The sequence below is a fragment of the Apodemus sylvaticus genome, chromosome 2, assembly GCF_947179515.1.
Source record: "Apodemus sylvaticus chromosome 2, mApoSyl1.1, whole genome shotgun sequence".
Lineage (NCBI taxonomy): Eukaryota > Metazoa > Chordata > Mammalia > Rodentia > Muridae > Apodemus > Apodemus sylvaticus.
Window position 1 is genome coordinate 174,680,286 of NC_067473.1, and position 288,358 is coordinate 174,968,643.

A 288,358-nucleotide genomic window follows, 5' to 3' on the forward strand; every position below is an offset into this window, starting at 1 on the left:
TAGTATAACATTTAGGGCTCTGTTCAACGATAAAGACCCTTATCATGAAGATTCTGTGATTATAGAAACCAAGTCAGAGGAAGGCTAGTTCTGGACTAGGATAGACTAATTTTGAGGTTTAAGTTTAACTCTTGGCCCAGGATTTAACTATTAACAATGCAGTTTTGAAAGTTTCTTTATCATCAAAGGCATCAGTTTCCAGTGCCTCAAAGATGCTTCTGCTCCTGACATGTTCAAGGAGGAAATTCCCCCAGGTCCGACTGAACAACTAGTTACATATTTGATGTACGTATGCTCTGGGAATTTCTGCAAAACATTTTATAAATTGGTTTCTTAGTTCGTGTGAACATCGGAGGCAATAAAGCTGTAGAAATTTAGGTCTCACTCATGCTGAGCAAGTCAGAATTTCCACAGGCAATGTCTAAGACTCAGCACTTTGAAAAGCAGTTCAAGGTGATGTTGACGATGATGGACTTGACATGGGGAGGCCAGTGAGGAAGTATCTAATGAGGTCCCTTGTTAAACTGGTTTATAACTGAGTTGGGATGTAAGGAATTCCCAGGGGATAGGATGAGGATGTTGTTGTTTTAAGCAATACTGTGTGTATTAAAGGACACCCAAACCTGATAACACACACACTCTCTCTCCATCCCTGCCTCTGTGTGTGTGTGTGTGTGTGTGTGTGTGTGTGTGTAAAGGAGCACATTGCTGAGCTGAGTGAGGAAGGCCCTCCTCCTTGCCAGCCTGACTGTCAGGCCTCACACTGAACATAAAAAGGCAGAGGAAGGATGACTTTACTCTCTCTTCTAGAGCAAGGATGTCAGGACCAGGGGTGTCAGATCCCCCGGAACTGGAGCTAGGAAGACTTGTCAGCCCACTTGTGTGCTGAGAACTGATCTGCCTTACTTTATTCTCAGATATCAGAGCTCCAGGCTGCAGACCCACCATGTCAACTCTCGGTGATTTCCACAGCACGCATGCTCAGTCTCTCTTTCTTTATCTTTGTTTTTATCTAGAGAATACTGACTAATACAAAGTTACTGAAGTAACTGGTTGACTATTGGAGGTGGGGGAGAGGATACAATTAGGTACAGATCACTATAAACTCAGACAGCTTTCTAAGGGACTAACAACATGAGAGTACACACAGAACATTCTACTGAAACTTTTATTTGACTGAGCGATTTCATTGTGGGGGAATCAAAAACATAAAGCGGTCAAGAGCAATGACTGTTCTTCTGAAGATTCTGAGTTCAAATCCTGGCATCCACATGGTGGCTCACAACCATCCATAATGAGATCTGACTCCCTCTTCTGGTGTGTCTGAAGACAGCTAGAGTGTACTTACATATAATAATAAATCTTAAAAAAAAAAAGAAACAAAAGGATAAGCACACACTGTATTATCCATGCGGGAAACATTTGTAATAGCAGAAGACTCAGAAGCTCTTACAGATCGGCCAGCGGTCTGCTGGTTGGGTAACAACACCATGGATTTATATAGAGCTGTGCAAAGGAATAACTCTCAGAAGGATGCACCGTCTATTTCAGGTCCAGAGACCATAGCTAGCCAGAGCCAAGGTAGCAGAGAGCGGCTGTGCTGTGCTGGCATTTGCAGAGAAAATGAGATGCAGAAAGCTCCTTCCTTCCTCACATTAGAAAAGGTTAAAAACTGAGGAAGGGTCTGGAGGGACGCTCAGTGGTTAGAGCTTTCTGCTCTAAGAGAGGACAGCAATTCAGTTCTCAGCACACAAATGGCGCCTCGAGAGCCTCCCTAACTCCACATCCAGGGGATCTGGCCCCCTGGCTCTGGCACCCTTGGTCACCGTCTGCACTCGGTGCACAAATACACACATGAAAAAAAAAAAACAGCAATGTGCATGAAACACAAATAAACCTCAAAATCAAAACCTCAGAAAAACACAAAGTCAAAGAAAAGAATCTTCTGAATGGAGCTGGTTGTCTATTTTCAGTTTGGAATCATGTAAATATTTTACAAGGAAAATATCAAGTAGGAAGTTAACGAAGAGAAAAATTTTTCTAACACTCAGATTTCAAAACAATTTGGGAAGAACAAAGACTGCTATGTATTAAGTTAGTAGGAAGGCCTTAGAAAGGACGTGATTTACTCTACCTGGCTTAAGAGTACAGCCTGTGGCTGTAAGTCTAGGCAGCATGTGATTCAAGGATCAAAAACCTGGGAGGAATATTTTTGTAAGGTAAATTTCCTTGCTTTACAAAGTTAACAGGTGCCTTTCAAAGTATATGAAATTATTGGGCCTTCGCGATAACTCAACAGTTACCATCAAGCCTTAGGGTTTCAGATCAGTGTCCATGACTGCCAAGGTAAAAGGAGAGAACTGTTTCCTACAAATTATCCTCTGACCTCCACACTTGTACCAAGGCAAATGTACCAACCCAGCACGCACGAAATAAATAAATACATAAATAAATACGTTTAGAAAAACTTTCAAGTCCTTTTAAAAATGAGTTAGGATTATTACAAATGGAGAAACTTAAGGATGTAGGTCTATCCCAGTCCACTGGCCCGGGGTGGCCAGAAGAAAGACACGGAAGTGCCCCCAGCAGGTGCCATCATGGTGTGTGAATGAGAATGGAGAGATGGGCAGGATGGCGCACACTGCGGAGGGGTGGGAGAGAAATGAAGTCGAGGGGCTTGCACACTGTGGCGCAAAGTGGAACTGGAGACTCCACAGTGGTGGAGATGTGGGGAGCCTTGCAGCCGCCGCGGCCACGGTGATGCGCTGGCCTCGGCTGCGTCAAGCGCTGTTCCTGGGTTTGTGGTTCTACTGCAGCTGGGGTCTGTGTCAGTGCCCACGGCCAGTGTTACACCATGTGGATGTTCATGGTCTGCGCTGCCACCTGAGACCATGCGGATGTCTGAGGGCTGTCCTGTTGCCGGGGGAGATCTAATCTTGAGTGGCCTGTGCTGCCTCCTGGGGCCATGATATCACCCAGGCTCATGGAGTCACTGGGGGCTACATCTGGGTCTACAGTCCTATCGAGTCTGGGGTCTGTGTTGATATCTGAGGCCTATGTTACCATCCAAGGCCATGTAGATATTTCCGATCTGGGCTGTTGCCTGAGGGAGGCCATGTGGATGGATGAGCACTGTGCCCCTCCCCTGGGCAGCATTGGGAGAGCTGGCTCTGAGGCACGGCTTCAGGAGGTCTGGTCCTGCCGCTCGACTGCTGTGAGGCAGCATGGGTGAGGGAGAGGTGCCCCTCAGCACCACCTGGAACAGGTGGGACAGCTGGCCTTGTCCCTCGCCGGCTTGGGAGGTGGGGCCCGGGATCTCACCTGGCCAACGCAATGGAGCTGGCCCTGGTCATGGGGGGTGGGGTTGAGCCGATGCTGAGCTCGTGAGAGCAGGAGAGCTGGCCCTGCCTGGTGCCGGCTGTGGTACTAGGTGAACTAGCTAGGGTAGTGTTGGAGAGCTGACCCTGACCATAGACCTAGCTGGTGTGGGGTATGGGAGAACTGGCAGAGTGATCCACCCAGGCCCAGATCCAGGACTTTGGGCTGGCCCATCCCGACATCTACCCCATCTATGAACTGCTGAAGTAAGTGAAGGGGCTGGTCCTGTGGGTCCAAAACTTCAGGATCTCCATGACACATGGCCTCCTGGGATGTGGGAGAGGAGTCCCAGTGAGGATCCAGCACCGATAGAGTAACAGAAGCCAGAGACCAGACCAATGACTCCTAGCAATGAACATCTGCAGGTGAAGATGGGTGGATCTGAGGGTGTACTGTGGGGCCCACTGCAACACACTCAGCTTCCACAACTGATTCACTTCTCACCAGCTTCTACTCTTCCTGTGCTCCCGCGCCCTGAACCCCCCTGCTACCTTACTCCTTTCTGAAGTTCCAAAACCTGAAGTAATTATAGAGTGCACCAGAATACCATATAAATATCAGTAAGCCTTAAAGGAAAGATGGTAAGTATGCATGAGAAGCAAGGATTCAGTCCCACAACCAGCAGTCACAGGGATTGACGGACCGTGAAATTAGCCTGTGGCTAGACAGTAACTCAAATGACCCCATATTTGTAGCAGAGGAAGCTTTCTGGAAATGAGTATAAAACAGGATCCTGGAGGGAAGGGCAAGGGAACCCGTCCTCTCTCTTCCTGACCCACACTCTCTCCTCTCTCTCTCTCTCTCTCTCTCTCTCTCTCTCTCTCTCTCCCTCTCTCTCTCATCTCCCCTTTCCCCTTTCCTGTTTTCCATCCCTCTTCCTAATTCCCTTCCTTTTCTTTGTATGTATGTATGTATGTATGCATGTATGTATGTATGTGTGTATATGTATATATGTATGTGTGTATGCGTGTATGCATGTAGTATATGTATGTATGTATGTATGTGTATGTATGTAGCAAGCTCTCTCCAAACTCAGCATGGCCTGTTATCTGCATTCACATACAAGAGCTATTTGAAAATGCTCCACACCCCCACTCCAGTCTGCACAGTCCAGACATCTGTAGCTGTGTGTGTGTGTGTGTGTTTAAAGGAGCCCCACCCCCTTGTCCAGGATCCAGAATCTTCTTTCTCCCAGGAGTGCTCACATGTCCATCACAGGCTCTGTTTCTCCCTCGTTTTTAACTCTAGCTCTGTAATTCCCAGTAGAGAGGTTGGAGACAAGATGTTCAAACGGTTACTAGTCCCTCGCTTCATGATCTTAGGAACATGGCTGCTCCTAGTTTTCTTACTGCCTAGCAGTAAGAAACAGAAAGAAACAGAGCGTTCAATATTTTGAACTCAGTGTCTGTCCACAGCCTATAATGGAGCAAGACATTTTTCTCTTTATGTTTCACACCCATTTCTGCTCCAAGATGTCCTGGTACAGTGGGATAGATGTAGATTTTCCTAAGTCTGAGGATGTAACTTTCCTCTTAGGTATTTGAGCATAGGAACCAATGGCTTGTTGAAGGGGTTTTATAGGTATCTGGCCAATGACATAATGTCAAATTTCTTATTTTATGTCAGAAAAAAGAGACATAAACATTTTTAAAGAAGAAATGACAACTTTGGAGACACCAGCACAGGGCAAACCATAATCCAGTAGCTGCTGGAGCCAGCCCCATCTTCTGACTGAGGTGAGAGGAGAAATGGAATCTTACTCATTTTTAGTGCACCAAGAATTTAACTAATAATTAATTTTTTGTGGCCAGTATCACATTTGGAGGATATTTATATTCTCAATCTTCAGGACACTGTGTTGTCTAGAGATGACATTGTTTTGTTATTTGAGTATGTGATAGAATCTCAGGCAAGGTAAAAACAGATATGTTGCTGGACATATTTTCTTCTTAATGTTGTGGATTGAATTAAAGGCCTTCTACATGACAAGTTGGCACTGTATTTCTGTGCTATATTTCAATACCTATTAGCTATATTTTAAATACAAAAATTCAGTAGAGTTGAGTTATTTTAAAGTATAGACACTATAACTTTGAGTTAAATAGTGTTTCTGATCCTCATGAAAGTAATTTTGGAGTCAACCATTAAAGGGTCCATTTCATGAGCTTCAGGAGAATGTACAAGGGCACAAGAGGAAGTGTGTCATGACACCATGAGGAACTTTTATGCCTCTGGTAGATTCTGGTAGACCAGATGTTTGGATGTAAAACCTACTGACCCAAGAGAAAAAAAATGTTGATGGAATCTTTGCACCACCGTGTGCTGTGTGCTCTTGGGTTATTCCTTAGACCCCTGAGCAGGGGTGTTTCTATTTCCTGTTCCGCTGGGAACCGGAAGAGAATGGTAACTAATGTATTCACACCCTCACTTGCTCTTCTTTAGTGTCAGGTAGACACGGAAGTCTGTGCTTACAGTGGGCCAAATGGGGACTTTTACAGTGAGCTGAGTTATCTTGATTTAGAAAAGAAGGGTGGTCAGCTTGTGTTGTTCTTTTCCTGTTTCTTCAGGGGTTGGGGGTGCTCCTTGAAAGTCCCGCTATACCCTGAATCTCGGTTTTCTTAGTCTGCAATTAAGGGGGTTCAGTATGTCAGTTTTGCCTAATTTTGAACGCGTCTTCAGTTCAGAAAGTAGAGGAAATGGATTACTGTGTTGCAACAGAGGTTGTATACCATTATTTGTGTATTTCTTAAGTGTGTGTGTACTTCAGGGCACATCTGAATGCTAAGGGGTGGAGTCTGTTCTCTCCTTCTACCTTAGATCACCAGGTTTCCCAGCCAGAACCTTACCTGCTGAGCGGGCCCTCCCGCCTGGATGCCATTCTTCAGAACTGTAGCACCTGAGAGAGGGTAAATAGGGGCACATAGAGTCTCACTGGCTTCCATTTTCTCGGTCTGTTTCTCATTGTTTATGGGAAGGTCAGCCTTACCTCCACTGTCTTTAGAAAAGGCAGGGGGTAACTTTTAGAGGACTGGGAGGTCATTTGAACTATTGGACATGTATGCCAGACACCTCACTGGGAAAGTCAGACGATGGACATCTGGTGTAATGGGTCTCACTCCCCCCTGGAATCATCTGGGGGCATTTACAAGCTTCTGTCACACAGCCCTGCTTACCAGAGATTTGATTGAAATGATCAGAGGGTCTTGCTTTCGTAAGGCTTCTATAAGATTATAAGATGTGGAAAGAGTGGAAGAAAACCTGTTCAGGTGCCAAACATCACACCCTGACTTCACCTGAGATGGCTAGGCAGGACCAGACAGTTACCAACCCTTAACCGAAGCTCGGTGTTCTGCCCCATTCCTTCACTCCAGTGAGTTCAGCCCTGTCACTAATGACTTTAAGATCTTGGAGCAGGCTGTGTGTCACATGCTTACAATTCTAGCACATGGGGTACTGGGTTTGGGGGGTTAGGGGTTTGTGTGGGTGCTGCAGAGAGACCCACGGTGACACTCAACGAGACCCCAAACAGTGGTCAATTATGGAGTTCACATGTTCTGCAGATGTAAAGTCTCCATTGTCAGGCATCTAAAAGCCATTGTATTCTCCGCCTGTGGAACACTTGAGAGGTGACTATAAACCGCCGCGCGTCACACCAGGGAAGGGAAAGCATCGCTGACACCGCTATCGTCACTCCGCTGCTTCAGTGCACGGCATTAGGTAAGCAGTTCTTAACTCACACATTAGGGTTGTTAATGGTCATTAATATTCATATCATTTGCAACCATCTTAGGAGAGGGGGGTAGGGCCAAAGTGACGTGACTGTACTCTGGTTATAAGTCAGAGAAGTATTTCACCCATTACTGTGGCTTCCTGAAGGCCAGCAGAACCGTGGCTTACTCGCAGAAAGGACAGTGGTTTTTGAGACAGGCTGCCTCAACTCCACTCTCAGCTCTGCTCACACCCAATCCCTCAACTCCTTAGATATTGTATTTAAATGTCAGTGACTGGGTTTTCTCAGAGGGCCTCCTCTTCTCCCACCTTTTGCCCTTTCCCAGTTTTGTGTCTTCAGTGTCTCAGGCAGGGGCTGCCATGGTTCTAAGAGCCCAAGTGGGGCTCCCAGTGCTTAGTGCATTACACGTTCCCAAATATTTCTACTTCATGGTAGAATATAAACTAAACAGCATCTGACTGCAGGTGTCCAAACTCAGGAGACTTGGCAGAAGGAGGAAATGCTGGCTGCAACGACAGATGAAGGTTTGTGCATCTGCCCTTTGGGAAGGACGGCGGTTCAGAAAACTCAAAACCTGTCAAGATGGCCACGGTCCAATCCTTTGAGGTCTCGACTTGGAAAGTCTTTGCAGAACCTCTGCTGGCCAGTTTTCAGTGACTCTCTCAGAGCTACTGAAACATAAGCAAACATGGACCCCGCATGCAGTGCTAAGGACTAGCCTGGTAGCTTGCTTGTTTTTCTGGTTTCAAAAGCAAATACACGCAACCGAGCTTTGTCTCGGGAAAGGTCGGGAGATCCAGCAACTGCGAGAAAGGAGGTATTTCAGATTTGGCATCGCTATCGTTGTGTACCAGGGACTGTAAACTCATCTCCTGCTTAGATACCTCAAAGGTCATTACATGAGCTCTCCATCCTTAATTTAGATTTTATCTTTGTACCTTCTGTCAGCCTTTTAAAGGTTACATGGAAACCATGGAAATATAAAACTCTTCATGAATTTTCAGTATCACCATTCAAGAAAGTAAAAAATATCTAGTAAATAGGGCTGGAGAGACAGCTCAGCGGTTAAGATTCAATGGACTGGGGTTTGGTTCCCAGCATCCACCAAAGAGCTCACAACTGTCTGTAACTTTAGGCTCAGGGTATCAGGTACCTTCTATGGCCTCTGTAGGCACTAGATATATATGCTACATAGACATACATGCAAGATATATATATATATATATATATATATATATATATATATATATATATATATATATATATAAAATTTAAACAACCAAGGGTACATATAAAATTTAAACAACCAAGGGTACTGTCTTTGCTTTCTTCCTTTTTTTTCCATCTTTTTCTCTTTCTCTGTCTTTCCTTCCTTCTTCCCTTCCTTTTAAACCTACAATCCATATAACAAGATAAAACATGCAATAGATATGATGAGATTCAAGGCAATATGACTGACAAACATTACACTCTGCAAAGACAAAGCATGGGGCTGGAGAGCTGGCTTAGAGGTTAAGAGAGCACTGACTGCTCTTTCAGAGGTCCTGAGTTCAATTCCTGGCAACCACATGGTGGCTCATGACAATCTATTATGAGATCTGGTGCCTTCTCTTGGTATGTAGGCATGCATGTAGACAGAACATTTTATTCACAGTAAATAAATATATCTTTAAAAAATGAAAGAAAGAAAAGGCAAAGCTGCAAGGAAGAGGGCGCCTGAATGACAAGCCTTGGGGAACCACACTTAGTAAGATCATCAGAAAAGAGGGAATCATCCACATGTCAGCCTCCAGCCTCTGCCCAGGGACACATATCCACTCACTCATGTGCATTCACTAGATACACATGCACTTGCACGTTCATGTATATGTACTATACAACACACACATGCACACACACATTCATGTGCATGTACTATAGAATACACAGACACACATTTATGTGCATATACTATAGAATACAGACATATACATTCATATGCACATAATATATAATACACACACATGTACACATTCATGTGCACATACTGTACAATATATACACACATTCATGTTCATGTTCTATACAATACACACATATACTCACATTCAAGTGGATGTAAAACCCCCACACATGTACCCACATTCATGTGCATGTACTAGACAATAAACATATACACATTCATGTGCATGTACTGTACAACATGTAGATACTCAAATATACACACATTCATATGCATGTTCTATATAATATACAGACAACCAAACACCCATACACATTCATGTGTATGTACTATGTACATGTACAACACACACATACAACATACACATTCATGTACCTATCCTATACAATACAACACACCACACACATGTATTTCCAGCACCACACATACACATATTTATGTTCATGTACTATACAATATACACACAAGTACACATTCATGTGCATGGTCTATGTGATATATACATACATACACAGAAAGAGAGAGGGGGAGGGAGAGGGAGAGAGGGAGAGAGAGGAGGGAGAAGGAGAGGAAGAGAGAGAGGGAAAAGTAGAAACCCCCATATATACAGAATGGGTTATGTTATATTTGTGGCCAAAATCATTTATTTTGGTTCACTGGCATTTTTCCTTCCAAAGACAATACACGATAACCTAATTATAAACTACACTAGAATAATCATAACTTCCAAAATTTGTAATGAGCTTTGCCGGCTTTTTACACATTGTTCTCATTTAAAATGAATATGCCTTCTGCTATTCACCCCGACAGTCACCATGTCATTTATGCCTGTTCCTTGAGCCACACTTTAAAACGAGAGCTGCTCTGACTGGGAAGACTTGCTTTGGGGGCTGGAGAGATGACTTTCTGATCAAGAACATGTACTGTTCTTGGAGAGGACTGGGGGTTCTCAGCACCCACACTCTAGATCACAACCATGTCTAATACCAGTTCCAGGGGATTTGATGCCCTCTTCTGGCCTCTATGAGCACTGCATACACCAGTGCACTGAAATACATACATGCAAGCAAATATTCATTGCACATAAATAAAAATAAATCTTTTTAAAACAGAGACTTGCTTTGTGTCTGGCCTTTCAATGTTTTACTTTGCTTCCTTGCTTGCTACGAAGGGAAAAGAGTAAGAAAAAAAAGACAAGATCTTTTCCCCTTCTTTCCCCCAATACTTCTTTGTCCACATCCCACCCACCCATCCTACCCCATCACAAATAAATATTGACATTGATTTATCTTCAGGAGACTACCATGAATAAGACTTTTTAGCCTTCCACATGTAAACCCTTTGGACACAACTTTAAACAAATTTGGCATATGCAAACCATATGTTTAAACATCAGCCAAGTAGTTTGATGTCTGCCATTTAAACATTCGTTGCAAAGTTTAGAGTCTCGGTAGAAGACTGCTTCTTGTTCAGAGCTGCACTGGCACATAAGGGTTTTATGTTCTCAGATTTGAAGGGTACCAGACGCAGCTTCCAAAGCACAAGCCTGCCTTTGCCTGCCTCTTCTAAATGTCTCTTTTATTAAGCTATTTTTTTTTTTGGTAGGATGTGACAAAGACTTGCATGCAGAGAAAAATTAGATTACTTCCAGCCCGAGGAATATTAGGAAATATGAAAGTTTCCAGTGTGACGGAGCTCTTAGAGGTGATGCAGGAGGGGGGAGATCTGGAGGCTCAAGAACTTCCTGCTTTTGCTTGTGTCTATGGTGAAGGCAGATTGCCCTGCCATAGGTTTCGATGCTTTATTAGATGGCCATAGTTGTGGCTTGGGAAAGAGAGCCACCAAGAACGTCCTAGGACATTATGGAGCAGCAAAGACTATTTTAATTTAAGCAAGGGTAGATAGATGCTTGCTTTTGGGAGATCTAACACATGGAGTGAAGTAAGAACACGGGCCTTGTGGAAAGCAAGCCTAGGGCAGCTTCCCTTGCTTAGAGCTAAGTTGTCCCCCATGGTTTTCAAAAGTGGAAGCAGGTACTGGAGAGATGGCTCAACGGTTAGGTCCTGAGTTCAATTCCCAGCGTCCACATGGAGGTTTACGGCCATCTAATAAAGGGATCTGATGTATGCATGCAGGAGTGCATGCACCTGACCACTCATAAAATAGGTAATTAAAAAAAATCAAAAGTGGAAGCATTAGTTCCCTTCTCCAGTTGCTTTTGAGCTTAGGTGGGAGGGAGTTAGGCTGTTCTCTGCAAAAGGTCCTGTCTCACATGCAGGTATCCATATAGGCAGGTATGCAGGTATGCCCGTATGCAGGTGTGCAGGTATGCAGGTGTGCAGGTATGCAGGTATGCAGGTATGGAGAAAGCTTCAGTTCTATCCACTTTCACTTGTGTTTATAATGAAAATAGCTACCCGGGCTAAACCATCTGTATTTTTGATATAATTGTTAAGATTACCTATAAGTTAGTTACTTTGGGGATTTTAATTCCTGCACATTTACTTATTTTTTTTATTTTTCACATAAGGACTTTTTAAAAAAAATAACATGTTGATCTGAAGCCTTCTTGATTAGGAAGACACAACATTGAAAGTTTTGAGCCATTCTGTCTACATGCAACACAGACTTTTTAGCCACACTGAGGAATACTCCCAAAACCTACAGTTCAGCTACAGTCTCACAGGTTGGTTTTGCTTTGGAGCTAGGAATTACCAACAGAATGGAGCAAGTTTGGCCTGGGAACACTACAGCTCACTTAGCTCAGTGACAGAGGTGGTAAAGACAGAAACCCAGCATACTACAGCTGTTACGGTGTGACATCTGTGAAAATCTTCCATCTGCCATTACCAGTTGTATTTGCTGATACAGTAACCAGTACTAAGTCTTTGGGTGAAGTCGTGGAACTATCCTGAGGATTAGCATAAGGTGACACATCTCCTTGTTAAACAGTGGGGCTTGGTATTCATAGCATTCTCAAAGTTCTTTAATCCAGTTCTCCCCATCACCCACCCGACCAGCTCTCATCCACATACTTGAAGAGATCTTGAACCTTTGTAATAAACCTAGTGATCGCTGATGTGCAACAGATAGCAAGCACCCAGCTCAGCCCATGAAGCAGCGCTCCCCATGAATGAGTGTCATAACTCAACCCAGTGCCGTTATCAACAACAGTGGTGGTGTACACTTCCATATCAGCAGTTGGGAGGCAGAGGCAGGCAGATCTCTGTGAGAGCAAGGCCAGCCTGGGCTACAGAGTGATAGTGATTTCCAAGCTAACCAAGTAGACATAGTAAGCTCTGGTCTCAGTTCAGCTCTAGGGACCATGTGTGTTGTAACTGTAATTATGTTAAACATCTGTGCCCTGGGTTGCTCATCCCAGCCTATTTTTATGTTGGAGAAAGAATGTATACTCATGCAGTTATTATCTGGTCATGTACTTCTGAAAACACCAAAAAGTAAACAATCTATTTTTGCCATTTATTCATGAATTCCTCATGAAATAAAGGATAATATCTGATATTCAAATGGAGTCCTCCCAGAATACCTTGCTGTCTTAGACATTCATCAGGGGCGTTTCTCACAGACTTAAGATATTTTGTGACCATTTATCTTATTTTAATGTTACTCCTTGGCTTACATTTCTGTTGGAATCTTTATTAAGTGTCCTGGCCTCCCAAATTCACAGGATGCCCCATGACTGTCATCACTGTCACCGTGGGGAGCAAGATTTAAGTGTGTCTTAGATGTAGTGGTAGAGTTTAGCACTTGAGTTTATTTCTGGAATGTTTCCTGGGAAGTCAGTGAGGACAGGGCAGGGGATAGTGTTGTTCCTGGAGAATCCACCTTCTCAAGACTGATGCCAATTCTGATTGTGTCTACACTGCTGCCTCCCATCCTAGACAAATAATGCAATATGTTCATCAGGATCTGAGTTAAAAGGGGGTAAAAGGTGTGTATTAAATAAAACTGAGCACAATTAGCTGAGGTGCTAAAATCAGTGGAAAAACTTAATTCATATCCAAGGAACCAAGTTTGAGTGATTTATTGAAACAATTTTTATAGTGAGAATTAAGGAAATTTTCATCATACATGGAACCGTGTTCCACAAGGATATTTTCCCACAAATGTATATTGTAGGCTGAACATGTCGCCTATAGCTAGCTACCCTCCCCTCTGCCTCCCCTCTCCTTCCCATCAGTCCTTAATTCTTACAGAGCCACTTCTCCTGACTGAAATCTACTAACTGCATCTGAGAGAAAACAGGCCGCAGTTGCGCTTTGAGAGAGACCTAATTCACTCTATATGGCTATCTCCAGTTGCGTCCTTTTCGTGGGAATGGCACAACTTTGTTCTCAGGACGCAGACAATTCCTTTGTGTGTAGGTAGCACCCGCCCTTTGTCCACTCCTCTGTCGATGGATACCTCAGTGGGCTCTGCTCTTTAGTTCTTGTGAGCAGTACTGGATATTCAAGTATCAGAGATTCCTTTTAGGCCTTTGTGTAAAGGCCAGGGAGTGGAGCGGCTGGGCCACACATAGGTTTGAGCTTTCTGAGGAGCCCCCGTGTGGATTCTCATGGTGGATGGACTAGTCTACATTCCACCAGCGGTGTGTAAAGGTTTATAAAAATACTTTTAGAATGATATAAGACTCACCTCCAGAATAGGCACTCCGTCAACATCTCTGTTACGATTCAAACTCAGGGGAGGCGACTGTCATAGCTGCCTTCTAGGAGCTGTGGATTTTAACCACAGGCTTTCTGATTTCATACAAAAACAATTCCAAGTACAAAGCAATTACTCATTCTGAGGAAATGCAGTGCTCCAAGGTGCTGCGCATACGGTATGTATCTAAAGCAAGTGAGGCAGGACGGACGTGTTCCAACGCTGGATTCCCCTTCAGGTTTGGCTTAGATTGCCTGTCTCTGATTCCTCCTGGGTCAGCTGTTTGGGGACTTAGAGTGGCCTTTAGGCTTCTGACAGTAAAGGATTTAGACTTGCTCTTTCCCTTCGTAGGAGCTTTAATTGCACAAATATGCTTTTTCTCCCCCTGTGATCATAAATTAAAAAAGGTTGTTTTTACTTTCCCTTATTAAATATTCCTTCTCATCTACGAGTGCTCATTTTCTTTTCTTTCATGTCCAAAAAGAGGCGGGAAAAGAAAAAAAGAAAGAAACATAGCTGCTGTTTAAGCTGCCCCACACTTCGGAACCCTAAGCATATCATATTTTCTCCCTGGGAGAGGATTTCAGTTACTCGAGTAAGTAACATGTTGCGGTAACTGTACACTGTCATACAATTTATAAGTCACTCTCATGGTCTTAGTGTGACTGTGTAAGAGGTCCCTGAAGCATAGTTATTTGTTGACCTCCTAGCACATAGTGGGTTATTGAAGGTGGACTGGATACACCATAGATCAGTTCTTCAAAGTAAGGAACTGAAGTTCTGGGATGTTCAAAAGGTCATTTAGGATTGGATCATCATCAGGTTTTTTGGGGGGGCTCTTGGAATAGGATTCCCCCCAAAACCCCTAAACCCCTGGTCCTTACCACAGTGATTATATTTGCAGTTTGAGCTCTTCCCCCTCAGCCCTTCCCATAGCCTCTCACCCCAGACAGTCTCTGCTATGATTGTTATCTTTTCGTTTTGCCTGATTAGAACTTCCTATAAACGAGATTGCATGGGATGTAATGTTCTGTCCTGTTCATTACGTTTATTATATCCTGCTATTTCATCTGATATAACACCTCCGATTTTGCCACGTGGCAGTGGACATGTAGTTGTCCCTTCTGTTCATTGCCCACTTTGCTCGCCAGCTCCACCGGTGGACAACTGAGCTCGGTCTAACTTTCAGCTGTTCAAATTGCTATGAACGTTTGCATACATGTTACCCTGTGAACATCTTCTTTTCTCAGCTTACAAAGTCAATGGGAGGCATGAGAGGCTGCCAAGACTCTATACTTCTGTTAATGATGCCTGAGTGTTTCTGTTTGTCCCACATTCTTGTAGATGTCTAATGTAATAATCCTGGGTGGTTGATAAGGACATCTTATCAAGCGCTGATTTTGATTCAACTCTCCCTGATTGGTGTGCTGTGTGCTTTCTAGTTTTGTTGAACCTCTCTCTGTCTTCTTGTGTGAGTCAACTGTTCTGTGCTTCCCAATTTTCCTTAGGTTTGTCATTGAGTCAGAGAATCTGTAGACAGACATCTTTTATCAGGTAGACATTGGTGGCTAGCTTTCTAATTTGTGCCTACTTGGGTTTTTTGTTTGTTTTTTTAAGATTTATTTATTTATTATATGTATGTACACTGTAGCTGTCTTCAGACACCCTAGAAGTGGGTGTCAGATCTCATTACAGATGGTTGTGAGCCATCATGTGGTTGCTGGGATTTGAACTCAGGACCTCTGGAAGAGCAGTCAGTGCTCTTAACTGCTGAGCCATTTCTTCAGCCCCCATTTGTTTTCTTAATAGTGTCTTGGTGACCAAAATTATACCTGGAGGAGTCTTGGAAAAGAGTACTTAAGTTTTTTTAATCTTCTCAAAGGGGAGAAAAAAAAGACTGGCTTAAATTTTGAATTACATTCCTGTCTTTTATTTTATTGATTTGAATGCTTTTTTTTCCTATTTCCTACATAAGATTTTAGAAGGCCTTTATTTTAATCTGGTTCTTTGTTGCTTGGAGAATACATTCCATGAGAAGACACATGCCTATCATGGCTTGCTCATGTGTGTTCTGTGCATGGCTCTTCTTGGAAGTTACCTCTTTTCTACTGGAAGAAGACATATAATTCAGTTGTTTCACATAGTGATTGATAAACACTTAGGAGGGAAATTTGACTGTGGTCCCTAAATCTCTTTTCTCCTACTTGAGTTGTATACTTTTCACATCTGTTGTTGAAAAGAGACGTGACTGTTAAACCACTTTTGTATTATTCTTTAATTCTACTGATTTATTGATTCATGAATTGTACCTTTTTATTATCTATGGGGGCATTTATTACCTGTTTTGAATTTTTAATTTTTGAATTAAAAATTTGAATTTTTGAATGTTTTGAAATTTTAATTTTTGAATTACATTGAATGTCTTGAAATAACTTTGTTTCGAGTGATGCTACTCATCTAAAATCAGCTTTCCTCAGTTGCTTCTACTGAAAGTGTAAACTTTTGTCCAGGCACTATAGACTTGAGCATTTATTCTAATTCAGTCTGATCACTCCACCCAGTTTTAGTTTATGAGTTTAGACCATCACACATAATTATGCCTGATACAGTTGCATTTACTTTCACCGTATTTATTTTCACTCTTTCCTTGTTGTTAATCCTCAATGTTTTCTTTCTTCTCTTATGTTAGGTCAGTGGTTCTCTGCATTCCTAATGTTGAGAGTTCCTCATGTTGTGGTGACCCACAACCATAAATTTATTTTCATTGTTACTTCATAGCTGTAATTTCACTACTATTGTAAATCATAATGTAAGTATCTGTGTTTACCTGTGGTTTTAGACAATCCCTCAGAACTGGTCATTCAAGTCTCAAGTGGGTCATCACACATGGGTTGAGAACAGCTGTTTCAGAACAATCTGTGTGCTCCACCTTAATGTTATTAACTATTAGCTACGTCTCTGTGTTATTTCTTTGAGTGATAGATTCTGGAGACTTAGGACGTGATGCCTGAACTTACAAGAGCTCACTTCATGAGATTTAAACCATTCTGGAGGCAGAGACAAGCAGATCTCTGAGATGGAGGCCAGCCTGGTCTACAGAGCAAGTTCCAGGACAGTCAGAGCTACACAGAGAAACTGTCACAAAAACAAAAACAAAAGAACATCGTAATATTCTCTTACCACCTCAATCTCACCACTAATGCCCAGGGGTGAAAAACATATAAATCCTTCAGTAGAAACCTATTTTTGCTTTAAAGATCTGTCTTTAAGTGAAGTCTGGTGGCAACATTCATAATCTCAGCACTTGGGAGGCAGAAGCAAGAGGATTGCCTTGAATTGAAGGCCAACCTAGACGCCAGAGTGAATTCCTCCCTCTGTCCCCCACCCCTACTGCCTTACACACTGTGCTTTGAGAAAATTTATAAAAAGGAAGTAGTGTGGAAATATTTGGAAAATTTACAGATCAGCTATGTAAATAGTGATAAGGGGTATCTAGAGCAAAGGAAACTGGCTCTGGGAACTGCTGGCTTCATGGATTTTTATAGCTAAAGGGAAGCATTCTTGAGACTGAAAGAAAGGCCCAGGCATCTCAGAAGTACGTGAGGCAGTGGCTACAGGTCCAAATCCAGACCTCAAGGGCAAGATTTCTAGAAGGGTATCAGAAGAACATAAACATCTGTGGACCTCGGCTGGCCATGGATGGCATTCATCAGCAAACCAAGCAGGTACTTCAAGAAACCCAGCAATCCTGATTGGTCCCAGCCGCCAATTTGACATAATCTATAGTGGTCTGAGTAAATCTCAGTTGTGGAATCTCCCAGATAACATTAACCTGGGCCCATGTCAATGAGGGAGTGTCAGGATTTCCTGATGACTGATTTAGGAGGTGTACTGGCTGGTTTTGTGTGTCAACTTGACACAGGCTGGAGTTATCACAGAGAAAGGAGCTTCAGTTGGGGAAGTGCCTCTATGAGATCCAACTGTATGGCTTTTTCTCAATTAGTGGTCAAGTGGGGAGGGCCCCTTATGGGTGGTACCACCTTTGGACTGGTGCTCTTGGGTTCTATAAGAGAGCAGACTGAGCAAGCCAGGGGAAGCAAGCCAGTAAGAAACATTCCTCCATGGCCTCTGCATCAGCTCCTGCTTCCTGACCTTCTTGAGTTCCAGTCCTGATTCCCTTTAGTGATGAACAGCAATGTGGAAGTGTAAGCTCAATAAACCCTTTCCTCCCCAACTTGCTTCTTGGTCATGATGTTTGTGCAGGAATAGAAACCATGACTAAGACAGGAGGGTCCAAGCCACTGTGGGAGGCACCATTCTTAGGCAGGTGGGCCTGAGCTACATAAGAAAGATGGTGGGTCATGAGCCTGGTAACTAGTCAGAGAATTTCCCAGCAATCAGTGTTTCTCCAGGGTTCTGTCTTGGGTTCCTGCCCTGACTTCTTTCAGTGGCAGATTTGGACGAGACGTGTAAACCACGTTAACCCTTTTCTCCCCAAGTTGCTTTTTGTCAGAGTGTTGTACAACAGCAACACAAAAGTAGCTGGATGATAGGTATGGGTCACTGTACTCCAGAGGCGCAGGTCACAGGCGTGATAGCCTTCATGAGGGGCTGATTCTGTAGATGCAACGTATCTAAGAACTGTGGGCCAGTGTGGCCTCCGCCATGATTTCAGAAGATGTTGGGGGACCCAGGCAAAGACTCACCATAGGCATGGGTACACTGTATAGTCTCTACTAGGGTAAACCATTACTGTTCAACTCTAGGCTGAAAAACAGAAAGAGAGATAGGGGGGAGAGAGAGGGGGGGGAAGAGAGAGAGAGAGAAGAGAGAGGAAGAAAGAGAGAGGAAGGAAGGAAGGAAGAAAGAAAAAAGACAGAAAGACAGACAGACAGAAAGACAGAAAGAAACCAACTTACAAGAGTTGCTGGGAGGACAGAGTGAATGAAACCATAGGGAAGGTGCTGGAGGCCCAGTCCCAGCCCAAGGTTCCCAAGATATAACATGGAGTCAAAGGAGATTACTAACCCCAAGACCTAACAATGTTTTCCCTTTGGTTGTAGACTTGAAAGAGTTGTTCTTTCATGCCTCCTCCTGCTTAAGGAATGAAAATGTCTATGTGTGTCCCACTATTGTGTTCTGGGAGCACAGAACTTGTTAATTTCTCAGGCTCCCAGCTGGGGAGGAATTCACTCAGGATGAATCATGCCTTTAGTCTCATCCTTATCTGACTGGGCTAAGAGTCCGGATGTTGGAGCTTTTGAGTTAAGGCTGGAGCATGTGAAGCCTCTAGAGTTTGTGGGATGGAATGCGTGCATCGTGCCTGTGAGAAGGACGCGGGATTGAGTGGTCAGGAGAAGAATGACAGAGTTAGACTGTGTCCCTGAAAAGGAAGGTTTTAAAAAATCTGTAACAGCATTGACATGCAGGACATTTGAGACATGATTAAGTTCTTTGGGCTGTGTCCCTGTCACTGATTTCAGGCTATCCACTTGAGGGTAGCTTAGTTTTATGGATGTGTTTGTAAAAAAAAAAAAAACAGGTGAACCTTCAGCTCTCTCATATTCTCTCTGAATTCTCTTATATTCTCTCTCTCTCTCTCTCTCTCTCTCTCTCTCTCTCTCTGCCTGTCTGTCACATGCACACATGTGCACATGCTCTCATATTCTCTCTGAATTCTCTTATTCTCTCTCTCTCTCTCTCTCTCTCTCTCTCTCTCTCTGCCTGTCTGTCACATGCACACATGTGCACGTGCATGCCTGCACACACATGTGATTCCTTGCTTATGTTTTCTCTATCATGCTCTGGTTCCCTCTGTCTGTGTGTCTGTCTCTTTGTCTCTATGCTCCTGTTTGTATTTCTTTCTTTCTTTCTTTCTTTCTTTCTTTCTTTCTTTCTTTCTTTCTTTCTTTCTTTCTTTCTTTCTTTCTTTCTTTCTTTCTTTCTTTCGGATTTGTTTTTTTGTTTGTTTGTTTGTTTTTGTTTTTGTTTTTTTGAGACAGGGTTTCTCTGTGTAGCCCTGGCTGTCCTGGAACTCACTCTGTAGACCAGGCTGTCCTGGAACTCAGAAATCCGCCTGCCTCTGCCTCCCAAGTGCTGGGATTACAGGTGTGCGCCACCACCACCCGGCCTGTCTGTATTTCTATCTTTAACTCTCTGTGTGTTGCTGTCTCTGTGTATCACACTGTCAGTTTTTCTTTCATTCTTCCTCTTCTTCTCTCACTACTGTATCCTCTTTCTCCCTCAGCCTCTCTCCATCTGCCTTTCCTGCTATTGAAGGGAGGCATGAGTGGCACATCAAGAAAGCCCTTGGGAAACAAATCTAAGAGAACTTGGACATCCCAGGCCTTCCTAATTTCATTCTATTTACAAGGTCTATTAGTATAGATAATCCACAATATTGTCTGAGATTTAATATTAATGCCTTTAGAAATAAATCTGTGTCTTGTGAAATATCTAGACTAAGATATTTTTTAGAGTAGTGCAAAACAGACTAAGACAGGCTGCCTTAGATTTTCTATTGCTGTGAAGCAACACCGTATGTGACTGCTGCAACTCTTATAAAGGAAAACATTTCATTGAGGCCGACATACAGTTCAAAGGTTTAGTCCCTGGTGAGAATCACGGTGGCATGCAGGCAGGCATGATAATGAAGAGGTAGCTCAGAGTTCTACACCTTGATCTACAGGCAGCAGTAGGAGATTGTACCGCTCTGGACATGACTTGAGCATATATGATCTCAGAGCCCAACCCCAGAGTGACATGTTTCCTCCAACAAGGCCACACTTCCTAATAATGCCACTCCCTGTGGCCAAGCATTCAAACACGTGAGCCTACGGGGGCCATTCCTATTCAAACCACCACGCAAGGGAAAGTAAGTTTGTACAGGGTGATAGAAAGGATGTTAAAAAAGGTGTGTGGTGAGGGTCTTAGGTCTGTTTCTGATATTAAATTACATTGCTGTGAGGAGAGATATGTAGCCTTTTAACATTTGTTTCATTAGCTTAAGGCCAACCTGGTACTCTGGATCCTTTGTGGAGAACCATTTCCTCTCAGTTGCCTAGAGCTTTGCTCTGTATTCCGCGTTAAACATTTCTCATTTCCTTCTTTCTCTCCCCCTCTTCCTTCTTTATTTCTCTTTTCTTTCTTCTTCTCTTTCTCTTTCACTTGAATATTTTGTAAGATGATAGATTTTTTCAGTATATTGATCACTTTCTTCCCTCTTTAATTAAGACATTCCCTTCTCTTTCAAGAATATATCTAACTTGTCATTTCAACATCTTCTAGTCTACCAAGCACATTGGCACTTAAGTGGAGGGGTGGAGCCTTTGACTGTACTGTGTTCATGAGATAGTTGTAAATTATTCATAAGTAGTAGGATAGTTCCCCTCTACTAAACCTTGTGTCTGTAGAACTGCTATAGAATCTATCAGTTTTCATTTTTCTTGTCAGGAAAAAAATCATCATGTATTCATATACATTTTTTTCTTTAAAGTTCCACATATCTACTCTTATGTTATAAGTGTGTCTAGGCTTCTAAAGTGTTACAATAAATGTAAAAAGCCAATTTTCCTATATTCTTTCTATTGGTATATACTCATTGTGCAATAGAATAACATTTGTCACAACACTTTCACACATGTATAATCTGACCTTATTCATCTCAATTCAACCTCTCTTGTGTTCTGTTGACTTTCCTGCTGATGCTATTCTTCTTTCCAAATGCTGACTGCTTTTTTTCACATGGCCTGTCTTAGTGTGCAAGTTTATCTTTCATCTTTAAAGCCCAATCAGAGGCCTGCTCCTATACATTGTTGTGCTGATTTGCTCCAACTGTACTCTCTCTCTCTCTCTCTCTCTCTCTCTCTCTCTCTCTCTCTCTCTCTGCCTGTGTGTCTGTATGTATGCTGTGTGAGTACAGGGCCTCATGGGGGCTAGCAGAGGGCATCAAATCCCCAGGAAGTGGAATTACAGGTGGTTGTGAGCTACCTGGGAATTGATCATGTGTCCTGTGTAAGAGCAGGGTGTGCTCTTAACTGCTTAGTCATCTCTTCAGGCCCAGTTTATGTTCATAAATTAATGCACGACTAATTATTGCTTTATAAAACTACAGAGGGAATGCAGTACCATTTTTGTCAGTTCTGATTACTATGAGAGCACAGTTTAGACTAACTGGCTGGTTTAAACAATAAATGGTCACAGTTCTGGAAACCGGCACATATTAAATATTGACTGAGGTGCCTCAAGTCTAGTATCTGGCAAAGCCCCATTTTCTTGGGTAGAGATGGACAACTCCTTTAAAAAATTATTTTTAAATTACATTTACAATTTTATTTAAATCCAACACTGCTTCTTGATGAAATTCCTGGAGGGATTAGAGATACCTAAATATAATAAAGGCAATTTACAGAAAGCCTATGGCCAATATCAAATTAAATGGAGAGAAACTCAAAGCAATTCCACTAGAATCAGTAACAAGACAAGGTTATTGGTTCTCTTCATGTCTGTTCAATATAGTACCTGAACTTAGAGCCTTAAGAAAATTAAAGGAGATACAAATTGGAAAGGAAGAAGTCAAAATATTATTATTTGCAAGTGACATAGCAGCATATATAAATGACCCTAAGAATTCTACCAGAGAACTTCTATAGCTAATAAACAATTTCAGGGAAGTGGGTGGATACAACCAAAAAAAAAATCAGTAACCCTTCTATATTCAAATGACAAATTGACTGAGAAAGATATCAGGGGCAATACTTTCACAATAGCCTCAAATAATAAAATATCTTGGTGTTACTCTAACCACCAAGTGATTGGAAGACTTGTATAATAAAAACTCCAATTCTTTGAAGAAAGAAATTGAAGAAGACATCAGAAGTTGGAAAGATCTCCTATGCTCATGAACTGGTAGGATTAACATAGTAAAAATGGCCATCCTACCAAGAGCAGTCTACAGTTTTAATGAAGTCCCCATTAAAATCAAATCCCAACCATTTTTTACAGATATTGAAAGGACAATTCTCAACTTCATATAGCAAAACAAAAAAACCCAGGGTAGGTAAAAAACAATCCTGAATAATAAAAGAACTGCTAGATGTATTACCACCCCTGATTTCAAGTTGTACTATAGAGCTACATTAATTAAAACCACATAGTATTGGCATAAAAACAGAAACATTGATCAATGGAATCAAACTGAAGACACATACATAAATCCAAACACATATGGATACCTGATTTTTGATATAGAAGCCAGAAATACACAATGGGAAAAAGAAAGCATCTTCAACAGATGGTGCTGGTCAACCTGAATGTCTGCATGTAGAAGAACACAAATAGATGCATATTAATCATCCTATGCAAAAATCAAGTCCAAATGATCAAAAGCCTCAACATGAAACCAGATGCACTGAACCCGATAAAAGAGAGAGTGGGGAATAGTCTTGAACATGTTGGCACAGGAGACAGTATTCTTCAGTTCAGATGATGATACAGAATACCAATAGTACAGGTACTAGGATCAACAATTTATAAGTGGGACCTCACAAAATGTAAAAGCTTCAGTAAGCCAGAGGACAGCATCAACCAGACAAAGTAGCAAGCCTATAGAATGTGAAAAGATTTTTTTTAACCAACTCCACATCCAATAGAGGATTAATATTTAAAATATATAACCTAAATATAAAAAACTAATAATCTAATGAAATGGAGCACAGATCTAAACAGAGAATTATCAATTGAAATAAAAATGACTTAGAAATGCTTAAAAATAATACTCAGCATTCTTAGCCGTCTGGGAAGTCCAAATCTCAAAACTACTTTGAGCTTTCATCTTACACCTGTGAAATGGCTAAGATCGATAACACATGTGATAGCTGATGCAGGTGTGGATATGGAACAAGGGGAACAGTCCTCATTTGCTGGTGGGAGTGGAAACTCATACAGCCACTGTGGAAATCCATGTGGTGAGTTCTCTGAAAACTCGTAAACGACCTACCCAAAGACCCACCTATTCCACTTTTGGTCATACCTACCACAAGGACACTTGCTCAACCATGTTCATCATGGCTTTAGTCATAATACCTAGAAATCTGAAACAACTTAGATGTCCTTCAACAGAAGATGGATAAAGAAAATGTGGTGCATTTACACAACAAAGTATTACTCAGCTGTTGGGAAAAAAAATGGCTTCATGAAATTTACAGGCAAATGGGCAAAACTAGAAACGATCATCCTGAGTAAGATAGCTGAGACCCAGAAGACAAACATGGTAGGCATTCCCTTATACATGGATATTAGCTGTTAAGTCAATGATAATCAGACTATAGTCTGCAGACCCAGAGAGGTTAGGTGGAAAATGGAGTCTAGTTGGAATGTCTGGGAACTTCTTGGGAAGAGGAAACAGAATAGATTTTGCATGCGGATTGGAAACAGAAGGGAGAAGGTGTGTAGGGCAGGTGGGAGAGAGAGAGAAAGAGAGAGAGAGGGGGGGAGAGGGAGAGGGAGAGAGGGAGAGAGGGAGAGAAGGAGAGGGAGAGGGAAAGGGAGAGGAGAGAGAGAGAGAGAGAGAGAGAGAGAGAGAGAGAGAGAGAGAGAGAGAGGGAGAGAGAGAGAGAGAGAGCTGCAATTGGGTGGCATTTGGTGGTTGATATGGAAATGCAATACAGTGGAAACTTCCTGGAATCTATGAAGGTGAGCCTAGTGAGGACTCCTAGTAAATGATGAATATGGAGTCTCAACTGGTCATCTCTTGACACCAGGTAAGGCTTCCAGTGGAGGCCCTGGGTTGCATTGAATTGTGTTGATAGCCTGTGAGGGTCCCATGGAGATCTCCAAAGAACCCAGGCTGATGCTAGGAGTAAGAATAGTTCTCTAGAAGTTGACAGTGGGGCCTTGTTGCTGAGGACAACACCCACACAACTCATTAAACATGAAGAAGTTGAGCTGGTACCTAATGGAACCCTCACCCCTACTTCTTAGGCAGGGTTTCTATTCCTGCCCAAACATCATGACTAAGAAGTAAGTTGGGGAGGAAAGGGTTTATTCAACCCACACTTCCACATTGCTGTTCATCACTAATGGAAGTCAGGACTGGAACTCAAGCAGGTCAGGAAGCAGGAGCTGATGCAGAGGCCATGGAGGGCTGTTTCTTACTGGCTTGCTTCCCCTGGTTTGCTCAGCTTGCTTTCTTATAGAACCCTAGACTACCAGCCCAAGGACGGCACCACCCACAAGGGACCCTCCCGTCTTGATTACTAATTGGGAAAATGTCTTACAGCTGGATCTCATGGAGGTATTTTCTCAATGGAAGCTCTTTTCTCTGTGATAACTTCAGCTTTCATCAAGTTGACACACAAAACCAGCCAGTATACCTACATTCTAGTCTGTTTGGTTCAGGAAGGTACTCTGCAGACTACTGAAAGAGAAATGTTGACTCAACACAGCCCCAAAACCTTTGACTTGTCCTGTCTGCAAACTATACTAGGGCCATGGTGGCACATGTCTGATTTGACTTAAGGACCACTCTGCAAGAAGGAACCCATATTGGACACTGCTAGGGTAACCAAGTACCAAAGACTAGATAGCCCTGGAACCAGGGGTGAAACCAAACATCACTAGCCTAAAGAACTAGTCAATAAGATGATCCACAATGTGGATGTCAGGGTCTGAATTCAGGTTGTCAGACTTGGCCACAGCGCCTTTATGCACTGAGACATCTCACTGGCCCAGGGACCAACTTCTTGATTTAAATCCACATCGCAAGAAAACAAAGATTATGTTTCTTCCTTCATCTCCTCCTCCCTCCATTCCTTCCTTCTTTCCTTCTTTCTTCTTCTTTATCTTTCCCTTCTATTCTTCTCCCTCTCCCTCTCCCTGCCCTTTCCCTGTCCCTCTCCCGCTCTGTTTCTCCTCACCTACCCCAGGGTCTTTAATCCAACCACAGACAGTACAACCTATGACTTTATCTAAACTTACTCACTTCTCAGAGACCCCACCTCTTAATACCACCCTTTGGGGAGTTATATAAGAGTTGGGGGCAGGGGACAGAAATTTGCTCTTTTCACCAGTGTTTCATAAAATGTCCCCCGCTTCCATCACCATCCTAAGTATTTTGTTTGTAACCAACATTTGATCAAATGTCCCATTTCCATAAACATCCTGTTTTATTAGCTGTAAATATCACAAACATTAGCATTAAATTCTTGTTTATGTCTTAATCCTCTTATATGAAATCCAGGCTGTCTGAATAACAGAGCTTTTGCTTTCTCAGGCAAATCTGTTTTCAGTAAAGTCTCAGAGAAAATCTGTTACCATGACTACAAGTTTTGTTGCTCATTCATTCACTTATTAAATTACTGTATAACAACAGTCATTGCTACATCCTGGCTCCAGGACATGATCTGACCTTTCATTTTGAATTACTAAGTCAAATTATAAATTCATGTATTCATTCTCCTATTTGAGAGCACTGCCTTTCATGTTTCCTTGGTTATCAAGACTGATATTCTGGGTTGACACTACTCAATTTTATTAAATAAATAACTGGGTGGAGTCATGGGTTTTTATTGGTATCACAAGGAGACATAAAATCTAATTCACCAGCTACAATAAAGATTGGAATTGTCTATGGGAGTAATGGCCCCCCGATGAGTGACTAATGCAGATATTACCATGACTTATGTATGGGAGTGTGAGATGTGTTCAAACAGACACGCTAGCAATAACCAGGGGCATTCCACACACTCTACAAAATAATTTTCTCAAATTGAGTTTAAGGTCAGATTGCATTTACTGTTTATGTTTGCTCCGATGGTTTTAAAAGCGTCATACTGCAAGCCATGCTTTTGACATAAGAAACTGATATTTCCAATTATTTTGGTTACCTCATGCCTCTGCTCTCCTAGAGGGAGTTCTTTAAGGTGTGTAAGAAAGGTATTGGAAACTTGTGAGCCTCTTGGGGAAGAAAGAAAGTGATTTCACTAAATGGGGTTTATTATGAGGTGACATAATTCATATAAACACCACTGCAGTGGTTAGCATGATGCACCAGTCTCTGGCATGTGTGCCTCCTAGAAGAAGGCAAGTTTACCTTCATATAAACTAGGCTCTTCTCTTCCAGAATGTGCTAATCTCTTTTGAGAAATGCCTTTCTGAATAGACATTTCTGAAGAACTCAGGAGGAAAGGGAAGGAGTCAGTGAGGCTAAGCATTGCTGTCAATCACAAGCATGAGACCACAAGTTCAAGTCAGCCATGCGCGCCTCCATCTGGCGTGCGCGCCTCCTAGTACACTGGCTCAAAGGCTGGGAGGTTGCAGACCCATCTTTCCTTCTACTTCAGACACTGAGACCATTAGGAAAGCCAGGCTATTAGTCATAGAGTAACTAATGATTACTTTATATTATTATAAATGTTATTAGCGATAGAGAAATTGAGTTGTATTATCTATGCTTCTTTCTGGCTCTTGATTCTCTATTCTGAGTTTGACTGACTAGCTGTGTTAAACCTTCCAATCATTTTATACTTTAACTTTTCCCAGACATCATCTTCAGATTTTCCAAGGACATTAGAGTACATATGTTAAAGTATGTTCGTTTGATCCAATCATTATTTTCCTATTTTTATTGTTTAAACTAAACCATAAAAACTTTTCAAACTAGGAAGTAACCATTTATCACTCACCCAAGTGAATTTTATGCTTACATTTTATCTATATATCTATTTAATATACAGATATAGTTAATTAGGGGTTTAAAAAGAACTCAGAGCCTGATTCTGCCTGGACTTGTTAGTATGATAGTGAGACTTAGCAGAGAAAAGAAATAGTCTGGAGGATATTTTAGCTAGTAACTCAGTCACTAAAGTGCTCACCACATAAACATTAGGACCCAATTTTGATGCCCGAAACCCATGTAAAAAATCCAGATGTGTTGACATGAGTTTGTAATCTCCTGCATTGGTGATGTATAGATTAGGTACTCACTAATCTATGAGCCTCAGACCAGGGAGAAATCCTGTCTTCAAAAATAAGGACAGTTCTACATAAAGGACATCTAAGGCCATCTGCTCGCCTACACACATGTACATGCTACATGTCTATGCGCACATGCTACATGCCCGCACACCCATGCACACACAGAGATGAGCACAAGCATACAGGCATTTACATAAAGAAGAAAAATAAATAAATAAGTAAGCCAGCTATTTTGATAGCCAATACTGATGCTTCCTACATGCCAAAGACAAACTAGGAATGGAGAGTGTTCCACTATCTGAAAGTACGAAAGTCTCATTTCTCTTGCACACACTTGGTGCACATGCACACCAACATACACATAAAATAAAATAAATTCCTTTTTCTCAGATCCCCTCTATTGCCTTCAGCTCTGGTGTTTTGAGTAAGTTGAGATGAAATAGAAAGATAAGGGGATGCTGTTGAAGCCAGTATGAATAACAATGACTTGTGGAGGTTGGAGCTATGGCTCAGCAGTTATGAGCTCTTCTGATCTTGCAGAGGACCTGGGTTCAGTTCCCAGCACCCACAGCAGCTCACAACTGTCTCTAACTCCAGTTCCAGGGAATCTGATGCAGTCTTTTGACTTCGAAGTGTACTGGACATGCGTGCACATATATCCATATAAAACAAACGTTTAAATGCACAAAGTTAACTAAGTAAAGCTAAATGACTTGTGGGCTGTAGTGTCTTCTAGTCTTCTAACCACTTCAAAAATTCAATGTTTGTCTTTACCGCTGTGTTTAGGAATAAAATTGGTTGTGGTCAAATGCAAATATAGGTGCATGTGTTGTCTTCTTGTCTTCTTGCTATGGAAGGAAGATTTGACAGTGGGAAGCAGAGAGGGATGAAAGGTGGTGATTGACTTCCTGTCTTCCTTTACACTCTGGGGCCAGGCTTTTTGAATGGCACCACCACATTCTGTGTGGGTCTTATCACCTTAAGTATTAGCGCCATCTTTGGAAACAACCTTTCGGACACATGCTGAGGTTGGCAATTCAGATTATCCACTGCATAAAGTGGCCTGAATGTAAGCCCTATGGAAGGCTGCCTGGCCCTCAGGCAGAGTGTGTGTTAGTTGCTTATTGTCCAAGCTGAATCTCAATGAACCCACTGGTCACTAAGGGAGACTACAGCAGAAACAGCTGTCTACAGGCTTCCAATGGCTGTCATCCTATTGGTTGTCAAGAGAGACAATAGGGATGGAAACTTCTATACATTATAATCTTCCACATTACCATGGTAAGCTGGGTATTTGCAGTGCCATTCCTTTATGTAGAGGTATAATTACAATGTATAAATAGATGAGAGGAATATTTAGCATGACTTTAGGAAGAAAACTTGATCAGAGATTTTAAACAAAGGGTAGATAGAAGCAGATTTTGAAAGTACTGGAGTGTTTTAAATTCTTGTGCTGTAACCACGTTATGCTGGGCTTAATAGTTTTGTTAGCTGGTCTAGAGATGAATATTTAAATAATCTAATGCATATTCATTTACAGATCACAATGACAAGATTTTGACAGTGAACCAGTTTGCCTAGTATAGTAAATAGACTGCGATTAAAAAGATATTTTTCTTTACTTACTCTTTTCTCATGCAGAACATCCCAACCACAGCCCCCCTCCTTCTCACCCCTCTACCTCTGCTTCCCCACTGTGTGAAATGTTCTTAGCTGCCGAGCTACCCTCCAGTTGTGAACCACCATGTGGTTTCTGGGATTTGAACTCAGGACCTTGGCAGGCATCCTGTGGCTCTGGCATCTTTAACATCTTAGGATCCCCAAGTCAGTTTCAGCTTCACAGCTTCTTGTTCCAGTGTCTGAGATCCACACATGATCTCCTTTCCACCTCCAAAGAGCTGGTGTCACTTCTCCTGCTCTGCCCTCTGTAGCACTCTAAGTTCAGGTTGATCCACTCCGCTGCCACTGCTGTTCTTGGTGGTCATCCCATGGTACGGGCATCTCCAATATGCTAGGGTCTTCCACTGCAACTAGGCTTCACCAAAGCCTTTCATAGGCTCTCTTCATGGTACCAAGCCTCAACTCCTTTGTGTGACCCCTTCAGTCCTGGGCTGTCAATTACAACTGAGGCTGTACTTTCACCAATGGCCTTCCATGGCCTCTCACAATGCAAACCTCAGCTGTTCTTCATGATGCCTTCATGCCTTCAAAACCAGTGGATGATTCTTACACATTACCAAGTACAGCTGCGGCATGAGGTACAACCTTGCCTATCTCTGGAATACAGCTTCTTTGTGCTCTCAGAAAACACTTCCCAGAAGATTTCACCTACATGCCACAGTGGGAAGATTCCTCAGTCTTCCCACTGTATCTTGACACATGGCTTCATTTACAGTGAAATGGAAACTTACTGCATTTCACATGTGGCAAAAACCACCCAGAGAGCAGCATTTTCCTTGCTTAAAATGTGATTGTCTGAGAGGATAAATGATAGGAATGTGCTTTCTCAGAAAGAGATTTATTATAATCTTCGCAGGCACCCAAAGTAAAGCAAGACAAATGTTCGGGTCAGAAAATCTTATTAGGAATCTCAGTTTCTCACTCAAATCAGTCTTTCTGAATTGATTTACATTCCTTTTAGTAATATGCTCCCAACTTACAGTAAAGTTTCTTGGGTTCTTCTCTCTTTTTTTATTGTTGATGCATAGTATGAAATTTAGTTGAATTCTTCCTCTATGCTCCATATTGTCTTAGGGACCCAATAAGCTATGGTGGACAGAAAAAAGACAAGATATCTGCCTTTGCAGAGCTTCTATTAGACGAATGGTTCTGAACCATTACCATTACTGCTGCTGCTGCCACCACCGCCACCTGAGCCTATATCATAACATAAAGCCCAGAAATGCATATTTGCCTTACTGTCTTTCTATTATCACTGACTATACATGGGTCTTACCAGGTCAAATACCGTCAGATTGACTGTTGCTATGGAGATGAATGGGAATTTGTAACTGTTGTGATCATAAAAAGAAAAATAGATGTAAGAATATGTTCTATGGGGGTGGTGAGGTCTGGGGGAAGGGGGTATCTCAGCGGGCCCATGCCAAGACATCCCTTCCCCAGAGGGACAAAATGGTATAGCACAGAATAGAGTTTATTTAGGGCAAGGGGAGGGGAGTTAAGAGAGTAGTAGAGGCAGAGAAAGGCAGAGAGAGGGAGAGAGTAAAGAAGTAGAGGGTGGCCATGACCATGTGGAAAGAGGAGGGAAGGGAGTGGGGAGGGGAAGAGGGAAGGGAAGAGCCCAAGAGGGCAAGAGGGGCAAGAGTAAGAGGAGGAGGGTAAGCAGCCCCTTTTATAGGAGGCCATCCTACCTAGATTTTGCAACTGTGGGGTGGAGAATTCTAACATTCCTCCATTTTGGTTTAATTTAAAAAGGAAAAAATTAGAAAGAGGTAGATCCAGACAGAATACCACCAGTAACCACCCCAGCACATAAAAGGACTTGAAAGAAAAGCTGTGTCTTAAGAGCTCTTTGGAAGCATTGTGCCTCTTCTCTGACTGATGTCCAGGTCCCAACCTTGCCTTTGGCTTCCAATGATCAATTACAGAAACTTTACGTCTGTTTTCCATTGCATTTGTCCTACATGGGAGTTCAGTGTAAGTGGCTGTTGCTCGTTGGAGTTAAAAATGCATGTACTATTATTTCTCCCTGTCTCATTGTCCTTTCTCTTTGAACTCTGATTGCAGATACAGATGCTCACCGAGTGTTCTGTTTTACTTCACTCATCTCCTTCATTCTCTCTCTGTGTTTCTTGCTATCTTTCCAGTTGACCCAGGATTGAGTTTCCAACCCTGTTTGCTGCACTCTAACTGTCTTAGTTAGGGTTTTACTGCTGTGAAGAGACACCATGACCAAGGCAACTCTTATAAGGACAATACTTAATTTCAGCTGGCGTACAGGTTCAGAGGTTCAGTCCATTATCATCAAGGGGGGAGCATGGCAGCATCCAGGCAGGCATGGTGCAGGACGAGCTGAGATTTCTGCATCTTCATCTGAAGTCTGCTAGTAGAACACTGACTTCTAGACAGCTAGGGTGAGGGTATTAATACCATACACCAACTCCAACAGGACCACACCTCCAAATAGTGTCACTCCCTGGGCCAAGTGCATTCAAACTATGACACTAGCTTTTGGGTATCAAAAGGTGCTGTTCTTACTCTTTATTCTACATCTACACTCAAATACTCCATTCTTTCTTCCAGGTTCCCATATTTATTCTTCTACTTCCTTACCACATTAGTTAATGGTTTAAGTCTGGTTTTGTTAATCACTACACATTGAAGACTGTATAATTTGTGAAGAGAGGGGTTACATTCAACTCATTGTTTTGAAGGTTGGGCGATTCAGGATTGAAAGAGTTTTCCTAGAAACAATCACATCAGGACACCATGTCACATGTTAACCATTACCCATGGTAGGTCTTATTGTTTGGTCTCTGATCATCTTTTTCTTTTACTCAAAATTTGGATGATTTATTGTCAGTCTCCACATAATTTTATCTTCCTCTAACAAATATTGAATACTATTTTGATGGTAAAATTATCGACAACTCATTATCACTTGAAGACAACTTCTAGGCTTTGATATAGCAGGTCTGCGACTAGTGTTTAGGGTACATATTTTTGAGTTTGTAACCTACAGACTAAGGTCCTCACCAATGTTTCTGCCTTCTGACCCAGCTCAGACACTGACCTCTGCCTTCTCAGAACTATGTAGGGACCTTTAAGGGGCCTCTTGGAATTTTATCCTGAGGTTTAATGTCTTAGGGTTCCCCTGCAAACCTGAAGGGAGTTCTCAATTAGAGCTTGGACTTCTGTGGTTCTCAGCTCTAGGACCTGCTCCTGAAATCCATCTGCCTAGTCTTGACTTTATTTTCCTGTTAATAGGATCATGTATCTCTTCCTGGATTCCATACCATGTTTGAGGTTTGGTCGATGCCTTCGGTGAGAAGAAAGGAGACTCCAGGATTTCCTTGGTGTCCCTTCCTTCTCTCAAGAATTATCATTATGATTTAGTGTTCAGCAGCTACAAATAGTAATTTATGTGTCTTCTATATTCTAAAATGTTTAAACAAACAAATGTTTATAACAACTCTGGTAACTAGTGGTTGTTGAGAAAGAATTTGAAATACAGCAAAGGTCCCCTACATATGTTAGATAACTTGCTGTTGTTTTTCTTTTAACAAAACAATAGCCCAAAGCTAAGTTTTTCTTTTTATTTACTCCTCTCTCATACAATACATCAGGACAACAGCCTCCCTTCCCTCTACTCCTCCCAGTTCTTTCCCCTCCTCTCTTGCCCAGATCCACTACTCCTCTAGTTCCCTTCAGCCCAGAGATAACAACACTACATAGAAAAATGCATAAAATTAGACACAAGCCCTCATATCAAGGCTAGATGAAGCAACCCTTTGGAGTAAAAGAGTCCCAAGAGCAGGCAAAAGAGTCAGAGATACTTCCGTTCCCACCATTTGGAGTCTCACAAAATCCCCAAACTAAACAACCACAACATATATGCAAAGGGCCTATCATAGACTCATGCAGGCTCTGTGATTGCTGCTTCAGTATCTGTGAGGCCCTATGAGCCCTGATTAGTATATTCTGCGGCCAAATTTTATTTTATGATTATATATCTTCAAAAATATAGAAGAGATTTAAGTCATAGCTGAGAGAGAGAGAGAGAGAGAGAGAGAGAGAGAGAGAGAGAGAGAGAGAGAGAGAGAGACTTGAGGATTGTAACCACAGGGAATGTGATGTCCCTTTGGGACTGAGCACTTTACAATCTCTTACTCTGGGCACTCTGAGAAGGGGTGGTTCTCTGTGTGAACCTCAAATACAAAAACCCCTATCATATTTTCCTGATGAGCAGTGAGTCCTGTAGTAACCACCTGAGCCCTTGAGTGTCAAGCATGAAGGTTTCTGGGAACAGAGAAATCCATTCTATGATGGGAGTTTGTTTGCCTTGCTTCAGTATGGAAGCCTTTTCATTGCTGGCAAATCACAAGCGAGTCTGACCGAATTCATGATTAGTTTGTGCTCTGCTCTCTGCTCTGCTTGATTTTGTTCCTCTGAAGAAGCAATACTTGACACCTGGACCAAACGCTCAAGGACCTGGGGACCAGGCATCAGGAGACAAACATGGCCGTGTATAGAGCAACATATAGAAATCTCCAGTAGTGCTTTTATGACTATGGGCTATTTATCATTTGGCATTGCACACAATATTCAGAATGGTGTGTGCCTAATTCCTCAATAACAGTAGATTCCCCGGGTCCTGTGTAGAAATTTTCATCCAGTGAACCTTTGTATTCTTCTAGGTACATCATTCATTTTGTGATTGTTCCTTCCCTGGGTTCTTTGTTGCAGGTTGATCTTTGCTGTGCCCTGGAACTGGATGTCTAACAGGCTCCACATGTACCTCTTCTTCGTAGTCTCACTTTTCAAACCAAAGATCAAATCAATTTTATAATGATAGATCCTGAGTTCTCTCCACAAAAACTGCATCACAAGAGCGCTTAGTTCTCAAATACCTAAAATGCCCTTCACTCCGCAGCACAACACGGCAGGAGATACTGTCCACCCATGGCTCTGCCACTTACTAGGGGTGACTGTAGGCAAACCACATCATCTCTTTGCTTCCGTTTTTTGCAAAAGCATCCAACGTCGTCTTTAATCCCTGTAAGCTTTTTTTCAGCATGTCTAGAATGTTAATTCTCACTAAGGAACTGAAAACACACAGCCTTTATCATGACTCTCACCAGGCCTCAGTGAGTGCTGGCTTTCTGTTTCCAGAAGCATCTGTTATGATATTCCATCATTGCCCTATTAGAAAAGTAACAAAGGGACACTGTGCATAACTAAACATAAAAATTGAGCCCCATCCATCTTTTGTTCTTTCTCTTGTATAACAGATATTGAATGTGCCTGATTTAGCTTAGGGTCTGGTCTCTGCCCTTCCATGAGGAAAGTAGTCTCTGCAGGGGATTGCATTAGTTGCCGTCTTTTGTCTGTGTTCTAGAACTACGTGAGCTATTGTGTATGCACACAGTGGTTTGAATGACAGCCACCCAAAGCCAAGTGAATGAGATCATAATCTTTAAGACCCCGAGGTCTTGGATCAAAAGCACTTCAAATTTAGTGTCTCGCACTGTCACAAAACAAAATGTGTTTTAAATTTAGCTGCGTGGGATAAAGATATTTTTATCTTATTCTTTTCCTGAAAGGATTCAGATTTCTTCTACAATAAGAATACCCTTTGAAATTTCAGCATACGTAGGTGTTAGCTTTGCAGATTTCTACAAGGCACGTGATCAGAAGGCTTAGGCAGTGCAGACATTATCTGTGAGCTCTGTATGGGAATAGGTCTCCAGTTAAACTGTGACCGCATATGTTCTCTCATTTTTCATTGCTCTCCAGGCTTTGTTTTCTCTTTAATAGGCGACATTGATTGACAGAGTCTAGACAAACTAATCAATTCTACTTTCCTTCCTTCCATGTAATGTGAAATAGACAAAGCTTTGAAATGAGTTGGGTTCCATGAAGAGATTTGTGTAGGGGAGTCATCTTCGGGCCCTAAAGAGGTCTGAGGTTAGTTTTCTGCTCTGTTCCCTATGGTAATGTGTGGTTTGTGGTGGATCAACATTTGGACTCTTTCCAGAAGAGAAAATGACATAGACATTGTCATAGGGTTTTACTGCTGTGAATAGAGACCTTGACCAAGGCAACTCTTATAAGGATTACATTTAATTGGGGCTGGCTTGCCGGTTCAGAGGTTCAGTCCATTATCATCAAGGCGGGAGCATGGCAGAGTTCAGGCATTATGTGGAGCTGGAGGAGCCGAGAGTTCCACTTGTTCCAAAGGCAGCTAGCAGAAGACTGACTTCCAGGCAGCTAGGATAGGGGTATGAAAGCCCACTCCCACAGTGACACACCTACCCCAACAAGGCTACACAGTTGTGGGTTGCCCTGGTGCAGTTTGTCTTCTGATGCTAATTCTGCTTCCTCAAGAGAGGCTGCCCCGATGATGAGTTGATCACATGAGTGTACTCAGGTGATTCCATGTGAACCTTCTCCCCATTTCAGTTGGTCATTGAAGGCTAACTCCTGTGATTGGGTAGTGGAAGGGAAAGGCAGGGCTGGAGGTTTTAGAGAGTAGAGGAAGAAGGACAGAGAAGGGGAGGCAGAAGAATGATGCCACAGAAGAACCACATGGCCTGGAGAAGCCACAGTGGCAAGGGATCTCATAACGGGCAATAGATTAATGTAGTGGTAGATCTGCCCAATCTAGTCATACAGCTTATAAATGTTGCGACCGAGTTGTATACTTTTTGCATGGGCTTACTGGGATTGGAGATTTACTACAACATTACACCTCCTGATAGTGCCACTCTCTAGGCCAAGCATATACAAATCTAGGCATACAGCTTATAAATGTTGTGACTGAGTTGAATATTTTTTGCATGGGCTTACTGGGATTGGAGATTTACTACAACATTACACCTCCTGATAGTGCCACTCTCTGGGCCAAGCATATACAAATCATCACAGACAACCATAGATTTTTAATAAAAATCGTGGCATTCATGTGGGGGTGGGGGTGAGGGTGTTCTTGGGTATGTGTTCATGTGTGTGTACCGATGTGTGAAAGTCATAGGTTGGTGCATCTCCCTCCACCATTTCCCACCTTATTTTTTCAAGACAGTCTCTCCCAGAAACTGGAGCTCATCAGTTAGGCTAGGCTGGCCAATGAGATCCAAGGATCCATTCATCTCCCTTTCCCATTACTGCTGGGGTTATAGAAGCCCTCAGCCCTGGCTTTGTGTAGACAATGGGACCCAAACTAAAGTTCTTGTGTTTGCCATGCAGGGACCTTAAGGAACCTTCTTAGGGTTCAGTGTCAGTTGGAGAGCTAACACATGAAGGATAGTGTTAGGCTGGTGATCATTTTGTAAGATTGTTTTTTAATGTGTACTAATGTTTGCTCGCATGTATATGTGTGTGCCATGGGTGTGGTGGGTGTCCTTAGAATTAGACTTATGGACATTTGTAAACAGTCACATGGGTCCTGGGAACCTGATCCTGTCCTCTGTAGGAGCAGTAAGGCCTCTTAATTACTGAGCCATCTCTCCACCCGACAGTAGAAAAATTTAACCCTATATTTCTCCTCCTCCCCTCCTCTTCTTATCTTTCTCAGAAAATCTGCCTTCTTATTTTCACCCAGGGATTGGCTATTTGTCAACTTTCTTAGCCAATCAGATACTTAAGGAAAATTTCTCTGCAATAGATGACACAGAGGGAGGGGCTATTCTGTGCTTACATAGCCACACAGCACCACAGGTAGATAGATAATTGAAGTTACTTTCTATTCTCAAACTTTTGAGGAAAGGAAGTGGGTATAAAAACGGAAGGAAACAGAGAGAGCCGGCAAAGAGCATGGTTTATGTGTGTCACTTGCGTGCAGTACCTGTGCAGGCCTGAAGAGGGCATCAGATCCTGGAACTGGCATCACATGATTATGTGCTGTCAAGTGGGTGATGGGAATCAAGCTTGGGTCCTCTGTCTTCAGGAAAAACCGTGTTTATATTCAGTCTGCACTGTGACACTTAGCATGAATGGCGACATCTTAGTTTGGTCTGGTCAGCTGATCCCTAGCACAGATGCAAGCCCCAAATAATGCCCCGCCCCCAATTTTGTAACATTGAAAAAGAATTAAAAACAAACCTTTTTGTAGAGTATGTGTGGGGTGTTGAGGCAGCCTGCTTTCTGGTTGAGCTAGGTTTAAACTCCAGAGACCCTGCAGGTGTCCCTGCAAGGGACAGAAGACCTGTTTGCCATGCTCCCAGACACTAGGCTCCTGACACGAGACCTCAGCTCTCCGTAATTCTGTGGCCATCAGTCACACAGGGCAGTGCTCCAAGCCCCTGGTGTTCTGTCTGGACTCTACCCTCACAGTTACCTGGCGACAGCCAGGTATGCTCCTCCCCACAATTACCTGGCAACAGCCAGGTAGGGCTGGCCCACTCTGAAAGGAGTTTCTTGACCCCTCCTCCCTCCCTCCCTCTCTCTCTCTCTCTCTCTCTCTCTCTCTCTCTCTCTCTCCTGTTTCCTGCTTGCTTCGAACTGTAGCCCAGCCTACCACATGTGTGCTCTTGGTATAAATCTGTTGATGCCGTGACTCACATGATACAATTTCAGAGCTGTGAAGCATACTGTAACTCCATAATGAACACCTCTGTCAAAGATAAAGGCATCTTTATTGAATCTTATTACATCTTAAAGTGAATGCATAGTTGTGGGTTAAAATGGTGGCCCTCTTGGGCTCTTCTCTCTTCCCCTCCACCCCGCCCTCCACCCACGTGGACATGACCGGCCTCTACTTCTCTACTCTCCCCTTCTCTCTGCCTTTCTCTGCTTCTACTAACCTCAGGTCTGCTCTGAGAAAGTAGGGTATGGTTTCACTCATCACGACTCTCCGCCAAGTCTAGTCTCCTGCAGGAAGCCTCCCTGCACTCCAGCCACGTCTCCGCCAAGCCAAGCAGCCAACGGGGCAAGCCAAGGACTCTCGTCCACTGGGACCTGGTGAAGCTCTCCTTTCTCTCTTTTCCCTTTGGCCCCGGGCTAGATCCAGCCCCGTGAGCCCCCACCCTGTTCTCAGGTCTTCTGCAGCATCCAGTGGTGTCTGTGGTGCCCAAGACTGAGAACCTGTTGTCCCTGCCTCTGTGACGCCTGGGGAACTTCTCTGCATCTGCCTCGCCCAGTGGCCTGAGCCTTGGCTTGATGTGCACCACCATTTTAACCCACAACTATGCATTCGCTTTAAGATGTGATAAGATTCAACAAAGAGGCCATTATCTTTGACAGAGGTGTTCATTATGGAGTTACGGTTTGCTTCACAGCTCTGAAATTGTATCATGTGAGTCACACCATCAACAGAGTTATACCAAGATCACACATGTGGTAGGCTGGGCTACAGTTCGACACTTCTGTGATTTGGACATAACCTGAGTGTATTCTCTAAGGATCCACGTTCCTCAAGCTTGGTCCTCAGTATGAGAGGTGTCATAGGATCAGAAACAGTCTAAGGCATGTCGTACACACCACCCTTGGAATACATTAAAACTGGTCTCAAGTTGTGAATTTGTCTTCACCAAATCTAGTTGCTGTAAAAAGGTCAAGCCAAGCCCTTGCTTGAATCTGCCTGGCCCCTCATCTGTCCCCTCCTCCTGTGCTCCCACCATGATGTTGTCCGGCACGATGTAGTTAACATAGTAGGTGCCATGTTTCTAATCTCTGGAGCTGTGAACTAAGTGATCCTTTTGTCTTAATAGATTATTCTGCCTCAAGTATTTTACTATAATATTTTATATTAAGACAAGCAGATGGAAAACCAGCAAGTCCACCTGTTAATGTCAGATTTTAAAAGTCTCAGCAACGGTTTTCTCTTGAGTCCTGTGTGTGCAAGTCACTGACTTTACTAACTGAACACTTTTGAAGCTGTGGTTTTGGCTCTGTGCGGTCAAAGCCGCAGGGAACTAAGCCAAACCTTGCTTGTGACCGAATTGGCACAGAGATGCCTAGCAACAGGTGGCTTGTCATCCTGGTTTTCACACTCCAGCCTTTCAAAGTGGCACTGCCATGGGCTGTGACTCTATAGGACATTGTCCCATGTTTTCACTAGCCCTTGGAAACAACAACAGTTTTATCCATGGGCTGATCTTATGCCTAGGTAGCAGACACCTCACATGTATGGGTGATGTGCCTTGATTTCTTTATCGTGGTTATTTTGGTCCTAAGTGGCCAATCATTGTTGAAGCCTGCCTGTACTGAAGGAAGGAGACATGGTAACAAAGCCTATAGCTATAACTCTGGGTTTTCAAATATTTGTTTTATTTAAGACTAATATACTATGTATATGGTGGGGTGTTTTTATTTTTGTTTTTGCATGTATCTATGTACCATGTGTTGATTGGTGCTTGGGGAGAACAGAAGAGGGTCTTCTCTAGAGATCAGATTACCTGGTTATAGTTAGTAACCCCCATATAGGTGCTGGAAACTGAATTCAGGTCCTCTTCAGGAACCTCCCCCCCTTAACCACTGGGCCATCTCTCCAGCCCCTAGAACTCTTATACATTCCTATTAAAACAGTGTGGTTGAGTGAGAGGCACTTGGCCCCCTAGCTGCCAAAGTTAAACAGGGCTTGACTTGTTATGAAGGACATCTGCACAAACATACACAGACATATACTTACCAGCACAAAGCCATATTTTCTAGACATGGACCTGTAAAACTCGGGACTGTAAAGGGCAGATACAGAAATAGTGCTCCCAGTACAGGTGACTTAACCATGGGCAGCTGTTTCCCGCATCCAGGGGACAGCTAGGAAAATCCACATCATCCAGCGATGGGGCTTTCGGAGTAGAGGTCATCTCCCAATAGGGCTGCCACCACTGAAGTGGTGTGGCAGCTCATTACTGACAGGCTCCTGGGAGATGCTGGCCTTCGAAATGTTGTCTTGGGCATCAGAAGGAACCATACCATTCCTTGCTTAAAGGGAAATCTCTATTCTGCAACATAAAGCAGGAGTGTGTTTGGAACAACTGGCTTCAGGCAAATGATGGAGATATGAGTTCTCTACAGCACTTTACTGAACATGTCTTAGCAAGTTGGATGTGGAGAGGTAGAATCTATCCAAGGTGCCTTCACCAAAGCATGTCCAGCTTTAAGAACCTTGGGGAACCCTGCCTGCAACACAGCCTGCCGACATACCCCTCTAGTGTAGTGGTTCTCAACCTTCCTAATGCCACGACCCTTTAATACAGTCCCTTATGTTGCAGTGATGCCCAACCACAACATTATTTTCATTGCTACTTCACAGCGGTCATTTTGCTACTCTTATGAATTGTGGTATGCTTTCGATTGGTATTAGGTGCTCCCCATGAAAGGGTTGGTTAGCCTCCGAAGGGGTTGCAACCCATAGGTTGAGAACTGCTCCTCTATAGAGTAACAGGAGCAAAAAACGAACTAACAACAAAAAACCCCCACATAATTTAGAGATCACTCTCCTCCCTCATGACTCACAAATTCTCCAGAAAATGGACATTTGATACATGCGACGTGTGCTCTCTCTGGTGCTCCAGCCAAAGCGGCCATCATGTGGTGTTCACGGTCATCTCTGGGGGAGCCTGTTACAGCTCTGATTTCTGGGCAGCAGGCCCACATCTTCTGGTTCAGTAGTTCTGGAACAGATACAAGGTTTAAATCTTAAACAAGCTTCCCAGATAACTCTTTGACAGTGACCCAGGGGCCCGATGTGGAGAAACGTTGCCACAGGGGGAAGAGGAGGTCCTGATGTCAGGACAGTGAGAGTCTTAAAGTCCCCCACCCCTAAGCTCGGGGGAGGGGGTAAAAGTGGGATATAGCACACTTTATTAGTATGCTGCCAGAAAGATTTGACCAAGACAGTTCCAAGACAAATGACTACTTACTGATGGATTCATGGCTTTTCCTCCGTACTTTGCCCTTGAGCTTTCAGCAAGGACATGATTTGCTGTGAGGAGAAACAGCTTGGTAGCCCAGCAGGCTAGTGTGTAGCCTGGGTTTACTAAGCAGAACTCAGGCACAGCGGTGTGCATGTGGGCTGTTGCTCTGTAGTTACAGCCAGGGCCGAGTGCTGCCGTAATTGTTCACAGTATCTCTGGTCACAATCCAGTCGCTCATCAGCATGAGGCATCCCAGCATCGTGTCTGCTCCCCACTTGTGGCTGTGAGTTTGATGGATTGTTTATTGCCAGGGCAGTTGATAAAGACAGGATGTTGACTCACTGTTAATGTATTTCAACTGGGAAGGTCACTAAAGCATTGCGTCTTTAGTTTGATTTTTGGCTGTTGCCTGAGAAACCTGGATGGAGAGCATCTCCTTGCCATGTTTCCACCTGTCCTTTGTAGGGCTTTTTATATTGAAGCATGGTGTGTGTGTGTGTGTGTGGTGTGTGTGTGTGTGCATGTTTCTGTCTGTCTGTCCATGTCTCTGTGTTTCTGTGTATATGTGCATGTGAGTGTGTGAGGTACATGTGTGTGCATGCATGTGTGTGTGTTTGTCTGTCTGCCTGTGTCTGAGTATATGTGCATGTGAGTATGTGAGGTGTGTGTGTGTGTGTGTGTGTGTGTAGGTTCCCAGGAGATATCAGATCGAGGGCCTTAAGTTACTAGTGGATGAGAACAGTAAGGATATTGGGAACCAAACTCTGATCTTCTTCAAGAGCAGTCCTCACTCTTAACTACTGAGCCATCTCTCCAGTCCCTAAACAACATTTTCTTTTTTTTTTTATTCGATATAATTTATTTACATTTCAAATGATTTCCCCTTTTCTAGCCCCCCCCACTCCCCGAAAGTCCCGTGAGCCCCCTTCTCTTCCCCTGTCCTCCCTCCCACCCCTTCCCAGTTCCCCGTTCTGGTTTTGCCAAATACTGTTTCACTGAGTCTTTCCAGAACCAGGGACCACTCCTGCTTTCTTCTTGTATCTCATTTGATGTGTGGATTATGTTTTGGGTATTCCAGTTTTCTAGGTTAATAACCACTTATTAGTGAGTGCATACCATGATTCACCTTTTGAGTCTGGGTTACCTCACTTAGTATGATGTTCTCTAGCTCCATCCATTTGCCTAAGAATTTCATGAATTCATTGTTTCTAATGGCTGAATAGTACTCCATTGTGTAGATATACCACATTTTTTGTATCCACTCTTCTGTTGAGGGATACCTGGGTTCTTTCCAGCATCTGGCAATTATAAATAGGGCTGCTATGAACATAGTAGAGCATGTATCCTTATTACATGGTGGGGAATCCTCTGGGTATATGCCCAGGAGTGGTATAGCAGGATCTTCTGGAAGTGAGGTGCCCAGTTTTCGGAGGAACCGCCAGACTGCTTTCCAGAGTGGTTGTACCAATTTACAACCCCACCAGCAGTGGAGGAGTGTTCCTCTTTCTCCGCACCCTCTCCAACACCTGCTGTCTCCTGAATTTTTAATCTTAGCCATTCTGACTGGTGTAAGATGAAATCTTAGGGTTGTTTTGATTTGCATTTCCCTAATGACTAATGAAGTTGAGCATTTTTTAAGATGCTTCTCCGCCATCCGAAGTTCTTCAGGTGAGAATTCTTTGTTTAACTCTGTACCCCATTTTTAATAGGGTTGTTCGGTTTTCTGGAGTCTAACTTCTTGAGTTCTTTATATATATTGGATATTAGCCCTCTATCTGATGTAGGATTGGTGAAGATCTTTTCCCAATTTGTTGGTTGCCGATCTGTCCTCTTGATGGTGTCCTTTGCCTTACAGAAACTCTGTAACCTTATGAGGTCCCATTTGTCAATTCTTGCTCTTAGAGCATACGCTATTGGTGTTCTGTTCAGAAACTTTCTCCCTGTACCGATGTCCTCAAGGGTCTTCCCCAGTTTCTTTTCTATTAGCTTCAGAGTGTCTGGCTTTATGTGGAGGTCCTTGATCCATTTGGATTTGAGCTTAGTACAAGGAGACAAGGATGGATCAATTCGCATTCTTCTGCATGCTGACCTCCAGTTGAACCAGCACCATTTGTTGAAAAGGCTATCTTTTTTCCATTGGATGTTTTCAGCCTCTTTGTCGAGGATCAAGTGGCCATAGGTGTGTGGGTTCATTTCTGGATCTTCAATCCTGTTCCATTGATCCTCCTGCCTGTCACTGTACCAATACCATGCAGTTTTTAACACTATTGCTCTGTAGTATTGCTTGAGGTCAGGGATACTGATTCCCCCAGATTTTCTTTTGTTGCTGAGAATAGTTTTAGCTATCCTGGGTTTTTTGTTGTTCCAGATGAATTTGATAATTGCTCTTTCTAACTCTGTGAAGAATTGAGTTGGGATTTTGATGGGTATTGCATTGAATCTGTATAGTGCTTTAGGCAAAATGGCCATTTTAACTATATTGATTCTACCGATCCATGAGCATGGGAGGTTTTCCCATTTTTTGAGGTCTTCTTCCATTTCCTTCTTCAGAGTCTTGAAGTTCTTGTCATACAGATCTTTCGCATGTTTGGTAAGAGTCACCCCAAGATACTTTATACTGTTTGTGGCTATTGTGAAGGGGGTCATTTCCCTAATTTCTTTCTCAGCCTGCTTATCCTTTGAGTATAGGAAGGCCACTGATTTGCTTGAGTTGATTTTGTAACCTGCCACTTTGCTGAAGTTGTTTATCAGCTGTAGGAGCTCTCTAGTGGAGTTCTTTGGGTCACTTAGGTAGACGATCATGTCGTCTGCAAATAATGATAAAACCCTTAGCCAGACTGACCAAAGGGCACAGAGAAAGTATCCAAATTAACAAACTTAGAAATGAAAAGGGAGACATAACAACGGAAACTGAGGAAATCCAAAAAATCATCAGATCCTACTACAAGAGCCTGTACTCAACACAACTGGAGAATCTGGAGGAAATGGACAATTTCCTTGACAGATACCAAATACCAAAATTAAATCAGGACCAACTAGACCATCTGAACAGTCCCATAAAGCCTAAAGAAATAGAAGGAGTCATAGAAAGTCTTCCAACCAAAAAAAGCACAGGACCAGATGGTTTCAGTGCAGAATTCTACCAGACATTCAAAGAAGAGTTAACACCAATACTCTTCAAACTATTCCACAAAATAGAAACAGAAGGAACACTACCCAATTCCTTCTACGAAGCCACAATTACGCTGATACCAAAGCCACACAAAGATCCAACAAAGAAAGAGAACTTCAGACCAATTTCCCTTATGAACATCGATGCAAAAATACTCAATAAAATTCTTGCCAACCGAATCCAAGAACACATCAAAACGATCATCCACCATGATCAAGTAGGCTTTATCCCGGGAATGCAGGGTTGGTTCAATATATGGAAATCCATCAATACAATCCACTACATAAACAAACTCAAAGAACAAAACCACATGGTCATTTCATTGGATGCTGAAAAAGCATTTGACAAAATTCAGCATCCTTTCATGCTTAAAGTCTTGGAGAGAACAGGAATTCAAGGCCCATACCTAAACATAGTAAAAGCAATATACAGCAAACCGGTAGCCAGCATCAAACTAAACGGAGAGAAACTTGAAGCAATCCCACTGAAATCAGGGACCAGACAAGGCTGCCCCCTTTCTCCTTATCTTTTCAATATTGTACTTGAGGTACTAGCTCGGGCAATTCGACAACATAAGGAGGTCAAAGGGATACAAATTGGAAAGGAGGAAGTTAAACAACATTTTCAAAAACAACACAAAGCTTTGATTCTGTCTCAGGTGCATGTTTCTTACTGTTTGAACTTTGAGTAATACAGTACACTAATATGCTACAGACTCACTTTTTGAAAAAGATCAGCGAGACTGGGAGCGCACAGCTTGCTCCAGTGGCACGGAGCTTAGGTTCCATTCCTGAGGCCTCTGGTGGGAGCCCTCAGATCTCTCTGCTTCCAGATCCAGATCAGCCTGGGCGGCAACTCCACATTTCCAGGTCCTGCAAGAGGTAAGAGGGGCTTCCGGAAGGCCGGCTGGGAGGAGTCAGTGTGCTCTGGAGAATTCAGCAGGCCCCAGCGGGAGCCTTCAGGTGTCTGCTTCAGGATCTGAACAGCCTGGGCAACAGCACCCTGTCTCCAGGCAGTGCAGGAGGTAAGCTGTGCACCAGAGGTCACCTGGGAAGAGGCAGCTTGCACTGGTGAGTCCAGCATAGACAAGACCAACTAACACCAGTGAGAACTAGATGGCAAAAGGCAAATGCAGGAACGTCACTAACAGAAATCAAGGCAACATGGCAACATCTGAACCCAATTCTCCTTTAACAGCATGTCCTGGATACCCCATCACACCAGTAAAACAAGATTTGGACTTAAAATCACTGGTCATGATGCTGGTACAGGAACATGTGAAGGACATACTTAAAGAAATTCAGGAGAAAATGGATCAAAAGTTAGAAGCCCTTGCAAGAGAAACACAAAAATCATTGAAAGAAATTCAGGAGAATACAAAAGCCAATAAGGAGGAAACGCAAAAAACACTTAAAGAAATACAGAAGAACTTTGGTCAACAGGCTAAGGTCATGAAAGAGGAAACACAAAAATCTCTTAAAGAATTACAGGAAAGCACAAACAAGCAAGTGAAGGAGCTAAGCAAAACCATCCAGGATCTAAAATCAGAAGTAGAAACAACTAAGAAAACTCAAAGGGAGACAACTTTGGAGATAGAAAGCCTTGGGAAGAAATCAGGGGACAGAGATGCAAATATCAACAACAGAATACAAGAGATAGAAGAAAGAATCTCAGATGATGAAGATACCATAGAAACCATGGACTCAACAGTTAAAGAAAATGCAAAATGCAAAAAGCTTGTAACCCAAAATATCCAGGAAATCCAGGACACAATGAGAAGACCAAACCTAAGGATTATAGGCATAGATGAGAGTGAAGATTTACAACTTAAAGGGCCAGCAAATATCTTCAATAAAATTATGGAAGAAAACTTCCCTAACCTAAAGAGAGAGATGCCCATGAATATACAAGAAGCCTACAGAACTCCAAACAGACTGGACCAGAACAGAAATACTTCCCATCACATAATAATCAGAACACCAAATGTACTAAACAAAGAAAGAATATTAAAGGCAGTAAGAGAAAAAGGCCAAGTAACATATAAAGGAAGACCTATCAGAATCACAGCAGACTTTTCACCTGAGACTATGAAGGCTAGAAGATCCTGGGCAGATCTCATGCAGACTCTAAGAGAACACAAATGCTAGACAAAACTACTATATCCAGCAAAACTCTCAATCACTATAGATAGAGAAACTAAGTTATTCCATGACAAAACCAAGTTTACCCAATATCTATCCACAAACCCAGCCCTACAAAGGATAATAGGAGGAAAACACCAATACAAGGAGGGAAACTTCAACCTGGAAAAAGCAAGATAGTAACCTTTCATCAAGCCCAAAAGAAGTTAACCATTCAAATTTAAAAAATAACGTCAAAAATGACAGGAAGTAACAATCACTATTCCTTAATATCTCTTAACATCAATGGACTCAATGCTCCAATAAAAAGACATAGACTAACTGACTGGATACGTAAACAGGACCCTACATTTTGCTGCATACAGGAAACACACCTCAGGGTCAAAGACAAACACTACCTTAGAGTAAAAGGCTGGAAGACAATTTTACAAGCAAATGGTCTCAGGAAACAAGCTGGAGTAGCCATTCTAATATCAGATAAAATTGACTTTCAACCCAAAGTTATCAAAAGAGACTCTGAGGGATACTTCTTGCTGGTCAAAGGAAAAATCCACCAAGAATAACTCTCAAACCTGAACATCTATGCTCCAAATGCAAGGGCACCCTCATTCATAAAAGAAACTTTATTAAAGCTCAAAGAACACATTGCACCTAACACAATAATTGTGGGTGACTTCAACACTGCACTTTCCTCAATGGACCGATCAGGAAAACAGAAACTAAACAGGGACACAATGAAACTAATTGAAGCTTTGGACGAATTAGATTTAACAGATATATATATATAACATTCTATCCTAAAGCAAAAGAATATACCTTTTTCTCAGCACCTCATGGTACCTTCTCCAAAATCAACCATATAAGTGGTCACAAGACAGACCTCAACAAATATAAGAAGATAGAACTAATCCCATGCCTCCTATCAGATCACTATGGAGTAAAAGTGGTCTTCAATAGCAACAAAAACAACAGAAAACCCACATACACATGGAAACTGAACAATATTCTACTCAATGATACCTTGGTCAAGGAAGAAATAAAGAAATTAAAGACTTTTTAGAACACAATGAAAATGAAGACACAACATACCCAAATCTATGGGACACAATGAAAGCAGTGCTAAGAGGAAAACTCATAGCCCTGAGTGCCTCCAAAAAGAAAATGGAGAGAGCATACACTAACAGCTTAATGACACACCTGAAAGCCCTGGAACAAAAAGAAGCTATTTCACCCAGGAGGAGTAGAAGGCAGAAAATCATCAAACTCAGGGCCAAAATCAATCAAGTAGAAACAAAGAGAACCATACAAAGAATCAACAAAACCAGGAGCTGGTTCTTTGAGAAAATCAACAAGATAGATAAACCCTTAGCCAGACTAACCAAAGGACACAGAGACAGTATCCAGATTAACAAACTTAGAAATGAAAAGGGAGATATAACAACAGAAACTGAGGGAATTCAAAAAATCATTAGATCCTACTACAAGAGCCTATACTCAACACAACTGGAGAATCTGGAGGAAATGGACAATTTCCTAATCAGATATCCAGCACCAAAACTAAATCAGGATCAAATAGATCAACTAAACAGTCCCATAACACCTGAAGAAATAAAAAGGGTCATAGAAAGTCTCCCAACCAAAAAAAGCACGGGACCAGATGGCTTCAGTGCAGAGTTCTATCAGACCTTCATAGAAGACCTAACACCAATACTCTTCAAACTATTCCACAAAATAGAAACAGAAGGAACTCTATCCAACTCGTTCTATGAAGCCACAATTACGCTGATACCAAAACCACACAAAGATCCAACAAAGAAAGAGAAATTCAGGCCAATTTCTCTTATGAATATGGATGCAAAAATACTTAATAAAATTCTTTCCAACCGAATCTAAGAACACATCAAAACGATCATCCACCATGATCAAGTAGGCTTCATCCCAGGGATGCAGGGATGGTTCAATATAAGGAAATCTATCAATGCTATCCACTATATAAACAAACTCAAAGGAAAAAACCATATGATCATCTCATTAGATGCAGAAAAAGCATTTGACAAAGTCCAGCATCCTCTCATGCTAAAAGTATTGGAAAGAACAGGAATTCAAGGCCCATACCTAAACATCGTTAAAGCAATATACAGCAAACCGGTAGCCAACATCAAACTAAATGGAGAGAAACTTGAAGCAATCCCACTAAAATCAGGGACTAGACAAGGCTGTCCTCTATCTATATATCTTTTCAATATAGTACTTGAAGTTCTAGCTAGAGCAATTAGACAACATAAGGAGGTCAAGGGGATACAAATTGGAAAGGAAGAAGTCAAATTATCACTATTTGCAGATGACATGATAGTCTACTTAAGTGACCCGAAAACCTCCACCAGAGAACTCCTACAGCTGATAAACAGCTTCAGCAAAGTGGCTGGTTATAAAATCAACTCAAGCAAATCAATTGCCTTCCTATACTCAAAGGATAAGCAGGCTGAGAAAGAAGTTAGGGAAATGACATCCTTCAAAATAGCCACAAACAATATAAAGAATCTTGGTGTGACTCTAACCAAACAAGTGAAAGATCTATATGACAAGAACTTCAGGTCTCTGAAGAAGGAAATCGAAGAAGATCTCAGAAAATGGAAAAATCTGCCATGCTCGTGTATTGGCAGGATTAATATAGTTAAAATGGCCATCTTGCCAAAAGCAATCTACAGATTCAATGCAATCCCCATCAAAATCCCAACTCAGTTCTTCACAGAGTTAGAAAAAGCAATTCTCAAATTCATCTGGAATAACAAGAAACCCAGGAAATAGCTAAAACTATTCTCAACAACAAAAGAAATTCTGGGGGAATCAGTATCCCTGACTTCAAGCAATACTACAGAGCAATAGTGTTAAAAACTGCATGGTATTGGCACAGTGACAGACAAGTGGACCAATGGAACAGAATTGAAGATCCAGAAATGAAACCACACACCTGTGGTCACTTGATCTTCGACAAAGGAGTCAAAAACATCCAGTGGAAAAAAGATAACCTTTTCAACAAATGGTGCTGGATCAATTGGAGGTCAGCATGTAGAAGAATGAGAATTGATCCATTCTTATCTCCATGTACTAAACTTCACTCCAAGTGGATCAAGGACCTCCATGTAAAACCAGACACACTGAAACTAATAGAAAAGAAACTGGGGAAGACCCTTGAGGACATGGGCACAGGGCAAAAGTTCCTGAACAGATCACCAATAGCTTATGCTTTAAGATCAAGAATTGACAAATGGGACCTCATAAAATTACAAAGTTTCTGTAAGGCAAAGGACACTGTTAAAAGGACAAAATGGCAACCATCAAATTGGGAAAGGATATTCACCAACCCCACATCTGATAGAGGGCTAATATCCAATATATACAAAGAACTCAAGAAGTTAGACCCCAGGGAACCAAATAACCCTATTAAAAATGGGGTACAGATCTAAACAAAGAATTTTCACCTGAAGAAATTTGGATGGCCGAGAGGCACCTTAAGAAGTGCTCAACATCATTAGTCATTAGGCAAATGCAGATCAAAACAACCCTGAGATTTCACCTTACACCAGTCAGAATGGCTAAGGTCAAAAACTCAGGAGACAGCAGGTGTTGGCAAGGATGTGGAGAAAGAGGAACACTCCTCCACTGCTGGTGGGGCTGTAAGATGGTACAACCACGGTGGAAATCAGTCTGGAGGTTCCTCAGAAAACTGGACATGAGACTTTCAGAGGACCCTGCTATACCTCTCCTGGGCATATACCCAAAGGATTCCCCGGCATGCAATAAAGACACATGCTCCATTATGTTCATAGAAGCCTTATTTATAATAGCCAGAAGCTGGAAAGAACTCAGATACCCCTCAAAGGAGGAATGGATACAGAAAATGTGGTATATTTACACAATGGAATACTACTCAGCAATTAGAAACAATGAATTCACACAATTTTTAGGCAAATGGTTTGATCTGGAAAATATCATCCTAAGTGAGGCAACCCAATCACAAAAGAATACACATGGAATGCAATCTCTGATAAGTGGATATTAATTAGCCCAGAAGCCCTGAATACCCAGGGCACAAATTGCATAACAAATGATTCCCATGAAGAAGTATGGAGAAGGTCCTGATCCTGGAAAGGATTGATCTAGCATTGGAAGGGAATATAAGGACAGAGAAAAAGGAGGGAGGTGATTGGAGAAGGGATGGAGAGAAGAAGGTTTATGGCACATATGGGGAGGGGGGATCTGAGAAAAGGGGAAATCATTTGGAATGTAAACAAAGAATATAGAAAATAAAAATATTAAAAAAACCAAAAACAAAAAAGAAGAAAAAGAAAAAGATCAGCATAGGTATGAAATGAAATCATGAGCAGAAAAGTGACAGGCTAAAGCTAGTGTGGCTAATGACATCTTAATTGACCTCCCAGTTCCTTCATGGTTCAGATTTTTACCAAGGTCAAGTAAAATGGACAAAGGGAAAATAGCGAAGTCAACTTCAAAATCCAAGTGGTATCATTTGGCTTGGGAGTGGCTCAAGCGGACGAATGGAGCTGAGCTTCCTTCTCTGGGGACACACAGGCTCTTGCACTTGATCTTAGCCGAGGAGCAGACACAGGTACCTGCGCCACAAGTCTTCGTGTAGCATCTGAGTCTATCATGTTAACTACTTCACGTAATTCAAATAAAGACAGACAAAAGCTGGGCTTTAGGTGATAAAGTCTACTGTGTCTGAGGACTACTACCAATAACAAGTATGCAATTCACTCTGTGTGCTAGTGACAGTCTGGAAAATGTATTGGTAAACTGAATTTTTGTAAAACAAACAAACAAACAAACAAAAACATCTTGTATGCTAAGTCTTCAGGACATTTTTGAGTTTTAAGTAAAATTATACATTGACCTTCTTAGAAGTAAGCTAGAGAGATTCCGTTTGTAAACTCAAATCATTTGTATATGCAGAACAGTCTCATTACTTTATCTAAATTTGTTTTCTTTTCATTTTACTTTTTGAGAATTCATGTGTGATTAGTTTACTCAGGTAATTTCCACCCCTCCTTCTTCCTCTGATTCTTCCTATGACCCCTTCTTCCTCTGAAGTTCATGCCCTTTCCTTGTTTGCCCAGAGCCATATTGGGGTGTCATGCCACATGGTAGGAACTTGACATTGGCCAAGGACAATTCCTGGCTTCGGGCAGGAATCTGACATTAGGGCATAATAGGGAAGTAGGTTACAGCAGGATTTTTTATCCTTGGGTGGAGTGCTCAGAGTGACCTTGACATTGGTCAAGGTGAACTTCTCCTAGCCTTGCTTGAGCAGGGAATCCTGTGCTAGTCAGGATCCTGCTCCACCTAGGGTGGAGCGCTCAGAGTGAAGGTGAGGTTCATTGTTCCTCCAGGTCTGCAGATTCCTAAATTAAGCAGGTGACCCACCCAGCTGCCTGAGCAGTGGAGCCAAGGACCACCAGAAGGCTTCCCCAGAACTCAGCCCAGAGTCTGGGGGGAGGGGCTTGCCCAAACTGTTAAATGGTCTGACCGCCATTAAAGTTGGGGCCTCGATCAGTAAACTATCATCCTGGCCTCATTCTTTTCTCCCCTTCCCCATCTATCCCTCAGCTTCTGTTCCAGCAACCTAGTTCGTAGTGGCTGCAGGCAGCTACAGAATACAGCACTTGTTTAATTATTATTGTTACATAGATAGAGATATAGATGATATCAATATGTATGTATACACAGACTGGTTAATTCATTCAGTGTTGCTTCTGTGCATATGTGCTCAAGGCTGACCACTTGGGGTGTGATAACCGTCTAGGAAGCTCATCCCTGGAGAAACTGATTCTCCTCTGTCAACCTATCACCTGTATCTCCTCATCTAGAGTTATTATGTTCTAAGATTCCCGTCATCCACGTTGGCGCAGCAGTCTGTGCTGTCATTATGCACGTCTTAGTCAGAAATCAGTGCTGTTGAGATTTCATGGATATGGCTTCAGAGTCATGTCTGGAAGACAGTCTCTCATGGGTCCTGGTGCCCTGGCTCCTATGTTTCTTCCCCTTGTCCTATGATTTTTCTCTAAGCTTTGAGTCTTAAGTGAAACATGTCATAGTTTGGTATGTCAGTTCATAAAGAGTCTAAGCAAGTCACCAGAAAACCTGCATTCAGAAGGCAGGGGCGGTGGCTGGTATCTGCAACCCCAGTACCTGGGAGGCTGGTTAAGGCTCTAGGATTGCTTCAAGCTCAAGCCAATCCTGGGATGGAAAGGGATTTCTAGCTATCAGGATTCCTGATACTAGATGTAGTATAAGTAAAGGAGACTTCTTAGCAAACCATTTTGGAGACTCTAAGTCCCTATTTGAATGGCTCTATCTGTTCAATACTAAGGAAGTGGGTATAAGAGAGATCTCCCAGAAGACAGGAAAAAAGATGTAGAGGCAAGGGGCCTTTCCAACTGTTCATTCCAATAAAATTAAGGTTCTCCCAGAAACACATGCATTCACCAAGGTGCATTTCCCTGAAAAGTTAAAGACTTTCCACTGGATGTCTCCTCTCAATATTGCCACAGTAAGATCAATGCTCCACTCAAACCATATACAAACTATATCAAAGAATCTTTGAAAAGAAGATACTGAGCCTTTTGGCAGTAGAATTGCAGACAGTTTTGAGCTGCTCATAATGGATAATTGAACACCAATATTCACTAAGAGCAGCAAGTACTCCTAAGGCTGAGACATCTCTTTATCCTGCTCTTCTTACACATAGAAAATACCGAGGCCAGGCAGATGATTCAGGACAGGGAATTCTTGCCAGTGAGGAGCATAAGAACCTGAATTTGAATCCACAGAACCTATGTCAAGTTGGGTGAGGTGGCACACATTTCTAATCCCATCTCTCTTGCGGTGTGACGTGGAGACTGGAGATTTCTGGAGGTTACGAGGTCTCTCTGTATAGCCCTAGATGGTCTGGAACTCATCATGTTGTTCAAGCTGGCCTCAAACTCACAGAGATCTGACTGATTCAGCCTCCTGAGTGCTGGGATTATATGTTCTCCATGCTTCTTTAAATTTTACTTGGTAGCAGTACATATTTTCAAAAAGTGACCTTTGGGGAATACTGGTGAATTGGGCAATGCATGAGGCCCTTTGGTCTGTTTTACATCAAGATGCACTTGCTTTGCGTAGCTAGGCATCCTTTCTTCAAATAAATAAATAAATAAATAAGTAAATAAATAAATAAATAAATAAATAAATAAATCTTATATTTTTCTCTACTTTCTGACACTATTTGAAATAGTTCCAGTCAGCTCTGTTTAACTCATCAACAACGCTCATCAAAGATTTCCAATCTGAAGCATCTCCCAAGTGAAAGTATCAAGGGTTCAAGGAACGGTGACCTAATTGTGTCAGCGTGAAATTGAAAGATAGGTGAGGAGATGCTGGAAGCATTTTTAATCTTTTTGAGATGCTGATATACACCCCGAGGAAAAGCAGTGTGCTCTATATAGCTTAAGTATGCCGCTGCAGACTCACTGGGGGAACTTAGATGAGATTTACAGTATTGTTTTCCGGGGAAATTGCATTCGGCATTCCGAAAAGCTAATTTACCAGCAAACGTTAGGAGCATAAATTTTAAGTTGGATGTCCCTGGCACATAGTTTGGCTTTGGAGCTCAGGGAATAGAGTTAGGCAACAGTCTATATTTGTCTCTATGTAATACTTGCTTCTTGTAATAGTCCCTTGGCTTCCCAAACTCTGAGAAGATGGAGATAATGAAAGATGGAAGCTTTTATGACCCTGTTACAGGCTCTCATGGAGGAATACCACATGGGTCTCATCAAGAATTTCACTAACTTACAGTGACAACCTTTATCCTTCAAAATCTTTTGAAGAGATGGTTCAGTGTATAAAATAGTCTCTGTTTCAGCATAAGAACCATAATTAGGATCTCTAGTACTCAACATGAGAAAAAAAAAAGGTGGGCACAGGGGTCTGTCTTAGCGTCTTAGTTGTTGTTCTATTGCCTTGAAGAGACACCATGACCAAGGCAACTCAAAAAAGGAAGTGTTTAGTTGGGGGCTTGCTTACAGTTTCAGAGGCTTAGTCCACCATCATCACCATAGTGGGCAGCCTGCTGGAAGGCCGGCAGCCATGGTGATGGAAACGTAGCTGAGAGCTCATGTCTGATTGGTAAATTGCAGGCAGAATGAGAGGGAGACTGAGACCTACTGGGCTTTTGAAATCTCAAGTCTACCACAGTGTCACACCTCCCCATCAAAGCCACTCATACTCTTCCGACAGCACACCTCCTAAATCCTTCCCAAACAGTTCCAATAACTGAGGGCCAGGCATTCAAACATATGAGCCGGTGGGAGACACCCTCATTCGAGCCGTCATAGCATGAGGAATGACAGTATTGGGGAGCGGAGACCAGAGGATTCAGGGAGGGGGGGGGCACTGGCCAGCTGCTCCAACTAAAATGGAGAGCTCCATACTTAGTGAGTGTCTTAGTTAGGGTTTTACCGCTGTGATCAGACACCATGACCAAGACAACTCTCACAAGGACAACGTTTAATTGGACTGGCTTACAGATTCACAGGTTCAGTCCATCCTCATCAAGGTAGGAGCATGGCAGCATCCAGGCAGGCATGATGCAGGAGGAGCTGAGAGCTCTCCATGTTCACCTGAAGGCTGCTAGGCTAGCAGAATACATACTCCCAGGCAGCTAGAACAAGAATATTACAGCCCATACTCACAGTGACACACCTACTCCAACAAGGCCACACCTCCCAACAGTGCCACTCCCTGGGCCAACCATAAATAAATGATCACAGTGAGAAACCCTGTCTCAAAAAAGTAAGTGGATGTAACAGAAGATATCCACCACCAACACTGGCCTCCAAATTAGTATTCATGAGTAAGTGTTCTCATAACACACATGTATACAACACACACATATATACAACACACACACACACACACACAAACAGCTCCGTCATAGAATAACCAAAGTTATTTTCAGTAAAGGGGATTTAAATAAAGTTATTATTTTAGCATGAAATATGGATACTTTCTCAAGATCAGTAAAAGACATAAAATGAAAATCTGGAGAGCTGGACCCTTTGTTTCAAGCAGATGCGAAGGAGTCTGGCTGACCCAGCTGGCCTCACAGCAAGTGCCCTACCCAGAGTCCTCTCTGAATATGAGATGCCATTGGATTCCCCAGTGTGACCGTTAGTTTTAATTTTCAATTTGCTACAACCTGGGTGTATGCATGTATACACATAGGTGTAATGCCCTTGGAGGCCAGAAGAGGGAGCTGGATCCACTGGAACTGGCATTATGGGCCCTGAAACCTTCTCTAGGGTGCTGGGGGAATACTTGGATCTTCTACAGGGTTCTGCATTCACCACCTTTCAGGTCTTCATATTTTCATTTCGTGCTGTTTCTACTACTTAGAAGATTTTCTCCCTCTCTCCTAGACTGTCCTAATGTATTCCTTAACCATCAAATGGGCTACATAAAATTGCATATTCGGCATATGTAAACATTTTTACAGTGAATGGATCAATAAGGGAATAAAGAAGGCGAGTTTTGTCTTAATCACTTCATCTTGTGCCTTCACCCCTGCAACCCAGGCTAAGAGCGGTTTAGCAAGTTAATCTATGCTGCCTCTCTTAGTTAATGCTCTGGCTCTACCCCTACCCTACCATGTGGACTCAGTGACATCACTTCCTTTCCCATCTGGCTCAATGGTTTTACCTCTACAGCGTGACCACAGCACTACTGTCTTGGAATAATTGTAACAAGGAATAAAGTGCCCAAGTATTCTAAAAGCAGCAGCTACTCTTATTAGCAGGTGCTGATTTCTTTCCAAATCAAGTTCACTGGCTTTTCCTTCTGCAATCCAATTGCTTCCCAAGCCTCCCCTAAACAAACTATTCACAAAAGAATTCCGACAAAATTTGAAAATTATATTTTTTTATTATAATCACATAAAACGAAGTCAGTTACACCAGATTATTCAAATACATTGGTGAGTTAAAACCTTCGATGCTTACAAATTTTATACATACTTATATGTATACATATAAATACATACATTGCAAAAGATATATATTTTATTCTAAAATAAAGTGCCCAAATCTCAGTATATGGGGCAGGAAATGAAGAGAAGGATCATAAACTCTTGGCAGTTACATAATCCTTTTGCCAGCCAAGCATCCTCTTTATACATGCTCATTCAGGTAGAGTGAATTTTACTTACCCATTATTTTTCTGAATTCTCCCATGTGAATTAATCTTACCCAAAGGTTAAAAGGTTAACAAGGCATGCGGCCAACTTACTGAATCAGAGCCTGGCTCTTTCGACTGCATGGGGTTCTGCCTTGGCTTCTAAAGAGAAATAACTAAGCGTCATAATGTTCTTATTTAGAGGGTTACCTTCCCGCTATGGTGCTAATGAGTAAAATACAAACCAGGTGTCTCTAATTGTAATTTCCCTACTGACATGCAGTGAAGTCAAACCTTGGTACAAAGATTCCTGGAGGGTTTGTTTTTCTTTTCTTCTTCTTTTTTTTTATCACGCAGGTTTGGGGGAGCAAAGCCAGGGCAGGGTATGGATTGTGGGTCTTGTTTCTTTTGTTATTAAGAAAATAATAGAACAGAGTATGTAAGGACTGCTGTAGATTATTGAGAGAATCGACTTGAATTGAAATGGACAATTACATCACAAAGCCAACGTCAGTGATAACATTTCAACTAAAAATAAAATAAGGTGTTAAAGGAAAAAACGGCATAATTTAAGTAAGATAATAACAATTTAAAAATCCTCACTTCAAATGGGAACTAGAATTCTGCTCCCCGTTCTAATCGCTCAGGCTCAGTTCTCAGGTTCTCACCAGACAATCACAAAACCTTATGGCGACCTTTGTAGTCTTCCACAAGGTACAGAATCTTAAAATGCCTTTGAAAAGACTTCAATTTATTTAAGCAAGTCAGAGATGCCTAAAATTAGCCTCCCAGAACCCAGCCACATCAGCCAGCGTCTTTGGTGGTTACATCTTCAAACTACATTAGCACGGATCCTAAGCAAGCAGGGAAGGGAGAGACTGTCACAGCGTGGGGCTGCAGAAGACACTCGAGAACTTCCGAGCATATAGTGAGTGGATCGGGACCCATGAGAAACCTTGCCGTTCCCCAAACTCAGAAGGAGTAGAATATCTTGGCTGTGGTTAGAGGGGCAAAAGAAGAGCCAGGAAGGCCTTGCCGCTTCTCGGCACACCTTGGCAGGGCCTCTAACTGCTAATTTTTGTGAGCATCTTGTTAATCGCTTGCTTGACGTGTGTGGTGGAGCTGCGGCGCCTCGTCTTGCCCTGCACCATCCTCCTGCGACGCACCTCGCGGCAGAGCTCGTAGAATACCTCGGCGATGTTCCCTTCTCCCGTGCAGGCGGAACATTCGTAAAATGCACAAGCCAATTCCGTGGCCAGCTTCTCCCCTTCCTCTGTGCTCACTTGCCTGGAGTGGTCCAAGTCGGCTTTGTTTCCGACCAGGATGAGAGTTACGTTTTTGGGCTTTTTGATTTCATCTAAGGTGTTCTTCAGCGGCAGCACTTCTTCGAAGCTCCCTCGATCAGTGATGTCATAGACCAGCACGAAGCCTTCCCCCCAGCGCATGTGCCCTTCCCTCTGGATGGTGTCTTCCTGTGGGCAGAGAATAGACCTGCAATCAGGAGACCCGCGCCTCATCCCGAAGCACACAGTGTTATTGCCTACTAATCCCTTAATTGCATTGCCACGTATCCGTTTGTTATTAAATGTCTTGGCTGTTTTCCTGGATGAACTTATTTTCTTAATTAATTTAGAAAGTAGGTACAGCTCACCCCCATTTCCCTTAATAGCCTTCTTGTTCCTTTTATAGACCATTGATAGCCCTAGGAACAGAAAAAAAATTAAAAAAAAAAACCCAGCAATACGCTATATAAAATCCACTGCTTCAGCTTGAGGTCTAGGATCCCCATCCCAGTGTTCTAATCTGTGTTATATATCAGTAATGAAGATGGAAGTTCTCCTGCAGTGACTGTCGGAGGGGTGATTACTCCTGCAGGAGAGGAGAACGCACAGTTTGAAGGTGTCGCTGGCTGGGTCCGGAGTACATGCACCTGAGATCCTAGTACTTGGGAGGCAGAGGTAAGAAAACGTCATGCTCAAGGCTAGCCTGGGCTATGGGTGGTGAGAAGATGAGATGTGGTGTGTGAGAAGAGAGATGGGAGTGTGAGGGGTAGAGAAGAAAAAAAGAGGAAGAAAAGAGAGAGGAGGAAGAGGAGGAGGAAGAGGAAGAGGAGGAAGAGGAGAGGAGGAAGAGGAAGAAAATAAGGAAGAAGAGGAGAAAAGGATGAAGAGGAAAAGGAGGAAGAAGAAGAGGAAGAGGAGGAGGAAAAGGAGAGGAGGAAGAGGAAGAGGAAGAAAAGAAGAAGAGGAAGAGGAGGAAGAGAAGAGGAGGAAGAGGAGGAAGAGAAAAAAAGAAGGAAGAAGAGGAAGAGGAGGAGGAAAAGGAAGAGGAGGAAGAGAAGAGGAGGAAGAGGAGAGAAGGAAGAGGAGAAAGAGGAAGAAGAGAGGAGGAAGAGAAGATGAGAGAGGATAGAAAAAAATGTTGCTTCCTTAGGTTCAGTAGTCTTCTAGAGGCTTCTGCCTCTCGGCATGCTCAGTGCTATAAGAAGGCCCAAGCATAAGGATAGAGAGATGACGAGGAAAGGATTATAATTACTTTCAGAACATTTCCTTGATTAAACACTTTAATTCAAGTCCCTTTGAAGGCCACAGATCATTGTTATAACACCATGGAAATACTATCTAATCATCACTCCCGTGGTCATTTCTGTATTTGGGAACTAAGACATAACTGTTTTTGTAAATCATGACCTGACTAATGTCAAAGGAAATTCACAGGCAAGTATTGCAGGGAACACCTCCACATAATGCGACATGCGACATGCACACAGCCTGTGTGTGGTGGTCATAGAGAACTGGAATGCAGGTCAAGGCTCTCTCAAAGACTCTTTTCAATAGAGGTGTTAATTTAACTTCATCTGAGCATTTAAAAAACGTTTGGTTATAAAAACCTAAGAATACACTGGCACCCCAATCCCCCAAATATAGAGGGAGAATCTACCCTAGATGGTCTGTGATATTCCCTTCTTAAAGCACAGGGTCACTTACACTAGGATCAAACTACATATTCATTAATATATCAAGAGGCTAGGTAATGGGACATATGAGTTTTTAATCATATAAGAGTCATATATAGAAAAATACATTAGCTTTTAAAAAAAACATTATACATATTTTACATCTCTCTCTCTCTCTCTCTCTCTCTCTCTCTCTCTCTCTCTCTCTCTCTCTCTCTCTCTCTCATTTTATTTGATGAAGTAAACACTTGGCTGAATTCCTACTCACCTGGCCTGCGGTGTCCAGGATCTCCATAGAAACAACTTCATCATCGATGGTCGCTTGATGTCGGTAGGTGGATTCTAAGAGAATGAGAAAGGTACGAGTGAGATTTAATTTGATCCTTGGAGTGAGAAATTAGGCACAGGGAGAGGATTCTGTCCAGCGAAGACAGAACGGAAGGACAGACAAAGGAACAGCATCGCGGTCTGCAGAGCTTTCTGAGGGCCCGACCTCCAGCAGGCTGCCCGTTAGCTCCTCTATCCTTTCCTGGCAGCATCTTGTTCTGTGAGGCCAGCCCCCGGCACTCTTTTCCATTTAAATCAGACGAGGTCTCCTCCTCTGCATTATAGACGAAAGAGGCATTTTCCATACAAAATATATTTCTGCCTTGATATTCTTACAAGTAATTTTTTTGCCATAAAAAACTTTAGGGTCTCTTCCTAACTTTATCCGTGCAAAGATCCTTAACACCAGAGGGGAATGGGCAGGGACTTAGACAGATGTCACGATAGACAGATGGATAAAGTTGGTGAACTTCCAAGATGGCCCGCTTCTTCCTCTCCCTCCTGACCTGAGGCAGAATCCTAGGTGCTTAAAACAAGTCGGATCAGGACATGCTTACATAACAGCTGTGGGGCGATCAGCATCCTATCCTTGTTCAAACTAAGCAGCCTTAAATGACGGGCAGAAAGCCTGCCTTTGCTTTGTAGGTGATCACTCTCTCTGTCTGCTGCATTCTGCCTAGTTCCTCACCTCTAGTTAAAAGCCGTTCTTTACTGGCTGATTTCCTACTGCTACCTGGTACGCCCAAGCCTTTCCTGACTTTTATTTTGTTAAACTTACAAAACAACAACAATCCCCAAACCTGACTGATACTGTAACAGGCTGAACACATGATATGAAACTACTGGGGACCTTGAGACAGTAAGAGGCAGGCGGCTGAACTTGCGTTTGGTGGGTGGTAAAGAATGGGAGCCCAAAGTATAAAGGGTTTAAGTAGATGTGTGGGATCCCTCCTTCATGGTGTCTGGTCAAATGGGCAATAGCAGTTGCCCTGGAGCAGCTGCAGTTGCTGGGTCCACAGTGGAGTGGTCCCCACACCCTGAAGGGATAAGAAGATGGCGGGTACCAGATGCCTGGGCAGTCATGAATGCGGTTCTCACCATATAAGTGGAATGGGAATAAAGCAGTGTCAGCTGGTGTGGCCATACATGGAAGTTTAAACACAGACAAAGGAGCCGAAAGTGGCAGACTGGGCTGCTGACAGGCACTCAAGGGATTCCCTCAGAACCTGTCAGCAGCTCGTAAGAAGGATAGCACGGTTTGAGACTTTCATAAGAAACATAGATAACACATCTATAAATCTTATTCTTTATGAAATGAGCCTCAGCAGAGAGAATGAAATCTATAGGAATGTGGAAGACAGCCGAGGTTGAGATATCTAAGAATTTCCGGGGACGAGAGTCACGGAAAGTCTTAAGAGAAAAATATCCAAAAGAAGGTACTCATTACAGTGAATTTTAGGGATCCTAAAAAAAAAGGGATTAAGAGCAAAACAAAGCACACTCCCTGTGAAAGAACATGGCTCAGTTAACATTGGGCTTCTTTATTAGAGATTCTGAACTCAGGAAATCGGCAGGACAAGCAAATCAGTGCGCCTGTATCAGAAGCAGACCAGCACTGCAATTCTAGATGGTTCTTGTGCGTCCTTTCAGGGTGAAGTGGAGACAAACATTAAGGGAAAAATTAGCTAATAAACATTTTGGTAACAAACGGGTGTGGAAGAGAAACTGTGAGCTAAGCACTCAATTTTAGGAGAGGGAACTCAGAAGAAATCAGAACAACCAAAACATGATTCAAGGAGGGAACTCACAGATGAGGCGTCCCGACGCAGCTCACGAGCCAACTCTGCTAGCAGGAGGCTCAAAAGCAACAACGGGAAAACAGGAGAGGAAGAAAATTGCAGGCTCACGCTATATTTGAGCATAAAACCGAGAATTCTAACTCAAACATCTTCCATTGAGGAGGCTAGACAGACAGCAGGACATCTAACACGGTTACTAACTAGGTATTTCTGCATACCCATCACTGAAGCATCTAATGAAACAAACCTGAGTTGCCTCTCCTGGGGACCAGACTAGAAACCAGTGGTTATATTTGTTCATTCTTCAGTATACCTCTCTACCTTCTGGACTGACCGACCAACCATCCCAACAAATGACCAATTGACCTTCCTTCCTTCCTTCCTTCCTTCCTTCCTTCCTTCCTTCCTTCCTTCCTTCCTTCCTTCCTTCCTTCCTTCCTTCCTTCCTTCCTTCCTTCTAGGACTTTGCAGCCTTCATAGACCACTGTCCTATTTTCTTGCAGTGAACAACTGTCTATCCAAGGCACAAAGGCCAGAAAGGAAGCTTGCAATGGGCAGGACTTAGCCATCTAGGTGACATTAGTCCCGTGAACAGTCACCACAGGAACCTGTACGCTCACACCTCTTCAGAAAGGTTGTCATTTTAAGATGAGACTATGTTCAACATACGAGAATGCATGGTTTTTGCATCTTGTCCCTCTGCTGGAGCTCACGACCCATACATAAAGATTCTCATTTGAAGGACATCCAGCACCACACGCTCCTCTATGCTAAATCACAGGGTATGGCTTTCTGGGGCCGGATGCTCTGAAATGCCTTGTACAGCAGCTTCTGCTTCCAAGTGTTTCTTCAATAATTTCCTTTCTTCTTCTTGAGTTTTTTTGGCCTGAGGAGAAGCCCAGCTGGCTGCACACACACTAGGCAACCACACCCTTTCTGTCCTTCTCCCTAGGCTCTTCTGTGCCTTTTGTATCGACCTCCCCCTTTAAAATGACTGACATCTACCCTGCAGCCTGGAAACAGAAGCCCAGCCTTTCATCCATATCTTTACATCAAAATTTGTCCCAGGGGAAAGGGCATTGTTCTCTGTGGCTCCCATGACAAATGGGCTATGGGTCTCAGCTGCAAAAGGCCATCATGGTGTGTGTGTGTGTGTGTGTATGTGTGTGTGTGTGCATGTGTGTGCAAAATAGAATGAAACTTGCATGAAGTTCTGTGGTTCTTTGGTCGTTTGTTAATGGGATGAAAGGGATCAGATGCAGGAAATGAGGGAATGGCTGGTACAGACGCAGCAGCGGGGGCTGGACCGACTTCCTCCAAGATGAAGACTGTCTTCACACTGTTCTCAGCACATTTTGCTCATGCGTCTTTTAGAACTCATTTTCTCCACATGCAAGACAATGAAAATATTCCCTCAAGAAGTAAAATATTGGATATGAACCGGTGAGCTTGTATGAGATATTTCTAACAAAACACATACATCCTAGTCTTTATTTTAAAATTCAAAGAAAATCTGGGCATGGTGGGGCCAGCCTGGTCTACATAATGAGTATCAGGGCAGCTGGTGATATTCAGAAGAATTGTCTCAGAAGAATAAAAAAAAAATCAAAAGGTTGCACATGTGTTTGGACTGTTTACATATTCTCTATTTTCTAGTCCTTTCTTTGAAGCACTGTGTGTTTGATTAGATCTCTGGCCAGATGCACTCAAAAAGGTCTATTCTAAAACAAGCATGAGTTTCATAATTGAATTAGCTATATTAAAATTATCTTTTAGATTCCTGTGGATAAAGGGAAATGACTTAAAGCATGCATTCAGGGGCCTGGAGAGGAGGTGGCCCATGGCTGAGAATGTATATTGCTCTTCCAGAGGAGCCCAGCTTGGCACTGACCTGCTCTCCAGGTCAACCAGATGTCTCCAGCCTCAGTGGACAGCTGCACCCCCGGGCACATTCCCTAACCTATAACAACTCCTAATAAAAACAAACCTTCGAAAAGTGTGCGTTCCATGACATTTCCGTAAGTAAGCATGCGTTTTGTACACTCTGGCAAGGTTGGACACTCAGAGCTGTTTGCATGTGGTTGATCCTTGGACTGGGTTAGCTTCTCTGCATATTTCAACATAGTAGGTCATGTGACCAGTGCTATAGCAGCTGTTAGGGTTCTGTCTATACTCCACCCCAGTTACCTGGCAACAGAGGCAAAAGAAGATACTTGGCCCCTCCTCTCTCTCTTTTCTCTCTCTTACCTTCCTCACTCTCAGCTTCTCTCTTGCCCTTCTTGAGCTCTCCTCCCCTCCCCCCTCTCTCCAAGTCATGGCCGGCCTCTACTTCTCTACTCTCTTCCTCTCTCTGCCTTTCTCTGCCTCTGCTGCCCCCCTTAACTCCCATCCTACGCGCTGAATGAACTCTATTCTATACTATGCCGGTGTGTATCTGGTCCCTCAGGGGGAAGGGATGCCTCGGCATGGGCTCGCTGAGGGACCCCCTTCCTCCACACCGCTACATAACACATTATCACATCTCTTTCTCTTTTTATGATCACAGCAGCTGCAGCAGTCAGCAGCGTGGCTTTATGCTGGAGTGGAATTCTGTTGCTGGCCTGGCTGCAAACCAGTCTTGTCATCTTAGATGAAGATTCACTTCTCTGGCCCTGTCCATCACAAGACTCCCTCCCGTTTTGTCCTGCTGTGTTGGTACTAAGCAGCTCTAAGGTGTGGCTGTGCACTTCTGCTTCAGTCAGTTGGGAGATCTCGCCTCTCTGCTTGAGCCTTTCCAAGCAGAAGAAGCTCCAAGACAGGCACGGTGAGTCAAGCACAGAGTCAACGAGCCTGGGGGTTTGTTATTTCTCACGACTTGCTCCCTTAATCCTCGCTCTGCTTTGCTGTGAATAAGGACAGCAACTCATCACTCAAACACAATGTGCGATGGCATCTTTGTCCCGGGACCCACTGTGGTACTTGACACTAAGAAGCCCTCTTTCCCTCTCTTCCTCTCTCCAGGGCTCCAACATGCACACATCAGCAGGGACACACACAGGCACACACACAATTGTGTGTTGTAAGCCTTTCTCTGTTTTCTTGTGTCTGAAAACAGTCTTGGAGGGTAACGTGAATCCAGGAGTCAGGAATTCAGCTCTGGATTGGGACTAGACATCTATGGATTCTGTTTAGTCCACGGCCAGAATCTACCTCCCACCATCAAGGTTCCTGCTTCCTGATTAAATGGGCCACATCCCAAATCTGATGAGCTTCAGGGGTAATTTTCAGTGTTGCTAACAAACCAGGGATAAACTCTGGCAAAGAATCCACTGGTGAGAGGAGAAAAATTTCAGGGAAATGACAATCATTCCGTACAAAGGATTGTGGTATTTTCTGAGACTTCATCTTTCAAAACACTTAAATTCTTTTTTAAAAAAAAATCCTTTGTGAAACGGGTACAGTTCCCCTCACCTTCCCTCTACCCTCTGCTTGCACCTCTAATTAGAATCATCATGACAGATCTTTCATAAACAAATTCAACATAACACAACAGCAATAAAAACAAGTAAGAAAGATCCTGCTATACCACTCCTGGGCATATACCCAGAGGATTCCCCACCATGTAATAAGGATACATGCTCTACTATGTTCATAGCAGCCCTATTTATAATTGCCAGATGCTGGAAAGAACCCAGGTATCCCTCAACAGAAGAGTGGATACAAAAAATGTGGTATATCTACACAATGGAGTACTATTCAGCCATTAGAAACAATGAATTCATGAAATTCTTAGGCAAATGGATGGAGCTAGAGAACATCATACTAAGTGAGGTAACCCAGACTCAAAAGGTGAATCATGGTATGCACTCACTAATAAGTGGTTATTAACCTAGAAAACTGGAATACCCAAAACATAATCCACACATCAAATGAGATACAAGAAGAAAGCAGGAGTGGTCCCTGGTTCTGGAAAGACTCAGTGAAACAGTATTTGGCAAAACCAGAACGGGGAACTGGGAAGGGGTGGGAGGGAGGACAGGGGAAGAGAAGGGGGCTTACGGGACTTTCGGGGAGTGGGGGGGGCTAGAAAAGGGGAAATCATTTGAAATGTAAATAAATTATATCAAATAAAAAAAAAATTATGTAAAAAAAAAAAAAAAAAAAAAAAAAAAAAAAAAAAACAAGTAAGAAAAATACTGGGCCTAAAATGTAGAAGCCCGAACTCACTGGCCCCTGTAACTAACTGTGTGCAGGTCAGATATGGTAAACTAGATGCAAACCCAGCTGTCCCTGGAAAGAAATCATAGTTTAGGAATTGTTCCCATCGGATTGGCTTGTGGACATGTCTGTGAGGCCATCAGATTGGCTTGTGGGCATATCTGTGAGGCCATCAGATTGGCTTGTAGACATGTCTGTGAGGCCATCAGATTGGCTTGTAGACATGTCTGTGAGGCATTTTCTAGATTGCCAATTGATGTAGGAGGACTCAGCCCACTGGAGGTATTGTCCCTAGGCAAGAGGGTCTGAGCTGTATTAGAAAGACAGCTGAGCAAGCCATGAGGAAGGTTTCTGTTTCAAGTTTCATCTTGATGTCCTGCCATGGCTTCCCCCAGGATGGACTGTAACTGGGACCTGTGAGCCAGATAAACTCCTCACCAAGTTGCTTTTGGTTATAGTGTTTATCACAGCAATAGAAAACCAAACTAGGGCAAAGAAAAAAAAAACCTGTTTTCTTTACAGGATTGCTTCAGAGAAGTAACTCTTCCTTTTGTCAATATGTGGGGTGGTGTCCATCATTTCCAGCTTCTCGTAAAACGACAACAAAAGTCCAAAATCAAGAGAGCCACTTCCTCAAGTTCTGAGGAAGGTACCGAAATCAGAACTCTAGAAGACAAGCCCCTTCCTCCCCTCCCCCATCACAGACACACCACTCTGCTTTGTAATGTAGCCATCTTGGTTGCTAGTTGTTTTGAAACTCGGAAAGTGACCAGAAAGTTCCACCAAGATCCAGTCTCTTCCTGAGAGTAGAAAGTTTAAGCCCAAGAAGTGCTAATTCCTCTTGAATCCTATGAATTGAAGTTTCCTGTGTGCTGGAAAATTAGCAGGTTTTCAATGTTCACGCCCACACAGATCCAGGCTCCAGTGTGCGAGCTAATGACAGCATCACCTGCCAGTGAGTCACCCACCTGTCTCTCCCCAGTGTGGAGGAAGGCTCCACATTGGTTGCTTAGCAGCCAGGGCCTCTCTGAGAGGCACAGCACAAGGTCACTCTGTGAAGTGCCCTGCTTCCTAGGCAAGGGTGTCAGATTCACTCCTCTTTATAGCTGTTGCTGCTCTATGTGAATAAGACAAAAGGAAAAGGGCTCACCAAAGACTAATTAAAAATAGTAACATCAGTTACTAGAACACATCCAGAGAGAGTTAAAAATGCCATGATGTTTTTTGGGTAAGCTTCATCTTTTGTTGTGATATGTAGCTAGGATGGAGAATACGTAGTTTTCAACTAGACGCCTACGAATCACGGAGAGTATCAGATCATTACAATAACACATATGCAAATGAGAAAAATATACTAGGGAGCATTCCCATGTTGGGGAAGACAATAGATAATGGCTTCCTTTTAAAGCAAGGTTCGTCTTTACATCCAGATAAATGACCGCTAACCGAAGGAAATGCTGAAAGAAATATGATAAACAAAATATTTAAAAGTATCTTTCCTCAAGAAATAATTGTTTTTCTTCTCCTTAGTCCTTACGTAACATCAGAGAATCTTCTGGGAAGAAAGTTATCCATCTAAATGTACTTACTGTATTTTCCTACTGGCAGAATTGTTCTATAATGCATGCTTATAAAATAATTTTAGAAATTTGAACTTAAATTTAATTCTTCCTTTTATACTTAATCCAGGGATGTATTATACTCCAAATGTGGATCATTTTTAGCGTCTTTTCCTATTTGTGTTAGAAAGGTATATATTTAGACAAGCAAAATCAGAAAACATCACCTAGTATTCTCATCTCATTCAGTAGCTAGTGTTAATATCTTGGCATATAACTTTTCATTTTATTTTTTCCTGAATCTTCACAGAGGAATTTGGTGATGTTTCTATTCAGATACACATGTGGAAAATTACAATTATGTGTTTACTAAGAAAGTCTCTTGTAATTGTCTCTTAAAAAGCAAAGGCAGAAGAGGTTCTGCTAAAGTGGAGATATGCCAGACTCCTGTTTAGAAAGACTGAATATAATAAAGATTTGAGCCTTCAAAAGTAATTTATGATTTCAGCCAATTCCAATCAGTCATGCCATGCTGTCACAGACTCTAAAATCGACCTTGAGAAACGTGCCACAGAGAGCTGCCAACATAGCCTTGTCAGAGAGCAGAGGAGGAAGATGTGTATTCACAACACGGCATGGAGACCGGGTGTTCGCTGCTGTCCACAATGGCTGTGTCCACAATGGCTGTGTCATGGAAGCCCGCCGATACCCAGCAATGGAAGTGATGACAAAGTAACTGCACACACACAAGGGGATGCCTTTATCACGCATCCCCAAAGAGCAGAGGTACCACATTTGCAGGAAAATGGATGCAACTGGAAATGACCATAATCAACAAAAATTAAAGCCCCTGCGGAGACAGAGCTCATACGTCGTTTCCTCTTTTGTGGTTCATTGGCTTTATATGGATACATTAAATCATGTAAATGTATATGGCACGAGAACAGAGGCAGAGTCGTCCAGAGGAATGGAGGGAATTAACAGGAGTCGGGGGTGATTTAAAAAAAAGGTGGGGGGAGGGAGTCTGGGGGAGTCTGTGTGAAATGTCCCCAGGCAGCCAGCCCCACAGACATATCACACAGGACGAAAATAAAGAGAAATAAGTAATTACGTAAACAGAGGAGGATGTTATTGGATGTTCAAATTGCATCTAACTAAAAATTACTTGGTATCTGAAGATGGCCTCAGAAGTCCCACGAGGATGTCAGAACAGCGTTACTAATGACAGGAAGTCTGATGGATGATTCCCAAATAAGTACCGAGTCCTCCCCTCCTCCCCCTCACTGAAATAAGGAAATAAGTTCCAGATAGACTCTAACGTGGAGCACTGAAGAAATCAGTCGACAGAGCCCTCTCTCCCTTCCTCACTCGCTTCCCGTCAGCAGCTGTCAGCGGCTCACTCTGGTCATTTATTCTCCAACTCTTCTAGACTGCGAGGTCAAAAAAGTAGAGCCTTGATGTGGGGAGATGGCTCAGTGGGTGCAGTGTAGGCCTGGGATTGTATCCTTAGAACTCACACAAAAAACCCAGGCATAACAGCACAATGCTAGGGGATGGGAGGGCGTGGGGGGGACCAGATGGTAGGATCCTGGGGGCTGGCCAGCCATTCTAGCAGAAATGGTAAACTTTGGGTTCAGCAAGAAGTCCTGTCTTGAAAAATTGGGTGGAAATAGAAGAAGACACCCGACCTTTGACCCCTATGTGCATACTCGTCACCCCTGGATCAGAGTCAGCTAACGGCTTCTTCTTCAGCACTTTAAGCACAGGGCAAATGCAGGGAAGTAAGTTCAGAAACACGTGCAGAATAAGTGGCGAAAATGCACAAAGCGCCAGGGGCAAGCTTCCTTTTCATGAAACGTGCAATCCCACGCATGACCCATTTGCAAGAAACTGCCTGTGTGAAGAAACTCAATACTGTGCACAGTGAATGTGTACCAAAAACATACGGTCAAAACAGTGGGGCTGCCAATATGGCTCACTGGGCAAAGGGGCTTTCTGCCAAGCCTGGGAACTGGGCTTGATCCCTGAGACTGAATGGTGAAGGTGAGAATTGATTCTGGTCAGTTGTCCTGTGAGCTACACACACACACACACACACACACACACACACACACACACACACATAATCAAAAATTGAAAAATATTAGAACAAAGGGGCCTAGGAATAGTCTTTACCCACATTTATGCATAAACACTATTTTTGCCTTCTCTACCCACAAACACTCCGTGGTGGACACTAAAGGGACACAATAAGGTTTCTGCTACACTCGCCCTGCAGCCATACACAGATCTTTGATCTTAGAGTGATAGTCTCTTCAGTGTACCTTTTTGTCCCACCCCAAATGCTGCCTCTGTTAGTCTTTCTTCCAGGAGGACCAAGCTGCATATTGGATGGGAGACTGAGCATCCTATTGACCCATCTACATCTTCTCTGGGATGGATTTAACTTCTTCATTTCTGCACTAAGTCCTGCAGGTTCGAAGCATAGGACGGGGCACAAGGAGGCTTCAAGGAGGGCTTTATGCTTGACCACATAAACATTCTGCTTCCAAAACAGCAGAAAGGGCTTATCCAGGGTGCAATGGACATGCCATCCTCTCGAGGATCATGAGCCTGTTGGAAGAGGGGGAGGTGAGGGCATAACGCGTGACCTACCTAGCGTTGGGTCATATTCCCAGATGAACCGTTTGGTCAGAAATCTCACTACGATAGCTGTGGGAGAAAAAGAACAACATGTCAAACGTGAGCTCTTGCTGGAGTTCTTGCCCTCCGACAACACCATACACCCATTCAGGATTTCCTTGACAACAAGCCCAGTTCACCTATGATTATTTTGATCACACTTCTGATTCACACGGTAGCCTCAAACTTTGGTGGTGTTTAAATATGCTTAGATTTATTCTTTTTTTTTTTTTGTCACAAGGCTAAAGCCCAATCAGTACATTGTGAAATTACCCACGCAGAAATTCCAACAAAGCTTTTAATTCAGAGAGGAGTTACAGGTCTCTGGGGTTTGAGTGTTAATAGGAATTGACAAAGGTAGGTAAAAAGAAAAGAGAACACCTTTATGGGGATGAAAAGATACAAGGTAACAATGTTACAAAGCTGTAGCTATCCAAAGCCGATGAGGTAGGAATTCTAAAAGCTCATGGGAAGTGGCAGTGGGAGCTGGGGAGATGGTTGGGCTACATGTGCTTACTGTGCTAGAATGAGGTCCTCAGTTCTAATCCCAGCACCCACATAAAAAGAGCTGGCGTGGCCCTGCAGGTCTGTATTCCCGGGTATGCTGGGATGAGAGGGAGACCCGAGACAGGAAGATCGTTGGCATTGCCGGCTGCCTCGTTCCAGGTTTGTTGAGTAAGAGAGGCTGTCTCAAAGAAATACCTGTAATCTCTCCATCAATCTGCACTTATTTTAAGTCATAGGCTATCGGGATCATCTTTACCTGGAGATGCAGGGTTAAAAAAAGAGAAGCGGTTGTCATTCATGATGTCCCACACCTGTAATCCCAGCATGGGGAGGCTGAGGCAGGAGGATAGTGTGTTTGAGGATACCTTGGGATACACAGGAACTTCCCGGCTATCTTGAGCTAAATAAATAGTCCCTGTCTTAAAAACATGCTTAAACAAGTGGACACTATGGTCCTGAAAATTGATGGGACTCTTGTCAAAGAGTTGTCTTCTTTTGCAGTTCCTGAGAGTGGCTGTCAAACTTGAAGAAGTTTTTCATGGAGACTGTCACAGACACTAAAAATAGACAAGGAAGATTGGATCCTTTCCCTGGGGGGAGGGTGGGGAAAGAACATTCACACTATTTGGCAAATAATTGCTGGAAGCTCAGGGATTCTCTGAAGACCCTTGACGGGGTCTCTACTGAACTTCACTCAGAAACGGTATCTCATTAATTCAAAATGTCAATTCTATCTTTATTTTTACAGAAATGCCTTGAACGGGCCACTCACAGACCCTCCTTGATGGCACAAAGCTAAATAGTTGAAGGCTATGGCCTTTGAGTCTGTTGCTACTTTTAGGATCAGCAGAGACGCAGGCCTCTCTCTCAGTGCGTCCTGTGGGCTGTCATGCACACTGCAACGTGGACTTTGTCAGACAGACCACAGCCATAAGTGGCTTGCCTGCGGGTGGCTAGTTTCAGAGTGTGAGCCTTAACTTGAAGGAATATATGCCCAGAGCTTGTAGTAATGTGGCCGTCAACCTGCCTGTCTTCCCACAGGGAGGGAGTAGACTCGTGGCTTCAGCAGAGCCCTCTGTCTGCACTGTGAATTCTTAAGAATAAGGCTTTATTTATTTATTTATTTATTTATTTATTTATTTATTGAGACAGGGTCTCTCTATGTAGCCCTGGCTGTCCTGGAACTCACTCTGTAGACCAGGCTGGCCTCAAAATCTGCCTGCCTCTGCCTCCCAAGTGCTGGGATTAAAGGCATGCACCACCACTGCCCAGCTAAGGCTTTAATTTTTAAGTTGACTTTTTTTGTATGCATGAAATAATTAGTACAGATAAATACCTTTCTCTTTTAAAAAAATAATCCATGTTAGCCCTGCAAGGTAGTGCATGTCTTTAATCTCAGCACTTGGGAGACAGAGGCAGGTGGATCTCTGTGAGTTCTGGGCCAGCTAGGGCCACTTAGTGAGACCCAGAGCTGTGAGTCCCAGAGCTGGCCAGGGTATCTCAAAGGCTCCATCTTTAGTTGGAATGCGCACTTTAAGTCTAAAAGCCAATCTATAAAAAGTGTTATCTGTAAGGAATGACTTATTCATATGAGCCGCTTAAAAAAATGTAACTGGTGCTTCTCAATTCCAAAATCATTTAAAATTTAATCATTTTTCAAAAATATTTCTGAACTATATTAGACACTCCACTGCCTTTCAAAAATCAAATACTCTCAACATAATTGCACTATTTGAAGATGCCTGGGTCTGGCAATATGTTTTGATGCTACAAGGAAGATGTGTAAAAGACATTCAGAATCTGGTGCTCTTTAATATTTAAGGTTTTTGAATATGTATACACAAATTTTACATAACCTAACTTTGTCCTTCAGCTGTGGTCACTGGGACCCAATGGCACACCTGCTTCTTTATATGGTCACTTTTCTTATAACAAAGACCTGTCACCCTCTTAACAAACTTGTGACTATTTTCTAGGATACAGGAGGAAAGCATACCTGGGGCTGGCAGGATGGTTCAGTGGATAAAAGAACTTGTGGCCCAAGTCTCAGGACCTGAGTGAGCCTAACCCTTGAATCCCACAGTGGGAGGAAAGAAAGAGCTTTGGAAAGCTGTCCTCTGACATCCACAAGCACACCACGGCATCCACATGTCCACAGGCATACATACATGTCAGACCGTGACACCAATAATAAAGATCAGCTTTTGTCTACCTCTGAGATATCGTGTTTGTTGTTGCTAGTAAACCATTCCTGCTGACTCCTGGTATACTGGCGGATTCTCACTCGCAACTATACAGAATAACCTCCTTCCAGTAGGCAGCATGCCCGTGACGAACCCACGTCATCAATTTAAACAGTGTCAATATTCTTTCACACAGCTGCACATGAGTGACTATTTCCAACAACAGGAGCATGCATTTAAGAAACTAATCTATTCAAATAAAAAAGCACATGGAACCACTAGCTATGCATTCTGAAGAGGCCTTTTCCTTTCAAGGCTTTTTCCCCCCATGGGTTATTTTGGGGGAAGAAGAACTGATATATTTTTAGATGTTTATCCTCATAATATTTTAATTTGTTAACATAAAGAATGAAAAGAATAATACACCTGTGCCGTAATGCCTGGTAAATGTTTTATTATCCTCTAAAGTAAATCCAAGTTTTAGTGATGTTTCAGTAATACTACTGGTCAAGGGTGACCAGTATATATTTTTTGGCAAATTTCATTACAGAATATGATTTTTACATATGATATAGCCTACCCCATCTCAGCTCCCACCCTGCGGATTTCATTTGCTGCTTTATCAGTTAACGTTGTTCCTTCCTCCTTGTTGTTGGGAGCCCTCTGTTCAGTGCAGCCTATTTCATACATCATCTTTGTCCTGGAGTCTCCATTACTTGAGCTAATCCTTACTCAGTGTCCACTCTGTGCTGGCAGTAGAACTCTGTCTGGAAACGTCCAGGTCACAACTCAAAACGCCACCCCTGACATCCTGACTTGATCTTCTAGGAAGAAACTGAATAAATTCAAAGGACAGCCAAAGTGTGTAGTATGCCAGAGAGGATGAATGCCCTGGGACAGCACGCCCACGGTACCTTAGGGAGGATCTGCCCTTGGTGGGGGAGGGGGAGGGGGAGGGAAGTTATTCAAGGAGTGGCAAGGGGAATTCTCTTTCTTTTTAAAGATTTTTTTTTAAATTTTACATTTGTGTGTGTGTCTGTGTGTCTGTGCCCGCATATGTGTACCACATACATACAGCTACCCAAAAAGAGGCAGAAAACGGCACTGGATTCCTGGAACTGGAGTGACAGGCAGCTGTGAGCCACCTGATATGGGGGCTGGGAATCAAACACAGGTCCTGTGTAAGAGCAGCTGATGCTCTTAACCAGAGAGTCCATCTGTCCATCCCTGTGGATCCTGTCTGATAAGCAGTACCTGAAGTGTATAGGGGACTATGTTCTGGGCGTAAAGAAGAGGCAATGTGAAGGCTTCAAGACAGGAAAGTGTGGGTGGCGGGTGTGATCCATGGGCAAGAAGCAGGACAGCCAGTGTGGCTGGGCCGAGAGGAGCAAGGGAGAGCACAGTTGGAAAGTGAAGCGGTTTCCTCCCATTGTCCCATCATGCACTGCTGCTCATGAGAGAGCCGCAGCTACTACAAGCACCCACTATGTTAAGAGGAACCGGGGTCTTATACAGCTATTCTCACTACTGCTACGATTGTTGTTGTTACGTTGCTTGGCTATTCAGGAATGCATATCCCATGAGAGCATGGGATTTGTTTTCTGATATCTAGCACTGTTCCTGGTAGACGAAATGACAGTTACTGGATAGATGAAAGACAAAACTCAGTAATAGTGACAACAACTCACTCTTGACAGAGAAGGAGCAACCAAGTATTGAACGACATTGCAGAAAACCCATCCCGACAGAAGTCCGGATAGTACCGTGCTGTCTTGTATAAACCTTCCATTAAACAGTGATGTGGCTATAGGATGTCAGGGGCTCCAGGAGCCTCAGGGGAGCACAGAAGGTCTTTTCCATTGTCACACCAAAATGTATAGTTTATTAAAATGTTTACTGTTTAAGGCTAGAGAGGCGGCTCAGTGGGTGAAGACGTTTGCTGTTCTTGCCTGCTGGTCTGTGTTAGAGGCCCGGAACCCACACATAAAGTGGAAGAAGAGAGAGAGAGACAGACAACTCCACACAGCTGGTCTCTGACCTCCACAAGTATGCCATGATATGTGTGCACTGACACCTGTGTGCACACACACACTAATGGTGAACATTGAAAATACCTTTTAAAGGTCTGTTGTGAGAGTTGGGGGCGTGTCGCTCAGTGGTAGAGTACTTTCCTAGAACACACAAAGTCCCAGACAGAGTCCCCAGCACCACCTACCTACTCAAGGAAAGTCACTATAAAAACCAGCCTAATTTTCTTGCTTTCTCCACCCCAACAAACTTGGGCAGAGTTGTGAGTCTGTTTGTTTTTTGAAGCACAATGTGACACCAGCAGTGGGAATCTTTGCTCCTCACAGAGGTCTCTTACAAAGACTTTTTTCAAGTGTTCTCTATGAGAAATATGTTTTAGAAAGAGATAAGCTGATACAGCCAAATGAAGACTAGCATTGATATTTATAAGGAAAGAGTTCCTCCCAACACCAACACAGACAGAACCTCCTGATGCCGCCTTTTAGGTCCTGTTAAGTTCCTGGAGTGACCTGATAGGCACTGCCTGTGCTGTAGTGACATAGAGCGGATGCTGGCAAGCTCCTATGGAGTGGCGATTAATCATCCCTGCAGGGCCCCGAAGGCCGTGCAACAAACCGACTGGGATCTCAGCAACATGGGACAATACACATTTATTATAGAGCAGCAGAGAAAACTAACCACACTGATGGGATGGAAGAATCCACATCTAAGTGTCGGAGATAAAATATGCATGCAAGTGTCGAAAATGCCCAGGTCCAAGTTTTAAATATTTTCACATTTATCTATCTATCTATCTATCTATCTATCTATCTATCTATCTATCTATCTATCTATCTATTTATTTGTGTGTGCGTGTGTTCACACATATGTATGTGCCACACAGCACATGTGACACTCAGAGCACAGCTTGCAGTAGTCAGTTTTCACCTCACGCCGTGTAAGCTTGGAGAATGACCTCGGGTCCTCCAGTCTGACAGGAAATGCTCTATCCCCCACCCCCACCCCGAGGTCAAGGCTTTTATAACCACTGCTGCTTCCTGGTTCCCTCCTGGTCACCCTGTGCCCCTTCTGAGTTGTGGCCGCCATCCTGCTCACGTCACCGGGAAAACCCTCCATCTAACAGAGGTTCTAAGACGGTGCTTACGCTTCCTACCTCATGTAATTGGGAAAGGTTTGGTTATGAACAAATGAACCCTTTGCTTTCAACCTATAACCAGCAAGACCCTTGAGAAAACACTTCAAGTTCTAAGACTACATAATATCACATTGCTTCATAATGGCTTTTACACATTTTCCTAACTATTGTCATAAAAAAAAAACCTGTCATGTAGTTTAAAACTACATGAGAACATTATAATAAATTTATGAGGCCATTATAATAACTACCTGACAACATTATAAATAATGTATTTATTCATAATAGGCCCCAAGCTTCTGAAAATGAGACTGTACCCACAAAGTATCTCTCTTCCCAACCCTCTTCCTCCTCAGCACCAATTGTGTGGTTATTTGATTTCAGTACCTGCAACTACCCGAGGCCACAGTACCTATTGCTAAGCCAATGTGGGTAGTGAGATCAATACGAAATGCTTCTGCTTTGAATTTGTGATCTGTAGTTACAACATCATAATAAAACCAGGCAATAAAGGCAATGCATGAGAGAAAGTTTTCCTATCGCCTGGAATTGTTTGTTCCTCTAGCCAAGCACAGCCTTGACTGAAATAGTGTCAACAACAGTATGATGATACAACCGTGAGAGTGCAGTGATCTGATTACCCGCTCCTATTTACTGAATGTGCACCGTGAGCTCAGACCCTGGGCTGGACTCTGCAAGCACATCTTCCATCCCCACTCACTGGGAGAAGAATTTGCATTATACGTCTCTGTAGCATGAAGAAATTAAAGCTCGATCATTTATGCCTTTCTTCCTTCCTTCCTTCCTTCCTTCCTTCCTTCCTTCCTTCCTTCCTTCCTTCCTTCCTTCCTTCCCTTCCCTCCCTCCCTCCCTCCCTCCCTCCCTCCCTCCCTCCCTCCTTCCTTCCTTCCTTACTTCCTTACTTCCTTACTTCCTTCCTTACTTCCTTTCTTTCTTTCTTGTTTTGTTTTTTTGGTTTTTTGAATTTGGTTTTTTCGAGACACAGTTTCACGTTGTAGAACAGGCTGTCCTGGAACTCACTCTGTAGACCAGGCTGGCCTCTAACTCAGAAATCTGCCTGTCTCTGCCTCCCAGAGTGCTGGGATTACAGGCGTGTGCCACCACCGCCCGGCTACGCCTTTCTTTTAAAGATTTTTATTCTCTCTCTCTCTCTCTCTCTCTCTCTCTCTCTCTCTCTCTCTCTCTCTCTCTCTGTGTGTGTGTGTGTGTGTGTGTGTATACTTCTAAGCGTCAGCCCTCCCTCTCTTTCCATCATGTGGGTGTTGGGGACTGAATTCAGGTTTTCAGTCTTGGCAGCAAGCACCTTTCCCCACAGAAGCCATTTTACTAGTCCCAAGTTGCTTTCTCATATCAGGCGGGACTTTCGGCTCATGATCCTCAGTTTTTCAGCCAATCCTTGGGGTTTGGATGAGAAAGATGCTACCTGAGATCGCGGCCTTCCTCCACGGTTCCTCTGGCTGAAAGCTCTCTGGATGGAAATTTCCAGAGGACGCTGTGTGTGAGTTATAAGCACAAGTGTCTTTACATACACGCTCACCTGTACACTTTGTTCCATCTTGGAAAAAACACATATGGTTTGGTTTTGCAGATTTTATTCTAAAACCATGAAGACAATCAAGCCTGAAGAATCTCTACAAAGACGCTCAATGCAGATTTTATTCTAAAACCATGAAGACAACCAAGACTAAAGAATCTCTAAGAAAACTCTGTTTTCTAGACATAAATTTGAGTGTGTATATTTTCCCGGTGTGGAGCTTTTGACTTCTGTGACCCACATTACACACATATACACATGGGTAGTGTGACAATCCTCCCATAGTGCTTTGTCTCATCGTCTTCATTTATTTGACTTAGCTTGTTTCCTTTGGAGTTGAGTACTTTAAGTATCATGTGAGGGCACCATGGTGGGGCTGGGGGTCCTCTCATGCCAGCTTTATTTTAACTTGGCTTCCTTAAAACCGCAACAAGCTAAGAACTAATCAGCATAGTAAGTAGGCATAAAGAGTGGAACATCATCACGGGAAAGGGTGTCAAAGGACACAAGACACAGCAGACTCATGTCTACCAGACAGCACGTCTACCTACAGTAACGGCTGGAACAGTCAGCTCCTGTTTAAAACGCTCCCTGGCTTTGCCAGGACATCACTTCCTCTACTGTGGCATGACATTGGCCTCCGTTTCTTCCCTTTATGGAATATTTCCCACTGCTTTGTAAGCATTTATATTCCTGGGTCCTATCCAGTGTGAACGATCCTCATTGACCTATAGATGAGGCCTTGAGCAATTCACCTCTAGCAGTTGTTACAAATGCTGACAAAACAGATAGGTCACACTTAAGAAACAGATGAGGGTACAATTAAAATCTAAATAAATTCTTCCTTTCAAGACCACTATTGAAGGTGGTCTGTATTCTGGTGTGCTTATAGTGTTGAAGAACCATGCTCATTAAAGAGGACGTCTGAAGGGACTCTGGCTAGCCCAGCCTGGCAAACATGGCTCTGACAGGCCTTGCCTCACTCCCCGATTCCCTCTGTCTTCCTAAAAGTCATTAGATTGCATTCCAAAAGCAAGGTCTATTTCCTCATTTGGCCACTTCCTCCTCCTGAGGCTCACTACTGAGTCCAGCTATCAAAGTATTTAAGTGCAAAATCAATAGCCCCCCTCTCACTGCATCAACATGCCCAGTTAAAATTACACACTCACCCCAACATGGGCTTTCCTATTTTATCTTTATAACCGGAGGGTTTCCTGTGGGCCATATCACGTCTGTCTACTCTACTCTATATCCAGAGGCAGTCCTTTGTCCTCTAGGACAAATTTCCCTCCTCCCTCTCCCTCTCCTTCTGCTCCCGTCTTCCCAGTCCTTTATCTCCTGTCTTTGTCGCTTATTCCCTGCTCCCCTGTCCCGTGGGGACAAATAAATCTCTGTGCTGAGAGCTTGGTCTTGGGGTCCTGAGCTGAAACTCTTCCTTCTTCCTTTCTATTTCTTGAAAATATCTATCAACCCTTCTCAGGTTCAAGTCCTGGTTCTGATGCCCACCCAGTCTACCAGCTTTGTACATATGATTGGTCCAGGTGATGACTGCAGGAGGATTGACCTGCTCCATTGTGTGAAGCTAAACTTCCATTCATTGATCAAATAAACTGTTGGTCTGAAGTGTATACACTCCTTGAATATGGCATTAGAGGGATTCTGGGAATGCCTTCAGTATGAACACCAACTGCACTTTCTGATCATTCGAGGGGAGTCAAGTACAGATTGGACATAGATCACAGGTGAATTTGTTTATCATACAAAGTCTTGAAAGCAGGAATTAACATTCCTACTTTACACAGAAAGAACATGATCAGAGGTTGATGAACTATCTTTTTGCAGGGCAGTTAAATGGGGGAGCTGCATCTGAATCTAGTAACTTTGTTAAATCTCTAAATACGTCTTTTAAACAATATACAATAGTTACCACTCTATCTTAATATTTCCACATGGGATTTGATTCTACATGGTTGGGATTTTTCTTCTCTATGAGTGTATACCATACATTGTTCCCAGGAAGCAGGCTCTGGGAACTGCATTTTTGGTTCATGACTGGACTTCTTCTTTACCAGAGAAAATTACCATGACCCAAAACCATGGCAACACAGCAAGAGAATATAAATTTTGAGAAGCAAAGGGAAAACTTTAAGATAAGTAAGATTTTTTCTTTTCTCTTCAAAAGGTCGTTTATTCAGGCAACATATCACACAGACAGGAAGTACATAATGGTGTGGACACCAAGCATAGCTCAGAGCACAGTGAGCCGATGTCTCTTGGACAGATTCCAGGAGAAACAAAGAACCACCTTAGGCAACCACCTCAGCAAAGAAAACATCACGTGGGTCTTATTCCCAAAGACCTGAGAATGTGTGCTTTTGCATGCCCTGGGAAAACTAAGAGAGAGGTGACGGTGGTGGGGAGATCAACAGAGACTATGACTTAATCCCAAATTAGAAGATGACACAAGTCCTGCTATCACAGCATTCCTGTTGCAAAAACTGAAAAAGAAAGGGCAGACGGTGGAGAGCCTTACTCACTTTCCTGATCCAGAGAGGATAGCTTTCATGTGTTTGCCAGAGTAGGAAACACAAGAGATGGACTGGGAGTCACTTTATGAAGGGCTAACCATGATGTTCCTGCCCCAGCCTAGAATTAAAGGGGCAGGTGACTGGTCCTTCTCTACATATAGCCTTTGGCTATGCTACACGTTCAAGCTTAGCATCACAGTGACTCCTCCTGTGATAGTTTGTATGTGCTTGGCCCATGGAGTGGCACTATTAGAAGATGTGGCCCTGTTGGAATAGGTGTGTCCCTGCAGGCATGGGCTTTACGACTCTCATCCTAGCTCGACAGAAGCCAGTATTCTGTTAGCAGCCTTCAGATGAAGATGTAGAACTCTCAGCAACTCCTGCACCATGCCTGCCTGCATGCTGCCATGCTCCCGCCTTGATGATGAAAGACTGAACCTCTGAACCTGTAAGCCAGCCCCAATGAAATGCTGTCTTTATAAGAGTTGCCTTGGTCATGGTGTCTGCTTATAGCAGTAAAACCCTAAGGAAGAGACAGGGTCAAGTTTCAAACTCATGGAACTCCTCCTGCCTACACCTCCTGTGTTCTGGGATCACAGGCATGTACCATCTCAGCCTTTCACGAGGAACGTACCTCTTTCCTTCACTCTCCACATCAGATTGGAACATATCACAGGGCCAGATTGAATCCAGCCATTGTCTTGCTCAGGACCCACAGAAACTCATAAACTTCAGATTACAAACTAAACTGAACCTCTCTTCCCCTTCACCTGGACCTTTGTAGTCTCAGGCCAAACCAAACCTCCAGATTTCACTTTCCTCCTCTCTCACACCCTGGGCCTGCCACAGTTTTTCTCTTTGAGACCTGGGTCTTTTCTCTGCCCTATGTCCTGTGTGCACAGCCTTCCTCAGGGTGGGGCTTTCTGTGGATGCCCTTTTCTCCTACAAGGAACAGCGGTCATTGTGCCTCTGGGAACAGAGCTAACGCTGTTCCCGCACAGTCTGGCATGGTTTGCCATGTCGACCTAGGGCAGCTCTTTGAGGCTTTGGGTTATCAAGAACTGGCAGTGGTGGAGATGAATAATGTGCTACTTTGAAATGTCTTGGACTTTGTCAAAAGAAAACAAAAATAACTTCTGGACTGGAGGTAGAATAGTAGCAACTGCATGATTTGAAAGTCGGGACTTGAGAGAAAGTCTCCTAGCAAAGATATAGGCACAAATATCAAATTTCAGATGCATTTACTGATAACTAACTCCAGTCCTTTAAAAATTGTTTGCGAATGGAAAGATGGCTTAGCAAAATCTTTGCTATAGAGCCACGAGGAGCCGAGTTTGGAACCCCAGCACACACATGAAGAGCTGGCATGGTGGTATGTGGCTATAACTCCATTGCTGAGAAGGCAGAGACAGGTGAATCTCTGGAGCTTGTTGTTGGTCAAGCCAGTTTATCAGTGAGATCCAGACCCAGCGACAGATCCTTTCCTATCAGAAAAAATAAGGTGGGTGGATGGGTGGGGTCTGGAGAGATGGCTTAGAGGTTAAGAACACTGGCTAGTTCTAGAGGAACTAGATTTCATTACTAGTATCCAGATGGCAGCTCACAACCATCTAACTACAGTTCCTGAGTATCTGATGCCCAGACATGCATGTAGGCAAAATACTCATACATATGAAAACTAAAATAAAAAAATAAGATGAAGAGAGATTACATTGCATGCACAGATGTGTATTTATAGACCCCCTGTGTGTGTAGACCTACTCACACAGAGAGAGGCCATTTTACCAAGTCTCTCTTCCTCTCATATGCAATTTTCACATTTAATCAGTGTGCATTTACTGAATGTCATGCAAAGCACCAAAGAAAGCAAGGTAGAAGATTGTGCAGGCAGGATGACTTCATATTAGAGCTCAGTTGTAAACAGAGGCTTGGACAAGTTGAAGCCTGCTGACTTGTAGATAGAAAGTCAAGTAGACACTTGTCATGTCTAATCGTGTAGACGCAGAAAAGCCAAGTTCATCCAGGAGTCACATGGTCAGAGATGGGCATGTACTGTGTGGGTGGAGCTATGCAGGTATGTCCGGGGATCGCTGTGAAGTTCTCTGAGCCCAGAATATGAAGAAACTCTTATGTCACATGGGGGTGCTTGGGTTTACGCTGAAGTTCATAGGCACACACAGAAGTTGCTGGGTATAAAGATGGCGGGACTTGGCCTAGTCCAGAAAAGTCTGTTCCGAGTATGGGAGAGGAATGAGAACAAGGGTTTCAGACAGGTTGAAATTCTGGAAAGTCAATGTTTTTTTGTTTTTTTTTTTTTTAAGTTACATCATGTTTGAAGATAGTGAGCCTGTGATGCTAATGACAGTATTAAATAGAGAGTTCCATCTCTCCATCCTTCTATAGCACACTTGCTCACCCATCATCCTTTACTCGTCTGTCCGTCCATCTGTCCATCCGTCCGTCCATCCATCCATCCATCAATCCGTCTGTCACATAATCAACCTGTATCTCTTGGCTGTCTGTCCTGTTATAGTTACCGTCACACGCTGTCCCATAACTGCTGGCCCTGCAGCTGGAGAAATCGAGCCTGGTCATCAGCCCACTCTGCTGGGTTGCAGATGTAGTTGATGAGGCAAAGATGCTATAGACGGTTTAAGGGAAACAGAGACGTCCAGAACGGGGCCTTGTCATAACTCTGGGAGCCTCCCTCACTTCCCAGGATTTCAACCTCATCTCAGATTTCTAACTTTACTGTAAGAGTGAAGGGATCCAGATCAAAGCTGGCATTTAAACAATCTGCTGTTTCTATAGCTGCAGTCTCTAAAATGACTCCGCGCCCCACACCTTATCAAACTGGCCCCTTGCTGTCTTTCCTGTGAAGCTCAAAACAAATGGACACAAAAAAAATCCTTAAGTCTCATAAAAACAGAAACGGAACCACGTAATGGATGTGTAAAATGAACGCGGTATCAGACACAGGCTTTATAAGGTAGGGGTGGAAATACAAGGGAAATTAGATCCAGATGGACTAGAAGATTAGCTTTGAAATGACTGTTCATTCAAGCCTGGAAATGTGGACTTGTTCTGCATGCTGAGATTATCACCCTGAAAAAAAAAAAGAGTTCTCAGAGAAGTACACGTTTCCTGTGAAAGGCTTTTCTTAATACATTTTCCAAGAACTGTTAGAAACCATTCTGTTTACGAGACCCTAGCTCTGGAGCCTCAGTTCAGCACATTCGAATCCCAAGTATTGACTCTTGTTCCTGAGGAAGTGGTGAGGGAAGGGCGAACTGGAGAATGGCAGCTGCGCCTTAGCCTTAGCGTAGGACAGATGAGAGGAGGAAAGAGCTTGGAGGAGTCGCTTAAAATTCCCAACAGACATGATAAGAAGTTTGGGAATACTTATGAATATCGCAAAATGACAGTCATAAACATCTCAAGAGCAAAATCAATAAATAGGATTGGCCAGCAATATATTATTGCTCAATTGGAACAAAGAAGTGAGGATCAGTGTGGAACATTGGAATGAGGTCACTAGGTTTTGCCTTTGAATCCAAACTTAATACATCAAATGCCAATCAGAATCTACACATTCATGATCCAAACTTGCCAACAAGCTTTAAATACATCGAAAATTATTTGCCTTAATGATAAGAGTAACAATTAAGAGATAAATGTCAACTTCCCAATGCGGCATTTGTATTTATAATTTTCTAGTTTCTTGTGTGTTTGTTAATGGTACTGGGGTTCGCCAGGACTGCCTGCAAGGAATTAAGTATTTCTTCTGTTGCGAAAGGATTTGAATGTAAGACTCGGTTTTTAATGATTACTTTTTGCTGGAAGGTGAAATGCATATGGTATTAATGTCTATTTTTCCTCCTTGTGTTTATAGCCACAGAGCAGCAGACCCCAACTCTCATCCACCCTTCCCTGGGTAGCTGCTGTCAGTCATTTTAAATATTCAGACTGTTGCTACCACTGTTTGAGCAAACTAGTAGCTCATTTAATAAAAAACACAACAGATTTCATGGTTTCTTCTGCATTGTCTCCCAAGTTTCAGCCTAAGATACATTTCCTCTTTTAAATTTTTATTTTATTTTATTAATGTATGTGTGTGTATGTGTGTGTGTGTGTGTGTGCTTTGTGTGTATGGGTACCAGTAGAGCAGGTCAGCTATCCAAGAGCTAGAGGTTCAGGACATTGTGACCCAATGGGAATCAAACTCTCTAAGGCACTATCTTGATTGATTAGTGGTGTGGGAGTGCCCAGCCTGCTGTGGGTGGTTCCTGGACTGTAGGTTCTGGGTTGTATAAGAAAGTAGGCTCAGTAAAAGCAATGAAGTAAGCAGCATTTCTCCAGTTCTGTTCTCTGGGTCCTTGCCCTGAGCTCTGTCCTGCATTCCCTCGACAATGGACTGTAATCTATAAGACAAAGTTCATCCACTCTTCCCAAGTTGCTTGTTATCACAGTTTTACAGCAGATGTGGGAGCCAGTTAGGACAACCTTAATTCTATAGATTGTGCCCAAACATATGGTGGGTTAATATATATAATATATATGTACACACACACACACACACACACACACACACACACACACACACATATATGCAAACTAAACCCAATGACAATGACGCATAATCAACATACATTATAGTTTGCACTGGCTGGTTGTGTGTCAACTTGACACAGGCTGGAGTTATCACAGAGAAAGGAGCTTCAGGTGAGAAAATGCCTCCATGAGATCCGGTTGTAAGGCATTTTCTCAATTAGTGATCATTGGGGGAGGCTCCTTGTGGGTGGTGCTATCTCTGGGTTGGTAGTCTTGGGTTCTATAAGAAGAACAAGCTAAACAAACTAGGGGAAGCAAGCCAGTAAGTAACATTCCTCCATGGCCTCTACATCAACTCCTGCTTCCTGACCTGGAACCTGAGTTCCAGTCCTGACTGCCTTTGGTGATGAACAACAGTGCGAAAGTATAAGGTAAATAAATCCTTTCCTCCCCAACTTGCTTCTTGCTTGTGATGTTTATACAAGAAGAGAAACCCTAAGACATGGTTCACAATTCACATAGCATGTGCTGCCCTGTAGCCATTACAACCAGGACTGTTGCTTTGTTCAGACTGGAAACCTTGCTACAAAGTCTCTTTGCTAACCTTATCTTCTTTTCAACACAAATGAAACAAAGTCTTCTCTTTCTAGCAACTACTAGAGCAGATTTATTCAAGAGTAAATTGCCAGGACGGAACAGCCTGAACTGCCTTGGCGAAAGGGCACGCTTCCCATGGGGCTCTCTGGAGTATTTTGTAAGGTTTCATTTCAGGCCCCATCTGTTCCCCTCCTTCTGTCTCTCTGAAACCAAATTTTAAAATTAATCCAGCCACTGTTGTGTTCATTTACAAGATCCTAACATAGATAAGTTGTTGCTGAGACTCATGTGGTGTGATGCAAATATTAATTTAGTTATTTGGCGATGATTTGTCAATTAGTCTCTGAATTAGTTTGCATCTGTTTTCCCTGGAATTCCTCTGGATAAGGTTATTTGGGACTTAAAGGAACAGAGAAAGGAGGGAGGGTTGCAAAGGAAAATGAATATGTAACATTAATGTCAGGGTGTTTAAGGCAGTTCAGCTGCCCTAACAATCCGGTGGAGTTTCATTATGTAGTTTGTTTCCCTCAGCTTCTCTTCTAACTGCTCTGAACACGATTTTCATTTATATGAGGCAGAAAGCAAGTTGCACCAAAGGAGACTGTATCTGCACACAGGTGAGCACTATGAGACACTTTTCTCCCTGTAAGTGCCAGCACAGGCTCCGCTGGGGGTCTCTCGGGTTCATGCGTATTCTGGACACTGGCAAGTAGGATAAATCCCCTTCCCTGTCTGCTTTGTTTAAACATGGTGAAGACTAATTCCATGAGAGTAAGTGGGTCCTTACTATTAAAAAAATTCAAAAGAAAGAGACAAAAATACCTACAGAAAATATAAAGTAAATCTTTGCCTGGCAGGCCTAGGTACAGGGTACTGTGTGTTTCTGTGAGTTTTAGAGTTCAAGATAATGCCATATATTTAACCCATTCTATCCGTGTATTCAGCACACAACACATTTTTACTAGTAACAATTAAGTGTATGGCACTGGGCTGGTTGCTGAAGAGCTCTATTGGCCCTTAGTCTATTTTGCTCATCACTCATTCAATCAATCAATCAATCAATCAATCAATCAGTATTTAGCAAGCAAGCAACTATTACATACCAGGCTCTGTTGGGTCCTAGAAAGGTAGACAAAGGCCTCATCCCAGGAGTTTCATGACCCTTAGATTTCAGGAAAAGACATAACAAATCAGAACATAGGTTTTTAAGCTGCTATATTTTATGGGGACAAGTGCAGAAGTGGAAAAGGAAGCAGGGCAGGGAGAGTTGTGGTGGTGTATTTGGGGGGGGGGGGCAGGGAGGTGGCTATGATAGGTTTTACTGAGACTGAAGGTGCCTTGACAGAGACTGAAGGCAGTCAGTGGACTGACGCAGATATCTACATACCTAAGATATAAGGACGAGCATGCGCAAAGTTCAAAGACAAGATGCACTTGTGTAAGGAAGAGAGTCAGGGAGTAACACCAAACTGAGAGAGAACAAAGAGAAAGCTGGGAGGAGATAAAGGCCAGGCAGAGGCTGACATCACAAGGAGTTTGCAGATGAATGGGAAAAAAAATAAAAAATAAAAACCTGCTTTGACACCAGGAGGCATCTGATCACTGTAAGGAAGGATTTGATTTTTCTGTGATAGGCAATCAATCGCAGGGCGAGCAGTGGGAAGGCTAATATGAGAACTGGAATTCAGCATGGACCAGGGTAGAACTATGGGTAGGAAATGGCCAGATTTGGTTTGGGGACAGTCATTCAGAGTAAGAGAACAATGAACAGAAATTGCAGGTTTATGATGCAAGAAAACAGGAAGATGAAATGCGGGATCCTGAAGAGGAGAAAAGCTGTGGGTGGAGAAGAGATGAGAAGTCAGGTTAGAATTTTTTTTTTACAAGATATCAGTAACTTCTAGATGAGCAGTAGTATAGACAAAATTTAATCCAGCAACATGGCTGCTCTGGCAAGGCACCATACCCAAAGGTCTTCTAGTCCTATATGATTCAGCCAGAATGAAAACATGTCCTGGATTACCTTATGATCTGGCTGGAGTACAAACACATTGTTAAGTACACCTTGAATCCCTAACAATGAGGGTAATGTTAGTTTGTAGAAGGAGGCAGCCATGTTTGAAAGTGATGTCTAACTGAGGGGCAGACAAAGTGATGAATCAGAGAAAGATTTGACAGATGTGTCAGAGATAGGATACACCCAACTCATATGAGAAGAACACAGAAAAGAGAGGCTACATAAGTGGAGGCAGAGAGAGACAGACAGAGAGAGAGAGAGAGAGAGAGAGAGAGAGAGAGAGAGAGAGAGAGAGAGAGATAGGAGACAGGGAGAGAGAGACAGAGAGAGAGAGAGACAGAGAGAGGTGGTTTGCTCAGACAGTTTTATAGATACAGGTTGTAGAGAGAACAAGCTAGACACAAGTGAAGATAGAACGAGCCAGAGCATGAGAATGAGCCAGAAGATTAGAATGCATTGCTGATGTTAGTATGAGCCAAGCACAGCAACTCAGGATGGAGCTAAGGAAAACAGAATAGAATCAGTTATCTTGTAAAATTAGATTGTATGGAGGCTAGAAACTTCCAGGCCTATGCCTAAGAATAGTCAGAGCAAAGAAAGAAACAATCTGGGCTCAGTCCAAGCCATGTATTTGTACAGATGGCTCTCATATAATCCCTTCATCAGAGGAAATAACAGAAACATTTACACATTGGAGATGCAGAGGCAAAGGGATCCAGAAACTGGAATCAGATCATTAGTAATCAGAGAAATGCAAATTAAAACAACAGAGAGATTCCTTTCACTCTAGCCAGAAGGGCAGGCATTAAGAAAAGAATAATAGCCAGGTGGTGCATGCCTTTAATCCCAGCACTTGGGAGGCAGAGGCAGGCAGATTTCTGAGTTCGAGGCCAGCCTGGTCTACAGAGTGAGTTCCAGGACAGCCAGGGCTACACAGAGAAACCCTGTTTCAAAACAACAACAACAACAACAACAACAAAAAAAAAACAACCAAACAAAAAAAGAGTAACAACAAGTACTGGAGAGGACACTGGACACTGAGACAAGGGAACACCTCCACTCTGCTGCTGGGGATGTAAACTAGCCTCACCGCTGTGAAAAATCTATAAGCATTTTCCTAAGGAAACAAAATCAGATCTATTATATGACCCAGTTTGTTCCTGGGTGATTACAAGTCAACACATCCCAGAGGCACTTGCAGTATTCATAACAGCTAAGTTATAGAATCAATCTAGGTGTGTGCCTTAAGGGAAGAACAGATGGAAGCAATGTGGAATACACCATACAGTTTTAGTTCTTTATAAAAACAAAGTAATGATGTCATCTTTGGGAAAAATGAAGGAAGAGATTATCACATTAAGTGAATTGTGCAAGTTGCTAAGAGACAAATGTTTTCTCTTATTGTGGGCCCTAGATTGTAAACAGAAACATAAACTCATGAACGGATGACATGAACGTAGAAATGAAACAGTCTAAGCAGGGTCAAGAGGGCTGGTGGGAGAAGAGAAGGGAGAGAGGGGAGAGAAAATGGTGAGGGTGGGCATACAAGGGGATATGATGAAAGCACATTATATATCTGAATGAATGTGTCCTCGTGGAGCTGAGCACTGTGCACAGTGGAATATTCTAAGTGGAGGGAAAATATTCTGGAGTTGAGTACAGATTCCATACTATATGCACATCTGATATTTGTTAGAATAACCTCATGGTTCGATGAGGTCACTAGAAAACCCAGTTTGAATGGAAGAATGTCGCAGACTCCAGGTTGATGACACCGTTAGCACCTGAGCTGATGAAGGCAAAAGTAGTGGAGGTGCCTGAAGCAAGAGGGAGACCTGGAGGCTCCTCAGTGAATGTTCTCTACAGAGGGGGGATGGGCTTCCGTCTTCTCATCCTACAGATTCATGAGGGCTCAGGATTGGGCTCAGTGCGTGAGGAAGTGGGTTGGTATGGATAATAGCTAAACTGGAGTGAGCTTGGGAGAATAAAAAGAAGGGCCCTAGCCCCAAGCTGTTATTAGTTGTTCTGTCATAGCCAGTTCTCTAACATGCCCATTTAAACCGTCATTGGCCGGTATTTTGTTCAGCCATAAAACTTTGGATCGCACAAACACAATGAACGATGCCTCTAGTTGCCGTTTACCAGCACCAAGGGCAGGCTAAGTGCCCGGCACTGTGGGAACAAGATTAGAACAAATGAGTGGAGGTTATGAAGGGAGTGAGATCTTTTGGGCTGAAATTTTCTATAGTTTCCCCCATCTTTTCCTTTCCTCTTTTACATTAGCCCTTGATTTCCACCCTCAGGGCTCTAATATGAAGGAAGAGATGGTATCACTGCTGACTTGAACCCTATCACAAGATATCGGCCCTCATGGCTAGACTGCAGTGAGACCTCTGTGTCCCCCTGTCTCTGGACACTTCCTATTTGGAAGCCGGGGGATAAACACACAAGACAAGGAAGAGAGAAGTCTCTACCTCCTGATCGTTCCACAACCTTCTCAAATAGTAACACAAGTAGGGTCCCACATGTTCAAATAAGGGGCTTGTGGGGGATACTTCACATGTAAACATGAATGTTCTATCGCAAGGTAAGGTATGCCCAGGGTCTGTAGTATAGACCTTAAAGTCTTAAGGTCAGTGAGGTCATTTAGTTGCTTAGCATCAGACTTTAAGTTTCACAGGACAAGTAAGGAGGTGGCAGCCCAACCAAGTCCATCAAGAGAAATCTGATGTTTCAGGCCCAAACCGTATGAAATTGACTCTTAGATTGTATCTTTGAGATGAGAATGCAATCTGAGATCAAGATTAGGTTGTCGGGAGAGCGGCATAGGGAGAGAATCTCCATGGCCATATTCGCTGCCTGCCGGAGCAGAAGAATGTCACTAGGTACTGTATCACCCCGAGCTTTAGATCTCTGGGGGTGCAAACTGCCAGGGGTCTGCCTGCACCCAAGAACTGAGCATATAGGCGGTTTGTCTGCCAGACCTCCAGGCGTGGGGCCTGTGTCCTGCCTGGAGAGCAGCAGAGGGAGAGAATCCCAGTGGCCATATTCACTGCCTGACGGGGCAGAAGAGTGTCACTAGGTATTGTATCACCCCGAGCTTAAGATCTCTGGGGGTGCAAACTGCCAGAGGTCTGCCTGCGCCCAGGACCTGAGCACACAGCTGTTTCATCTCCCAGCTGGTAGGTCATGGGGCCTGTGTCCTGCCTGGAGAGCAGCAGAGGGAGCAACTCCCCGTGGCCATCTTTGTGGCCTGCCAGGGCAGAAAAACATCACTAGGTACTGTATTATCCTGAGCTTAAGGTCTCTGGGGGTGCAAATCTCCAGGGGTTTGCCTGCACCCAGGACCTGAGAACATAGACAGTTTATCTGCAAGCCAGTCGGTCGTGGGGCCTGTGTCCTACGTGAGAATCAACAGAGGGAGTGACCCCACACACCATCTTTGCTCCATAACAGAGCAGTTTGAGAACACCTGGTTCACCTTGACAACCCGAGTATAAGATTTCTTGAGGCAAGACTGAGCAGGGCTCCAAAGACACAAAAGAGGAAGGCAGCATATCAGTAATCTGTGCCAGAGGAAACACAGTCATCCAATGTCATGGAAATAGCCTTAAAGGTCCACAGTAGGTTGAAGCACCAGCCAGTGACAATAAGACCATCTAACACCAGTGAGAACTAGATGGCTAAAGGCAAGCATAGGAACATTACTAACAGAAACCAAGGCATTATGGCAGCATCTGAACCCAATTCTCCAACAATAGCAAGTCCTGGATACACCAACACACCAGAAAAACAAGAGCTGGATTTAAAAGCACTGATAAGGATGCTGTTAGAGGAACACATGAAGGACATAAATAAATCTCTTAAAGAAATTCAGGAGAAAAATGATCAATATTCAGGATAATATGGGTCAGAAGTTTGTAGCCAATAAGGAGGAAATGCAAAAATCACTTAAAGAAATACAGAAGAACTTTGATCAACAGGCAGAAGTCATGAAAGAGGAAACACAAAAATCTCTCAAAGAATTAGAGGAAAACACAAACAAGCAAATGACGGAACTGAGCAAAAACTTCCAGGATCTAAAAAGAGAAGTAGAAACAACTAAGAAAGCACAAAGGGAGACAACTTTGGAGATAGAAAACCTTGGGAAAAAATCAGGGACCATAGATGACAAATATCAACAACAGAATACAAGAGATAGAAGAAAGAATCTCAGATGCTGAAGATACCATAGAAACAATCGACTCAACAGTCAAAGAAAATGCAAAATGCAAAAAGCTTGTAACCCAAAACATCCAGGAAATCCAGGACACAATAAGAAAGCAAAATCTAAGGATTATAGGCTGTGATGAGAGTGAAGATTTAAAACATAAAGGGCCAGCAAATATCTTCAACTAAATTATGGAAGAAAACTTCCCTAACCTAAAGAGAGAGATGCCCATGAATATACAAGAAGCCTACAGAACTCCAAACAGACTGGACCAGAACAGAACTACCTCCCGTCACATAATAATCAAAACCCCAAATGTACTAAACAAAGAGAGAATACTTAGGGCAGTAAGAGAAAAAGGGCAAGTAACATATAAAGGAAGACCTATCAGAATTACACCAGACTTCTCACCAGAGACCATGAAAGCTGGAAGATTCTGGGCGGAGCTCATGCAGACTCTAAGAGAACACAAATGCCAGCCGAGACTACTATACCCAGCGAAACTCTCGATCACTATAGATGGAGAAACCAAGATACTCCATGACAAAAACAAATTTACACAATATCATTCCAGAAACCCAGCCCTACAAAGGATAATAGGGGGAAAACACCATTACAATGAGGGAAACTATACCCTGGAAAAAGCAGGATATTAAGCTTCTTTCATCAAACCCAAAAGAAGATAACCACACAAGTATAAAATTAACATAAAAAATGATAGGAAGCAATAACCACTACTCCTTAATATCTCTTAACATCAATGGATTCAATTCCCCAATAAAAAGACATAGACTAACAGACTGGTTACTTAAACAGAACCCTACATTTTGCTGCATACAGGAAACACCTCAGTGTCAAAGACAAAAACTACCTTAGAGTAAGAGGCTGGAAGACAATTCTACAAGCAAATGGACTCAAGAAACAAGCTGGAGTTGCCATTCTAATATCAGATAAAATTGACTTTCAACCTAATGTCATCAAAAGAGACATGGAAGGTCACTTCTTGCTGGTCAAAGGAAAAATCCAACAAGAAGAACTCTCAATCCTGAATATTTATGCTCCTAATACGAGGGCACCCTCATTCATAAAAGAAACTTTACTAAAGCTCAAAGAACACATTGCACCTAACACAATAATTGTGGGTAACTTCAACATCCACTCTCATCAATGGACCCACAGGAAAACATAAACTAAACAGGGAGACAGTGAAACTAATTGAAGCTTTGGACCAATTGGATTTAACATATATATATATATATAATTTTTCATCCCAAAGCAAAAGAATACACCTTTTTCTCAGCACCTCATGGTACCTTCTCCAAAATAGATCATATAGTTGGTCACAAGACAGACCTCAACAAATATAAGAAGATTGAAATAATCCCATGCCTCCTATTAGATCACTATGGAGTAAAAGTGGTATTTAATAACAATAAGTACAACAGAAAGCCCACATACACATGGAAACTGAACAATACTCTACTCAATAATACCTTGGTCAAGGAAGAAATAAAGAAAGAAATCAAAGATTTTTTAGAATTTAATGAAAATGAAGGCACAACATACACAAATCTATGGGACACATTGAAAGCAGTGCTAAGAGGAAAACTCATAGCTTTGAGTGCATCCAAAAAGAAATTCGAGAGAGCATACACTAGAAGATTAACAGAACAGCTGAAAGCCCTGGAACAAAAAGAAGCTAATTCACCCAGGAGGAGGAAAAGACAGGAAATCATTAAACTCAGGGCTGAAATCAATCAAGTAGAAACCAAGAGAACCATACAAAGAATCAACAAAACCAGGAGCTGGTTCTTTCAAAAATCAACAAGATAAACCCTTAGCCAGACTAACCAAAGGGCAAAGAGAAAGTATTCAAATTAACAAAATTAGAAATGAAAACGGAGATATTACAACAGAAACTGAGGAAATTCAAAAAATCATCAGATTCTACTACAAAAGCCTGTATTCAACACAACTGGAGAATCTGGAGGAAATGGACAATTTCTTAGACAGTTACCAAATACCAAAATTAAACCAGGATCAAATAGATCATCTAAACAGACCCATAACCCCCAAGAAATAGAAGGGTCATAGATAGACTTCCGACCAAAAAAAGCACAGGACCAGATGGTTTCAGTGCAGAATTCTATCAGACCTTCAAAGGAGACCTAACACCAATACTCTTCAAACTATTCCACCAAATAGAAACAGACAGAACACTACCCAACTCCTTCTACGAAGCCACAATTACACTGATACCAAAACCACACAAAGATCCAACAAAGAAAGAGAACTTCAGGCCAATTTCCCTTATGAATATCGATGCAAAAATACTCAATAAAATTCTTACCCACCAAATCCAAGAACACATCAAAACAATCATCCACCAGGATCAAGTAGGCTTCATCCCAGGGATACACGGACTGTTCAATATAAGGAAATCCATAAATGCTATCCACTACATAAACAAACTCAAAGAAAAAAACCACCTGATCATTTCATTAGATGCTGAAAAAGCATTTGACAAAATCCAGCATCCTTTCATGCTAAAAGTCTTGGAAAGGACAGGAATTCAAGGCTCATATCTAAACCTAGTAAAAGCAATATACAGCAAACCGGTAGCCAACATCAAACTAAATGGAGAGAAACATGAAGCAATCCCACTAAAATCAGGGACTAGACAAGGCTGCCCCCTCTCTCCATATCTTTTCAATATTGTTCTTGAAGTCCTAGCTAGAGCAATTAGACAACAGAAGGAAGTCAAAGGGATACAAATTGGAAAGGAAGAAGTCAAAACCATCACTATTGCACATGATATGATAGTCTACTTAAGTGACCCTCAAAACTCTACTAGAGAACTCCTACAGCTGATAAACAACTTCAGCAAAGTGGCTGGCTACAAAATCAACTCAAGCAAATCAGTAGCCTTTATATACTCAAAGGATAAACAGACCTAGAAAGAAATTAGGGAAATGACACCCTTCACAATAGCCACAAACAGCATAAAGTATCTTGGGGTGACTCTAGCCAAACAAGTGAAAGACCTATATGACAAGAACTTCGGATCTCTGAAGAAGGAAATTGAAGAAGATCTCAGAAAATGGAAAAATCTTCCATGCTCGTGGATGAGCAGGATTAATATAGTTAAAATGGCCATCTTGCCAAAGGCAATCTACAGATTCAATGCAATCCCCATCAAAATTCCAACCCAGTTCTTCATAGAACTATAAAGAGCAATTCTCAAATTCATCTGGAATAACAAAAAACCAAGGATAGCTAAAACTATTCTCAACAGTAAAAGAACTTCAGGGGAATTCAGTATCCCAGACTTCAAACTTTACTATAGAGCAATAGTGATAAAAACTTGCATGGTATTGGTACAATGTCAGGCAAGCGGATCAATGGAATAGGATTGAAGACCCAGAAATGAACCAACACACCTATGGTCACTTGGTCTTCGACAAAGGAGCTGAAAGCATCCTGTGGAAAAAAGATAGTCTTTTCAACAAATGGTGCTGGTTCAATCGGAGGTCAGCATGCAGAAGAATGAGAATCGATCCATTCTTATCTCCTTGTACCAAGCTCAACTCCAAATGGATCAAGGACCTCCACATAAAACCTTACACACTGAAACTAATCGAAAAGAAACTGGGGAAGACCCTGGAGGACATGGGCACAGGGGAAAATTTCCTGAATAGAACACCAATAGCTTATGCTCTAAGATCAAGAATTGACAAATGGGACCTCATAAAACTACAAAGTTTCTGTAAGGCAAAGGACACTGTCAAAAGGACAAAATGTCAACCAACAGGTTGGGAAAGGATCTTCACCAACCCTACATCCGACAGAGGGTTAATATCTAATATATACAAAGAATTCAAGAAGGTAGAACCCAGAGAAACAAATAGCCCCATTAAAAAGTGGGGTACGGAGCTAAACAAAGAATTTTCACATGAAGAACTTCGGAGAGCTGAGAAACACCTTAAGAAATGTTCAACATCATTAATCATTAGGGAAATGCAAATCAAAACAACTCTGAAATTTCACCTCACACCAGTCAGAATGGCTAAGATCAAAAACTCAGGAGACAGCAGGTATTGGTGAGGATGTGGAAAAAGAGGAACACTCCTCCACTGCTGGTGGGATTGCAAGATGGTGCAACCACTTTGGAAATCAATCTGGAGGTTCCTCAGAAAACTGGGCATGACACTTCTGGAGGACCCTGCTATACCACTCCTGGGAACCCATAGGATTCCCCGGCATGCAATAAGGACACATGCTCCACTATGTTCATAGCAACCCTATTTGTAGTAGCCAGAAGCTGGAAAGAACCCAGGTGTCCCTCAGTGTAGGAATGGATACAAAAAATGTGGTATATTTACCAATGGAGTACTATTCAGCAATTAGAAACAATGAATTCATGAAATTCTTAGACAAATGGATGGAACTGGAGAATGTCATACTAAGTGAGGTAACCCAGTCTCAAAAGATCAATCATGGTATGCACTCACTGATAAGTGGATATTAACCTAGAAACTTGGAATGCTCAAGACATAATCCACATATTAAAAGATGTCCAAAAAGAATGGAGGAGTGGCCCCTGGTTCTGGAAAGACTCAGTGCAACAGTATAGGGGAATTCCAGAACAGGGACATGGGAAGGAGTAGATGGAGGAACAGGGGGAGGGAAGAGGGCTTATGGGACTTGCGGGAAGTGGGGACCCAGAAAAGGGGAAATCATTTGAAATGTAAATAAAGAATACATTGAATAAAAAAATGAAAAAAAAAGATTAGGTTGTCTTAGTGAAAAATAAAGTTACCTGTGTGTGATTGATTGAGATATGACACCAATCCTGTGCACCCATAAGCACATAACACACTCTTTGGCAAATGAGAAAAGAAACCAAAACATTCCTGTTAATGGGTTTGAACCCCACCACTACTATTCTCTCCCCAGTTTCCCCAGCAAGAGAGACTTGCTGAATTCTTGCACTCTGATTTGCAAAGTGAAAACCTGCAAATAATTTTATCTGTTAAATGCCGCAATACATATAATGGTGTTTCATCAACTGTAAATTCTCCAACTAAAAGAAGGAGTCCTTACAAAGTTTTCTCAATAAAGTCTGAGGTAATAATCAGGTAATATGCGAGTCATTTGCATATCTGGGAGAAGAATTTGATAAACAGAAGGAAGGGTAGAGCCACTCTAGGTGGGGCGGGCATGGTGGTTCCGGGTGCTAGAAGAAGCAGTTGGAGCAGTCACGAGAAGCAAGACAGGAAGCAGCATTTCCCTCTGTGACCTTCACAGCCAGCAGACTGACAATCTGTAGGAGACAAGAAGGCAGTTTGGCTCAGCCCTACCAAGTAGCGGGTGTTGTTTCATACTTCAGGTGTCTGACCCCAGGTGGTTTATTTTAGGCATATTTAATCACAGCCCTCTCTGGTGAAAACCTTTCTGATGATAATGCACTCAATCCTGTGTGCTCAATGAAGTGTGCACACATCTCTATGAGGAACAAGTGTGAAGAAAGATTGGACGCAACTACATCAAAACTCTATAGTACGCGAGTCAGTTTCCGTGAGATAGGTTCTACATACTGACTACATGTAACAGCTATAGATTGACAGAGAAAAGCTTTTGAAGAGAGTCTGGGGGAGGGTCTGGTATAGTCTCCAGCCACACACAGCTAGAGTAAAGGTCACCAGGCTATTAACCATATCCACTCCCATGCAGATAACAAGTTATCCTTCCCTTGAAGGACCAACCCTGTATGCTGACATTCTAGGTTCCCCTAGTGCTTATCTGTGAGCACAAGGGGCTCTGTGTCTCCGACATCCTGGCTTCAGAGTCCTGCCTGGAGTCTCTGTCCTTTCTTGGACTGTAACATAGAAGCATGAATCCTTTGCTTTCCAAGTTGCTTTTGGGCACAGTGTTTTATCACAGTAATGGAAGTCTTAACTAAGAAAAGCTGTTCTTCTGTGAGGCCATTGTACAAGGTTCAATATGACCCTTCCCACTGGCATTAGAACCTTATGGTGTGAAATGGACCTCTTTCTCTGAGGTACAGAGCAAGGGCCCCTTTGAACTGGGCCTCATAAGCAGGGTGACGCCTGGGTGTAGAATTCCTGAGCAGGCAGCCTCCCAGACCTGTTTACTTTAAGGATCTGGCCTGGGCTTTGGCAAGAAGTCCAAACACAGGCAGATGAACTTGATGGGAAGTAACTAAAGAATCCTACACAAAATGACCCTTCGCTTTAGTTTAATTTTTATTTGGGTTTTCTTCAAATATTTTTATATAGAAAAACCTTATCTCCCTCAGATCTGTCCTTTTTCACTATGGTCTGAAGGTCCTGTATTCAGCTTCTAAAAGTAAGCTATTGAAACTTAGAACTGGGCTCAGGGCCTGTGTCCTGCCCAGGGAGCTGTGGAAGGAGAGAAGCCCTGAGGCCATATTTGCTACCTGCTGGGACAGAAAAGGATCACTAGGTACTGTACAACCCTGAGCTTTAGATTTCTGGTGGTGCAAACCGCCAGGGGTCTGCCTGCACTCAGGAACTGAGCACATAGGCAGTTCGTCTGCAAGCCAGTCCTTCGCAGGACCTGTGTCCTATGTGAGAATCAACAGAGGGAGTGACCCCCACCACAACATCTTCACTCCATAATAGAGCAGACAGAGAACACCAGGTTGACCTTGACAACCTAAGTATAACATTGCTTGAGGCAAGACTGAGAAGGGCTCCAAAGGCACAAAAGAGGAAGGCAGCATATCAGTAATCTGTGCCAGAAGAAACCCAGTCATCCAGTGTTGCAGAGATAACCTTAAAGATCCACAGTAGTTTGAAGCACCAGCCAGAGACAATAAGACCATCTAACACCTGGGAGAACCAGATGGCTAAAGGCAAACGTAGGAACGTTACTAACAGAAACCAAGGCATTATGGCAGCATCTGAACCCAATTCTCCAACATTAGCAAGTCCTGGATAGCCCAACACACCAGAAAACAAGATTTGGATTTAAAATCACTGATCATGATGCTGGTACAGGAACACATGAAGGACATATTTAAAGAAATTCAGGAGAAAATGGATCAAAAATTAGAAACCCTTACAAGGGAAACACAAAAATCATTGAAAGAAATTCAGGAGAATACAAAAGCCAATAAGGAGGAAACGCAAAAATCACTTAAATACAGGAGAACCTTGATCAACAGGCAGAAGTCATGAAAGAGGAAACACAAAAATCTCTTAAAGAATTAGAGGAAAACAGAAACAAGCAACTGATAGAACTGAGCAAAAACTTCCAGGATCTAAAACAGAAGTAGAAACAACTAAGAAAGCACAAAGGGAGACAACTTTGGAGATAGAAAACCTTAGGAAGAAATCAGGGACCATAGACGCAAATATCAACAACAGAATACAAGAGATAGAAAAAAGAATCTCAGATGCCGAAGATACCATAGAAACCATGGACTCAACAGTCAAAGAAAATGCAAAATGCAAAAAGCTTGTAACCCAAAATATCCAGGAAATCCAGGACACAATGAGAAAACCAAATCTAAGGATTATAGGCATTGATGAGTGTGAAGATTTACAACTTAAACGGCCAGCAAATATCTTCAACTAAATTATGGAAGAAAACTTCCCTAACCTAAAGAGAGAGATGCCCATGAATATACAAGAAGCCTACAGAACTCCAAATAGACTGGACCAGAACAGAAATACCTCCCGTCACATAATAATCAAAACCCCAAATGTACTAAACAAAGAAAGAATACTTAGGGCAGTAAGAGAAAAAGGGCAAGTAACATATAAAGGAAGACCTATCAGAATTACACCAGATTTCTCACCAGAGACCACGAAAGCTGGAAGATCCTGGGCAGAGCACATGCAGACTCTAAGAGAACACAAATGCCAGCCGAGACTACTATACCCAGCGAAACTCTCAATTACTATAGATGGAGAAACCAAGATATTCCATGACAAAACCAAATTTACACAATATCGTTCTACAAACCCAGCCCTACAAAGGATAATAGGGGGAAAACACCATTACAACGAGGGAAACTATACCCTGGAAAGAGCAGGATATTAAGCTTCTTCCATCAAACCCAAAGAAGATAACTACACACATATAAAATTAAAATCAAAAATGATAGGAAGCAATAACCACTACTCCTTGATATCTCTTAACATCAATGGACTCAATTTCCCAATAAAAAGACATAGACTAACAGACTGGTTACTTAAACAGGACTCTACATTTTGCTGCATACAGGAAACACACCTCAGTGTCAAAGACTAAAACTACCTTAGAGTAAAAGACTGGGAGACAATTCTACAAGCAAATGGTTTAAGGAAACAAGCCGGAGTTCCCATTCTAATTTCAGATAAAATTGACTTTCAACCTAATGTCATGAAAAGAGACATGGAAGGTCACTACTTGCTGGTCAAAGGAAAAATCCAACAAGAAGAACTCTCAATCCTGAACATCTATGCCCCAAATACAAGGGCGCCCTCATTCCTAAAAGAAACTTTACTAAAGCTCAAAGTACACATTGCACCTAACACAATAATTGTGGGTGACTTCAACACTCCACTCTCACCAATGGACCAATCAGGAAAACAGAAACTAAACAGGGAGACAATGAAATTAATTGAAGCTTTGAACCAATTGGAGTTAACAGATATATATAGAACTTCTCATCCCAAAGCAAAAGAATATACCTTTTTCTCAGCACCTCATGGTACCTTCTCCAAAATAGATCATATAGTTGGTCACAAGACAAACCTCAACAAATATAAGAAGATTGAAATAATCCCATGCCTCCTATCAGATTACTATGGAGTAAAAGTGGTCTTTAGTAACAGTAAAAACAACAGAAAGCCCACATACACATGGAAACTGAACAATACTCTACTCAATGATACCTTGGTCAAGGAAGAAATAAAGAAAGAAATCAAAGATTTCTTAGAACTTAATGAAAATGAAGGCACAACATACACAAATATATGGGACACAATGAAAGCAGTGCTAAGAGGAAAACGCATAGCTTTGAGTGCCTCCAAAAAGAAATTCAAGAGAGCATACTAGCACACTAGAAGATTAACAGAACACCTGAAAGCCCTGGAACAAGAAGAAGCTAATTCACCCAGGAGGAGAAGAAGACAGGAAATCATCAAACTCGGGGCTGAAATCAATCAAGTAGAAACCAAGAAAACCATACAAAGAAGCAACAAGACCAAAAGATGGTTCTTTGAAAAAATCAACAAGATAGATAAACCCTTAGCCAGACTAACCAAAGGGCACAGAGAAAGTATCCAAGTTAACAAAATTAGAAATGAAAAGGGAGATATTACAACAGAAACCGAGGAAATTCAAAAAATCATCAGATCCTACTACAAAAACCTGTACTCAACACAGCTGGAGAATCTGGAGGAAATGGACATTTTCTTAGACAGATACCAATTACCAAAATTAAACCAGGATCAAATAGACCATCTAAACAGACCCATAACCCCCAAAGAAATAGAAGGGGTCATAGATAGGCTTCCGACTAAAAAAAGCACAGGACCAGATGGTTTCAGTGCAGAATTCTATCAGACCTTCAAAGAAGACTTAACACCAATACTCTTCAAACTATTCCACCAAATAGAAACAGAAGGAACACTACCCAACTCCTTCTTCGAAGACACTGTTATGCTGATACCAAAACCACACAAAGATCCAACTAAGAAAGAGAACTTCCGGCCAATTTCCCTTATGAATATCGATGCAAAAATACTCAATAAAATTCTTGTCCACGGAATCCAAGAACACATCAAAACAATCATCCACAATGATCAAGTAGGCTTCATCCCAGGGATGCAGGGATGGTTCAATATGAGGAAATCCATAAATGCTATCCACTACATAAACAAACTCAAAGAAAAAAACCACCTGATCATTTCATTAGATGCTGTTTTTAAAAAGCATTTGACAAAATTCAGCATCCTTTCATGCTAAAAGTCTTGGAAAGGACAGGAATTCAAGGCCCATATCTAAACATAGTAAAAGCAATATACAGCAAACCGGTAGCCAACATCAAACTAAATGGAGAGAAACTTGAAGCAATCCCACTAAAATCAAGGACTAGACAAGGCTGTCCCCTCTCTCCATATCTTTTCAATATTGTTCTTGAAGTCCTAGCTAGAGCAATTAGACAACAGAAGGAAGTCAAAGGGATACAAATTGGAAAGGAAGAAGTCAAACTATCACTATTTGCAAATGATATGATCGTATACTTAAGTGACCCTCAAAACTCTACTAGAGAACTCCTACAGCTGATAAACAACTTCAGCAAAGTGGATGGCTACAAAATCAACGCAAGCAAATCAGTAGCCTTTATATATTCAAAGGATAAGCAGACTGAGAAAGAAATTAGGGAAATGATCCCCTTCACAATAGCTACAAACAGCATAAAGTATCTTGGGGTGACTCTAACCAAACAAGTGAAAGACCTATATGACAAGAACTTCAGATCTCTGAAGAAGGAAATCGAAGAAGATCTCAGAAAATGGAAAAATCTTCCATGCTCGTGGATTGACAGGATTAATATAGTTAAAATGGCCATCTTGCCAAAGGCAATCTCCAGATTCAATGCTATTCCCATAAAAATCCCAACCCAGTTCTTCACAGAGCTAGAAAGAGCAATGCTCAAATTCATCTGGAATAACAAAAAAACCCAGGATAGCTAAAACTATTCTCAACAGTAAAAGAACTTCAGGGGGATTCAGTATCCCAGACTTTAAACTCTACTACAGAACAATAGTGATAAAAACTGCATGGTGTTGGTACAATATCAGGCAAGCGGATCAATGGAATAGGATTGAAGTCCCAGAAATGAACCAACACACCTATGGTCACTTGGTCTTCGACAAAGGAGCTGAAAGCATCCAGTGGAAAAAAAGATAGTCTTTTCAACAAATGGTGCTGGTTCAATTGGAGGTCAGCAGGCAGAAGAATGCAGATCGATCCATTCTTATCTCCTTGTACCAAGCTCAACTCCAAATGAATCAAGGACCTCCACATAAAACCTGACACGCTGAAACTAATCGAAAAGAAACTGGGGAAGACCCTGGAGGACATGGGCACAGGGGAAAATTTCCTGAATAGAACACCAATAGCTTATGCTCTAAGATCAAGAATTGACAAATGGGACCTCATAAAACTACAGAGTTTCTGTAAGGCAAAGGACACCATCAAAAGGACAAAACGTTAACCAACAGACTGGGAAAGGATCTTCACCAACCCTAAATCTGACAGAGGGCTAATATCTAATATATACAAAGAACTCTAGAAAGTAGAACCCAGAGAACCAAATAACCCCATTAAAATGTGGGGTACGGAGCTAAACAAAAAATTTTCACATGAAGAACTTCGGAGAGCTGAGAAACACCTTAAGAAATGTTCAACATCATTAATCATTAGGGAAATGCAAATCAAAACAACCCTGAGATTCACCTCACACCAGTCAGAATGGCTAAGGTCAAAAACTCAGGAGACATCAGGTGTTGGCGAGGATGTGGAGAAAGAAGAACACTCCTCCACTGCTGGTGGGATTGCAAGATGGTGCAACTACTTTGGAAATCAGTCTGCTGGTTCCTCAGAAAACTGGGCATGTCACTTCCTTATGACCCTGTTATACCACTACTGGGCATATACCCAGAGGATTCTTCAGCATGCAATAATGACACATGCTCCACCATGTTCATAGCAGCCCTATTTGTAGTAGCCAGAAGCTGGAAAGAACCTAGGTGTCCTTCAGTGGAGGAATGGATACAAAAAATGTGGTATATTTACACAATGGAGTGCTATTCAGCCATTAGAAACAATGAATTCATGAAATTCTTAGACAAATGGATGGAGCTGGAGAACATCATACTAAGTGAGGTAACCCAGTCTCAAAAGATCAATCATGGTGTGCCCGCACTGATAAGTGGATATTAGCCTAGAAACTTTGAATACCCAGGACATAATCCACAAATTAAATGATGTCCAAAAAGAATGGAGGAGTGGCCCCTGGTTCTTGAAAGACTCAGTGCAAGAGTATAGGGGAATTCCAGAACAGGGAAGTGGGAAGGGGTGGATGGAAGAACAGGGGGACGGAAGAGGGCTTATCGGACTTGTGGGGAGTGTGGACCCAGAAAAGGGGAAATCATTTGAAATGTAAATAAAAATGTATCAATAAAAAAAACAACAACAAAAAAAGAAACTTAGAACTGCTTCCTCTTCTCTCCTCCCTCCTCTCCCCCATATCTTTTCCCTCCCCTTCCTTTCTTCCCTCCCTATCCTTTCTTTTCTTTTCTTTTCTTTCTTTGTTTAAGGCTATATTTATTTCAGCTAAGCTGGCATTTAATAATGAATCTTATTTAGAAAAACAACCTAAAAAACAAACCAAAACAAAACTTCATCGTCTCTCTTTAAACTTTAAATGAAGCTCATACTGGTGATCAGACAGTCTGCTCAGGCTGAGTTCCTAGAATTATGTGACCCACAATCTAACATCTTAAATCCAAGTGATTAAAATCTGTGTTGATAGTGAGCATAATTCCTATTGTAAAAAAAAAAAGCTTACTTTCAGAAAAAAATGTATAATATTCTCTCACAAAAATTGTGCCTTTACAAGCCAAATGGGATGGAAAACTAGGGAACAATCTTCAGACAATTTGGGTTGAAACAATTTAAATAAAGACAGAGGAAGAGTGGGACTATTTTTTAACACTGTAATTCTGCAAACTTATTTTTAAAAAGAGTGATGACATACATTACGTCCCCTTTATACTAATACATGACAAGAAAATCTGGGGGTTTGATGTAATAGACATATTCTGAGGATGACGACGGGTCACTGGGACTTGCTCTCAAAGCTAATCACCTGAGCTTCTACACAGGCTCCACATAACGGAAGGAGAGAACTGATGTCTACGGGTGGACCTCCGACCTCCTGTGTCATGGCAGGAACACACACACATGCATGCATACATACATACATACATACATACATACATACATACATACATACATACAAAACAAAGAAGTGAGAAGTAAAGTAACATAGAGGCAATGGATACATGCGAGTATGTTCACAAGTCCACAATGAAGCAGGAAACAGTAAAGACCGACAGATGAAAGGCGGCAGGGGGCGGGATATGAGATTGATTGACAGTCTACCTGAGCCTCTTCCAGCCTGGGATATCCCGCAGGAACCTGGGAGAGGCGAGAATCATGTGAACGATGCATACAACGTCACCAGGAAGCTTGCTTCATCCCTTCTCTTCTTCTTGCTCTCTTGGAGCCTGGCCACACCAAGGAGGTTTGACACATCTCCACCTTCCTCTGCACCTCCCCCTTAATAAACTACACTGTAGAGGGTGGTTCGGATGGTTTGATAGATCGGGAATCTGGGTGGGAATCCAGAAGGTCCCTTCCCCAATTGGTTCTTGACTAATTGATCATTAAAGATGCTAGCGGCCAAGGAGTTGGGCAGAAGAGGCAGGGGACTTCCACCCCCCCAGCTCTACCCCCACCCCCGCAGGAGAACAGATGCAAGAAAAAGGATTGGCCGTGCTGTGGAGGGAGAAGGAGACAAGAGCCACGTGAGATCTCGGGTGGAGTGGCCATTGGTAGATTCCCTGACTGGGCCTGGGGTAGCAGGCAGGAGATTAGAGCCGCAGCTAAGCTGAGGGCAGATTTAGGGTGGTGAGCTAGGACTAAAGGTAACTGACAACAGAAGTTGAGGGCAGAAGTGGAGGCGCTGAGCTGGGCGTGAAAAGAGGGTGACGGCCAGGGGAGGCTTAGAAGAGTCCGGCCACTGAGCTAAAGCATATAAAAAACAAATTTGTGTGCGCGCGCGTGTGTATGCATGTGTGCATGTGTGTGTGCATGCATGTGCGTGTGTGCACGCGTTTGCCTGTGCGTGCATGTGTGTGTGTGCATGTGTATGTATGTGTGCGTGTGTGTGTGTGTGTGTGTGTGCGCGCGCGCACAACTGCCATGTCTGCTTTCTAGATTCATATATGCACCAAAAACCAAGGAAGGAAGGAAGGAAGGAAGGAAGGAAGGAAGGAAGGAAGGAAGGAAGGAAGGAAGGAAGGAAGGAAGAGCAGGAGTAACATTTGGTTCGGTGGCGCTCACCACTGAGCAAGAATATATTATTGTAGGCAGAAGAATGAAAGCTGAGATCCAGATGTCTCAAAAACCAGACCCAATGAATTCTTGACTTAATATGCTGCTTAAGAAAGAGAGACCACTGAGCTGCTTTCCATTTGGGAGAAATGGGCACTTACTGGGTTAGCTGGGTTAGCTGGGCTCCTGGGTTAGCTGGGTTAGCTGGGCTCCTGGGTTAGCTGGATGCTGGGCTCCTGGGTTAGCTGGATGCTGGGCCCCTGGGTTAGCTGGATGCTGGGCCCCTGGGTTAGCTGGCTGTCCGGCAGAGATTATGAACACCAGCTCTTTGAACAGTGATTCATTAGCCCTCTCCTTCATCCATTTTGGTTTTTTAATAAGACAGGGCCTCATTCTGAAACCCAGGCCATCCTTCATCTTATTCCATAGTCAGGCTGGCCTTGAACTCCTGATCCTCTTACTGCTGAGCCCCACCCCCCATCCAGTGCTGGAATTATGTGTACTACAATGCCCACTTTAATAGATGGTTACTGTTTAATTGATAATGTTAGTCTCTAATAATGACTGTGAGAGGGGCTATGAGCTACATCTCCAGGACATCTTCAGAGTCTTTTAATTTATTTATTTACTTATTCTATCTTCAGATAGTGTCCTGCTATGCAGCCGCACAGCCCCAAATGCATAATCCTTCTTCCTCTGCTTCCAGTATGCTAGGACCCCAAGGCTGGATTAATACATATTAGCTAATAAAATACTTTAAAAAGAGAGTGAGTATGCAGATATATATCAGTCTCTGGCCCTCCACCATCCCCTTTCAGTGCCCTTGCCAGGCATTATTAATTGAGCATGGAAAACTTTCCTCTAAGTTTTTCTGTTGGCCTCAGGAATATTGTTTGTTCTTCTTCTCTTGAAGTAAATGAAGGGTCCTGAATCCCAGTCTGGAAATTGCTCATTCAAGAAGTCACAGGTCCAAGGCAGGAAGGTCAGATCTAAAACTCAATCAGGCTGTGTGTGACCTTATGCGATAAGGATCTGGTAAGCTTTACTTACTACTGTTACACAAACAAATCCTGGTTTAACAAGGACCAAAGGAGCTGACCAACTCTGTCGGGGACTGTGGGGAAAGATGGGCCATGGATGGAGATAAGGGGCCCCACTGAGGTAAGGATTTGACATAACTAAGTAGCTTCTATTGTTAGTATTGTTAGTTCTGTTGTAACATTCCTAATTTGAGACAGGAAATGAATAAATGCAATGCTCTCATTAGGTTTTTTAAAATCAGACAATGCCGCTGTACAGATAGGTAAATTAGATCAACCCATTAAATTCTGTAGCGGCGATCATTCCAAGGAAGCAATCTGAGCCGTTGGCTACATCCCAAGGCCAGTCCTCGATCCGGTACAACTCTGCTTGATCTCCCCCCTTCTACGCTGCCGACATTTCCTATGAAAATCACTTCATCTCACAGTGGAAAACTAACTTTAAAATAAAATGAAGAGCAAACAAAACCTAATCTCTGGAAGGCAATAAGAACCACATGAATGAAATCATTAAATGAAAAACATTCTCTTTCTCCTTTGTTCCTCGGAAGCAGTTTGCCAGAGATGCAGTCCACAGCTTAGAGCCATTTACAAAAACATAGCGGAGGCTGAAGCTTGCACGCAATGGCTACATAGCGCCCACACTGACCAGGAGGCCACTCTAAGGCCTCCACTTCGGTTGACTTTACCATAGTTGCTCCTCACAAACCACGAAGCCGTGACACTTGTAGTAAGCCATCTTGTCACAGAAACCTCTAGTCTCCTAAGAGGGGGAGAAGATTGAGGAGAGAGAGAACTACAGGGTGGCAAAATACATAAATAAGACAGGAAACAAATGGCCCCAAATTGAGGGGTGTCAGCCAAGCCTTCCATCCGTCCACCAGAGGGCGCCACCAGAATGCACGAAGCTTTCTGAAGAAGTGTTGCGAGCCCTCCCCAAAGAAAGCAAGCGTGGTGCTATGGGAATCCCCCCACCCCATTATGCCTGTCTTCCCTGTAGAAGTCAGGTAAGATATTTTGTCCCCTTGCAGGGGACTGATGAACTGTGTGCTATCCTCACTGCTTGAGTCCTCTTCAGTTGCTGAAATCGTTTGATTGTAAAATCTGTGCTTTGGCAATAAATGCCAAGTGTGTCTGTCCTCTGTACAAAGTTCTGACTTGTCCCACGACAGTTTAAATGAACAATAATAGCGTCTCCTTGTCTGCACTCTGGGGATTAATAAAGGTCTTCAGAGATAATTACAAAATACACATGACGACTCTGGAATTATAAAACACAGAAGGCATGGCCTGGTTTGTCCTGCACTGTGAAATACCAGTGCTCCTCACTGTGAGAGTGGTGGCTACACTCAAAAAGAGATCCTTTAGCCTCATCTTTAACTTTTGTTAAAAGAAGGAGAGATGACCTAATCTTTATAAACAAAAGGAACAGGAAGGCTCTGAAAAAAACAAAACAAACAAACAAAAAACCCCCACCAAATTTCACAAGGAAAAAGCAGAAAATGATGGTCCCTCTGATAGAAAGCACAGAGGCCGGGCAACTAGAGAAGGCAGACAGGAGAGCAGGAAATGATTAGCCAAGGTGCAATGATGTTGCGGTTGCATTGCTAAGTTCGGTACCTCTGCCCACCCCACGATGACTCACATGCTTCTAAAAGTCTCTGCGTGCTTGCTTCGGACACGGTTATGTCTGCTCCCTCTTCCAAGGCCTATGGGCGATCTCTGTTTGTAGTTACTGTGCACAGTGCCCTCTCCCCTCCAAATTCTAAAGCCCAGAGAAAGTTGAAATAGAAACCTCATGACGGTGCAGATTATCAGTTTATGCTCCTTAATCTAGGTCAGACACAGGAGAGAGGCTGCTGGGAGGACAGAGGCCCTGCATGCTGTCCCTTCAGTGACACTGACGTTTCCATGTGGGCTTGTCTTAGAAACAGTATAAGACTTGAACTGGGGAAGTCAAGTCCAGGTGGGATTCCTGCCCCATGGTTCTGTTACTTGGAATAGCCATCTGCCAGAATCAAACTTTTTTTTTTAATTGACTTCTCATAGTATTTGAAGTTTAACAGAGCTGTTTTTGATTAGAACCAGATCTAGCCTGCATGCTTTTAGGTATTAAAGCCTAATGCAATTATATCATTATCTTTAAAAAAGATCCTTTTATTAGTATAACTTTTCTTTGAAAATAACATTGCTTTTTAACGACATTAAAGTTTCTGCCCTTACGTAGGAAAAGAATGCTTCCCCCGGCCGCCCCTCTGTGAGTAAGTACAGGAAAGCACTTGCTCATCCTGAGTGGACTCAACCTCATTGTAAGTCCTAATATTTATGGTGTAGGAGGAAAGCAGTTCAGTGACTCATGGATTTACACTTAGCGGATGGATTAAGAATAAAATTTAACAGCACAGTTTCCCTTAAGTAATAGGGAAAATGTGACTTGTCACACTTGCTTTCTGGGTCAGTGCTTTTCCAGCCACTCTGCAGCCTTAGGGTCACCTGGGGGCTCCATAGAGAAAGGAGGGGGCGCTATGATAGGCGTTCATCTTGAATTTTAAATTGATCCACTGTTTATAGGCAACACTACCAACCACTGTGAAGGCCACTGCTCTGGACAGGAGCACGTAGCAGCCCGGAGTGCCAGACCTGTTCATTTGAAATGAAGAATGTTCCATTCTATTGCCCTCACAACGGGACCGGAGACTTGTGCTTTGTTCATAAAAGAAACCCTTTATCCTGACCTTTAGATGTGAGTTTAAAAAGGAAGAGAGACTTTAAGGTTTACAAAGGAAAGAGGAACAGTATCATTCAGAAAATTGCCAACAAGTTCTAGGTGGATCCAGTAAGAACCAGTCACTGGGAAATGTGGAATCAAACAACATTTATTAATTTATAGAAAAAAGAGAGAGAGAGAGGTCCATAATTTGATGTTTTGTTTGCCCTGCACCTAGATAAGGCATCTGGAATAAATATTTCTACCGAAGGCAAATTATTTGAGTCTCCACACTCCACTAACAGCTACAGATTGTATTCTTTGGGAATTTTTCAAGATGGATAGCGTTGCGAGTTGAACAGTGTCCTCCCCAATGACCCCTGAAGTCCTCACCCCCACTCTGTCCTCCCCAGTGACTATAAAGTCCTCACCTCCACACATGTAACCTTATCTAGAAACAGAGTCTTTGCAGACTTTATTGTTAATGGAGTTAAGATGGCTTCCTGGACTGTTATCAATTACAACCGTGTCCTTCTAAAAGGGAAATTTGGTCACAGAGACAGATGCATACAGAACAAGGTGATGTTAAAACATGAATACGGGGACTGGTGGGTGGCTCGGGACTTAAGGGCACTTGCCACGTAATCACAAGGAGCAGAGTTTAGATACAGCACCTAGGTAACAAGCCGGGTGCTCTGGGCATGTTCACAGCGCCAGTTCTCAGAGAGATGGAAACGGAAGGATAGCTAGGGTTTGTTGGATGCCAGCCTAGCTGGAAAAGACAAAAATGTGCATCCAAGGAGAAACCTTGCTTCAAAAGACTAGAAGAAGGATGGTAGAAAAGATACCCGGTGACCTCTTCTGTGTGCAGGTTTACTCACGGGTGTGCATGTGCAGCACATGCACTTATGTGTGCACATGCAAACATGAAATGAATCAATAAATGAATACGAATAACATAAAAGAAAGGACAAGGCGTTCTCAAGGTTGCCAGAAGCTAGCAGAGGAAGACAAGGCAGCCTCTCCCTTAGCCTTCAGAAGAAGACAAGAGCTGGCCTGTAATCCAGACCTCTCACCTGCAGAACTGCAAGGGAACACACTTCCAATTGTTACGCTGCTTAGCTTGTGGTACTTTCTGATGGCTGGGCTAGGGCTGGGTGCACATAATATTCTTGATACATGTCTTTGAAGTTGTGATCTAGCCACCAAGTCTCCTTGCCACTCTACAGAGCACAGAGGCTTTGCCCAGACTGCCCTGGGACGTGACCACCTGGTCTGTTTCACGCTGCCATCCCTGTGAGGACAGTTCCTTTCAAAACCTGCCAGATCAAAACATTCAAGAAAGAAAATCTGTTATAAATGTTTACACAGCCCATTATGAAGCCAAATACAAATTTGGCTTTGACTATAACTTAATGTAGAATGAAGGGGAACCTGATAATCAGAAAAAATTCCAGAGTTTGCTTATGTCCTTTGGCCAAATAGCCCTGAAGCCTGATTAATAATTTGGCGAAGAGAAAACAAAATGAAACAAAACACCAAAAAACCCACAAAACACTGGAACCACAAACAGCTGCCACGGTCATCTGCTAATGGTTCCAGAGCACAGGAAGGCTTCTTTCTGCTTTGAATGAGGAGCAGTTCATCTGCCCTGTCAGATGGCGTAAGCAGCACAGTCAGCAGTTTACTCCAACCATCCTCGGACACTATGTTTATAAACGTCACCTGTGCATGTTCGTCTTTGCGCTCCCGGTAAGTGTTTCCGATGCATTACAACTATCTGAAAAATATGCACACACACCTGGGGCCACCTGTGACCAAACTCCAGCCTGCTGGAGAATAAAAGCTTAAAGCCAGTGAAATTAGAGAGAACGTCACACAGGAAGACAACAAGAGTTCCCAGCAGAACTCTGCAAACTTGGTGCATCAACCCTCCAGCAGGAAAATGAGGGTGGAGGGAATCACAGAAGTCTTGGCTTCAGTCCACCTGAGGCCTGCTAACACAGGCCTGGTTTCCAGAGCACCAGGTCTCACAGAGCTACAGGAGCCATACCTTCATTAAAACTGAGCAGGAAGAAGAGGCACTGGGTGGGGGTAAGCAGAAACTGCGACTGGAAGGAGGTGGGTGTGGTTGGAAAGAGCTTGGATTCATGATCACATCTAACCACCAGCTTCATCTAGGATTTCAAAATGTTTTGCAGTATAGTACCTTCAGGGGACTTTTGAAGCAGCTTGTGTTAAACCAAGGTATTTCCCCAAACTCTAATGCAGTCTTTGCTATAGAGTCCTTAACTACTTTTGTCTTGTGGGGTATTTTTATAGAGCCTGTGACTCAGACCTCAGAGTAATAGTTTATAACATATATGATATGCGTAATTACAAATAAGTCCAGCTATGTTGAAATGCCATAATAACATTCTATAATGATATTTTATTACACAATAATAATATTTTGGAGCATATATTATATATAATTATAGGTAACACTAGCTATGTTGAAATGCCACTATTACATTGTTCAACATGCCGACATACTGGTAAAAGTAATTTTAAAATGCAACACAGTAATTGTGTCTTTATTAGCTTCCTAAGTAGGATCTAGTTTTGAGCTTAATAACTACCATAATTTTTACCTTTGTGAGAAGCATATGGGACATTTCAAGATAGCAATATTTGATATGATTGACACAAGCAGATTTTTCTTGGTGACAAAGTCACAGGTTTGCTAACAACACTGGGATGTTTTCAGCAAAGTGGGAGGGGGCACTCTACACATCAACAAAGGTTAGCAGAGAGAGAATATATCCCCATGGAAACTGTCCATGGGGTCCTCCGTAGATCAGACGTGGGATTCTGGATCCCACTGAAGAGGGTTGTCTTTCCTCATTCAGCTTCCCATGGATTCCCGTCTTGCAGCCAAATCACTGAGTATCAACACTGCAATCAGGGCTGGAGAGATGGCCCAGCGGTTAAGAGCACTGACTGCTCTTTCAAAGGTCCTGAGTTCAAATCCCAGCAATCACATGGTGGCTCACAACCATCCATAATGAGATGTGATGCTCTCTTCTGGTGCATCCAAAGACAGCTACAGTGTATTTAGATATAATAAAAAATAAATCTTTGGGCTGGAGCAAGCAGAAGGCCTGAGTTCAATTCCCAGAAACCACGTGATGGCTCACAGCTACAGCATACTTATATACATAAAAAAATGAACATATGAGACTTAAAAAAAAAACAGCATTGTAATCAGTGTTCGCTGGATGTCACATCTCAGCAACTTCAGAAAAGGAGATCCCATGAGCATCAGACAGTGAGGCCCTGCATGCCTGGGAAACATCAGTGAGTTCAGAAAAATATGAACCGTGGTTGGCTTGCCATTTCTAAATTAGGATACTCGTCAATCTGGGCACACAGGGAGTGTGGCTGTCATTGTTGGAGAGAGCAGTAGAGTCTAGGAACGAACTCACAAGGTAAAGGGTGGTCCAAGCTTGGTAACTACCACATACATGTGGCAAGCTGGTTCTCTAAGCGTAGGGTCTCTGAGCCACCAAATGTGCATAAAAATAGTGTTTATCTCATGGAGCTTTTAAGAGGATTAAGTGAGATAACACTTGATGGAGTGTTAGACTTTGCAAAGTGTTGTAAAATATCCTCTGCCCATTCTAGTGAGAGAATGGGGGGAGGCTACGGATAAGCCAAGCTCCTTTGGGCCTGTTTCTCTCTCAGCTTCTTTTCTTGGATGGCCTCTAAGTGATCTGCTCACAGGCAGGCTGGGTTCCTCACTCTGCACTCTAGAACTCCTGTGTTTGAGAAGGCAGGAGAAGACGGACACCGCCTAGCAGACGTGCCGGAATAGCTGAAAACTATCTGCAATCAGCAGATAACAGTGGAAGTCTGCTATCAGCTTTCAAATATTTTGTAATTTGGGCAAATATTTTACAATCCACCCACCCTGAGATTTTCTACGCCAAAATGTCACATGGGACATGTAAGAAGCTTGAGAACCAAGTCGTTTTTCAAACAAATTCCCACTCTGTGAGGCTTACTTGAGGAGTGGAATTTATGACCATTTTTGGGAACAGCCATATCCCTCTTTCATGGGGACGTGCTGCTAAAACGTGTGAGTGTCTGCCTGTCCCTGAAGCAGCACTGACCTCACAGGAGGATGCGCAGCGGGACTGGTAGCTCTCCTTTGGTTCCCATCTTAAACATGAGAAGAAAGAGAAGAGTAAGACAGAATCTTCGCTCCAAAAGTTCACAAAAGTAATTGAGGACTAGAAAATGGGAATTCCAGCCCCTCACTCCAGGAAGTCGAGTGCCTCTTGCTCTTTGTACTGAGATGGATCCCATGACCTTTATGGTGGGGAATTTTTGATTTCCAGTATTTTCTGTCTCTTTCTGATGTACTTTCAAACAAAGCTATGAGAAGAAAACAAGTGGTTTTCATATTCTGTTTGTCTACATATTAACATTCTGTCCCTTTTCTTTTAGCAACTACTCTCTTTCTCTATATGGCTGTAAGACTGTCCCCCTGGCCACAGAGATCACAAATCTCTTGTCTATATAAGCATATAAGCATAATACAGACGAATGATGTGAAACACGGGCATTTGGAACCAAGTGAAACTTTTATGCTATTTGTACTTCTTTCTTGTACCATTTGAAGGTCTGTTGGAAGACTTGTGACCCCTCAGCTCTACAACTTTCCCACAGGTAACCAATCTGTGAGAGATGCTGCTCCTCATTAAACACCGCTCTCCCTCAGGCAGCAGATGGCGTCCTGTGGTGCCTTCTGTCATTCCCACTGGAGCTGCTGGTGACATTCTAGTGCAAAGGAGGGCTTGTCCTTCTTTTGGTTCCCTTACTTGTTCATTCATTCCTTACCAGTGGGAACATGGGTATTCTTGGGCGAGTCAGGAGGTTGAAAACTATGACAATGTCATACATCCCTGCATTCTCATTTTTGCTCAGTGTGTACAAGACCTTGCTACCATTATTTTGTGTAGGGACTCGCCGTAGGAAGTCTCTTGTGTCTTTTGACTCCTCATTTGTTTGGTACAGTCCCTCGGCATTTCACTACTTTTGTATAATTTTCTGAATAGATAATATAGAAAAAAATCTTTCATTTTAATGTGAAAATTTTATATATATATATTAAAATAATTGATTTTAATATCTCTATCTATATCTATATAAAACTTGCATTTGATTCTTATGAGATTTTTAGTCCTTTATTTGGCTATTATTTTGGATACTTTCTTGTGGTTACTAGGAGCATAATAAATCAGACCCCAGAGAAAACAAAGAGCAACAAAAAAAAAAAAAAAAAAAAAAAAAAACAATTTATCTTCCTGACAGTGGGGAAAAATGACAATTGGATCAGCCTAGGCCTAAGACAATGGGGGAGAATTTTGAGACTCCACGGTTTATATGTGAAGAAAGAGAGTCACGGAGATGATCATAAATGTTGAAAACATAAGAGGAAAAAAAATGAACACAACTACTTACCATCTATGGCACAGAACAGCAACTATATTTCAGTGGCTTGGCTTGCACAGTGTTGTGTAACTGGGTAATTCTCATTCTCTCTCTCTCTCTCTCTCTCTCTCTCTCTCTCTCTCTCTCTCTCCCTCTCCCCCCTCTCTCTCTCATAGTTTGATCATTTGTTTTAAGTCCTCTTTTTGATTCAGGTGGTATCAGACCGTGTTCTTCACTGATGGCAGGATCAAAGCTCTCTCATTGGCTGTGGTAGCTGCCTAGATACAAGCCAGATGACATCATGGGGTGAAATGACCAGGGCTTGAAGCAGATGCAAGACCTGTGCAGCTCCCACAGAAACACAGCTCTTTCATGCCCATGCTTTGCTCACATTACTCCAGAAAGGAGTAATATAATATAAGGTGTGTGTGTGTGTGTGTGTGTGTGTGTGTGTGTGATCTTAGCTACGCCAACCCTTCAGTCTCAAGATCATTAACTCTGAGAGTTGGCAGTGCCTACATTACCTCTCCCACAGGTGAGAACTCAAAATGTAAGGTTGATGGAAATAAGTGCAGAGAACGTGTGTTTGCAGAGATGCAAAGGTCTCGTTTGTTCTCAAGGATGGAAGATAAATCACAAAAGCATATCTTTTTTTAAAGCCACAATCAGATCTACTTTACAGCTATAATTTTCTGTTCATGGACTCTTAGACATTATTTACCCGACTCTTATTTTGACAATGGCTCCAGAAAGATGAGCTCTACTTATCTATCGTCACGCAACTGCTGAGCATCACAGTTTAGAAATGAGCCTGAGCCTTCTGACAAGAGCTCATCAGACCTCAGAATTCCACAAAAACAGTTTTATTTCCCCCTTTAATGGCATCTTAATAGCCTTCGTAAGTCGACAGTTGTTCTAAGAATTGAGAAACTTGGTTGAAGCGATGTACTGCTTACTCTTGAGCCTGATGGTGCAAATGTGGACCCCTAATTCTGCCTTTTGTTGAAATAAAACACAGAATGGAGCAGAGTATGCTGAGTCCTGCATGGACTGGAAGGGGCAGTATGACATGGTTTCCCATGCATGAAACAGAGCCAGTAGGCCACAGGCCTTCACAAGTGTTGACAGTTGCTAGGCATAAGAGTCATTTGTATAATAATATATAATATTTTTTGTTCCTCTTTTTGGACATGTTCTCCCTGCCAAGGTTATTGGGGAATGTCCTCCCTGCCAAGGTTAATAACTCCATGATAATCAGAGATAGCATCAGTCCAGGAGACAAGGGTATATCTAATGTTTCAGCAAAATAGTAGAATGTTGTGACCTTCAAGTCAGCCCTTAAGGCTGTGGGAAAGAACTTTGAAAACATGGTCCAAAAATATTCAACTATGCAAAATATAAGGATGCAGCATGAATTACATGGACTTAAAAGAACAAAGGCAGCTTCACTAGAAGCAAGCTTGTCAGGAAGGAGATGAAGAGATTTAGGGAGTGGTGACCACAGGACAAGGTCCCATCCAGCTAAATTTATTCTCTGTGCTTACAAAGGCAAGTAGATTCATGAGTTCAAGGTTAGCCTGGGACAGAACTAGTTTGGGCCTAGGAATGGTGGGAATGGTAATTTCAGGATGGGATCCCACCCAGCTGCCTTATTGTCTGTGCTTACAAAGGCAGAGAGATTTCTGTATTCATTTGCAATGTTAAAAAAAAAGTTCTTGCTGTCTTTTTCTAGGAATCAAGGGGTTGGGAGTGATGGAATGCTGGTTCCTGGGATGATCGAAAGGGAACCTGGAGTAAATGACTGAATTAATATGTAAATAAAAAACCGGGCTTTGTCTGCGAACAGTGATGGGCTATATGGATGATGTAGCTGCCTGGAGATCTCCAGAGAAAGTTGCCTCGGGCAGGACGCATGCTGTCAGCCTGTACCCAGGACCTGACGAGTTGTTCTTTTGACTGCTCCTGAACAGCCCTTCCTCAGAATCTTTCTCCAAAACAAAGCTGGTTTTTGGCAAGAGATCACGAGAACTTTCCCTTGTTGCAAGTCAATAGTGTCAGAAGGGGTGCCTAGAAGCCAGGCAGGTCACTCCTGCAAGAGGGTATGGTATTCAAAGAAAAGAAAGAGAGGAAAGAGAAACTCCACACTAGGCAAAGACTGGGACAAGGAGAAGAAAGAATGCAAACTAAGCCTTTTAATTTCATTCTGTGACTCCAAGTAAGGCACCCTGGACTATATTCAGCAAACGGTGCCGGTGTTCATTTTCAGATGAAAATGCAAATCTGAGTGGAACGGCAAAATGTTCATACAGACATAACATTCAACATGAATGTGGAGAAAATAAATGGGTTAGAAAGGAGGAATATTTTGAGGAAGGGATAAGGCGTAAACGTTCATTAGAAGAAAGGAGGTAATTCATTGGATGACATCTCCCATACCCTGAGATCTTCCAGTGAAAGGGGAATGGCTGTAGGTTTTCCAAATGGAGACTATGTAATAGAGCCATTATTATAGCTAAAGTAAGGAAAGACTGGAGGGTCCAGCTCAAGACCTGGGATATGAGTTGAATCTTTTTCCTTTGTACAGTGACAAAATACTTGATGGAAAAGTTCTTAAGGAAAGACAATTTTGATTTGGCTCACAGTTTCTCGGGTTCAGTCACTGCTGAGTCTGTCCGCCCCAGACACCTGTCTCTGATGCTCACCACAGGGGTTGATATGGAAGGCACTGCTTTTCAGAGCCCAAGGGAGTCTATGAAGCTCATTCATTCCCTTTACCAAGAGACAAGCAGCCAAAAATGAATCTTCTCATTTGAGACAGGACAGGGATCCAGAATAGATCACTGGGTCCTTAGTGCAGCCACCTAACAGATACTGGCAGATTACCCGACTGACCATCAAGTGTCCCTAGACTCTATTCACCAGTCCGCACCAGAACACCGTAGTCTCACCTTGCCCTGTGTCCTGGACTGGAAGACACTGTCAGTTCCCTAGGCTTGGACCTCTCCTGATCTCCACATGTTCATGTTTCCTTTTCTTTTTTTGACACAGAAATGAACCACCCACAAGTGAGTGATTGTGAGCACAAGAGTCAAAGGCGTAGGGGAATAAAGTAAAAAAAGAAATCAGGTTTCTGTTGAAAATTTGACCCTTGTCCTCTGGAGAGCATCCAAAGAGGACTTATTGAAGTTTTCCAGGAGAGTGCTGGCTTCATCAAGGCAGAGTGCCCCTCCGAGACTTTTCACATAAGAGGAAATTGTGACTAATCCTCGTGGCACAGAGGACTGACTACTCGCTCTCCCTTTGAGGCTCTGCACTGCTATTCTTCACAGCCAAATGAAGAGGAACAAACTGTGCCGACTCCAAATTGATTCCGAGGACAGGAGCAGATTCTCCATCATTTTCCCTGCGGTTGTTCAAAGAGAAGGTTAGGGAGAGGAGCTTCTCTGAGCCCGGAGGGCATTAGTCACAGAAGGGTGGTGACCACTCCAAGTCTGGAAACTGGTGGCAACCAGTAGACTGCTTGCTGCCTCTGCCTGCCTGCGAGCGGTCATGGCACAACTAAAAAAACCAGACTGGGAATCCGTATACCAATCACTTGCAGCCAGAAAGCTTTTAACTTGGGCCAAGACATTTTTCCCCCTCTAAAATAAAGTTGCACAGACTCCAAAAATAACATCTGTTGCTCGGAGTAACATTTTCAAACAACATAATAAACTTTACTTCCAGAAAATATACACTCTCTGAACTTCCCTTGAGAAACCCACAGAAAGGACCGGGAGTGCTCCAGGGCCCCGACCGCCTTAGGGCAGATTATTTTGTTGATAGGGAAGGTGGTAGGACATGCCACATAGAAGCCACGTTCACTTGCAGCAGGCAGTGACTGAAGTAGCTTTAAATAACAGCCCTACCCAGATGCGTCTGGCAAGCTTTCATGGGCAGAATGCAGTTTTAAACTGGGGTCACGGTGCCCTGGGGTTTGTACCAGAAAGAGCTGAAGAGTTTGGTGGAGTAATAAAGACTGTCACGTTCCCAGCAGAGCTCATTTTCAGATGCTCTGAAATTTAAGACAATTCTAGGCATCGCCTACCCCCCTAACTCCCAATGCTACCCTGCGGATGAGACATGATGAGACACAGAGAGACACTGAGTTTTTATCTCCTCTGTCAGCCCCTGCCAAGGGTGTGGAGGTGGGAGACAGACGGAGCTTGGGAGTGCTTAGATCACTTGTGACTTGTGGCTTGTGAGTGTCGGGAGACCCACGTTTACCCAGTAGATGGAAGTCACTCCTTACAGGGGACAATTTGGTTTGCTATTCTTATCATCACAGGAAATAGTGAAGACACACATTTCCGGTCCAGGGAACTGGGAACGGAAGTGGTATGCTCTAGGTCAAGCACTGAATCACTTCCGTTAGGGTTTCCAGGCCCCTCTGTTCTCCCTGCGGCACAAGGGGCTGGTGAGACGGCGGCTGTGACCAGGCTCCTGAAAGTGATAATGCTGAGATCTGGAACAGGAGGCACCAGCAAGAAGCCAATCTGTCCTCCAAAGTCGCTGCAATCTGGGGGTTGTCTGAAGTTGTAGTGTAGCCTCCTGGTCTGTAGGAGTACGTGTAGTGTAGCACGTAGGTTATCACGATTAGATCTCGTATGTGAAACACGCAACCAAGGAGCCTAATAGGGATGGGATTTGCACCACTGATGCCCCGGGATTTGTATCGCCACTGCATGAAACCAAGCTGTGGTGCTGCATGCCTGTAATCTCAGTGCTAGGGAGGTAGAGGTAGAAGGATAAGCAACTGAATATCTCCCTTGGCTACTAAGCAAAGAAAAGACAAGTATGGGCTCATGAGAAAACATGTCACTTTCTATTATAAGCATGTGTGATAGTTTGTATATATATGCTTGGCCCAAGGAGTGGCACTATTAGGAGGTATGGCCATTGGAGTGGGCTTTAAGACCCTCATCCTGACTGCCTTCTCTTAGAGGCCTGCAGATGAAGAGGTAGAACTCTCAGCTCCTCCTGTACCATGTCTGCCCAGATGCTGCCATGCTCCTGCCTTCATAATGGATTGAATCTCTCAACCTGTAAGCCAGCCCCAATTAAATGTTGCCCTTGTAACAGCTGCCGTGGTCATGGTGTCTGTTCACAGCAGTAAAACCATAAGTAAGACAGCATGTTTAGATTTAACCATATAAACATGTCTCACACGCATGCAGAATGGAGCATCATAGCAGAGGCCAAACATGAGTAAAGCACACTGACACATGAACGAGAATGACATACGGAAATCCATTATTTTGTATGCCAAATAAATTGCAAGACTAATTTTTTTTGTAGATTGAAGAAGAACTTATGTCTCTGGGAAACAATAACTTCTCACCTGTGAAGGAATTTCAAAAGGACTTGCATTGTTATCAGCATGGCCTGGCCCTGCTGGCTGTGTGGGCAATGGGGCATGGTAGACTTGATACAGGAGGGCGACTGGGGAAGACAGAGATGCAAGGAAGTATCAGTCGGGAGTCCTGGGTTTCTGGCAGCTTCAGAGATGGCGAAAGTGATACGGGCTTGTACGGAGATGTTGTGGAACTAAAACCTCACACAATCCGATCCATCCCATGATGCTATGAAGGTGTGATTCAAAAGGGGATGAGGAAACACAACTCAGCATCATCTTGCTCAAGTCAGCTCTGGACCTGCCTCCTGATGATGACCACCACAATGATAGTGAAGATGATGGTGAAACCTCTGCTGTACACTCTCCCTAACAGGCATGCTATTTGAAAGCCACATTAACAGGTATAAGTGGCTTTATCAAAGGTACTGTGTTAAGATATCATGTTTAGAGAGTATTTATAACTGTCATTATTATTCTGAATGCTATATTTAACCACTATACTCCTGACAAAGCTGGTGAGAGGGCTTTTCAACATACTCTGTGTGTTCAAGAGCCTCTTTATCATCTTACTTTGAAATATCAATGGCAAAATAATGCTATGCAAACAAGGAACAGTTTATTAAGGAGACAATGCAAAGCAAGCCTTCGTGCAGAAGAGAGATCACCTTGCGAAGTGCAGGGCACACATGAAGGTATCTGGGGGTACCTCTCACTCCCAAGTGAGCACAACTGGACAAACCAGAACCTTCTAGAAACTCAATTTAGGATGAGTGCGTCTCTTTGGGAAGGAGCCAACCTCCAAACTGTCCCTCCCTGCGTGCACTTCAGAGAAACCAGAGGAAAAGGAGATTTCTACAATTGAAAGACTCGTCCAAACTGTAAGTATAGGCCTGGCTCTCCTGGAACAGTGTTCTGAAATTACAGGAACACCAATCTTCGGGCAATCTCTGACACCTACACGGCTCAAGCCCCACTCTCCGAGTTTAAGACTTACAGGGCTTTGTGGGGCCTATGAACTGATCATGTCCTGGTAGGTCATCAGGCTACACACTAAGGGCTCTACACTGAGCAGCCTCTGTAGGAGCACCCCTAAAATAACCCCATAAATCCACCACAGAAGCAGGCGGTCCTGTAATCTGGATCTCGTAGAATTTAGATGAGATGACGTTTAAAGGGTGGTAGAGATGGATTTGAACTTAGAAAGTAAGCCAGTTATGCAAATCACACCCAAACAAAGCGTTTTCTGTATCTAGACATCTGGTTGAGAAAGACATAAGGTTATACTTATGCTCTGGTCCCTCACATGTCTTTACTCTCCCTTGGGCTAGTAAAGTCTTAATTGGTTCTTTTTCCAAATCAAGGTAAAGACCTTCAGACTGGTAATACGGATTTACAGATTGTCCTTTGAATGGCGAATGATAACTGGAAAATATGACCCTAGGAGAAGATGAGACCCACCTTATCTGCAGTTTCCCCTTTATTACACCTGCCAGTCGTCCTTATGAGCGTTTTTTCTTGTTACACAGGATCTTTGAGGTCCTCTACTGTCACACATGAGTCCTTGAGGCTTCACTATAAAGGAGCAATCCCTAACTTTTCTAACAAAGATCCACTTTCCTAAGAGTCCTGTTTCCAGCTCCCTGAAAGTGTTTTAATGTATTTTATGTATAAATGTTCTGTCTGCATGTATGTTTACAGGCCAGAGGAGACCATCAGTCCCCATTACAGATGGCCGTGAGCCACCATGTGGTGCTGGGAACTGAACTTGAGACCTTCGGAAGAGCAGCGGGCGCTCTTAACCACCGAGCCATCTCTCCAGGCCTATTTCCAGATGTTTTGTTTTGTTTTGAACAATGCCTGGGATGCAGTTCCTGCAGCTTCAGGCACACGGCACAGTAACTGTAAAGTCACACTTTACTCCTAGCAGCTCAGTTGGCCATGTTAGTCGCAGGGTGACGCACAGCAAGTGTGTGGCCCTGAAGAAGTGTGCAGACCCAGCTTCCACCTCAGCTCCAGTTCGTTCTGGTTTGAGAACCTTGGGGAAGCACCTTTATTATATGGTGGAACTGATAGAAAGTAAATTACTTCCGGGGGGGGGGAGTTTTTTGTTTTTTGTTTTTTGTTTTTTTTTTTACTGATGGGAATAAGATGAGATAACATGAGTGGGTACATGTCAGACTGTTGACCTTTCCGGGTCAAGGCCGCCTTCTTGCTGTCCTGTCATGGTTACAGTGTATTCATTCCCTACGGGTACACACGGGCTGGCTGCTCAGCTCTCAGAGCATTTTCCCAAGCACGTGGTCCCCTGTTCAGACGACTTGGAGCTTAATGGAGACTGATGGAGCCACACACTGACCTAGTGGCACGACTCTCCTCAGGCTTCTCTGCTTCCACAGGGCCGTTCCAGATGTCTGTCAGCTGACAACAACCCTTTACTGTTAGTGTTTTCCCCTAGCTTCCAAATAGAGAAATGCAGATTTATAGTGCCTTCTTTCCTTTACACACACACACACACACACACTCAATGTGTCTGTGTGGGGGCATGTGTGTTTATATACATTTGAGAGGGGGTCTGGTCATTCTCGGGTGGGGAGGAGTTAGGAGGTCTGGCCTTGCTGGGCGGAGGTGTAACTAGGGTGGGTTCTGAGGTTTCAAATGCTCTCACCAAACCCAGTCTGCTCCTCTCTCTGCCTCCTGCCTGTGGATCAGACATGAACTCTCAGCTACTGCTCCAGGACCACGCCTACCTGTCTGCTCCTTACCATGGTGGTCACAGATTAACCCTCTGAAACTGTAAGCAAGCCCCAATCAAACACTTTCATTTATAAGTTGTCTTGGTCATAGTGTCCCTTTACGGGGTATATTATTGTAATATAAAAATCATTCTGTGTTGAAAATGATGTCATTTTAACAACTTCTAAGGAAAGGTTGTGAATCAAGGCGATACCAAGGCAAAAAAAAAAAAAAAAAAAACCCATAAAAATAAAAATAAAATCAAAGTAAGATAGCACTACCCTTTTGAACGTGGTTTCATTTGTTGAGTTCTGAGAAGCTACCTTCTAAAGTCAGGTCTGTGGCATTCCTTCTGGCCATACAAGGATGTGGTGCTTAATTTCACTCATTGTCTTACCTTGATGAAAGAGTGTCCAGATATTTGGCTAAATATTGTCATTTTAAGGTGTGCCTGTGAGGTGGACTTCGGAAAGACTCAGGGTTTGAATTAAGAGACTGAGCGAGGAGACTGTGCCTAGACTAGAGAGATGGGTCGATTGGTAAAGCGCTTACTGGGCAAACATTAGGAACTGACCTCTATCTCCAGAACCCCCATAAGAAAGTGAGAACCTGTCCTTAGTAATGCCAATGTCACTAGACATTACTGTATGTCCTTGGTAATGTCACTAGAGGTGGATTGCTGGCCTCCAGACATAGGAACAAAAACATATACATGCATAAACATGTGAACATACACACACACACACACACACAACATCATCACCCTCACCTACCCAGGTAGGCATCATCTATTCCTTTTGACTAGGACAGGGTAAAGGAAAGGAGGATTTTTCCCTTCTGTCTGTCTCTGAACTTGACACTGAACTCCTGTGCTTCTGGTTCTGAGCTTGACACTGAATTCCTGTGCTTCTGGTCTACCGGCCTTCTTCACACTTGGGCTAGAATCTGAACCATCTCCTGAGACTCCTGGGTGGGCCTCCAACCGCAGATAGCCGACCGTGGAATCAATGATGTAAGCCATTCCTTGTAATTAATCTCACTTCACATGTATATCTTACTGGTTCTATTCTTCTAGAGAATGCTAACACAGCAAATCCCTATGTATACAGAATTTTTATTTTTATGAGCTCCTAGCTGGGCAAGTATCTGACACCAATTCCTGGGCACTGTCAGACTTCCTTTCTAAATGATTAACTCCCTGGTTTTACAGAGACCACATGTTAAGGATATTGAAAAAAGCCATGTGCACATATGACCCATGTGAGAAGGGGACATATCACGGAATAAAGGTTCTGTGGGAATCAGTGTGTATGTAAAGTCAGGGATCTGCAAAACAAGGCCTCAGAACAATTAGATGGAAGAGCAGGCATGCTGAGCGTTTTGTGCTTTGCATGTCTGCCTGCCTGTGTATATTTATACATGCTCAAGTGCATATGTGTGTGTATGTGTGTATTTTGTGTGTCTGTGCATGTGTGTGTAGGTGCATGTGAGTGGGAGTGCATACACATTCCTGTGTTTGCACATGGAGGCCAGAGGATACCTTGGGTGTTGTTTCTCACGAACACTGTCTACCTTACGTTAAGACACAGATGGTTCCTGGCTTGTCAGTTAGGCTAGGCTGACTGGCCAGTGAACCTCAGAAATCTGTCTGCTTTTGTCTAGCTTCCCCAGATTGCCAACTGCAAGTGAGTTTCACAAAGCCTGGCATTTGGTCTGCTTCATCCTAAAGCTAATAGGCATTTGTTGTTTGTTTGCCTTTCACTGGCTCTAGTGATCAAATCCAGCCTCACATTCGCAAGGGAAACACTTTACCAACTGGTCTTCCCTGACCAGTGTTTTATATTTTAAACAAACAACAAATGCTGGCAAGGATATGTGTGAGGAGCCTTATATATTTATGGTGGCCATGTAAACTAAGTCATCCCTGTATAAATTACTATGGAGATTGATCAAAAAACTTAAAATTAGAAGTACCGTATGACCCAGCTAGACAGCTCCTGGGAATAAATCTCAAGATCCTCTAAGCACACACAAAAAGACACACATGCTCACCATGATAACTGTGTGGCTGTCCTCCACAGCCAAGTAATCAAGAGTGAGCAGGCACTGGATCTCATCACGGCATTTCATGTACACACATGTTCTTTTGTGGCTTTCCCTCTTACCCCACCCTCTCCCAGAATCCTCTGTTCCTCCTGCACATCTGCATGCCGCCACATCTATCTCCTTCATCCTTTTTAGTTTTCACAGCACAATTCCTCCAGGACCATCTCCCATTCTCCCTTTCTCCCTCCTTTTACCTTCCCCCTCCTCTCTGTTGGCCAACTCTCTGGTCTCATATCTACACATTTAAACTTAGATTGTACGTGTGAGGAGTCATGTGAGATTTGTCTATCTGAGTCTTGGTTCATTCACTTAAATATTGATCTCTAACTCATCTCTTATGCTAACAATGCCAAAATCCTATTGGCTATAAGTAGCAATCTTTGCCTGCTCATACGTTCAATAAGAATTGTCATTTTTCCAGCTTCATAAAAGGGCTGGATATAAAATTAACTGAAACAATTAGTAGCCTTCCTCTACTCAAAGGATAAATAGGCTGAGAAAAATTAGGGAAATGACACCCTTCACAATAGTCACAAATAATATAAAATACCTTGGTATGATTCTAACCAAGTAAGTGAAATATCTATATGACAAGAATTTCAAGCCCCTGAAGAAAGAAATCAAAGATCTTAGAAAATGGAAAGATCTCCCATGCTCATGGATTGGCAGGATTGACATAGTAAAAGTGGCCAACTTGCTGAAAGCAATCTACAGATTCAATGCAATCTCCATCAAAATTCCAACTCAATTCTTTATAGAGTTATAAAGAGCAATTTGCAAATTCATTTGGAATAACAAAAAACCCAGGAGAGCAAAAACTATTATTAACAATGAAAGAACTTTTGGGGGAATCATCATGCCTGGCCTGAAGCTCTACTGCAGAGCAATAGTGATAAAAACTGCATGGTGACAGGCAGGAAGATCAATGGAATAGAATTGAAGACCCAGAAATGAACCCACACACCTATCGTCACTTGATCTTTGACAAAAGAGCTAAATCCATCCATTGGAAAAAAGACAGCATTTTCAACAAATGGTGCTGGTTCAACTGGAGTCTGCATTTAGAAGAATGCAATTGATTCATTTTTAGCTCCTTGTACAAAGCTCAAGTCCAAGTGAATCAAGGACCTCCACATAAAACCAGATACACTGAAACTTATAGAGAAAGTGGGGAAAAGTCTCAAACACATGGGCACAGGGGAAAATGTCCTGAACAGAACACCAATGGCTTATGCTCTAAGATGAAGAATTGACAAATGGAACCTCATAAAAATGCAAAGCTTCTGTAAGTCAAAGGACACTGTTAATAGGACAAAATGGCAACCAACAGATTGGGAAAAGATCTTTACCAACCCTACATCTATTTGATAGAGGGCTAATCTCCAATATATACAAAGAACTCAAGAATTTAGACTCCAGATAATCAAATAATCTTATCAAAAATGGGGTAAAAGCTAAACAAAGAATTCTCAACTGAGAAAATTCAAATGGCTGAGAAGCACCTAAAGAAATGGTCAACATCCTTAGTCAATTATCAATTGTCCAAGTTTCAACCAAACTATCATAACATCATGAGAGAAAACAGAAATAAAAATAGAGGTTAAAAGAGAGTGTTACTACAGATACCACTGAAATGTAGATAATCATTAGTGAATGTTTTAAAGAATGTTATGTTGATATGTTAGAAAGTCAAGAAGAAATGCAGAAAATTCTAGACCAAGATGATGCATAAACATTGAACCAACTGTATATGATCCCTAAATAAGTCGATAAAAATAATGAGATTCAAGTTGTAATGAAAGTCTTCCGTCAATTGAAATCCACCGACTAGGTGATCTCAATAACAATAACATTCCCCAAACAATCCCATGAAGTAGGATGCTTCCAAATTCAGTCTACAAAGCCTGTATTACCTAATGTCTAAAAGCAATAAGGATATAACAGCAAGAAGAAGAAGAAAGAGAAAGAGAAAACAGTCTAGTATCCTTGATAAGCACTGACACAGAGATCATAATTAAAGCACTTGTAAATTGAACTTTAAAAAAGCATATTAAAAAGGATTGCACATCTTCAATATGAAAGTTGGTTTCGCTGTAGAAATGGAAGGCTAGGGTAACACACAGACCAAAGGACTTAAGATAGCTCAGGCAGACAGTCAAGGGTGGAGACCATAAAGCCATCTTAGAAGATGTAGAATAAGCTTTTTACAATAAAAGCCAACATTCCTTCACCGCAAAAGCACTTGCTATAGAAGAGTAGCTGTTTCACATACCAGGGTGTTAGGGAGTACAGGGACTGAGAAGGGAACCAGAAGTTAGGAGGAGGAGGAGGATGGGAAAAGGATGCTGGGAGAACAGCGTGAATGAATCTTGATATGTTCCTGTATAAAACTGTCCCAGTGATAGGTTATATGTTGTCTTAGTTTGGACTTTATTGTGTAAAGAGACACTGTGACCATGTCTTTTAAAGGAAAACATTGAATTTACAATTTCGAGGTTTAGTCCATTGTCATGATGGACCAGGAGGCAGAGCAGTGTGCAGGCAGGCACGGTGCTGGGGAGTTGCTGAGAGTTCTACATCTCTATTAGTGGGAAGCAGGAACACAGAGCGACACTGGCCTGGCTTGCGTGTCTGAAGTCCCAAAGCCCACCCCAATAGTGACACACTTCCTCCTTCAAGGTCACACCCCCTACTAGTGCCTCTTCCTATGAGCCTCTGGGGGCCATTTTCATTCAAACCTTCACATATGTATAATTAGCATTCTAATATATGCAATTAAATGTTGACACAGGCAATTAATATGTTTTAATAATTATACCAAAATAACCAATGCTTCTTACTCATTTTGGCGCCACATATAGTTTTTCCAAATAGCTTTATAAAGTAGATGTGGTGAGCCTAGCCTGGTGACACACACCTTTAATCCCAGCACTCGTGAGGTAGAATCAGGAGGATCCCCTGAGTTCAAGACCAGCCCAGTTTACATAGGGCCAACTAGGGCTACATAGTGAGACACTGTCTAAAAATAAAATAAAAGACTAATTAACAGAGAACAAATTGCTCTACTCAAGTATACAAGTCAATTTCTTTTAATGTATTCACAATGTGTAATGCCCACACAATCTAATCTTATAATATTTTCATCATCCAAAAAAGACACTTCATACCCAATTACCAGTCAGTCCTCATTCCAGCCCCACTCCCTGTCACCCCAGGCCACTGCTAACCCTTCTACCTCTGCTTTGTCTTCTCTGAACAACACACTACACGCTGTCGTCCAGCAGAGGCAGGCCTTTGTGACTGGTTTGCTTCACTTAGGGTTCTGTTTCCTGGATTCATCCACACTCCAGCATGCTTATTACTTCATATGTTGAATCACATTCTGTTCCATAAGTGTGAGGTTTTGTTTATCCACCCAGTGATGGACAATTGTGGTTATTTTCAACTTCCAGATGATTGTAAATATCGCTTCCATAAACATATGTACAGGACATTACATGTAGATAGGACAGATAGGACTTTTCTTTATACTGCAGCCTTTGTGTTTATGTCTATGTGTAGAGAGGGAGAAAGGGAAGGACGAAGAGATGAGAGAAAGACAGGGGAGAGAAAAAGAAGGGGGAGAGAGAGAAAGGAGAGAGAGAGAGAGAGAGAGAGAGAGAGAGAGAGAGAGAGAGAGAGAGAGAAAGAGAGAGAGAGAGAATATATTTTGTTCACATACAACATTTTTTAAGAACTGTCAAATTGTTTCCCAAAGTAGCCCCTCCCCTTTTACATTCCTGCCTCTCAGCATAAAGAGTCCAGTTTTTCCACACCCTTGTCTGCATTACGTATGGGTATTTTCAAGGCATCTTTTTAAGTGAATGTGTGCTATGATATTTTTATGTGCTTTGTCCCCATGGTTAAGGATGTATTATGTTAGGTATTTACTGTTCCTTCACTGTGGAAAAGAACCAATTTAAATCCTTCCTACAGTTTGAACTAAGTTATTCATCTTTTCATTACTGGAAATGAAGTATGTTTCAAGATTATGAATGTATATCCTTAATTAATATTTCATTCAAATATATTTCCTCTTAGTCTATGAGTTGCACTTTCCTTCCTCCCTTTCCTTCTCCCTTCCTCCTCTCTTCTCTCTCTCTCTCTCTCTCTCTCTCTCTCTCTCTCCCTTTGTTCAGTTCAGACAAGGTCTCCTATAGCACAACCCAGGCTAGCCCCAAGCCTAATACATGCCAAGGATGGCCGCCAGCTCACGATCCTCCTGCCCCAGCCTTCAAGGGTTGGCATGAGGGGTATGTACACCCAACTGTTTTTTATTTATTTATTTTTTTAAATTATCTCCTTTGAAGCATTGTCTTAATTTTGCAAGATGACCTTTCTCTTTTGTTATCTGTAACTCATTGCATATGTTAAGAAATACAATTAAGTTTAGGTCCTAACTCCTAGATTTTCTTCTTGGAGTTTATATTTGAGCCTACGGGCCACTTTGAGTAAAATTTTGTTTAATTTTGAAATGTGAGGCACAGCTTCCATTTCATTTATTTACATGCGAACTGTCAATAGTTACAGAACCACTTGGAGAAAGTGAGCTTTCTCTACTGACATATTAATACCTCAGGAGGTCATTGTATTTAAATATAGGTAGTTGTTTCTGGACCATTCTGTTCCATTAAGCTATATATCAGCCCCTACATGAGTCCCCATATATAAGTACCATATTGTCTTTATTATTGTGTCTTTGCACCACATTTAGGAATGAGTATATGACTCTCCAGTTTTCTTCTCCCTTTTTTCAATACCATTTAGATTATCTGGGGACTACATAGTTTCTGAATAAACTTTAGAATTGTCTTGTGGATTTTGAAAGACATTGGGTGATTGGGCTGAAGAGATGGCTCCGCAGTTAAAAAGTGTGGGCTGTGCTTGCAGAGATCTAAGTTCATCTTCAGCACCAGGTAAGGCACCTGTCTGCTTCCATGTATGTGTGCCAGGTTATTCCTTCAATGCTTACGTAGTCAATCTGTCTTCATTTCTTACTTACACATGGCTTCAAGGTTGGCTGAATGCTCAAGACTGGAGTCCTCTCATGGCTTTGCATGTGTACAGCCTTGACATGATTGCACTCGACTACATGTCCAGTAATATGTCAGAGCTTCCCAAGACCCCTGTAGACTTTACATGAGCCCATCCGATGTCCTGCTTGTCTGTGGCTTACAACAATTACTATTGGTTGTTTCTGATGAATATCCCGTGGATGAGGCTTCTCCTGAAGTTATAACTCATATGCAATGACAACATCCTTTCAATGGTGTTTCTGGAGACTACAAAACTGGCTTAGTGACAGTTCTGTGCGGAAGGATGGTCTTTCTCTCTGTGGTTGAAATTGATGGTATAGACCTTTAGAATTAACTAAAGTTCTTTAACAACCTTAGAAGTATTTTTTTCATTAAAACAAACTACTGACTGTTTACAGCACTTGAATTTATTCTAATGTTATCAAACTTTCCCCAGCTCTGCAGTAGCCCTAAAAGCTAGGAGACACACAGCCACAGCAGTGGCTGTTTTAAAAATGTCAGCCTCGCAGAGTCTAGAGGGAAAGACACTCCCCCTGCATAGCGCTGTCTCTATGTGGTGTAAGCATTGAGAAGAACTTGATTCCACAAGGACGAGCGGCTCTGCCTTCCCTGAGGACGGCCACATCCCTCTTGCTCACCTCACACATTCTCCTAGCTGAGACGCGCTACCCCCAATCCCACTGAAAACAACACCCCTGATTTTCCTGCAGTATCTGATGTTTTCTGTTTATTTGACTCACTGCTAGAAGTGTGAATATTAAAACCAGGTCACAGATGAATGGGACTGACTTATACTGTGTAGAATAAAGTATCATAAATAACCGGTGTGCAGTCTGGGAAAAAAAAAAGGCCAATACAGCACCTTTTTTCTAAATTTTATAGTTGTAATTTCTTAATTTTAATTTCAACTTCTCTCTCTCTCTCTCTCTCTCTCTCTCTCTCTCACACACACACACACACACACACACACACAATATTTAAGCCTTAATTTCTTCCATTGTAGGAAAATAAAGAAAAAAATATTCTATGAGAACCAAATCCCAACAGTAAATTAAATGACTGTGTGACAAGGAGAGTTAACATCTGTGAACATCCAAGAGTTTCATCCAAGACACGGAGCAGATACATAGATACATCCTGCAAAGTGCTCAGCCTGTGTGTAGATTCAGCAAAGGGCTCTCTGGGATTGTGAAAAGAAAATGTATTTATCTGAAAAGATTCTTTCAGTCACTGCAATAATCACTTTCACTAGAGTTACACTGTGCTTCCAAGAACCAGGATGGGCTGGAGAGATGGCTCAGTGGTGTTACCAGCTCACTGTTCTAACAGAGGAGCAGGGTTTGATTCCCAGCTCTCATGTGAGGCAGCTCACAACTGCCTGTCACTCCACTTCCAAATGATCAGGTGACCTGAGCTGGTCTCCATGGGCACTGCAGTCACACACACACACACACACACACACACAAATACACATACATATAAAATTTTAAAATAAAAAAAAAATCAAGTCAATGTAGGGAAAAATGGTGCTTTTTGTAATCCAAAAAAAAAAAAAAAAAAAAGACAAAAGATTAGGGTTGGAAAGACAAAAGATTAGGAGTTCAAGGTCATCCCCAGCTACACAGTGAGTTAGTGGTCTCAGTCTGTGACTGGTGAGACTCATTGCTTTTCAGTAGGGGTGCCACACAGCAGTGGTGGCATTAGTGTGACAGAGTAGAATTGCTCTCTGTGTAGTAAAAGGGAAAGAGAAAGGGAGGAGAGAGGGAAGATCGAGCTTCCCAAACACCCTTTGAAACAATCACCCCTAAAGCCCTCCCATGTTAAAGTCTCTGTCTTCTCACAACAGTGCCTTGCTGGGGTGCAGATGTTTAGGACAGAGCCTTCCAGTCAGTTGATATTATAAATGACTATTTCTTCTGGCTACTCTGTTGCCCACTTTGGGATTATTTCCCTGTGTCGCAGTCAAAGGTCTGTTACTAGATTTGTCCTATTTAGACACTAGAAGTAGAAATAAACAGAAACAGGGAGGAACAAGAGAGGATATATGCTTTGTGGATGGGCACGTGGGTAGACTGTGAGCGCTGGGACGCTGGGATGCTGGGATGGGTGCTCACACTACTTTGCAGCTATGTGAGGACCAGGCTCAACACTGTGTCTGCCCTCCAGTTTGTCCAATGCATTCTAAAGACAGACATTCTTGCATAATCTGCCACGATGTTCTGACGTCTCAAAAGTGGTTCAAAAGGCTCCTGAAAGGCCATTGGCCAATGTCCAATGAAGTTCAAATCTCTTGTACTTGACTAAACTGGGTTACATACAGACATGCATTAAGACCCCTGCCATCAGTCAGTGCTGACAGGGTGAAGGGTCTGGAGCTGGTCAAAGTCATCTCTTACCCCCAAAATTGCTCCAACTAAAACATAGATTTTCTGAATTTACACCAAAACCTTTTAAAACTTCTGGCTTATTCTCTTGAATATATTATCTTCCATATGTAGACTGCATTTTCCCCCCTCAAAAAATTTGTTAGGAAACATTTGCTGGCTGCCATGTAACATCCCAAAATACTGAGACATTAAGAGACATGTGTAAAAATGCCTGCGGGCTTTCTCATTCCGGTCGCCTTCCCTGAAAGCCACAACAGTGATTCACTGCTTGTCACCGGCAAAGTTACCAGTCCACAGAGAAAGTAAATGACACAGCAAAGATGCGCTGTGCACTGCTTTGGTGAGAGTCAACTATCACCACAGCTTACCCACCATGCACCAGGAACTCAAGAAGAGCCACCCAGCTTTTTATGGGGAACATGAAATAAGACTAAGACTTCTTCTCATGCTTCGATCCAGGCCACCGGGGTCAGGGGTCAGGGGTCAGGGGTCAGGACAGAGATCGACTATAAGGCAGGGGGACTGAAGTTAAAAGTTTGAGAAGGAGCAGTCTAAGGCGTGAGATTCACCCTTCGGAATCTTTTATAGAAAAACAGTAGAAGACTAAAGAAAAACAACTTTCCTAAAAATCCCAACCTTTTCTAAACACTCAAAGTCACAGAATAAAATGCAGCAGAGCCCAGACAAACACAGAATACCATTCTGCACCCAGTAGGGACTCTGGGAGTGTACACCTTCTGTCATCTGCTGCCCCAGGAGCCTTCCCCAGAAAGCCTTCTATTCTGGAGTGAGACGGGGCAGCAGAGGCCCTGGGCGGGAAGGGCTTGGGATTGGCAGTGGCTATGGTGTACCAAGGGCCCTGGCTTCTCTTCACAGGCTCGGCAGCTAGAGCTCGGCTTCCTGCAGGCAGTAGCTCTGAGCTCGGTGGCCAAGAATGTTCAAAAGACACACCCACTCACACTCATGAGACAGGCCTAATAAATCATCCATGAGACCCTCGGACTGGATTCCCTGGCCCTGAGACAGAAGCTGCCCTGGCTGAAATCAACAAATGGGACCCCTCCCCAGCCCCACCTCCCATAGGAACCAGCAGGGCTGTTATACATCCCTTACAGGGCCATTACACATCCCTTACATGACTAAATGATTAAGACACTAAACAACAACAGCAGCGACGAAGCCCTGTGGCTCATCTGCCACTTGCCTCCTGGCTCCCCGGCATGGAGTTTCTCCAGGTTTTGATGTGTCTGGGACAGGACACGTGGATCTCCCCGCTTCGTGAGTGAAAAGCAGTCTTTCCTAAAGTTCTTTCTCCAAACCAGGGCAAGCCCCCACGGCCAGGTTGCGTCTAGTTGTTAAGCTATTTCATATGCTCTCCAGCTAGCTCTCCATCTCAGCTCTTGCAAGCACGCCCAGATGATTAATAACAGTGAGTCTTCTGAAGACAAGAACTCAGTTGTTTTCCGACCTATTCCCCCTCCTCCAGCACCGAAACTTCCTTAGCTAGCAAGAAACCAAACACAGGCATCAACAGCTCTTAAGGCTCTGCCTCACCTTCTGAGACTCTAGTTTCATTCAAAGCTAGCAAACAACATGGCAGGCAGTCCATGGCAAACCTTCCGTCCCCCAGGGAGTCTGATGATGACTAAGTCACGAGGGATCTCATCCAAGAACAATACAGTCAGCAGACTTGCTTCCCCCCACCCCCCCCCACACACACGCACACACTGAGGAAAAAGGAAGAAAGAAAACCTTATAATCCAAACAAGAGAAGTGCTCAGGATAGAGTGCTTTTATGAAATACCGTATTTGACTGCAAAGCCAGATTGCGTTTATTCTCCTGTTTGTATTCATGGATGTCTCATCCGTCAAGGTCGCTGACGGCTGTGCTTTGCTGACTAAGGAAGAATGGGATATTGTTGACACGTTAGCGTGGGATGCTGGCAGGCCCTGATACTGTCGATCAGTCCTGGACTGTCACTTACTAGTAGGGTAGCCTTGGATAGGATGCTTAACCTCTCTCAACTCTGCTTCTCTACCTGTATGTGCTGCAGGGGGGCGGGTGGTGTCAAGATTACTCTTTCACAGACTGTTAGGGTCGCTAATGAATATGTGTAAATGTATCAGAACTATTCTCGGCTTGGACATCCTAAGCATTCAGTAAGTGGGAAACTTTATAATTAGTCATGTGCAAACCTATTCTCCATCCATGCAGGGCCAAAGGAAATAACTGGACAGTGTGGGTGCTGTGTAAGTTGACAGTAACAAGGAGAAAGAAGGTTAGGTGTGAAGTCACATTACTGCCAGGTGAGATGTCCTCTGAGGTCACTGTCACACATGACCTCACGGCCTCAGTATTTATAGAGGAAACTAGAGAATGTCATGGTGATCACCATCAGGGGCCCTCTGAAAATTCATTTTCTGTGTCTCATGCCTTGAAGAATCAAAGTACAGCCCCTGGCACAATTCAGTCTCAGAAGGGGAAAAAAAATCTGAAACAGATTAAATTTTGATATGGCTTGAATGGGCCTTCTAAAATTCGTGCTGAAATTTAACTCAATTGTAAGGGTATCAAGATGGGAGATCTTTAAGAGAGTGCTTTACTGAAATTAAAAGAATACTGCAGTTATTAAGGAGTAGGTTAGTTACCATGAGAGTTCAGACATAGTTTTTCTACTTCTTTCCGACTCACTTGCTCTGTTGCACGGCTATGACCTAGAAAGAATGTCTATGCTGGAAGCCAGCACCATCCTTTCAGAACCAAAACCATTGGCCAAATGACCTATCTTACTTACAATTTACCCAGCCTCTGGTACTTTATCACAGCAACAGAAAACAGTCTAAGTAGTGTTTGGAAAGGATCATCCGGGATCGTCAGAAGGGTCGTCAAAGCTTAAGAGCACTTGCTGCTCTAGCAGGAGACAGGAGACTGACTGACGCTTGGCCCCGCCCCCGCACCTACGTCATGCAGTTTAAAGCCACTCCTATCAGCTTTTACTTCCTCTTCTGGCCTCCAGGGGCGCACACCCCTACCCGTACCCAAACATACCCAGCCATACATATAAATAAAAATAATGTAAATCTTTGGATCTCTTGGGTTTCTGCTAAAAGAACTCTGTACCAAATAACTTCTCCTTATGCCTTCATCATAAAGGGACCTGGGGACAACAGTAGGCACAAAGTGGTTTCAAAGGTCAGACAATCGAGTTTGGACTCATACCCAGCATCATGAGTCAAATGTCTTTATTGTTTTGCCTATCTTCATTTAAAACCACCAAACGTAGCGAGAGTTCTAAGAGAGAGGGGGAAATTGCTATTTCAACTGTAAAGTTGTAGATTGCAAAGCCTGTCTTCTCCATATTCATGTTGATTTCAGAGAGGCAGAAGGAGCATCAGCTGCAACTGTGACAACCGGCTGAGTCCTCCTGAGAACACCTAACTGACACTTATTGCATTAAGAAAGTGTAAGAGTAACATTCAGTCCCAAACCTTATGAAAAGGTGGGATGGGAGAGAAGGAGAATTTAAGGCCCGAACTCTGACACGTCTTTGAAATGTCACACCAGCTTTCACAGTCTGGAGAATGCCTTCTATGCTGGTTGTCATTAGAATCTTAAATCAACACTGAGTTTAGGAGGAAAACTTACATGGATCAAGATCTACCATGTACCGGAGTATTAAAGAATATTAAATGTGGTTTCTCAACTTAGTCTAGAACTTTGAAAATCATAGATGTGAAATCAAACTAACTTTAAAACTATTTTTAATCATTCCATGCACATATAGGTGCTTTACATATGTATACGAAAAGTCTTTGTTTTGGCAGCCGAAAGTAGACATTTATCTCAATTTTCATCAAAAGAACAAAAAAAAATCAGCGGAGATGTGAAATATGGTACTCAATCCAAACTTCCTGGTTAGAATATTTTCCCTGACAGCATGTAAAGCTTTCTGCCTACAGCATGTTTATTTTCCAGTCTGTATTCTGAAATGTCAGGAAACGAGAACCTATTAGCATACCTCCTGTTATTTTAAAGAGACAATTTTAGCATATCTCAGAGCAGAAAAGGCACCACCAGGTGCTTGAAAGCAGGGGGACATTCTGACTCACCCTAAACTGCCATGTTTGGGACTTGACCTGCTGTGAACTCAGCTGGGGTGAGTGCCCAGCCTTATCAGAGCCATGCATCTCCTTACTGTGTATGCAGCGTACCAGGAGGAACCTGTAAGCAAACACTTGATATTTCTGTAACATTTCAAAAAGGAAAATATGTGATGTGAATTCATGAAAAACCATCCGGTTACTCTTGCAACCAGCAACTCACAGGTCAATTTAGAAGGCAACGGGGAACACAGTTGGAGAAGGGGGAAGAAAAGAATCCCTTCATGTCCTTGAATCTGTTTCCTCATCCTCACTACAAGTCCCTAAAGCAATATAAGAAGGAACTGATCAAATTTGTGTGCACTGATTTAAATACCATATATCCCTATCTATCTATCTATCTATCTATCTATCTATCTATCTATCTATCTATCTATCTATCTACCTGTCTGTCTGTCTGTCTGTCTGTCTGTCTGTCTGTCTTTTTGAGGGGCGGAAGTTGAGGCAGGCTGTCATGTATCTCAAGGTGGTGTTGAACTTGCTATGTAGCTGAGGATGACCTTGGCCTTCTGATTGGTTCTCTTGCCTCTATTTCCCCTGAGCTGGGATTACAGATTCCATCCAGGTACTTGGTCTCGTGCTGTGCTGGTGACTGAACTCAAGGCTTCCCACACACCAGCCAGCAAGCTCTCAGCCCACGCAGCCACATCTCCAGACCTTCATATTTTTATAATGTGCACACAGTTAGTACAGGAGGGACACAGGGCAATTCTGAGAGCACCTAGTGCTGACAAGAAGGGAAGATGTTTCTTTGCATACAACACTAATATTGTGTGGAAGGTGGTCTTGCTTCTGCAATAGGTGCTGCTTTACTAAAGTAGCTGATTTAAGAGAAATAAGGAAATTATATCCAATAAACAAACATTAAAGATTATGCTTCAAACCAGAATATTGGAATTTTTTTTAACCCTGCAAACCTTCCCAATGCATATTATTTGATCATGATGGGCCTCATTTATCAAGAATGTAGAAATCTTGATTGCTATTGCAAGCTATAAACCCAGGAACACAGTGTATTTGAAGTGATGAATCTAACGGCATCCAGTGGTAGCAAATCATACTGACAAAGGGCCTGTTCTCTAGACTGTCGGAGACGAATTATGAAAGATGAATATCACAGAGTCTGTTTGTGGGTGACAAAGTGATTTCCCTCATATGTCTTACTTGGCCCTCAGGGACTCTTTCAGAACCTGTCTGAAGTACTTAGGAGTCTTTAGATGGCATAATATAACATAGTATCAGAAAGGGAGCAGGTGAAGAAAAGGCATTCCATTTTACAGTAACTTTATTTTCAAAGTAGCCTAATATAGGGCTCTGAAGGAGGCGAACAGCAAACCACCCCAGTAATTAGTCAAGCACAGGCCAAACATGGCATAAATTACCTCCACATCGCTCTCCCACTTCTGATTCCCTTCCCTGGCATCAAAGTTACAGCCTTCTCCCCCTGCCCCTCCCTCTGCCATCAATACCTATGATGCTTATGAGCTCTTAAGAAAATTGCTATAATTTCCAGAATAGACACAAAGTAGATCCAGTCTCTCCCATGTTTCAACAACTAGAAAACAGAATAGAAACTATATAATTTCTTTGTAAATGAGACGCACTCCTAAGACACTGCTTGTGAATTCCCCCACCGCAAATAAATTCCCAGAAGACAATGCGGCCCGGCAGAGAGCCTGTGACCTGCTCCATTGCTAGCCTAAGACTAGCATAATCTAAGACTTCATCATCTCTCCACACTGATACACATATCTCTTTTATGTTTTTCAGAGGGAGAGGCAAGGCTTATGGTAACTAGGATAACTCTATTTGTTTGATGACTTTCCTGTCAATGCAATCCAGCCCTGGAAGACTCAGCGGGAGGGTGGCTCTGCCGATAGGAGTTCACACTCCAGAGAAAACAAATCACAGAGTGCTGTTTCCAGATAAACTATAACTCAAACACTGAGCTACGAGAAGGATTTGATCTTGGTGACTTTTCTTATTTAAAGGTATGCTGTGCCCACACACATACAAATAAAAAATAAATATTGAAACCGCAAATGAGCTTAAAATTGCTTTCCTTAAGAGAAGAGCCAACCGCAGCTCAGTTTAGCATTTATCTGTCAAAGCTGAGTTTAGGGATGGAGAGGTGGCTCAGTGGTTAAGAGTACCGACTGCTCTTCCAGAGGTCCCAAGTTCAAATCCCAGCAACCACATAGTGGCTCACAACCATCTGTAATAAAATCTCTTCTGGTATTCTGGTCTGTCTGAAGATAGCTACAGTGTACTCACATTAAATGAATAAATAAATAAAATCTTTTTTTTTTAAAGCTGAGTTTAGACTCCTGGCTTGTAAAGATCTGAGATATCACTAAATTTGGGATAACGTCTCATGCATTAATAAAATGCAATATAAATGGTGCCTTGTTCTGGAGTGCACAGGTCTTAGGCACACACAGTTCACAGCACCAAGTTTGACATTCTTAAAGGGAGGAAGCAAGCTGTTTCCCCTAAGGAAGTGCACTCCCAAGCTGTGAGCAGCCATTCACCTCATAAAATCAGCAATGCCAATCTATTAGAAGCATCCTCTCCATCCCCTGAGGAACACTGTTGAAAGATTAGCTTCTGGAAATTCCCACGGATGGTGTTGCTTCCAGTGTACTGCTTCTTGTCTCAACCTGAATCTATAAGCTCTGAAGTTCGGGTGAGAGGTGGTGGTGTAGCTTTGATGTAAAGGGCTGCCCATGGGCTCATATGTTTGAGACTGGAGACATACCTGGAAGAAGTAATTCTCTTTGGGAGGGGGTGGGAGATTCAGGTCTTCAGTTGTATAGTCTGGCTCTGTTTCCTGTCCTTACTCTGATTTCTGGTAGAAGCCATATGCTTTTGAAGCCACTAAGCCACTCATGTCTGTCTTCTCTGACATGACTGGATTCCTCCAGTCCGTGAGTCAGTGTCTGGTGTAATAATGAGAGGAGTGATTGATAACAGTCCATATCCCAGAGCTTCTAAGATAGGAATGAGGGATGGAATTAATACGAATCTTGTCTTCCCCCTTCCTTCACCTCTCCATCCCTAATGAACCCTTTTACATCTAAGAAAGAAAGCTACCATGATCCACATGGATTATTGGTCTCATCAAGATTGTTGCACAGTTCTGCATTGAGGGAAACCAACAGTTATCTTTATAACAACATTTGGGAGAACATCAAATAGCCACTCTCTGCTTGGAAGAGTCATAGGCCATCTCTTTCTTTGTTCTGGGTAATAAGACATCTCAATGGTCCCTTGGGAGGAACCGCCGATTCATAGTTCCACCCGATACTGCGCCATTTTCTGTCCCACAAAGTATTTATTGGGACTTTCTAAAAACTCTACAAACTTGTTAGTGTATCTGTTTGGCAGAGAAGACAGGTTTACAGCACAAATAGTGATAATGAAGACTCATTCCCTGAAGCTACAAGTCAATCGCTCTTGTCTGTTTTGAAGACTTGTAGGAATGATTAATTCAGTATTTGGGAAACACTGTACTTTGCTCTTATTCTCAAGAGTGATGAGGGAGGGGGGTACTGAATAAAAGGTTCAATTACAGAGCTTCAAGAGGACATTTAGCTCCTGTGGGCAAGGACCGAAGAACCACTGTGCTGGGCACTGGGTTCCCACCCTGGCTCACGACTGAGTCACTAGGACACTATCCGTAAGTGCTGAGCCCAGATCTAGGGGATGCTGCAAGGTGCTGAGTTTGGTTTCCATCGGATTCTTCCGTGAGTGGGCAGTCAGAGTGCGGAAGCTCCGGGCACTCGGGAATGCAGTTCAGGGTTGTGACCTAAAGTTTGTGCCCTCAGGACACAAACAACGGCCTTTCCATCAGAGATTACTGGCACTGGAGAGATCTTTTTCTTTACTGTTTTCTCCCCTCCCTCCTTTCTTTTTTCCTTTCCTTCCTTCCTTCCTTCCTATCCTTCCTTCCTTCCCTTCCTTTGTTCCTTCCTTCCTTTCCTTCCTTCCCTCCTTCCCATCTTCCCAATCTTTGCCTTTTTCAAAACTGGTTTTCAGTCTCTTCCCTTTGTGACACCAGCTAGTCTCTCACATAGACACACTGTTTGTCGGGGCAAGACACTTTTGCTATTATTTCACTACAAGGGTGTTTGACTGTCTGCTTGGTTCCTTTTGTTGTACTTCCATTGTTCTTGAACACAAGATGAAAATCACTGGATAGATTTCACAGTCACCAGCCAATCTGTCAAAGGAAGAGACGACACAGCCAGAAGGAAAACCATGGATTTATGGAGGAGAACATGAACACAGGCCCACCTGTGCAACCGTGTGGGCACTGAGGGGTTGTGGGGGAGAGAGAGGGGAGAGCTTTGGCTGTTACCATTCCAGACAACACCTTAAGCATAACCCCCATGTGTTGAGTCATTAGGATGTGCCTCTCTCTGACCGCACACTTCATGGGGTCACACTTCAATGACAAACATACGGAATGAGTAGGGCTATTTTGATTTTTTTTAATAAGAGAACTGAGACCCAGAGGCAGCAGGGTCGAATGTTGCTAAGATCTGACCCCAGAGAATAAGCATCTCTGCTCCTTGATGCTACCTCCCTTTACACAAATGAGATTTCTAGACAGATACCAAGTCCAACTGCTGGCTGTCTAATGGCTTGTAACAGCAGCAGGAGCTTCTCCCCTTCCTCCTCATGAATACCTCCTTTGTTGTGACTTTGTGTCATATCCACTCCCATCCCCAGTCCTGCCCCTCACAGCAGCTTTGGCTGTGGTTCCAACATAATTGCAACGTCCCCTCAAAGCTTGAGAATTGATGGACAAAGGTTTTTAATATAGGAGGGAAAGCTTCCCTTTGGGGGTGGGCAGGGGGGAGCTTGTCCCTAATTCAGAGTAGCAGGCCATTTGCTTCTAGGGACCCACACCCTCCACCAAAGTAAGAAAGGCATTTTGTGACAAAAGTCTCCCCAGCTGGGTGGAAGCAACTGCACTGTCTTTGAGCAGTGACTGAAGGTCACAGGAGAAAGTTTTGCTCCAGGTAAAAAATACTGACTTTAAGCTCTTTCCACATTATCAGGACGTGGCTTTTGTTGTGATGGTTAAGAAATTACCAGTGAATGGCATGGGTTCCTTCCTGTCTGAGCCAGTTCTCTGAGCAGACCGTGGGCGCCAGCTTTGCACTCAGTCCCACAACACCCAGAGGAAGCTTCACTCCCAGGCGCTCTAAGACACCCAGCATCATAGGTGAGGAGGCCACAACATCTGCCCCAACACCAGGAGTAACTGGGACCAGTGGGATCCAGGGACAAAGGAAGCCCCGCCTGGCCAGTGACACAGGTTCTTTCTAGTCTGAGCTGGTACCCCAAGAAGACCTTAGGTGTTAGCACTGCACCCAGTCCCAGAACACCCAGAAGAAGCTCAACTCTCAGGTGTTCAAACACGCCCAGGATCATAGGTGCTCTAACACTTCCAGGATCACAGGATCTCAGGAACTTGGTGACACCAGGATTTCAGGATCCCAGAGGCAGCTTGACCCCCAGGAGCTCTGACACACCCAGGATGTTAGGATCACAGAGACAGCTGGACTCTGAGGAATTCTGACACACAACCAGGAGCACAGGAGGAACAGTCTCCAGTCAGAGACAGCTAGAACAGGTAGCACTAGAGATAACCAGATGGCAAGAGGCAAGCACAAGAACAGCAACAGAAACCAAGGTTACTTGGCATCATCAGAACCCAGTTCTCCCACCACAGCAAGTCCTGGATATACCATCACAGCAGAAAAGCAAGATTCTGATCTAAAATCACTTCTCATGATGATGATAGGGGACTTTGAGAAGGACATAAATAACTCCCTTTAAAAAAAAAAAGTAGAACATAGGTAAACAGGTAGCAGTCCTTAAAGAAGAAACACAAAAATCCCTTAAAAAATTACAGGAAAACACAATCAAAAAGGCAAAGAAAATTAACAAAACCATCCAGGATCTAAAAATGGAAACAGAAATAATAAAGAAACCACAAAGGGAGACAACCCTGAAGATAGAAAACCTAGAAAAAGAGAGCAGTAGTTATAGATGCAAGTATCACCAACAGAATACAAGAGATAGAAGACAGAATCTTAGGTGCAGAAAACACCACAGAAAACATTGACACAACAGTCAAAGAAAATGCAAAAAGCAAAAAGCTCCTAACAGGAAACATCCAGGAAATCCAGGACACAATGAGAAGACAAAACCTAAGGATAATAGGCATAGAAGAGAGTGAAGATTTCCAACTTAAAGGGCCAGTAAATATCTTCAACAAAATTATAGAAGAAAACTTCCCTAACCTAAAAAAAGAGATGCCTATAAACAAAAAGAAGTCTACAGAACTGCAAAAAGACTGGACTAGAAAAGAATTCCTCCCATAGCATAATAATCAAAACACCAAATACATAAAACAAAGAAAGACTATTAAAAGCAGTAAGGGAAAAAAGGTCAAGTAACATATAAAGGCAGACCTATCAGAATTATACCAGACTTCTCACTAGAGACTATAAAAGCCAGAAGATCCTGGGCAGATGTATATAGACCCTAAGGGGACACAAATCCAACCCAGGGTTCTATACCCAGAAAAACTCAGTTACCATAGACGATGAAAATAAGATATTCCACGACAAAAACAAATTTACACAATATCTTTCCATAAATCCAGCCCTACAAAGGAGAATAGATGGAAAATTCCAACACAAGGAGGGAAACTACACCCTAGAAGAAGCAAGAAAGTAATCTTTCAACAAACTCAAAAGAAGATAGCCACACAAACAGAATTCCACCTTTAACAACGAAAATAACAGGAAGTGACAATCACTTTTCCTTAATATCTCTTAACATCAATGGACTCAATTCTCCAATAAAAAAAAAAACATAGACTAACAGACTGGATATGTAAACGGGACCAGCATTTTGCTGCATATAGGAAACGCACCTCAGAGACAAAGACAAACACTACCTCAGAGTAAAGGGCTGGAAAACAATTTTCCAAGCAAATGATCCCAAGAAACAAGCTGGAGTACCCATTCTAATATCAAATAAAATTGACCTTGAACCAAAAGTTACCAAAAATAGGATAAGGAAGGACACTTCATACTCATCAAAGGAAAAATTTAACAAGATGAATTCTCAATTTTGAACATCTATGCTCCAAATGCAAGGGCACCCACATTCATAAAAGAAACTTTACTAAAGCTCAAAGCACATATTACAGCTCACATAATAATAGTAGGAGACTTCAACACCCACTCTCATCAATGGACAGATTAGAGAAACACAAACTACACAGAGACACAGTGAAGCTAACATAAGTTAAAAAGCAGATGGATTTAACAGATATTTATAGAACATTTCATCCTAAAACAAAAGAATGTACCTTCTTCTCAGCACCTTATGGTACCTTCTCCAAAACTGACTAAATAATTGGTCACAAAACAGGACTCAACATACACATAAGAACTGAACAACGCTCTACTCAGTGATAACTTGGTCAAGGAAGAAATGAAGAAATTAAAGACTTTTTAGAATTTAATGAAAATGAACATACATCACTCCAAAATTTATGAGACACAATGAAAGCAGTGCTAAGAGGAAAGTTCATATCTCTGAGTGCCTCCAAAAAGAAACTGTAAAGAGCTTACACTAGCAGTTTAACAGCATATTTGAAAGCTCCAGAACAAAGAGAAACAAATATACCCAAGAGAAATAGATGGCAGGAAATAATCAAATTCAGGGCTGAAATCAACCAAATAGAAAAAAAAAAACTATACGAAGAATCAACAAAACCTGCTTCTTTGTGAAAATCAACAAGATAGATAAGCCCTTAGCCAGACAAACCAGAGAGCATAGAGACAGTATCCAAATTAACAAAATCAGAACTGAAAAGGGAGACATAACAACAGAAACCGTAGAAATTCAAAAAATCATCAGATCCTTTTACAAATGCTTATACTAAAAAGAAACAAACAAACAAATTGGAAAATTGAAATGAAATGGACAATTTTCTAGATAGATTCCAGGTACCAAAGTTAAATTAGGATAGGATAAATAATCTAAACAGTCCCATAACCCCTAAAGAAATAGAAGCAGTCATTAAAAGTCTCCCAACCAAGGACCAGATGGTTTTAGTGCAGAGTTCTATCAGACCTTCAAAGAATACTCTTCAAACTATTCCACAAAATAGAAGCAGAAGGAACACTACCCAGCTCATTCTATGAAGCCACAATAATGCTTACACTTAAACCACACAAAGAGCAAACAAAGAGAACTTCAGACCAATTTCCCTTATGAACATTGATGCAAAAATACTCAATAAAACTCTCAAAAACTGAATGCAAGAACACATCAAATGATCATTCACCCAGGGTTCATCCCAGGGATGCAGGAATGGTTTAATATATAGAAATCCATCAGCATAATTCACTACATAAACAAACTCAAGGAAAAAAAAACCACATGATCATTTCATTAATGCTGAAAACACATTTGACAAAATTCATCATCCCTTCATGTTAAAAGTCTTGGAAAGATCAGGAATTCAAGGCCCATACCTCAACATAGCAAAAGCAATATATGGCAAACTAGTAGCTAACATCAAACTAAATGGAGAGAAACTTGAAGCAATCCCACAAAAATCAGGGACTAGACAAGGCTGCCCACTCTCTCCCTATCTATTCAATACAATAATTGAAGTTCTAGGTAGAGCAATTAGATAACAAAAGGAGGTCAAAGGGATACAAATTGGAAAGGAAGAAATCAAAATATCACTATTTGCAGACATATGATAGTATACTTAAGTGACCCCAAAAATTCCACCAGAGAACTCCTAAAGCTCATAAACAACTTCAGCAAAGTGGCTATGCCCCTGTGTAGGGGAATGTGAGGGCAAGGAGGTGGGAATGGGAGATTGGGTGGGGGAACATCCTTACAGAAGCAGAGGAAGGGGAGATAACAGGGAGTTTCCTGTGGGGAGTGGAACCAGGAAAGGGGATAACATTTGAAATGTAAATTAAAAAAATGTCCAATAAAAAAAGAGAAAAAATTAAAAAAAAAAAGAAATTACTCACCTAATGACAGCATCAGGTAGTTAAATAGTTTTTGTTTTCCTTATTCAGAATTTGGTACATTTTGGTACCATGATACGTGGGCGTTATGTGCTCAAGTTAAAGATTAATGTTATGGGTAACAGTCACAGACTGCATATTTAATTCTAATGTTTCAAATTTCATTTCCTTCTCTGAGGAGATTAGAAGAAAAAATGAGAAGAAACCAGTTGATGCTGACCTAATGCATTAGGGAATCCCGCTTAGAGTCAGAAAGATGAGCAAGGAAATACAAAGATAAAAGGCACGTTACAAGTACGTCATAGACTGTATTACACACGTCCCTGTGAAACCCAGTGCTGTATACAGTCAAGGTGTGTGCACACCTTGAAGCCAGAACTCAGAAGGCAGAGGCAGGCAGATCTCTGTGAGTTCAAGGCCAGCCTGGTCTACAGAAGGAATTCCAGGTCAGCAGGGGCTGCACAGAATGGTACCACTCCCCCCCCCACACACACAAAAGGGTGTGTGTGTGTGTGTGTATGTATGTGTGTGTGCTTATATGAACTGTATTTCTGTGTATGTGTCTCTGTGTGTGTGTCTGTATGTATCTCTCTCTCTCTCTCTTTCTCTGTGTGTGTGTGTATGTATGTATGTCAGTGTGTCAATGAATAGAAGGAAAAATAAAAGCAGAAGAAGGAAAGAGCAAAGAGAAAACTGGTTAATTCAGGAGAAGTGAGCACAGCAGAGACATCACGAAGCAGCTACTTCACAGCCATATGGGGCCAATGACAAATAACAGGCCCTGCTCTTAATAAAAATACGCTGCCAAAGTACAGGGCCATGCGGAAAATAACAAAGCATTTAATTACACAGTGACAGTTGCAGCGCTGGGGATTTCCCAGAGATTAATGGAGCAGCTGGGACAAGTGGATGGCCCTGGGGACAGTCAAAAGATTCCCAGCCAATACATAATACCCGGTAAAGGCTCCTTGTTAACTTCACCGTGGAGCAGAAAATGGACGCAGGTTCCGACACTGGCTCTGGTGTCTCCCTTTTTTTCTTTCTTCCTATTAGGAAAACATTAGCATGGAGAAAGAGATTGGTTTCAATTAAGATCCGCACGGAGATAGTGAGACTGTCTGGGTCAGCTCTTACTAATCCAGTCTCAACCCCGGAGGACTTTTCCACTCTCCGAGGCCAACTTGGGAGCTGGACGGACATCACTTTTCAAAGAGAGGAGAGGTAAAAATAGACTGTTAAAAACTGACCTTTGAGAGCTGGTGGAGCCAGCTCTTGAGACAACAAATAGGATCTAGGCACCATACTGAAGGGTGGGTAAAGGACACTCTTCTTGGCGGAGAGCAAACTTACCATGTGCCCTCAAGTAAACGTAGTCCCAAACTAAAGCAGGTGCCTGGCTACACCCACACAACTACAGCCAGAGCAGACCAAGTGGCATTGCTCCGGAAGCCAGGAGGTTTGCCAGGTCCAAGGTCTAAATGCTATTGCTTGCTGCCAGCACTTTAACCTGGAGTTCTGAGTCCTGTGCATATGCAAATGAGGCTGATGAATATTCACAGCTCTTTCGTGACCATTTGACTCTTTCTACAGGAAAACTGAGTACACTGATGCTTTTTATTGAGTTGTATGAAGTGAATTCCACAGAAGTGAATCTTAAGTACAGTTTTATAAGACTCTGCATTGTTGCAAAATACATAAATAGCAGCTTAGTGAGGGCCTGGAGGACAGGAACGGAGACCATCATGCTGGGTTTTCTAGTGCCAGAGCCAGAACTGGACTGGGTCCTGTTCTTCAAACACAGGAAGTGTTTGAAGGATGAGCAGTAAATATTCAAGTAGATGGATCCTCGTCTTTCACTAAAGTCACAAGTTTAGTTAGTGGTCAAATACAGACTGTAACTTCCCCCTAAACCTACCAGAATTCCGCCAATATTTTATAGCTTGTTGGTACAGAGATATGTATGTTCTATTAGATCAGGCTTTGGAAAAATGAGAAAGTTCACTTGACCAGAGATCCAAGCTTTGGTGACCCCTGCTACTTGGAGATGGTCATAGGGTCTTGACAGCTGTATCCATGAAGTTACACAAAAGTATACCTTCTAATGTCGACTTTCCTTTAATCGAGCAGGCATGCAGAAAAGCCCAGAGACAGGCAGTATGGAGTATAGCCCTGAAGAGGGGTGACTTTTGGGAAGCGGTCCTTGCTGGCTCCTACCCTGAGCATTTCCTTCATCTTTGAGGGAAAGCTTGAGATACAGTTTACACCATCCAGGTGAATATAAAAGGGAAAGCATTGTTGGCACTGAATGGGTTAACACATCACTTTTTGTATCAAAGACAGAGGAAAGCTGTATTTCCGTCCAGCAATGAACTGCATATTTCTGCTTCCTTTAAAGAGAATATTCAGGCTGCCAAGTCCTCACACAGAAAGAAGAGAGAGACTATCATTTGAGAAGAACAGATATGTTCATGTGGTCCCTCCTGCTCAGAATTCCATCAGGACCTTCTGTGGTGATGGAGGCATTCTGAGTTTATTGCATATAGTGTCACCAGTCTCCTAGAAGGTGTCTGCTTTTACGTTTGTCTTCAAGCTCACGCCTGCAAACACATCGTACATTTAGAAGTTGCAGGAGTACTATCAGATGCAAGCCAGGTAGCTCACCCTCCTGCTTAACATATTTCATGGCCTTGCGTTCCGTTCTAGGAAGAGCTGCCCTGCAGTCTATAGACCTGCATTGTCCAAAGAGTCTCTCTCCTACCTCTCCCCTTTTCTCTGCTCCACTCTGGTGCCCACAGCTGACCACCCCCTTTGCAGATACAGGACTTCTATACTTGGAGTTCCCTTTGCATGTGGAAACTGTTAACTGTCTATTCCCTCACTCTCTTCAGACATTGCAATTAAGGACACTGTTGCCACCGACATATTTTCTGACCACTCCGTCCAAACTTGTAAATGTCTACGCTCTATTTCTAGTCCCATCCCTTTATTTTGCTTATTACAGGCATCACTTCTGAAACACTATGTGCTGTGGCTATTAACTTTCTGCCATATATATCTCCATTTTACAAGACAAATTCCTCGGAGCTCAACCAGCTCGCTCAGTGCTGGATCCCCAGAGCCCCATGCAGAGATTGGCTTAGGGCAAGTGACAATTAAGCATTAGTTGTATAAATCATTTCATGGCTGAAGGATTAAAAAAGAGTCCTCTGGGGGATAGATTCACATGGCCTTCGCTGAAAGTAAGGGCCAAAAATAGTTGTGTTTTGTTTTTAAAGCCAAAGGAGTTTCTTGGTACATCTGTCTTTATCAATTTGTGGAAGTGTCCAAAAGTGAAAACCTGGTTATCACCAATGTCAGCTAAAAGCTCGATCTTGATGGGGGGGGGGGAGTTCACAAGAGACTCGTGTATGAATTAGGCTTTGTAACTTCCAAACATGCCGTCTTCCAGGTTTCCTATCCATTTCCTAGTGTGAGTTCAAGGCAGATAGACATTCTTAACAGTAGCACAAGAATGGGAGGAGAACCAGAGGTTTTGCTAGAGATTAAAGAAGGGTGCACAATGCACAAAATTAAGGATGATGATGGATTACACAAAACCTTAAAGCCCTATGGCATCACAGGAGACATTTGCAAAGCCCAGAGGAGAATACGGAAGGCCAGCGTGGGACTGTGACGGTCTGGTCGGCTGTAGGCAGCAAAAGGACACTGCGGTATTCTAACACCTGGTACAAACGTCTTGTTTTCTCACCATCATTCTGGGCATGCCCCAAGGTTGGAAAGATGGCTCTTAATTTGTAAGTCAGCTGGGGCTGATAAACAGAGTCAATGTGGGGTTTCCATATTTGGAATAGTCAGACTACGTAAAGGGTAATGGAAGCCAAAGGGGAGAGCTGTCAGGTTAAGACTCAGATGGTTCAGATTGAGAGAGGGAGAGAAAGAGAGAGAGAGAGAGGAGGCACACAGAAGGGGGAGAAAGAGTGCCCAAGAACATCCCTTTCTGTGGCTGCATAACAAATGGTCACCAACTCAGTAGCTTAGAGTAACACACTTTGTTACTTCAGTGTTTCTGGTTTTCTTGTCTGTAGCCTGGCTAACTGTGACTGCACTGTGCAGTCAAGGCTGTTCATGATCCTGACCTTTCTGCGGGTCAGGGATCCATGCTTCTGAGCAACCTAAGCATCTGCAGGACAGTGTCATCTCAGTGGGGATTTGGCTTGGGCAAGATTTGCTTCCAAAAGTCTTCACATGGTTGGCAGAACTCAATGCCTCGACATGATCTTGTAGGTTTAAGGTTTCATAGTGGTGGTGCTCTGTAACCACTTGCAGAGCTAAGATTTTACCCATAAACCCTTGCCATACAAGTCTCCTTTAAATACAGCAGAAACTTCAAAGATGGCAGGAAAGGTCTTTACCACACAGTCATCTAAGGCAGCGCTTTATATAGTGTAATTTAATTATACAAGTGCCACTCAACCGGCCTGTCATTTTCTACTGGCTAGAAGCAAATTACAGATTCTGCTTAAGCTCAGAGACAGAAGATGTCATCGATGAGGGGCTAAGTTAGGGTATGTCTGACACACCTACATACACTCACAAGGATCTCCAGAAGGCCACAAACCAGTAGCAGGCCACTGACACGTGCGAGGCTTGAGTGTAGGTCTAGATTAAATGATGTGCAGATTCTAGATGTGGACATGAGTGTTCTAAACATTAAATCTCTCCCAAGTCACTCCACTGGCTCCACTGACTGTTTCCCGGAGCTCCTCCAATCTGTCCCTGGGTGCCAAGGCTGACACTGTTTACTAAGACTGCCACAACTGCTCTCTCCTTGTCTCCCTCTTCTTCCGCCACATATGATCTACTTCTCTCCTACAAAAGCCAGAGGGTTTTGGTTTTGGTGCAAACAAATTTATTTTTTTTTACTAAACTTCCTGATTCATGTCGTGTGTGTGTGTGTGTGTGTGTGTGTGTGTGTGTGTGTGTGCGTGTGTGCTCATGTTATGCCTATGAGTATATGCACATGCACACGTAAGTGTCTATATGCACAGGCCAGAGGTCAACATCTGGTGTCTTCTCAATTGTTTCTCCATCTTGCTATTTTAGGTCAGCTCCCAGATTCAGGCTCTTTAGTAGATGGCCATCCCATTTCGGTTAAACCACCGACTCCTCGTGTAATGTAGACACTGCTTATCCTTCCAGCTTCTGCTGTTCTCCCACTGAGCTCCACATTCTGAAATCCTTTGCTTCACTTTCCCAGCTCTCTCTCTCTCTCTCTCTCTCTCTCTCTCTCTCTCTCTCTCTCACACACACACACACACACACACACACTGTCTGTGTTACACTGTTTCCTGTGCCTCAGACACATCCTGCCCCTACTTCCCCCTTTCTCCAGTCACCCAGTCACCCCCCTCTTGTCTAATGCATAGTCATTTGCAGCTGGGACCTGGGTGGTCTCTACCTGGTCCTCCTAGCCTTCCTTAGCTTCTCCTGTTTTCATAAACGCTTGCACCTCCCTCATCCTGATACAGATAGCCTTGGGAGGATCTGCCTAACTTGTGAGCTGTTTGACCCCAGAGGCTGACAGAACAATGGATCTAGCAACTGTTGAGAGGCTGCTGGATGAACAAACAGATGCCAAGTGTCACTGGATGCAGTCACCTTGACACTGACCTGGGTGATGTATAGTCATTTATTTCATAATGTTGAAAAGTATAGAGAGACAATAAAATATCAACCTACAGTGACTCACTTGAGACTATTCTAGATTTAAAGAAGATTTGTAGGAGCAAGGTCAGAGTTCCATCTACGTTTCACCAGGATTCACCAACGCCAATATCTCATATAACTATGGAATTTCATCAAAGCTAGTAAGTTGACAAGGGTAGGCCAATATCGACTGGATAACAGATTTCTCTCCTCACACACTTTCTTTTTGACATCACAAGATATTCCCCCATACTCTCATTGTCGAGTAGCAAGCCTACAAGCAACCAATTCTGTGGAATCCTAGTTCCTAAAAATATATTTTACTAATTTTTTGAGATTATAATTACTTCATTTCCCCCTTTTCTCCCTCCAAACCCTCCCATATACCTCTCTGTGTTCTTTCAAATGCAGAGACAATTTTTTTCGTTGATTGTTGTTACACACGTATGTGTATATGCATATAGAATCCTAAATGCAACCTCTTCTGTGTAATGTTACCTGTACCAGTGTTTTCAGGGCTGACAATTTGGTCGGTATTGAATAGCCAGTTGGTGTGCTCTCCCCTAAGGGAAGACCTCAGGAGATTGCCTCTGAAGACGGGATAATTTTAACCACATCCTCATTCTAGGCTCCTCACAAAGAAAAACAAAGCAGAAAGTGGGTTCTATAAACATATATGGGTCCATGCCCTACCTAACAGCTGCCACATAATACAGCCTGCTGTGTGCTGGGCTTTGACGTGGGAGAGGTAGCCCTGATCATTTTGACTCTGTCTGGTTTGCCTGAAAACATTATTCTGTCAATAAATAATAATAATAATAATAATAATAATAATAAAAGAGTGATTGTAAATGGGAGAAAATTCCTGAACTTCAGTTACTGTTTCGCTGTCTTCTTTTGTCCCTGAATTTGGATATTAGCAAATGCTTCTGGTTACTATTACCACGAAGCAAGCGCACCAGTGGAAGGGGCGGGTGTGTGTTGGGGACGGGGGATGGGGGCGGGGAGGGTGCGCTTCTTCTCTGTCTCAGTTTTCCCACCCCTCCCCGCAAAAGGATTTGAATCTAAGACTTGGCTGCAAGAGGAGGAAACCGATTAAAAAGTGAGAATATCCTTAGAGCAATCAAAACAGTGAGTCACGGGCTTTAGACGACTTCCCGGTGTGGAGAACCTGCAGGGGATTATGGTAAATCTCCTGCTGGGCGGGCGGAGAGGAGAAGGCTGGCTTCTGCGGGACATCAAGGCTTGCCCGACACGCTTTCACAGGCTGCAGCTGAACTCTCACTAATAAACACAGACTTCCTTCGGCAGCACATTCCAGGCCTCTGCTGCTGGGGGGCTGGGGTGGGGAAGGGAGGGGAGGCCGAGGCTTCCGGAGGATCGCACAGGCTCCTTCAGAAGTCACCCAAACTGGCCTCTTTGCAGTCACCATCTTCCTACCCATTCCCTCACTTTCTGCCTGCAGCTTCCCAGTTCTTAAAAATAGACTCCCGGGTGTGCGGATGTGTGTGTCTCCACACTTCGTTTCTCGTGTTCCCCCCCCCCCCCTGGTTCTTTTCTTCTTTCTGTCTCTTTTGTTTTCAGTCTGGTCTGTATATTTCTGTTTTATCTTATTATTAAGATAATGTTTATCATTATTATTCAGATGGGAGGGAGTCGAAGAGGATTTCAGAGGAGTTGGTGGGGATGGGGGGGGGGCGGCACATGGGACCATGATCAGAATATACTGTATGAACTCTATTTTCAATAAAAGAAAATAGGCATAGCTTCCCTCTGAACATAAGCTTTAAGATATCAGCTTTATTTAACTAACCATTTATGATTTAAGATAAAAGGGAGCACAGCCTCCTTAATGTGGTAGAGTCTCTTCACAAAGGAACGTCATGTATTTTGCCAGCAGGGCCTCCCTTATCTCAGATTTACACACTGTGTATACAGCTTTGGTGTTGTTTAAAAGACTGGAGCCCATCTCTCCCAAGAATTCTCAACACTGCCTCTAGTCGCCAAGAAACAGGTCCTCTTTGTTTGACTGATTTGGAGCAATTCTAGTGAAGGCAGAAGGAAAGACCCTAGCTTTTTCCTCCGGGTGCTGAGTTTGGGCTCATTGTGTCTAAAATCCGGGGTGGGGGCGGGGGCGGGGGCGATCTTAGCGAGGAGTAAGATTCCCTTAAGAACAGATTTTACACACACACACACACACACACACACACACACACAAATAAATGTAGGTGCCTTTGGAAGCCATAGGAGGGCGCTGGAGCCTCTGGTGTTAGTTACAGGCAGCTCGCAGCCCGCCATAGGATGCTGAGAACGGACCTCAAGTCCTCTGAAAGAGCAGAACGTGCTCTTCAAATCACGAGTCCTTTCTACAGCCCCACACTGATCCCCACCGCATCCCCCTTTCTCTCTCAAGACAGCCTGGAGCTCTGTAGACTAGGCTGGCCTCTGTGCCCTAACATCTAGGCATATGTTTTTGTAAAGGACCATTCCCAGCTTGCCTAATATCCGGAAGTAGCTTGAGGTAAGGATTCCCTCCCTTCTTCCTTCCCTCCCTCCCTCCCTCACTAAGCAGCAGTGGAACCTTCTGTGTTGCTAATACTACATCAAATATCTCCCAGCTTATAATCTGGGGCACGATTTACCCTTTCGGGCTGGAGAGAAAGCTCAGAGGTCAAGCGCATGTGCAGCTCTATCAGAGGACCCCAGCTGTTCCCTAGCACACACATTAGGTGGCCACCATTCTTGACTCCAACTCCAGGGTATCTGACCCTCTCCTATACCCTTTGCAGGCCCTGCGTATACTCACGTTCACACACTCCTGCATATACCTATGAATCAAAATGAAATAACGCTTGGGAAACGTCTTGACCGCCCCACCCCCCACAGATGAAGAGCCTGTCAAATTAATGTTTGCAAAGTCTTGTGGAGAAGAGCCTCCTCCGTGAGCACCACTCAAATCGTGACTAATGAACAAATAGCTGTTGACTCGAGAAGAATCTAATTAGCTGTGGAAAGATGGGCTAAGGGGGCGATGAGATTTCCACAGTGTCGATTTGGGTACAGTCCAACTTCTCTAACGTGCTGTACCAGACAAAAGCTGCCCCCTCCTTCTTCAAGGGCAACTCCTCAGCTGGCTTAGGAAGCAGAGTGGAAGCACAGACAAAGGTCACTGCTAATCTTTCTTTCCCGCCCACTCATTTTTCTTCCCGCTAAGTAGGTGGCCTTCGAGCAGCTCCCTGAAGGATGATATATCCTGCTTCCGACCTATGGAAAATTTCCACATGTCTCCTTAAGGCACAGCCAGATTAACTGGTTTTCTTTCTCCTTGTTTGTCTCATTAATTACCCAGGCCCATTAGTATTTATTTATTTAGAATTGAACAGAGGTCAAGTGAAAAATGACTTCAGAGAGTGGGTGGACGTCGGCGTGGTGCAGAACGCAGGGAGGCAGAGCCGAGAGGCATCGCTAATGGGTTCTTCTCCTCCCCAGAAAGTGGACAGTTTCAGGGTCCAGCCTGAGCTCAGCTTCAGGGTCTAGCCTGATTTCAGTTCATGCCTCAGAACTCAGGCAGGGACTGAGAGGCAGCAGGAGCTCAATCAATGGTTAGTGTTTCTTGTATCTGGGTTGTACAAAATCTGGAGGGAGGGGGTGTACAAGGAAGAAAGCTGTCAGCACCTTAAGCAAGCCCGACACAGTACCCGTGGGGCATGCTATTCTACAAGAGCTCCAGAGCCCATGTGTGACCTTGGACGGCTTGAAGAATGTGTGCCAAGTGACCTTCCTCCCCATCCATTTAGAGCAGAACAAGACTGTGGCACGGCACAAGTTCCCACGAGTGAGCCCTCACCAGACAACGATTCTTCCTAGAATCCTCTGTCAGGCCAAAGACGGAGCTTCCTAACAAGCACAAAGGGCAGAACACAGCGGGCAGTCTTGTGCGACAGTGTAGACATGGCGTTTTTATTCACGAAAATGGAAAGAAGGAACATTCTGTCCTGTTCAGGCAAAGCTTTGCAGGCTGAAGGGGTGGCCCTAGCTTCCTGAACGGCCATAATTAACATTGTCAGCTTATTACAGAGCCAGTACGTACACGCTAAAATATGGCATCTTGTCTCAGTCGTACTTTGTCCCTGGAGAAGATATGTCTCAAATATATGTGACCTCGAGCTTGGGCTCATTGTCACCGCCTGAGCTCAAGTGTAAAGGTCAGCCTAAGGGTGTGAGGTCAACTAGATCCTCAACTGGAAACACTGTACACCTTGCACCAAAAATAGGCCAATGGTCACCTCAAACACTAAAACAGGGGAAACATCTGCTGCCCTGAAGGGTTTTGGTTGCTTTTTGGCCTTATTGTTTTGGTAAAATACTTCACAAAAGCACCTTAAGGGAGAAGGGTTTATGTTGCCTCACGGCTTGAGGGTATTGCCCATCTTGGCAAAGAAGGCACAGCAGCAGGAATGTGAGGTGCCTGGTTATGCTCTAGCCACAGTCAGGGAGCCAACCCAGTGGACGCTGGCACTCGCCCAGCTTGCTCTCGTCTTTCAGTGGACCCCAGCCCATGGGATAGTGCCGCCATATTGAGGTAGGTCTGTCCTCCCTAGTGAAACGGTGAGGGGAAACTCTTACTGGTATCCAGAATTGTCTTCCCATAGTGATGCTACATCTAATCAAGTTGACAATGTGAGTAATTATGACAGAAAACTCCAAGAGAATCCAAACAAGACCCACATCACTTCTCTGGGCAGAAAATTTGCTTTTTTTTTTTTTTAGAGACCTTTAAAACAGGATGGTTCCGGCTGGCAATTCATTGAGTGGCAGGCATTTTATACATAATTATACTAGAGAGAGGAAGTTATTCTTAAGCATTCATAGTTGAACTTACATTTTATAAACACTGTATAATCCTATTGAGATGTTACCACTGAAACAAAACAGTCCCTGTAGGAATGAGAAGGTGAGGAGGAACAAGAGAAGAAGCTTCCAATCATAAAATAAGCTTAGTTCCTGATGACCAGCATTCCAAGGACCACAGATCCAGCCAATCAGATTCAGCCAATCACAGATGCACAGGACTCAGGATCTTATGTGAAAATAGCTTGCACTGCAGTTTTCTAAACTATGTCCATTGTCTATTCTATGCACCGCTCGCTGTATCAATCTGAGGCAGTCTTTTCTTCTCCAGATATTTATTGTGCATCTCCAGCAAGCCAATCAGTAATCAGGTCAACTCCTGCACACATGCCTGTCTTCTGTAACTCACACTGTAGTGCAGCAGCGAGGCCTGGATCCTACACATTAAACTAATTGTACTGACTAGGTATCATAGAATCAGGCTCTTTTAGAATCCTGTGAAAAACCTCATAAATAATAAGCAGGGTAAGAGGAGACAACTGGAAGACATGTGTGTTCTGGGGTTCATGGTGCTGAGTGTCGGAACTGAGCTTATCTCTACAAGGGAGGGGGGAGACGGATCTAGAACTATACAGATGGAGCGTGTGAGTTACACCTAGATATACAGATGGAGCGTGTGAGTTACACACCTAGCTATACAGATGGAGTGTGTGAGTTACACACCTAGCTATACAGATGGAGCGTGTGAGTTACACACCTAGCTATACAGATGGAGCATGTGAGTTACACTTAGATATACAGATGGAGCATGTGAGTTACACCTAGCTATACAGATGGAGGGTGTGAGTTACACACCTAGCTATACAGATGGAGCGTGTGAGTTACACTTAGATATACAGATGGAGCATGTGAGTTACACCTAGCTATACAGATGGAGGGTGTGAGTTACACACCTAGCTATACAGATGGAGCGTGTGAGTTACACACCTAGCTATATAGATGGAGCGTGTGAGTTATACACCTAGCTATACAGATGGAGCATGTGAATTACACCTAGCTATAGAGATGGAGCGTGTGAGTTACACACCTAGCTATACAGATGGAGCATGTGAGTTACACTTAGATATACAGATGGAGCATGTGAGTTACACCTAGCTATACAGATGGAGGGTGTGAGTTACACACCTAGCTATACAGATGGAGCGTGTGAGTTACACTTAGATATACAGATGGAGCATGTGAGTTACACCTAGCTATACAGATGGAGGGTGTGAGTTACACACCTAGCTATACAGATGGAGCGTGTGAGTTACACACCTAGCTATATAGATGGAGCGTGTGAGTTATACACCTAGCTATACAGATGGAGCATGTGAATTACACTTAGATATACAGATGGAGCATGTGAGTTACACCTAGCTATACAGATGGAGGGTGTGAGTTACACACCTAGCTATACAGATGGAGTGTGTGAGTTACACACCTAGCTCTGGTTCTCACTTTCTCATCACTAGAGTCGTGTGCTGAGGGACTGTTAAAATATCTGACTGTCACAGGTCCCTTTAAGATTAAAAAAAAAAAAAGTCTTTTAGACCCAGTATGTCTCCATGTCCGTTACTTCTTAGTCCCATCTTCCTCTGGCCTCAGACTCTAAGCCTACCCTGGAAAGGTCCCTCGCTTTCAACTTTTAGGTTCAGTTCCTCTGGACAAATCTTATCTCTGCATTCATAAACTCAATCTCACTGCAAAGTCCTCTTTTCACATAGGAAACATATTGACAAGTTTAAAAAAAAACAAGGCAGTTGACTAGTTTGGGGACCCTGCGATTCCATCCACCAGTTTGCTCTGTAACCCCCCTAAAGACATACTTGTTTGCAGCATACCTTATCTCAAGCCCCTCAAGACTTCTCAGGCCAAACTGTCACCAGCTCGAATGACCAGAATCTCATCATCATCTGCTTCATGTCAATTAGACATGTGTGAGACCCTGGGTGGCCGTGTCCTGTATCTTTCCCAATGTGGCCATTTAGAGATAACTGAGTTACTATGTCTTTGACAGCACACACATTTTATGAACTGTTTCTACTGGGTGATACCATGTGTCCCAGGCATTGTGGTCAAATATTCTTGTTTGGTTTGTATCAAGTTACCCTGGGGCTAGTACAGATCCCAGTGTGTAGGATACAGGCCGTTTCATATTTGTCTTATATTCACATATTCTAAACTGGGATCTGCCCTTCATGCAGGTACAAAACCAAATGTGAACATAAATGCAGACTTTATGTCTCAACATTGTCTAGTCATTTAAAAGCTAGAAATCCACAGATGGCTTGGGTTCCAAGTGCCTGGAACCTTAGCTATAGCAGTCACATAGATGCACACTGGTGTAAACCCATTAATCACACACAGTCAGGATGAAAAGACGTGTGTGTGTGTGTGTGTGTGTGTGTGTGTGTGTGCCTGGAACCTTAGCTATAGCAGTCATATAGATGCACACTGGTGTAAACCCATTAATCACACACAGTCAGGATGAAAAAACGTGTGTGTGTGTGTGTGTGTGTGTGTGTGTGTGTGTGTGTGTGTGTAGGTCAGAGGACAACTTACAGGAGTTGGTTACTTCCTTCTATCATGTAGGTCCTGGGGATTGAATTCGGCTTCTCAAGCTAGCCATCAAGTGTTGGGTCACCTCACTGGCCCCTATATTGGAGTTCTGGAAAAGCACACAATGAATTCAACTTAGGAGCTAGCCTAGGCCCTGGCACTTGTGGAGTTTGACTTATTTCTGTCTGTCTGCATCAGTGTACTTCATAGCAGAATCATTCAAGGGCAAAAATGAACTTGCCATATCTTGACAATTCTTTTCCTTCGGTAAAAAATAAAAAAAGAAAATCGTACCACCATAGTAAAAGCTTCTTTTTTTAAAAAAGGACCATCCAGAAGACTATTTGTCACAAAGGCAGCAGACTGATACTGAGAATGAAGTTTTAACTTACTGTTCACAATGTCTGCCAACAAACTTGACTGAGCAGCGAGAATGGTATTAGCTATAACGAATGTCTTACATAGGATCAGATCAAATAAGACAGAGTCTGTTTACTTACATACTAAAAGCAATGGTAATGCAATATCGTTTCCAAGGGGCTGAAGAGGCTGCTCAGCCTCTTGCAGAGAACTGGTGTTCAGTTCCCACCGCCCATATTGGGCAGCTCCAGCGAAGCTGATGGACTTACGGCTGCCAAGGACACCTCCCACATACATGGCGTACACACAGTCAGACAAATAAAAAAGACAAACCATTTAAGAGATATACTTTTTAAAATCTTGCTTCACAAGAGACTTGAAATTTAAAAAAATTCATCTACTATAGCTTATGTGGTCTCAGTGACAGCTGCTATCTTAAGATTTTCTTAATTTGCATTGAAGGAAATTTCCTTTCTGCTTTACTTGGGGGGGAGTGGAGTCCCGAAAGAAGCATCTTGTAAAGTTTCCAGTTTGTCATCAAAGGTCTGCATGTCAAGTTTTTTAGTAAATGTCCACATATTATAACTTTGAATATTCAGTTACTGAATCAAAATATTATTAACAATAAAAACCGTGACCTTTGGCATTTAGAAGAAACATCGCAGTTTTTAAAGGTACATATTGACCTAGAAGGCTCCAGCGATAGTTAATAATGAATTATTCATGACAGATAAAGGATCTCTGGTTATCTGATGGGATCTCAGCCCAACCAGTGGGTGATCATCAGCTGTCAGACCTGGGGCATTTCTCCAGGTGAGAGCTTGCTTCTTCCTGCTCCTGTGTTCACAAGACCAACTTGCCCTCCCCACCCCCCAGTGAAGGAATAGAAGCCCCTATTTTGGTGTTAAACTTATTTTTAAATCCTTGACTTAACAGCATATTTTCCTTAATACTGAAAAGAAGGACTCTCGGACTTTAGAAAAACCTCTCATTTTTGCTTCTTGGGCTCTTTAGAGTCAAGTTTTAGAATAGCCTTTCTTTGTTCCCTGGTGAAGAACATTAGATGTCTCATTCTTTAGACATCTTCTGCTTTTCCGTGCTTTCGCATGTCCCATCTTTCTTCCCATCAGCTCACCGCTCAGCTTCCAAGGCCAAGTGAGAGGCTTTAGCATAGGTGGAATTTGGAACAGAAAATAAATGTATTTTTGAAACAGGGCTGACTGTTAAAAAGTAAGGCTCTAGGATCTCTTGGTGTAATTGCAGCTGCCTTTTTGCTCTGGATCCCCATTTCTTCTAACAATTTTCTTTTTCTTTTCTTTCTTTTTTTTTTTAACAGAGCTGAGGACCGAACCCAGGGCCTTGCGCTTGCTAGGCAAGCGCTCTACCACTGAGCTAAATCCCCAACACCCTAACAATTTTCAAATGAAGTAAAAACACATTTTCAGAGACACAGGTTGAGCTTTTACCAACCTCCTCCAGTGTGGACGTGAAATATCCTCGGAGGCCCAAGCGATTTTGTTCACGCTCCCAGGTGGTGGTGCTGTGAACCTTTTGCCAGAAGAACTTTGCGACACACAGTGCATCACTGGGTGGGAGTGGGGTGTGGGGCCTGCGGCTTTACTCCCGGACTCCTACCTACCTTCTCTGCACCCATTTCCTGGTCCGTGGAGGTGGGAGGGATCCCGGGCTACAAGTAGCAACGCCCATGGACTCTACTGTGCCTCCCCAACCATGACGGGCTGCGCCCTCTCCAACCACAAGGTGAAGCAAATCCTTCTCTCTTTCAGTTGCTTCTGTCATGGAGTTTGTCACAGCTATGGGAAAGGTGACTAACTCATGGGGTGACAAGGGCAAGGCCAGGCAAGGAGAAAGGACAGGCTGCTGAGCTCATACAGCTGTGCTTGGAATATTGCTGGACCCCTTCCGAGGGCTCTGTGACCATAGGTCGGAGGGTCCTGGTGCCTGAGGTCAGAATCCATGGCTGACTTGTGCCTGGGGCAGCTCTTTTCCCCTCCTCTGAGCTCCCTGAGCTCATGTGTAGGGAAGGGATGGGTGGACCTTGAACTTAGAGCCTTTCCCAATAACTCCCCACTGCTCTCTTCTTCAAATCCATCCTCGGCAGTTATGACATGAAGGAAGCGGCCAACACCCTGTCTCACGGTGATCTGAACAGAGAATGTACACATACCTCAAGATGACATTTCCTTAATGAAAAACTTCTTCACTTATCATGTGGTTTTGTGTGAGGGTGTGTGTGTGTGATGTGAAAGTGTGATGGTCAGAGGACCACTGGCAGTAGTCAGTTCTCTCTAACACACACACACACACACACACACACACACACACACACTCACTCTCACGCACGCACTCGCACATGTTCTGGGGACAGAACACAGCTCATCAAGCTAGATGACAAAAACCCTTACCGACTGAGCATCTTGCTGGCACAACACACAGTACTTTGTTAGCAACCTGCCTATTGGAGTTCATGCTTGAAAAACTTTTTTGTTTTTTTTAGGCAGGCAATTTGCTCCATTTTCTTCACTCATTCACATTCTCACTGCCCTTTTTAAAATTAGATATTTTCTTTATTTACATTTCAAATGTTATCCCCTTTCCTAGTTTCCCCTCTGAAAACCCCCTATCCCATCCCCCCTCCCCCTGCTCACCAACCCACCCACTCCCTCTTCCCTGTCCTGGCATTCCCCTATACTGGGGCATCAAGCCTTCTCAGGATCAAGGGCCTCTCCTCCCTTTGATATCCAACAAGGCCATCCTCTGCTACATATGCAGCTGGAGCCATGGGTCCCTCTTTGGTTGGTGGTTTAGTCCCTGGGAGCTCTGGGGGGTACTGGGTGGTTCATATTGTTCTTCCTCCTATAGGGCTGTAAACTCCTTCAGTTCCATAGGTTCTTTCTCTAGCTCTTCCACTGGGGACCCTGTGCTCAGTTCAAGATGAGAGGTCCCCCTCTGTATTTGTCATGCACTGGCAGAGCCTCTCCGGAGACAGGTATATCAGACTCCTGTCAGCAAGTACTTGTTGGCATCCACAATAGTGTCTGGGTTTGTTAACTGTATATGGAATGGATCCCCAGGTGGGGGCAGTCTCTGGATGGCCTTTCCTTCAGTCTCTGATCCACACTTTGTCTTTGTATTTCCTCCTGTGGGTATTTTGTTCCCCTTTCTAAGAAGAACCAGAGTATCCCATATTTTGTTCTTCCTTCTTCTTGAGCTTCATGTGGTCTGTGAATTGTATCTTGGGTATTTTGAACTTATGGGCTAATATCCACCTATCAGTGAGTGCATATGAGTGCTCTTTGTGATTGGGTTACCTCACTCAGGATGATATTTTCTAGTTCCATCCATTTGCCTAAGAATTTCATGAAGTTATTGCTATAATAGCTGAGTAGTATTTCATTGTGTAAATGTACCATATTTTCTGTATCCATTCTTCCACTGAGGGGCATCTGGGTTCTTTCCAGCTTCTGGCTATTATAAATAAGACTGCTATGAACATAGTGGAGCATGTGCCCTTATTACATGTTGGAGAATCCTCTGGGTATATGCCCAGGAGTGGTATAGCAGGGTCCTCCAGTAATACTATGTACAAATTTCTGAGGAACCGCCAAAGTGATTTCCAGAGTGGTTGTACCAGCTTGCAATCCTACCAGCAGTGGGGGAGTGTTCCTCTTTCTCCACATCCTTGCCCACACCTGCTGTCTCCTGAGTTTTTGATCTTAGACATTCTGACTGATGTGAAGTGATTTGTATTTCCTCGGTGACTAAGGATGTTGAACATTTCTTTAGGTACTTCTCAGACATTCAGTATTCCTCAGTTGAGAATTCTTTGATTAGCTCTATACCCCATTTTTAATAGGATTATTTGGTTCTCTGGAGTTTAACTTCTTGAGTTCTTTGTATATATTGCATATTAGCACTCTATCAGATGTAGGGTTGGTAAAGATCTTTTCCCAATTTGTTGGCTGCCGTTCAACAAATGTTGCTGGTTCAACTGGCAGTTAGCTTGCAGAAGAATGCAAATCGATCCATTCTTATCTCCCTGTACAAAGCTCAAGTCTAAGTGGATCAAGAACTGCCACATAAAACCAGATACACTGAAACTAATAGAAAAAAAAAGTGGAGGAGAGGCTTGAGCACATGGGCACAGGGGAAATTTTTCTGAACAAAACACCATAGCTTTTAGCTTATGCTCTAAGATCAAGAATGGACAAATGGAAACTCATAAAATTACAAAGCTTCTGTAAGGCAAAGGGCACTGTCAAAAGGATGCTGGCGAGGATGTGGAGAAAGAGGAACACTCCTCCAGTGCTGGTAGGACTGCAAGCTGGTACAACCACTCTGGAAATCAGTTTGGTGGTTCCTCAGAAAATTGGACATAGTATTACTGGAGGACCCTGTTATACCACTCCTTGGCATATACCCAGAGGATTCTCCAACATGTAAAAAGGACACATGCTCCACTATGTTCATAGCAGCCTTATTTATAATAGCCAGAAGCTGGAAAGAACCCAGATGTCCCTCAACAGAGGGATGGATATAGACAAAACGGCAACCAACAAATTGAAAAGCTTTCAAGCTCTGTCCTTTATTTTCGATACTTTCCTTTTCTTCCCAAGTCTCTCCTCAAATAGGACCCAAGAATACCTTGAATTAAGAAAAAGAATCATTTCAAGATTAGCTTTGTGATATACATACAGGCATACAGTTCTGATATGGGTTGGGGTTAATGAAAGAGAAGAGAAAAGAAATGGAGTTAGTTTATCCCTGGTCTGCAGATGTAGCTCAGGGGTAGAGTGCTTGTCTAGCATGCCCAAAGACCTGGATTCAAACCCTAGCGTTGCATACAAGTGGAGACAGCGGTGCCTAGGAGACTAACTCAGGGATTCCGAGGGTGGATTCAAGACAATCAAGGGTCCAAGGTCATCCTGGACTAGATAGTGAGTTCAAAGCCAGCCTGAACTAAATGAGACCCTATCTCAACCATATATGGTCAAGATACAAAATATTTTGACCTGTCATCTCAGCATTCAAGAGGCAGAGGCAGGAGGATTAATGCACATTTACTCCATATGAACTGCTATGTCACGTGGGTCTGCGGAGTGAGCTGTGATGGAAAGGAAAAAATTAAAAAAAATATTTTAATGGAAAGATTTCTAGGCCCCATAGCATAATCTATTTTCTATTACCACACATATTTGAGTCAGCCTTCAAAGTATCTCGCTATGCATAGCCAGCTCTTTGGCTCAGTTATAGTTTATGAAGTTCTTGCTGCAAAAGAAAATCAATTGCTTTTCAGACAAATATTCACGACTCTCGAAAATTCTTTCCTTTCTATTTTTATTTTTCTCTTTCCCTCTTAACTTACTGCCTGGTGACAGAAAACAGGAGAAAATGTTTTAAAGTATTTTTTAAAGAGACAGGAAATGCATCATTGAAGAAAATATGTTACTCAAGCTCCTAAAATGCAGAGATATGTAAACATTTCCCAGAGCGGCAGTTGTTTTGACACCACCTTTAATAAATTTTATAAACACCATTTACCAAAGAACAACGTAAAATCCTTTTATAGCAAGTATCTGGCTATCATACTTGGGTCTGTCTCTGTCTGAGACTTGACCACGCAGCAAGGTGTTAAGATTCAGGTTCTAAGTTCGAAAACTGTGTTTTAAAACCTTGTGGCAAGCTGAACGGCCCTTATCTGGAACTCTTCTGCTATCAGGGTTTCAGATTTGTGAGGTTGTTTTGGATAGTGGAATGTTCACAGCTTCTATCTGGTGAGAATCCTTTATCTTGACATCAGAGAAATTCTGAGCACCGTGTCGGCACTCAGAAATTTTCAAAATCCAGAGCGTTTCCAACCTTGGATTTTTGGACCAGGAATGCTTTGCCCGTGTCACAGTGGGCCTGTACGGAGAACTTCTGCACACACTGCGGGTTAGCTCCATCTCTCCGCAAGACTGCCCAGTAAGTCACCCACCGTCTCAGAACCAAAACTCCTCATAGCAGAATTAACTGAGGTGTACGCTGCTTAGAAAAGCATCCTGGCCCTAGCACGACGATGTGAGGGAAAGTCCCGCTTTTAAGGAACCAAGGAAGAGCTTGGCCTTCGCGCTGTGCCCAGGACTCTTGGGCCCATGTCCGGTGCCCCATGAGATGCCGCTGGAGAGCCTGACTGCGCTTACGGTTGAGTCACATGCACCCTCAGCAGAGCTGAGTACCCAGCGCCAGCAGCTGCCGACTGCAGAGATGCCTGTTTGGTTTTAAGTTGGTTGAATTTTTCCCTCTAAATGGAAACTGAACACTGTGCGAACAGCACAATGATTCCCCGAGTGAGGTACTGTGAAAATCAGCCTCAGTAGCAAACTGCTAGAAATTCGAATTCTCTGAGCCCACCACCCACTTAGTAAATCAAAGCCCTGGCAGAGCAGGCTGGAAACATACTGTCCCAAGCCCTCCATGTGGTTCTGAGCTGCAGGTAGATTTCCTAATGATTGCTGAAAACTAGAAAAGAACGTTCTAGCTCTCACTCAGCTCTGACATAACTTCAAATGACACAAGTTCAGTTGTTTCTATACGGAGGCACAGCTATCTTGAAATAGCTTCCTGAAAAATAGTTTTCTAACTAGAAGAGCTATGGAGACTAATCACATTGAATCATGGGTGGACTTTATATAGTAGTAGATCTTGAGTCCTAAGAAAAGCATGTGCTGCAGAAACAAGAGAGGTTGAGAAGAATAATAAATGAGGACTTAGCAGTGTAAGGTCCCCACCCACCCACCTCACCTTCCAAGCAGAAGTTCTTAATAGATATTGTAATAACGGGACACAGTACTAATATCCCTCTCTATTAGGAGTCTTCCTAATAGATAATAATCTATTACACATAACACATTATTACATATAACACATAATCTTCCATTTGTTTAAAAATAGGTAGATGATAAATAATAGATGCATGGATAGATAGATTTGTGTGTGGGGGGGTTGGGGGCAACTTATGGAAGTCTTTTCTCTCCTTCCACCATTTTCAGGAATTAAACTAACGACTTCAGATTTGGTGGCAAGCGTCCTAACCTGCTGAGTCCCCTTGCCAGCACAAGACCCATAATATTTCTTACCCAGTAAAGTGTGATCCTAACAGTGGCCTAAAATCACTAGGACGTCTCATCATTCCAATAAGTCAAATGATATAGCAAAGTAGAAAAGTCTACAACTGCTGGGGAGATGTTCAGTCAATGAGAAAGGATCGGGGTCGGTACCTAGAACCTGCATTCCAAAAAGCCAGGCACAGTGATGTGACACACACACACACACACAGCTATAACAGCACACATATCACAGCCATCACAGCACACATACACACATACACAAACACACACACATACACACACACATATAACCATACCAGCAGACATACACACACACACACACACACACACACAGCCATAACAGCACACATATACAACAGCCATAACAGCACACACACACACACACACACACACACACACACAGCCATACCAGCACACACACACACACACACACACATAGCCATACCAGCACACACACATACACACACATACACATACAGCCATACCAGCAGACATACACACACACACAGCCATACCAGCAGACATACACACATACATACACACACACACATACAGCCATACCAGCAGACATACACACACACACACACACACACACACAGCCATAACAGCACACATATACACAACCATAACAGTACACATACACACATACACACACACACAGCCATACCAGCACACACACACACAGCCATACAGCACACATACACAGACACATACATGCAGAAATGCACACACACATGCATACATGTAGACAGACACACATATACACACACTGCCATACAAACACACATACAGACACACATATACATGCATTCACACCAGCATGTAAACAGATAGACATGCATACAGTCACACACACACACACACACACACACACACACACAGAGAGAGAGAGAGAGAGAGAGAGAGAGAGAGAGAGAGAGAGAGAGAGAGAGGCAGGCCGGAAATAGTCCAAAACGAATACACATCCAGATGATGGCAAACTTAGAGGGTTGACACACATTGAGATCCAAAAGGCCCTAACTGGCAGAAGACATGATTAAATCTGACAAAACAATACTTAGGAGGGTGAAAATAAACTCCTCCACCAGAGTAAGACGCACACACCCTGCTTAGGGAATACTTAGCTCAGCAAGAGCATACATTAAAAAACCAAAGCCACACACAGCAAACCCAGAGCCTTCATTTGCAGTGAAGTCCCCGTGAGCCACCACCATGTCTCCTGCCGCCCTGAGAGGGGCAGTGACCTTAAGGTGTCTGAGCAGCTCGAGTGTCTAGAAGGAAACCCGGCTTGGCTCACTCCGGTCTGTTTGGGGCAAACCACTCCCACAAGGGCTGCAATCCATCCTAGGTCCTGGGCTGTACAGTAACCAGGTTGAGCAGATCAGCAAGGACAAGGCTGTGCCCCAAAGCATATACTGATGCCCATAACACCCTGCCACACATTTAAAGGAAATAGAGTACCCCACTCACTCCGTTCCTTCCTAGTATAGTGACAGTCACTTCATTCATTCCCCAGAGTGGGCAGGCTGTCAAGAGGAAGGCGGCCCTGTGTGATGCTATGAATGGACGCTAAAAACATCCCCGATTCCAAAGAGACAAGGCAGTGTAGTACTGTGAGGGTTTTGTGCTGATCCGGATGGGCTACCCAGGAGCGGTGCGTGCAATCAACACTAAGGCCGACGCTAACATTCTGGATAAATGGACATGACGTAAAGCAGATGGCCCTGATAGCGTGGGCGGTCTTCCTCCAACTATTGGAAGGTCTGCGCTCCAAAAGGTCAAGATTAACAACACACCTGGCGTTCCCAGGAATCTTGCCTCACACTGGTTACTTACTGGAGGTTTCTTGTAAAACTGGCTTTTATCGTATTGTGAAACTGATGACCATCTCATTCCATAAGAGAAAACATCTGAGAGGATGTAAAGAAGACCTAGATGACTGACGCAAAATGAAAACTGTATCAAGGGCTCTTCGAAGTCTTAAACTGGGGTTCTAGGCTCAGCTCAAGCGCCAATGGGGGCAGGATCACCAAGCTCTTCATTTGCATCTCATGCATATGCATCTGTTTTGCATATCTGTTTACTTGTGCTGCAATTGCCTACTTCAGACTGCCTCGCTTTTGCAATATTGCCCTTCTATTTTTAATGGGATGGAAGAAATTACGGCTTTTTTTTTCCCTCAGAAACCACATCAATTTTCAAAGGCAGCTGAAGCTGCGGAGATGCGTCTGCACTGGAATTTTGGCTCCAAGGCCAGCACCACCTTGAAAAGTTGGCGTATTTCCCCAAACCCTTAGGTTGGAGAGATACCAAGAATAACAAGGGAATAAAAGAGATGATTCAAAATATTCTGCACTCATCTTAAAAGTTAGACCTCATCAGTTGCAACGAAAAAAAATTGTCAAGTTCGATCGGAGGCAACAAAAGCCTGACACTCGAGTACAGACAGTGTTTCCGTGACTTAAGTGGCCAGCAACGAAAAATAAAGGATAGTTGAATTTAATAATATAGCACTACAATAGAATAGTCAGAGAAACGTCCTGTCCTTTTGACTTTTAAAGAATGTTCGTGATTTCACTCAGTTTTGTTTCCCGGTATTGTTTCTTTCCATACATGTATCTATCTTTCTGCCTCTTTCATGTTCTTTCCTCTCTGCCTCCTTTATTAAAAAGCAAAAAACAAAACAAAACAAAAAACCAATGAAAGCTATTTTTGTATGATACTGCAACTCTTCTTCAGTGGAATTGATCGCTGGCAACACGCTCCGCTGCTTGCTCGCCTGTTAATAACTAACTACCTTGCCTTTCTTTCTCCGGGACTCTTAAAGCACAGCTCTTTCTTACTCTTCCTGTTGCAGTTTGAGTATCTTTCTGTGGCCCCTACAGGCGCATGCATTTTAACACTGGGATGGTGGAGGAACCAACAGAAGAGCCTCCCGGCACAATGGAGAGAGGGAGACGTCGCGGGCGGGGGGAGGGATGGTGAGGGGGGAGGGGAGAAGGGTCAGGCATGAGGTCTTTCAGTCCGGCCCTACTTCCAGTTGCAGCTCTGCAGATTCCAAGGGCAGCAGATCCTGCTGCTAAAGCCTTCCTGCCTTGATTAGCTGTAAGCCAAAATAGGACCTTCCTCCCTGCCAGCTCTTCTGGTCAGGTTTTTAGTCACAGCAAAGAGAGAAGAAACTAATACAATTCTCTTACTTGGGCATGCAAGAACAGCCAGGCGTGACATCAACTTACACAGAACCCTGTCTTTACACAAGCTTTACATATGTAGAGAGTCTTAGATCTTGAAAATACCCTTTGGGTGCCCTTGAGGTAAATAAAACAAAGACTCCTTTTCATCCTCTTGCTTTTTTGTTAGGTGTGGGAAGACACATGCTTCTCTGACGGAGCAGGAGTTTGTTTTTTTTTCTAGTCCCACTCAGATGTCTGCAGACAACTTCCCTCCCTTCTGCCTGATCTTTAAACTTTCTTCTAATCTTTAACTACAGGGGTTATCAGTGGATCTCATTTCTTGCAAGACTTGGAGGAAAACAACTCGTGGTGGCTCAAATCTTTAATCCCAGTGCTCCTATGGCTGAGGCAGGAGGATCTTAAGGGATCCTAAGGATCTTAAGGAGAAGTTTAAGGTCAGTATGGTCTATATAGTGACTTCCAGAGAACAGCAGGGATATTGTTGGTATTCTGTCTAAGCTCTACCTGACACCTACCTGGCAATAGCCAGGTATGCCCCACCCCAGAGATCTGGCCCATTATAAGAGGGGCTACTTGCCCCTCCTCTCCCTCTTTGCTCTCTCCGATCTCCCACATACTCTCACCTCTCTGCCCCTTGGGCTCTCCTCTCCTTTTAAAGCCCTTTCACTGGTGCGATTGGCCGGGAAAAGAGAAACACTGCGAGTTTGCTTGGATGGGTCAGTCCCCCACCCCCACTGGTCAGAGCAACAGTTTACATAGTTCTAGGGTACAACTGCATTGTCTTGAGGACTGGAGCCTGTACCTTCCCCCTTTCCCTCATCTGCCAACTGCTAATTAGCTGCATTTGCCTGAAATGTCCCACCCCTTCTAGTTCTCCTATCCTCCTGGACAAACAGTCTATGTTCGCGCTCTCACAGCTTGCACGGCGCTGCACTGCGGCAGTATTTCCGTTTCAAAACACTGTGGGTTTTGCTTAAGCCCTTTAAGATATGAGCAGGGATCTTGTCTCCAAAAAAAAAAAAAAGTTGTATACATATACCCCCTTGTAAGCTCTTACACAGGAAAAATTAAACATAATCTATCCTTTTCTTTACCCTAACATATGTTTCTAGAAATTTATCACTATATTATGTAATCTATACCTGTACTCCCAAATTCATTACAACATTATTCCCAACTACTAGGATATTAAACCACCGAACTAGCTAACCATCAATGGGCACTTAAAGCAAAGATAGTTAATTTACATAATAGAATACTAGATTCAGGGAACCCTGTCTTCCACCTTGAGGGCCAGAGAATCTCTGATGCCAAGGAAGGACAGATGGACACGGAAGGACAAAGGCCACACTATCTCATCTTCAAGGAAAACATTAAAAAACTCATATTCAAGAGACAGAGAACCGAATGACATTTACCAGTGGCCAGGGCAGGGATGTGGGCGGGTGGGGGGGGGGGTGAGGGGGTGGGGTGGGAGGGGGAGGGAGAGGAGATGCTGATCAAACGTTACAACATTTGATTTATTCAGGAGACAAAAGTTCTGGTGGTAAATAGCCTTACTACGGTGACTTTAATAATTTATTATTTACTTATGTATAATTCAAGATATCTGAAAGACAATTGTATCTGTTAGCACCCAAAACCAATGATGAATGTTTGAGGAGTTAAGGGCTGGGAGATGGAGCTACGGGTACAACGCTTGCTCTGAGAAGACGAAGACCAGAACTAGAATCCCCAGCGTTCATATTAAAAATTGAAGTGTGGTAGCAGATACCTGCAATCCCTGCCCCCAGGGGTGGGCAGCTGTGGCGACAGGAGGGTCCTGGGCACTCTACTGGACAGTTGGAAGAGCCAATTCTTGAGCTCCAAATTCAGTGAGAGCCGGTCTCAGAAACTAAGAAGGAGGCTGAAGGCACGGCTCTGTAGTTAAGCTCAGGTCCTGTGCTGAGCTTGCAGAAGACCTAAGTTCAGTTCCCAGCACCCACATCAGGCAGCTCACAACTCTAGATCTACAGATCCGTGCCCTCTTCTGGCCTCCACAGCACCACTGTAGCCAAACGAGTTATCGACTCGTTAAATTTTCCTCAGCAGTAACAAACAGGTAAAACATATGTTAATATGAATCCTCATGCATTTTAAATAATGAAACACACAAAAGAATTAAAAGGTTACGAGAGGCTCACAAACCCTCCAGTCCCCTACGCCTTTCTCCTTTTCTGTCATAAGCACTTTGAAAACAGTGTTCAAGAGTCATCCGATACCACAAACCTGAAAGACAGAGTCAGCCTGGTACAGCCACTTGGGCACACAGAACCTTCTCTAAGTCTAAGGAGACTGACCAGGTCGCACACAGGATCCAAAAGGGAAGTCTGGTCATGGTGAGCACATATCTTGTATAGCACTTCTGTGCGTGCACCAAAAGTCACTTCTGAAAGCAGCACCATTGAACTGGGGATGTGACTCGTTGGTAGAGCCCGTGCCTAGCATGGACCAAGTTCTGGCTTTCATTTCAGCACGGTCCAAAACTCTGGGCTTGGAGTCACATACCTGAGAAGTGGAGGCAGGGTGATGAGGAGTTCAGGGTCAGCCTCAGCTATATAACGAATTAGAAGCCAGCCTGAGATAGAGGAGACCAATATCCAAGAATAAAATAAAATAAAATAAAATAAAATAAAATAAAATAAAATAAAATAAAATAAAATAAAATAAATAAAAGTTGTTGCTGTTTCATTGGAGCAAAAAGTGGCAGACAAGAACAACAAGAAGAAAAACAACCTCATGCCAAGGGATAAAAATATCACACGCTTGTTTTCATTTGGCAGGCGTTTCAGAAATCTGAGTGTACAAATTTAAGCCTGCATGGATGAGTGCATCAGCTGGTTTTTGAATTAAAGGATAGCATTACTCAATCAACTAGCCTCGCCCTTTTCAAGAAACACGTTTTATGATGGCGCAGAGGGTTTCGGTTCTGAAATGTGGGTGTCAACTGTGAAGCTAAATTTAAAATTTTCAGTTGTTTTTCTATCAGCCCTTCCCACACTTGCTACAATCTGAATAACAGTGACTCTAGGAAGCATTTAATACAATGTGTCTCTGGTGTCTTCTGGGCTTTGGCAGGGTTTTTTGCCTTAATTACTTGGAGCCTGTCAAAATATAGACTATAGATGGAGGCACTCGGAAGCACGCAGGAGGGAAGTGTGGGTACCAGTTATCCCTGCTATACCATTGGTTAGTGAAGGAAAATGTTTACCCTGCTGGGGCAGAAGACTGGAAAGGCTGGGAAGCTACAGACTTCACTTTGTCACACTCCCACTGTGCTCAGCATGTGGTCTCTCAGGCAGCAAGCTCACTGGAAGACAGGCCTGCAAGGTGAGATTAGACTGGACAAAGAGTCTTCGCCCCACATCAGGTCCTGTGTGTGTGTGTGTGTGTGTGTGTGTGTGTGTGTGTGTGTGTGTGCTACCGCATATGCGTGTGTTATTGGTCCACCCTGGTAATTAGGACAGTCTTAAACGTGTCCTTGCTGATCCGTTCATGGTCAGCCTGTCAACTAGAAAGTTCTGTTCACTTCATTTTTTAAACCTAGAAGACCTATCTATCAGTTGGCTTAGAAAGTCCTCAACTACATACCAGCGTCACTTCCAAATGGAAGAATGTCAGTGTATTGATGGCAATAATACATTTCTGGTTATTTCCCCATGATTTAATATAAAGCCGTTAAGTATCATTATAGCCATCAGGCCATCAGTGGCCAAGCTGTAATTGACATCAGCCAGACTTTTGGACTTGTGGAAGATCTCTCTCTCTCTCTCTCTCTCTCTCTCTCTCTCTCTCTCTCTCTCTCTCTTCTCCACCCCCCCCCCGTTTCTTCCTTACCCCTATGTTTGTGTGTACACACAAGCTTGAATGCATGAGTATGAGTATGGGTGTGTGTGTGTGTGTGTGTGTGTTGGTATTGCTGAGTAAGGATATAGGTTTCTGTTATATAAGCCTTTTGATTTTCAGTGAAAAACAAAACACCCAGTAGAATATGTTTGTTTTGATTTAATTTATTCACCAGGGAACTTAGAGATCCAGAGCATGCCTGAAGCATCCTGACAAGGTGAGCTAACACATGCGCATCTGCCCCATGCCATGACGCCATGATCTGCACTAAGAGGCTTGCATGCAATAACTCACTCAGGGTTGACAACCGACACGGGCGCTGCGGTGTGTTTCCCACACCTTAAAGAACAGAGAAGTGACTTGCCTCACATTGCCAAGTTCACAGAGCAAAGATGGGGATTGGAAGTCAAGCATTACAGCACAGGCCCAGAGCTCAGGACTTGAGTGATATCTCTAGTAGGATGCAGACATGTGGTCTACACACCCAGGCACCGGTGCATCAGTGAGTGGGTTGAAAACGTACAGTTGAAGTAAGGCCGAAGCCCCTCAAACGATCCGGGTCATGTCATATCAGACGGGCTGGGGTTCTAGGCAAATCTCACATGCCTCCACTCCCTGTGAGGCACTCCAGTGACCAGGAGAGAGCTTAGATGACCTGGATCCGAGGGAGGAACACGGCTAGGCTCTGGAGGCATCAGAGGTGTATTCTAATGTGTATGCTCTCTCACAGACTTAGAAAACGAGAAGTTGGCCTAAGGAAATGGCGCAGTTGATTATCTGCTTGTATGTAAAGCACTGAGTTATACTCAGAAAGAGTAAGGGAGGGGGAGAGCCTATCTTGTGTAATGTCAGCACCGGGGAGGTAGAAACAGGCAGATCCTGGGCCCCACTGGCCAGCCAGCCTAGCCAAAGGGGCAAACTGTGGACCAAGGAAACTGTCTCAACAAACAAGGCATCCAGGATGTCAGAGGTTGTCTCTGGCCTCCACATACATGAACATTTGTGTGCATGAGCATGCTGGGGGTGCGCACACGCACTCGAGTGCACACACACACACACACACACACACACACAGTGAAGAGGGGCAGGCAAAGGTTACTTATCAGACAAGTACAGTCTTTAAGGCTGGAGGGTGGCTGTGTGGTGTCCCAGCCAGGCAGAAACAAGATAGCGACAGTTACACACCCCAGAGTAAACATGAGCTCAGTATTGCTACAGTGTGTGTTTAAGACTGACAGATCAGTCTGTGGAGGTTTCGACTGAGCTGTGGAAAAGTTCAGAATGGTCCTCATAGACTGCTGCCTTCTCAATGAGGGGTGGGGTTCAGACCTCAAGGAAGCGTTCAAGTGTTGAAATAGAAAAACAGAGTCTGTCTATAGAGAACACACAACTCATGGTAGAGACAGGTTGTCTGTTGTTATCATTTTCACCACAATGAGACACGAGGAAGAAGGGGCTAGAAGGATGGCTCCATGGGAAGGGCACCTGCCACCAAGCTTGCTTGGCACCCTGAGTTCAACTCCCCACCCCCACCCTTTCTAGGGACCCATATGGCAGAAGGAGAGAAATATTTCCCATAAGTAGTCCTCTGGTCACTACAAATGTTCTCTCTCTCTCTCTCTTTCTCTCTCTCTCTCTCTCTCTCTCTCTCTCTGTGTGTGTGTGTGTGTGTGTGTGTGTGTCTGTCTGTCTGTCTCTGTCTCTGCCTCTCTGTCTCTCTCTGTCTGTCTCTGTCTCTCACATGCACACACATCTGCAAGGAGGACAGAGAAATGGACCCAAGCAAGAAGGTTTATCTTTTAACCATTAAGATTTAGAGTTGGTAAGGACCTTCCTGAGCAGTCATCAAAAGCTAACATCAGCCAAAGTGCCCCTAGAGTGGGTGCCATCTTTCCTCTGGATATGAAGTCAACCACAGGAAATGGAAAGAATCTGAGAATCTGGTCATCATAACGACGCCCCCAGAAGACCCAAGGTTAGAGGCAAGCAGAGGACAACTAGCTGGAATCCACAGAAGGATCCAGAAAGTTGAGGAGAATGGGTAATGCCCTAGGACTTCCAGGAAGATAACTTGGGAAAGAGGGATTGGTTATGCTGTTACATGGTTACAAAGAAGCCCAAGAGGGCATGGGATGGCAGGTTGACTCGCTTTCTGGGGCAATGGATGGGTACGGACTTTGAGAGCAAAGTCAGCTTCTCTGGAATGGCTGTAGCAGCAGGCTAGACTGTTTTTACACAATAAATGAGCAAAAACGTTAAGACAGGAAACACAACACGCATGTTCACTAAACATCTTCCCCAAGATGGAGAAGTGGGCACAGGAAGGTAGGCTTGGGGGGAAACTGCTCAGCTGGGAATGATGGGATCAGGAGCTACAGTGATGGAAAATGCTTTGAAGTTCTTCCACAAGACAAACTGAGGCACAGCTCAGGGTAGCTGGTAAACCTGGATAGGATTCAGTTCACTCTGATGTGGCGGAGAGGGGCACAGGTGAGCATTCTCAGACCCGAGAACTTCTTCCCTGAGGCTTCGTCTTTATGTCCATATTATTTTTTATAATGTTTAAAAATGTATTTGGAAGAAGAGATGTACGTTTGCTCTGTGTGGGGTGTGAGCAGAGGCTCTAGCAGTGTACTAGGTATTCTGTGTTCTTTTTCTCCACCTAACTTCCTTGAGAAAGGGTCACTGAGCCTGGAGCTAGGCTGGCTGGCAGGAAGCCCCAGCAACCCTCCTCCATCACCCACAGCTAAGGCTGGGGATGAGCTAGCCACGCCCAGCCTGTTACACCGGTGCTAGGGATTCGGCTCAGGCGGCCCAAGCACGAGGAGGGAGCAAGCTCGCCCACCCTCCCAGGCATCTTGCTGGCCCTGTGCTCAGCTTTCCAAACCGCACTGAAGCGGTGGGAAGGGAAGAACCCTTCCTCTTATTCCACCTGTTGGAATGTGGAAGGGAGAAGAAAGAAAAAAGAAACATAGATGGATAGCCAGCCTAACTCCTCAGTCACGCGAATTAAGCCACTGTTCGGAGCACGGATTTCCTGCTCGCCCTCCCTCCTCTCCCCTCACACCCTTCTCTCCATCCCACGGATTCTGTTCCCTCCACCAGAGACACGCCCTGGGGCAGTTTCCTCATTCTCCAGCTCCTTCTACCAGCTACAGACAAGAGGTTCTCACGCCATTGGGAAACACGATAGAGTAAAGGGGAGGAGCTTGAGCATCTTCCGGTCCTGGCCTGCTGTTTTCCTTGCTTTGGTTCTGCCAAAGGCTAGAACAGCTAAGGAGCAGCAAGTGGCAGAAAAATAGCTGAGAAAGACCAGAGACTTAAGACTTACAGCATGGCAGATCATGACTGAAACTAAAACTGGGAGAATGGTTAGAAGGAAGCTGGGCACAGAACTGGAAGGTGTGTGTGAATGCACCCGTGCGTGCGCATGCGCACGTCCATCTTTCTTTAAGACCATATAGATTACCTCAGTGGACATGAGCTGGTTTGACTTCCAGACAGGTTTCTGTCTACCCGCCAGAACCCACCGGAGTGCCTTTCGTGTTCATTTGTCCTTTGCTGACAACCAAAAGCTCAGTGTGGTTTTGGTTCCTTCCCATAAGCCACCAAGACCTCTCATCTCTGGTAGTTTTATGGTGTTAGCATTTGGATGGCGGCTCCTTAGCACACAACACACTTAATTGTAAGTATAAGGAGTAAGAGATGCCTTCGGTCTCTGTTGTGAAACTCACTCAGGGAACCTAGGGCAAGGACTGTTGCTCAGGGATAGAGTGATGGCCCTACGATGTACAAAGTCCTGGTGGAAACCCCCTAAGTACCTCCAAAGAAAAGGAGGGCTCTAAAGTAACGATGTTACTCAAGACTGCTAATTTAAATTCACTCTGGAGAATAGCTGTCTTGCTTGGGAGTTTATAAGTTCTACTTTTCAAGTGTCCTCATCCCACTATAGAAATGTTGGACAAGAAACAGGTCCATCAATGGCGAAGATAGATCCGTTCAACAAGCACATACCGGAAGCCCCAACATCCGCTTGAGCTTCGGCCATTTGCCGAGACTATCCGAACAAACAAGACACATAATCGAACCCTTGAGAGTCTCCGTAGTAAAGGAAAACACACAGGAAAAAAAATTGATTTCTTCAGAGGTTGTTTATGATCCATACAGTCCCCTGTTATGTGATCAGCAAATTGACTTTGTCACACATCAGCAGAAGAATTCGTGAGCTGGTTGTCAAAAGCCTTCCAGATCCAGAGAACAGACAACAGATGGGGCATCACAACCCTGAATAATTACCTCCCCCATCCCCAAAGTTGTGACAAACTCACAGGCCCTGCACATGCCACAAGAAGGTCCTTACCTGACTTGCCCACGCCTGCTCTTCCAAATATGGCCAGCTTGACTTCTGCACTCTTAGCCATGGCTGGTGGTGACAGGGTTTAATGACTGGTTGGTGACTCAGGATGCGGGCAGATGGTTTTGATGGTGGCCTTTAGTCTCACTGTGTCATCATCAATCAGAAGAGTTCTCAATTCTTCAACGAAAAGAGAGTTTGGAAATAAATCCCTATCTTTGAAACATCAGGAGAGCATACACACATGCACACACACACAGAGACACAGAGAGACAGTCACACACACACACACACACATACACACAGGTCACCTTTTGTCTTAGTTTATTATCCTATCACAGTGGCAAAAACAAGGGAGAAAGGGCTTATTGTTGCCCGAAGTTCAAGATAAAGTCCATCAATGATGTCAAGAAAGTGACACGGTAGTATTGTGAAGCAGTTGGTCATGTCACATCCACACCCAGAAAACATTACAGGATTAATGCATCCTGCCGTTCACCCTCACATTGAGATGGACTTCCCATTTCAATGCTATCAAGATAACCTTTCATGGGCTTGCTCAAAATTCTGTCTCCCAGGTGATTTCCAGATTACTGTCACGTTGACAATTATCACTGATCAACACACCCCCAAGGGATGTATCTTCTAATTGGATTTTCACCACTGTCCAAAGAGAGGGCCACAGTAGTAACTCACTGTAAACCATTTAACTATTAAGTGAAGTTGGGACTTGAGAATTTAGATCTGGGGTCAAAGGGATGCGTCCGTGCTTAAGAGCCAATATTGGTCTCTCAGAAAACCTGAATTCAGTTCCCAGAGCCTGCCTTACTCAAAGTTCTCTTGTGGTCTCTACAGGTACTGCACTCGCATGTACAGATGTCCAAACACATTTGCATAATTAAAATAAAATAAATCTTAAACAAAAAGAATTTAGAACTGTTTGGTTTTAATGTATGTATACAAATTTAAAATGTTCCCTCTAATATGGTTTTATGAATAGATTGTTTCTTGGCATAATTGATAATAAGTGGTATGTGAATGAATGCATTTATCGCCTGTTTATAAATACTCAACATATAAATATACGTAATGGGGAGAGGCTCTTGGGATCTCTTTATTGAACAATGTGCATTGATATCAGTCAACTCCATTGCTACAGAATCCAATTTTCTATTTCAAGGTTAAACTTCATCTCAGTTCACACTAGATCACAGGATAAACTATGTAACAGAAGCACATGGTTCAAAAGCCAATACGTATCATCCAATCGGATTTCTATGTTTAGCTGGGCATAAAAAGTATGAGGTGTGTGCCACACCTGGATTCCCTTTAAAGATGAACTCAAAACAGCCTGATTATAACAGTGCCCTCACAGCCGGGCGGTGGTGGCGCACACCTGTAATCCCAGCACTTTGGGAGGCAGAGGCAGGCAGATTTCTGAGTTCGAGGCCAGCCTGGTCTACAGAGTGAGCTCCAGGACAGCCAGGGCTATACAGAGAAACCCTGTCTCGAAAAAACCAAATCCAAGAAAAAAAAAAAACAAAAAACAAAAAACAAAAACAAACAAACAAAACAAAAAAAAACAAAAAACCAGTGCCCTCACACTTGGGGCATGGCATTGTCTACAACCTATGTTCCTTGTATTTAGGATGTTGCTTACTCATGACATATGGGGACTGTGTAGGGAATTGAATCTAAAGCCTTACTTTGACAGTGAGCAAACATCTTGGCCACAAGTTACACCATCAGCCCAACATCTGGGCTCTTAATACCAAGAAAATGTAAACTTGAAAAAGGCTTTGGGTGTGGGATCACTCAAAGCCATCTTCCAGCTAGTGCAGGAAGCTTTTTCTCTGGCAGCCAACTAAGCTGTGTCTGTTTGATCACTTCCAGGTACTCAAGATAAGCTTATGTCCTTTGAAAGTAGTGTCATTGGTGGGCAGCCTTTTCCAACTAGGAAAACTCCCTAACCTGTTTATTATATTAGGCTACTGTGTATCTGTCACTTGTAGCTGTGATGTCCTGGCTCAACTCTATAAAAACAAGTCATTTCTGGGGCTGGTAAGATGACTCAGTGGTTAAGAGCACTGACTGCTCTTCCAGAGGTCCTGAGTTCAAATGCCAGCAACCCCATGGTGGTTCACAACCATTTGTAATGAGATAGGATGCCCTCTTCTGGGGAGTCTGAAAATAGCTACAGTGTACTATGTACACTGTATATGATAAATAAATCTTAAAAATAAAACAAGTCATTTCTTACACTCAAATCCGGCTATGCGGCCCGCAGCCCTTAGTTGGCTTACCCATCCTAAGCTTCCATTTTCCAGAAAAGCGAAGGCGAGCTCTTGAAGCATTCTTTAGGGGCCACAGAGCAACTGGAAAAACTTGCTTAAGGTCTTGACTGTCCCCTCCCCCTCTCACCATATGCACAGTTGTCCCCAGGCACTCTATGTCTTAATGACTAAAAACATGGAGTTCCCTTCTTCACGACTTGACATATAACCTGACAAGCTGTCACAACAGAGTTCTGGATATATTCACTGTGGCTGCCCCTAGCACAGCCAACCATGGGAAGCTTCCCATCTTTCCCACACGCTAAGGACTCCCACTGCCTGAACTCCATCAATGACTGACATGAACTCAAAACCTCACTTTATATACATTAACTCAGTGTCACGGGAGTTCAGAGGTCATTCACTGTTCTAGTCTGTAAAGTTCTATTTGTGCCAGGCATGGTGACGCACACTTATAAATCCCACAATCTAGGAAGAGGCTCAGAAGTCCAAGGCCACTCTCAGCTGCAAAACCAACAGCCTGGGTTACAGAAACTTTCTCAAAAATGTCAAAGGGGGGAAGAGGTTAACCACAATCTGTTACCTAAATGTGCTAACTGACCCTGTCTGAGCTAATGTTTGGGTATACAGACTTTAAAGACAGCGCAAGAAAGGGAAAGAGAACAGAACTCCCTTTGAATACACAAAGAGGAGCGGGCTCCTGTCTTCTCTCTGATGCATCTGAGCCATTGACACAGATCTCACACAGTTTGGTGTGCAGGTTGCTAAGGTGTGGATGCTCCCAAGGGAAGAAGAGGCAGGGGTTTAGCAGGGCCTCTTCTTCCATCTCTAGACAGACAAGGACGACGACTTTGCAGTGACTCTCAAACTGAGATCTTAAATGTCCTAGCCCATTCTTTGGCTATAGATGAAGTCCTTCTTTAGGTGCTGTCCTATAACCCCAGCATTCAGGAGGCAGGAGTTGGGGGTATACTAAATTCAAGACCAGTTTGGCTACCTCCTGAGTTCCAGGCTATTCCAGGCCACCTAAGCAGACAGTGAGTCAAAACAAAAATCCTCATTTGTCATTTTATGTGTATCTGTTAAGAAAAGACCTTCTATTTAAGGTTTGCGTGTTAAATTTGTTAGCTATATTTTAACTTACAAATAGCTGCTGGCTTGTACTTCTTTGAAACACAGAGCATGCTGGTGTCTGGAGCATTTGTAAACAACAATTTGCCCTTTCATGCGAAAGTGTCATTCCCATGTGTCTAAAATCTGGTTCTATTCTTCATCAATGTTTCATAAAAAGTAATCATCAAAGTATTTTTTTTAAGACCAAGTCAAATATTTCAGCAACTCCCCTTGGCCTCTGAAGCTCATGGGTCTCACATATGAGAAATTAATTATGCTAGTTAAATTGTCCCCATTTGTGATGTAACAAAGATCAAGCTGCTTACTGCCAGCCTCCTGATATGTTTAGAGAAAAACCAAAAGGAAGATGCAACGCTGACCTCTAAAGATGCCTTCACGTTTTATTTCCACATGAAAATTTGACAGAAACCATCAACGTGTCAATTGTTGTCATAGTAACCTACATGCAAGTTTCTATCGAATTAACCAGAGACCTTCCATCCCTCAGATCTGAGAAAACTCATTGGTTCTAACACAGGAACTATTCCTACCATGGCATGAAGTTCACTCTAGGAGCAGATTACTTTCCTGGAGGCAAAACCAAACAAACAAGTTTCCATCCTAAAATCGCACCTAAATATTTAGGAGATGAAAGGCATTGCTTTTTCATATGTCATGAAGACGAAACATTAGAGTGAAGAAAAGACTTCCTGTTTTATTTGGTACTATTGATGACTTCATTGACTCCCTCCACACTTACATGTATACTAACCAAAGAGGGTACCTGTGGGGACTCTATTAGATCTATGACATTTGCATTTCTAAAGCTTCAGCCATCTGTTTATTTATCAAAAGGTTTTGCTCCTAATAAATCATTTCCCAGACTGTGTTTATCAAGATCAGACTTTTCCACTTCCTCTTGAGGCATCTTTATAATTACATTTTAATGTTCTTTTATGGCCTCCCAAAAAAAGAAATCAAAGTGCAGCTGTCCGGGCAGCAATGAATCCAGTCTGATGGTGGTGGAGTGAGATCGCTTCTCTCTGGGCCAGACCTCTCCTGAAATCAACATTTCTCAGTTTCTCTGCTAGGAATTTTCCTTCATCTTACCACAACGCAACACCCACAGCAAAGAGGCTGTAACTGTGCAAACCCCCGAGCTACCTCGCCACCCTGAAATCAACAGGTCCTGCAGCCAGGAGCAAGCCCACAGTGGGCTGCAGATTCTGCAGATCACAGGCTCCACATAGGGAGCAGATGTCCCTTAATTCGGAAGGACACCCTCGGCGCAGGACGCGCTGTCAAGCCTGGTAGCAGCGTTCACGTCTCTCATGGAGAACCCCAAAGTCGCCCTTGGCGAGGGACCCCGAAACCTGCGGGACTCACCCAGGGGCTGAGCCCTCAGGGGCTCGCACCCTGCCCTCAGGGAACCACCTGGACACGTGCGTGTCACTCACCTGTTCACTCTCCAGGCCGGAGGAGACAGCCGCGGTCCTCTCCAAGTTCGCAATCCGGCTACTGAGACCCGGCAGCTCTCCCACGCTGACCCGCGCGGGCTGAAGGAGGCGTTTGAGAGTCTAGGGGCCGCGATCGCGGGTGGGAGTCGCCGGACCTGCAAGTGCGGTGCCCGGACGGGGTTCTCTTCCCTCGCGCTCGCTCAGACTAGCAGCAAACAGACTGCGGCAGGACGCGAGCTCCGGCCAGCCGCTGCTGCGCTCCGCCACCGGGATGCTGCAGTGAGGTGCCCGGGCGCCCCCTGCTGGACCAGTCTGCCAGCCGAGCGCAGCCCAGCCTAGCTCAGCGCCAGGCCTGCAGGCTCCAGCTTTCTTGATTAAAAAACATCACTTACACAGTGTTCTCTACGCCTTGTTTCAAAGGATCTTGCTAATATGCCCTGGGAATGTGTTCAGTTATTTTCATGATATTCGAGAGGAAGCAGAGGATTTAAAGAAGATAGAGAGGAGAGGGGAAAAATGGGTCCGAGACTAGTAAATGGCTGGAAGAAAATCCGAATCGGATCGGAAACAAATGTACTTCCAAAGATATAAACACCAAATTTAACTGAAATTCATATTTGTGTATATGAGAAAGTCCCCGGTGTGCTCTGTTCCCTCTGGAAGACCAGCATTTATAAGATTTGCTTTGGCGTCAAACCCAGTCCTCAACAAAGGTAATTAACATGCGTGCTATGCTATGCTAAGCAGGGCGTGCTTACACCCCCCCCCATCTCCTTTGATACTCACCTCCCTTGAGGTAAGCATGGCTATTGTAATTGCTGGTCTTTCGGAGGGAAAGGGGAGTTTCAGAGAGGTTAAAAAAGCATTGCCAAAGGTAATGGTGGGCATGAACAAAGCAACAGGAAATGTCTATGCCTTTCTCTTCATTCCAAAGCTGGGCTTTCTTACCAGGGTGTCTGGTGACTCACTGAAAGCAAAGCTAGACAGCCGGAGCAGGCTGGGCCCAGGGCGACAGAGGAGCAGCCCTGGTGGAAGAAAGGTCCCTGTGGAGGCAGGAACCTGACAGGCAGGGTAGATAAAGAGGTTGGACTTGTGACAGCCACAGCACATGTCCTGATAACTCACTGAGAAAGCTTTAACACAGCATCCAGCATGAATTTCCAGATCACCCCAGCTTCCTGGGGACCCCAGATCTGACCTACAGTGACACTCCCTTCCACATGTCCCAGAACCCTGCCAACATTGGGTTTGCTTTGCACTTTCTCAAGATTCTCAGTGTTGTCCTAAACCTTGTCATTCCTCTGTGGCACGCCTCTGTGGCGCGCTCTTCCTCTGTGGCAAGGCCTGCTGCACATTGATCAAACGAATGCAACAAGACAACTTGAGACACGACCCATCTAAATTGTTTATCCGCTCAACTGGGAAGAGCTCTCTAGCGCAAACTTGAAGGAATGAGTCCCGTCTTTGAGAAACAGAGATTTCAGCATCTCAGAATACAAACAGTCTTAAAGCCTGCAGTAAGAAGATGAATTTTACATGTAGACAATGCAAAAATTCTATAAAATTCAAATTGTGTGGAATTTTATAGCATTAATATTGTCAAGTTTCGATCTACCTTCTTTTCTTGTCATTGTAGAGCAGTACTTAGTAAAAAAGTCTATGAATATATGATATGTATTTATAGTATCTATGATTTATGTCTGACATAAAATTTAGAATATATACTATATAATTATATATAATATATATGTGTATACATTTACAGTGACTTAAGTTTCAGTTTCTATTATGCCTCTCCTTTCCAATAGATATCACTGAAGAGGCCACAGGCCCACAAGCCAGGTTTCATGTGAACAGCCTTTATCATCTTGTCCCAGAAGCTGTTTTTCTTATTCTCTTGTATAGTCCATATAAACCAGCACTCCTCACTCAATAAGGAAGACATTAATGTGCGCTCCTACAGTTTCTTTTGAAGTTTTTATTGGCCTACAAAAAAAGTAGGTTTCACTGTAGTGTTTTTCAAACAATGTTTGTTGTTTCTAGCCCCCTTCCTTATCTTCCCTTGGTTGAATTCCCAAACGCTTTCTGCTTTCAAGTCACAAGCGACCTTTTGTGCCCGAACACTTCTCTGCTCCCCTTTCGTGGTTGTCTGTGGAGTTCATAGTCTACAGCAGTTCTCACAATACCCTCTGAATAGTCTCACAACATCCTATGAATGTTAGGAGGTGGCGGTACCCACACAAGAGAGACAACACGTGATTTTTCATCTTCCTGAGACTGGGTTACCTCCCTTAGAGGTAACCTCTGCAATTGCATCCACTTCCCTGCCAGTTTCTTAATTTCATCTTTCTTGACGGGTGATTAAAATTCCACTGTGTATGTACACACAGCTTTGAGACTCGTTCTTCTGTAAATGGGCATGTAGGCTGGTTCTATATCCTTGTTACTGTGGATAGAAAGGCAGTGGGCACACGTGGGTGTCCCCGCAGGTGTCACATAGGGCAGTGGGGTACAAAGAGGGAAAACCGGGTGCAGACTGATTTCACCAACCTGGATCAGACTTCAGGGTGTGCAGAGTCAGATGGTTCATTGTCAGCATTTCCCGGGCTGTGTTTATTTATTTATTTTATTATTTTTAAAGATTTACTTATTTATTTTATGTATTTACCATTGTTCTCTTCAGATATAACGGGAAGGGGCTTCAGACCCTGCAGATGGTTGTGAGCCAGAACTGTGTTCATTCAGATACCTGAACTATCTTAAAAATATAGCTTGCTTTACATTAAAATAGAGACTTTTTTTTAGTATTACAGCACGCAGATATTTAGTTTGTGTAAATTTTACAGTATTATTTTTGATCTGTGACATTCTCTTTTATATGTTTTGAACAATGACTCAGAAAAATCAGAGACACCGTGTTTATCAAGGTCAGAGTTCCTCTTCCTCGTTTGGTGGGTAGGGGCATCTTTATAATTGCATTTTAATGCTTTTATACACTTTGTGGGGGGAAAAACGTTTCCAGGTGGCAACCATTCCACTTCCAGGCACAATAAAGCTTAAGGTGTGACTACTTAGAAGCTCTTTTATAAAGTACGGATGACTGGAGGCTGGGCCCTGTACCTAAAGGGCCTAGAATTTAGTGTGATCTCTGACCACTAGCATAGACGTCAGCCATTCATAAAGTACACGTGACATCTCCCCTACTATAGATTCTGGTCTAGTGAGGGAAGGGTCTGGAGTAATCATTCTGGGGAATTAGGGTGATGTCTGCCTCTATAGCAAAATCGGGTTGTTAAGAAAATCTACCTCCACCCTTCTGGGCAGGATAAACAACTGAAAGCAGATGTGGAGAAGGGGACTTTAGATGTTGACTCCTGTCACAAGATTCCCCATTCTTACAATTCCTCCAAAGTCAAAATTATTACATACCTTGGATCTGTCTTCATGATGTCTGTGGTGGTTTGTATATGTTTGGCTCCTGGGGACTGGAGCCATTGGGGGCGTGGCCTTGTTGGAATAGGTGTGGAGGAACTGGGTCATGATATAGGCAGGCTTTGAGGTCCTACGCTCAGGCTCTGCCCTGTATGGACGAGACCCTCCTCCGAGCTGCCCGTGAGACAGTCTTCTCCTGGCTGCCTTTGGATCAGGACATAGAACTCTCAGCTCCTCCTGCACCATGCCTGCCTGGATGCTGCCATGCACCCCGCCTCGATGATAATGGACTGAACCTCTGAACCTCTAAGCCAGCCCCAACTAAATGTTGTCTTTTATGAGTTACAGCATTGGAAACCCTAACTAAGCCAGTATCTAAGTCAGTATCTGTTTCCTTCTGTGTCAAATGGCTTCTCATTATTTAAGAGGGGAGCTGACTGGCCTTCTTACACACTGTCACCTCTCAAGATGATTAGCATTTGTGTTTCATTCTCAAAGCCATTTAAATAAATATAGTTCTATATTCAAAAGGAAGAAATGCAGTTAGTAATTCTATTATCACGGTTTTCCCAGAAGGCCCCGCGGCGCCCCGTGTATCTATCTGACACCGTCTTCCTCTTTGCCTATGCTTTATTAGCCTCCTTCTGCTTGCATTGATGATGTTTACATCATCATCTTCCTTGTACAGTTGTGATGGCCAATCTTGGTTGTCAACTTGGCTACACCAGGGATTAAGTAAAACCCAAACATTTGGGCACACCCGTGAGGGATTTTTTTTCCTTAGTCAAATCATTTGAAATAGGAAGACCCATCTTTAATCCTGATCTTTTGAGGTGAGAAGAGCCTTCACTGTGGGCCACATCTTCTGCTGGCAGCCTCAGTCAGGACATGAAAGAAAGAAGCTTGTCTTCTCTGCCTCTGGCTCTCTGAGGAGACTCCATCCCTCACCCGCATTACAGCCTTCTTCTTTGGGATTCTGGTATATACTAAAAACCAGCTGAGATATTCAGCCTTGTGGACTGAACGTCTATCGGATTCTTGGACCTTCTGTTGGTAGACAACCATTGTTGGACTATCTGGCCTGCAAGCCATTCTAAAAATCTGTATACATACATACATACAAACATACACACACTCATGCACACATGCACACATACACATGCACACATATACACACATAGAAACACACACATGCAGACAGACACATACACACAAACACATGAAAACATGCACAGACAAACACACAGACACAGACACACACAGACACAGACACAGTCATATACACAGACACAGACACACAGACACACAGACACACACACAGACACACACAGACACACATTCAGACAGACATACACACACATACACACAGCCGCACACACACAGGTATACACACACACACACACACACACACACACGAACACACACACATATTTATTCTGGTCCTATAGAGAACACTGAGTAATACAATCGTATATTACATATTTATTATATGGCTTATACTTTCTTATAAGTATCTTATCATATCGACTGGGAATGTAGCTTATTTGGGAGAATGTTTTCCCTTCTCCAAATACATTCACATCGGGAATTATGGCGTCAATGTACAATGTCTGTGGGCACACAAACGTTCATTCATAATGCATGCGCCAAAATTTACTACACGATAAGGAAGCACAAAAGACAAAACAGCAATAATGAAAAGCCAACACAGACAGAAGCCGGCTGACTGATGATCTAGAGCTGGGGTGTGGTAGAGCTTCAGAGTTGCAGGGTTGCTTGGGTGTGCTAAAGGCAGTGGGAGAAATAGCAGACAAAATCGGTAAAGCCAGAAAGCGCTGTTTTCACGTGTGCAGCTCTCTCAACACAGAAACTGTGGTGGTTTGAATGAGATGCCCCGCCCCCATGCCCTCAGGAATTTGAATACCCGATCCTCAGCCAATGGTGTTGCTTAGAGTGGCTGAGGCGGTGTGGCCTTGTCGCAGGAAGTTGACACTGGGGCCGACCTAATATATCACTGGGGAAAGGGGACAGGCTTAGCAAGGCACTGGGGCAAGCTTTGTATGACACTAGGGGGACACTAGGGGTGAGCTCTTTAGAGAGCTCTTCCCCTCCCCCCTTCTTGCTTGTGGATGAAGGTGTGAGCCCTCAGCTTGCTGCTCTAGCCACCATGACTGCCTGCTGCCGTGCCCCTCCCCATGATGGTGATGGGCTCCTACCTCTTTGAAACCCCATGTCTAAATAAACCCTTCCTTCTATAAGACATGGTGTTTAATCACAGCGTTAAGAAAGCAACTTATACAGAATGGAAGTGTGTGGGGGGGAGGGGTGACCATCGGCCACCTGCGGGTGGGGGAGGCCCAGAGCACTTAGACACAGGACTGTTGGCCTCCTACAGACAAGGGAAGTCCTTGCCACCTCATGCCCTAAAGACCAATCACTTTAAAAGTCACACTGTTCTGCCAATCACATTGTGCCTAATGGCTGCTGCTCTGGAAATTGTATGAAAACTTGCCAAACCGGCTGCGCCAGGTCGTTCTCTCTCTCCTTCGTCCACAGGGAGACCCCAGCATGCTGGAACAATAAAATCCTTCTTGCTTTTGCATTGATTCCCGGCACCTAGTTTTTCACTTGGGGTCTCTGGTAAGTTAAGGCTCACCAGAGTGTTACAATGACAGTTCACAAGCATCTGTAACTCTAGTTCTAGGCTTCTATGACCTCTTCTGACCTCTGTAGGAGCCAAGCACACATGTGCACAGACATACACGTGGGCAAGCCTCCCCTATGCATAAAATAGCAAATAAATAAAGGGGGAGTGTTGACCTGCCCGGTCTTGGGCATACAACTGCACTGCCGAGTCTGAGTGTAGATGTCCTCTCAGGTCCAGATGACATTGTTTTGCTCTGGTCTTCCACAGCCTTTGGCTCTTAGCGGTGTCTCACACTCTCTTACATGATGGTCCCTGAACCACAGCAGGAAGGGGGTATGTATGTTTCATCTGTGGCTAGACCCAAAAACTCATGCTCCCATGACCTATTCACTCATGATTTTTATATTTTAGATGAGCTCCTCTCCCCTACAACTGTTTTCCCCTTCACCAAGGTCAATTATCTTCCTTGTCTTTCCCTGTCTAGAGCACAGGAGCACAGAAGCATAGGAACAGACATGCTTAGAGAAACACTACCAGTGGCCAAAGTTCTGTGCCTCTCTGGTATAGAATTTCGCAGACTCCCTAAAACAGCATATCCTCTCTTTCTCTAATAATAAATACAAATTTTAAGTTAAAGAAGGCTGGAGAGATGAGTCAGCAGTTAAGAGAACTGCCTGCTCTTCCAGATCTCCAGTTCAATTCCCAGCAGCCACATAGTGGCTCAAGACCATCTATAATGGGATCTGATGCTCTCTTCTGGCAGGCAAGTATATATATGCAGAGAGAGTACTCGTGTACATAAAACAAATCTTTGAAACAAACATGAATTAAAACCTAAAAAGCAGCAGAGAGCTAGTGCCATGTATGGCCACAGAGCAAGTTACTGATGAGAAAACTTTTGAGTCATAACCTCTGAATCTAATTTGGTAGGCAGGAGCCCATGTCATTTTTCCAGACCACCGGAGATTAGATTTTCCTGATAGAATTAGATTTCTTATTGAATTCTTATTGTTATGGGTTGTATTGAATTTTAATTGGGCATCAGAACAGATTTAAGATTGTGTGTGTGTGCGTGTGTGTGTGTGTGTGTGTGTGTGTGTGTGTGTGCCCTCTCAGGTGCATGTGCGTGTGCATGTATGTGTAGGAGAAAGAGAAGAAGGATAAAAAGAAAAAAAAACCTCTTAGTAACCACTGTATTTAAGAAAACAGTTTAGCCGCATTACCTGGAATTTTGAGGAAATCAACTCAAATAAAACTGTAGATTTGATTGAGGGTTAATAGACTCAAATAAAATGAGTGAGTTTTGTATGATAAACTGGCAGGAAATTTAAAATATAGACTCAATATTTTGGCAGTTTGTGAGACCCAAAATAACCTACTGAAAATAAGTTGAGGCCAAGAACCCATCATTGGGGAAGCACACAGAGCAGACCTAAAGAGGTGAACTGACTACCATTATTTGGATAAATGTTCAGACTATCAAACTGTCCTCTAAATTCATAATTTTATACCCATAAATTAGCACAGCCCCCCAGACATCACCCAGAGAAGTTTCTTTGTGCAGTGGTTAGTGCTGATACTCACAGCTAATTAAAGTGCAGAGAGTGGTGTTATCAGCCACAAATCTGTATCATCACCCCTGCCACAGGATTTAGGGACCATCATGTAAGAGGGAGTAGAAAGAGTGTAAGAGCCAGATGTTGGCATAAAACCAGAGGGAAATAATGTCTTTTAGATGCAAAGGGAATCACTCCCTGTATGAATTCAAAGCGTCTGTGGTTGCATACACAAGATCACACCTGTCAGCACTGTAGGAGGCTCATGAAGCTGTGTCCCTCAGGGTGTGTTCTTTGAGAGGTTGATGGCCCCACACCTCAGACTATAAGAACAGCATTTAAGAAATAAACAAGCGAACAACCAAAACATCCAAAAGATATGAAGTTGGGAATGTGTAGGGGGGGCAGGGTTTGGATTTGGGAGAAATTACGGGGAGGAATGTGTGTGTGTGTGTGTGTGTGTGTGTGTGTGTGGTGAATGTGATGATCAAAGTATGAGATTCTCAAAGAATTAATAAAATATTAGACTAAGATCAGTTTTTAAAAACCCAGTCTGTTTGAAGGCCAATGTAAACGTTCATATTGAAAATACAAAATAAATGCACACAGGCTGTCAGAAAATATCTGCAACACAAAACAAGGTGCAATATGGAAAATTATATACAATCTATGTTCTTTCTATGTGCAAGTATGCCTTGTGACATAGAAAATGTAGAAGATAGCAGGCAAACAGATGATGGTCTCTCCGGTGAGGTGACTGGGGTTGGTGTTGGTAGATACACAAGAGTCAGGCTCAACTGGGAAGGCCTTCACCTACTCTGGTTCCTGTCTTGAGATGAGGGTATATGCAAATCAGTCAGAACGTTTTAAAATTCATATTCCTCTTTTTTAAGGTGAGTACATGTATATTGGAGATTGTTGGGAAAGTTTATAAGGAGAAATCTGTAGCAAAATTCCTTAGTATAAAAATGGAAAGCGGCTGCATTCTGCAGTTATGTCCCTTTGCATAACTGCTGCCAAGGGGCCTCATCTGCTCTTGGTGGCTGTGTAGTGTGCTAACAGCTTGCTCATGAAGGGTGATGATGGGCAGACATGAAACTAAATTAAAAAGATGCTGTCATTCCTGTCCCACTCCGAGAGTGAGAGTGGCAGGCGTGCTGCTGTCAATCCTGCAGCTCTGTGGATCATTATGGGATGGCAGCGCTGGAGGCACCAAGGACTCACTGCATCCAGGCCCAATTCTCCACCAGTCATCACCAGCTGGCTGGCTGTCAGTGCTGTTTTCTACATTTTGGATTGACTGATCTCTGTTTTCCCCTTTACCTTGATCTAGAGGATTAACACCAGCAGACAGTACTGCTAGAAGTTATTTTAAAACAAACAAAAATAGTTGCAATTAACTTTGTTTTATAATTCCAAGCATGGGCACAGTAAGACAGGATAGAATTCCATATCCTCGTTCTTTACTGAAAATACTAGAAACTTTCCCCTGTCTTCTAATAGCTTATAGATCTATAGTTAAGGTAAAATTTTAACTATTACCAGACTGAAAAATCTGAAAAATTCATCCATTCTAATTCACAGAAGGGAAGGAGAGCAACTTCAGAGTAGCAGAACGACCCCCGAAAGCGGACGGTGTGAGAAAATAAAGCTCCCTGCTTGTGAAGCTGCCTCTGGGCCTCCAAAGGGCTCTAACAAAACAGAATTGTCAGCAAAGTGAAGTCTCCTGGGCCAAACAGGCACAGGCGCAGCTTATTCCGGAGTTCACAACTCCGTGCATTCCTTCCCAGGAGATATTATTTTCATCACAAAGCATCAAGTTTAAAGAGCTTCTTCTAAAGATGCAGATGAGGTAAATTCCAGCCAAGAGTTACTTGAAAGCTTTGCAAATGGAGAAAGCAGACAGCTTAACAAACCATCTTGTGTTTGAAAGTGTCAGTTAAAGATGTGTTGTTCATATAATCTGACATGCGCACAGCAAAACAGGACACATTTGGAGAGTTTCAGCTGATGCTGGCTGGAGGAAGAGGAGGAGGCTTTACCAAATATTAAGAAACTTTGCATTCCAAGCACAGAACATTGGGAAAGATGGGCTAAGCCACACTGAAAGCATGCAGACATTAAAGTCTGCACTTAGTCTGTCAATTAGTAGGAAGGCGAAGTGGTGGGTCTGATCAAAGCCAGAAGACAGAAGCAAGAGACAGGCTAACTAAATAAATGATTGGTTACTCCAGAAATGATCTGGTGCAGAATTGCCATCATCTTTTCCACTTTCCTTCAGATTCCCAAAACCACATGCTAACATCTGGAGTCTGGAGTCCTGTACCTGAGTCACAGGCACTGCAAGATTCTTCTCCGCCCCCTCCAGTTTCCAACCTTACACAACCTCCAAATGCTCTGGCCCTGTCACTTTCTCTTTGATCCTAAGTGACTGATAGAGGTAATTAGAAGTTAATTCCTGCCAGGAGCTAATTAGAGTCACAGTGTCACAGCTGAGGTCAGGAATAGTCCACATTGGAGTCCAGGCTTTGCCACTTAACCTGCCCTATATCTCTGATGGTGGCACTTATACCTGAAACACAATAATAGTATTGACAGTGTCTTGAGACATCCACAACAAGACCCCTACATGGCAAGGCTTGGGGGATACCAAGCAAGAGGGGAAGAAAGATTATGAGTCAGAGGAGCAGGACTTCTGTCTCAGAAGTGTCAGGATCCTAAGAATGTGTCAGGATTGTAACAATGTGTCAGGATTATAACAATGTGTCAGGATTAAATTCAGTGAAGTTTGAAACAGGGTTCCAAACAGTGGTCAGAATTGAACTATTCATTTACAGAGGCTGAAGGTAAAAATCTGAAGTTGCTACTCACTTCGACTTCTACATCCTTTTTGTCTTAGGGAGGACAATCCTAGAGGCTTTTCTAGTTAAAGAGATCAAAGCGGCGACTCTAATGGGAAGAGCTTACTTCTCGGATACATTTTAGTTTGGTTTTGCTTGTCAAAGGCCTGGAGGTTGTTAGGGCTATTGCTTATGTCTGTAAACTCAGCACTTGGGAAATGGCAGGACAATCATAAGTTGAAGGCCAGCCAGGGGAAGAGGACGAGGAGCCTGAATATTTCCCTTGGTTGGGAATCTATGAATCTGTGAATCTGTCCAGGTGAAGTTGAAATGAATGAAGTCAGGAGAAAAGGTCTTAGAAGGTAGCTTTGGTACTTTTGAAGTTCAGCGTTACGGAGCCTTACCTCAGAGAGACTACCAGATGCAAAGGAAAATGGAAATCATCAAGCTATGGGGGGAAAAGAAAATGAGAAACCATCAACATTGAGAAAGCTGAGCCCAATCGTCTGAACGCAAAAACCAAAGCCCCGGTTATGAGATGGGAAAACTGTTCCAGGCCATGGCTGCTCGGTCACTGATGAGCAGAAATCCTGGGATAGCTACAATCTGAAATGCTGAGACCAGGGCTCCCAGGCTGAGGAGGCAGGCAGCAGGAAGGGTGGTAGGGAGGGCAGTGTGTAGCTACCTCCTCCTAATCAAAACATCCGCTGCCCTGGAGGGAGGATGGAGGCTTGGGAGACCTCCCAGGAAGCTCTGAGATTCCTCAGGCCCTTTCCCCATGGTTATGTGAGCGGTGGACTTTCTTCAGTGGAACTGCTTGCCGGTTGTACAGGCCTGTAGCTTTCGTTAGGCATTATCCATGCTGGTGAGGACTCGTGGCGTAGCTGCTTTTCAGGGACCTAAGTTCCTGTAAGTAACCGTGATGAACCCTAAGCCAGCCTTGGGCAGAAGTACTTATTCCCTTGCTATTTGCTGGCCCATTTGGAGTGAAGCAATGTTCATATCTTCCCAGCAAAAGTCACACAGTAGATGGACACGACGGCCAAGTGATGTCTCGGATTCCCTGGGAAGATTTTAATTGTAAGCTAAAAATCCATCTTTTGCCCTCTGGGTTTTGAATGGAGCAGAAGATATTTGGGGATTTTCCAAAGCTGGGTTCCTTTAGGAAGGGTAAGTATACAGGAAGCCCAGGGCAAGCGGGCAAGCTATCTGACCTCTGAGCATCTGTAGCAGGGATCTAGTATGGGTGGCTGCCTCCAGCTGCCCCATAAACGTGCCCCTGGATCACCAACAGTTAAGTAACACACGTGAGAGTTGAGTTTTCTGCTTGAAACTCTTGTTGAGAGTTCTTGAGGCTCCACAAGGACCAGACCATATCCTTTGGAGGCCAGCATGTCCCTTGGCCACAAAGTTTGCCTCGTGTGAGAGAGGCCTTCCAATGCTCTCAGTCATCACAGAGGCTTGTCCCTGCTATAAAACCCTCTAGGGACCTTGCTCAGGTGAGAGGAGTCTGAGATGCAGGTGCTCCCTGGAGCACATTGTCCATTACTGATAGAAATGTCCATGTTATACCATTACTGATAGAAATCCATGGTATAGTGTTGGGACCTTTGATTTATAGGTGTTTACTAGGCTGTCAGCATAGCCTCAGGTCTGCCCTACATGAGCATTAGGCACTTCAACTTGCTTTAAGTCAGTAGTTCTCAACATCCCCAATGCTGTGACCCTCTAATACAGATCCTCATGTTGTGGTGACCTCCATCATAAAATTATTTTTGTTACTACTTCATAAATAATTTTGCTACTGTTATAAATCATACTGTCAATACCTCATATCAGGAGGTAGACTAATAGGAGATCCTTGTGAAAGGGTCAGTATACCCGAAAGGGGCCATTACCCACAGGTTGAAGACCACTGCTTTAGGGAGTTTATTTTTGAAAGCTTTATGACAGAATACTTGGAGCAGAAACCACTTTCTCTGGAGCCTTCAGTAAGAAGAGAATACAGAACTCTTCAATGTTGAGTCATTGTTCCTGCCATCAGAGAGGCTTCTTAAAGTTCCGTCTGCATCCGGATATGAAGCGATGGCTTTAGAATCTGAAGCAGAGACGAAATTCACATTTAAATTCCTGGTGATTTCACTAAAATATTCATGGCACATTCACTAGGGGGATCCTACCATGGATGGATGGTGAGAAACATAACTAGGAAAAGGCCTTGAATGGAGCCGCACAACTTCAGGGCAGCGCTACATGATCCTCGTCTTAAAGCCAACAGTGGGAATGTAGGATTTGCCTCCATGCTTAGCAGTTCACGTCCACAACAGAGGAGTGCACTCTGATGCTGTTACCTGGATATATACTGCTTCCCATAGAATGCACAACACATCACTGCAGGGGTTGATGGCCTGAGAGGACACCCATTAGACTGTCACCCTCCCACAACTGACACAAATAAAAACAGTCTCCAAGATGGTGATAGGACTTTGGTGATTTCTTAGTTTCTGGTTTTTTTCTTTTTTCTTTTTCTTTTTTTTTTTTTAATCTTTTTTAGGGAGAAAAGACTGAGTCTTAAGGAAATTTTTTTTGCCTAAATTGATGTGGGTGGTGGTTATTGTGCATTTGGTTAGAGGTCAGAAGGACTCATTTAGACCTTTCTGACAGCATGCAGGCTTAGGCTGGGTGGTCAAATCACCTGTAAAGCCGTGGTTGCTGAGAGCTGTCAGTGCAGCAGCAACAAAAGAAACAAAACCAAAACACAAGGGACAATCTGAATAGACCAGAGGTAACAAGAATCGATGTCCCTTTCTCCTCAGAGACAGATGCCAAATGCCCGAGGACCTATCTGTGAGCTGTAGACAGGCTGTAGCTCACAGACCACCCCACTCTCATCTTCCCCACTCTCCCATCCATGCCAACTAGTGTTGACAGCTGTGATTGGTCTCATTTTTCATCTTATTTTCATACCCGCTGCCAGTCAGACCTAGTTGACACAGGGTGTTTGGACACCCTGGGATTTCAAACCACGGAGCGTACAACTAATTCCACCCAAGGGAAGCTGAGGAAGACTCCAAAAGTCTGGTGCCTGGCTCTCGGCTCTGGCCTGGGATTCGTCCTAGAAAGAAGCCTGGACTTGAGGTCTGGCTCCCTGCTAGCCTGCTTACCAGAGAAGAGAGTCTGCCTTCACGCTCGGCCAGGAATAGACTCCTAAGAGGCTCCCAGTACCTGGAGCTTCTGTCCTGGGCGGACGGCTGGACCAAGGCTTGCCAGCTTCCAGGATCCTAGCAGCAGCCGTGGGAACTTCTTTTCCACCACACCTTCAATTATATCCTTTGGATGCTCTATTATGTGCATGTAGTTACTTATGCAAGCTTCAATTTTTAAATAAAACCAAAGTGATCAGAAGCCATTGTGGCCCATTAAAAACCACTGTGTTCTCCAGGGTGTGACCACTCTTCAGGGTTCCCCTTTCTTTCCATGAGTTTCTAACTGATGTGGACCCTGCAAGCAATTATCCCTCTCTTGGGCTTGGAGTTGATTGACTTCTGGACACTTCAGGAAACCTTGACCCTGGTGCTACTGTCAACACACAACCCTATGACGTGGTTCTGCCTTCCTGCTTCCTGGTGGTTGAATCACTCCGGTTGACAAAGTGGTGACCAACCCCCCACCCTGCATATTTACCAAGTGTGTTGGGACTTAGTCCCAAGACTGAGATTTGCAGCCAGCCTGTCAGAGTCTGGTCCAAAGCCACACAATGGGGAATGCCTCAAAAGCCACCTGATGTACATTTCTGACCAATGTGTTGCTGGAGGACAAAGGATATTGCAGTTTCTAATGCAAGACCCCATGATTAAGGGATTGAAAGAAAACAAATATCAAGTTTGCGCACTCATGTTTATTTAAGCAAATTATCAGTAATTTTCTCACCAGCTTTCCGGTAGGTCAAGCTTTATCACAGCTAAGACTGACTCCACAGACGCAAACAATTTAAAAATAGCCTTGAATGGAAATAATTGCCACCTTATCTGCTCAACAAAACAGATCTTTCTGCCAGGAAGAATCCTTCTTCTGGCAAAGTCTCACTTATCATTTCCTTCAAATTCGCAGTTGATGTGTCAGCCGGAATTTCTATATTCCAATGTTTAAACTTATTTACTACAGTCGGGAGGTCTAAAGTGGCTTCACGGTTATTAATGAATGGGTGTCCCAGGGGCACAGAGGATTTTGTTTAAGGGGTTTTTGTCTTGCTTTTGAGCCTTTGACAGACAAAGTAGGATTAAACACTAGAAAAAAAATAATCCTTAATTTCAACAGCCTACTCTCCCTTTAAAAATAAGGATGTGATAGCTATAACCACTAAAAATAAAAACAATCAGAATAGCTATAAAATTTAGAGCTAAAGACGTAATTTTAGGAGCTGGAGGGGCGGCGCGGTTGTTAAGTGGCAGGCTCTCCTTGCAGAGGATCTGCATCCCCTCCTGGGCCCCATGTCAGGCAACATCTGTGGGTGACTTTGGTGCTAGAGGGGCTGATGTTTCTGGCCTCTTCGGGCACTCGTGAACATGCAGTATATACTCACATATACATACACGTAAAGACGAATAGGTTGTAATACATTTTTGGAGTATAAGATATATTAGACTAAGTCAGATCCCATTCCTTACCTAGAATCTGATGCCCTGTTTGAAATACAGGTATAAAAAGATAAAATTGACTTTGTATATATTTTCAATTGAAAAAAATAGCATTTACCTTTATTTACTTATTTAGTGTGTGTGTGGGCAGGCACATGCGGAGGTCAGAGGACCCCTTACTGGGAGTCCATGCTCTCCCTCCATCATCTGAGTTGGGGCAGACTTGCCATCACACACTTGACCTTTGACCTTCTGAAGCATCCTCCCAGCCCCAGTCTTTATTTCTCTTATGGTTCTTGGGGCATGGGCATATTGCATACATGCCTTAATTCAAGTACGTATTCACCGATGGCAAAAGGAACGTAAGATGATTCATCGTAAACGTATTTGCCCGTTGATAATGCCTATGGCTTCCCTTCTGACTAGACTTCTCTATGACAATGCCTATGGCTTCCCTTCTGACTAGACTTCTCTATGACAATGCCTATGGCTTCCCTTCTGACTAGACTTCTCTGTGCTTTAGCTCCATTTGGGCGTTTGGAACAAATGGCATCGTGGTCTCGCGTTGAGGGAGGGTGGAGAAGAGGAAGTCAAGGTGCCCCAGTGGCACTCCTCTTGTTTCCTGATTTGTTTCTTGTTTTTTCATCTTTTCATGTCAGTATTACTCTTTGCCTTGAAAAATTAAAAACAACAACAGAAACAAACAAACAAACAAAAACAACAGAAAAGTGTTCCTCTCCCTTTGTAAGACTTTGTTGATCTCCACATTTGTTTTAAATGTTACTTGTATGCAAAAGGTCAGTTGGTATTTTCACAGGTCATTGTTTCCAATCTCCTTATAATGACGTCATATTTCAACACAAACTGATGGACGTGGGTCTGTACAGTAGGGATGGTAACAAGAACAGATTTTTTTTTTCTGGCAGAGAAAAGATTTATTTTAGTGTTGCTTTGCACTTAAGATTTTTTAAATGCTTTCTTTATTATTTTATGTGTATGAGTATTTTGGCCACATGCCTGTCTGTGCACATGTGTGTGCAGTCCCAAAGAATCCCCTGGAACTGGAATTACAGTCAGTTGTGAGCCATCAGGTGGGTGCTGGGAATTGAACCTGGATCCGGCCTCTGCAGAGAAGCCAGTGCTCTCAAGCTTGGAGCCACCTCTCCAGCCCCTGCTCTGTCTCCTCACTCCCCAGATCTCGGATTCTCTCTTTGATTATCTTTCTAAACTCTGAATATGTTCCTCTGTGCTTTACTGGCAGTTACGGGAGCTCGCAGAAGCCCTTCAGTGGGCCGCTCTTTCTTAGCTCTCCCACATGCTGACGTCATGCTTTTAGACAGATGTGGTCCATGCTCTCTCTGTGCAAACTGTTTCTGCATTTAAAGAGCCCTATCTTAAGTGTATCTTCAAGACTCATGCTCCCAAACTCTTGTTATCAGCACCCTGCTGGGGAGGCAGTGGAACCTCTAGAAGGCAGTGATTAGAGGGAGAGATTTAGATCTAACACCCAACTGGCCCTGCAGCCCCTCAACAGTGAGCTCACCAGGTCAGTGGGGACAGAGCAGAGGCTGCTTCGTTGAGGTGATCTGTAAGTCCAGGCACTGACAGTGATGCATAGGTTTTCAAGGTTCAAACCTGAACGATCATCCCAGCTCTTCCAGGCAGGTCCTCATGTATCCCCGGCTGACTTCGAACTCCCTCTGTAGCCAAGGGTGACCTTGAACTCCTGGCTCTACCTTCTGTTGCTGGGATTGCAGGCATGTACCGTCATACCCAGTTTACTCAGTGCCAGGATCTAACCCAGGGCATCATGATGCTTCATCAGTACCTGACTGCTCAAGAGTTATCTTGGAAACAGCCTAAGTCATCTAGCCGGGGCTGAAACAGCTGGGGCTGAAGTGACCTTTACTGGACCGGGTGAGGGGTATACCAGCTGCTCATTTCTGCTCTAACCAAAGAGCACCAACTCCACATTTCAACTGAATTCTATTCACCCCAGTAGTCCTCGAATCCCGTGAAACCCTGAGGGATTATAATGGTTATGCACTAGCTGTTCCAGAGTGGGCATGCCCCAACTCTAGACCCCACTGACCGCTTCTGAGGGAGAAAGAACATCTTCCTTTGAGGACATGGCCTCTAGTAGATTGTCCACAATCTAGTGGATGGCCTCACACCCATGTACATAGAGTCAGTACTATCTGGACTCAGGGTTATTAATAACAACAGAGAACAAGGAGGGCACGAACTGAGAGAGAAGGGGCTTCAAACAAGATGAGTACCTAGCAGCTGGGCGGTGGTGGCGCACGCCTTTAATCCCAGCAGTTGGGAGGCAGAGGCAGGTGGATTTCTGAGTTCAAGGCCAGCCTGGTCTACAGAGTGAGTTCCAGGACAGGCAGGGCTATACAGAGAAACCCTGCCTCAAATAAAAATAAAAAAAAATAAAAAAATAAAAAAAAGAAGATGAGCACCTAGCATTTCAATCTTCTGAAAGCTAGAGTACACTCTGCCCGATAGTGATGCAGAAAAGACACCGCATCTCTCTACTTGAGAATAAGAAAGGCCAACAATGCAGACAGGAGTTTAAAGCAGTGGTGTCAGAGGTGCCACACCTCCTTGTGCTTGCAGCCTACTAAATCCAGGCCTTTGCCACACCGCTGTGATTTATGTTATGCTTGGGCTTCACTTCTGAGCTTGAAAATGAGTTAAGTGATTGACACTCAACTACTTTTTTTTGTGGGTTTGTGGGCCTCTCCAACTTGGCATCCACACATCCAGTGTGCCATGTATGTATGGTCATCCTCCTCCAGTGGTTCAGCATGTATCGGCTATAGTACTGAACACTTGCATACAGCAATTATAGTTACCCTCCTCCAGTGTTTCAGTATATGGGCTATGATGCTGACACTGTAGCCATCTTATGAAGGCATTCCAACACACACGGTGTAAGCACAGACCAAGCTCTCCTATTTCTGACTACTCTCTGAGCAATAGTTCAGCCTGATTCTCACAGTGTCAGTCATTTCTGATCAGCTGGGCTCGTTTACCTGAGACCCGGTCTTAATCACTTTATCTTCCCCTTAATTCAGTTCCTCCCTGATTTCCCCTGCCTCAGAATCTTGCAGCTTGAGAATCTCCAAGTGCCGGGACCTTGCTGTTTTTGGCTCTCACCTTTCCAGGGTAAGGACAGGAAGCGAAAGCCCTGGTCCTCTACCTGGAGGTTGGATTCAGGTTGAAACATCTGAACACACATGACCCTTTCACAGGGGTCACCTCAGGCCATTGGAAAGCTCAGGTATTTACATTATGATTCACAACAGTAGCAAAATTATAGTTATGAAGTAACAGTGACTCTAGTTTTGGGGGTTTTAAGGTTGGGGTGGGGTCAGCACACCATGAGGAACTACATTAAAGGGTAGCAGCATTAGGAAGTCTCAGAACCGCTGGGCTAGAGTAGTGGGACCTCACTGTCCTTGGCTCTCACCTTTCTGGGCTAAGAAGAGTCTAGAATAGCAACTGGCATCATTTGCAACCTCTTTGCAAGGATGCAGACATCTCCCTGTTTCCTTGGTAACTGTTTCCTGGACTGCCCCGCATGACTGCAGTGAACATGGGGTGGTATTGCTCTCCTGAATGGACATTGGCCAGATCTTAGAACATTCGTCCACATCCTCAAGATGCAGCCCCACTGTTTCCATGGCACAGACAACCCTTCTTCCTCCATCACATCCCTGACAAGCCTTTTGATCATTCTCCAAATTTTCTGCTCCTTTGGCAAGTGATGCATGATCAGGGTTTTCATGTTCAGGAACAGGATTGGGGCAGCCACAGATGCTTCAACCTGCATTTTTCTGTACACCTAGCTAACTGCCTGTAACTCAAGCTCCTGGTGACCTAGTACCCTTTCCTGGCTTCTATGGGCAAAACCCCTAGGGAACATGCACAGCATATACCTAACACACACACACACACACACACACACTCACTCACACTCTCACACACACACACACACTCATTCACACTCACACACACACACACATACTGAGAGAAAGAGAGTTAAGCTCACATTATACATGCACATATATGGTAAAAATGAAAATAATAAGCAAAAGCAATTAGCAGCTTGTGACAGACTAGGAAGGTAAGAAAAAGAGCAAATTAGAGAAGAGGTAAAGGAAGTATACAAGAAGAAGAAAGAGAGGGAGGGAGTAGCCAGTCCCTACCACAAACTGACATGTGTACGTGACATATCACCTGTCATCTCAGCTGCCTGACAGTTGTTGTATAAGATGATGGAGAAGATAGCACTCAAAGACTGAACTTCACACTTTAATTCTCTTACAGATAATTTACCCTCCCTCCCACAGATGTTCTTTCCACCCTATCCAACCGCACACCCACTCCTGTCCCCACCCTCCTGGGCCAACCCCTTCATCGCCACACTGACAGCCAGCACAACTGTCTTCCATGGTGTAAGGTGTGACTCGAAAGGATGCTTAGACTAAAATGACTGCCCTATCGCCTCAGCGTACACAATGGCTCTCATGCCTGAGGGGTCGTCAGTCTCATGAATTCTTCATGTTCCCCTGCCTTGTTCGAGTCTCACTACAACCTAGTGAATTTGCACGCCCATTCTCTTAGGTTCTGTGTTTTCCAGCTTATATAAGAAATCTTGCTTTGGAAAAAAATATTCAGGAAGGTGAATGTATCGGTTGGTGATTGGTGTTGGTGGAATCGTTAGTAAGGACCAACAACAATAACAAAAACAATGGCGTTGTAATGATGGCATTATACACCTTTTCCTGAATGAAATCTGTTCGAAACTCACATGTTAATTAAAAGCTAAGGACACATCCACTGAAATCGGTTGCAGGGTGAACCACCAGGATGGCCCAGTGGGCACACATGCTTGCTGCGAAGCCTGAGCTCTGAGCTTCACACCCTCCGTAGTGGAAGGCGAGGACTCTGCACCCCATGCTGTCCCCTGACCTGCACATGCGCACTGCAGCACAGAAGCTCACCCCATAAAAAGAAGCAAATAGAAAATGTCATTTTACAAAGATGTCTGCGTACGTATGTCTCAGTTGGTTCTTCTGATTCTAGATGTACCATGAACAAGAACATGAGTTGCTTTCGACCAATACAAGGACTGCTTTTTTAAAAAAACAAATGTTTTATTTATTTTATGTATATGAGCACACTGTTGCTGTCTTCAGATAGACCAGAAGAGGGCATCGGATTCCATTACAGATGGTTGTGAGCCACCATGTAGCTGCTGGGAATTGAACTCAGGACCTCTGGGAGAGCAGTCAGTACTCTTAACTGCTGAGCCATCTCTCCAGCCCAAAGGCTACCTTTTAATCAACACGAAAGGTTTTTTTTTTTTCTTTTTCCTTTTCCACACAGAGTACACAAGCCGCTTTCTCTGTCTTCAAGATAAAACCAAGTCGAAGAAATTAGGAAGATGAGAGACAGCTAAACAATGTAAAATGGATCATTAGGGGAAAGGAGCATTGCGGAGGGGGAGGGGGAGAGCCAGAGGGAGGGAGGGACATGGAGAAAGAAAATAAAAGGAGAGAGAGGTGACACAGGGCGGGGGGGGGGGGGGGGGGGAGAGGGGTTGGAAGTGCGGAGTGCTAAGAGACATGCTCCCCAGGGTTGTTCTGCGGCATTTATGGGGTTAAAACATCTCCGAGCCCTGTTCTATATTTCCTCCCCACCCCTTTGAAAAGTAACCACTGAGGAAGTGGGGGGAAGCGGTGCAGCTTCACGGCTCGCATAGCATAGCAGGCGGCTGGACGCACACTCAGGAGCCTTCCTCTAGTGTCTCACGCTCACCGTGGAATTCTCGCGGCCCTTCCGGTCTGAGCCCTCCATGCCTACCGATAACAGAAAGAAGTCAGTAAACACAGGGAATTGTATTTGAAACGTGTACGACTCCTTTATCCCAAAACTCCATTCAGATAACAGAGTGGACTCCAGTCCTGAGTGAAGCGGTAAATTGTTCTTTAATTCTGGGCTGGGGCGGTACTATCTCCGCCCCCCATGAATGTCTTAACTAGCTCAGCCGGCTTCTCCCGAGCTCCAGGTGGCTAACACACTCTCCCCTCCGATATTCCTGAGTTAATTACTTTCTAAAATCTGTATTTCATCTCTGTTACCCCAGACCCAATGGGGGGCGGGGGGTGACCCCTGGGACCGCTTTCCCCATTCTTACAAGTCCAGCAGCCTCTCTCTCTCCAGCACCTTCCCCCACATGGTCTCCTGCACCCTCTGAAATGTGGAATCCCTAGTTCTGTGTCTCAGTCCCTTCCTGGGAATCCTAAAATCCCACCTCTGTCTACCTGCCCAGCTATGGACTGTCAATAACTTCACTCACCAATTAGAGTCAACTCGGGGCAGGGTCCCTCAGAGTCTGGATGTGCAGATTTTCCTGTGATTTTGGAAGCTGAATCAACAGAAACAGAATTAGAATAATTCCCAACACTTGAGGATGCAAATGCACATAGCTCTGTCAAGAGATCTGTCTGTAGACCATGGCCGTAAGTTGGACTTAACTAATTTTCTGTAAAAATGGATACAGAGAATTGATCGAAACCACCACACATGTGAATGCCCTCTTTCTGGTGTAAACGTTAAATTGAGTTTGTATGCTAATAATAAGAGGTGGTAATGGCCCTTTGGGTGGTTCTCCTTTGCAAGCACCAACTGAAATGAAGTCCTTGGTTGTCCCTAAAAACATCAAAAGGATGTTAGTTGAAGGAGTAGATAAGTGATCGCAGTTGATTGTGCGAACTGGGAGTAGATTCTTCAGTAAGAAAACATGCTGGCTTTGAAACTTGCCTGAGTGTCAATCAATAATTTAGCACATACCAAACACCCACGGGCTTCCTGGAGTTGAACAAACAAATTATTTCATCACCGCGAGAAACATCAACTGGAAGTCGTTTGTGAACCGGGAACACCAACCATCGGCAGGCGGGGCTTCTTTAGACAGTGGAGAGTCCCCACTGTGCATGTTGGTCTGCACCAGTTAGGACTGTTCTCAGCTCTGTCTTCTGATCCACAATAGTATCCAGCACCCTTCATCTCAGCGGGCCGCCGACTCAAGCTAAGGGCTGCTATGGTGGGGAAATCATGGCGGCAGGAGCTTGAGGCCCTTGCTCTTGCAGTCAGGAAGCAGAGAGAGAAGATCTCTGGTGCTCAGCTTTCTCTCCTTTATACAGAGTTCAGGAGCCCCACCCATCGGATGGGTTCTCCAACCCTAATTAACCCGGGCTAGATAATTCATCACAGACTGCCCAGAGATTTGTTTCCATGGTGATTCTAAATCCCACCAAGCTGATATTAACCTTCGCAGCCCCTGAATGCCCGTGTGCCCCCAGTGTGGGACAGTTGGTCCGTGGTGGTGCGAGTGGGAGGTGGGGGTTTTGTGATTATGTTCTCTTTGAAGGGGTAATGAGGTTCGGTCTTCTTTTTCAGTTCCCAACTGCATCCTCAGCTACATGAAGAGTTTGAGGCTAGTTGTAGCCTGGGCTGCACTGGCTCCTGTCACAAAGAAAAGCAAGCAAACAAACAAATCAATATTCATAAGGTTTTAAAAAAATCCTTTGTTTTTAATTTAAGGGACTGGATAGCTGAGGTAAAAGTTCTGGACTGCAAACACGTAGACGTCGATGAGGAGTTCATTTCAGAGGGAGAGACTGGATTTGAAAGTCCAGAAGCGGACTGTGGGAAAGTGCTGAGGTTGAACATTGAAAGCGAAGTCTTTGTTTTGGGTGGGGGGAACATCCGAGATAAGGCAGACGTTTTTAAATTGTCATTATAACTTAACATTCAAAAGAACTTTGCATGAAATATAAAATCTAAAGAGCACAACTTTGAAAGAAAGTAAAACACAGGCCCTTGAATAAACAGCTCTATGTAGTTGGCAGGGGGATGTAGGACTAAAATATGAGTTGTCCGAATTTTAGCTTTAATATTCTGACTTTCTTTAAAATATTATTTTATTAGAACTAAACTCTCAGAAAATTCTGGATCCTGCACAAAATTTATGCCTGTGTCACTATACTGTATGGTTCTCTAATACCAAATCCTGAAATTAAGGTTTATGCCCAGGGCTTCATCTGTGGTGCCACCTAGTGGTATTCAGGGGTAAAAACATTTTTCTTTTCAGAAGGTTTGCTTGGGAAACCTGTTTCAGCTGCCTTCCCTTGTTCTGGAAAGACTCAGTGAAGCAGTATAGGGCAAAACCAGAACAGGGAAGTGGGAAGGGGTGGGTGAGAGAACAGTGGGGAGGGAAGGGGGCTTATGAGACTTTCGGGGAGTGGGGGGCCAGAAAAGGGGAAATCACTTGACATGTAAATAAAATATATATCGAATAAAAAAAAAAAAGGAACCATCTTGAAAAAAAAAAACTGAAATTAAAGCGTTAGGAGTGTTTGCGAGCAGCCTGGTGTGGGTGCTTGGAGCTGAAGTTGGATTCTCTGCAAGAGCAGTGAGATCTTTTAACCGCTGAGACATCTTTAAAGCCCCCAGTCGATCTTTGATACCGATTAAAAATAAGTCATAAATTCTATGGTATCCTATTCTTTAATGTATCAAGTGCTATGGCCATATAAAACTAGAACAATTGAGCACCAAGTTCAGCACTCTCATACATGCTGACTGGGAATATTAGTTTCACTCTTTACCCTTAATCTTCCACCATGGAAGTCAGGTAGTTATTTCTTTGGTAATTAAATGCAGAAATTAGTCTTATACATTGTGTACCCCAATGTTGTGTACCTCAACAGTTCTCTATACACAAATATATTTGAAAATGTCACTATTATCTATCTATCTATCTATCTATCTATCTATCTATCTATCTATCTATCATCTGTAGAGAGCCTTATTGAGGTGCCAAGCCACCTGGCAGGAACTTGACATTGAGCAATGTGAAGTTTCTCTCCCGGCCTTTGAGCTTTGAGTGGGAACTCCTGTATCAGCCATAATCCCCTCCACCTAGTGTATGGAGTCCTCAGACAAAGGTGAAGCCTATTCTTCAAGGACCTGCAGTTTCCTGAGAAATACTAGCCACCTGTGGAGCAACTGAACTGATTCTTCTGAGAAGCTTCCAGCCTTTTCCCCCTGCCTATATATATATTTGGAGTTCTTCATTATACTTTGAGACTTTGAATAGCTGGTGTTATCTTAGTCTCCGTCTCTTTTTTGCTGCCTTCCCATACATCCCCAGCTTCCCTTCCAGGTAACCTGTTCGACTTCACATTGGTCAACTAGTAACTGAGGGCAGTTACATCTCTCTATATCTATCTATCTGTCTATCATCTATCACCTCTGTTTCTCCTTCCTCTCTCTTTTTCTCTCTCTGCTGATCTTCAAGAGCAGTAAGCTTATATATATGTATATGTGTATGTGTATGTATATGTATAATGTATATATATATATATATCATAAGTGAGTAAAAATGTAGTAGAAAGAGGTTCTCAGTTACTGACCAGTTATTTGTGTGTGTGTGCATGCATGCACACTTGTTTAAAAGTTTCAGTTCTCTCCAGGTTTTCTTTGCTGTTCTCATTTTAATTCTTTCAGGACCCTGTCCCGGTTTGTTAAATCTCTTCAGAAGGTATAGCTTCATCTGCTTCAAGGGATTGTTACCAGTATTTTTTGAAGGCTGGTTCTCTTTAGCACGTTCTGGAAAATACTAACGGCTGTCTCACCTGCTCTTCCAGAATGTCTAATCTGCTCTGGACGCTGCAGGTCTGCAGTGAGTTCTGCCTGTGTCAATTGCTTCCTGGTCCCAGTGTATTCTGAAAATCACTGGGACAAAGAGCTTAAAGGTACAGTTTGGCCTTCAGACGCATGGCCTTCTGATCTAGATTTAGCTCTGCAACCATATGACCTTCCTGGAAAACAGTCTGAGCCTTGACAAAACACTGTTTCTTAAACAGTGGCAGCTGTCCCTGGCTCCCTTCTTTCTGCACCTTTTTTTTTTTTTTTTTTTTTTTTTTTACTGAGTGGAAAACTTTCCTTAGGTTCTAGTTAACCAGCTGCAGGAGAACAAAATCCATTCTGAAGTTCCTAGTAGTGAAGAGAAAGAAAGACAGATCTCAAAAAGATGAAGAACCTCCCACCCCTGAAGACAGGGATTTCCTGTCGTACTTCTCTTTCATATCTCACATACTTGTGCTAAGAAGCACACCCCCACCTCGCCCCCCCATCATCCTGCCTCTTCTGCCTCCTATATATTTGAGATGGAAGACTCCGTTCAGGTCTTCTTAAGGTCAGTCTCTGAACCTCTTCTCTTCTAGCAATTTCTGTTTCCTGGATCTCTGGAGACGAGTGAGTGGGTGCATCAGAGTCTGGTGATTCCTCAGGATGTTCCCTCTTCTGACAGGTCCTCCTCAAAAGGCATGCGTAGTAAAAACTATTGCATGAAATGGCCTTGAGGCAGTCTGTGTGGTCTGCATATGAATGCTAATACATCTTATGTGTAAATGGAACTCTTCCTCTCCTAGTTTCCTTTGCTGCTACCGGCATAAACACCACAACCAAAAGCGACTTGGGGAGGAGAGGGTTATGTGTCTGGGGAAGCCCAGGCTGTGACTAGAGACAGAAAGGATGGAAGAACACTGCTGACCAGCTAGCTCACATCTAGGAACATATATATATATATATATATATATATATATATATATATATATATATATATATATCAGGGTGGTAGCACCCACAGTGGGCTGGGTACCGTTTATCCATTAGCAATCAAGCAAATACCCTACAGACAAGTTCAGAGGCCAATGTGATGGAGGCAATCCTTCAATTTAGATTCTTTATTCCTAGGAGGGTCAGTTACACAGCCAATATTATCCACCATGCCTCTCTAAGATATCTCATTGTACATATGCAAATATCCCTAAATATGAAAAAAAAATAAAATCTGAGACACACTGAGAAGATCTCTAAGAGAAGACTGACTTCCGGGTAGCTAAGAAGTTGGCCTTTAAGTCCACATCCACAGTGACTCATCTATTCCAAGGACACACTTATTCCAAAGCCACACCCACTCTAACAAGACCATACCCACTCCAACAAAGCCACACCCACTCTAAGGCCACACCCACTTCTTGGCTGTTCCTCCTAATAGTGCTGTTCCCTGGGCCAAGCATTATAAACCATCACACACCTCATATCCACATCTATGCACTTCACCCACACAATCATGTATGTGATGGACATAGACAGAGATGCCTAAAGGAAGTGTGTTCATGCGGTTTCTCGGCTTACACTGCTTTCGTATCATCCTAGCTTCCTTCCCTCCCGCCCTAAGTATTGTACAGCCAAGTGGAAGTGGTTATGTGATGACTCTAAGTCTTCTAGAAATCTGGTTATGAGACACAATATTGAGGTTACAGAAAAAGACCAGGGAAATAGAAACTGCTAACACCACGGTAGAGCGACAGTTTAGTGGGCTCTTATATAGTGATCCATGGGACACCATGCAACCAAGGAAACCTATACCAGAGTGCCAGATCTGCCATCTTAAAACAGATGATATGACTACTCATCCCCAGGGGAATCTTATATCTTATCACAGGGAAGACTGACCTAAAGAAGAGAGTGCCGTGTCTAATAAATACTCGCTTCCTTGTTCACTGGTGTTGAAATAGCCTACCATAAGCCAACGCCTGTTCCAACCACCTGGAAAGATGTGATAAATGTCTTTGAAACAGTTCTGAATCACACTGTCTGGTTCTCTGTCATCCTCTTTGACGTTAAAAGTACTACAGGAGAAAGGACCCCATGTTTAGGTAAATATGAACTGACAAAGGCGCCCCTCTGTCATATTGATAGACATTTGTCTATTAGCAGCTTTGGACATTCTTGAAGATGGTCATCTCTATCATAATCTGCAGCTTATAAAATAAGAAGCAAAACCATAGGACTCTGGTCAGAAGAGTGGGGTCCAAGTCAGACCCACAAGGTTATTATCTAGCTGGGATCTTTCTGATAAAGATCTACCTATATCTGATAAAGATAAACCTTTGTCTCCATCCCTGAAGTGTTGATACAAGTGGACCCAGTGATCTCCTGGACAAGAAACATGTCTCTCAGGAAAACCATCAATCTAAACCTACCTAAGAATGTAGACAGATACAGTGGCTTCTGCAGGGATGTCTGTCCTGTCAAGGAGTCTATCCTCTGCAACAGCTTCCCCTGAGCTGTCCATTCTCACCCGTGAGATGGCTTTACACTAGTATGTGCTAACCTTTATGTGTGGGACTCACCTGAATTCTTTTGATGGACATCCCCAAAGCAGGGAAGAGAGACAAAGCCAGATCCAGGTCCTGGGGGTGATGATGCCCTTGAGTGCTCTAACTCACTCGGAGAGCCTACCGCTCACTTACAGCATGTCTGATCTCATCTGGAACCCTTCTGATAAAGCAAGTGATGAAAGATTAACCACTCAGCAATGGCTTCAGGGGTCCCTGAGCTGCTACTGTGTATAAGCTCAAAGTATACATTTAAATACACTTCCATGCCATCTACAAAGAGCTTATGTCACATATAGATTATCAGTCATTCCCAGAGACCACCCAGGTATCTAAAATAGAGAGAGAGAAGCCCAAACCATGGAAGTTTGGCAAGATGTATTCAGTTAAACCAGTTGGGGAGATGATTCTTCTCTGAGATCACTCCCCCCCCCCCCCCGCCCCAAATCACCAGGACATGTTTTCCTTTTCCCAGATTATTTGCAAATGTATTAGCAATTATTTTAAATTATTTATGATTATTGTGATATGCACTGAGTGGCTCACAGTTGCTCCTTACCAGAGGAAGGACTATTAGTGGGGAGTTAAAAATTGAATGATTATAGCTCTTTCTCCTTTTTATATAAAATACATTATTGTGAGGAGTTTTAAAATTTGCTTTAAAATACTGGAGAGTTGAATTATAATTGTGTTTATGTCTTGGAAAGTTTCTCACTGTTTACTTATCAAATATTAATTCAGAATAGAGGACACTTGACTCAGAAACCAGGATCTCAGCCCCAGCTCAGACAGCAACTAACTTGGGGGATCATGGGTCACTTACAAAAACAATAATTCTCTGAGCTCCTATTATTTTAAAAAGTGGAAATGGGCACAAGCGAGTTCTGCATTGTGTCCTTAGATTCTCTTCCTGCTACGGGCCAGTGCGGTGCTCATGACAAGAGGCTGCTCCGTGGGGCTGTCTCCCTTCAGCACCACAACAGAGAGGCAGAGGCAAGACTGTGCAGGGAGGCTGGGATGGAGGAGGGGTGGGTCATGGTCCAGGAGGACCGCCTCCATGTTTCCCTGGCACAGCCGCAGGCTGCCAGCCTCCTCTTTCTCAGGCTCGCGATTGCGTTTTCTACCACAGTGTCTGTTCAGCATTGCCTAAATCCACTGTGTTTTCATTTTTCTTTTTTTTTAAAGTATTTATTTATTATTATATATAAGTACACTGTAGCTGTCTTCAGACACACTAGAAGAGGGTGTCAGATCTTATTATGGATGGTTGTGAGCTACCATGTGGTTTGCTGGGATTTGAACTCAGGACCTTTGGAAGAGCAGTCAGTGTCCTTAACCGCTGAGCCATCTCTCCAGCCCCATGTGTTTTCATTTTTACCGTTCATTTATATGCACGTCTCTGTGTGCATATGAGACTAGTGAATGGCACCCACAAAGCCAGAGGAGGGTGCAGGACCTGAGCAGCTGGACAGCAGGTGGCTGTGAGGCGCCCTGTGCTAATGCTGGGAGCCAACCCCAGTCCTCCGTACACACCGCAGGCTCTCTTAACCGCTGGGCTGGCTCGCAGTTGCTGGCAGTACCTGGAAGGCAATGGTTGCAATCCAGAATGGGAGAGATCAACGAGGCGCGTTACCAGAAGCCTGTTTTTCGAGTTCTTGTTCACCGGGCCACCTTCAAAACTGACAAAGCTTTGTTCCGACTTAAAATAGGGAGACGTTTATTATCTTACAGGAGGTTTCTTTTTCTCCCAACGTAATATTTTTATTGATTCCTTGGGAATCTCACATCATGCACCCTGATCGCATTCACTTCCCAGTCTTTCCATGTCTGCAGCCCCCTGGGACCTCCCTCCCCACCAAAAAGAAAAAGAAAAGAAAAAAATAGAAAAAGAATCCAATTTGTGTTATCTATATATTAACTGGATCATGGTCAAACTCTCAGCTGCCCTTTAAATAGAACTGAGTTCTTCCCTTCATGCACCCCTCCCCTCCCCTCCCCTCCCCTCTCCTCCCCTTCCCTCCCCCCCAGAAGCCATCACTCGTGAAAAGCTACACTTTGGCATTCGTATCACGCTTTAAAGCGTTTTCTTGGATGGCTTCCTAGTTAGGTGTTACTTGGGGTGGGGTCATTGAGGTAGGGTAAGGGTTGTCACAGAAGCCTTCATGTCCCTCCAAATTAATGATGCATCAGTAGCCATCAGCATCACTGCCAAAGTAGCTCCTTGCTCTTTAACAGTCAGTGGGAGCACAGATCATGGACATCCACATAGTTTCTGGTGACAGCGCAGACTATAAACGCAGCCCCTGGCCGCCATAGAACCACAGACCCAGACAAAGCCCTCTGAAGAAGCCTGGACCGAGGGCATTTACATGGCCTCAGGTGGCAGCACAGATGACAAATACCCGAATGGGCCATGGGCCACCAACATCCGACAAAGATTCTGTCTGTAGTAGGACCATGGGACAAGTTTCTTTACTTTTTAATACGAGAAAATTCCACTTGAACGCACATTCTAATGAGTACAGGGACTTCCCTGTTCTTTTCTTGTGAACTAGAACATGGGAAAGCACATACTAGGACCACCACAAGTGAGCTCTTTCAATATATACACATACATATGAGTATATGTGTATAATGTATATGTATATATGAATGAATATATATTTAACCATATACATGTAACAGGCATTAAATCATTTCTTTCCTGATCAATTCTGAATAGATCATATCCACAGGCATGAGAGAACATTTAATATGTGAGTTTTTAAGTATACTTAGTCTTTAAGTATATGAAATAAAATAAGTGAACAGAAGAGAAATGGAATAAATTTCAGATTGAGTATCTCCAATTAAAGTTGATTAAACTTAACATTCAGTCTTTACCTTGAATATGGCAAATAGAAAACACAGTGCATTTTAATCTTCAGTGTTTCATAACTATAATCTGTATTTTCTATTGGAATATATCTATATTCTCTGTTATGGGGGTCTAGAAAGGATTCTTTTGCACAGAACAGTTTATTATGAACACCCTCTGGGATGCTGACTTTATGCAATAGAAATTAAAGCACGTCCTTAGCAAGTTCGGTGAAAGCGTCACACATTGTACTGTGAACAGATCTTTTTCTATGGACGATGACTGCCAGCACAGACCACAGAGAACCAAGCAAGACTGACAGATGGTGTCTTTCTTTAGCTTTGTCCCCATGCCCCAGAGCTAGTGGAGCCCCCTCTGTCACCATTGACAACTGGAGTGGATAACCACTGCCCATCACTGTGGTGGTATCTCTCACAGACCCTCAGTGCCCCTGCTTGGTGTGCCTCGGAGGTCAGAAGGGCAGGCAGTGGAACAGCATTGTGCTGAGACCGTTTCTCCAGGCTTCTGTTCTGCTCTGGGGCAAGTTCATTCCAGTTCCATCTCACAGGAGAGAGCATCGGGTCGTCATCTTCCCCTCCTCGCTCAGTTATCCTCTTTGATACTTTTATTGATGATTTGCTTCACTTTGAGTTTGACACAGAGTAACACTTTGTGGTACAAGCTGGCCTTGACCTCACCAGTGTCCTGCCTCTAACTCCGGATGCTGGGATTATATGTGGGTGCTACCTCCCTTCCCCTCTTCATTGATTTTATGCATTTATATTATATTAATATGATTGCATAAAATAGGCTCTTCAGAAACCATTCAGGAGTGCTTACCACAAAGTTTCTCATATCTGTGTCTAGTTATCGCAAATGTAATTTTCCGAGGCTTCAGATTGTTTCCCTGAGTGGGAGGAGTCTAAAACCATCTCTTTTCACCTAGAGCCTCCTCACCTGCTTGTCCTTCACAACTGGACACACTTTCCCAGGCTGAGGCCAGCAATTAAGATGCATCTGCTTTTCACAAGGACTGGTATGTGTGCTGTGGGTGGCAGAGGGGACCTTTCCTAGTGGGCACTGTCTGATGCATTCACACACATGGGAATGTGGAACCTGTCTAGCAGACTCCAAACACCAGCCCACAGGCACGAGCCACCCTACCAGCTGCTGCTGCAAACGATGCTTCTGTAGATCACTGTCTGAAACCATTTATTTACTTGTTATGGTCTGTAGCATTTCCAAGCTATCATGGTGCAGTTCCTGCTGCGGAAATGATGTTGCCTACAAGCTTAAACTACTATCTATATCAGAGGGGAACAAAGATCTGTCAGTCTCTGCCTTTGAGCATAGGTTGTCTAAAGTGTCTGCACACTAACATTTGTCTGGATAATTCTTAATGTAAAGGTGATTTTTCTGTTTTAGACCAATAATTCAGAACGTCAGGAGGGACAGCCTGATTGGTTTGCTTGTTTGTTTGTTTCAGAGACAGGTCTCACTCTGTGTCCTAGGCTAGGCTGAATGCACTGTGAAGACCAGGGTGACTGAACGTGTAGTGACTCTCTTGCCTCCGCCTCCGAGGTGCTGGGATTATAAATGTGTAGCATGAAATTCTGCTGAGACTTAAAAACAAACAGCAACAAAACAGTTTTCTGCAAAACAGATGTCTCAGGTTTCTTTTGTTGTGACAAAACACTATGACAGAAAACAACACAGCAGGAAAAAGTTCATTTTACCTCGCAGCCTGTAGTCCCTCATCAGGGCAGGAGCTCAAGGAGGGCAGGAACCTGGAGGCAGCAGCTCATGAAGATGTCACAAAGGCTTGTTCCCCATGGCTTGCTCAGCCTGATTTCTTATAGCAGTGAGGAGGACCACCAGCCCAGGGATGGGCCAGCCTACAGTCAACCAAAACATCACACATCACCCATCTATCAAGAAAACACACCACTAACTTACACACAGACTAATCTAGTGGGGAGATTTTCACAACTGAGGATCACTCTTGACTCTAGATCATATGAAGCTGATACAAAATGAAGCCAGATGGCAGGGAGTCCTCAAAGGGGCGAGTCACCTGGCAGGACTTACCACCCGGACTGTATTTCCAGAGTGCTTGTATATGCCTGGCCATCTCTCTACCCATCCTCCAGTCTCCTGACACGGAAGCCCAGAGAGTTCTTATTTCAGTAGTAACAATTCATACTTGTTCTAACTCCACAGAAACATTCTGGAACATTGTATCAACTCAGGTGTTCGCTGCCTGGACACCCCAAGGAAGAATCACAATTACAAGATACCATTTTTGTCAATAAGGCTGATACCACACTCAGAAAATAAAACGTTTAGCACATGTCCTGGTGTCCCCTGTGGTTGGAGTGTCTGTCTCTCTGGTCATGAATTACAGAAAGAAACACAAGTTCCCCCAGAGCCTTGTAGAGACTGTGCTTGTGCTCACACACTGCTTTGCTGAGGGAACAAGGCGGCTGGAGCAGCTGCTGCGTCTGTAATCTGACATGCTTGCCTGCAAGGGCGTCAGGGTCTCTGTGCTTTGGATCTGTTGGAAAGATCCGCGGGCTCCGTGGCTCATTGTCACCTAAGTGTAGTACTAACAATTCATCGTCTCATTTCGGGGTAGCAGCTAAAGGGAAAGACTTCTGCCCAGTTTATGGTAATAGGTACCAGACACACTGTTTTTATAGGGGATTTGGCATTCTACTGTCTGCCCGCCCTAGGGAACCTCAGATCAGTAGTTCCCACGGTCACTTCACTTCTTACTTTTGCAGAGTCTGTGTGAGCATGTCTCTCAGTGAATGGCTCCTCCGTGTTCACTGGGTATTCCTAAAGTAAATGAGATTAAAACGATAGACAAGGGTGCCGTTAATTCTTGTTTTCATGTCTCCCGAGCCCCAAGATTATAACTCTTCATAGGTCTTCTGAAGTGTGTGTGTGTGTGTGTGTAGTGTGTGTATGCACATGTTTTTGTGTTCAAGTGCTTGTACACGTGTGTGCATGTATGTGAAACCCAGAAGTCAACATTGCACAGTGTCTTAGTTAGGGTTTTACCCGCTGTGAAGAGACTCCATGGCCAAGGTAACTTTTTTTTTAATCTTTGTTAAATCCTTTTATTTATTTACATTCCAAAAGTTGCCCCCCTTCCTTGTCCTCCCTCCTGGAGTTCTTTACCCCATTCTCCTTCCCCCACTTCTGAGGGAGTGCTCCCCTACACACACACACACACACACACACACACACACACCTCCTCCTCACCCCCTCAAGCATCCATCTTCCCTGGGGCATCAAATTTCCATAAGATTAAGTGCTTCCTTTCCCCTATAAGGCTACATATGTGCCTGGGGAGGGGGGCAGAACCAGCCCATGGTATGCTCCCAAGGCAACTATTAGAAAGCAAAACTGTAATTGGGGCTGGCTTACAGTTTCTGAGGCTTAGTCCATTATTACCATGGTAGAAAGCATGACAGCACGCAGGCAGACATAGTGCTGGAGAAAGAGTTCTAAATTTTGATCTGCAGGCTGCAGAAGACTGTGTGACTGGGCATAACTTGAGCATATATAACCTCAAAGCACACCTGGACAGTGACACACTTCATGCAACAAGGCCACACCCACTCCAAAAGGCCATGCCTCTTAATAGTGCCATTCCCTATGGCCAAATATTGAAACACATGAGTTTATGGGTGCCAAGTCTATTCAAACCACCACAGGCTTCTTTCTGGGCTTCTCCTCACCTTATTTTTCTTGAGAGAGACTCTTTCACTAATCCCAGAGTTTATCAGTTCCACTAGACCAGAGCTGGTTAGCAAAAACCAGGAATCCAACTCTCTCTGCTTCCCAAGGGCTGAGACCACAGAATGCCCCACTGCGCTCCACTTTTTATCTGGGTGCTGGGCAGCTTGAGGGACCCTAAGGGGTTTTCCAGTCCCACACCCTCCTTATAGCTTCCCCCTCCCGCCTGGGGTCAAGGCTAGGCCAAGTTCCATTCTCCACCCACAGGAGCATTCTTGAGTAAAAACATTCTCAGAATGTATTGACTGATACTCTGGAAAGTCCCAGGTAGAGTTCAAATGCATGTCATGCTTGCTAGCCAATAGATTTAAAGGTCAATATGCTTAGCCAATAAGTTTAAACTGTAACCTTGCTGATGTAACCTGTGATCCTAAAAAGTATAAAAACTGCTTGTAATAGCCATTCAGGGTCGCTTTCTAGTCACTTACCTTGAGGGACTAATTGAAGGTTGACCCCGATGCAGGAAAATAAACCTCTTGCTTTTTGCATCAATCTGAGTCTCAGTGTCTCACTTAGGGTGTCTCAAAGTAAGTGCCACTGACTGAGAGTCAGGGGTCTTACATACTCAAGTCTTCATGCTTGCACGACAGACACTGTCAGATGAACCCTCTCCCCAGCCTCAGGTCACACAAAAGTTTGGTCAGACCAAGGATTAAAGACAAGGGAAACAAATGCACATGAGCTATCAACTTTGTATGTTTGTTTTCAGAGGAATACAGGCATACAATCATTTCTGAGGAGAATTGGCTATTAACTTGATGACCGCTAGTATTCAGGTAACAGATTATGAACTTAGCAGTTCTTGAGATAGAAGAATTTTCAAAATAAGGAAAAAATATAACAGCAATACAGAGAGAAGATGGAAGGAAGTGGTCACTTTAACCTTTAACCCCGGTGTGGTGGAGTGAGACTAAAAAGGAAAAAAAAAAAAAATCCAAAATTCAGAAAATTAGCTTGTGTCATGTCTCAGTAGGCCACCAGGTGGCAGAATTTTAACATCATCCTTTAGATTGCTAAACAGCATCTTTTCTCAGTCGATAATGGGCCGTGGGGGTTTAAGCTTGAGTCTCCTCCCAAGAGGCATTGTGCTCTTATAAATGAAATACAAATATATTTAACGACTTGAGTTTTTATGTTTTAAAATATCAAGAGTCACCCATTTGTATAACACAGCTGGCATTCCTATTGCAATTCTGGAGCAGGCCCTCTCTTCACCATGGACAGCTTACCTACCCCTTCCACTGGGTGTTGTCTGAGGAGCCAGTGAGGCTTTTCCAAAAGGAACAAAGATGATACTGTTATGAAAGCACAACTTTTAGAGCTTCCACAGGTCTTCATGGGGAGAAAACATGACAGTATCAACACAGAAAACTTCTGTGGGGGAAAAAGAGAACATTTTCTTTCTCATGGAGAGGAAGGAAGATGGATGTAGGTATTTCTGGGAGGACAGAGTTTGTCAAAACCAAAACAACAGCAACAAACAAAATCCTGTGCTCAGCAACCCAGCGTTCTGGTTCATCTCCTCTTTCTTCCCCATTCGATATTGACTGAGTACTTGTGATTTATTGGGCACTGTGACTGACCCTGTCTGGGACAGGGAAGATGAAGAAAGCATAACTCAAAGACCTGGCCGATTGGACTACATCTAGAGACGGCTGAGGAGAAGAGTCTCTAATTGGGAAGAACGCCAAAACAAACTGACACTACACAAAAGCTGCCTCAAATGACCAAATCCAAAGGGAAAGGAAGAAAAATGAGGCAGAATGGAGGGAGAAAATGAAGAACAGAGAGACAAGGGGCAGAGAGCACGGTCATTGGAGGAAACCGGGAACCCGAGGCTGGTGAGTGAGTAGGTCGGGACTCAAAGCCTGAGGAGGAACTGGAGATAGAACAGATAATTAGGTTTCCCAGGACTGGCCCACCTTCTCCTCCAGCTTATTAACCAACACTTCTGGTCTGTGGAGAAGAGCCTGCAATTAGGATGTTAATGAAGTCAAAGGAAAGAACGCAAGCGTAGTGCAGGTCCTGCCCACCACATGTGCCATGTTTCCCGTCTCTGTCACGCAGCACTTTACAACATAGATTGTAAGGACCGCAGGGCATTCCGCAGCTGAGCCTAGAGAGTGCATGCGCATTCCTCCGGAGCTTTTCTCCAGACATGTGACCGGCAACCGTGACCTTTGGCTCAGAAATGCTGAGTTAGGCGGACAGAGGTTCTGTTCAGCATTTCCCCAAGGAAGTGTGGAGATAGGATGTTTGATTTACTTACGGAAGCATGACTGTAAATTCCTAATGGCACGTAAGTAAATGTATGGGAAGCATGACAGTTGTAACTGCAAACTGTCCTTACGTTTATGATCTTGATCGGCAATGCCACACAAAAGCCCGTCTGCTCAAAGGCTTGGCCACAGGGATATGATTCTATTTAGAAGTGGAACTTCACGGGACAAGAAAGTTAGGCCATGGCCAGTATGTCCTTAAAGAGGATGTGTAAGCCAGGGCGTGGGGGCCTGTGCCTTTAATCCCAGGAGACAGAGGCCAGCAGATTTCTGAGTCGGACGTCAGCCTGGTGTATAGAATGATTCCAGGACAGCCAGAGCTCCGCAGAGAAATTCTGTCTCTAAAGGGAGCAGGCGGTGTGAATAACCCTGCCCCTCTCTTCCTGGCTCTTTCTCTGCCTTGGCTTTTCAGCTGCCTTGAATGAGTGGTTTCCTCGGAGATTTGTCCGTACCCTGCTGTTTCTCTTTGTCAGGAACAGAAAAGAAATAACAAATCGATGGACTGATTCTCTGAAACCGTGGGCCAGATGTGGTTCTCTTCCCTTTACATTGCTTGTGGAAGGTGTTTTGTCGCAGTGATGGAAAGCTGTTGAACACATGGCATGCCACAACCACACACACACCCCTTTCAGTGCTAACCATATACCTGTGTGACACAGGTTCTTCCAGTGTTACACACAAGTGTGAGTGTGCAAGTATGGTCATCTACCCCTACACACACACACACACACACACACACACACACACACACACACACACACTTCCCGTATGTCTCCCCAGGTGAAGATCTCCTTTCTAGTCTGCGGTAGGTCAGAGTCCTGTCTATAGTCCACACAAGGAGACCCCCTCTACCAAGCATTAGGAAGTCTTTGTCATGTTTCTCCTTGCTGTGACAATTTCTAAACAAAAGCGTAAGGAAGAAAGGGTGCATTGTAGCTCACAGCTGGGGACATGCATTCTCCCTCACAGTGGAAGAGTCATGGGACATGAAGCATGTATCCAGTCAGAACTTGAGAGACAAAGGCTGTTGGACAAGTCTCTCTGCTTTTTATTCAGTCTGTTGTCTAAGATCACAGAATGGTACTCCTCACTTTAAGGTGCAAATGCACCCCTTCTAGGTATTACCTCACCTAGAAACCCCTTCCTTCACTGGTTTGTCTACTAGGTGATTGTAGTCCTCCTGTCAAATGGACAATCAAATCAACTTTTACTGAACTGACTGAAGGGTTTTCACATGTGAACTATTTTCTCTACACTGAAATGGTATACAGCCACTACATGCATATAGACGTGTTATACACATAAATTTTTAAGCATAAAATGCAATTCTACATTCATATTGTTACTTTCAGTTGCTTTTCAACTTTGTCTCTGATTTCCAGTCGCTCCTCGATGATATGTCTTGTTTATCTTTCCAAGCCATTAGAAATAAATCAAGCTCAATCTTTTAATTGCTACACCCAATTAATACTTTAATGTCAGGCAAGGTACAGTCTTCTGCTTTGTAATTTTGTTATTGCAAGACAGAACATAATTCAGAGTTATGATAAGAATTCATCAGCTAAAATACTGGAGCCTCTCAGTTGCTTAGCACCAGAGTACTATGTAAATAATAATTAGATTATCTATACAAATAATGTCAAGGAAATTCCCTAATACCTCATTAACTTCCTTCTTTGAAGAATATTTTTATAGTCTTCAATAACACAATTTATTTGTGTGCGTGCTTATGTGCACAGAGGGCCATGAGGGGGGCTCAGAGGACAACTTCCCAAAATCAGTTGTCTCCTTTTCACCATGTGGGTCTCCATAGAACCAACTAGAACCATTAGGCTTGGTGGTCACCGCCTTTATCAGCGGAGCCATCTCACCATTCTCTCGTTAACATCTTTCCAAGGGGAAGGAAATTTGTCTGCTCTTTGATATGTGTGAAGTCATTTAATCCTCCGGTCAAACCTACAAAGTAGGACCTTCCATTATTTCCAGTTTACAGATGATAACCCAGAGGCATGGGAAACTGAGTCAGTTGTCCAGAGCGACTCAGCCAATAAATGACATCACCAAAATGGAATGTGCCCAGTTCTGGATACTGTGGCACGAATCTCTTAGCCACATAGCACCATCCCCAACAGGAAATAGTTTCTACCTGCTTGGTTGCCAGGGACCCAAGCTGGCTGTCACGGACCACATTTAACAAACATCTTTGGTAGGGTAAGCTACATCTGACTCTGGCATGCGGCCCTCCGCCCAGCTTCAAATCAGCCAGCCAGGAGGAGCAGAGGCACAGAAACATCCATCCAACACAAAATAGGGCGAAACGTGGTGTATGGGGAAACGTGGAGGAGAGTGGAGAAGAGGGAGCACGGAACAGTGAGGCGGATGGCCACCTGGCACCCGGCCCAGCTGAGAGAGCCTCCGAGGTGAGCATGCCAAACTCCAAATGCTCCGAGCCCAGATCCCAGAATAGCTGGAAGGAGGCACGCTGCCAGTGAGTCAATTATTACCCCAGCCTTGGGAGCACTTAATCAGATGCATCCGGTTTGTATTCACACAGTAGCAGGCTGAGATATGTGGTCTACTCCAATGAATTGGCATGCCCTGACGTGGGCCAGCCATTGCCGGAAAGCCTTGTATCTTGCAAGTTGGGGTCTACTCTTTCTCTTCTCTGAAAATGTCTATGTTGTATGCCAGTGACTTCACCTCCTTCCAATGAAGAAAAGACTACTTTTTTTTTGAGATGACTAAATGGAAATTGGGGAGTTTAAGTCCAGTAGGACTCCATCCTCAGACCCTCAGGGCAGGTGCCCATTAGCTAAGGCAAGCCCGGTTGGTCAGTGTCACTCCACTGTTCTCACCCTCTGATGCTTCAGGCTCAGGAGGAGTGGCCTCAGGCAATGTGACACCTGGATGGAGTGGGTCAAGAGGACCTTGAGTGTTGTTGAATTCTCCTTTCTGGAAGAATTCCCATGAGTGAAGCATTGGCCAGTTGGCATCAAGACCTTCTTGGACCACGGATGACCACTTCAGTGTGTCTATCATTGTTCTCAGGACAATCTTCTCACCCCATCTATAGTTCCCAGAGTAGACCAATGCTTCTACACAGGCCTTTTGTCAGGTGTTTAGTGACCGTGGCTCTGTTCCTGTGGGAAAACGATGTTGTTCTTGTAACTGACAACAGGCTGGATTGGGAATATGGCTCAGTCTTTCTGCCTCTTGCCAGGGGAACTTTTTTTACTTCCTTGTTACATTCATTGAGCAATTTTCTCTGGAAGGGGGATAATTATTGGAGAAACTTTCCCCTAAAACTGAAATTCTTAGGAGCTGGAGAGATGGCTCAGCAGCTGAAGGGCTGACCCTGCAGACCAGAGTTTGGACTGTTAGAATCCAGGTTAATGCTGAGTAAATACAGTGAACTGCTCGTAAGACCACTGCTGGTGGGTCTACCAGTCCCTGGAGCAAGGTGGCTAGCTATACAGGCCAAAGGTATGAGCTACAGGCCCAGCTGAGAGACCCTACCTCAAGATACAAGATGAGGAACAATCCAGGAAGCACCTGATGTCAATGTCAGGCTCCGTACACACATGCACATATGTGTACTCAGGGATGCAAACTTGCACATATGTGAAACGCATTTAATATCCAAAGCTAAGATTTTCCTCAATCACTTATCTAGTTTCTGCTCCTGCCTTTCTCCTCCTCCCTTCCTCCTCTCAGGATTTTCCTGAAGGTACTTCATTCAATAAGTCACCAAGGGCCGGGGAGATAACTCAGCTATTAAAGGCTAGGCTCGTAACCAAGATGTCGATAAATCACCTGAGAGGAGTTCTTGGCTCAGGCCCCGCTTCCTTGGATCTTGGCCTAACAGCATGGAAACTCTTCACAAAACACAACAGGATGCTTCTCAAGCTTCTGCTATTAACCTGCTGACCACATTATCCTTCTATGTTTGCATATAATCCTCAGAATTATGCCTACTGCCTGCTTGAAAGTAACTTGCAAAGTAACATTTTGAAAAAGAAAAGGGAAGGACAAGAACAATTATGGGCCACTGAGATGGCTCTGGAAAAGGTTCTTGAGCTGTGCCTGATGTTCTGAGTTCAGTTGCAAGATCCACATGGTGGGGGGTGGGGACAGAGCCCAGCAAGCTGGCCTCTGCCTTCTTTAGGTGCAGGGCAGCACCCAGTGAGTAAGTAAAGGCAGAAGACAATCACTTGCTGTCCTATAAGTGCTCTGAAATTGTGAGTTTGATGGCCTAACTCAGTCTTTTAAACCATGATAAAATCACTGTATGCTTATATGTGTGTGTGTGTGTATATATATATATATCTGTGTATATGTGCATATATGCTTATATCTATATATGCATATGTGTATATATGTATCTGTGTATATGTGCATATATGTATATATTCATATGTGTGTATATGTATATATGTATGTATATGTGTATATGTATATATGTATTTACACATTTATCTTTATATGACTTAAAGTCATCCCACTGTCTATATCATGCACACATGGGCTATGGCTTTCAAAATATTGCATCATAAAAAGTATGATTTTCGAAGTCTACATTCACCGTTTTACTGCCCCATTTGAAGAGCTATGCTAACTAATGCTGGTGTAAAATCATGTCTGAGTGGTCGTTTCAAAGTCAGCAGTACTTTTAAATTTTCCCTTAGCTCCCCATTCTGCTTTAGCATTAAGGAAATGCCTGTGATGAGATGTAAACACTTTAAAACTTAAATAACTGAAGAGCACCTCAGTGACGGCGACCTGTCTCTCTCAGGATGGTGGAGCTTCCAGAAACGTAAGGACTTCTTGCCAAGATGACTCCGAGGTGATGAAGCTCAGACGCCCTTCTCTGAGAAGGGTGAAACCCTGCCATCCGCAGATATTCTTAGATGAATGATTCTTGTCATTGTACACACGCTTCTCTAAGATGCAGCGAGGAAGGCGGGATGCGTACGGTGGGTGAGGGTCCACTCAGCTGCAGACTGATGCCAAGAACAAAATCTTTACGGACTGGGGGCAGACCTCAGCTCACAGAGTGCTTGTCTAGAGAACATGCGGTCCTGGGTTAGAGCCACAACAACACATTAACTGGGCATGGATGGTGCATGGATGGTGTGAACCCAGAGCGGAAGTAGAAACAGGAGGATCAATGGCTAAGACCTTCCTCAGCTGCATAGTGAGTTCGAGGTCAGCTTAGACTACATGAGAAACTATATTTAAAAAAAAAAGTCTTGGAAGAGAGAGACTTTTGCTATGGGCCACTTTGTTACCATTTACCATAGACCACTTTGTTAAAAACAAACAGAAATGGAGGTGCAGGGCTTGGCTAGTGAGGATAGATCTTCATCTCATCTGGTGTGTGCTGTTATGATGTATGCATTTCATTTTGTTTCAGTATGGAAGGAGTCAATGATCAGCAAAATATTTGCTTCTGAGTTTTCGCATCTCATCTCCAACAGAATGGTCTTCCTGGCTTTTTTGTTCATGCTGCCTTCTTTCTGGAATAATCTACCACTATGGAGCTAGAAGTCTGAGGACAAGTGCACCTGGAAAAGTAGCTTTCTTACCTGGCCAGAGTTTGCCTGGCTACATCATAAAACTCCGGGTTTAAAATTAGAGTTTCAAAAAATAAAAAATAGCACCTGTGTGTCAGGGAAAGGATGCAGACTTGGCCCGGAAGCCAGGCAGTCAAGTCTCAATGCTGACTCCCAAATTAAAGCTTGCATTTTAACTTGTAATTCCTGATGCGTTTATCCATCTGTGCACACTGTACTGAGTGGCAAGTTCTAGTGACAGAATCATCCATTAATGAAGTCATTAATATCCTTATTCAGAAAGCCAGTTCCATTTTTAGATTTTTTTTAAAGGAAAGTTCATACAGTTTTCCAGATGGCTTCACTATTTTCAACCCTGGAACAGTGTCTTGTACATATTCTCACCAGAACCTCTTCTTTATTTCTTCCGTGTTTATTGACAAGAGATGGATGTGCGACTGACTTCAATAGATGAATAGATTTTTTTTAAATGTGAGTTGATGTTGGGAGGTATGCCTCTCTCTCTGTGGAATAGTATGCATCCACGAGAGTATGAATTCCATCATTTGTGACAACATGGCGGACCTAAGAAGAATTAATGGAATAAATTGAGCACAGGAGGACATGCACTACGAACTCTTACTACTAAGTAATCTCATACAATAGATCTCATAGTGTGGTGATCAGCACAGTCTGGGGTGGGTGAGGTAGGGAGGAAGAGAGGCTGGTCAACAGGAACAATGGGAGAATTAGACAGAATGCAGAAGTTTGAGAATCCTATGCCAGTCTTGCGATAAAGTGTAGTTTACCTCAAATTATCTGGAAGGAAAGATGTTTAATGCATTCACCATAAAGGAATTATCAAAAGTTTAAAGCCATATGCTAAGTATCCTGATTGGATTGTTATTTAATGTACAAGTAAATCAAAACTTTATATTGTGCATCACAAGCATATAGTTTAAAGTTTACTTAAATTGTGTGTGTGTGTGTGTGTGTGTGTGCTCAAGCTCACTTTATACAAACTGATTCCCATAATTCCTTTGAGCTCCACAGGCACATCATGGCACATTCACACAAACACATACACACACACACACACACACACACACACAAAACATATGTAAGTAAATATTTAAAAAAATTTAAGAAAGAAAGAAAATCTCTCTACCTATGCCTAAGAGTTCCCCATACTGCAGAATACAGGACTTTAGTCTCATTTCTTTCACTTACGACTGTATTTATTTCACAGTAGACAATAAGCCACCATTTTGACCATTGTGTCTCCATCATCCTATCGGGTGCCCCAGGATTAAGGTAGACCTTGGTCTTGAGAGGACATGTATTTGTTTTCAGAAGCTGCTTTAGGCCTTTGCTTTGTTCCCACCACAGGACAGTCACAGCCTTGAGAGTGAAATCTGTACTGTCTTATTACCCCCTAATTTAATGGGGTATTGCCAAAAGTGCCCCTAGATCCACCCCAGTCTTCTCTCAGTTGTGTAGTATTAGCTAAATTGCCAAAACTTGTCATTATGTATTTTGAATTGTGGGGATATGTAATTAGCCTTTGTCTATTGTTCAAATGTACTGTTACGTCAACCAAGTGTGGGTCACATGGTCACTGTGGCATTCGGGGAGAGCGTAGAAGCCACAAATGCTGGGGAAGGTGACAATATCTGCTCCATGACATCTGTTTTGTGCCATTTGTAAGTGATAAACAAGACAACTCAGCCTAAACGGGGTTCTCATAATTCTCAAGCAGATAATGAACATTGCCAGATACCCCTGCTTGCAGTCTGAGCCTTTTTAAGCCAGGGGAGAGGTTAAAAGCTGTGGATGTGATGAGCTATTGCCAGGACTAAGGCAGAGCAGGCCGGAGTCACCAAGACTCTCCGTCTCTAACACTGTGATTGCGTGCAGAGGCCTGCCAGTGAGACAGCTGCCTAGAGCCAACCCTAGTGTAGTTCACCATGGACCGACCAATGGTGAGTCACATAATGTGTGGTAGGGCAGGAGAGCATGGGAGATCCCACCATGCCAGTAAGAGTGACACACCATTTAAAACGTATGAAGTAATTCTATGATTTTCCATATTAATATTTTGGGCTATGGCTGACCACAGTTAGCTAAAACTGGGAGCATTTTAAACTGTGGGTGAGGAGCACCTCCCTATCTCCGAATGTTAAAGCTAGGGTTTTTCATATTATTATTGTTTTTTAATTTTTTAAAATTTTATTCGATATATTTTTTGTTTACATTTCAAATGATTTCCCCCTTTCTGGTCCCCCACTCCCCGAAAGTCACATAAGCCCCCTTCCCTCCCTCTCTTCTCCCACCCATCCCTTCCCACTTCCCTGTTCTGGTTTTGTGTTACACTGCTACACTGAGTCTTTCCAGAACTAGGGGCCACTCCTCCGTTCTTCTTGTACCCCATTTGATGTGTGGATTATGTTTTGGGTATTCCAGTTTTCCAGGCTAATATTCACTTATTAGTGAGTGCATACCATGATTGATCTTTTGAGACTGGGTTACCTCACTTAGTATGATGTTCTCCAGCTCCATTCATTAGCCTAAGAATTTCATGAATTCATTGTTTCTAATGGCTGAATAGTACTCCATTGTGTAGATATACCACATTTTCTGCATCCATTCTTCTGTTGAGGGATACCTGGGTTCTTTCCAGCTTCTGGCTATTATAAATAGGGCTGCTATGAACATAGTGGAGCATATGTCCTTATTACATGCTGGGGAAACCTCTGGGTATAGCATAGGAGTGGTATAGCAGGATCCTTCGGAAGTGACATGCCCAGATTTCTGAGGAATCTCCAGACTGATTTCCAGAGTGATTGTACTAATTTGCAACCCCACCAGCAGTGGAGGAGTGTTCCTCTTTCTCCACATCCTCGCCAACACCTGCTGTCTCCTGAGTTTTCAATCTTAGCCATTCTGACTGGTGTAAGGTGAAATCTCAGGGTCGTTTTGATTTGCATTTCCCTGAAGACTAGTGAAGTTGAGCATTTTTTAAGATGTTTCTCTGCCATCCGAGAGATGAGATGTTCTTCAGGTGAGAATTCTTTGTTTAACTCTGTACCCCATTTTTAATAGGGTTATTTGGTTTTTTGGGGTCTAACTTCTTGAGTTCTTTGTATATATTGGATATTAGCCCTCTATCTGATGTAGGGTTGGTGAAGATTTTTTCCCAATTTGTTGGTTGCCGATTTGTCCTCTTGATGGTGTCCTTTGCTTTACAGAAACTTTGTAATTTTATGAGGTCCCATTTGTCAATTCTTGATCTTAGAGCATAAGCTATTGGTATTCTGTTCAGGAACTTTCCCCCTGTACCGATGTCCTCAAGGGTCTTCCCCAGTTTCTCTTCTATTAGCTTCAGAGTGTCTGGCTTTATGTGGAGGTCCTTGATCCATTTGGAGTTGAGCTTAGTACAAGGAGACAAGGATGGATCAATTTGAATTCTTCTGCATGCTGACCTCCAGTTGAACTAGCACCATTTGTTGAAAAGGCTATCTTTTTTCCATTGGATGTTTTCAGCCCCTTTGTCGAGGATCAAGTGGCCATAGGTGTGTGGGTTCATTTCTGGATCTGCAATCCTGTTCCATTGATCTGCCTGCCTGTCACTGTACCAATACCAAGCAGTTTTTAACACTATTGCTCTGTAATATTGCTTGAGGTCAGGGATACTGATTCCCCCAGAATTTCTTTTGTTGTTGAGAATAGTTTTAGCTATCCTGGGTTTTTTGTTATTCCAGATGAATTTGAGAATTGCTCTTTCTAACTCTATGAAGAATTGAGTTGGGCTTTTGATGGGTATTGTGTTGAATCTGTATATTGCTTTGGGCAAAATGGCCATTTTAACTATATTAATCCTGCTGATCCATGAGCATGGGAGGTTTTTCCATTTTTTGAGGTCTTCCTCTATTTCCTTCTTCAGAGTCTTAAAGTTCTTGTCATACAGATCTTTCACATGTTTGGTAAGAGTCACCCCAAGGTACTTTATACTGTTTGTGGCTATTGTGAAGGGGGTCATTTCCCTAATTTCCTTCTCAGCCTGCTTATTCTTTGAGTAGAAGGAGGCTACTGATTTGCTTGAGTTGATTTTATAACCTGCCACTTTGCTGAAGTTGTTTATCAGCTGTAGGAGTTCTCTAGTGGAGGTTTTTGGATCACTTAGGTAAACTATCATATCATCTGCAAATAATGATAGTTTGACTTCTTCCTTTCCAATTTGTATCCCTTTGACCTCCTTATGTTGTCTAATTGCCCGAGCTAGTACCTCAAGTACAATATTGAAAAGATAAGGAGAAAGTGGGCAGCCCTGTCTAGTCCCTGATTTTAGTGGGATTGCTTCAAGTTTCTCTCCATTTAGTTTGATGCTGGCTACCGGTTTGCTGTTTATTGCTTTTACTATGTTTAGGTATGGGCCTTGAATTCCTGTTCTTTCCAAGACTTTAAGCATGAAAGGATGCTGAATTTTGTCAAATGCTTTTTCAGCATCCACTGAAATGACCATGTGCTTTTTTTCTTTGAGTTTGTTTATGTAGTGGATTGCATTGATGGATTTCCATATATTGAACCAACTCTGCATCCCTGGAATAAAGCCTACTTGATCATGGTGGATGATCATTTTTATGTGTTCTTGGATTCGGTTGGCAAGAATTTTATTGAGTATTTTTGCATTGATGTTCATAAGGGAAATTGGTCTGAAGTTCTCTTTCTTTGTTGGATCTTTGTGTGGTTTTGGTATCAGCGTAATTGTGGCTTCACAGAAGGAATTGGGTAGTGTTCCTTCTGTTTCTATTTTGTGGAATAGTTTGAAGAGTATTGGTGTTAGGTCTTCTTTGAAGGTCTGATAGAATTCTGCACTGAAAGCCATCTGGTCCTGTGCTTTTTTTGGTTGGAAGACTTTCTATTTCTTTAGGGGTTATGGGACTGTTTAGATGATCTATTTGGTCCTGATTTAATTTTGGTATTTGGTATCTGTCTAGGAAATTGTCCATTTCTTCCAGATTCTTCAGTTTTGTTGAGTATAGGCTTTTGTAGTAAGATCTGATGATTTTTTTTAATTTCCTCAGTTTCTGTTGTTATATCCCCCTTTTCATTTCTAATTTTGTTCATTTGGATACTTTCTCTCTGCCCTTTGGTCAGTCTGGCTAAGGGTTTATCTATCTTGTTGATTTTCTCAAAAAACCAGCTTCTGGATTCATTGATTCTTTGTATGGTTCTCTTTGTTTCCACTTGACTGATTTCAGCCCTGAGTTTGATGATTTCCTGTCTTCTACTCCTCCTGGGTGAATTGGCTTCTTTTTGTTCCAGGGCTTTCAGGTGTGTCCTTAAGCTGCTATTGTATGCACTCTCCATTTTCTTTTTGGAGGCACCCAGGGCTATGAGTTTTCCTCTTAGCACTGTTTTCATTGTGTCCCATAGATTTGGGTATGTTGTGCCTTCATTTTCATTAATTCTAAAAAGTCTCTGATTTCTTTCTTTATTTCTTCTTTGGTCAAGGTGTCATTGAGTAGATTATTGTTCAGCCTCCATTTGTATGTGGGCTTTTTGTTGTTTTTGTTGCTATTGAAAACCACTCTTACTCCATAGTGATCTGATAGGAGGCATGGGATGAGTTCGATCTTTTTATATTTGTTGAGGACTGTCTTGTGACCAATTATATGGTCGATTTTGGAGAAGGTACTATGAGGTGCTGAGAAAAAGGTATATTCTTTTGTTTTAGGGTAAAATGTTCTATAAATATCAGTCAAATCCAATTGGTCCAAAGCTTCAATTAGTTTTATTGTGCCCCTGTTTTGTTTCTGTTTTCCTGATCGGTCCATTGAGGAGAGTGGAGTGTTGAAGTCACCCACAATTATAGTGTTGGGTGAAATGTGTGCTTTGAGCTTTAGTAAATTTTCTTTTACGAATGAGGGAGCCCTTGCATTTGGTGCATAGATGTTCAGAATTGAAAGTTCTTCTTGGTGGATTTTTCCTTTGACCAGCAAGAAGTGTCCTTCTGTATCTCTTTTGATGACTTTAGGTTGAAAGTCAATTTTATCTGATATTAGAATAGCTACTCCAGCTTGTTTCCTGAGACCATTGGCTTGTAAAATTGTCTTTCAGCCTTTTACTCTAAGGTAGTTTTTGTCTTTGACAATGAGGTGTGTTTCCTGTATGCAGCAAAATGTAGGGTCCTGTTTCCTTATCCAGTCTGTTAGTCTATGTCTTTTTATTGGGGAGTTGAGTCCATTGAAGTTAAGAGATATTAAGGAATAGTGATTATTACTTCCTGTCATTTTCGATGTTATTTTTATATTTGAGTGGTTATCTTCTTTTGGGTTTGATGAAAGAAGATGACTATCTTGCTTTTTCCAGGGTGTCGTTTCCCTCCTCGTATTGGAGTTTTCCTCCTATTATTCTTTGTAGAGCTGGGTTTGTAGAAAGATATTGTGTAAATTTGGTTTTGTCACGGAATATCTTGGTTTCTCCATCTATTGTGATTGAGAGTTTTTCTGGGTATAGTAGTCTTGGCTGACATTTGTGTTCTCTTAGAGTCTGCATGAGATCTACCCAGGATCTTCTAGCTTTCATGGTATCTGGTGAGAAATCTGGTGTGATTCTGGTAGGTCTTCCTTTATATGTTACTTGGCATTTTTCTCTTACTACCTTTAATATTCTTTCTTTGTTTAGTACATTTGGGGTTTTGATTATTATGTGATGAGAGGTATTTCTGCTCATGTCCAGTCTGTTTGGAGTTCTGTAGACTTCTTGTATATTCATGGGCAACTCTCTCTTTAAGTTGGGAAAGTTTTCTTCCATAATTTTGTTGAAGATATTTGCTGGCCCTTTCAGCTGTAAATCTTCACTCTCATCTATAGCTATAATCCTTAGGTTTGGTCTTCTCATTGTGTCCTGGATTTCCTGGATGTTCTGAGATACAAGCTTTTTGCATTTTGCATTTTCTTTGACTGTTGAGTCAATGGTTTGAGATTCTTTCTTCCATCTCTTGTATTCTGTTGTTGATATTTGCATCTATGGCCCCTGATTTCTTCTCAAGGTTTTCTATCTCCAAAGTTGTCTCCCTTTGTGATTTCTTTTTTTTTTTTTTTTTTTTATTATTCGATATAATTTATTTACATTTCAAATGATTTCCCCTTTTCTAGCCCCCCCACTCCCCGAAAGTCCCGCAAACCCCCTTCTCTTCCCCTGTCCTCCCACCCACCCCTTCCCACTTCCCCGTTCTGGTTTTGCTGAATACTGTTTCACTGAGTCTTTCCAGAACCAGGGGCCACTCCTCCTTTCTTCTTGTACCTCATTTGATGTGTGGATTATGTTTTGGGTATTCCAGTTTTCTAGGTTAATATCCACTTATTAGTGAGTGCATACCATGATTCACCTTTTGAGTCTGGGTTACCTCACTTAGTATGATATTCTCTAGCTCCATCCATTTGCCTAAGAATTTCATGAATTCATTGTTTCTAATGGCTGAATAGTACTCCATTGTGTAGATATACCACATTTTTTGCATCCACTCTTCTGTTGAGGGATACCTGGGTTCTTTCCAGCATCTGGCAATTACAAATAGGGCTGCTATGAACATAGTAGAACATGTATCCTTATTACATGGTGGGGAGTCTTCTGGGTATATGCCCAGGAGTGGTATAGCAGGATCTTCTGGAAGTAAGGTGCCCAGTTTTCGGAGAAACCGCCAGACTGATTTCCAGAGTGGTTGTACCAATTTGCAACCCCACCAGCAGTGGAGGAGTGTTCCTCTTTCTCCACACCCTCTCCAACACCTGCTGTCTCCTGAATTTTTAATCTTAGCCATTCTGACTGGTGTAAGATGAAATCTTAGGGTTGTTTTGATTTGCATTTCCCTAATGACTAATGAAGTTGAGCATTTTTTAAGATGCTTCTCCGCCATCCGAAGTTCTTCAGGTGAGAATTCTTTGTTTAACTCTGTACCCCATTTTTTAATAGGGTTGTTTGGTTTTCTGGAGTCTAACTTCTTGAGTTCTTTATATATATTGGATATTAGCCCTCTATCTGATGTAGGATTGGTGAAGATCTTTTCCCAATTTGTTGGTTGCCGATTTGTCCTCTTGATGGTGTCCTTTGCCTTACAGAAACTTTGTAATTTTATGAGGTCCCATTTGTCAATTCTTGCTCTTAGAGCATACGCTATTGGTGTTCTGTTCAGAAACTTTCTCCCTGTACCGATGTCCTCAATGGTCTTCCCCAGTTTTTTTTCTATTAGCTTCAGAGTGTCTGGCTTTATGTGGAGGTCCTTGATCCATTTGGATTTGAGCTTAGTACAAGGAGACAAGGATGGATCAATTCGCATTCTTCTGCATGCTGACCTCCAGTTGAACCAGCACCATTTGTTGAAAAGGCTATCTTTTTTCCATTGGATGTTTTCAGCCTCTTTGTCGAGGATCAAGTGGCCATAGGTGTGTGGGTTCATTTCTGGATCTTCAATCCTGTTCCATTGATCCTCCTGCCTGTCACTGTACCAATACCATGCAGTTTTTAACACTATTGCTCTGTAGTATTGCTTGAGGTCAGGGATACTGATTCCCCCAGATTTCCTTTTGTTGCTGAGAATAGTTTTAGCTATCCTGGGTTTTTTGTTGTTCCAGATGAATTTGATAATTGCTCTTTCTAACTCTGTGAAGAATTGAGTTGGGATTTTGATGGGTATTGCATTGAATCTGTATAGTGCTTTAGGCAAAATGGCCATTTTAACTATATTGATTCTGCCGATCCATGAGCATGGGAGGTTTTCCCATTTTTTGAGGTCTTCTTCCATTTCCTTCTTCAGAGTCTTGAAGTTCTTGTCATACAGATCTTTCACATGTTTGGTAAGAGTCACCCCAAGATACTTTATACTGTTTGTGGCTATTGTGAAGGGGGTCATTTCCCTAATTTCTTTCTCAGCCTGCTTATCCTTTGAGTATAGGAAGGCCACTGATTTGCTTGAGTTGACTTTATAACCTGCCACTTTGCTGAAGTTGTTTATCAGCTGTAGGAGCTCTCTAGTGGAGTTCTTTGGGTCACTTAGGTAGACGATCATGTCATCTGCAAATAATGATAGTTTGACTTCTTCCTTTCCAATTTGTATCCCTTTGACCTCCTTATGTTGTCGAATTGCCCGAGCTAGTACCTCAAGTACAATATTGAAAAGATAAGGAGAAAGGGGGCAGCCTTGTCTGGTCCCTGATTTCAGTGGGATTGCTTCAAGTTTCTCTCCATTTAGTTTGATGCTGGCTACCGGTTTGCTGTATATTGCTTTTACTATGTTTAGGTATGGGCCTTGAATTCCTGTTCTCTCCAAGACTTTAAGCATGAAGGGATGCTGAATTTTGTCAAATGCTTTTTCAGCATCCAATGAAATGACCATGTGGTTTTGTTCTTTGAGTTTGTTTATGTAGTGGATTGTATTGATGGATTTCCGTATATTGAACCAACCCTGCATTCCCGGGATAAAGCCTACTTGATCATGGTGGATGATCGTTTTGATGTGTTCTTGGATTCGGTTGGCAAGAATTTTATTGAGTATTTTTGCATCGATGTTCATAAGGGAAATTGGTCTGAAGTTCTCTTTCTTTGTTGGATCTTTGTGTGGCTTTGGTATCAGCGTAATTGTGGCTTCGTAGAAGGAATTGGGTAGTGTTCCTTCTGTTTCTATTTTGTGGAATAGTTTGAAGAGTATTGGTGTTAACTCTTCTTTGAAGGTCTGGTAGAATTCTGCACTGAAGCCATCTGGTCCTGTGCTTTTTTTGGTTGGAAGACTTTCTATGACTCCTTCTATTTCTTTAGGCATTATGGGACTGTTTAGATGGTCTAGTTGGTCCTGATTTAATTTTGGTATTTGGTATCTGTCAAGGAAATTGTCCATTTCCTCCAGATTCTCCAGTTGTGTTGAGTATAGGCTCTTGTAGTAGGATCTGATGATTTTTTGGATTTCCTCAGTTTCCGTTGTTATATCTCCCTTTTCATTTCTAAGTTTGTTAATTTGGATACTTTCTCTGTGCCCTTTGGTCATTCTGGCTAAGGGTTTATCTATCTTGTTGATTTTCTCAAAGAACCAGCTCCTCGTATTGTTGATTTTTTGTATGGTTCTCTTTGTTTCTACTTGATTGATTTCGGCCCTGAGTTTGATGATTTCCTGCCTTCTACTCCTCCTGGGCGAAATAGCTTCTTTTTGTTCCAGGGCTTTCAGGTGTGTCATTAAGCTGGTAATGTATGCTCTCTCCATTTTCTTTTTGGAGGCACTCAGGGCTATGAGTTTTCCTCTTAGCACTGCTTTCATTGTGTCCCATAGATTTGGGTATGTTGTGTTTTCATTTTCATTGTGTTCTAAAAAGTCTTTAATTTCTTTCTTTATTTCTTCCTTGACCAAGGTATCATTGAGTAGAGTATTGTTCAGTTTCCACGTGTATGTGGGCTTTCTGTTGTTTCTGTTGCTATTGAAGACCACTTTTACTCCATAGTGATCAGATAGGAGGCATGGGATTAGTTCGATCCTCTTATATTTGTTGAGGTCTGTCTTGTGACCAATTATATGGTCGATTTTGGAGAAGGTACCATGAGGTGCTGAGAAAAAGGTATATTCTTTTGTTTTAGGATAGAATGTTCTATATATATCTGTTAAATCTAATTGGTCCAAAGCTTCGATTAGTTTCATTGTGTCCCTGTTTAGTTTCTGTTTTCCTGATCGGTCCATTGAGGAAAGTGCAGTGTTGAAGTCACCCACAATTATTGTGTTAGGTGCAATGTGTGCTTTTAGTTTTAATAAAGTTTCTTTTACAAAAGAGGGTGCCCTTGCATTTGGGGCATAGATGTTCAGGATTGACAGTTCTTCTTTTTGTATTTTTCCTTTGACCAGCAAGAAGTGTCCCTCAGGGTCTCTTTTGATGACTTTGGGTTGAAAGTCAATTTTATCTGATATTAAAATGGCTACTCCAGCTTGTTTCCTGAGACCATTTGCTTGTAAAATTGTCTTCCAGCCTTTTACTCTAAGGTAGTGTTTGTCTTTGACCCTGAGGTGTGTTTCCTGTAAGCAGCAAAATGTAGGGTCCTGTTTACGTATCCATTCAGTTAGTCTGTGTCTTTTTATTGGGGCATTAAGTCCATTGATGTTAAGAGATATTAAGGAATAGTGATTGTTACTTCCTATCATTTTTGACGTTATTTTTTAAATTTGAATGCTTAACTTCTTTTGGGTTTGATGAAAGGTTACTATCTTGCTTTTTCCAGGGTGAAGTTTCCCTCCTTGTATTGGTGTTGTCCTCCTATTATCCTTTTTAGGGCCGGGTTTGTGGATAGATATTGGGTAAACTTGGTTTTGTCATGAAATATCTTAGTTTCTCCATCTATGGTGATTGAGAGTTTTGCTGGATATAGTAGTTTTGGTTGGCATTTGTGTTCTCTTAGAGTCTGCATGAGATCTGCCCAGGACCTTCTAGCCTTCATAGTCTCAGGTGAAAAGTCTGCTGTGATTCTGATAGGTCTTCCTTTATATGTTACTTGGCCTTTTTCTCTTACTGCCTTTAGTATTCTTTCTTTGTTTAGAACATTTGGTGTTTTGATTATTATGTGACGGGAAGTATTTCTGTTCTGGTCCAGTCTGTTTGGAGTTCTGTAGGCTTCTTGTATATTCATGGGCATCTCTCTCTTTAGGTTAGGGAAGTTTTCTTCCATAATTTTATTGAAGATATTTGCTGGCCCTTTAAGTTGTAAATCTTCACTCTCCTCTATGCCTATAATCCTTAGGTTTGGTCTTCTCATTGTGTCCTGGATTTCCTGGATATTTTGGGTTACAAGCTTTTTGCATTTTGCATTTTCTTTAACTGTTGAGTCCATGGTTTCTATGGAATCTTCAGCATCTGAGATTCTTTCTTCTATCTCTTGTATTCTGTTGTTGATATTTGTATCTCTGTCCCCTGATTTCTTCCCAAGGCTTTCTATCTCCAAAGTTGTCTCCCTTTGAGTTTTCTTAGTTGTTTCTACTTCTGATTTTAGATCCTGGATGGTTTTGCTTAGCTCCTTCACTTGCATGTTTGTGTTTTCCTGTAATTCTTTAAGAGATTTTTGTGTTTTCTCTTTCATGAACTCAGCCTGTTGACCAAAGTTCTCCTGTATTTCTTTAAGAGATTTTTGTGTTTCGTCTTTCATGACCTCAGCCTGTTGAGCAAAGTTCTCCTGTATTTCTTTAAGTGTTTTTTGCATTTCCTCCTTGTTGGCTTTTGTATTCTCCTGGATTTCTTTCAATGATTTTTGTGTTTCCCTTGCAAGGGCTTCTAACTTTTGATCCATTGTCTCCTGAATTTCTTTATGTATGACCTTCATTTGTTCCTGTACCAGCATCATGACCAGTGATTTTAAATCCAAATCTTGTTTTACTGGTGTGATGGGGTATCCAGGACATGTTGGTAGAGGAGAATTGGGTTCAGATGTTGCCATATTGCCTTGATTTCTGTTAGTGACGTTCCTGCGTTTGCCTTTTGCCATCTAGATCTCACTGGTGTTAGTTTATCTTGTCAGTGCTGGACTCACCAGTGCAAGCTGCCCCTTCCCAGTTGGCCTCTGGTGCACAGCTTACCTCCTGCACTGCTTGTAGACAGTGTGCTGCTGCCCAGGCTGTTCAGATCCCAAAGCAGGCACCCGAAGGCTCCCGCTGGGGCCCGCTGGATTCACTGGAGCACCCTGACTTCTCCCAGCTGGCCGCCCGGAAGCCCAGCTAGCCACTTGCAGGACTTGGAGATGTAATGCTGCCGCCCAGACTGATCTGGATCCGGAAGCGGAGAGAGTAGAGCTAAGGGCTTCTGCCTGAGGCCTTGCCCCAGATTGTGTCTGTGGAGCAGATGGAGCCCGTGTGCACTCCCAGGGAGTGCCGATGGTGTATGCTACTGTGACCTCCCCTATGTTCCGCTCACTCCGCTGGGCAGCCGATCTGCCAACCGGGCTGTCGCACACAAGGTTAGCCTGGCCGCCCAGTCCCTGAGTCCAGGCAAAAGCCTGGGAGGCCAAGGTCTGAGCAAAGTTCCCCTATGGCTTTGACTGTTAATTGGGTTTGCCAGGTGACTAGGATGGTGGGCGTGCGCGCCCGCGCTCCCTGAAAGCGCCGGGAGAGTCTGCTTTGCTAACAATCACCTGGGCGGGTTGACTCACAGATGGCCCACCAAGCCGCCCAGTTCTTGGGGTCAGTCCTGTGCCTTTTGGGGCCTGGACCCCCGCTTTGTTAGCCTTAGGCTATGCCTGTTACAGGTCTGCCCGCCTGAGCTCTCTGTCGCCCTGCAGGCAAAATGGCGGCGGCGTGCTCGCAGGCCTGGGCAAAAAACCTCCTGGTTGGGTTGGCACCCCGATGGCCCCCCGACCCGCCCAGGGCCTGGGTGCAGGCCAACGCCCGTCGGGCTCAGACCACCGGGGTGTTGGCCTCGGATTATGTTTGTGTACCTCAGTCTGTCCGATTCCTAGAGTACGGAGCCAAGATGGATGCTCCTCTCCTGACTGGTGGGAGGCCGAGTTCTGAAGTGGCCTCCGTGCAGGAAAGGCGCCGCACAACTGCAGCTGCTTGCTGTCCGGCTGGTCAGCGAAGGTCAGTGGTCGTGGGCGCAGGGCCTAACTGGTCCCTGTGACGCCTTGGTTCCACTGCTGATGGCCCTTCAGCTGGAGCAGCCACTGCTGCCGCTGCTGCCGCCGCCGCCGCCGCCGCCCCTTTGTGATTTCTTAGTTGTTTCTACTTCTGATTTTAGATCCTGGTTGGTTTTGGTTAGCTCCTTCACTTGCTTGTTTGTGTTTTCCTGTAATTCTTTAAGAGATTTTTGTGTTTCCTCTTTCATGACTTCTGCTGTTTGACTCACTTTCTCCTGCATTTCTTTAAGTTTTTTTTTTTGTGTGTGTGTGTGTTTGTGTTTTTTTCTTTATTGGCTTCTATCTCTTGAGCCTTATTCTCCTGAATTTCTTTAAGTGATTTTTGTGTTTCCATTAATTGGGTTTCTAGCTTATTCATGTTTCCCTGTATTTCTTTAAGAGATTCATTTATGTCCTTTTTGTGTTCTTCTAGCAGCCTCATGAACAGTGATTTTAAATCCAAATCTTGTTTTTCTAGTGTGTTTGCATAATCAGGACTTGCTGATGTTGGAGAGTTTGGTTCAGACGCTGCTATATTGCCTAGGTTTCTGTTAATACCGTTCCTGTGTTTGCCCTTTGCCATCTTGTTATTTCTGGTGTTAGTTGGTCTTGTCTCTGGCTCCTGTGAGGCTGTAGGGCTATTTCTGCAACACTGGATGGCTGGGGTTCCCCTGTTACAGATTGCTAATGCACTGCCCTGCTCTTGGGTGTTCTTGCAGCCCTACTGTGCCTTGCCCCAGGTTGTCTGTGTGAACCAGGCGGTGCCTGTTTGCTCCTTCAGCGAGTGCTGATGGTCTATGCTGCTGCGGGACCTTTTCTGAGTGCTGGTCACTCTGCTGGGAAGCCTATCTCCCAACCAGGTTGGTGCACACAAGGCTAGTCTAGCTGCTGAGGCCCCGAGTCTAGGCAAAAGCCTGGTAGGCTAAGGCCTGAGCAAAGTTCCCCTCGGGCTATGAGTGTTAATTGGTTCTGTCAGGTGGCCAGGATGGCAGCATGCATACACTCCCTGAAAGTGCTGGGAGAGTCTGCTGGGCTAACAACCTCCTGGCTGGGTTGGCACACAGATGGCCCACGGAGCAGCCCAGGGCCTGGGGTCAGTCCAAGGCCGGTCCGTCTTAGACCCCTGCTATGTTAGCCTCGGGCTATGACTCTTAGCTGACTTTGTCTGCTAGAACTCTCTGGCAACCTGCAGTCAAAATGGCGGAGTGCTTGCCGGGCCAGGCAATCAACCTTCTGGCCGGGTTCGTATACCGATGGCCCCCTGAACAGCCCAGGGCCTGGGTGCAGGTCAAAACCCATCGGGCTTAGACCCCTGCAATGTTGGCCTTGGGTTATATTTGCATACCTCAGTCTGTCTGATTTCTCTGATAACCGAGATCCAAGATGGCGGAGAGACTCTCGTAACTGACTGGCGGGAGGCAGAGTTCTCAGTTTTTTGTATTATTAAAGCCTAATTAATAGCTTTGTGCTAAGTAAAACTTGATTGTAAAATACCTTATTTTCTCAGAGTATCAAGAATGTTTTTGTTTTATTAGAAATGAAAGGTTTCACATGCAGTGGCGGTGGCTTACTCCGCGTTAGCTCAGTCTTAAAATATTCAGCAGTGTATAGTTCAGAAGACACCTATTTTATTAGCAGAACTATGCATTTCTACAATGAGTAAACTGAAAACTGCTCACACGCTGACTTGGCAGTGTTTTTTATCCTATGGAAAGAAAAATAGTTAAAAAGTGCCCACCCCTTAAAGTGCTACTAGAAGGCTGATGTAAAGCTACCGTTTCAAAAGCAGTGATCATACATGAAGCTTCCCTAGAGCCTGGAGTAGAGAAGTAGGGTCTGTAGGAACATAGGAGACAGCTTTTATATCTGTAGGCCATAAACCTGCCTGAGTCTAAAAGCAGATACCACTTGATATCCGATGCAGACCCTCTTCACTGGGCTTTACCACAGATTCATATTGTGACCAGGTTTCATCAAAAGGTACCCTGAAATCTTATTTACCTATACTGGTATCTTTTTCACATTCAGATACATGACCCTCTTTTTTTGTCTTCCTTTATGTTCTCTACCTACCTCTCTCATGACTGACGGTGAGTGGCAATATTGTGTGTGTGTGTGTGTGTGTGTAGATCCAGTGTTCTAATGGCCATTGGTCCTTATCCGTACCTGCATTGTGACAGGATCTCTTTATTGTTGACAGCTGTCTATGGTGGCCAGATGGCCAGTGACGTCCAATAATTCTCCCATCTTACAGTAGGAGCACTGAGATGACAGATATGCCCCTCTTTTTGTGTGCTCCGAGAGTTCAAACACAATCCCTTACACTTTTCAGCCAGTCGCTTACTCTCTGACCCCTCAGTTCTTGTGCTCCCCCCCCCTAGATATCTATGTCGAAAGCACATCTTTTTTGCTTCCTTCTAATGAAGTTTAGTTTCCGCTAGATATGTTCTATTTCCCCTCTGTCTCTTCATCCTTCCCAAGAGGTGAAACCACAGAGGCAACACTTACAGGCTTCTTTTTATTGGGTTTGGTCTGCCACTGGGGAGCCTTGGAAAGAGATGAGCAATTATTAATTTATATGACAGAACTTACAAAGGAACTGGATGCCATGAAGCCACTGAAGGAATCTTTTTCATCCCAGAGTCTCCGATATGACTGAAGACAAACCTGATGTGTATACGATGTCTACTGAAGAGGTGCTCAGCTGTGCTGGTCAGTGTTTGGTTTAAATGTGGTATAAATTGGTGTGGGCTGGGAGCATTTGGCCATATATGTAGATGAGGCTGAGAATATGGAACTTACAGACTTTCCTATCTTAGCTTGTCTGTGGAAGCATATATCTGTCTTATCTCTTGAATGTAACCTCTCTGTCCTGTATCCTGTAAGGAAGCCCTCTACGTGGAGGTCTCTTGATGATAGTACACTGATTTCACAAGATGGTGACCTTTCCTCAGTATTTCTCCATTCCCTCTGACAGCATCCAGCTCCACAAAGAGTTCAAAGGAACACACTTGGGAGAAAGCTCAGTCAGGAAAGTGCTTGTTGTGCAAGCTAAGAACCCAACTTTAATCCTCAGCGCCTGTGTAAAAACACAGGCTGGAGTGATGCATGCTTATAATCCCATCACCGAGGAAAATCTCACTGACAAGCTGGCTTAGCCTGCTTGACCAGAACCAGGCCAAAAAGAGAACCATTCTTTAAAATGAAATAAAATAAAACAATAACAACAACAACCCAACACAAACACAAACCAAACCAAACAAAAAACCCACAAACAAAATAGAAGAAAACAAACTAAAACAAAACAAAAACCCAAAACATGGAAGGCATCCTGAGGGACAACACGGGAGACTGAATTCCAGTTTCCATGCAGACACAAACACACACGTGCACACCCACACATTCACACACATATGAGCTCACACACATGTAGGCACAAATTGGAAGCTGATGCAGAACATAGCCTGTGCACACAAGTGAACAATAAAACCACCACATGTCTCAGTGAGAGTCTATAAGAGTCGGGGACTCCAGAAATTACACGGGATGAAAAGGCGTCCCCACTCGAGCTGACTCATTGAGAAGGATTCCCTCCCCCTCCCCCCACCCCCCAGAACTTGCGACTGATGGCCCTCAGGGAGTGACACTGATATTTTGCATGGTTGCTATAACTGATGCATGTATTGGCTGATGGGTCATGTTTAATGAGGTCAAAAATGTCAGATTTTCCTCCTACATTGTGAGGAAAACTCATCCAACGTAATCTAATGAAAAGCCAAGAGGGACACGAAGGGAGTAACTGGGATGGTTGCATGGGACACCTATAAAGGAGGCTGCTCATTAATACAGCAGCCTCAGCCTCTTCAAAAAGTACTGCAGATGGTGTCTGCTGCAAGCCACAGATTATAGTGTGGGGGAGGGAGGCACGCAACAGCAAGAGAAATGAGTTCTATTATCTCAATGGAAAAAAATGGGATCTTGGAGATGTAGAAACGGATGAACATCGACATTCAGAGTGAATGCAATTTCCCTGAAAAACCTGCAGGGACCAGGGTAAGTAGAAGCTTTTGACACTGAGCGAGTTATAACAGAAGCTAATTCATCACTGATCCCCTAGGAGCACAGGGGAGGTGTAGGCTATAGAACGTGATGGAAAATATCTCTGGAGCTGCAGGCAGAGGCCTAATATGCATCCCTGTCAGAAGGTTCAGAGAGTCTCACCACTTCTCGGATAACCCAAGGTTTAACCATTTAATTGAAGCAGAGACGAAACTTTGTAAGGAAACATGTCACGACGAGGACCATAGGTGTGTTCCGTTAGTTCCATCCTAAGAGCCTCTTAAGTGACCCATGGCCATTAACTAGAGGGAAATGCCCATGACTCGCAGGAATCACTTGACGCAAATTCTCAATGGATGCTGCTTGTTGGACATTCATCATGGCACTGTGTCTTTTAGAGTGTGGACCAGATCAATGGAATAGATGGATCTTAGCCAAGTCGGTCACAAGGTTGGCCCAGTCAGACATACCTAGAACCAGACTTATGATCAGGGAGGACAGAAGCTCCAGGTAGATTGCCTGGGGTACCACAGGAAGGAAGTTGTGTGGCCCACAGCACCAAATGGAAGAACCTCCCAAGTCATCCTCCTCTAAACCGCTTTGCCTAATGAGAAGCAATAAACATGACTGCATGCTCTCACAAGAAGACCTGAGTTTCTGGGGGTCAATTCTGACCATTTAACCTGACACTTTGGGCAGTGGAGAAAGGGCTAGTCAGTTGTACCTTCTACTGTTGACTTTCTTCTAACTAAAGTGCTTTTTTCTGTTTGTTTGTTTATTACATTACCTACTCTTTATTTACCTTTTAGTAGAAGTTCTATTCTCTGCAGGGTAATAGAAGACTCGGGGCAGTGGGCAGGGCTGTGTTTGGCTTTCAGTGCTCCTTTGTGAACGGTGTCACTTCCTGACTGGCGAACTGATTGGTCAGAACAGCCATCCAACTGCAGCTGTGAGGTTCTGCACCAGGACTTCTTATTAGGCAGAGCTTCCTAGCAGCTAGTTTGAGCATAACTGTAACTTGTGTGCATGATGTAATAGTCTAAAAGTGACTTGAAAGAACAGCAGGCAGAAACAGTTTAAGAAATAAAAAAGGAGATACAGGTCAATCGCAAACACTTGGCAAAGTAAAAAGAGTAGTCCAAGTGTGAGAAAATACCAGATGACGCCATCAAATCCAGGGGCTTAAAAACACCCAGGAGATATTGGCTGGGGAAGAATCACTGAGGCAGGTAGCTGGGGTTCTCTTTGGAGAGTGAGCGGAGAGAAGTGTCCCTTGATTGGGACATCCAACTGAAAGAAAAGATAACAGCAGAAAGGTAACTATCAAATCAGGCACACCGCAGTCATCCCGCAGGAAGGACCAGCTAGGGGAAGCAGTGAGCTGGAGTCCCGGGTCAGCATCCTCGGCGGAAGTTCCTCTGTTCTGAGGACCTCTCTGTCACACCGAGGACGTAGTTACTGTATCACAGGGCAAACACAAGCAAGGTCTGTTGGAAAGAGTTTACTTTTCAGCTGTTCTTTCAGAGGACACGTTTTGTAATAGTTTCTCTGTTGTTTCTCCCTCTCTCCATTAGCAATGCCGCTAGGCTGACCCAGGATGGGAATTTGGAGGATCTTCAGTCTAAGTAGCAATGTTAGTTCCTGAGGTGGTTCAGTTTACAAATATAAATACATTCCACGGGCTTATGGTATATCAGCAACAGATACAGCTGGATCCACTTTGGTATCCTATCTGGAATGCTGCAGAAATTGTTTAAGTGACTGTTCAACATACTCATTTAGGTTTAAAGGAGACACAAGTGTCCATTTTATTTATTTCAAAGAGTTGTATGTGAGAAATGTCCCCTACCAGGTTCACATATTTGAACATTGGTCCACAGCTGGAGGTGGTGTGTGGGGCAGGGGGGTGGTGCATCCTTACTGAAGGAGACATATCGCTGAGAGTGGATTTGAAAGTTTATAGATGCTCCTTGCTTCCAGTTCTTTCTCTCTGTGTTGTGCTTGCCACTGAAGATGAAATAGCTCAGCACCCCGCTCCTGTCTCCACGCCTGCTGCTCTCCTCCCTTACCGTGATGGACACACATCCCTCTGTAACTGTAAGGCAAATATACTCCGACTTCTACAGGCTGATCCTGCCCTGGTATTTCATCAGATAGGAGACAGAAAAAGGAACTAATACAATGTGTGTTCATTTTAACCACCATTGATTCTTTGGAATCCCTTTCAGGATTTAGAACCTCCATTTCACATAAACCATGGAGGTGCCAACGTATTTTAATGATCTCTGATACTATGTAAGAATAAATATAAATTAACAAGCCTTTCTCTTTGAAGTGAATAAATTATCATATTCTCAGAAAGATCTGGTGACAAAAAGGCCCCTAGAATAAAACTGTAGTTGTATGGATCAGATATAAAAGACATTTTATTTCTACATGCCATACATAGAATTAAATCGCATATAGATTTACGTGTCTGTATGCAAGAAGTCCAAAATATACTTCCTGTTTTTCTGTCTTCTCTATGCTAAATTAGTGGAGACATCTTCTTGCTTCAATATAAATGTCACTAACTTCTCTCAGAGATGTTATAACTGGTGTTGCTTCCTAATGAAATTCACAGTCCTGAGGGAAACTTACACTCAAGGGAAAAGTTTCCCCATTCACTGCAGAATACTAAGTAACAAAAAAGTCGAATACTGACATAATTAGTAAGGTTGCATGAGAGAAAAATTGTGCCAAAGGTCTAGCAAATAATTCAGTGTGCTAGGAATTCCACCAAATATCATTTCTCACCTGCCACCAATATAATGGGCCACAGTTGTAGCGACTGGAGGGGAGGGGCAGACTGGAAAGAGCTTAGGTGGGACCTGAAAACTCATGGTTACCCTTATAATTGTATTTTGTGATGTAGAGCTGCCAGCATTCTTTTTACAAAGGTGAGATATTCACTCTGCTAAGCATATGCTGTTATTCTGCCTCAAATATCAAGCCCTCAAGTATACCAGCAATATTTCCATAATAACCATTTTACTCATTTTATAATGAATAAAATTAACCTATATTCTAGATATTTGTTTTGTTTGCTATAAGTCCTTGTATGCTCCAAAGCTAATTGGCTCATTCAGGTATGGGAGAGCAGACCCATCCAGTTGCAGCTACTGGAGAAACTGAGGCAGGAAGATTCCTCTGTTTGGGATACAGAGTGAGTTCAAAGCTAGCCTGAGCTGTTTAGTGAGATCCTGCCTCAAAACAAAGAGAGTGAGAGGGTGGCTGGTGCTTGAGTGCTTAAATGGAAACAGACACATTTGCTGAAGATGTGTGAAGACCAGGGTTCTGTCTCTAGTACTGTGGGGGAAAATGGAAGAGAGAAAAGTTTTTAAGGTAAGGTTATTTTTTGCCTCATAAAACTGTGTGGCTACAATGTGAAAGACTTTTTAAATTGTTTGGATTGATTTTTATTTTCATATGTAAAAATATGTATGTGTGCATGTGTGAGGACATATGTGTGCAGTGCCCGTGGAGGCCAGAAGATGGCAAATCAATGAATGTCTAAAATGGAATCGCAGATGTCTGTGCCCCGCCCTGTGGCAGAGCTCTCTGGAAGAGCAGCCAGTGCCCTTACCTGCGAAGCCACCTCTCTGAGTTCCCTTTTGCTTTTGAGTTTTATTACATAAGGTTTGGGGGCACCACCATGGAGGTCAGAGAACGTTCTAGAACCAGTTCTCCTTATACAGTGTGGGTTTTGGGGCTCAGGCTTGGCAGCAAGCCTTCACCCTGGAGTTTCCTGTTCTGTGGCTTTCACCACTCTCTTTAGAAAGAATGACACTAAGCAGTGATGTTCCCATGCTCGGACACGTGCAGGCTCCCGAGGGTTGGTAGCATCTTCCCTGATATAATCTTCTACAAAAAAACTTCTTGGATAACACGTTGGGTGTCTTTACATTCCTGCACACCTAAGAGCACATTTTCAGGCATTATAAGGTAGGCTATTGTGTGCAATTATCATTTTTCCTAGGATGAACCTTCGGTTGCTTCTCACAATCTACTGTTCTGAGCATCAGAATTAGAACATTCCAGAACTCCAGTATATCTTATATCCTGGATGCACAGGATGTGTGGGCTGGTATTATAGATGCAAATGATCTGGGAATAATGTTATAATTTTTGTGTGATCACCCATGCTTATATTTAATGAGTATATATATATTGGACATAAACAATGATGAGTATCACTTTCTGGAGAAGAACACACTATGTAACATTTGTAATTCACAAAATTTTGCTATAGTTTTAGACACACAGGAAACTTTTTAAAAAATTCATGAGACATCACCTTGTACACATGATAGTTTTTTTCATGCTTACAGAAGATGTTAACATCTAACTTTAAATTCTCCTTTGTGAACTTCCTATTTGTACAACATTTTCTCTTTCTATCTGATGGCGTATTCTCTTATTTGATTTTAGGAACTTTATCCTCATAACTGAATCTTTTGCTTTATGAATTGCATATGTACCCTTTCAGACTGCAGTTTGCCTATAGAATAAGTGTGTAAACATTTTTTCCAGGGCTGTAGAAAGAATAATATTAATGCACCTACAGTAGTCCATAGATGGTCAGCCTTAGAGAGCAGCATTGCTACCTTCAAAGCCCTTTGTGCACAGATACAAACAGTGCTCTGTAGGGATGTGCTCTCCCATCTATGTTGATTGTGGCCTTGAGTGTGGCCATGGTTTTGACAAACACATTCCTATTTTTGTGGTTGCTTTTGTTTTATTTTTAAATGTGTGTGAGGTAATACTGGTATATTTATCTAGAGCATGTCATATTTTTAACTTCAATATTTTGTTGCTTAGATTCAGCAAATTTGCTATTATTGACTGGTTCTTGCTGCAATATGGCTATTAGTTTAGGACATGAATAGATACAATTATACCGTAATTTATCGATCTATGATGTAATTAGAAATCAACTGGTCCATTAACAGGTTTTATCACATACCAATAGGGTTGTGGTAAACATTTTTAACACATCTAATGATATTGATGTTCAGTGTTTTTTCTTATAAAGTGATTGTCACACTTTTGGGTGTCGGGCATTTTCTCTCACACCGATTCATGAGCAGGTAATGTTTTTAAAAGGTCATTTGCAGGCTGCAGAGGTGGTTCATGAGAATGAAGCCACATAAACGCTGGTGGCTGTGCCCGTCCACCTGCAATCCCAGTCTTGGAAGGTTAAGACTGAGAGATCTCACCTCAATAAATAATGTGGAGGGTGATTCCTGAGGCCAGCCAGCCAGCCTCTGCATATTTGTGCACAAAATAAGCATGGGCACCCCATGGGTATCTACACATGTGTCCACAGAAATTTGTGCACACCAGACATGTGCACATTCATGCAAAACAGAAAAAACAACCACAACAAAAAGGTTAATTGGATGTAAGCCTGTACAGATGCATTTCACACGCCTGAGAGGTTTACATGGAAATACATTGCTCGATCTTACATTCCACGCGGGACTTTGTGTGCTGTTATTCACTGGTCACTCAGAGCACAAGGGTTCGCTGAGTCACGGGGTTCTTCTATAGATCGAACATACCTTAGTGGACTATTAAATAAAATAGGCATTTAAAAATCTCATTGCTGGGGGGCTGGAGAGATGGCTCAGCAGTTAAGAGCACTGACTGCTCTTCCAGAGGTCCTGAGTTCAGTCTTAGCAACCACATGGTGGCTCACAACCATCTCTAATGAGATCTGATGCTGACCTCTTCTGGTGTGTCTGAGGACAGCTACAGTGTACTCATATACATTAAATAAATAAATAAATAAATAGATAGATAGATAAATAAATAAATAAATAAATACATGTTTTAAAAAGTTCCATTCCTGATTTCAGAAGAGGACATTTCGCTCTTGAACTCTCTCACCCACGGGCACCGTTGCCCATTTCTACTCTGCCACCCTTGGTGACAGAACCCAAAGCTCTTTCTGTTCTTTCCTTGTTTCATACACGTTTTTCATTTTTATTAGTCACTTGCAAGTTTTATATATGTTTTGAGCATTCTCTCCCATCTTCCCTCAACTCTTCCCAGACTCTCCTTCCCCACCCATTTGGGTTTGTCATATTTTTAATGCCTGTAAAAAATCTGTAGCTGTATAGGGATTGGCATTTTGTTGATCACACTTGTGACTTTGCCTCTCAGTGTCCACTTTCGTGGCAGCTTGATTGACGTGTCTTCACTCTGGTCAATTTATCTGTCACTGTATTAGTAGTATACATTGTAAGTATTTTAACGTAAGGTATCTCAGGCTAGCCTCAAACTCTCAATCCATCTCTTTCAACGTGTTTCTGAGTGCTAGGAGATGGCTTAGGCTTTTTGATCACACCAAGCTCAGACCTACATGGTTGTTACTTTTGATATTTCTAAATATATAACAAGAAAAAAATCCCATGTATTTTCTCTTTTATCCTCTTTCCATTTGTCTTCCTCATTTCTCTTCCCTTCCTTTTTTCTCGTTCCTGAGTATTTTGACAGTTATCAGTCAGAAAAATCAAGGATAAAGTTTTTGACTTCCATAGCAAAAGCGATAGCAATAATAAGGAAAAATACAGAGATGGTTTAAGAAAAGCAATACAGATGTCTACATAAAGATTCTCTAGGCATATTCAATGTTCATAAATAGCCATTTCTTGAAAACAATCCAAAAATCAACAGCAGAATGAATGAACTTCCTGAAATACTCTGAAAAGGTGCTATTTACTGACAAGAAGCATTTTCTACAGAAGAATGAGCTATTGACTTCAGTAAGCCTAAGGAATTTTGATAAAAAAGCAAAGATAGAGGGAAAATATTGTGAAGTCATTGTATTCTAAACAGTATGGTGCTGTCATAAAAAGCAGCCACACAGACCAGTGGAAACAGAAAGCAATGCCCAGGAATAATCAATCTCCTGCATTCATCAGCAAGTTGTCCTGCCCACACTTACTACACAGAAAAGCTCTGTGGCTGCCGTGGTCCAGACAAAGGTGTTTTTTTGCATGTGGCCCCTAGACTACCAGCCACTAAAGTAAAGTTAGAGAAATAGAAGTATATCAAACCACAAACCTTCTTCACAGATAAAGGGCCACCTTTAAATAGTAAAGAGATGATCTATAGATAGGAAAAATATTTGCCAACTATGTATCTGTCAATGAGTTCATATTCAAAACAGAGAAGGAACTCAAACAGCTTAAGAGGAAGAAACTGACCCATTTTAAAAAAAATAGACAAGTCTCTAAAAATCAATCAGGAGATATTTTTTTTTAAAACATTCAAAGGTTCTATCGGAAGAATAAATTAGAACATCATTTGTTGGTATTTCATACCCATTCTACTTGCTATTATCAAAACCAAGATAGCAATGTCAGGAGGAGGCAGAACAAGAGGAATCCTTGTATACTGATGGGGATGCAAGTTAGCAGAGTGGGAAACAGTATAGAGGGTCCTGAGAGAAACTTAAAAGAAACTGTCACATGACAACAAAATCACTACTTGGTCATAAATCCAAAGGAGATGAAATTACTCTGTCAAGGATTCCCATGTTGTCTGCAGCACTAGCCACAGTCATAGCAACACGAGTGAGCATTAGTACCCATCAATAGACGGATGGGCTAAATGGGTTAAGAAAAATGTCACACAGACAGGCACACCATGAAGTTCTAGCCAGCAATAAAAGTGGTTGAGATTCAGTCATCTGCAGCATAGGGACTAAACTTGCAAGCCACGGGACAAAGGTATAGAGGGTAAGGGCTAGGGTAGGATTGAGGATATTTTGGTGAAGGAAACCTTTAGAAGGTCTATGGTACAACATTGTGACCACAGTTACTAACATAATGTTACATGGATTAAAAAGACTCAATTGTTTCCACCATACAAACAAACGAAACAGTGTTAAGCAATGGGCCGAGGAGATGGCTCAACCAGAAAGGCCTTCTTTTGATCTTTAACACCACATACAATTGGCTTGATGGTGGTGTATGTAATCCCAAAGTAGAAGGCAGAGTTAGGAGGATGGGATTCCAACAAGCAAAGCTATCCAGATTAGTACACTATAGGTTGGTGGGAGACCCTGTTTCAAAGGCTAGGGCAGAGGAACTAGAGAGGCAGCCCAGTGGCTAACAGCACTTGCTGCTCTTGAAAATTTGCATTTGGATCCCAGGACTCACACCAGGTAGCCCTTCATTTACAGGGCATCTGACCCTTTGCCTCCGTAGGTACTACTCACACACATACACATAATTTTCTGCTTTTAAGGTAGAGGGTAATTGAGAAACCATCTGGCACCAACTTCTGGTCTGAGTGCCTGTAGGAGTGCACACCTGCACACACACATGCACGCACACACACACACACACACACACACACACACACACACTAAGTAATTAAACAACATAAATAAGTGAATAAAATGCTGCACATATATGTATATAGTGATGTTTTTTAACTGTGTTTAGCTATCCTCTGTAATACCATAAATGCATTACATTTTTAAGTAAAAAAATTTCTAAATTAGAAAAATTATAGTCTAGTACTATATTAACAAGTCTAAGAGTGTTGACAGAAATTAAGAATAGTATGTATTTAATGACAATGAACAATTCATTAGATACATCTAAATTAGAGCAAGATTTACAATATAGAAAAATATGCAGGAAAACTAAAATGCAGAAAATTAAATGTTGAATATATTTTCAAAAAATGTTAGATCTTTATGAGTTTCTATGAGTTTTTTTTAAAAAGGGGGTCAAAAACTATGTGTAGATTTCTTCTTTTAGATAATTTGGATAATTTAGATAATTTTTGGATCTTCTCAATGCACCTTCCTTTCTCGATGTAGCATTACTTTCTTCTTTTGACCTGTTTGAAAAAATTCAACTTGAGTGGACGTTTTCTCGAGTTAGAGTTACTTTCTTATGACTTCTGTTGTTTCTATTGGTTTGTTAGCAGTCAAAGTTGCACATGGCCCTTCCTCGCTTTCTATCGCTATACATGACAGAAGTTGAGACCATGGTCATTTCTCAGAGTTCAGTGATGAGTTGAGAAATTCACAAACAATCCACACACAGTTTGAGATTTGGTGACTGAATTCAGCATTGCTAAGCATGTCTTCCTGAGTGACCGCAAGTGATGGTATTTGAAGGTATTAAGTCTGGGCTTGACTTGCATTCTCTGTAGCAGAAACTTAGCAGCAGTCTTCTGTCATTACCACCCACTTAAGCACCAGGCTGCATTTTCTCAGTAGAAAACTCTGTCCTAGATATCTGGATGTAGCCAGTGCTCCCCATCATAGTGGTACAGATCTTTCTTTCAACTTTCTTCATTAGTTCCGTTCCATCACTCAGTGACAGGATGTCTTTCACAGTTCACGGGGAACTTTGAAATGGTTAGAAGTACTTGGTTGTTTTAATTTAAAGTCATGTGCATGCATGTGTGTCTGAGTATGGGCTTGTGGGCGTGAGTACAGTGCCTGAAAGGGCCAGAGTCTTCTCAGCCCCTGGAGCTGGAGTTATAGGCAGCTGATAAAACAAACTTGGGTCCTCTGCAAGATCAGTATATGCTCCTAGTCACTGACCTAGCTCTTCAGCACCAAAGTATTTGTTTTTAAGGCATGGAAATGCAGATGGCTGAGATGTAATGTTTTTCGATTATAGAACATGATGATTCAAATTCAACTTAATTTTTCTACATTTTAAAGTCCAAAGGTTACAAGATTAATAAGTGATATTTGTCACAACGAATGTGAATCATTAGACATATGTTTAGGCTCTTCGCCCATATTTTTTAATTGCGTTGTTTTCTTGCTCCTCAGTAGTTGGAGCTCTTTAGGTGTTTTGAGCATGAAGCTGCTAACAGACACATGACTAGCAAACACGTTTTCCTCTTCCATATGGCATCTCATTGACATGGTCTACTGTGGAGTCCTGGACTCCAGAAATACATATTCTGCCTTAAAAATAAAGTGCACCTTCCTTTGTCGTTATCACCTGGAAATGACTAAGTAATTTTAAAGTTTTATATTAGGCTAATGAAGGCAACCAGAGTCCTTGCTGTGAAGGGCTGGTGAGTGTATTCAGTTCCCAGGAAGAGCCCACAAGTGGTTGATGTGGATCAGAGGAGACCTATAGGAGTTCTCAACCTCAACGTCAGGCAGTGCGATTCGGAGAACATTCTTCAACATCCAAGGTCGCTGTAAAGGAGTGCTTGACTCCAAGGCTTAATGAGCTTTTCGCTTTACAAATCCTTGGAATTCCCAGAAGTGAGATATTTTCAGAGATCCCTGTGATTATGAACTTTCAAATCTTGCTGATGTTATTGAGATGATAAATCAGTAAAGGTACATGTATTTGACTTTTGCATAGCTAATTTCAATTGTAAAAAAGAAAATATCTGTGTATGATCCCCACTAGAACAAATCCAAAGACATTTTGTTTCAAATCACAAGAAATAGGAAAATAAAAGCATCAGTTATTAAAGTCAGAGTACAGAACAGCAAAGACCTGGTACAGTACACGCGACACGTTAAATACTCAAATATCTGATGCATAAAAGAATGAGATGTTTTGCCTAAGGATTAGGCAACGATAAAAGAAACACTAAGATAAAATTTAAGCACCATTGGCAAGATTTATAATAGGTCATTTACTCATGTGGAAAGTTTAAATTTGGTATTTGCTTCTGCTCATACATTCATATCAGCCTCTTAAACTGGATTGTGATATTTAGAGAGGCCCATTTAGAGAGCAAAATTAAGTGAAAAATGAGTTTCATCTGACTGGAAGAAAGAAGACTTTCTCCTCTCTATATCTCTTTTTATTTTTTAATTTAAAAAATGTTTGTGTGTATACCTCTGTCTGTCTGTCTGTCTGTGTGTATGCACGTGTGCACATGAATAAGTAGAGACCAGAAGTGGGCACTGGATCTCCTGGAGCTGCACGATACACAGTTGTTAGCGCTCTGATGTGCATGTTGGAAAATGAACTCTGGTCCTCTACAAGAGTAGCATTGCTCCTAATCTCTGAGTCATCTCTCCAGCTCCACTTGTTTCTAAAGAGTTTACTTACTGCTGCATAAACAAACCCAGAAAGTGAGCATTAGACAGATTCTCAGGCTTTGGATTTCTTCTCTGTCATGTCTATGATCTTCCTTATAGACTGTGTAGATCAGTTTTGCAGAGTACCTTCTACAGTAAACATACGTGTGTGGTACTCCTGTCTATACAAAAATCCTCATTCCAGAATTGCTTGCTTAAGCCTTAGCCATCATTTCTACTTAGGTATCCGATAAATACCTGGAAACTAATGTGCAGAACCGACACTGTCATCAACCCCACCCCGCTTCTGTTGTCCCCTGTCAAGGCAAGCCCAGGACTTTCTTTCTGTTCCAGCTAAACACTTGGCAGTAATTCTTCTCTATCTTTGTGATAAACAAGCAAATCTTTTCTGTGTTTAAGAAAGCTTCTGTGTTTATTGCGGCACACAGAATTTCTTAGTACATTATTTCTTACTAGCATTATTCCATACCCCTCTAGTTGGCCTTTTTAAATTTTATATTTATTGTGTGAGTGGTTTTTATGTATGCATGTATGTGTACCACATGTGTGCAGAGTGCATGGAGGATAGAAGAGGTTAACAGATGCCCTGGAACTGGAGTGACAGATGGCTTTGAGGGACCAGTGTCTTCCAGAAGAGCAGGCAGTACCATCTCTCCAGCACCCTAGCTGGTGTCCTTAAACTTTCTTCTCCAAGAGCATGTCTTCCACAAAAAGTCAGTGAACTTCCCATCTGGCACAACTGTCCTGTTCCTACACCTGGACTCAGGTCTGGCTTCTCAGATTAGAAGCCAAGGCCTCACATCATGGTCAGTGTTCCATTAAAGTTTCCCCTAGCAGTGCTCCTTCTGAACCATTGGTTAGACCAGCGGTTCTCAGCCCATGGGTCGTGACCTCTTTGGCAAACCTCTATCACCAATAGATAATATTTACATTACGATTATTATTTTCACCAATAGATAATATTTACACTACATTACATTAATATTTATGTTATGATTCATAACAGAGGCAGAATTACAATTGTGAAGTACAAACATAAATAATTTTATGGTTTGGAGTCACCCCAACGTAAGGGACTATTCTAAAGGATTGCAGATTTAGGAAGATTGGGAACCACTACCTTAGAAGCACCCTTAACTCCTTGTTATCTTCATATACTCACGACACATGGCTGCCTGAGGGAATTTCTGTGTTGGACTTTTCTGCTTACATAGCTTCTGTATTCTGAGGACTGGACACAAAATGGTCATAGTAAGAGCATAGTACTGGTTACATAAATTAATGGACTATTTTTGAAACATTTTAATTTGTTTTGTTGCAAGAATAGACTTCTACATTGTTCTTTTAGAACAGAAGCTGAAGCGATGCTTGGTGATCAATGTCAAGTATAAATATGATCTAGACACAGAGTTTAGTGGTTAATATGATTTAAGCTGCAACTGTTGGATAATAAGTAATAAAATGTTGGATGAAAAACATCTAGGAGTGATGTGTGTGTGTGTGTGTGTGTGTGTGTGTGTGTGTGTGTGTGGTGGGTAGACAAAACACTTAAAGCATAATCCATGAGAGGGAGAAAATATGGTAAGTTGGATTGCACTAAAATTAGAAACACACTGTTGAGAGGATACAGTGATGAGCCAAAGTCTAGAGAAAATAATTGCTCAGTGTTGCTCTTATGAAAAAAAGTTTGCTTCTAAAATACACAAAGGATTTTTTTTAAAAAAAACTTAACACTATGAAAGTAAATAGCCCAATTTAAAAACTGGGGGAAAGACCCAAATAGACAGGTAAGGAAAGAAGAAACTGATGGGTCAAAGATGTGTAATAAAGTATGCTTGCATCATTTATATCACGAAATAAACACTAGTCAAAGTAACGGATACCACCTACTCCTTACCCACTAAAATGCCTGAATCCTTTAGGCTGCAGAGCTATGAAGGGTCTGGGGCAACAAGAATCCCCAACTGTCGCTGATGGAAGTGACAGTGCTCTGGCCACTTTGTAAGAGCCTTTGGTAGTTACTCACCGAGTTACCTGTCTTACTGTTAGCAGTCGGTAGGGTTGGCGTCAACAGGGTTAGTTGTCCACAGTCTCAGGGCTGCAAGCCAATTGGTAAATACAGATGATTCTAGAAAGGGTTTTCTTTGTTTCTTTTTTCTTTTTCTTTCTTTCTTTCTTTCTTTCTTTCTTTCTTTCTTTCTTTCTTTCTTTCTTTCTTTCTTTCTTCCTTCCTTCCTTCCTTCCTTCCTTCCTTCCTTCCTTCCTTCCTTCCTTCCTTCCTTCCTTTCCTTCCTTTCCTTCCTTCCTTCCTTCCTTCCTTCCTTCCTTCCTTCCTTCCTTCCTTCCTTCCTTCCTTCCTTCCTTCCTTTCTTTCTTTCTTTCTTTCTTTCTTTCTTTCTTTCTTTCTTTCTTTCTTCCTTCCTTCCTTCCTTCCTTCCTTCCTTCCTTCCTTCCTTTCTTTCTTTCTTTTTTGTTTTTTTTTTTTTGTTTGTTTGGTTTTTTTTTTTTTTTTTTAGATTTGGTTTTTCGAGACAGGGTTTCTCTGTATAGCTTTGGCTGTCCTGGAACTCACTTGGTAAACCAGGCTGGCCTCAAACTCAGATATCTGCCTGCCTTTGCCTCCCAGAGTGCTGGGATTACAGGCGTGCACCACCACCACCCAGCTTAGAAAGGGATTTCTATCCATAGAAAAGAAGTGTCATTTTGCCTTTAGCCTCCCTTTCAGAGACACCCCATCATTGCCACTGTGAGAGTCTAGAGATTCACCGGGTATCATCTCTCTGCTTCGGAAATGAGACGGCTACGAATACAAAGACGCCATGTTGATACTGGGCATGGCAAGGTGATCAGCCTGGAACATGTCTGCTTCCAGATCAAATGGATAGCAAATGCTGGGAGCTCCACTCCCTTTGAAACCAACACTAAAACTGGAGAAACTAAAAACTAGAAAGAGGTGAAGAAAAAAATCTTCTTTAGGATACTAACTAATATGAGGTGTGGGGGAGTTAGAGATACGACACTTTCATTCATGTCTACAATGTATTTGGATCATGTCCATCCCCCACTCCCTCCCTCCAGCTTCCTTCATCCTTCCTACATCTTTCCCATCCCCCTCCCAACTTCATGTATTTTTTGTTCCATTTTTATAGCACACTAAGCTCAGTTAGTGGTACCCATAGCCTCACATGTTGGAGGTTATCCGTTGGGTCACGGGTAAACTCCCAGTGACTACCTTCACTCCAAAGAAAAGCAATCCCCCTTCCTTAACAGCTGTCAACTGTCATTAGCTCCTCAGCTAGAAGTGGTGCATCCAGAGGCCCCATGCTGGAATTTTAAACTTTTTGACTTTTGGAGGTTGTATGTAGGTAACATATTCTATGTTACCATATTACCATATCCCATGTTAACCTATTCACACAGTTATGGCTGTTGTGAACTCATGTGTTTCACAGCCAAGTCCTTTCTAGACACCAGTCTCTCAGACTCCTCCTCTGGCTTTTAAATTTTCAGTCAATTGCCATTGAACTTATTTGTTCATCGAAACTACATGGTAAGACCCTGCTATTGAAGACTCTATATGCTGTGGTTGTAGAACATTGAGAAATCTGTCTTGAGCTGAGCAGAAAATTCTCCTTTATAGGGACAGAAAGTGGTATGCTGGCTTTTGGAGAAGAAAAGGCATTGACAGCCTTACCCAGAGCTAGTACGACCTGTCTGTCACTCTGTGTGTGCCCAATGACATAGTAGTACAAAGACTATTGGATTTGAAGCTGGCTCCATTGGAAAATAGTCATGCCTGGTATTGAACACATGACCAAAATCCATGGCTGGAAAAGCTATAGGCTACGGAAGAGAATCTGTTGGTGTTGTTTAGTTAAAGGGTCACAATGTCAGTCTCCCTTTTAAATATTTATATTTGTGTACACAGATTTGCACTGCCCTCAACCTTGACCAGAGAAGCCTCTTGTTGTGAAGTGGAGTAGACACATACCTGTTAAAAATGTAGAGAGAAGGGCCTATGTATGTTCAGGCATCCATGGAATGGGCCTATGGACCCCTCTCCCCCACTAAAGCTCAAGCAACATCTTCAGAATAAGAACTGAAAAAAGTATCACTTTGAGAAACCCAGTGTCACAATGGATACAAGCAAGGTTAACATGCATGCTAAAGTCAACTAAAGACATAACCAATGGGACAGTACACAGCTCTAGAGCATGAGTGCACCACTCACCTCCTGTTATCATAAAGGAGGAAGTATGCCTTTCCCTTGGGGAGGGCCCCATCAACTACCTCATCCATATAATAAATGCAAGCCTTGCTATCCATCACATAGCTTGGAAGTATGTATTCCACAGCATCAGAGACAAAAAAAAATCCCCACAGTTACATTATTGGTATCACTGCCAAAAATGTTTAGCACAAGTACACAAAGTGTCCAGTTCTCACCTTCCAGGCTGCAGCGAACATGGCATCTATAGAACTAAGGGGTGGACCGAGTGGAAACAATAGATGATGTAGGGGGTGGGGTACTCTGTAGCAGCTGGTGAGAAGGCTGTAAAAAGCCAACGTTACAGATTTAAAAGAAAAAGTAAAGAGGGATGAAGAGGTGGTTCATCCGGTTATTACCAAGTCCAAGGACCTGAGTTTAATATCTGGGACCCAAATCATGTAGGGTGACAACTTATTCTGACACACACACATACACACACACACTTAATAATAATAATAGTAGTAGTAATAATAATTTAATAATAATAATTTTTAAAAATATTTTGAAAGGGGTTGGAGATAGTTTGATGGTTAAGAGCACTTACTGGTCTTCATCTCATTCCAGTCCCAGGGAATCTGATGCCCTCTCTGTACTCCATGGAACTCTATACAAATGTGATGCTCATATATGCATAAAATAATTTTCAAGTAGATTTAGAAAAGAAATGAAAAAAGAATGTGATGGTTATGTTTAAAGACTAAAGAAACACTGGGCACTTGTAGCAAGTGGTTAGATTTTAGGACTGGAATTAAGCAGGTAAGAGTCACTTTGTGGCTAGTTGGGACAGTTTGAACAGCAGCTGTTAGATAAGACGGTGGAGTCCCTTTTTCGTCATTGGTACCACAGTGATATTGAGGCTCCTGAAATATTTAGGAATCAAGAATGTCGCTGCACATACACCACTGAGCTCCAGTGCTTCAGAAAAACTGCACAAAGAGAAGAGATACATAATCTAAATGCACACATATATGCACTAGACTATGGGTAGAGCAAATTGTGCAAGCAATTGGTAAAGCAATTGAAGGTACACAGTTGATCGTTTTCTTCTTAAAGAATGCCCAATACAGAATACACAAAAGAATTACGCAAAGAACCTGTGCCTGTAGACTAAATGCTATGATCCACAATGGTGTGCTAAAGTTGTCTTATAGTCGCCCCACCCCTCAATCTGGTATCTTCTGGTGAAGCTTAAAATTATAGACATGAGGACAGCTCATCTCCAAACACAGCTGCGCTCTACCCCATCAGTAGAGCGGCGATCACTTGCTGTATTACTTTTAAATTTACTATAGCTTAAGAATGCCTTCAAAGCCTGAGAGGCTTCACATAACTACATATTGAAATGCGCTGCTCTGCATTGGATGTGTTTGTCTGTGACTCTTATTGTCATAATGGAGTGTGTGTGTGTGTGTGTGTGTGTGTGAGAGAGAGAGAGAGAGAGAGAGAGAGAGAGAGAGAGAGAGAATGTGTGAGATAATGAATGCTTGTGTATGTGAGAGACACAGAGAGACGGGCAGAGAAAGTGTGTGTGTGTGTGTGTCTCTGTGTGTGTTGTGGTATGTGTCTGTTTGTCTGTGTGTGTTTGTCTGTATGTGTATGTGTATCTGTTTCTCTCTCTCTCTCTCTCTCTCTCTCTCTCTCTCTCTCTCTCTCTGTGTGTGTGTGTGTGTGTGTGTGTATGTGTGTATGTGTCTGTGTTGGGACACTCTCATCTACCTCAAGCTGGTTTCAAGCTTTTGACAACCATCTCACCTCAGTACCTAGAACACTAGGATGCTATAGACAAGCACTCTATGTGCTCGTCCTTAGCCACACCCCAGCTCCTTTACCTTCACCACTATATTCTCACTGGACTCTGGGCCGCTGGACAGGGCATCGGACGTCCCCTCAGGGCATGGACTTGAGGGGTGCCAGCTGCATGCATAGGCTTGGCAACTCAGTGTGGGCAAGACCACACAGAGCAACAAGCAAGCCAACGTGGAAAGTGAGCCTAAGATAGAAATCCTGTGTGTCTCAAAATGTCAGGCGAGCAGGTGGGTTCCACAGGTGTGGTTGGAGCCCCGAGAGCTGCCATTGGTGCCAAGTGTGGTCGTAGCACTGTCATTGGCTGAGGAGTCACCTGCAGAAGGGGCTCAAAGCAAGTTTGAAGAATTGTCTTCACAGACGTTTTCCTCTGCCTTTACTGGCTCCCTCCACAACCCAGAATTTAGAGACAGACATTTAATTGTATAACCCCTATAACTTGGGAGACTCATTCCTTCTTCTCAGCCTCCTTATGAAAACATGGATACCATCCATATTCCAAAGGGTTTTGCTCGTACCACCCCTGTGTTAAAGACGTTCTGTCCCTGTCACTCCCTCAGCCTGGAACCTGGTAAAACTCCAGAGTAAAACTATTCTTTGCAACTTTCAAGGCACATTCATTGAGGATACAGGAAGTTGGGGCAGCAGGGGATGTGGAGGGGTGGGAGGATGGGGTATGGGGTATGGGGTATGGGGGATGGGGGATGGGGTATGGGGGATGGGGGATGGAGGATGGAGGATGGGGAATGGGGGATTCTCCTCTGATGGCAGGATGGAGGTACTTTTAGCTCTGGGTTCTTATAACTCTAGGACTGTGAGTGGAGGTTTTACAAGACCTAGCAATGCACAACACTTCTTCCCTATTCCATGGACTTGGACTTATTCCAACATTTACTTGCAAGAAAAACTTGTAAAAATATACTAGGCTGCACGCTCATGGAAGAAGGCACAGTTATGGGTAATAACCTAAGGAAGAAGAGTCTGTGAAGGGTCTTGTGATACCCAGGATGTCCTGCAACTCCTGGTCCTCCTGCTTCTATGTGGAATCCCTGGGACAATGGCATGGCAGGCCAGTGTGGACGGGTGCCAGCAAAGGGCTTTTGTACTTCAGTCTGGACTCACTTGACTGTACTCTTGTATTTGAGACGGAATCCTGGATTTCTGCCTTCGGGATCTGTCAATTACCTCTGCCTCCTCCCTGAATGCTGTTAGTATCTGTCTCCATCTTTGCACCTAACTTGTGACATCCTTCCTGCTAGACTGTCGGCTCCCAGAAATCAACAACTGTATCTTCATCTTCCTATTATGCTTACGATGGCAGGAGTTGAAAAATATGTGCTTACTAAATGGCTTAGTAATTAATTGATCTGCAATACAAAAGGGAAGAGAAAAAATTCATTCTATGAGCTGGATTCTGAGGTTGCATCTAAAGAGATTCTGAGAGAACCAGACACGTAACCAGCAAACTGAATTTAATCTAGAATTCTGATTGTTAATTATTTTGAAATGATGTTTAAAATGTTGATACATAGATAAGCATTAGGACTTTTGAAATTAGTCTATCGAGGTATGAACTGACATGCAAATAGGTCTTGTAGGGGGCCGTGGATCTAACTCAGTAGGTGAAGTGTTCAAGGAAGCATCAGGACCTTATTTCAATTCTCAGCACCTAGGTAAAAAGGGAGGAAGAAAGGAGGGGGAGGGGTGGGGGAGGGAGGAAGAGGAGGGGGAGGGGAAGAAGAGTATGATCCAGCCCATCTGTTTTAGAGGAAGAGATATTTGGAATTTGCTGGTTACCCAACTTGGCCTAATTGGCCAGCCCCAGGTTTCTGTGAGAGATTCAGTACAAAAAAACAAGATGGAAGTTATAGTCTATGCAGAACTTACTGGGTTTGAAGATACGTTGAGATCCATCTATGTCAGTGGTTCTCTGTCTTCCTGATGCTGTGGTCTTTCATATGATTCCTCAGGTTGCAGTAAACCTCAACCATACTTCAACCATAAAATTATTTTCATTGCTACTTCACAACTATAATTTGGCTACTGTTATGAATTGTAGTGTAAATATCTGATATACAGAATATCTGATGTGAAACAGCTATTAAAGGGTCACTAGAGCCCCCAAAGGGGTCACGACCCACAGGTTGAGAACCACTGATCTAAGTAGTTGAATAACTCTCGGTTAATGTAGCACATCAAATCAACTAAAGTTCATTGAGCTTTGGGAAGTGCCAAGGTATGACAGGTACCAAAATCAAAATTTAGGACATCTCCTCCGTCCAAGAGTTCCTCTGCTTCCTTTCGGGTTGACTTCACATACTACTCCCAAGCCTTGGAAAACACTGGCTCTCTTCTGGATGTGTGGTTTTGCAGTTCCCCAAAACCCACAAATAGAACAATACAGTTTGTGGCTTTCTCAGTCTGATTTCCCTTCAGTTAGCACAATGCCTTTCTCAAAAGGTTTCTTCTCCATCTTTGTTCAGTCCATCAGTAGTATACCCCTAGTCAACTTCTCACCTTCTGTCACAATTAGACCTTGGAATATTACCAGTTTTACAATATTAGTATGAAAATAGGTTTACAGTGATTGTGTACAGATGTCAATGAAACACGATTGTGCCTCTTGGTAGAATCCTCACTCATTTGGACATGTATTCCACACCTGTGTGAATGGTTTCATGATGTGTAGACAGCTTCTGGAATCACCATCACCAAATTCTCTGTAATTGCCCATTTACAGCCATTTTTTAAAGATGATGTGCATTTCGATGCTCTTGTATGTTAGACACACAGGAGACAGCAAGAGTTAAGTTGTATACTTCTAATTTGAAGGGGAGTGAAGAAGGAAGGGAGGGAGGAGGAGACGCCATTTATCCTTACCCATTTATCCTTGTCTTGCTTCAGCTGCACATCATAGCCAGGTTCTAACCTTTCTTCCTGCCAAGCTGACGTCCACCCTCCCACACGGGATATTCGAATTTTAAAGTGAAATTAACCGCAAACACTAGGGATGAGGAAGAGCTAAGGGGGCATTGACAGCAATGCCTAGATTGACCAGGAAAATGTCTTAGAAATTTATTTTTAACAATGCTTTGTAGGAAAAAAAAATCATGTATAAAAATACAAGGTAAATCACTTAGTGCTATTTGAGGGCAATCTAAATGTTAGAAGCAACCAATAATCCTAGCATGGGCCCCAAACAAGGAACATCATCTAAACAGTAGCAATCTGCTCTCCTAATGGATAATAATAATAATAATAATAATAATAATGTGTCCAGTGATAAATATATACTCATATTTTCCACACATACATGTTTTCTTGTATTTAAAATGGGTAGTTCTGAGTTATAAAGAGTACATTTTATGATGTATTTTTCCTTTTGACTCTTTTTTTTTAGAACTACATAAGGAATAAAATAAAAAAAGATGTCTTAGGAATTATCGCTAGGAACAAAACAGCTAACAAGTAATTCATCTCCACGTGAAAGGGAACACAAGCCTGGGGAGTGTGCCCACTGGTTTCCCAGCTGGGCAAGTGGGAGGAGTCTTGGTAGTTCCGTCCTGCTGTTCACCTGCGATCTGTCAATCACGTGCATTTTGAAAGACAGGGAGCTTATGAACTGTCAACACAGTTCTTAGGTGAGAACTCAGGCCTCATCTCGGGAAAAGAGCTAAACAAATGTCCAAACTGACTGAAAACTGAAGCGTTGCCGGCTGTCCTTATCTTGAGAACTCATTCCGTGTAATCTTCAGTTCACGCGCGGTAAACACTGTAATCTGCGGAACATGGTTGGCAATCTTAACATCGATGGTGAGTTTTTCAAGTAGTTTGATGATTCCTAACTTAAGTTTCCTTTCTCCATGTAATCAACACAAAGCAAATTATTTGTCAACGAGAAGCTCCCATACGACCAACTGTCTAATACTGAAACTGCTGACAGCCTTGCAAGCTATTTCAGTCCCGGAAGCTGGGACTACACACGTGGAACTGCATTAGAGCCGTCTCTGGGGGACACAGTTGAGCTTCATTGGCCAGGGCAGTGCAGGAGTCCCAATTGGCCAGTCATTAGGGCTCTCGCAGGGATTCTAGCTGTGTTCCCTGGCTGCTATTACTCCTGTTTGTGTGTGAAAGATAGCTGTGACCCACAAAGACAAGAACAGAGTTTTACATATGTAGAACAAGACTGTTTCTTCCGATCAAATAAATAAATAGATAAGTCTGCATCTTTCAGATCTTATATCATCGGTCTCTCAGATCACCAGCTACTATAAAGATCATTTTCCAAGTAAACAACTTTGTTTCATTCTGAGAGCTGTTTCATTTTTAAATTCAGTGCATGGGGGCGGGGTAGGGGGGTGGGGGGTGGGGAGGTGGGGGGTCTTTTTCCTCTGTGTTTGTCTTTCTCCAGACAGAGTGACATCTAGAGAAGACAATGGTCTGAGCCCTCTTTAGGAAGCAGCGTGGTTGAAACAGAAAAATCTAATGGAGACTTTCAGGGAACCGGTGACCAAAATGACTGCGCACACTAATGCTACCTGTAGCCATTCTTGTTGGGACTCTCGAAAGCAGTTTAGTAAGATTTAACGTATTTTAGAAACACTGCAGTGGAAAACCAGCTAGTGTCCTGAAGAAGCGTACCGCGGACAATGCCACATACACATTCTTAGTGGGAGTCTCTGGTAAGAATTTTCAATCCTGTTATTGCTTTAGATATAATAAAAAAAAGAGACTATTTTTCCCCTGTGGTCACCATGTAAACTGTTTATCTCTGGAAAGGAACTCTTCTATGATTACCAAATAAAACTTCCAGTCTTCAGGCCATGTAGTCACATGCTGCTAATGGAATATTAATCATGCTAATTACTAATGCTTTCCTGGGCGGTGATGTCCTGGCCACTTCACATCGCTGCTGCCCTGAAGTGCACACATCTGTGCGGGAGCAGCACGGCTAAGCAATGTATGATCTAACTGAGCAGAGAGGAAGCAAAAGCACAACTAGGTAGGGAATTTAAAATAATGCATTGTTTTGAAAGCACCCTTTGCATCTATAAGATTAATATTTGAGCAAAATTGTTTCCTAATGCCTAAAATAGATCAGACATACCTATCCATATATATGTATATATAAACATATATACACACACATACACACATATGTATATGCACAATTAACCACACATACGTGTTTAATTCAAAAACTGAAACTAAAATAAAACTCTATTTAAAAGAATAATTGCTGGCATCTTCTGAGTACCACTTAGGCCCCAGCCTAAGCTTCTCTGTCTGGAAATTAGATAACCGTGGAGCCTCTTTGATGTAGCTGGAAATGGAAAGCCACTTTCAAAAGCTTCAAAATAAAGGAAAAACATAGCAAACCAAAGGCTCTGAAAGTGCAGGTCTAAGGAGTCATTTCTCAGAAAGCCCTCAAGTCTGGCCCAGAAGTGGGAAGCAGCAAAAACCAAAACTGAGAGAGAGAGGAGGGGAGGGGGGAGAGGAGAGCTTGAAGGAGGGAGAGGGAGAGAGGGGGGTGGAGGGAGGGAGGGAGGGAGGGAGGGAGAGATTGAGAGAGAGAGAGAGAGAGAGAGAGAGAGAGAGAGAGAGAGAGAGAGAGGCCAACACAGGACAGGCAGAACAGCGCTGAACAGACACACATCAGGGAGTGCTGTGTACTGAGGTGCTTTGGCACCAGCAAGGGAAACATTCACACACAGACCCAGAGCATTGTTGTTGTTGTTGTTGTTGTTGTTGTGCTTTGTGAAGGCCCGTTCGTGCCTCTGTCTACTCATGAAAAATCCCTAATCCAAGCCTTTAGTTTCCAGTCCCCCTGTAAACAAAGATGAGCACACACACACACACACACACACACACACACGACTCTGCTCCTGTGGCAGGCCACCACTCCTCAGCTGTGCCCCAGAGAATTGGTGCCACCCTCCTAAGTGAAGTGAGCCACCAAAGTGCCCTTGCCTGTCACCTGGTGCCACACTTTGAAGGCTAAAAACAAAGTTCCATTACCTCAGGACACACCCAGGACATTTACAGGATAAAAAGAAACGACTTAATATAGTGCACCCCACCTTTTCTTTTGTAAATAGAGTTGTCTTTCAAAAACTACACAGAACTTTTAGAGACAGATAAGTAGACATGAGGCACACTGCATGGAAGTCGTTGCTTGTGATTCTAAAGTCTTGGATTAGTTTATTCATGGATACTTCTGAGTACTGAGTAAAGTCACACACAGAGAGAATATATTAAACACATATTCTAAATACGTGTAAAATACTGTGAGCTAGGTGTGGGTAACAGGACAAGCGGGGGAAACTCACAGAATTACTCACCATTTCCCTAGATGACTCTGGCATGCTATGGGGGAATTGAACTGAGGTGTGTGTGTGGGATTGAGATTCACCCCTCTTTTCGACAACATTTAAATGTCACTTGTACGTACAAGGGCAAAGGAACGGGTATGTGTGTGTGTGTTGGGGGTGGGGGGGGGGAGGTTGTTGAGAAGGACCTGAGATGAGAGGCATCAGAGGGGAAACCCTGCAAACAACCCGTCCTAGGAGAATCTGGAAAGGCTGAGGCGGAGCCTGGTCTGGGGGGCTGCCTAGCAAGGGGAAGCGGCAGGCCCTGGTGGGAGGACCCGAGATCTGCACTTGAGGAGTTCCTTGCTCTGAGAGAGAGCGAACATCACTGTTGCTAGGGGGCCGCGGAGGGCTGCCTGCCTGCGGAGCCCGGGCAGCTCCCTCCGCACGCCGACCCCTGCCTCCCGTGGCAACCGCTGTAGCTGTGGCGCAGAGCCTCGCCCACTGCCATCCCCACCCTCTCCATCCTTAGCCATTAAGCAACGCCGGCTCCTGGCACGTTCTAGCAGGACTCGGGCACAGAAGAGGAGAGCGATCCATCCGGAGGCGCAGGGGGACCTGCCAGGCGACATGCGGCCGCCTGGAGCCGCCCGGGCGCCCGAGGTCTAAGGCTGCCAGCCGGGACTGGTCATCTAAGCGCCGCGGGGACCCGCTGGCGCTGCCGTCCCTCCCGGGTCGCGCCACGATGGGGCACCTGCCTAGGGAAAGGCGCGGGGGCCGCCGCCTGCTACCTCTGCTCGGGCTCTTTGTGCTGCTCAAGGTAGGGACCCCCCCCAGCCCTTGGAGATGGGGATGCATCCCGCCGAGGGGAGCTAGGCTCTCAGGGTGCGGTGGCCAGGCGGGGAGCGCCAGCTGCGCACGCTTTGTCCTCAGCGCGGTGCCGGGTGGGCTGCGTAGCTGCGGGTGGAAAGATCTGGAAGTTTGAGCCTTCCAGTTGTCGCCCTTTGTACTCTGCTACCTCAGCGATGGGCTTGCGGGATAGAGCCTTCTCAGGCGACATGAGGGCACTTTTTTAAGCGGTCCCCACTGCACCCCAATGCCACTTCACCTTCGCGCCCTCCCCCAGTGAAACCTCGGTAGGCTGCTTTGTCTCAGTCAATTCGCCTTCTGCGGGAATCACACGCAGGGCGCTGAGCTCTGGACCAGATGCACTGGCCAGGCGGGGCGAGGGTGAGGGTTCCATTGAATAAGGAATCGGCTCAACTCCAGGGGAGGTCTCTCCCTGTCTTACCCTCCATCCATCTGGGGATGCCTGGGAAAACTCTACACAGTTCCATCCTCTCGTAACAGGATGCTGCCACCGATTTTAATGGTGGAATATATGATTTATAAAATTCGCCTTTTCCTATCCACTTTGGAACGTGTGGCTCAAAATTGTACTTTGAGAAAAAAAGTGAAAAGGAAAATACTGTTTTGTTTTTAAATCTTGACACTTAAAGCATGTAGTTTTTTTTTTTAAGCTGTTTTCTTGGCACCTGAAGGGAAGTTAGGAATTGGTACTCCCTCACTCCTGGTTGCAAAGCTCTTTTTCCCTTCTGTTCTAGTCCTTTCTCCCTTCTTGCCCCAGCAACTCAAGGATGGCCACAGGTGATCCGGAGCTATCCTTTCAGCACCACGAGGATACCTCGCTCGGGGAGGTCAACGTGTTAATGACAGCCAATGTTTCCACATTAAGGAGTCACTGCTTGCTTATAAGCCCATTAATTATAAATGCTCCCCAAGGTTATAGTGAACAGGATTCACAGATCCCCGATAGCAAGAGTGCAATACTATTCTATATTTTCCTGTCTCCCTGGATCACAGGAAAATGTAGTCTCTGAGTAATCAGCAAGCGAGTCGTAACGCGAGTGGAGTTATGAGCTGTACTGAATACGTGCTCAATTTTTAAGCCGTCAGTCATAATTTTATTTTAAAAATCTTGTAAACACTAAATTCAGTTGCACGTGCCACCTGTTTCTCTCTACGACATACCACAGATATAATATGCATACTGACTTTTTTAAATATAATTTATTTTTCTAACCGTTTGCCAGACTTTGCTATAACTGAGATGTCTAGGTAGCACTATCTGTGAAGTTAAGATGAAAAATGGAGGAACGTGTTTTCCAGAGAATAGCAAAGAAGTGTGTGTGTATGTGTGTGTGTGTTATCTGATGTACAGCTAGCCTTTGCAATAACTTCAAGTTTTTGTTTCATAGTAGATGGTAACTCTAGAAATGAGACTATTTAGCTTCAGAGAAAAAAATATAATGTTAAAGTTAAAATGAAAAGAAAAATGTGTCATAAGTTTGAACTCAAAACATTGTAATAGAAAATCCATCACAGATAGCATGATGGTATCTTAATGATTGTAACAGATTTTCACTCTCTTCAACATACCATGTGTATTTCTCAACATTTGCTAGCAAACATCTACTATGATAAGCTGTACACCATAGTCCATACATTAATAAAACATTTAAAGTATTCCACTAATGAGAAAAATAATGTTTCTAGGGTCTGTTACTAATATTTATTTTATGGAAGGATAGCATTATTTCACTTTAGTATAAAGTATACCAGAAAAAGAAAAATCTACAAATGGAAAAACCACTAAGCCTCAATCTTTAAAGCATTTTCACACATGCTCCCTGATTGAATCACACTTCCTTACAGTTAAGAGACGTTCAGAGAGTTATATTAGGCACATAGTATAGTATCATACATTTTGTGGTTGGTCTGTTTTATGGTACTTCAGGCATACAGTATAATTTCTTTATAATTTTGAGGCTTCTAATTCAAACTACTGACAAGGAACTAACAAATTAGATATAGCTGTGCATATGGTGACATGAACCTCAAAACTATTCATTATTAAATGTCAAATAGTCTACCAGATCTCAATGGTATGACCTAAAATGGTCCATAGGCATACGACAAACCATTCTCCCATCTCCTAAAAATATCTCCATGCCTTTATTTATGACAAGCATTTATTAATGTCCATATTTATATCCTCCATATAAGCAAGAATTTCTAAGGAACATAAGTCAAATATTTCAACCGTGAAGGTTGCTTTTTCAGTTTCATATTTTCTATAACTTAAGTGGATCTATATGCTCTGGGGAGATGGGGATTTGTATGATATTCAGGTTATAGTCCATTTTCACTGGAAGGGGAAGAATGTTCAAGGCTTTGTACATCATTGCCTGTGCATGCTTTAGTTATGAATCCACTTAACGTGGTAGCTCAGGTTGTCTCAGTCAGCCGCTGCACTTCATGAGGTGATATCTGCATGAGGTGGTGTGACCTACACCCAGTACTGGTCATGGAATGATTAGAATTGTATACTGATGTTTATGCTAAGCAAGTATGTACAACTAGATACAAAAATATCAAAGCAATGCTATCAATCAAGAGTCTCCAATCTCAAGTGTTCTGTCTATGGATCAAATGGAAGGCTTATCTAGTATCTCCTCTTGTATGTCTTCTCATAATTCCTGCTGCAAACAATACATCAGATTTTTCACTGCCTTTCCTGAAAATGGCCTCCTATATCATCCATCCAGTCAATACCAGTGCTTTGTCCACTAAGATGCAAGCTGCAGACTATGACCTCATCGGAATTTGACGTCTGTCTTCCCTGAAGTGTTGCTTATTAATGGTCAACTGGAAGCTCCCCTCTTCACTCGGAGACTTGGCACGAGTCCTTTACTCCTTTGTTATTCTGTCTGCTCTTAGATTAGATGTCATCAAAGATCATTAACTTTGAAAGGGTCTTTAATACTTTACATTTTAAACATCTGTTTAATATTTCGAATGTTATGATATTGGCCACTTAAGTCTTACTCAGGATACGTACCTGTGGTTCATGGTCTTTCTGACTTTCTCTGAGATCTCTTTATGTATCTCTATGTCTCTGTCTCACTCACTCTCTCTCTTTCTCTCTCTCATGCACACTCCATGCATCTCAATTTCCCATGGAAATTTTATGTCGAGTGTTCCACGAATGGTTCACTGCCTCTGCATCTGCAAGTGATGGGTGCTGAGTCTTCCCACTGTGAGCACATTTCCGCTTTAGATCTTTACAATGTAAAGGACTACTGTTGTATGACCTAGAAAATGCACGCTATTCCCCTGCCTAAACTGTAGACAACTGCCAAGCCTCTATGTGTCATGTATGTTTGTGTGCAGTATGTGCACGTATGACATATGCAGGGACAAGAGGTTGATAGGAGGCTCCTTCTGCTGTCACCCTCCATCCATCTGCTTCAAGTTTTTGAGACAGGATCTCTCATGGGAACCTGAACTCACTGTTCAAGATAGACTGCTGGCCAGGGAGCTTTGGGGACCACTTGTGGGGTTACAGACATACTTCCACTGATGGTTTTTTACACAGGTGGTGGGGATCTAAGCTGGGGTCTTCATATTTGCACAGCAAGCACATTAACCACTGTGCCACCTGCCCTGCCCTGCCCTTAACCAACTTGTGTCTGGAGCATTTGGAAAGGATGTTTATGTTGGTATCATTACTGTGGCCAGTGGCAGCAGGGCAAAATAGGGAGCTTAACAGCAGTGACTCCAGAAATCTGTTCTCCTCCCCTCTAGTTTAATGAGTCCAGATGCATGGATCCATTGACTCCATCCTCATATGCATACAGCCACACAGGGTTTGGTGGTCCTCAGCCAATGGACCCAACTCTGGTATAAATACTTTGGAAATAAAGTTTTACCTCATAACTTTTGTCTTTTCCTGCATGCTAGCATCTGGCATTAGAAGTGTGACAACAACTTAATAATCTGGTTAACAGTTTTTTTCACTATATAAATAGCTTCTAAGCATTTTGAGATATTATAATAATTGACTTGTGAACATGTCTATATAAGGAAAACCTGAAGAACTATCATTATAACAATTAAATCATCATAATTATACTGTAGCCACCACACTATAAATAGTAAATCTTTATCAATTGCATACTAATATATTATTAAACTCACAAATAGAAACACAAGCATTTTTTTTTATAAAAAGTAGATGTCCTCAATAATACATTTATTTATTTATCAATGTCTCTTAAGTAGTTACTTGATTTTTACTGGTTAAACAACAGTAATTGGGGCCTGGAGAAGTGATTGGGTGGATAACAATGTTTGCTGCTCTTGCAAAAGACCCAGGTTCAGTTCCCAACACCCACATGATAGCTCACAACCACCTGTAAGTCCAGTTTCAGAGGATCTCACGCCCTCTTCTGGTCACACAGGTACTGCATAACTATGGCACACACACACACACACACACACACACACACACACACACACACGGAAAACACTTGTTTACATAAAATAAAAGTAAATACATGTTTTAAAAATTAATTTTAAAAGCTGAGAACAGTAGTGACAAGCAGGAATGCTCATAACCCCAGCACTTGGAAGGTACAATTGGGAGTTCAATGTCATGCTTATAGAGCAAGATAACCCAGGTTAAAAAAAAAAAAGACATAACAACTCCTGTAGCTATTGGAACTGGGAATGGTGCTGCATGTCTCACAACCTAGCACTCAGGAGGCTGAAGCAGGAAGATTTCAAACTCACAGCTATCTATGCTCACAGTAAAATGGAATCCTTTCTCAAAAAGTCACAATTGACATGCTTAAGGGCAAGTGGTTCCTATAAAAGCTAGTGTGTGTGTGTGTGTGTGTGTGTGTGTGTGTGTATCCTACAGCCGATACAGGTATACCAAAAATATTTTTGGCTGCCATTCCATATCACCACTCTCTATGATCTCTACCATCCCAACCGGGTCAAAATTTCTATATTCTCAGCGGTAGCAGACCTGCTAATGCTTGTTGAGCACTGCCTCTAACAGGTCCTTTTCAACCTACTCTCTTGGTGATTCCTATGGAGAGAATTAATCCTGGGTCATTACCCAGTCACGTACACAACTCTTCTATGGCATCCTTTGGTCTCAGCTCTTTCTGCTTAAATAAGTGAACGAGAGCTTTGTAACTCACTAGTGTCAATTGATTCGAGAAGCCAAAGCCGGGCGAATGAGGCTCCCTGTGGTTTGAATGTAAAATATCCCCCATTGGACTGTGTTTTTGAACACTTGGCTTCCAACTTTTAGCACTGTTCTGAAAGGCTGAGGAACCTTAGGAGGTGGAGTCTCACGGGAGGAAGTGGATTCCGGGAATTTTAGAGGTTGGTCCCACTTCCGGCTGCTTCTCTGTTGCTTCCTGGATGTAGTGTGAATGGTTGCATTGTGATTCCGCCTTCTCTGCCATGATGGAACTGAAGCCCATAAACTGTCATCCAAAATACACACTTCCTCTCTTAAGCTGCTTCTTTATTGCACCCTGGTATAAGTAGAGGAAATAACGTAAACAGGTTCAGAGGTGGAGCCAACACAACAAAGACTCTCCTCTGTTCTCTGGTACTATTGATTCCAGAAGGTTCTATATGGTTTCTATGAGCCATTGAGTAAAGTATGTGAAAACACAAACTATAATTACAGTAACAACAAAAAACAACTTTATAAAAATCTTTCATGTTTTTGTTTTGTATCCTATGTGTGCCCCAGAGCTCTGCAAAAATCATTCCCCCTCTTGCAAACAGAGTCCTCCACGCTAGAGGAGCGACCATGTTGTGCTCACATTTCTCAACTATTTCGGCATCTAATTCTACAGTGAAGGATCTTTTCTTTCCTGGGGTTTCCTAGGTGCTAACAGACAACTCAGCTCCCCTGTCTTCCGTGTTTTAGAACAGAAGAAACAGAGGATCTTGAAGCAAGGTTGAAGACCATTCTTGATAAAGGTTTTTTTTTTCTTTCTTCTCCACCAGCAGTTGGGACCATAGGAAACATGACACGTTTGTGGAAAATATTTCACAAAGAGAGAATCAAAAACAGATCACTGCCATCTATTTGAGAAAATATACATGTTACCTAAAAGTTGTATCTATCTATTTTCTGTGCACTCCTGAAGTCCGAAGACAGCTTACTGGAGAAAGTCTGTCCCTTCACTGTGTGGGTCCCAGGGATCAGATTCAGTCAGGCTTGGTAGCAAGGGCCTTTGCGCACTCAGTCACTTCACAGACTATGTGCTCTTTTTAGAAGGCTTTTTCCAAAGAAGGATGAAGTACCATTCACTTTACTGAAAAAACTGTTTCTACACTAAAGTAAATGGTAATCAAAGAAACCTATCTTTGCACTAGAGATTTATGAGCCTTTACTAATAAATCTAAAAAGAAGGACTACTCATATATATGATTCAAATGGTAAATAGTTCCTTCTTTGTGTGTGTGCTATTTCATTCAACTCTCTTAAGACGACTGAGACGTTCTATTTTTTCCCCGAAATCCAGATCAGTTGGCTTGTTTATGGATGAGAATATGGTAAACCCACATGCTCCTGTTTCTGATCTTTCACTAACAATCCCCCTGTCAACTTAGTTCATTTTCTTTGCCTTTTAGTTTTCCCGACAGGGCTGCCTATGCATTGCTGCTGCTGCTGCTGCTGCTGCTGCTGTTCAGTCTTTTCCCAGAACCAAACTGGGACATTGGGAAATTTCCTCCCCTCTTCAGTATGAAATCTGACATTTGGTTTACAGGACAGTGATTTACTGTCCAGTCACATTCAGTCAATCACTTACCGATCATCTCTTAGGTGCCAAGAATTGACAAACGCTGCAGGGAAAGAATGGCTAAAGTCACTTGTGTCTTTGAAATGGCATAATGGGGACATAGACCAGAGACAGAAAAATGTCACACCATGTAGTTAGATGTGTGTCCACATAGAGGACATGTAAGATAGTAAAGTCACGGGAGCATCTAGTGGTTGAAGGTTAAACATGAGCCACATTCTGAAGCACAGACGTTTTCTCTTGCAACATAAACAGCAGGCACAAGATGCTAATTGAATTAATGTTGTCATCATTAAAATTTTAGCATATAGCTTAACAAACAATAATTAAAATTTCAAGCAGCTTAAATACAAAAACATATTTGAAGAATGTATTCGTTTGTGTATGTTCGCTTTAAGTAATCCTGTAGCAGATTGGTTTATATGAATGGTCTATTATTGCATTGTTATTGTGCTAAACTCTGGTTAGCTCTAATGGTTTTCCATAACTTTAATTTTGTTTTTGTTTGTTGGACAAGCTTAACCAGAATTAGGGAGGAACTGTAATTAAATTATGTATGCTTTCACATTCATGGCTGAAAGCAATGCTTCCCACCACTTCATGAGTTTATGAGAAAAAAATTCCTTCTAAAAGCCCCAGCCACAGGGCTTAGCAGGTAATGGTCCTTGCTGCCCACCACAATGGCCCAAGTTTAATCCAAGAACCCCACATGGCAGAAGGAAAGGATTCTGGGAAGTTGCCCTCCAAGGAACATACATGTTTCATGGTACATATGCACTCTCACATACACACAAAAGTAAATGAATGTTAAAATTTTTAAGTTGCATCTACAGAGTTAAAAAGTAATATTAGAAATTCTTGTTTTAAATAAACTTAAGTTAAATTTAATTTATATAGTAATTAATTTATATAAGTTTTGTATGTCCCTGAAGCAGCATCATTGAGATAAGGCTCTTTGTGGCATGTTATCTTTCTCTAAGACTAACCAGGAGTTTTCAACTTAAGTCAATTTGTTTGTTCATAAAAACAATGTTTTAGTATGTTGCTCAGGGATATCTACTTAATTTGACAATATATTGAGAACTGAAGTTTACAAATAAAAAGCAAGAATGTGATGGTGAACTGGGGATGAGACACACATCTTCACGTCTTTTAACTGTGAGGGTTTCCCTGGAGGGTTAACTGAGAAGGGAAAAGCTGTCTTTAGTGTCAGTAGCTCCATCTCATGGGCTGAAGAATAATGCAGTGTAAAAGAGAGAGTGAGCTGGGTACTTTTTTGCTTCTGACTTTGGACTCAGTGTGACTGACTATCTCACACTTTTGCCGTGGTGATTTCCCCACAACCATGGACTATAACCTCAAACTGAGAACCAAAAGAAACTTTCCCTTTTAGTTGGCTCAGTCGTAAGAGCACTTGCTGCTCTTGCAGGGGACTGAGGTTCAGTTCCCAGCACCCATATGGTGGCTCTTTACTGTCTGATACTTTGGTTCTGGGGATCCAGTGCCCTCTTCTGGCCTCTAAGGGAAATGCATGCACTTGGTACACATACATGCAGGCAAAATATTAATACATGTAAAAAGGAGTCCTTAAAAAGAAAGGAAAGGAAAGGAAAGGAGAGGAGAGGAGAGGAGAGGAGAGGAGAGGAGAGGAGAGGAGAGGAGAGGAGAGGAAAGGAAAGGAAAGAAGGGAACTCTTCCTTGTGAGCTGCTGTCTGTCAAGTATTCTGTCATGTAAAAACAATTATTGAAATGTGTCTTCTTGCCCCAAACCAAGGATAAGGATGACATTTATAGTTGTCACTAGAAAATGCCTATTATTTGGCTCTACTCACAATTCTGAATATTTATTTAAGACAGAGCCTTTCAGCCAGACTTGATCTGTAGCTGAAGATGATCTTAAACTCCTGATTCTCCTGCCTCTTCTGGGAAACACATCATCACAAATGGCTTCAAATTCTAGCTCTTAAGTTTATGATGAAGGAAGACTGGGTGTGGTGTCATGTTCCTGTGATCCAGCATTGGGCTAAGGGTCTGAAGCCAGCAGGAGGATCACAATTTTAGGAATACATCATGAGATTCTTTAAAAAAAACAAAACACAAAAACACATAAAAACACAACAAAAATAAAACCACAAATAGAAACAGAAATTAAGTCTATGCTGTCTGAGATGTGTCTTTAAATATTGAGTTATGTGGTTCTCCCCTTAAAGATATAAAAGAAAACTGGACATTTTGGATTAAAAGTTACTGATACAAGCCATTATTTGCCCTTAAATGTAGTGACAAGCTGTGACCAGACTTATTGTGCATTGTGCTGGGGAATTTCCCTCTGCAGTCTTCCTTAACCAAATTATACTTTTTAATTAGTCTCTCCACCGGCTACAGGCTTCCTCATAGTTAGACTCCAGGGATTTGCAATATGGAAATGCTGGTATGCAAAGACTTCTCACTAAGGTGATTGCAAGCGTTTAGAATGAAATCCTTTGGACATTAAAAACTGAGTTTAAGCCCTTGTGAAGCTGCTATTATCCTTGTTGCTTTTAATTATCAAAATCTGCTAAAATTCATCTACCATTCAGGTTATCTGGGGCTGAATTCTTGGATTTATATTTTGTGCATTTGGAACTCAAAAGATCTTTAAAGCTGTGTTTACCTGTGTGTACTGTTACCTGGATTGCTTCAAATCCTTGACCTATAGAACGTCTTTCCTTTTGGAAGGTTAATGAAGAATGTAGGAAGACTCTTTCTATTGAAATTCTTGTTGCTATCTGATGTCTCCAATCAGCCTTCCTGAGGGCCTTTTGCAGATCTGAAGTGGGGAATTCTTCACTTGCAATACTCAAGGAATCCTGAATCAGTTATGTATCAATAGTCACAACAATTTTATATTAATATATTAGGAACTCAAAGTGGGCACTATAAGGAAAACATCACAGCAATAGTCAGAAAAAGAAGAAAGCTCTTTCCTTAACAGTATACTTCAAAATTACTACCCTCTAGAGATATGTATTCTAAATGTGCTTCCTATGTCTATGCAAAATACATACACATACATGTATATGTGTATATGTTCATATATATAGTTAAAATTCATTAAACTGCCCTAGCATATATGTATTCTCACTAAAATGTATTATATTTTTTCAAGGCCTTTGTATTTTTTAACCTTCTGAAATTTGTTACATTAAGCCATAAGCCTAGGAGTCAATTATATACAATTCACGTATGTATTTACATTAAATGAGGACATATATTATCATAGATACTGATCATAAGCATGAGATGTGGATCATGGATTTGGAGAATAAGGATTGCTTGCACGAGTGCTGTCCATGAGTGTGAGCAGTCAAAAACCAAACCACTAGCAAAGCTTTCCAATGTTATACTGACAGGATTTTATTTCCCATTTTTCTAAACCAAATCCCGTCACAAGAAACTAAAGAGCATAGACTGTCTACTGGGGAAAAAAAAGTAAAGATTTTGACTTGAATTCCGGCTATGTTCTGTGCTAGCTGGGTGCCATTTAGCAGTGCGCTGCCTGCCCTCTTGATGGAAGAGGAGCTGGATGAAAGAAGGGTGACTATGTGTACTACTGTCCTTTCAGTTCCTCCAGGAGCCTAGCCTGTATCCCCTGACTCAAAGTTCTCTACCCTCTGAGGGGACTTCCTCCCACATAAGAATTGGTGGAACTCTTCCTTGACCTTGTGCCCCGGGCAGAGTGATTGGCCTAGGGTTGAACAGCTGGTCCCAGCTAAGCTCACTGTAGGCCTGTAGCTTTTGGGATGGGCCAAAGCTAGAATACGCAGGACCTGCTAGGGTTATTACAGTTTGGGAAGTCGCCATGGTCATGGCTCTTTGGCATGAGCTCAGTTCCTGCCCTTAACCATCAAACTGACAGAGAGGATCATTTTATATGAGAGAAGAAGCAGGCAGGGCCAGAAGAGACTTGAGCAAGGTTATCCTTCATTACAAGAAGATGGATCTAATCCTCAGACTCTACAAGGTCACTCTATAGGTGTAGGGAACAGCCTCAAAACAGCTACCCACTGAAATCCAGCCTCATCATAGCTGAGCAAGCACAGGATTGATGTTCCCAGGGTCATGGAGGAATCCAAAGAACAATGATTACATAATTTGTCATACTAACTGGGGCACTTCTGGGAACAAAGAGATCGTTATGCTGGTACAACCAACACAAATTGACGTGTTCTGGGAAGAACCAGGGCAGATGGATCCCTCCCTGAGCATACCAACAGACATCTTCTTACATGCTATGCTGTCACAGCCTCCTGACCCTTCTTACCTAATTCTGAAACCTTTTTCCTAAACACCAACTAACATATTAGAGGCTTCAGAGTTACCCAAATAAACTAAATCTTGCATCTGGGGGTCTGTACCAGCCAGACATGGACAATAATCACAGTGTCCTCTGGTATGTGAATGGTTAGGACCTGAGGCACATCCATGTATGGCCAAGAGGACACAGTGACTTCACCTCAATAAGAGTGTTCTGAGTGAAGGAACAAGATTAAAATCTGGCACTCTGCATGGTCATATTTATGTAATATTCTTGAAAGAGCGAAGTCACTGAGCCGGAGAGTTGATTCCTGTTTACCAAGAATTGGGGTGGGGAACGTGGGAAGAAGATATACCTATCTGTAAAGAGGCAGCCAGAGGAAGCCTTGGGATGTGGACACAGTTTTCTTTTTATTGTCAAGGTAGTTTCCTTGAACCATGCATAGTTGTAAGATCTGGACATCTCAGCACGCCCACACTCCCACATGTACATTTGCACAAGTGCATCCTGAGCCCAACATGTATATTCACACAAGTTCCTTGTGTGTGCAACTGGTGAAGTCAGAATGATTGTTACCAATGACAGTTTCATAGTTTGGGTATTTTTTTTTATCTTGATAGGCAACCTTGTTACCACTGGGGGAGGTGAATTGAACGGTGTGTCCGCCTTTTCTTTACATTTATTTGCAACTTGTGTGTGCACAGAGGGAACTGTATGTGTTTGTGTGTACATGTGAGTGTGCAAGTTTGCTCACCCATGTGTAGCGGCAGGGGAAAGATTAACTCTGGTATCTTTCTCTGTCTCGCTCTTCTTTATTTTTTGTCAGGATCTCTCACTGAAACTGGAACTTACCATTTAGGCTAGGCTAGCCCACCATGTCCGCTCCCATCCACTCCCTGCCCTGCAGTGCTAGAGTCACAGAGGTAATGTCTACACTACTCAGTCTTTATTCACTGAGTCATTGCCCCAGTCTTTGCTTTCAACTTTGTATCAGTCCATAGTTATTTCCAAGATAATCTTGAGTGCTTTTGTTGTTTAGCTTGCTGAGTTTTTATTGTGCCTGTCAGTCTGCTAAATATTTTAACTTACTGGCTGACAGGCATAGCCTCTTGTCTATAGCAACTCAGAAATAAAGTAATTATCTTCATAGGGGAAGTGAGTATATCTGAATAAATGCATAACATTTTAGGATAATATATGCAAAATAGCAAAGGACTATAACACAAAATACTATTAGCCATCAGACTCAGATTTATTCTGAAGCAGGTTGCACATTTAACTGCCCTTTACAAGACTTGACTTGCAAATCCTTAAAACGTCCAAGAATTAAGACAGCCCCTAACATCAACAATGACGACACACCACAGTGACTTCAGAGAATCAGATGAAAGTGACGTCCTGAAGTCATCCTGCTGGGAAATTACCAAAATAGATGATTGATTGACAAAGGATAGTCTGTTCTTCTAGCGGATAACTTTAGAGTATATCATGAATTGTGTAAGATGAGTTTCCAAAATCTGGGTAAAATGTGGGGTGTTTGAAAGAGTATAGAAGAATATGCGTTTAGATCAACCACTCGTTCTTAAAAGTATTCAGGTTCTCCTGTAAGGATGAGACTGTGATCATTCTTAAGGTCATGAAACGAAATTGTGTTGTGAGATAATCTGTAACGTGGACACAGAGAAGCTTAAGGGACAGTGTATGAAAATACTGCCCAAAGCTTAGACACAGTAGCCAATTAGCCTGCAGAGGAAGGAGACAAGAATACGCACTAATAAAGAGCAGGGCATAGGGCTTGAAGGGACGTTCGTTTTGATAAAGAAATAAAAGCCCAGGTGAGTCCTGTTCAGTAGATTTGATAGAGATTAAGTCAAAGAAGATCTTTCAGATTGGAGGAACAGAGAAAAATCAATAAGCACATCTGTAGGGAAAGAAGGGTATTAAAGTAAATGTGGAATAATGAAGGAAATACACAAAACACCAAGGGCCTGAATAAAACATTATCAGTGACAAATTCGAGTCTGTTATGAGGCCATTTGCAGACTGATCTGTACTCTTATTAGATTAATCTGGGGCAAGAAGATTCAACTAGGTTTAAAAGGCAAGAACAAGACATGGACGGGTTCAAGCCCTGGACAGGGAGTGAAGCGTCTGTGCCCACACTGATTCTGTGTCATAGCTACACACGCACACATTAAGATGCACTTTGGCTCTTCAGTGGCATGCACGAAAAATTATCATACCTCATTTTAGCTTTAATTGCTTTTATAATTCTGAATTTGCTGTTAAATGCAAATGCTTAATTCTAAATACGCACTCTCTGTCTTAATTAGATAAAATAATCCTCTGTTGCTTGGGTAGTTCAGTAAATTAGTCCCTGGACTGAAACTCTCCTGGATCTTGTTGTTTATGCGTTAATCTGTAGCCACTTGTACAGACAAATGGGAAATAAATGGTTTTATTCCCCCAGACTTATGCTGTAACTGTTGGCATGCTTTCAAATTTGTTTCCTTTGGATGTGACTAAAAATTACTCTTGTGACCATAATAATTATAATTTGTGTTAATGTAGTCTGATAGTTGTGGAATTTCCTCTCCAGGTTTTTCCTTTATTTAAAGCTATGAGTTAAAATTACATGCTGATAGCCCCAAACAAATAGAGAATACAAGCAGTACTATTGTACGGCCAGCCCTCTCTGTCTGTGGGTTTCCACATCTGTGGGCTTGTCCAGCCTCAAGTTGGAAGTATCCAGAACGTTGTGTCTCCACTGGCGGTGTTCAGGCACTTTTTCTATTACTAGCCCAAAAGAAATTCAGTACAGCAACTATGTAGTATTTACACCACAGAGTCTGTTACTTAAAATATATAGAAGGTTGTACATAGATCACACTGTTTAGAGATTCTACCATTTACAGATACCACTAGGGGTCTGTGGACCAATCCCATGGGAAATCAAGAACCAGATGTATGCACAAATACTAACTCAGAAAACAAAGTTCTGCAAACGGGGTCCTAACCACTGGTCCCAAAGGAACCGAGCAACGTGAGTGACTGGCAGAGACCAGATGATCCTTCCCGGCTTCACGGCCTTATTCACGACGATGGCGATGGTACCAGTGACACCATTGCCTAGTATGAAGGATTTTTGTGGTACTTTCCACAAATTATTTCATCCCATCCTTGCATAGCTTTCTACATCATTATCACTATTTCAGTAATGCAGAAACTGAGTTATGGAGATGTTCCCAAGGAGTACTAAAGAGCTCTGCTCTATGTGTCCTATAGCTAGAGACTACATACTACATATTTTGTCTGATGTGGTTTTCTCTTTCCATTCACTAGTTTACCACCTCCCCCTCTTCCCCTCCCTCTCCCCTTCACTCTCCCTATCTCCCTCCTGTCTCCCTCCCTCCCCCTCCCCTTGCCTCTCCCTCTTTCCCTCCCCTTCTGTTTCCTCTCCCCTCCCTCTCCCTCTCCTTTCCCCCCTCCCCCTCTTACTACAGAAATATCTTGAGACTCCTGTGATTGAATCTACTCTTAAGTCCTTTTGTGAGGACTGACATTTGGATAGAAAAATCCCACAAGGGTTCTTCCTAATAAAAGTTCTTGAGCATCCAAAATCTTCCCTGTGTCTTTTAACCTAATTTCTGCCCACCAATCTGACAGTCAAGTGCTTCCAGACCAGAGCCTGCTGTCAGGTTCTATAAGCTCACAAATATCAGGTCTGTGCTTCCATTCATCATGTCCTGCCATCTGGTGCTAGTGATGCTTCTCCACTGTGTAGGGTAGTTATACAGAACCGTAGTGTGCTGGGAAGGGAGATGCCTGCTCCTAAGACGTGTACATGCACACCTTCTACAGCCCAAGACATAGCATGCAGGTGGACTCGAGATGCTGTGATTCCCTGGCTTTGTGTGACTCTTACTCATAAAACATGCCTGTCCCTTTAAGAAAGGACAACAACAGTTTTTACACTAATGTCTTCCTTTTGATTGCATTAGGTTTGCAAATTAAACCGATTAATGGTGGCATTCGGTGAAGCTCTCAGCGCTTCTGTTTAATACTCTTATCTGACAACGTGTAAATAGAAGACATAATTAATTACTCACGACTTGCATGTCAAGTTGAATAAAAAATCACATCCCTGGGAGGCCCGTTATTACATATCTGACTGTTCTGTGAAATTGGTTTTGCGAAGAGAAGGCATACCTGGAGATAAGGGTTTTGTTTGTTTTCCTATCCATTTTATTTAATTTATTAGAGTGTCTTTAAAAAGATGTGGAAGAAAAACATGACCTGCCAACACAATTTGAAAAAGCTTATTGCATTTACCCTGAGATGGTTATTTTTCCTTTTGTTTAAAAAAATTGTATTTTCGAGTCTTCATCAGTGGGATCATAAACTCTGTATCTGAGAGTTTTTTAAATAATGATGACATTTTAAAAAATAGAGCCCCCAGAAGGTGACTGCTCCCTCTTTAGAATATGCCCAGACACTGCTATATCATCAGCTAATCATGCTACACCATATCATCCCCATAAATGGTCTCAGCCTTAAACTGGAGAGTGTTTGAGAGCCTACAAAGGCCAAGGGGGAGGGGTCACTGTCTCCATCACGTCTTCCATCTTATCTGTCTAGAGTTGAGCTGAATGAAACGAGGTCTCTACTTTAACTGGAACATTCCACGGTTCATATTTAGCTCTCAATCTGTTCTATGATAATTTTTGAGGGAGCGGACTGTGTCTGACAGAGCGCTCTGCAGCCGAGAGAGAGGGAGAGAGAGAGAGAGAGAGAGAGAGAGAGAGAGAGAGAGAGAGAGAGAGAGAGAGAGAGGCAGCCCTGCTTTTGTCAGTCCTGATCACTCTAAAGCCTTGCCTAGGAGGAATTTTTGAATGGGCCTTCCTTGTGATAGAGAATTAATAAAATTAGTATTTGCCTTAGGTCAGGTAAGTTGATAGAGTTGTCAAAGCAAGGCCACCAAGAAGAACTCACTTGCTTCCAATCACTCAGTCACATCACCTCTGGGGGTGCGGGGGAGAGACTTTACTACTTGCATCTCATGGGAGCACTGTGAAGTCTAAATGAGGTAACCTGTGAACACGCTTTGTAAACTGTGAGTGCCATTTAAGGACGTTCCCCTCTTAAAGATGATGACGCAGTCCGCTTCATTTACCTTATTAGAGCTTTCCTTCCTTCCCGACTCTCTCTCTGTGTATTTGCATGCGTGTCCTGCAAGTCTTCCATTACAACTCAAGTACCTTCCTTTTATAAAGTAACGTTGGCCAGATCTGAGTTAACTGTCGGTCACATGTACTCACAGCTTTAATTATGCAAGTGGAATTCCCTGTTGCACAAATGTCCCGAGAGGTTTCTAGAAGATGGCAAATACCTTCATGTCAGCTCCGTCATTTATCTGTTGATCAAACCCCTAATAAATGTGAGTGTGCATCTTAGTACACATGGTGTTACCAATGCTACCTTCAGGTCTGTGTTGATGGCCCATAGTTATCTGCCTTATGCTGTAAGCAACTATCACTCACTAATTCTTCCTATAAATACTTATTTAGGACCAATTATATGACCAGCACAGTCTTATCACTGTTTTCTGGGCTTTGTAAGAGAATGTGTGTTTATAATGCTAACTCCACTATAGAACAACTGGGCCCCTCAGCGTATCCTATGCCTTGTTCTATTTCCTATAACAATCCCTGTTATGGGATTTTTATTCGATATATTTTTTATTTACATTTCAAATGATTTCCCCTTTTCTGGCTTCCCACTCCCTGGAAGTCCCATAAGCCCTCTTCCCTCCTCCTATTCCCCCATAATGTCCCATGGGACATTGTTCTAAAATTTCGTTTCACGTGGGTACCACTTCTGCCCTTCTAGGCTCTACATTTTGGATATTAATTTTACCCACTTCAGGATCTTTGCCCATGCTCTCAAAATTTAGACTCCTCTTGAGAAATGAACTCTTTTTTTTTTTCCTGGGCCAAGCTTGTGCCTTATGTTTTGATTGTCTCCTTGGAACTTGTCGGTTTTAAGTCAATCAATGTCATTTCTGTCATAGCAATTTTTCAGGCATGTCTGAATTCCCCGTAGACATGAGTTAGGCTCTCCTTCCCCAACCCCACCCTAACACATTAACAGTTGAAAAATTACTTGTCTAACAGTATTTTCCTCTCATTCACCTTGGCTGTTTCCCAGTAGACTTGAATAAACCAGCAGACTAACCAGAGGCCTGGCAGACAGATGTGCAAGAGGGTGTTGGGTTGAAGATGATTATCCAACAATACAGTCACAACAAGGACAACAAAACGCCCATGGAAAATACATTATTTTCTGGCTTTTGTGAAAGCGTGTCATGAGTCCGAATGCAAGTCCAGAGCAACTCAGCTATTACATTGTTCTGAAAAACGGTGCATCCACATGTATTTGGGCATGAAAATCAGAATTGATGGAGCAACAAAAAGATTGATGGAAGACACAAAGTTGGGTGGGTAGAAAAAAGGGGGAGCTCTGGGAGGAGCGATGGATGTGATCCAAATTGTAGAAAATTCTTGAAGAATTAGTTAGCAAAAGATACAGTGTTGGGAGGGAGAAGAATGGATCTTTGAGGAATTGCATGGAAAAATGAGGGACACTGAGCCTGAACAGACCATCTCCTATAGCTAGGTATGGCCTCAAGTGGAGGGACTGGTACACCAACACAGCCACAAAACCTCTGACCTACAGTTTGTCACGCCTGCAGCATGTGCTGGGACCAGAGCCTAGCATAATCATCATTAGAGACACCAGAGAGGCTTCATCCAGCAACTGATGGGAGCAGATGCAGAGTTCCACAGCCAAACATTAGGCAGAGCTCAGGGTCCTGTGGAAGAGTTGAAGGGAGGATTGAAGGAGCCAGAGGGATTGAGGACATCACAAAATCGCAGCCCGCAGAAGCAACTGATCAGGACTCAAGTGATCAGGGAGGCTGTATGGGTTATGGGTCTGACCTCAGTAGCTCTCCCACGCCCGTGTGTGTGTGTGTGTGTGTGCGTGTGCGTGTGCGTGTGCGTGTGTGTGTGCGTGTGTGTGTAATATATGTGTTCTTGTGGGATTTCTAACAGTAGAAGGATAGGCTGTCTCTGACTCTTTTGCCTGCCTTTGGGACCCTTTTACTCCTGTTGGAATATGTGTCTGGTCTTACTGTAGCTTGCTGTGCTGTATTTTGTTGAAGTCCTTGGAAGGCCTGCTCTTTTCTGAGGGGAGATGAAGTGGTGGGGGGAGGTTTGGAGAAAGACTGGAGAGGGGACAGAGGGGAGGGAGGGGAGGGAAGAGAAACTGTAGTCAGGATGTAATATATGAGAAGAATAAATAAAAGGGAAATATTGGAATATTAATCAAATGAAGGAAAAATCTTAGTTGAGATATTGATAGTAGTTAGTCTTACAAGCATTTGAAATCTAATTTAGGTGTATGAGAATATAAACATATATGTGTATTATTTTTGGAAATTCTATTAAAGAAAATTGCATAAAATGGGAAAAATACATTCTGTCTTTAAAAAAATGAGTAAGAAGAAATGTGCGCCACTCTGAGTCTCCTGTTTTTGAACATTCTTTGTGTCGCCATCCCAGCATTATGTGAATGTGGGAAATCTGTCACATGATATTCAGAATCAATAGTGAGCATCATCCACAAAGTTGTGAAAATGTGTTTAGAAATCTGACTCCACGAGCTGATGGTCTCTGAGCCATAGGATATATTTCACAACTGCAGTGTTGCCCATTGAGAATACCGAACCATGGAGAATCAGGACCTCCATGATCTACAGCTCTCCCTGCACAAAACTCCCGTCAGACCTGAATGAATCCAAATAAACCAACGAAAGGGATAATATTGCCTCCTTCCCAATACCACCATTTCTGGTTAAAAGAAGCGAAAGCAGGTATGGTGCACGTTATTGAAACAGTTCCACTTTGAGAATTCGTATCCTTCAGATCATGTGAGATCATGTGGATAGTACTTGTCAAAGTTTTCAGATGACTCCACAGAAGAACAGGCTTTCCCATTTGTGACTCCGTGGCTCTTTTCATATGCTGATCTCCATTCAGCATCCAGCCTTTCTCTTTTCACAAACCATCTGGGAGATTGACGCGTTGCCTCTCACCAGATGGCCTAGCATGCCGATCTCTCACTTCTGTGCCACCACCGTACTGCCATGATAAACCCTGAATACTTTAGCACAGTGCCGTTGCTCAAGAATTCCTCTGCTTACAGTGCTGAGAACCATCCCATTGTTGGCCATTTCATTTCCCAGGGTCCAAACCCCGTATGATTTTCATCATACACAGAAATGTTCTAGGGAGCCAAGGAGCTAAAACAATTCAACTGAGAACCATCCTGCCTCCATTCCACCTGCCTTCACACCCCATCTTTCCCTCTCTCTTCCCTGGTCTCTATGCCTCTGGTCCATGCTCTACCTCTGGAGTCCATCCTTCTCCACCTCACCTCCTCACACGCACTGCTTTGGAATGATCCTTGAACACAGCAGAACGCACGCACAGTGTGAGCTCTGGCTGGAGGCACTGCACCCCGCACGCACACTCCTGAATCTATACCGCAGGCAACTTACACCATTCCACCCACGATCCGGCAGTGATTGTGTTACAGTGTGAGCACATCTTCTGGGGATGTTGTCTGTGAAGATGTTTCCGAAGCCCTGCCTTCTCCTTCTGGTCTTGAGAGTAGGGTGAGATCTGCTGAAGGACAAAGACTTGGAAAAAGCCTTTCTACAGCTCAGACATGGTCCTCAGTCTCTGCCCACACCCCTCCCCTACTGCTTTTGAGTTTTGTGAATTCTCCTAGACATTGAAGGTTCAAGGAGAAAGTTCGAATTGGGAAAGTTGACAATTAAGATTGGCCTCGTGCCCAAAGCTTCTTTCCCTTAAGATCCTCTAAGTTGTTCTCTTCCTTTTTTCTTTTGGCTCTTAAACTTTAGAGCTTCCCTGATCCCTGACATTCAGACCAACTCCACAGGTGATGAGTTTCAGGTTTGAACATGAACCTTGAGTGACTGCTACGTTTCTCCTCACTGTTCCCCAACAAAGTCTATCGCTACAGGAGCATACAGAATCTTGACTCTGAGGACGGTATTTCAAATTTCCTTCTCATAGATCTCCCAGCCAAATTTTCAGAAGGCCTCTGTGTGCGTCATTCGGTCACTCCTGATGCATGCCACCTTGGAGATGACAGCAGCCACCTGGACTTCTGACGTCTCCTTTCCCACCCTGCTCTCTCAGTGTAGAGCCAGGGGGAGTTGTCTACAGCTTGCCAGGAACAGGAAAAGTCCCAAGTTGCAGATCCTGTTCAGTATAGTCTAACACTGAGCTCGGGCAAGTTGGATTTTCCCCTCAGGTGGGATTTTATGGAGTAGACCACCAGCCAGTCTTCCCAAGAAACCTCTGTATCTGCTTGGTGTGGCAAAGAGAAGTAGGAAATATGAGATATAAGGAGGAAGAAATTGAGTTCCGGTGTCCAGGGAGGAGGACTGGTACTTAAGTCATTTAGCAAAAGATCACACAATTGAGCAAGATGAGTGTCTGTTTTCTTATGGCATTGATTAAAACATATACATCTCTTTCCGAGAGTTTTCTGAGAAAGGCCCCATTCTTCTGGGCCCTGAGTAATTTCCTAGTCTGCCACCTCTCCAGGTTTGCCTGTCTTCAGCCTTCACTTCCTACTCTGTGCTGCAGCTCTTCTGAGACTTCTCCATTGCTCTTGCCTCACACCAGTTCTCACCTCCTAGTTCCCTGCAGGTACCATTCTCTTTGCCTGACAATTCCTTCCCATCACTCTCTCCCCTTACTCCTGGCAATTCTCCAGCCCTCGCTAAAGACACTGCCCATGAAGTTATCAGAGACTCCTCCCGTCTAGGACTGTGAGTCCCATCTGAGTTTTCCTCTTTTCTCCCGAACTGATCCTCATTCCATCTGGACAAGTTCTGTCTCTTCCACAAGACACAGCCCAGACACCTTCTCTTCTTTGCATCCGCTGCAGCCTCAGGACAAGTGAAGCAGACACTGACTCCTCAGTGAATCACTTCCTCAGTGAAGCTATGGCTGTTGTTGCTTTGAAACTGTGGTGGCAATATTTATCTATACATTTGATGTCCTGACCAGGCTCTAATATTAACTTCCTATTAAATAGGAAAATATGTTTATTAATGCAAATATCTTTATTATCTTTGACTCCATACGTGCTCTTTCCTCACCTGCTCATCCTTTGGTAAAGAAGTTTTTGTTTCCCAGTTCCCCATTGCTATGTAAGTATGGAACAAAGTGTTAATTAGTCTTTACCTGGTATATTTCTTAAATCCTGACATGCACGAACAATCCAATAATTTTTAAATTAATCAATGAGTTCATATAAACATCTTACAAAATAAGCTTTAAGTGTTCACACAAAGGATAGG

The 288,358-nt window shown here is 43.1% G+C and overlaps 2 protein-coding genes across 2 annotated transcripts in view; one reads left to right on the forward strand and one right to left on the reverse strand.

Annotated features, from left to right (window-relative positions):
* Positions 1-56,563: 56,563 nt before the first annotated feature.
* Positions 56,564-183,909, reverse strand: Rerg (RAS like estrogen regulated growth inhibitor). Its single transcript, XM_052175165.1, has 5 exons — positions 182,881-183,909; positions 178,023-178,196; positions 70,270-70,326; positions 60,001-60,074; positions 56,564-58,248 (listed from the first exon to the last, which is right to left on the reverse strand). Exons 2-5 carry the CDS (start codon positions 178,081-178,083, stop codon positions 57,841-57,843), a joined length of 600 nt encoding a protein of 199 aa, XP_052031125.1. The 5' UTR covers positions 178,084-178,196; positions 182,881-183,909; the 3' UTR covers positions 56,564-57,840.
* Positions 183,910-281,000: 97,091 nt separating this feature from the next.
* Ptpro (protein tyrosine phosphatase receptor type O) overlaps positions 281,001-288,358 on the forward strand; it is a 189,427-nt gene continuing 182,069 nt past the window's right edge. Inside the window, exon 1 of the mRNA XM_052172930.1 lies at positions 281,001-281,009. Coding sequence (XP_052028890.1) covers positions 281,001-281,009 — 9 coding nt within the window. The remainder of the gene's footprint in view (positions 281,010-288,358) is intronic.

Excerpts from the sequence above, each read along its gene's own strand:
- Rerg (XM_052175165.1), bottom strand. The coding sequence starts at position 178,083 with ATGGCTAAGAGTGCAGAAGTCAAGCTGGCCATATTTGGAAGAGCAGGC. Across the intron at positions 70,327-178,022 it reads AGCAGGCGTGGGCAAGTCAG|CTATCGTAGTGAGATTTCTG; the intron begins GTAAGGACCTTC and ends TTTCTCCCACAG. Across the intron at positions 58,249-60,000 it reads TCCTGGACACCGCAGGCCAG|GAAGACACCATCCAGAGGGA; the intron begins GTGAGTAGGAAT and ends CTCTGCCCACAG.